The sequence below is a fragment of the Sminthopsis crassicaudata genome, chromosome 1 (assembly GCF_048593235.1).
Source record: "Sminthopsis crassicaudata isolate SCR6 chromosome 1, ASM4859323v1, whole genome shotgun sequence".
NCBI lineage: Eukaryota > Metazoa > Chordata > Mammalia > Dasyuromorphia > Dasyuridae > Sminthopsis > Sminthopsis crassicaudata.
Window position 1 is genome coordinate 394,389,217 of NC_133617.1, and position 275,155 is coordinate 394,664,371.

At 38.5% G+C, this 275,155-nt stretch overlaps 6 protein-coding genes, 1 long non-coding RNA gene and 1 other non-coding gene across 17 annotated transcripts; 3 read left to right on the forward strand and 5 right to left on the reverse strand.

Moving 5' to 3' along the window:
- The first annotated feature begins 28,669 nt into the window (after positions 1-28,669).
- Positions 28,670-28,740, forward strand: TRNAG-CCC (transfer RNA glycine (anticodon CCC)). The gene has a single exon. It is a non-coding gene; the product is annotated as a tRNA-Gly (tRNA).
- A 714-nt stretch (positions 28,741-29,454) lies between these two features.
- METTL26 (methyltransferase like 26) lies at positions 29,455-34,321 on the forward strand. 2 transcript variants are annotated; one of them, XM_074279787.1, is made up of 6 exons: positions 29,459-29,956; positions 31,053-31,215; positions 31,558-31,617; positions 33,204-33,271; positions 33,382-33,460; positions 33,696-34,321. In XM_074279787.1, the coding sequence occupies exons 1-6, from the start codon at positions 29,763-29,765 to the stop codon at positions 33,741-33,743; spliced, it is 612 nt and encodes a 203-aa protein (XP_074135888.1). In that variant the 5' UTR covers positions 29,459-29,762; the 3' UTR covers positions 33,744-34,321. The 2 variants fall into 2 exon arrangements, with proteins under 2 accessions (XP_074135889.1, XP_074135888.1); XM_074279788.1 differs by lacking the exon at positions 33,204-33,271 and having other exon boundaries at positions 29,455-29,956.
- WFIKKN1 (WAP, follistatin/kazal, immunoglobulin, kunitz and netrin domain containing 1) lies at positions 33,648-41,798 on the reverse strand. Its single transcript, XM_074279786.1, has 2 exons — positions 39,234-41,798; positions 33,648-37,059 (listed from the first exon to the last, which is right to left on the reverse strand). The coding sequence occupies exons 1-2, from the start codon at positions 39,405-39,407 to the stop codon at positions 35,569-35,571; spliced, it is 1,665 nt and encodes a 554-aa protein (XP_074135887.1). The 5' UTR covers positions 39,408-41,798; the 3' UTR covers positions 33,648-35,568.
- A 4,338-nt stretch (positions 41,799-46,136) lies between these two features.
- Positions 46,137-127,754, reverse strand: RAB40C (RAB40C, member RAS oncogene family). 4 transcript variants are annotated; one of them, XM_074279795.1, is made up of 7 exons: positions 126,740-127,754; positions 125,053-125,423; positions 73,372-73,432; positions 71,244-71,304; positions 52,425-52,502; positions 51,827-52,049; positions 46,137-49,681 (listed from the first exon to the last, which is right to left on the reverse strand). In XM_074279795.1, exons 2-7 carry the CDS (start codon positions 125,204-125,206, stop codon positions 49,401-49,403), a joined length of 858 nt encoding a protein of 285 aa, XP_074135896.1. In that variant the 5' UTR covers positions 125,207-125,423; positions 126,740-127,754; the 3' UTR covers positions 46,137-49,400. The 4 variants fall into 4 exon arrangements, with proteins under 4 accessions (XP_074135896.1, XP_074135894.1, XP_074135897.1 ...); XM_074279793.1 differs by lacking the exon at positions 126,740-127,754 and adding an exon at positions 126,207-126,717; XM_074279796.1 differs by lacking the exon at positions 126,740-127,754 and adding an exon at positions 125,999-126,123.
- A 50-nt stretch (positions 127,755-127,804) lies between these two features.
- On the forward strand, positions 127,805-211,429 carry LOC141549829 (uncharacterized). The gene is made up of 3 exons (XR_012484451.1): positions 127,805-128,991; positions 145,687-145,786; positions 210,099-211,429. It is a non-coding gene; the product is annotated as an uncharacterized LOC141549829 (long non-coding RNA).
- PIGQ (phosphatidylinositol glycan anchor biosynthesis class Q) lies at positions 150,161-218,518 on the reverse strand. Of its 3 annotated transcripts, XM_074279791.1 has the most exons (12): positions 218,440-218,518; positions 217,422-217,579; positions 195,536-196,225; positions 188,771-188,902; positions 187,891-188,011; positions 173,464-173,590; positions 171,866-172,019; positions 170,818-170,929; positions 165,436-165,516; positions 163,935-164,049; positions 158,986-159,047; positions 150,161-156,067 (listed from the first exon to the last, which is right to left on the reverse strand). In XM_074279791.1, the coding sequence occupies exons 3-12, from the start codon at positions 196,213-196,215 to the stop codon at positions 155,915-155,917; spliced, it is 1,737 nt and encodes a 578-aa protein (XP_074135892.1). In that variant the 5' UTR covers positions 196,216-196,225; positions 217,422-217,579; positions 218,440-218,518; the 3' UTR covers positions 150,161-155,914. The 3 variants fall into 3 exon arrangements, with proteins under 3 accessions (XP_074135892.1, XP_074135891.1, XP_074135890.1); XM_074279790.1 differs by lacking the exons at positions 217,422-217,579; positions 218,440-218,518 and adding an exon at positions 213,726-213,825; XM_074279789.1 differs by lacking the exons at positions 217,422-217,579; positions 218,440-218,518 and adding an exon at positions 211,873-213,507.
- NHLRC4 (NHL repeat containing 4) lies at positions 212,909-217,415 on the reverse strand. The gene has a single exon (XM_074279792.1). It carries the CDS (start codon positions 217,387-217,389, stop codon positions 216,433-216,435), a length of 957 nt encoding a protein of 318 aa, XP_074135893.1. The 5' UTR covers positions 217,390-217,415; the 3' UTR covers positions 212,909-216,432.
- Positions 218,519-231,425: 12,907 nt separating the features above from the next.
- On the reverse strand, positions 231,426-251,530 carry PRR35 (proline rich 35). Of its 4 annotated transcripts, XM_074279797.1 has the most exons (4): positions 248,140-248,335; positions 247,540-247,697; positions 235,717-237,314; positions 231,426-234,637 (listed from the first exon to the last, which is right to left on the reverse strand). In XM_074279797.1, the coding sequence occupies exons 3-4, from the start codon at positions 237,261-237,263 to the stop codon at positions 233,872-233,874; spliced, it is 2,313 nt and encodes a 770-aa protein (XP_074135898.1). In that variant the 5' UTR covers positions 237,264-237,314; positions 247,540-247,697; positions 248,140-248,335; the 3' UTR covers positions 231,426-233,871. The 4 variants fall into 4 exon arrangements, with proteins under 4 accessions (XP_074135898.1, XP_074135900.1, XP_074135899.1 ...); XM_074279799.1 differs by lacking the exons at positions 247,540-247,697; positions 248,140-248,335 and adding an exon at positions 251,368-251,530; XM_074279798.1 differs by lacking the exons at positions 247,540-247,697; positions 248,140-248,335 and adding an exon at positions 242,050-242,512.
- Positions 251,531-275,155: the final 23,625 nt, after the last annotated feature.

Below are 275,155 nucleotides of genomic sequence, written 5' to 3' on the forward strand. Positions count from 1 at the left end.
CTACCTGCATATATATGTCTTTGAGAACTCACATTGGTTGCTGGATGCTTTGGACATCAGCCCTGGGGGCAGCATGCCCCAGCACAATCTCTCCCTTTCAAATAAAATATTAAAAACTCTCTAATCTCTATCTTGCCTCAGTTTCTCTGGCATTACAATATGTAGTGCTTTAAAGTTTAATTCAACTGATTCTAACAACAGCCCTGTCAAGTAAGGGCTTATTATAATACACATTTTACAGTTGAGTCAACTGAAATAGAGAAGATAAAAGTGTTTTACCAATGTTGAACAGCAAGTAACTCTGACAGGATTTAAAGTAAATATGATAGGATTTAAACTCAAGTCTTCCAAACTTTAAGTCCAGTACATTTTTCTTTTGGTGGTGTTGACAATCTTTTTTATTCTGAATTTAATAAACCAACTAAAATGAGCATTTCCTAGTATGGCAGAAACTAGGCACTGACCCACACTTAATACCTTACACCAAGATAAGGTCAAAATGGGTTCATGACCTAGGCAAAAAGAATGAGATTATAAATAAATTTAAAAAACATAGGATAGTTTACCTCTCAGATTTGTGGAAGAGGAAGGAATTTATAACGAAAGAAGAACAAAAGATCATTATTGATCACAAAATAGAAAATTTTGATTATATCAAATTGAAAAGTTTTTGTACAAACAAAATTAATGCAGACAACATTAGAAGGGAAACAATAAACTGGAAAAACATTTTTACATTCAAAGGTTCTGATAAAAGCCTCATTTCCAAAATATATAGAGAATTGATTCTAATTTATAAGAAATCTAGCCATTCTCCAACTGATAAATGGTCAAAGGATATGAACAGACAATTCTCAGATGAAGAAATTGAAACTATTTCTAGCCATATGAAAAGGTGCTCCAAATCATTATTAATCAGAGAAATGCAAATTAAGACAACTCTGACATACCCCTACCTGTCAGACTGGCTAAGATGACGGAAAGATAATGACCAATGTTGGAGGAGATGTGGAAAAACTGGGACACATCTTTCAAAACATGCATTGTTGGTGGAATTGTGAATACAGCCAGCCATTCTGGAGAGCGATTTGGAACTGTGCCCCAAAAGTTATCAGACTGTATATACCCTTTCATCCAGCAGTGTTTCTACCAGGTTTATATCCCAAAGAGATCTTAAAGAAGGGAAAGGGACCCACATGGGCAAAAATGTTTGTGGCAGCCCTCTTTGTAGTGTCCAGAAACTGGAAACTGAGGGGATGCCCATCAATTGGAGAATGGCTGAATAAATTGTGCTATATGAATATTATGGAATATTATTGTTCTGTAAGAAATGACCAGCAAGATGATTTCAGAAAGGCCTGGAAGACTTACATGAACTGATGCTGAGTGAAATGAGCAGGACCAGGAGATCATTATACACTTCAACAACAATACTATATGATGATCAGTTCTGATGACGTGGCCTTCTTCAACAATCAGATGAACCAAATCAGTTCCAATAGAGCAGTAAGGAACTGAACCAGCTACACCCAGCAAAAGAACTCTGGGAGATGACTATGAACCACCACATAGCATTTCCAATCCCTCTATTTTTATCTGCCTGCATTTTTTATTTCCTTCACAGGTTAATTGTACACTATTTCAAAGTCTGATTCTTTTTGTACAGCAAAATAACTGTATGGACATGTATACATATGTTGTATTTAACTTATACTTTAACATATTGAACATGTATTGATCAACCTGCCATCTGGGGTAGGGGGAGGGAGAAGGAGGGGAAAAATTGGAACAAAAGGTTTTGCAATTGTCAATGCTGAAAAATTAACCATGCATATATCTTGCAAATAAAAAGCTATAATAAGTAAATAAATAAATAAATAAAATGAGCATTTCCTTATACAAAGTAGGACAAAGAGGATTGTGTATAAAACCATGAATCTTTCAAAGCTTGCTTTTCCTTTTAAGTATTTAAATAAAATACTAAACAAAAGGTGCTAAACCTAGAAACACAAGCAAAATAAAAGACAGGGCAGGGACCTAATCCTAATGTAATCCATTTAATTATATATAACAGAGAGTTCCAGTAGTCCAAATCATTTTTGTCAAATAGTGAGTTCTTATCCCAGAATCTGGAATATTTGAATTCATCAAACAGTAGATTATCATAGTCAATGACTTGTCTTGTGTACCTCAATTATTCCACTAATCTTCCACTCTTTTTCTTGGTCAGTAGCAAACAAGATTCATAATTTGTCACTTTATAATATAGTTTTAGATCTGTTATGGCTATGCCCCCCTTCCATTGCATTTTTCTTTCATTGTTTCTCTTAATATTCTTGACCTTTCATTCTTCCAGATGTATTTTGTTATTTTTTCCAGCTCTATGAAATACTTTTAGTTTGATTTGTATGGCACTGAATAAGTCAATTGTCTTTTTTATTATAGTAACTCTGCCTACCTATGAACAATTGATTTTTCCAAATATTTAAATCTGACTTTATTTGCATGAAAAGTACTTTATAATTGTGTTCATATAGTTTCTGGGTTTGTCTTGACAGGTATATTTTCTATTTTCTACAGTTCTTTTAAATGAAATTTCTCTTTTTATCTCTAGCTGCTAGGTTTTGTTAGTAATATATAGAAATGTCCATGATTTAAATAGCTTTATTTTATGTACCGCAACTTTTCTAAAATTGTTCATTATTTCAAGTAATTTTTAATTGATTCTCTAAGAATTCATTAAGTATACCATCTTATCATCTGCTAAGAGTGATAAAAAGGGTGATAACAGGGATCCATGCTTCACTTCTGATCTTATTGGGAAGACTTCTAGCTTTTCTCCATCACATATAATGCTTGCTGATTTAGATAGATATAACTTATCATTTTAAGGAAAATTCCATTTATTTCTATGTTCTCTAGTGTTTTTAATAGGAATGTGTGTTATCTTTTTGTCAAAGGCTTTTTCTGCATCTATTGACTCAATCATCTGATTTCTGTTGGCTTTGTTATTGATATGGTCCATTATGCTAATAGTTTTCCTAATATTGAACCAGACCTACCTTCCTGGGATAAATCCCACCTAGTCTGAGTATAGTATCCAATGACAATGTAATCTTTTTGCTAATATTTTATTTAAATTTTTTGCTTCAATATTCCTAAGAAGATTGGTCTGTAATTTTCTTTTTGTGTTTTGGCCTTTCCTAGTTTAGAAATCAGCACCATATTTGTGTCATAAATGAATTTGGTACGATCCTTCACCTAATTTATATACATCCAACCATTCTGGAGAGCAATTTGGAATATGTTCAAAGGGCTGTAAAACTGTGCATACTCTTCGACCCAGCAGTGCCATCATTGGGTCTATATCCCAAGGAAATAAAAGAGGGAAAAGAACCCACATGGACAAGAATGTTTGTAGCAACTCATTTTGTGGTAGCAAAGAACTGGAAAAGGAGTGGATGCCCATCAATTAGGGAATGATTGAACAAGTTGTGATATATGAAGGTAATGGAATACCATTGTTTTATAAAAAGGGATGAACAAGCTGATTTTAGAAAGACCTGGAAAGATTTATATGAACTTACCTTCCAAATACAATTCTTCCTTTGCAACAATAACAACAACAAAATTCGGTTCTGCACATATATATTGTACCTAGGATATACTATAAGATATTTAATATGTATGGGAATGACTGCCATCTAGGGGAGGGGATGGAGGGAAGGAGGGGAAAAATTTGGAACAGAAGGGACTACAAGGGATAATGTTGCAAAAAAAAAAAAAATGACCTATGCATATGTACTGTCAAAAAAAAAGTTACAATTATAAAAATTAAGAATAAAAAAAAAAGATTTATATGAACTGATGCTGAGTGCAACAAGCAGAACATGAATACATTGTATACAATAATAGTAAGAATGTAAATGATAAACTATGAAAGACTTGGTCCTTCTCAGTACAGTGATCCAAAGCAATCTCAATAAACTTTCAACAGAAAATGCCATCTGCATTCAGAAAAAGAACCAAGGAGACTGAATATAAATTAACACAGTTCACTTCTTATTTGTTTGGTTTTTTTTTAATCTCTTCCATAGTTTTCTCCTTTTACTCTGAGTTTTCTCTCCCAAAAATTATTAATAAAGCAATGTGTATTAAAGATAAAAAAAAATTTAATTAGATAGTGCTGAAATTAACTGTTTTTAAAATGTTGAGTAGAATTCTGGCCTTGGAGATTTTTTTCTTAGAGAATTATTTTTTTTAAGTGGAATTATTTAAGTGTTTTATTTCTTCTTTTGTTAATCTGGGTAATTTTTATTTTTGTAAATATTCATCCATTTCACTTAGATTATCAGACTTATTGATAAGTGAAATAGCTCCTAATTATTGTTTTAATTTCCTTTTTACTGCTGATGAATCAACTTGTTTTTCATTTTTAATCCTAGTAATTTGGCTTTCTTCTGCTTCTTTAATAAAATTAACCAAAGATTTATCTATTTTATTGGATTGTTGTTGTTTTTTTCATAAAACCAGCTTTTCATTTTATTTATTAGTTCAATAGTTTTCTGACTTTCAATTTTATTTACATCTCCTTTGATTTTCAGAATTTCTAATTTGGTATTTAATTGGGAATTTTTAATTTATTCCTCTTTTAGCCTTTTTAGTTGCATAACCAATTTATTGATATCTTCTTTCTGTATTTCATTCATGTAAGCATTTAGAGATATAAAATTTTCCCTAAAGACTGCTTTGGATGAATCCCTTAAGTTTTCTCATTATTGTCATTTCTTGGATGAAATTATTCATTATTTCTATGATTTGTGCTTAATCCATTATTTGTCAAGATTAGATTGTTTAGTTTTCAGTTAGTTTTTAGTCTATCTTTCCGTGGACTTTTACTGCGTCAAAATTTCAAAAGAATGTATCTAATATCTCTTCATTTCTGCATTTGATTGTGAGGTTTTTATGCCCTAAAACATGATAAATTTTTGTGTAAGTGGCATGTACTGCTGAGAAAAAAGGCATATTTCCTTCTATTCCCATTTAATTTTCTTCAGAAGTCTATCTAACTTTTCTAAAATTCTGTTCATCTTATTTTTTTCTTGTTTACTTTGTAATTAGATTTATCCAATAGGTTGAGAGCTTCCACTAGTTGAGATCCCCCACTTTTGCTCTTTGTTTCTTCCTGTAACTAACTTCTCCAAGAATTTGGATGCTATACCATAGTGCATATGTTTATATTGATATTATTTCATTGTCTATGGTATTTTTTTTTAGTAATTATTTTTAAAATTAATTTTATAATTATAATTTTTGACAGTACATATGCATGAGTAATTTTTAAATAATAATTTTTATTATTTTTATAATTATAAGTTTTTGACTGTACATATGCATGAGTAATTTTTTTTTTTTAAAGAACATTGTCCCTTGTATTCATTTTTCTAAATTTTCCCCTCCCTCCCTCTATTCCCTTCCCTAGATGGCAGGCAATCCCATACATATTAAATGTGTTACAGTATATCCTAGATACAATATATGTGTGTAAAACCAAATTTCTTGTTGCATGGTAAGAATTGGATTCTGAAGGTATAAGTAACCTGTGTAGAAAAACAATAGTGCAAACAGTTTACATTCAATTCCCAGTGTTCCTTCTCTGGGTGTAGCTGTTTCTGTCCATCATTGATCAACTGGAAGTGAGTTGGATCTTCTTTATGTTGAAGATATCCACTTCCATCAGAATACATCTTCATACAGCATTGTTGTTGAAGTGTATAGTGATCTTCTGGTTCTGCTCATTTCACTCAGCAACAGTTGATGTAAGTCTCTCTAAGCCTCTCTGTATTCCTCCTGCTGGTCATTTCTTACAGAGCAATAATATTCCATAACCTTCATATACCATAATTTACCCAACCATTCTCCAATTGATGGACATCCATTCATTTTCCAGTTTCTAGACACTACAAAAAGAGCTGCCACAAACATTTTGACACATACAGGTCCCTTTTCCTTCTTTAGTATTTTTTTGGGATATAAGCCCAGTAGTAGCACTGCTGGATCAAAAGATATGCACAGTTTGATAACTTTTTGGGCATAGTTCCAAATTGCTCTCCAAAATGGCTGAATTCTTTCACAACTCCACCAACGATGGATCAGTGTCCCAGTTTTCCCACATCCCCTCCAACATTCATCATTATTTGTTCCTGTCATCTTAGCCAATCTGACAGGTGTGTAGTGGTATCTCAGAGTTGTGTTAATTTGCATTTCTCTGATCGATAGTGATTTGGAACACTCTTTCATGTGAGTGGAAAGGAAATAGTTTCAATTTCATCATCTGAAAATTGTCTGTTCATATCCTGTGACCATTTATCAATTGGAGAATGGTTTGATTTCTTATAAATTAGAGTCAGTTCTCTGTATATTTTGGAGATGAGGCCTTTATCAGAACCTTTAACTGCAAAAATATTTTCACAATTTGTTACTTCCCTTCTAATCTTGTTTGCATTAGTTTTGTTTGTACAAAAGCTTTTTAATTTGGTGTAATCAAAATCCTCTATTTTGTGATCAGTAATGATCTCTAGTTCTCCTTTGGTCATAAATTCCTTCCTCTTCCACAAGTCTGAGAGGTAAACTATCCTATATTCCTCTAATCTATTTATGATCTCATTCTTTATGCCTAAATCATTTTCTTACTTATCTCTTTTAATTAGATCTATTTTCACTTTTGTTTTGTCTGAGATCAGGATTGCTACTGCTGCTTTTTTTTTTTTTTTTTTTTTTTTAATTTCAGCTGAAGCATAATATATTCTGCTTCAAGCTTCTACTTTTACTTTTTATGTGTCTCTCTGCTTCAAATGTGTTTCTTGTAAACAACATATTGTAGGATTCTTGTTTTTAATCCACTCTGTTAGCTGCTTCCATTTTATGGGAGAATTCATCCCACTCACATTCACAGTTGTGATTACCAGCTGTGTTTTTCCTTCTACCCTATTTTCTCCCCCATTTATACTTTCTCTTTTTTCACCCTGTCCTTCCTCACCAGTACTTTGATTCTGACTACCATTTCCTCAATCTGGCTTCCTTCTATCACCATCCCCCCCCTTCTTTCTATTGTACTCTACTGTAATAAGATCTTTGGTTCCTCTTCATGTGATCTAATTTACATCATTTTACCTCCTCTTTCTTCTTTTCAAATACAATCCTTTTTCCACCTTTTAATGTACTTTTGTTATATCTTTACATCAAAGTCAATTTATACCCACATCCTTTGTCTATGAATTCTCCTAATTGCCCTAATCATGATACAGTTTCCAAGATTTACAAATATCATCTTCACATATAGGGATGTAAATTTGTTTAACTTTTAAATAAAATGTTACCTTTTTTTTCTTTTTCTGTTTACCTTTTTATGCTTTTTTTTTTTTTTTTTTTTTTTTTTTTGAGGCTGGGGTTAAGTGACTTGCCCAGAGTCACTCAGCTAGGAAGTCTTAAGTGTCTGAGACCAGATTTGAACTCGGGTCCTCCTGAATTCAGGGCTGGTGCTCTATCCACTGAGCCACCTAGCTGCCCCTTATGCTTCTCTTGAGTCTTATATTTGAAGATTGAATTTTCTAGTCTTTTCATCAGAAATGATGGGAAATCCCCTATTTCATTGAATATTCATCTTTTTCCCTAATAGATTATCCTCAATTTTTCTGGGTAGTTGATCCTTGGTTTTAATTGAAGTTCCTTTGTCTTCTGCAACATAATATTGCAGGGCCTCCTATTCTTTAATGTAGAGGTTGCTAAATTCCTGGATAATCCTAACTATGGCTCCTTGACAATTTAATTGTTTTTGATTGCCTCCTTGATCTGAGAGTTCTGGAATCTAGCTTTTCTTGATTTCTTGAGATGCTATCCAGACTCTTTTTTTCATCATGTCTTTTTAATAATTTTTAAATTATCTCTTTTGGATGTGTTTTCCAGGTCAGTTGCTTTTCCAGTGATGAATTTTACATTTTCTTCTATTTTTCATTCTTTTTATTTTGTTTGATTATTCATATCTCATTGAGTCATTAACTCCCACTTGCCCAATTCTAGTTTTTAAGATACAATTTTTCTAGTTATCTTTAGGATACTAAAGGAGATATCCTTTTCTATTTGACTTATTCTGTTTTCTAAGGAATTGTTTTCTTCAGTTAACTTTTATTCTTTCTTTTCCAAGCTTTTGCCTCCTTCATATAATTCATTTCTTTTTCCAATTTTTCTTCCACCTCACTTTTTTAACCTTTAAAATCCTTTTTGAGTTTTTTAAAGAAGACTTTTTGCACTTAAGACTAAATCCCATGTCCCTTTGACATTTAGTATATAGGCATTTTATCCTTTTCTGAGTTGGTCTTTTAATAACTTCTCTGTAATCATAGTAGCTTTTTATAGTCAAGGCTTTTTTTGTTTTTCATTCATTTTTCTTTTCCTTTCTTTCTTTCATTCTTTCTCTCTTTCTTCTTCTCTTTCATTCTTCTTTCCTTTCTCCCTTTCTCCCCCTTCCCTTCCTTCCTCCCTCCCTTCTTCTTTCTCTCTTTCTTCCTTTTTTTGGCCTATTTCATGACTTTTAAAGTTGAGCTCTGCTCCTGGGGTACAAAGGACATTGTCCCAATATTCTTGTATAGAACCACAGGCTTTGAGTACGGGGCATCAAATATTTGGTGACTTGCTCAATGTGCCGTAAGGTAGCCATACCTACTCATGACTATTGTTATCTGGTTTACAATTTGCCTTCATCATTGGGACTGGAACCTCCACCTCTGGTCTGCTGTGTTACTGTCCTATTGAACTAGAATAAAGAGATTTCAGTTGCTGATTAGTGCTGTGGCTAAGACTCTTCTATTTATTTGCCTAGGCACTGTCTGCACTGGCCTTCACTCCCCTTTTACCCAAGTGAGATTGATCTTTACAAGTTCTTCCAAGCTATCTTGAGCTGGGAAATTGTTTCACTCCATCTCTTTGTAGGTTTTGTCATTTCGGAATCTGTTCAGAGGCTTGATTTAAATTTGTTTTCAAGGAAAACTAGGGAGAGCTCAGACAACTTCCTGGCTTTTCTTTCCACCATCTTGGCTCTGCCACAAAATGTAAATTGCAAAATTATTCTACTCTTTCTCATATTTGTCTAAATATTTCTAGGTGTATAGGCTGAGAGAAGGGACTTTGGTCCTTTAGAGAGAATCAGAAGATATCAATGCTGGAAAGGACCTTAAAAAAATAAAACACCCCATTTTAAAAATGGGGACACTGAAGGTCAGAACTAGAAACTAGATCTCCTATTGCAGGACTATTTCCATTAGACTTATCTTTTTTTTGCCTTTGGTAAACTTACCTAGGCAAATTAAGTGAATAGAAAAAAAAAGGGAGGTTGTCATCTCTGGAAACAAAAGAAGGGCTTTCCTCAGAGTCTTAGCCACAGCACTAATCAGCAACTGAAATCTCTTTATTCTAGTTCAATAGGACAGTAACACAGCAGACCAGAGGTGGAGGTTCCAGTCCCAATGATTAAGGCAAATTATAAACCTTTTTTCAGTATTACTAGACTGAGCATTCTCATATAATTGGGTTGTCATTTCTGGGCACTCAATTCTATTCATGTAAAAACTTCTGGAGTCAGGAGCTAAAGGAGCTAAATAATCTACACAATCCAATCCAAGTCCTCTATTAAGGACCCACTAAAAGCAAGATTAAGAATGCAAAAAGAAAATGAAAAAGAATGCCTGCCCTCAAAGGGACAGAGATCAGGAGAGAATGCATCCAAGCAAGGAAAAGTATAGGTGCATTTCTAGTCAGAAGTATATAGGCAAGTATATGCCTATATATGGAATATGGACAGATAGCATGTCAGATTTGGGAAATAGTAATATAGTAATAAATAGCAAATAGCAACACAGTAACATAGCATAATAGAAGTCTCACCCCATATATACAATCTGTTGCAAAGTCCTATTTTTTCTGGTAGTTAGGTGGTGCACTCACTGTGCCTGAAGTCAGGAAGACTCATCTTTCTGAGTTCAAATTTGACCTTAGACATTAGCAATGTGTCTTAAGCAAATCATTTAATCTATTTGCCATCTATAAAATGAGCTAAAGAAGAACATAACAAGAAAATCCCAAATGAGTCACAAAGAATTGTATATGACTGAATGACGAAAAATTGTTTCTACTTTCCAAACCTTGCTCTTAAATATCTTTTTCTTTCCACTCAAACAGCTTTTATCTTAGAGGAGCCAACCAGTGAATAACTATCCATTATACAATTGCTATGTGCCTATACAGAGAAAGTGATAAGGGGAACAGTTTATACTCTCACGTATTTCACAGTCTAATGGTGCAGGGTCTCATCACCTCATATCCACACTGTTGCAAAAGTCTTGGTTGTTCTGCTTGCCTCAAGTGTCTCTCCCTTTTAATCCATGCTCCATTCAGCTATCAAAGGGATCTTCTTAAAGTGCAAGTCTCACCATGTTCTTCCTCTACCCAAGAAACTCAACTGGCTACTTATTTCTGTCAGAATCAAATATAAAATACTTTGTTTAATTTTTAAAAATCTTTTGTAAATATTCATTCGGTCAAGAGACATTTATGATGATTACTATGTGTTACACTCTCCATTCAGTATTAGGGGGTGGTACAAGAGAGACAAAAGACAAAAGAAACAAAAATATTCAGGAAAAACAGGAAATAATTACAAGTTAAAAAAAAAAAAACACTGTAATTAAGATGGTTGGTGAAGGTTTCCTATAGATGACATTTTAGTTGGGACTTAAAAGAAGCCAAAGGAGGTCAGTAGTCAGACCAGAAGAGGGAGAGCATTTTAGGAATGGAGGACAGCTAAAGAGAATGTCTGAAGCCAAAAGATGGAATGTCATTTGTCCTTTAGTTTAAATTTTCTCATGATATATTATTTAACTCTTGTATTGTTAACTATTTAAGGGCCAGCTAGATGGCACAGTGGATAGATACCTGGGTCTGGAGTTAAGAAGACTCATCATCTTCCCAAATTCAAATCCATCATCATACACTAACTAGTTATGTGTGCATGGGCAAGTCACTTTTTTGTGACTTTTCCTCATCTTTAGAATAACTTGGAGGAGAAAATGGCAAATCTATCCAGTATCTATGCACAGAAAACCCCAAGTGAGGTCACCAAGAGTTACATGTGACAAAATTGTATTTAACTTTTCATGTGCTTTGCCTTCCCAGTTAGATGATAAGCTCCTCGAGCACATGCATCCTGTTTTATACTCTTTTATTTCCCACAATGCCCAGTATAGGTTTGAACCCCAGCAAATGTGCATTAAATGCCTCTGTATTGGAATGATTACTTATCCAATTCGCCCTCTCCTGGCCAAATTGGAATTAGCAGACCTTAGAGTTAAGTACCAAGGAGAGTGTCTAACACAGTTTCCTTTAACCTGTCAGAGCTTCACATGGAACATTAGTGCTAGATGGTATCTTAAAGAGCTTTTATTCCAAATCCCTCATTTGATAAGGTCCAGAGAAAGGAAATGTCTCTCCCAACTTCAAGAGGCAGATCTGGAATGTAGATGCAATTTCTGTTGATTCCAGATTCAATTTATTTAGGCTACAAATCACTCATTCATCCATCTTTTCATTCATTCATTACCTATTCCTGCCTTTGGTTAAAAATTCTGAATTATTATTGAATGTAAGGACAAGATTAGCAGTTCACATATCACAATTTACATAATGTGCTAATAATAATTAAGGAGACTTCATCCTGCCAAGACTACACATATCCAAAAATATTTATGCATTGTATTCTGGAAGTAGCTACTTTTGTGAAAAGATCTGGAAGAAGAAAAACATCTATAAAATGGAGACAACAATACCTGCATTACCTACATCCTATAGTTGTTGTCAAGCTCAAATGAGATGGGGCATATAATATAAACATCAATTATTAGCATTATTGTTAATACTTAAGGCACATAAGCTGGCATATAGAGGCTGACAGTATGTTAGAACAGGCAAAAAAAAAGGATAGAAAAAGAAACCAAAAGACAGGATTAAAGGAAAAAAGGATGAGTGATGAAAAGGAAAAAAAGAGGGATGATATTAGCAAGTGAAAAGAGGAAGTTCTGAAGCATGGAAGCAAAAATAAGAAGGCAAAAGGGCCTCAAAGCTGAACAACTTTAAAGTAGCCAAGGTGTTATTTTCTTAGAATATTACATCTTCCTGCATTGAGAGAGAAGCCAATTTATTTCACTGAGGAGATTCCTAAGTAGAGGTGTGAAACTTACAGCCCATCCACCTTTGTGGTTCACAGAACTCCCTAGTGTGATATGAATCAAATTAAAATGCAATTGGGAAATATTTAACAAAATAAATAAAAATAGATATTGTTATTATGTTTTTCTAAGTTAACATATAATCTACAGAGATCCTTATCTATGGTTTAGTGACTTCTTATTTCTATTTGAGGCTGACCCCATTTTCCTAAAGGACAAGGTGGACAAAGAATAATTTCTCTTGTTTCTCTCCAGAAAGCTTTTTTTCCCCCAATCAGATGAAAACACCTTCAGAAAATCCCATGATGCTATTTTATAAAGGCAAATTTGAAGTTCAAAGAAATAATTTCCTTTGAACCAGATACCAGAGATTTGAGTATGAAAATGATATCCTTTTGGAGAGCAAAATCATTCTAATGACATCTTAATGACTTGGATGGACCTCTATGGACTTGCAAAGGGAGCTATTCAAAAGAGCTTCTGAGAAAGACAAAATGTCCTCTTTGGTCCCCAAGTTACAACGTGAAGTGACACTTTCTTATCTCAAGAATTGTTTATGAAACCTCTATATGGGTAGTATCTTTTCTCACAGCAGATAGCAAATGAAAGAAAAAACCAAGGAGACATATTTTAATATTTGGATTGGAGCTTCATAAAATCTGGCTTTATCAAGTAAACAACTAGGAAACTGCTTTTAAGGTGTGAAAGATGAGACAAACAGATTACATCTTTATTATAATTTGAAATTTTTGTTCTAAACTGTAATAATTACCTAATAAAAGTATGCACATGTACAAAAATATATAATAAATTCAACATCTAACTTTCAAAGCTGTCCTGCTTGTTTGATTATTTTCTGGACTTCTCTTGTATGCATTTAAAAAAATATTTCACTTTATTTTATTTTATTTTTCTTGCTTTTTTTTTTTTTTTTTTTTTTTTTGCAGCAAGACTAATATGTAACTATGTTATCCATGACTTCAGATGCATAATGAGTATAATATTATGTTACTTCTTAATGGGCGGAGGAGGGAGAGAATTTGGAACTCAAAAAATTTAAAGTGTTAAAAAAAAAATAAAACTACAATCAATGTCTGAAATTAAGAAAAAAAAATACTTCAATGACTCCTTTTCTTTCTTTTTTAGCTACCTTATCCCACTCCCTTCTTTTTTTCTAACTCACCCCTATCTTACTTTAAAATTTTTTTTTTAATTTTATAATTATAACATTTTTTTGACAGTACATATGCATGGGTAATTTTTTACAACATTATCCCTTGCACTTACTTCTATTCAGATTTTTTCCCTTCCTCCCCCAACCCCCTCCCCCAGATGGCAAGCAGTCTTATATATGTTAAATATATTACAGTATATTCTAGATACAATATATGTGTGTAGAACCGAATTTTTTGTTGCACAGGAAGAATTGGATTCAGAAGGTAAAAATAACAGTTTACATTCATTTCCCAGTGTTCCTTTTCTGGGATGTAGCTGGTTTTGTCCATCATTAATCAATTGGAATTGGATTAGCTCTTCTCTATGTTGAAGAAATCCACTTCCATCAGCATACATCCTTGTACAGTATCATTGTTGAAGTGTATAATGATCTTCTGGTTCTGCTCGTTTCACTCAGCATCAGTTGATGTAAGTCTCTCCAAGCCTCTCTGTATTTCTCCTGTTGGTCATTTCTTATAGAACAATATTATTCCATAACATTCATATACCATAGTTTACCCAACCATTCTCCAATTGATGAACATCCATTCATCTTCCAGCTTCTAGCCACTATGAAAAGGGCTGCCACAAACATTTTGGCACATACAGGTCCCTTTCCCTTCTTTAGTAATTCCTTGGGGTATAATTCCAGTAGTAGTATGGCTGGGTCAAAGGGTATGCACATTTTGATAACTTTTTGGGCATAATTCCAGATTGCTCTCCAGAATGGTTGGATTCTTTCACAACTCCACCAACAATGCATCAGTGTCCCAGTTTTCCCACAGCCCCTCCAACATTCATCGTTATTTGTTCCTGTCATCTTAGCCAATCTGACAGGTGTGTAATGATACCTCAGAGTTGTCTTAATTTGCATTTCTCTGATCAATAGTGATTTGGAACACTCTTTCATATGAGTGGAAATAGTTTTAATTTCATCATCTGAAAATTGTCTGTTCATATCCTTTGAACATTTATCAATTGGAGAATGGTTTGATTTCTTATAAATTAAAGTCAATTCTCTGTATATTTTGGAGATGAGGCCTTTATCAGAACCTTTAACTGTAAAAATGTTTTCCCAATTTGTTCCTTCCCTTCTAATCTTGTTTGCATTAGTTTTGTTTGTGCAGAAACTTTTTAATTTGGTGTAATCAAAATGTTCTATTTTGTGATCAATAATGGTCTCTAGTTCTCCCTTGGACACAAACTCCTTCCTCCTCCACAAGTCTGAGAGGTAAACCATCCCATGTTCCTCCAATTTATTTATGATTTCGTTCTTTATGCCTAAATCTTGGACCCATTTTGATCTAATCTTAGTATGTGGTGTTAAATGTTAAATATGTGGTGTTAAATCTTAAATAAGATATTAGCAAATAGACTTCAGAAAATCATCCCCAGGATAATACACTATGACCAAGTGGGATTTATACCAGGAATGCAGGGCTGGTTTAATATTAGGAAAACTATTAGTATAATTGACCATATTAATAATCAAATTAATAAAAACCATATGATCATCTCAATAGATGCAGAAAAAGCATTTGATAAAATCCAACATCCATTCCTACTAAAAACGCTTGAGAGTATAGGAATAAATGGACTATTCCTTAAAATAATAAGGAGCATATATTTAAAACCTTCAGTAAACATCATATGTAATGGTGATAAACTAGAACCTTTCCCTGTAAGATCAGGAGTGAAACAAGGTTGCCCACTATCACCATTACTATTCAATATAGTACTAGAAACTCTAGCCTCGGCAATAAGAGCCGAGAAAGAGATTCAAGGAATTAGAGTAGGAAATGAAGAAATCAAATTGTCACTTTTCGCAGATGACATGATGGTATACTTAGAGAACCCCAAAGACTCTGCTAAAAAAGCTATTAGAAATAATTCAGAATTTTAGCAAAGTCGCAGGATACAAAATAAATCCACATAAATCCTCAGGATTTTTATACATTACCAACACAATTCAACAGCAAGAGATACAAAGAGAAATTCCATTCAAAATAACAGTCGATAGTATAAAATATTTGGGAATATATCTACCAAAGGAGAGTCAGGAATTATATGAACAAAATTACAAAACACTTGCCACAAAAATAAAGTCAGATTTAAATAATTGGAAAGACATTCAGTGTTCTTGGATAGGCCGAGCGAATATAATAAAGATGACAATACTCCCCAAACTAATCTATTTATTTAGTGCTATACCAATCAGACTCCCAAGAAAATATTTTAATGACCTAGAAAAAATAACAACAGAATTCATATGGAAGAATAAAAGGTCGAGAATTGCAAGGGAACTAATGAAAAAAAAGTCAGAGGAAGGTGGTCTAAGTGTACCTGATTTAAAGCTATATTATAAAGCAACAGTCACCAAAACCATTTGGTATTAGCTAAGAAATAGACTAGTTGATCAGTGGCATAGGTTAGGTTCACAGGGCAAGATAGTGAATAAAAATAGCAATCTAATCTTTGACAAACCCAAAGATCCCAAATTTTGGAATAAGAATTCATTATTTGACAAAAACTGCTGGGAAAACTGGAAATTAGTATGGCAGAAACTAGGCATGGACCCACATTTAACTTTAAAAAAATTAATAAATATATATAGTCAATCAAAATAAATTCTAGCATCTTAGTTGGCCATTGCATTGATTAATTGTCTTTCTTTTTAATTTATTTTATTTTTAAAAACAGAATATGAAAAAAAAAGAAAAACAGGAAAGGAAAACAAAAACAAAATAAAACAAAACAAAATTAAAAAAAAATTATCATGTGTCCAGCAAAACATCAGGGAAAAATTAAAATACATAACAAATTATAATTCAAGAAAGTATATATATATATTAGTAGAATAAATTATATTCATGAGTGTCCATCTTTTCTTTAGTTCCTTGTAAATTATTCTTTTGTTCTCTTCCACATACCTTTTTTACTTTTTTTCTCCCCCTTTCACCCTCAAGGAGGCTATAGTTATATATACTTACACATACATGCACACCTCCCCACTCCTCCTCCATACACACACACTGATGTCTGATCGATGATGACCCTTTACTTTAATTCTGCTCCTTAGTTGCCTTGCTATTATTTAAGCTCCTCCAACCATAGATCCTCCTTTGTCTTCTTTCTTCATCCTTTGCTTCCCAGTCTGCCCATCCCTCCCTCGTTTTTTAAATAGATGTTGGATGGTGCTATATTCTTAAGGCATAAATGTAATGTTGCCTATTTAATCCCTTCAGTTTTAAATCTTCAAGTTGTTTAGTGTTATATAAAATGTTCTTTTAGTTTTGTTCATTTCACTCTGCATCAGTGTCTTCTCAAGTGTCTTTGAAACTTTGCTTTTCATAATTCCTTATCAAATAGCAATATTTCATTATATAATAATCTATCTACTCTCCAATTAATGAACATCTTAAATTTCAGTGCTTTGTCATAACAAAAGAGCTGCCATAAATGTTTTTGTACATATGGTTTCTTTCCTTCTTTCTCTCACTTCAAAGAATGTTTTCCACTATTTTTTCTCACTTTTGAGTTTTTGCTTAAATATATATGCTCTTTGCTTGAAATGGACTTCTCCCATATCTCTACTCAATGGAAACCCTCTCTTCCTTCAAAGCTCAGCTGTGCATCAGCTATTTGGGGAAACCTTCCTTGATCTCCCATTCTACTCCCAAGCTAGTAATGCCTCTTTCTTAGCTTTATTATCTTGACTGACCTCTCCTTTACACAGATACCTTACATAATAGTCATTTGTTTCTATACTAAATTGTAAATTCTTTGTGAACATTTTTACATCTTGGAATTCCTAGATCAAATACAGGGGCTTATAAGTAGAAGGTCCTTAACAAGCATACTGGATTGAATATAGACTGTTTGTTGTAGTGGGAAGACAGTTAGATTTGGAATTGGAGAAGTTTGATTCACAGCCCATTATTTGTGCAAATCACAACCTTTCTGGACCCCAGTTTCCTCTTCAGCAAATCTTCCAACTCTGAATCTAGACATTCATCCCAATGCTTCATCAATCTCCATCCTCTTCCTCTTGGAAGAAACATATAATAGCTCTGAGTTTGATATTTATTGATTTGAATTGAATTTGTTGAACTGTCTAATTAATTATGTTGGTGAAATATTCTATATCATAAGGAGGTTTCCAATTTCTGATTGTTCCTTTGCCTGAGGCATCATATTTAATCTGACTCCCAATTCTTGAAATGGTGGGTTCTACCAGAGAACAAAAGCATTTTGAAAATGTTGGAGAGTCAGATCAATTCTTAGAGAAATACATGGGGATTCAAGATATTGGTCTTTTTAGTAGTTTTTCAAAGTTCAGCAGAATTCCTTACACAAATCTCAAATCAAACTAAACAGCTAGAACAATTGATGTGATCTCTGATGTGGGATTTGGCACCAAAAATTGGGATTTGGTTATGTGAAGAATTCACAATAGCTATTCTCTTTGGCAAAAGGTAGATTTATTTAGGGAAGAGATGATCCCCTGCTATACTATGAGCTCTGGACTTCATCTTCCTTTTCACAATTGGAGAATTTATAGGAATTAGCCAGCTCATCCTTAGACATTGTCTTCAAGACACATACTATGTAGTTGCACACTTTCAATGTATTATCAATAGGTGCTGTTTCAGGCAAAATGAAGGAATACAATCAACATCAGGAATAGTAAATGTGAAATTGAGTTGGAGAGCATATGAAAGACAAGTTCCTCAGTGAAATTCACAATTACCCAGTAGAAAGGGATCATCCCATGAGGCTGAGGTATGCCCTTAGCTGGCACCCTAAAAAAGTTAGTTAGCTTTAAGGAAGAGAAGTTGGATTAGGAAGCATAGTAGAAATAACATTTGGCATGGGGAAGGAGAAAGGGAAAGACACCATGAGGCAGAATGCTGGAGTGGGCTGACCCAAAGGAGAGCAGTAGCAAAGCCATAGGCCAAAAATTGTTTTAGGGAAAATTTAGCCTCAGGGACTTGACATAACTTGGATTTCTGACTGGATTACCTCCAGTGTGTGGGCCACAGAACTAAATGCACCTTGATTATCACAGCTCCCTTCCTGCCTACCCCAAGGATCAATTCTTCAGTTTCTCTTCGTCCAAAACACCATTTAGGACCTCATCAAAAGCATCCTTTTTTTGCAGGGTCCATAGAAAGTCTATTTGCATTCTACAACCTACTCCATCCAGGATTTACTTAGGTCACTAGGTCATGTGACCTGGGAGGAGTCTGGCACCCCTCCAGACTTCAAAGTGACTTAATCTTACAAGCCTACAGCCAGAGTACTTTTTTTCTCCCATTTTATTTATTGGGGCTTTTCCCCTCTCCAGTCTCCTGGCTTTCTTTGTTCCTGAAAAATTTTAAATCCCTGAGGAAGAATGAAAGAAAACCCTGAGAAAAAGAGTGACAAGGGAAAGGATCTGCAAGAGGTTAGACAATTACTGAATGAGAGGACTTTAATGTTCTTGAGACATTCTGCTGGAGGGGAAAGATCAATGAACCCACAATGTGAAGACTTGGGTTCAACATCATTATTACTTATTAGTTGTGTGACCGACCTTAAGTAAATTACCTCTCTGGCTCTATTTTGCTCTTTTGGCAAATGAAGACATTGAGACTTTTAGTCCAATTATATTTTATGTTTCAGTTGTGACTCTAGCTCAAGCATTGGCTTCCTACCCATAAAAACTTGGGCATATATTATGATACCTGACTATTGCATTGGACTACCTGAGATACTTATTGTCCTGCAAAATTAAATCAACTCTGAAAATTACATCTTTTCCGAACCCTCTGCCCTGGGACCTCTTTCTCCCTTTGATTAAAGAGGGTAGAGGAAGATGGACATTGAAGATTGCCCACCAAATTGTCCATTTAAGGAGGAGACCCAGGGCAAAATATCTCATCATTTCCTCCTGGCTGCTGTACCTCCTTTCCTTTTCTTCTCCTCCTTGTTTTTCAGCTTCTTTTCTTCTTTCTCCTTTATTACATTTGTAAGCTCCTTAAAGGCAGGTGATGTTTTTAGCCTTTCTTTGAATCTTTAGTGCTTAGTACATAGTGAGCTTTTAATTGATGTTTATAAACTGATGACTCTTCCTCCTCTTCCTCTTTCTCCTTCTCCTTCTTCCTTTTCTTGGATTAAGTGCCTTGCCCAGAATTACAAAGGTAGTAAATGTCTTAGGTAACATTCTAACGGAGGTCCTCCTGACTCCAGAGCTGGTGTTTTCAGGCTTCCTTTTCCACAATATCAATCAGCAAGTATCCTTCACCATGGAAGTTCATTGTGGCCCTTTCCTTTTTGTCATTTCCTTCAGGGATTCCTATTCTTTTATTTATTTATTATGTTTATTAAAACTTTTTATTTACAAAACATATGTGTGCGTAATTTTTCCAACACTGACCCTTGCAAGACCTCTTATTCCAAATTTTCCCCCTCCTTACCCCCGCCTCCCCTAGCTGGTAGGTAGTCCAATACATGATGTTAAATAAGTGGAAGTACATGTTAAATGTATTTATATATGTATATATGTATGTGTATATATATATATATATGTGCATATTATATATATATACATACAGTTATCTTGTGGTGCTAGAAAAATCAGATCAAGAAGGAAGAAAAAGAAAAACTGTAAAGCAAATAACAGAGAGAGTGAGAATGCTATGTTGTGTTCAACACTCAGTTTCCATATCCTCTATCTGTCTTCTCTTCATCACTGAACAAATGGAACTGATGTGGTTCATCTCATTGAAGATAGCCACTTCCATCAGAATACATCCTCATACAGTATTGTTGTTGAAGTGTACAATGATCTCCTGGTCCTGCTCATTTCACTCAGCATCAGTTCATGTAAGTCTCTCCAAGCTGCTCTGAAATCATCCTGCTAATCATTTCCTTCAGAACAATGGTAAGGAATGCCTGTTCTAAGGAAATGCCCAGACCAGTCACATTTACTCCTTATTCCTTTGCACATTTCCACTATAGATTTCTGCCTCTTGGTTTTCAACTTCTTTCTCCACCATATTCCCCCCAAAAGTATCCAAGTCCTGTGTGTTTGGGAGGTCATGACTACTGAGAGAAAAACTTGAGGTAGGAACTGGAGCTAGAGATTTCATACTTTTGATACTTTGAGAACTATTAATCCATTTCAGTCTTCAGATAACTTCAAACCTAGCTAATAAGAGTTGGAAACTGTTTAGTGAAGTGACACAAGTTTGGGCTATTAAAGGCTAAATACTCTAGTGACCTGTAAGAATATTTCAACCTTTAGGAAGGGTATACTGGAAGGTCACAGAGAGAAACTGAAGCAGTTACTAGACTGGGTGGCTTAAGGAGAACACCTCTTAGTGGGCAACTATTGTGATCTTTCACTAATTAATAAATACATAAGGATTATTTTTTTTCTTTGTTGAATATATTTCAATTACATTTTAAAAAATTGGACTTTTAACGAAATTAGTTCTCCCACCCCTCCACCTGTTGAGAAGGCAAGTAAAAACAATGTGATATTGATTATAAATGTGAATTCAAACAAAATACATTTCCTTAACAGTAAGTAATCTCTTCTTACAAAGCTTGCTATATACCGAGCACCCTGCCAGGTGCAGGGGAAGATAAAAAAGCTTAAATGAAATAGGAAACCAGTCCTGAAGGCACTCACAATGTGCCTTGCTCCAGAGCTCACAAGCTGGTGGGAAAACAGGGGGCTCTGACTCCTCTGATTTGCCCTTTGTCTTTCTGTAAGTTTAAGAAAAGCAACACACGGATCAAAGTGTACTATTTTTCACTTTCTTTTTTGTATATTTTCTTTCCTTTGAAGTCTGTGTTTTCTTTCACAACAGGACTAATATGGTAATATGTTTTGCATGACTGAACATGTATAACCTATATCAAATTGCTTGCTGTTTCAGGAATGGGGGTGATGAGAAAGGGAGGGAGAAAACTAGAAACTCAAATTCTTTTTTTTAAAGAATGTTAAAAATTGTCTTTGTATGTTAAATAAAGAAGAAATTTTTTTTTTTAAAGGGAAAAACAACATACAAACCACTTTGGACTGCTTACCCTGCAGAATATTCCTAGCATCCCAAATGTCACAAATAGAGCCCACAGGTGTCATACCTATGATTCCCATCCTTCCAAAGTTACCTATAACCTGGGTTTGTTCATTGGAATTAAATGTCAAGAATCATATGAGTGTTCCCAAAAGTTGAGAGGATGCTTCTACTCACTATTATAGGACCAGAGATTCAGAGCTGAAAAGGATGCAAGAAGACATCTGTTCCAGCCCTCTTTTTGCCGATGAAGTACTTGAATCCTAGAGATGTGAAGTGCCTTTGTCCAAATTCATAGGTGAAGCTACTTAACAGTAAAGTCAGCAATGGAATACAGATCCTCTACCTCTAAGCTCAGGAGTCTTTCTACTATACCTCTCTTTTTGTCTGGGCAATTTCTGAACCACACACATTAAAGAAACAAAAGGATGGAAAATTAACAACTCTTTTATATTGAGGGTATTATATAAACAGCCTACTACAGATATTTGGTTGGTACATTTGTGGTCCTCCACAGTGTTGATATACAACATAGTTGAGGCAGCAGGCTGGCAGAGTGACTAGAGCATTGGATCTAGAGTCAGGAAGACGAGTTCTGTCACACATTAGCTATGGGATCCTGGGCAAGTTACTTAGTTTCTTTAACAGTAGGGATAATAAACTAATAACTACTGGGTTACTAAAGCACCCATCTTTGAGTATTATTGTGAGGATAAAGTGAGATAGCATTTGGAAAGCACTTTGCAAACCTAAAATTCTATTTTTTTTTCCCTCTTTATTCTTATTATCAACAATTGAAATAATAGCCAGTTGCCTTCAGACAGGAAGGTCCCACTAGATCAAAGTCAAAGTTCTGGTACTTTGGCCCCAAAGAAAGAACTGATTCCATATTATTCAGGATGACTGAACTCTGAATTGAGTCTGACTGAGACTTAAATCTTCCTAATATGAGTTTTGGGACTGTTCCAAAACAAAGAGTTTATGTTCTGAGTTAAAGAGGCACCACGGTGAATCACAGCAACAACCTCTAATTGAAAAGTTTAGGATCAGGAGTAGGACACTTCACAGTCATGTCACCATAAACTAGACACTGCATCTCATCTTCAATATCTTCATCTGTAAAATGGGCATCAAGTATTCTTAATTTGAGCTCAAGAGAATCCCAAGGGATCAGTGGATAGATTTCAGAGTGTCATCATACTGTCAAAGGGGTTCACAACACAAAAAGATTAAGAAGAATCTCTGTTCTTCATGAGTATGATTTATTAATTTAAAATTTTTTGGCTGATTGCATTAGTACCAACATTTACATCCCCTGATAGCAACAGGGTAGCTATAGGAATTTTGTAACTATTTCTACATAGACTTTTTTTTAGTGTGTGTAAGGTAATTGGGGTCATAGAGCTAGGAAGTATTAAGTGTCTGAGTCCAGATTTGCACTCAGCTCTATCTACTACATCATCTAGCTACCCCTTCCACATTGACTTTTTTAAAAAAATGTATTTATCTACTTGAAACTTAATACAAAATAGGAAAAAAAAAAAAGATATTGTCATGTGCACGGAAATACATAAGAGAAGATTCAAAATAGCTTTCAAAATAAATTTCCATTTCAAGAAAGCAAATATAATAACAGAAGACATATTTAGAACTGTCCATCTTTTCTTTGTTTCTTAGTTTTCTTTTGTTCTCTGCTATGCATTTTTTATGTTTTTTTCTTTTTCCTCCCTGCCCCAAGTAGGCTACAGTTAAGCACAGATATTTTATGCATACACACATATATATGCATACACAAACACACAATATATGTACACACATATACTTATATATACACATATATGCATATATTTATATGCATAAAACACATATACAAACATCTAAAACAGTATTAATTTGGCTGACATATTATATAAAATTTCTCTATTTTAATTGAATCTTTTTTATAGCTTTGATTTTGTCTGAAATCAATGATTACTACCCCTACTTTTTTCTAGTGAATTCTAAATAAATTTTTTTCTAACATATTCTAATGAATAAAAATAAATTGTCTAATAACTTTTAATAAACAAAGTTTTCTAAATAAGTTCTAATGGATTTTGAATAAATTTATAATAAATTCTAATACATTTTCTAAAAAATCTAAAATGATTCCTGATCATTGTTTTACCTAGATTTTTAATTTAATTTTATTTTTTTGATACATAGATTTTTTAAAGACAGCCAATCATATTTTCTCTGTCTAGCTAATATCTCAGAATTATTGTTTACTCCTGGTGTGTTTCAGGAAAAAAAATAAAAAAAAACTGGCAGCCCAGTTTCTGGCACATGAGAGTAATTGCCACTTTCCCCTCACCAGGAGGTCTTAGGGAATGCTAGTCAGAAGTCACATGATAGGAAGAAGGGGACAAGATCTGTAAGCCGTCATCCAGGATTGGCTGCTTCCTGATGACCTTGACTTTGGATTTGTAGGATTCCATGAGGTAGACAGAAGTGGCCTGGGCAACAGCTGCAGTGGTCACAGTTTTGAGTGTCTGGAGAGTGAGACAATGGGAAAACACCTATGTGGGACAAACCTGGATCTGGGAGTAGGGTCAGAGACAGAAGCTAATTGGAGAGATACTTGCTTATTGCCAAGACTGCCAGCTGTGGGAAAACTTAGGGGGTCTGTCAAGCTCAAGACACAGATTAATTTCCATTGCTCCCCACCCCCCTCCTTTCCCTGTTTAGAAACAAGTCCTTGATCCTGAGATGGTGAACTGATACCCTCCACCCCTTTTATTCCCTTCTGCAAGCTGCAATTACTTGGCTGCAGATTAATCTATCTCCTGGTGTTTTGAAAGTCAAAATGTAAAGACAGTAGTAGAGAGGTCAATTCTGCAGATCAGTATGTTGCCTTCATCCCCCTGCCCCCTAACATATGACCTCTTTTTAAAAATATTTATCTTATATATTTGAAAGGATTGTAAAGATATTTAACCTATATCAGATAGCTGATATCTTAGGGATATCTTGGGAAGGGAAGTAAGGGAGGGAGAAAAATTTGGAGCATAGTCTTACAAAAATAAATGTTAAAAATTGTCTTTCCGTATATTTGGAAACATAAAATACTACTGAGAAAAATTTTATTTTATTTTTTCCCTAAAACATGTAATTTTAAAATTAAAATTTTAAACATTTAAATTTTTTTTTTTTTGAGTTGCAGATTCTTCTTCTCCCTCCTTTCTACCCCCTTGAGAAGATAAGCAATGAGACAAAAGTTATACATATGCCATCATGTAAAGCAGTGATAAGGAACTTTTTTGTTGTTGTTGTTAAGAACCATTTCATAGGCCATACAAAATTATCAACTTATAGAATTCAAGCAATGGGAGGTTGCTACATCTAGCTTTTAGCTCATCATTCCTGTGGTTGCCTTAGCAAATGATTTCACAGGCCTTATAAGACCTGCAGACTGAGCATTCCCCACCTCGATATAAAACATGTCCATATTAGTCATTTTATACATGAAGACTTGAATAAAAGAAAAGAATGGAAGAAAGTAAAAAATAGCATGCTTTAGCCTGTATTCAAACAATATCAGTTTTTTCTCTGAAGGCAGATAGTATATCTCATCATTAGTCCTTTGGGGTTGCCTTGGATCATTGTATTGCTGAGAATAGCTAAGTCATTCACAATTGCTCATCCTATAATTTTGCTGTTACTGTGTACAAAGTTCTCCTGGTTCACTTCACTTTACTTTATCAGTTCATTCAAGTCTGAAAAAATTCTACTTGTCATTTCTTAAGGTGCAATAATAATCCATCCCAATCCAAATGACTTCCTTAAAAAAAAAATTATATCTTCAATTTCTACATGAACTTTATTTCCCAACATATTATTTCCCTTTCCCTCTTCCAAAAAACTATCTCTTTTAACAAGAAAAACTCAACAAAACTGACACATTTTTAAAACCCACTAATATAACATAGTAAATATAGTAATTCACACTCCTATCTTTGTAAAGTGTCTACTTATATCTCTTCTTTAATTATAATAATAATTTCATAGTATTTAATTTCAATTGTTTTGCTACTGTTCTCTTCATTTACTTTAACATTTTGTTTATTATGTTTTCTTGCCCATTGCAAATAAGTACTTTCCTATAAGAAGAACCATTATCTTATCTTCCATAATTATCATCCAGTTCCTAAAAGTAAACAATTCAAAGCCACTGGTTACATTTTATGCCATATTATATTCCTTGGTTCATTATATGAAGATTCATAATAGCTCACATAATAAGATGTATAAGTTTCAACATGTAACGTAACATGTATTCTATTAGTCTGCTTACAGGGCCAGCATTCTGAAGAAATGTTACTTTTTTCTGAATGATATTAACTCATTTCTTGTGTGAGCATTTCCCTCCTTAGAAAACATACAGCTTAGTGTATCATCCCTCAAAAAAAGGCCTTTAAGAAATCCACTTCCAGCTGGAGAATTTAGATTTTTGTATTCACCTAGAAATATAATAGGGTTAGAATTCTAATGCCAATGGGCCTTGGCTGTAACTAAATTGACCAGTAAGGAAACGTAATATATAATTTGGCCACAAGGTGTTGCTACCCCCAAGCCACCAGTTTAATGCAACATTACATATGCTAGTTTTCCCAAAGACCCCAATATTCTCATCAAAGGATTCCATAGAGAAAGCTAAGTCTCATTCGGTATCTCAGGTTCATTAAAGACTAGACTAAAATGAGACACTTGTAGACGCTTTTAATATATTAACAAATAAGAGAAGAAAGATTATTTAATCATGGCAGGAAAAGGCTGAATATTCAGAGCAAGGAAAAATATTCAGCAAGTGTATAGCATACCAATCTCCCCATGTCTTGAATTAAGACTCCACAAATGCAACTGAGAAGGAGCAATTTGGCAGTTAGGAATAGAACAGAGAGAGAGTGCTTTCACAAAAGCTAGGGAGAAGAGAGTAATCCAAAAGTGGTAAAAAATATTAATAGCTTCTTGCCAGATTTTCTAGCTACCTTGTTCCTGAGTCCCAGATCAATCTACCTTGGGACAAATGATTTCAAATCATTCCATATGGGATCCCTAATTTTTTCTTTCTTTTTTAAATTTTATTTATTTTTAATACACATTGCTTTATGAATCATGTTGGGAGAGAATAATCAGAGTAAAAGGGAAAAACCATGGGAGAAAAAAAAACAGAAAAAAGACGTGAACATAGCATGTGTTGATTTACATTCATTTTCCATAGTTCTTTTTCTGGATGCAGATGGTATTTTCTGCCTATTGAGATTGCCCTGGATCACTGAACCATTGAGAAGAACCAAGTCTTTCATAGTTGATCATTGCACATTCTTGCTGTTGTGTACAATGTATTCCTGGTTCTGCCTGTTTCGCTCAGCATCAGTTTCTTTTTTTTAAAATTGTTTTATATATTGGAAGAATGAGTTGAAAATCATATCACAATTAAGGCCAGTTCCAATAATCTTGTGATGGAGAGAGCCATCTACACCCAGAGAGAGAGCTGTGGGAACTGAGTGTGGATCACAACATAGTATTCTCACTCTTTTTGTTGTGATTATATTTTGTTTTCTTTCAATTTTTTTTTTCCTTTTTGATCTGATTTTTCTTATGCAGCATAATAATTGTAGAAATTTCTATAGAAGAATTGCACATGTTTAACCTATATTAGATTACTTGCCATTTGGAAGGGATGGGGGAAGGGAGGAAAAAAATTTGGAATACAAAGTTTTGCAAGGGTGAATGTTGAAAATTATCTATGCATATGTTTTGAAAATTTAAAAAATCATCATGCCTAAATCTCATTTTATCCAACTTCTATAATCCTTCATATGAAGAAATTTAATCTCAGGTAGATCTTATAACAAATGAAAGCAGAGGCTAAAATTCTGACCTCCACGGGACCTCTAAAATCAGGGTCATGGCAATTCCATGGAAACATGGTGAAAAAGGTTGGGTCAGCAGATTATTTGAATAAATAAATACATAAAATATCACTGATTCTATTTAGTGTTCTCTCTCTGGTTACTTAGCTTATCTGTGAACATGCAGCATTTCTCAGGAAAACTTGGTGACTGTCTCCCTTCTTCAACACACCCTCCACTCTGCTGACAAACAGATCTTGCTAAAAAGCATGCTGTTTTCCAGATAAGACTCCCTGGGTCTTAACTCTCCTTCCCACCCAAAGCCTAGAATTTCTATCTCTTCCGGATTCGTTATCAGTTAAAGCTCCAAGTTCTGCTAGAAGTCTTTTCTCTGAGACTACCCCCAATTAGACTGGAAGCATCTGAGAAGAGGGACTATTTTCTTGATCTTTACACCCACCTAGCAGGTGCTTAATACATGCTAGCTTTGATCAACTATCCTGCATTTCTTTTGTCAGCTGAGTTCTTATTTGTCACACATCCAATAAATCATTTTCGTTTAATATCAGGTATGGTTTCTCCCACTGACTCTTAATTTTCAAATAAACCGTCTAGGATACAGGTAATTAGGTAAAATAAATATAAAATATAAAAATAGCCGTTGGCTGGATATTCAAATTAACATTTAAATAAGACTTTTAATAATAAAAACGATTTACTGCTTTCGTGCAACAACCAGTTGGATTTGGGTGATAGATGAGGGCCCCGGTCCTTCTCAGGTAGGGCAGGTCGCCCACCCCTCTCTCTCGGATCTGGACACTACCCCTCCTCCCACCCCTCCTCCCTCAGACAAGCAGGTCCTGGCTGCTTGGGACGTGTGATATCTTAGTTTTCTAAAATCCAGCCCAAATTCTTGCGCATCAATGATAGCAGAAAAAACAAAAGTTCTTTCTCTCCCAAAGCTTATTTCTATAATCAGCCTGTGCAGACCCTGTTTCCCCCAACTATCTCCAGATAGGGCTCCCAGGCCCGTCCCCCGTCCTTTCCTCCGCTTCAGCCCACTTCAAAAAGCTAGCTAGAAATGGCACCCGCAAGATCCGCATCCCATCTTTTCAGGGCTAGTTAAGCTTAGTTAAGGGTAAAACGCGCAGGCGCATTGCACAGAAATTCCCTCCCGGTAGCCTCCTCTGCTTTCGAGGGTAGAAAATTAACCACAGCGCCGCTGGTGTAGTGGTATCATGCAAGATTCCCATTCTTGCGACCCGGGTTCGATTCCCGGGCGGCGCACTCCCTTTTCCTCGATAAACATCTATTTTTATTGAAAAACTTTTCTATTTCCTTCCTAGTGGGACGGGAGGGTTATTGCAATTTCGTCTACTTAAAATTCGCCTTCAAATTGCAATAAACTCAGGATAGAAACTACCTTCCGCATCTACAGAGAGAACCACGGAGAGTTAATGAAGATCGCAGAACACTATTTTGACTTAATTTTCTCCCTTTGTTCTGATTGTTCTTTCTCTACATTACACAAACGGAAATAGACTAAAAAGGAACATACACGTAGAACTCATTCAGACTGTTTACTAGCGTGCTAGTTCCAAAATATTACAAACATCAACACCATCTTTACGTGTAATTGGAAAAAGTAAGATGCTATTAAAATGAAATAAAAGTAGTCTTTTAGAGTGAAGTCGAAGTTTAGTAGATCCAACTGTTCGCGGAGAAATGGTCAAAAACAGTTCCCGCTGGGAAAGCATGGATACGCTGAGAACTTCCACGGTTGAGCTTTACTCCCGAAGAGGTTAAAGCCATAAGCGGAGGGAGGTGTTGGGGGTTTGTGGGGGTGGGCCTTTTAACTGATTGGCTAGAGCTGCCCATGGACTTCTGGGAATTGTAGTCTTAGAAGAATCTTGGCTACGTAGCGCTATACTGCGGCACACGTGACTCTCCCCCCACACACACACACCCTGGGCGGGAGAAGGGGCAGGGAGTAAGCGTAGGACTACAAATCCCAGCGGCACTCTCCGGGTGAGGAATTAACAGACCTGCACCCCGCGGAGATAGGAAAGTTAGGACCGGGCAACCAGATCCGTCAATCTCCCCCTCTCCGGTCAGAGGTTACGGAAGAGAAGTCAGACAGTGGGGAGCATCCAAGGTCAGGCTGGTTAGAGATCGGAGCGTCAGTACTGTAAGGGTAGGAGGGAGCAGGCAAGACCGGGGCAGAGCTGGGGTCCGGGGCGATCACTGGGAAGAATTAGAACTGGATCAGAGAGCAGTCCGGGAAGCCCCTGGGAAACAGGCTCAGGAGAATGTTTGTGGCCGCAGCCGCCGAGCGCAACAAGGACCCCATTCTTCGCGTCCTGCAGCAGTACATAAACCCTGCCCTGAACTGCCACGTCCTGGAAGTGGCGTCGGGGTCCGGGCAGCACGTGGCCCATTTCTCGCAGGCTTTCCCCAAGGCCGTGTGGCAGCCCACCGAGGTGGACCAGCCGTCCCTCCACAGGTACGCGGAGAGATGGGGGTGCGGCCTCCCGTGGTGCCTGCTCCCGTCGGCTTCTGGTGGGTCAGAGAGCGCACCCCTTTGCCCAGGCCGCTGTCCTGGTTTATTCTTCCCGGAGGCCCCAGCTTCTGGAGCTCCTCCCTCTCCTTCCAAACAGGTCCTGGCTGCTCCCGATACTGGCAACATTCATTCCCTAAAACCCAGCCCAGACTCCTCCGCACACAAAGCACTGTGAATTGCGTGCGGAAAAAGGAGAACGTTTTATGTTTTTGCCCAGGAGAACGTCTCAAACGGGAGGGAGAGAGGGTCCGGAAGGGAGGCTGAGAGGCCGGCCGGGACGGAGGGAGGTCCCAGAATCCCAGGGCCTTTCATCTCTTCCCAGCACCTGTGGTAGTGCTCTGCGGCCCCCACTCCTCCCACCCCCAGCCAACCCCTATGGGGGAAACAGAACAGGGTTCCGGGGTTTGGAGCTGAAAAGGGCCTGAAAACCACTCGGTCAGCCTCCTCACTTACTGAGAAAACTCAGTGCTTGTCCAAGCGGGGAGCAAGCCCAGAACCAGCCACTCCTGAACAGCGCCGGTGCTCTTCCGCTCCCGCACCTACATCTGCCCCTCCCCCCAGGGAGAGTGAGAATTGACCTCCTGAGCCATTTGGGGTATAACCGGGCCAGGCTCGTAACGTGACTTATTTCACACATTAAACATAGAAGAATCCTTAGCTTCAGTTGAACCTCTTCGCTTTACAACTGTGGAAAGGGCAGTTCAGAGAAGAAAAACTTGCTGGAGATTACCCAGTGAACTAGTACTTACTAGCAGTGCCTTATAAAGCCCAGATCTCTCCACCCTCTCAGTCCCAGTGTTGTTTTTTTATTGTAATCATTAACCTGTGAGGTAAGATTCAGGATAAGAAGGGCCATCTCCTGGCGTCCTGATCTATATCTGTCCGCTGGAGGGGAAGCTGAGGCCGGGACCTCGCACTGCCCTCCCTCACTTGCATGTCATGGCGCCACCTCCCCGATGTCATGGTCCTCCTCGGGGACCAGCTACAACAAGATTCTCAGCCTTCCCTTCCTCAGGCTCAGGGCTTTCTCTTACTGCAGCATTTCAGCTTTCATCAAGAACCAGCAGCTTCAGAACGTGAGACCACCCCTCTTCCTGGATGCTTCCTGCAGCTGGGAAAAATGGGGAGGGATCCAGGCTAGATCCGTGGACCTGGTGCTCTGTATTAATATGATTCACATCACCGCCATGAGCTGCACAGAGGTGAGCAGGTGCTGAGCGGCAGTGACTTAGAGGGTGCATAGAACATCAGTTATGGGGGGCCTTAGGGCATACAATGCCAGCTCTGGGAAACTCCTAGGATAGAGAAGCTAACGTGTCAGGAATTGGAAAGGTCCTTAGCTACCAGCTAGTCCAAATAGTTGGGGACTTCATTTGGTTGGGGAAACTGAGGCACAGAGAGGAAGAGACCAACTTACTGGCCCTCAGCAGGATTCTAGTTTTTGCTCAATATGACTTATTTATTGAATGGAGCTGTAGGAGATGCCCAGTGTGGAGGTAGTTCCTCAATATTTCTGTTTTCCAGAGCCCTCTTGTTCTCCTCAGGGGTTGTTCAAAGGGGCCGGACAGCTGCTGAAACCTAATGGTTTGCTGATCACCTATGGGGTAAGTGCTGCTCAAAGCCTTGAGTTCTGTTTGGTGGGAATGACTCCCTCATCCTGCTGGGCCATGCGCTTCTTCTACAAAATAGGCGGAGAACCTAGGAGGAAAGTGGGTTGGTGCAGGCAGTGGCCACTTGGAAGGAGGCACCTAGTGTCGTGACCCAGGAGTCTGTCTTTGGCTCTTTGCTATTAAACATTTTTTTTCCGTGATAAAATCAGGGCAGACATGGTTGTAAAATTGGCCCGTGACACCATGGTCACAATAGGCTAGAATGATGCTCTGAACTGAAGAAGTTGCAGTTTACTAAAAAGAATAAATGTAAAGTCCTACATCCTAGAAGGTGAGAAGGCATGACTCATCAGGTAGATGGGGTAGACTACAAGTTTGGTTTGAGAAGTCCTCAGAATTGGAAGCCATAAAAATCAAATACTTGCCTCGACCACATTGAAAGGCATAGTGCTCAGAACTTTGGCAGTGGCTTTGCAGCACTCTGTCATGCTCAGAACGTGTGGAGAACTAGATTCAGTTCTGGGATCACTTTTTAGGGAGAATATGGATGTCCATCTATAAAGAGAGGTAGTGTGATGTAATAAGTAGGGATCTGGCCTTAAATCCTGCCTCTGATACATACCATAAGGATGATCCTCTTTAAGTCACAACCTCTCAATGCCAGAGACAGTTCTTGAAGACTAAAAGTGGCAGATCAGGGGCAATTTACACTGGCAGGGGTTTCCTCGTGAGGTATTCCTTAGGTCAGGAAAGTATAAGGTAAAATCTTGGGGGAGAAGAAGAGGGATTGGAGCCTGGGTACAAAAGGCCTACCAGGATGATGAAAGGACTGGATATCATATGCCATGTTAGGATTATTGAAAAAAAAACGAGGACTGTTTAGCCTGGAGAAGAGGTACTTTGGGTGAAGGAAGAGAAGAAATGATAACCATTTTCATATATTTGAAGGGCTTTCCCATGGGAAAATCCATAGACTTCTTCTGCTTAGCCCTGGATGGCAAAATGGGAAACCGTGAGTTCAAAAGAAATTGATTCAGGTTTTAGAGAAGGTGGGGGGAAACAATATGAGCACAGGTAGCTATTACAGTGGGTAGAGTGCTGGGCCTGGAGTCGGGAAGATGAGTCTTCCTGAGTGTAAATCCAAACTCAGACACTTACTAGCTGTGTGACCCTGGGCGAGTTTGCCTGCATTTCCTCATCTATAAAATGAGCTGGAGGAAGAAATGTCACTCTTCTCCAGTATCTTTGCTAAGAAAATCCCAGATGGGATCACAAAGAGTATGACACAATTGAAGAATGAAAAGCAATTAGAATTGCCTGAAGTGTTGGAAGCTGCCTGCATTGGGAGGCCCTGCTGCAGAGGCTGGATGACTTTGGGGAGTACTGGAGGGAATTCTTTTCAGGTGTGGGCTGAACTAGATAGGCTTTGAGGCCTCATGAGTCAGAATCTGTAAAAGTTCAGATTATTTTGGGGAAGGAAGGGATCTAGAGCTCCTCCTCAGCTTCCCATTGGCTGTTCCTGCAGAGGGACGACAGGATTTTACTAACTGACCTGTGGGGTGTCTCCATGTCCTTGACAGCCTTATGCCATCAATGGGAGGATCACCCCACAGAGCAATGTGGACTTTGACATAAGCCTCAGACGCAGGTACGGGCACCGGCGGGGGGGTGGCTGGGCCACCCGGGCCTTTGCTTCCTCACTTACAAGAGAACAGAGGAGTGATTTCACCTCCCTTTCCCTGTATGATGATTTTGCAGGAACCCAGCTTGGGGGCTCCGAGACACATCCCTTTTGCAGCAGCTTGCTCAAGCCAGTGGCCTGTATCTGGAGAAAATGGTAGGAACCCACATGGGTACCAGTTTGGCTGTGGAGGAAGTAGGTGCTGACCAGGGCTTCCTCCCCTTCTGGTTTGGGTCTCCCTGGAAGCCAGAGGCAGATCTGTCTGTGTTTACATTGCCTAGAGGTAACAGCAGCAATATGTCACCTGCCAGGGCCAACATGGACAGGACGACAGGTAGTGAACTCATAGGGGAGTCTCCATTCTCTTTATTATCTATACTTCTTTTCCCAGATTGACATGCCAGCCAACAACAAATGCCTGATTTTTCGAAAACAGTGACTTGCTGACCCCCAACCATCACTTCTCACCACCCTGGAGAGGACTCCTGCTTTTCCCATTGCGCTTGCCACACAGTTCCAGGCTTCAGAAAAAGTTGGCGCCCGGTCACTACTGGCAACTGCAAAATTCATCCTTATACTTGTGCTGAGCTTGGTGCTCAACTGGTTAATAGGCTTCCACCCTGCCAAATGGGGAATATTTATGAACGTGTCCTAGCTTTTCAGAGGCTGGAGGACTTTTCTCTAGGGTCCTGCCATGCAGGAGCAGAGCTGGAGGCAAGCCTTGGCAACTCACCCACATTCTAAGTGTCAACCAGCTCTTGGCTGGCCTCCTTCCTGGGCCTATGACCTCCTTCTCTCTCACCCCCCTGCATGCCTTCCAAGACATTCTCGTCTTCTGTTCGTGGGGAGAGCCAGTATTTGAGCCTGGGGTGAAAGGGCATCCTTGGTATCTCCTTGCCACCTTGAATGAGACCTACTTTTTTTGGTGTGTTCTGCCAGTCACTGACTTGTGACACTTTGGGGACCCCTGTTTCTTTTTCCACATGAGTGAGTTGTAATAAAGGGTCTCGGCTCTAACCTTCTGTGACTCTGTGGTTTGGGCTGCTCTGGTCCTCCTTCACCGGGGGAAGGGCCCTTGTCCCAAGGCCTTTGTATGGTTGGCACCGACGTGGGAGCCTTTGATTCAGAAAATGGGAACCAAGAGACCTCAGCAGTAGCTGGGGAGCCATCCCTCGGTGGAGTCGTAGCTCCCCCTGGTGGCCGTGCTGGGAAGGGACTGTGCTTAGCTGGACTTGGGCTCAGAGAAAAGGAAGCTGGTAAATAAAAGGGCCCACCTCCCTCAACTCGGGGCCGGGAAGCTGGAGCTTAGAAGCCACGTGTCCCTATTAGTGATGGGGGCTACTGAATCAGCTCTCGCTGGAGAAAGGCCAGGGAAGCGGAGATGCCTTATGCTGATCATGGGGAGGCGCTGGGTCTCTTAGGGTAAAGGGGCCGTCGCACCCCCCTTCTGAGCCTGCTTCCCCTCCAAACCTCTCCTCCCTGAGGGCTGGAGCTCTCTAGAATCTCCTGGAAGAGCTCTGTCCCTCTGCCTTTACTTCCCTCCCCCCACTGTCTCTGAAGCAACAGCCGGCTCTGGGCCCCCAGTTCTTTTCCCCTCCCATCTTTCTGGCCGGTACCCCAGGCTGAGAGGCCTCTGTAGGGGCCCTGTTTGCTTTGTCTCTCAGCAACCACAGCTGATCGAATGGTTTCCCTTTCTTAACCTCTGAGTCCCAACCAGGACAAGAGCAGGCCCTGACTGATTGCCAGGAGGAGATGTTACCCTTTCCCCAGGAGGGGTCAAGGTGGGGGACCCCATCCTGGGGACTAAGGAGGCTTCCTCTTCTGTGAGTTCTGACACTTTCCCTTCCTGTCTGTTCCCACTGAACTCTGACCCCGACTCCAAGCCTAGCTCAGGTCAGAGCTACACTGGTGAACCCCAAAGCTGGCCAGGGGACAGGAGAAGGGTGACAGGCTCCCCAACCCGGTGGCTTGTATGGAAAGAGCAGTTCCGACCTCCTCTGTGCCCCGCTGACCTAGAGGTAATGCCCAAGAAGAGCCCCCGAGTTTGGAAGCTGGCCATGTTTGGGAGAAGTCGTGTCTGTACAGCTGTGGGGGTGGCGTGGCTGGGGGGACGTCTTTGGCCAGGCCATTAGGTGGGCCCTGCTGTCGGCCCCTCTGGGTCCCTGCCCTCGGCAGAAGGGCCACTCGGCCTTTTATTCACCAGCTCTGGAGAACACAGGCTGAGTGGGGCGCCGGCCGGAACTCGCCCTTCAGGGACCCCAGACTCAGTCCTGAAAACGGTTGAGCAGCTCGCAGGCCTTCTTCTCGATCAGCTCCAAGATTTTCTTGACCCGCTTGTCGCTGGCGGCCCTGACGTAGCTGCTGGGGTGCAGCACGGCCACGCCATCGTGTACCTCCCCCATGATGACCAGAGGCCCATCGCCCACTGTCATGTTGGGACAGGGGCAGTCCCAGTCCATGCCAGTCAGCGTCACCTCCAGGTACTTGGTGTCAAAGAACTTGAGCCCCATCTTATCATCCTTGAGCACGCCCTCCAGGGCGAAGCGGGCGATGCCGGCGTCGGGCTCCTCGATCACTTCCGTCAGGCGCCCGATGATGGCAAAGTCACTGCGGCACAGACTCAGCGCCATCTTGCTTTTGAGCCTGCAGGCCTTGCAGGGCAGCGTCCGGGGGAAAGGGCACGCATCTTCGCAGCTCTCGCGGCTTTCAAAGTTATTGGCGTTGCCCTCACAGCCACCATACACAAAAGAATGGCACTGCTTAAGGAGCGGGCTGTAGGCCCAGCGAGCCTCCCAGCTCCGGCAGGGGCCCTGCACGGCGGGCAGCACGCACACGTCCCCGGGGCCCCGCGCGCACGCCTGCTGGCAGGCCTCATACGTTTCGAACCGGTTGCCGTTGCCCCCATCGCAGCCGCTGTCTCGGAAGGTGGTGCAGCTGCCTCTTTTGGCATCGAAGTGCCATCGTACTCGGCCACTGGCGCCCGGGCAGGCCTTACGGTCGGGCTCCTTCAGACACTCCATTGGAGCAGGGGGAGGAGGGCTGGGGGACCCCCCTCTCGCGGGCTCCCGCTGGATGACAGAGAGGGGGAAGTCGGCTCGGAGGAGGCCGGCGGCGTTGCGGGCAGTGCACGTGTAGAGGCCGGCGTCCTCGGGCCGCGCGTTGTAGACCACCAGCTGCCCGATGTTGGTGACCACCACGTTGCCGTACATCTGGTCGGGCCGCATGATGAAGTTCTCGCGCTGATCGCTCTGCTTCTCCCAGGTGATGTCGGGCGGGGGGCGACCGCTCACGTCGCAGTGGAAGCTGGCCGTGCCCCCGGCGTAGACGGACTGGTGGAAGGGGTTGCTGTAGAGGGCTGGTGGGATGGGCACGTCAGGGGCTGCGCCCGGCGTGGGGGGGGCAGTGGTCTCGGGAGGCCCCGGGCTGGTGTGGGGCCAGCTGAAGATGTACTTGCAGGGGACCACGCTGAGGTGGAGGCCCCGGAGGCAGGCCTCAGCGTCCATGTAGCAGCGGTTATAGTAAGTGAGGCCGTCTGACGCGCAGGTGAAGTTGGGCTCCTTCTCACAGCGGTCCCGGCACTTGCACACCGGCTGGCCGTCCCAGATGTCACAGTCGGAGCCCTGCTGTGGGCAGACAAAGCTCTCGCAGGAGGCGGCCGGCACCGGGCTGGCCGAGCTCCCGTCGGCGAAGCGAGCCGCCACGCAGCTCCGCGAGCCGCACACGTTGGTGCAGCACTTTTCAAACCCACTGCAGTCCTGGGAAGGAGGAAGAAGAGGCACTTAGAGCAGGCCCCGGGCTCCGGGGGAGAGGCACCCACACCTCCCTTTTCTCCCTGGCCTTTGTCTGGGTCGGCTCCCCGGGGGAGGCTGGGGAGAGAGGCCTGGAAGGTCCCAGCCAAGAGCTTCCCTAGCGGCCCTCCGCCCCACCTCTCCGTCTCACAGAAGGGGCCTGGGGAAAGGAAGTCATCTGCCCAAGGTCAGCAAATAGACCGCCCTTAGACTCCTGCTGGGACTAATTGGGGGCTCCTTCGGTGCAGACTAATTTAATTATAACCCCTTGGCTCCACCACTAACTAGCTTTTGGGAAATGGAAAAATCACTTAATTCCTCCTCAGCTCAGTTTCCTTTTCTGTAAAATAAGTATAATCATCCCAGCCATAACTGCTTCAGGGGAGAGCTGGAGGATCAAATGAGATGGGAAAGCACTTTGGATGTGAAAGTTTGCAGATGTAAGACAAGCACTATTAGTTACTGGCTCCACAGACTAAATGCCCCTAAGCTGGATCTGATTGCTATTTTCCAAAAGGACTTGAACACAGTAAGTTTGCTAGTAATACCAAGTTAATAGAGTGATGTCAGTTAGGATAGAATAAAATTTTTAATAAATCCCAGAAAACCAGGAAGCCTCGGCAAATTTGAAGAGAATTGGGAAAGACAAGACTGCATACACGATTTTAAATTGTGGCTTTCTTTAGGAAAGATGGTCTGCAGCTTATAGTGACCTCCAAGACAAAGTACACAAGCAACATAACACCTCTTCCCCTTTCTTTAAAGCCACATGGCCCCATGAGAAATTGTAGGCAAGGTTTGATCACAAAAGGCCTATCCCCACTTCTTCATCCTTTCCCCGCCCCCACCTTTAAGTCTTCATTTTTAACCCAGCCAACTTGACTCACCACAAAATAAATCACTATGTGGCATAGAGAGTGGAATTTTTTTTGGCATTAAAATGTGTATTTATAAAAGTCATATATTTCTTTTTAAAACCTCTCATTGCCTTCCACCACTCCTCCCCCCATGTTATGCTCTATGTTTTTTGGTGAACTTTGCTCTCCCTCATTTCTGGCAGGATGTATAAATTAGGATCTAGGACATGGGACCACAAGGCAATCAAGGCTGTGCTGGCTTCAGGGTTAGTAAAAGGCCCTTGTCACAGGGATCCACGTCCAGTTTGGCACACTGCTCACAGAGACTAATGGCGGAAGGCTGGAGAATATAGAAACTCAGTTGATTTAGTAGATTTAGAGTAGTGATTCAACTACAGTGCTCCAGCACATGAAAAAGGAATGGAGTAGATAGCAAGTAATCTGTCACTGCTGTATACTCAGGCTCTGGGGCAAAAGGGAATGGGCTAAAATAGCAGCAGGAAAGAGTCAAGTCAGACACCAGGAAGAACTTCCAAGCTTTTCGGGTTGATAAGTACAAGAACATCATAGTAAAGGAGGACTGGAGATAGGGTGGAGGAGTCTCCTGGGAAAGTGGAAGAACATCATTTATTTATCCAGGAGTACTAAAGATTGGAGTAGACCTGGGCGTTCTTAACATTTTTTGAGTCTGAAACTTCAGTAATCTGGTGAAACTAATGGATCCCTTCTTGATTTCAAATAAAATACGTAAGGTAACAAAGGGAACCAAACATATTGAAAAATCATCAAACAATGACCAAAACAATTTCATGGATTCCAGGTTAAAATCCTAGACTAGACAAGAGGCAGATGCGGTAGAACAATCCATCTAGGGATGTGATGGGGAAAAAAGAGATCATAAGTGACATCTTTAGAAGTATGCAGGAAAAAAATGATCTGCTCTGTACTTCCCTGGTTCCGGAATTTCCAAAGATTTCGGAGTTTGTTATTTTAATAATCTTTGGATGGTGGTAGGGGGGACTGTTTAGGGACCTATGGATGTGGAATTTTGAGTAAAGATCACTGCTTAGGATTCTTGCTGGGGAATACTATGGTTACTTGGTACTAAGGTGATCCAGATGGACTATGCTAGTTAACAGAATCAAGGAAGAGGGAAGTGGCTCCCTTGGCAATTCCGGAATACCAGCCTTAGAAGGAGCTCCTGTGCAGCTCCAGTCAGAGCAGGAAGGCCCCCAGAGACCCTTAAACTAATCTCTCCCAGGTCAGCCCCCCCCCAGTTCTCACCTGATCCACATGGCATTCCCTCTCACAGGTGCTCTGGGCATCCACCCACAGGTTGGGATTGAGCTGGTTGGGGCACACACCTAGGTGGCTCACGGGTTCAGGCTGGAGGCTGGCCCCCTCAGTTAGCCCTGAAAGCAGGGTCAGGATCAGCAGCAGGGCCGGCATGAGGATCATAGCCCCGGCTTTTCCCCGCCACCAGCCCCCAGCACCTCCTCCAGCTCCCCAGTCCCACTCTCCCTGCAGGCATCCACACTCTGGGGGCCTTTGGCTCGCTTCCTCCTGAACAGCTCGCTCTTCTCGGGGTTTCTCTCTTCCCCTGTGTTCCAGTCAGTTCTTTCTCTCCTCTAGTGATTTGACTTATCTTCTTTGCCTAAAGTCACCGGATTCACCACCTCCTTCCTCCCTGCTCCCTGGATCTACCTGAAGCCAGTGAATGCATCAGATGCTGGGTCCTCCTGGAGAGGAATGGCTTAGCGTTCTAAGATCCATTGGGGAGAGGCTGTAGGCCAGTGTTCCTGAGACAGGGCTAAGAAGGCAGGACAGGACCCAGGGCATCTCCTGCTTCTGAATGAATCAGTCCATGTGGTTCTCAGCCCCTCCCCAGCCTCCTCAGGCTTGTTCCCAAACAGCCCTCAGTGGCTCCCAGGGGCTGGCCGGGGCAGTGAAAAGAGAATGGGGGTGGGGCGGGGAGAGGGAGGTACAGCCACCAGTCTGGGGAACTGTGGAGCTGACTGACTGAGAGAGGGGGAGACAAGTATGGTTAGGAGGGGAGTCCTAGGAGGAAGCAAGAGGCCCATCCCTGGTGAGAGGGGGGAGGGGGAGAGAGACAGAGAAATGGAGGGAGAGAGAAAAGGAGGGAGAGAGGAAGAAATAGGGGGAAAGAGGGAAGGAGAGAGAGAGGGGGGAGAGAAACAGGCAGAGAGAAAGAAAAGAAGGGAAAGAAAGGGAGAAACAGAGAAAGGGGGAGAGACAGAAACAGGCAGAGAAAGGGGGAGAGAAAAGGGAGAGAAAGAGAAAGGGGGAGAGAGAAGAAACAAAGGCAGAGAAATAGAGAAAAAAAGGAGAGGGGGAGAGAGAAGAGGGAAAAAAGGAGGGAACAAAAGAGAAAAAAAGAGGGAGAGAAAAAGAAACAAGAGAAAGAGAAGCGAAAGGAAGGGAAAGAGACAGAGAGGAGGAGGAGGTGGGAGTAGGCAGTTGCAATCTTGAGTCTGGACTTTGAGAATGGAAGCACCTCTAACCTCAGACCAACTGTTTGGCATATTAATTAGGAAAACCAAGGCTCCTACCATGCGATGAGAATGGGAGCCAGGAGAAAGGAAATATCTATTTTCAGGGAAGGTATGGATCATTGGTCATGTGTTACCTAGCCTGGACACACACAAATACACACAAAAGAGTTAATATGGGTCAGTGAAGAGCACTGGCTATAAACCCATATTCTAGTCCACAGCTTGATGAGAGGGGATTGGGCTAGACAGCTCAAGGTCTACTATTCTGTGATTCGGGATGCTCATCTGCTCAGGACTCCGAAGCTCTCTTCTCCCTGATCTTCTCAGCCATTTAGGTTAGTTTCATCTCTTCCCCCCACCTCCCAGTGTCATTGTTAATGCTTGCCTAGAATGCCTCCAAATCCGTGTTTCACCTCTCTTGATGGTTCTAGGGGTGCTGATCTTGACACGCACTATTTTACAGACAGCAAATGAGCCCTGGAGAGCACACACAATACACTCATAGAACAGCAAGGACTGTGGAAGTCAATGCTCACATTTTGATGACCAAGGTAATGTCACACACCTAATGACAGAACCAAGGCTAGAACCCAGATCTAATGCTCTATTTATTTACTACTTGGTATTTTCCCGTGTTCTGTGTCCTCACCCACATTACATGTCAATAATGCCAGGGCTGGAACAAAAATCCAGATTTCCTCACACTAAGTCAAATAAATTTTAAAGCCTGACTTTGCTACTAGATATAAAGGATATCTATATTTTCACCAGAAAATTGGAAATATATCCAATGACCAGATTTGGAGGTTCTTAATTTGTTTATTTATCATTTATTCAAAATTCTATAAATCTTTCAAGGGTGAACTGAAATCTCACCAGGACTCCTGTAAAGCCTTTCTTAGCCTACTCAAGCTAAGGAGACCTTATCTTTTTTGAACTTTTACAACATTTGTCTGTTCTTATCTCCCAGATTCTTATCATCCACTGTATGGCATAGTTTGCCCTGCCACAGATTATCTTATCTCCTTAGTTGGAATGAATGGTCCTTGAGTTTAGAGAGCCAACCTTACATTTTGAAAACCTAATAAATAGTTAAACAGATAGCAGATGCTCAAAAATATAATAGTATACATAAGACAAATTTAGAGTTGGGGTTGAGGAAACTGGGCCCTGAGAACGGGACTTGTCTAAGATCATACAATCCCAGGACCTTTTGATGGCAGGCCCTGTAACACTTTCTAGTGGAAAAGAAAAGAAAAGAAAAGAAAATTTGTTCCTACATCTGGTTCCTATCCAAACAAAAGAGGGGAGAAGAACAAACTCCTCTAATTTCCTGTTTCCAAGATCCATCCCCTTCTTACCCCATTTTGGATCCTTTATCTATCTATTTATTTTTTTGATGGCTTCCCAGCTATACTTTGAGAGCTGTTTAAAAAAAAAACAAAACCCCAAACTCAAAACCAGATCCTAGAGCCAACAACATTGGCAGGAGAAGAGCCCACAAGGCCATCTGCTGTAATCTGCTCCATTTTAGAGATGAGAAGGCTGAGGCGCTGAGATGGGAAATACCGGACCTAGGGACACACAGAGAGTTGGTCGTGGAGCTGACCTACCACTCGAGTGCCTTTCCTCTGCAATATGTTGGCTCTCTATATTGGTTAATATTCAGCGGGCCATTTTTCAAATGTTTCTATACTAAGGTCATATTAGTACAAGCAAAGAGAGCATCTCCACCCCTTCCAAGAGAATAACAGGCTGTTTTGTGATATATTTAAGTCTGCAGTTTAAGTTGACTCAGTCCCCACATGAGCTCTGTGTTCCTCTTCCCAACTTCAACCGAGACAAAGACCCTGGACAAATCTGTCTGACCCGCTAGTGGAGGAGGAGGGAGTGAACTGCCACATGAATTCTGCCTGAGGTATTGCTCTTCCAAGACTCTGGCTCCAGCCAGGGCCCCTTTAACAGGCTTGGAAGTAGAAGGGGGGGGTAGGAAAAGCCCCGGGCCCTCCCACTACAAAGATCAAAAGTGGGGTAGCGGGACAAAGGGCCCGCCAAGAATCTGCCCCTTTCAATCCATCAGCAGACTCCTCAGAGGTCCAGGGACCCTAGGGAGTGATTTCCTCTGACATTTCAAGTAAAAGAAATCCAAGTGACCCTGGAGCCTGACCTTCTGACCCAAGAGGCAGATCAGGGATGCTTGGCCTGCTCAGAATAAGAAACAGGAGCAGAGAAGGAAATAACCAAGTCATTGGCCAGGGATCTGAGGGAGTCCTCACTCCCTCCTAAAATTAATGGGAGAAGGCAGGCTGGCTGTGGGCCGGGATCTGGCTGGGCCAGACGGGCTCCCTTTCCAGGTCTTCACCTGGCCACTGTCACAGCTGGCCGGCTTGAGGGGACCCTGAAAGTGGGCTTGAATCAACAGTGTTAGCTGGGAGATAAGATGGAGTGGTAGGCTGTGTTCCCTCTAGAGCTGAGCTTAAGGAGTTGCTGGGGAGTTAAAGGATTTACTCCAGTTCCCTTTCCAGCCATCTCTTATTAGTCCTATAAAGGCAGGCCAGATAATTCTCTCAGGCAGAGTGATCAGGGACTAAGTGCTACTTCTAATCTCTATACCCACTGTTCCAACCCACCCCACCCCCACCCCCTTCCACCCAGCTTGGGAAAGTGCCTGAAAGTATTTTAAGAGTTCTCCCTTGCAGGTATTGTGCAAGGGCACCTCATTTATGGCCTGCTTCCTTTTCCATGCAGGGGCTGGAAAGGCATTTGAAGGAGGGTGTTACTCTGTGGTATCCTGAGTGAGGGGGCTTTCTTCTGTATTTTTCAGCAACTATTCCAGTAAAGTCAGAGAAGTGTGCTTGCAGATCACTCATAAGTCTTAACTCCCTCATTTATGGAAAAGCAAAATGCCACTCAGAGAGGTTTGAGGTTGAAAGCTAATAAGTGCCAGATCTAGGACCAGACCCTAGATCCTCTAGACTTCCATCCTCTACTGTATCATGTAAATTTTAACATGTTTCAGTTTGGGAACAATTAAAAAAAAAAAGTTTCAACAATTCTTTTGAAACTGCTTTCCCACTTACCAGGATCTGTGCTGATAACCATGTGGGTACGCAGTTGGAGAGATTCAAGTTAGAGACTTATTTCTCCAAAGCCAATCCCCTCAGATCAGAGATCCCTTTCAGGGAGAATTAATATAATGTAGAAATTTCCAAATTAAGTCTTGCCAGGTTGGATAAAGACTCTCAGAATTGAAAGAGGGCAGAGGAATTAGAGAAAATAAGAGAAAGGAACAAGAATTGATGTTAAATTATTGAAGATGTAGTAATAGAAAATGAAGCGAGAGTAAGAGAAAGAGCAGGTACTCCATGGTAAACACAAGTTATCTTGGCTTTTACAGCTAGATTAAGGATGTAAATAATTTAAGGAATGGGAACTAAAACTGTGATTTCACTGATATGTATGGGAAATTCCTGGGTGAAGAGATTCCATCCACTAAAACAGGCTGGCATTTTCCCTGGAGCATGGAGTTTTAGAATTATCAAGAGGCTGTGACTTGCCTAGAATCATTTGATGAGTGTTTGAGATAAGGCTTGAAACCAAGGCCTCCTGGCTCCAAGAACAGTTTTGTCTCAGTCAAGGCTTGTGAAGCCATGTGTGAAAATCACACTGAAAATATATTTGGTGTTAGTCATCATATACTTGTGTTTGATTCTTCGTGACCCTATCTGGGCTTCCTTGGCCGAGATACTGGTGTGGCTTGCCATTTCTTTCTCTGGTTCATTTTGTAGATGAGGAAATTGAAACTGGCAGGGTAAAAGGACTGGTCCAAGGTCTCATACACCTAGCACGAAGCTGTATTTGAACCCAGGAAGATGAATATTCCTAATGCCAGGCCTAGCACTCTATCCATTGCACCACCTTCCTATCCTAAGCTAAACCCATTTCAAAATTCCCCCCCAAATCCCCCATCATAAGCCAAGTCTGGTGTCAAAAGGAAGAACAGCATGGGAGTCTGAATAATCTGCACATCCCCCATAAAGTTCAGGACTGGCTGTTTTCTTGACATGGGATATGAGAGGGAAGTCAAGGTCTCCCCAATTCAGACAGCTTTTCAAGGAGGTGCAGTCTTAAAAGCTATAGCAATCATGTACATATATGAGAAGGACTAAAGATTTGTATCTCACTTATTCATGAAAACCCGTTTCAGGGTTTGGAATCTCTTCTGTATTTATGCTGGTATAAGCAATAATGCTGGGGCTGTGCTTTTTTTTTCCCTTTCTGGGAGGGATATAATTCCTACTGACACTGGGATGTTGGCGGAAATTTACTCTGATCTCAAGTGTATTACATCTCACCGAATGCCTGGAGGTAAGTATCACTCTCATGGGAGATAAAAAAAATCCAAGCACGTGATTCCCCCAAGATCTCACATGATGTCAACAGGACGGCCAACTGCACAAGTGAGGGATCCTGACCTCTGGGTCCGTTGCTCTCAAAGTGCAGACCACCCTGGTTAGTTCTGGCAACCTGGTAAACGGGAAACTATGATAACCTTGTGATGTAGCTTGGACTCACTCAATCATTTTACAGCTGCACATGAGTCATGGAAAACATTTTATTCCCAAACTCATCTGCTTCAGTTAGCCCCGTTTCTGCATCTCACCCCTTGCCCTCCCTGCTAACCCCTACGTGTTCTCCCTTACCATCGACAGGGCAGGAAAACAGGATCTTTCTTCCTGGGGCTCCTCAAGCACCTGCATTCACACCAGCCTTTGTTTAGATGGCTCATAGTGATCAGAGATCACAGGGCATTTTCAGAACTACCCCAGGCATCAGCCACTCTGTCCTAGCAGAATGTTTATTTACTCTTTCTTGATCAAATTTCTACCCTTTTTATCTCCCCACTCTGCAGCTGCTATCGGATTTCCGGCACACACATGCATCACTGTTTTCCCCCGACCCAGGAGGGTATGGGAAGAAAAGAATAATTAGAAAAAGGCTTACTATACTACCCTAGAGGAAGAGAAATGCTGGCCTTAGACTAGACAGGCTGGTAGAGCGAAAAGTCCATTCAAGTCCCGTCTGGGCCAGACTACACAATGGGTTCTAGCTAGAGTGACCTGTCCTTTTCTTCCACACTTAATACCTTCCTTCCAAACAAGCATTTGCATGACTTCTTCAGCTCTGAGCACAGTGAATCACAAAAACTGGCTAGAGTCCTTGTGGAAGGATTAAAATCTACCCACCTGACCTCCCAGCTGAAGACCAAGTTCTAACTGTGGATTTGGGAAAATTTCAGCCCCACAATAAGCCACCAGAGGACTGGAGTAAAATAAATGTGAGTTGAATGCTGCAGGGTAAGTGAGGTGTCAGGATGGCACATTCAGTGATAGGAGACCCAAGAGAGGCCAGGGAGGTAGAGTCTGCATTTGCCAACAAAGCCCTTGGGGTCAATTAAGTGGCCACAAACCAGCTCTGACTCTGTAGCTCTGATTGTGAGACTCAGACGACCACCCAGAGAGAGGAATTAAGAGATGGGGGCCCCCACAACTGAGACTCACTGGGAAGTCCAAGTATTTTCACTCTCACTATCTTCAGTATGGAGTCGAAAGACCTCAGAGCTACCTAGAGAAAAAGAATCACATAACTCAAAGTAATTTCTGCAAGCTTCTTGGTTGTTTAAAAACAAGGAGACTTTAATTTATATAAAACAAAACATGTATATCACAGTTGAATTACATTTACTGTACAAAGAAATAAAGTCAAATAGAACACAGGAATGGTACAAGTGTCAAAACAGCAGCTAAGAATAGTGTTGATATCATAAATGACAAAACCATTCCTCAATCCCTTTCTCCTCACGCCACCCCACTCCCAATCCCTAGGTCAATTTGATTTTGTTTCAGATTTTCAAAGAAAATAGATTCCATTTTGTTTAGAAATCTGCAGGATCTTCCAGGTTTGACTTGTAGCATAGAAAGGCTAGGAGAGCGTCAGAAATGAGAGAAAAGAGGTCATAATGATCCTTAACCATCATCTCATTTCCCTCTGCTGCTCTAAAGGCAAGAAACCCAAAACCTGTCCTCACATAGAAAATTGCAATCAGTTAGTGGATGGGTATTCCCCAAAATCACAGGATGATAAGGACTCAGAATTCCCCAAGAGGCAGTGAGAGAATGTTCCAGAAAAGGCTCCCCAAATCCAAGAACAATCAACTCCCATGACTATCCCAACAGCCCATGCTTCCCTCAATATTCCCTCAATGATGATTGTCTTCTGCTCCACTGAATTTGAGTGAGTTGATGGCTAGGGGGTTTTTAAATATTGATAGCCTTTATTTCCTAGGAAGGCTTAGTAGGAAGCCATTTGCCCATAAAGGCTAGGCCTATTTATTCTGTCCACAAATTCCATGGGTTCTAAAAAGCAATGGGACTTGATTTGGGAAATTCATGTTTGCGATTTGTTATGGAGTCTTTGGAGAAAGGTAAAGGAGATGAAGATACAACTAGTACACTGAAGGAGGTTCCTGGCCAGCTACCACCAGCTCTCTGTGGTTGCTGAGGGCAGTCTATGCTCTTGGAAAGGTAGGAGCAGCTGTGTGTGGCCACACCAACACTGAGTTGGGAAGTTGAGACAGGAAGAGGTAGAAAACAGCACCGATGTGACTCAAGCCCAACACCCCCCCCAGGCACAGATGTAGATGAGACAGAACTCAGTGGGAAAGGCATAAGAAGAGCAGTGGGAGGAGTACAAGAATCAATCACAAGCTGAGGGCAGTGAGTGTCAAAACACAATAGGATGGGTTTGGTTTGTTGTTTTTGTAGTCACCAGTCTTTTGGAGACTGGGACATGCAATTAGTTCTTAGAAGGCATCTTCAGTGGTCCTCATGTACCAAACAAAAGAAGCTATTTCTATGATGATGCAATATTTATCTCCCAAATTCACCTCAGAGAATCTAAAGAGTTGATGACAGATCTTTTAAGTGTTGAAAATGGGTGCTCTTTGTTCACAGTCCACCAGATTACAAAGAAAACAAATTTAACTTGCCAGTAAACCAGCACCCAGAGCTTAGTATACACTTGAGTACTACTACACTATTCGCTGATTTAGGACAGTTTCAGATAGTTGTTAAGCTTATTCTATTGTTTCTGATCGGCAGCAGAGAAAAGCAAGTTTTTTTTAGGGAAAAGGAGTGATAAAACTATTACATTAGTATGCTGAAGCTATTGAAAAAAACTGAGTCAATTTATGCATAATTTACAAAGAATGTGTGGCAAGCACATTTACAGTCACAAAAGATGGACAGTGTCTACGTCTCTATGTCAGTTGGAGTCCAAGAATCCAGAATCATGGATTCACTATTCTCCTAGGCTTCCCTTAATCAAGTATTTAACAACTTGTGAATAGCTTAGGACTTTTCATTCTGGCACAAATTTCATCTATCAAGCAACAAATATGAAGACAACATTACATTTAAAGAGGGAATGATTTCCATGGCCAGTTTGGAAGCAGCACATTTCTGTAGCAAAAACAAAAACAAAAACAAAAACAAAAACAAAAACGCCAACACATTAAGTCATGGGAGCATATAAGGAAAAGTGTGAAAGGTACATTGGAGTAACCCCCCAGATTTTTTCTCACTGTGAAACCTTTCAATTTGGAGGGCTGCTGAAGCCCTTACGCTTTCAAAAGCAGGGAGTGACACATGATGGATGAAAACTGAGAGGACAGAGTAGAGTCAATGGGATAGGGAAAACTGTAAACAGATGAGATCCAAAATGATTCCAGGATTGAGCCCTGTGCTTCTCTAAGTGCACATCTTCCAGAAAGGACAACTTCAAGTGACTGTGCTTTTATTCGCTTGCCATGCTTGCATTACCCAATACTGTACAACAGAGGTGAGGAGACCCACAGGAACAAGTCAGTCCAGATGTGTTCAGCATAGTTACCAAAAAAGCAAGCAAAGGATGTGCAAAGCAAAGAAAACTCCCAGTCAGCATTCCCCCCCTCTTCCTATTGGCGTCTTCATCTAATCCACAACATTCTTCCTGTTTTCCCATAGGGGTGAAGTGTATTCAAAGAAATAACATTTCAAGCTTTAACAGTAAATTCCTTATTATCTTTGTGGAAAGAGTACTCGAACATCAAAAATACTTGCCACTGCAAAACACCTGTATCAGTTCATAGCTTTCCTTAAAGTGTTTTTATTTCCCCTTAGCAGATGCACTAGTAATGAGTGCAATGCTTTATCACATGGCTGCATAAAGGTTTCCCTGACTGCTTTTTAAAAATTTACCCAAAAAAGTGAGATATTATATATACTTCTATATAAATAAGTGAAAAAGGCAGGCAAAGCTTCCTTTAAAATCCTTAACAGCCAGCTCCCCAAGAGCTTTTTTGTTTGTTTGTTTTTGGCAACAGCAGTATGATCCACTGCAAAATTGCCATACCCCCAAACCCTTTCAGTCTTTTTTTTTTTTTTTTTTTTTTTAAAATCAAGGACCTCTATAGCACCGGCAATTCATTTATGAGTTTATGGGTTCATGCGGCAGCACAGGTTCCCCTCACCACACCTTTTACCTCTTTAGTCTCCACTATTCCATTCCTTTTGAGACTAGCTAAATTATTTTCCCTCTCAGCAATCGTATGTTTTTTCCAACCTCTCTTTATCTAAGTGAAGAGAAAATCCCAAAGCTTTCTGGGTAGGGTGTAGGGTCCAAGACTTCCCTGCCAATGACATGAGATTCAGCCAACCCAAGACTCCAAGCACACCATCAGGAACATTCCCTAAGTGAAATACCCTGGTAAGAGATTAACCAAGGAATAACAGTGGGATCCATTTTTTTCTTTTTTCTTTTAAGAGAGTTGAATGTGCAAACATTTGTACATGGGTGGGTGGGTGTGGGTGTCTTTATGCTCACTGAGTTCTTCATTTTGCTAAGAGATCTTGCAGTTGCTGCGTGAGCAGTTCTGTGGGGGGCTCTGTGGAGGACGGATGGATTTAGACCTCTTCAGGCTATTGCCTTTGCTGCTGCTCCCACCCCCGCTGCTCGCTAGGGAATATGAGCGTCCATGCATCATCACTGCATTCATCCCGTTGGCCATGGAGAAGGATTTCAGGTGACTTTTGATGGTGACAGGCAGCGGAAGCTTGTCAATAAGATGGACTGGGGTACAGGACACAATTGCACGACAACAGAGGTCTTGTAAACTGAACACTGGGGAAAAGCCAAAACAGAAAAGAAAGAAAATGAATGATTAAAATTATCAAAGGGAAAGAATTTTTGGATAGTAGAAATGAAGCTAAAAAAACATTTAAAGAGATTAAAACTGGCTTACTTAGGAGCAGTGATAATGTGAAAGCAACAAAGAGCAGAACCAGAATGGATACAAAAACCCACTATCATATATTTGGAGGTAGCTGATGCATTAAAAGAGTTCCATTAATCCATCCATTTTTACAGATGAGGAAAATGGGGCCCAAGTTCATAAATCAACTTGTTTAGTAAATTTCTAAGTTCTTACAATTCTAGAAAGTTTTAATGTTATCACCTAGTGGTAGAGCTAGGAGTTAAGTTCTGGCCCTCTGGCATTAAATCTCGATCTCTAATTCCAGTCTTTTTTCTTTTCTTTTAGTTAGTACTTGAAGCAAAGTCTTCTGAATCTCAGACCAGTATGCTTTATGCTACTCTATGCTGCCAAAAGAATATCCTTTCAGCTCCCTTTCCTTTTAAGGAAAGTGTTTATTTATAAAAAGCAACAGGACAGCTTCAATTGTCCACTTGATGGCACCCCTCTCCTCTAGGTTTGTCCAACAACAGAAGGGACTAATGAAAATTATTCTAGGTTCTGAAAAGAGCTGAGAATAACACTAAAACATTGCTTTGCTGAAACAAAGGCTTTTTTTATGGACCTGCAGTGTTTTCTTTAAAATATTAGCTTTCAAAAAAAAAAAAAAATTTAGCTTTCAGTCTTATTATTTGGGAACTAATAACTAAATATCTATAAAGATTATATAGATCTGAGCCACAAGAGGTCATAGGATTTCTTTTCTAGGCTTACTAGAAAAATATTAACCAAGTATTTTTTCTTTAATAAGAAATAATTTGTGATAACTCTCGATTCTAAATAAATCAAGTATTATTTATAGGACACCTATGTGCTGCCACCCAGAGGACAATGGGAATACCTACTGATGTCAAGCAAAAAATACTTTAAATTAGATTTTGGTTTTTGCAGCCTTCTTACAATTTAGGACGCTTTTAAAGTAGATTGAAAATGCCAATCATCACAGATAGTCCTTGTATAGTAATACATTTATGGGAAAAGATTAACAAATACAAAACAGATACTGTTTTCCCATGGGAGTAATGTTATATTTGAAGCTTATTCTTTGAAAGATTTGGCTAAATTGTCATAGGGTTTTTTCAGGCCATATGGAACTTTAGCTTACCTAGTTCAACAACCTCTTTTTGAAGCTAAGGAAACTTAAGTCTAGAGAGCTAAATTTTCTCAAAGCCACATTCATTACACTTCTGAGATGTTTAAAAATATCACAAAAGTAAATGTGTAATTATAAATTTTGTATAATTTTAGATAGCAAAATACATAAATGTACTGTACAAACAGATTAGACTCAGGATGTCAATGTACTATACAGATGCCACAACTCTATTAAAAATAAGACCTAAAAAGGTGCACATTATAAATAAACATCAATCGCACTATTTTGCTTTCTTAAAAACTAGAATGAGTTGGGGAACTCCCTTAACACAAAGTATGAATAGTAGACTCCATATGCCTCAAAAAAGGGATTTTAATTGATAGCCTTTTTTTTTTTCCTTAACAACTTTCCTTGTTGCATATAGAAATATTTGAAATTAGAGCACAGACTTTAGAAGTGTAAAGTTAAGATCATTCCCCCTCCCCCCAAGGCAATTAGGGTTAAGTGACTTGCCCAGGGTCACACAGCTAGGAAGTATTAAGTGTCTGAGATCACATTTGAACTCAGGTCCTCCCAATTTCAGGGCTGATGCTCTAAACACTGCACCTCCTAGCTGCCCCCATGTTAAGATCATTCTTAAAGCAACCTTTCTTGACATTCCTACTACCTATAAGAAGTTTAATAAAGGGACAAAAATGAAGAGACAGGATGAGAAGTATAGTTGGTAATAGATAGCACTGAATAAGGCAATTTCTACAAAGCAAAGCCACTGCTCCCTATTAAAGAATGGGACAACCTGTCAACTAGAAGTTGCTATAGCTAAGTTGCCCCTTCTGATACTTAAGGAAAGGACCCCCCCTTTCCCCATTTTCAACTCTTATTAATACGATTAAATTAAAGTTCTCAAAGCTTTCCTTACCTCTGTTGGGCCTCCAGATTTTCTCCATGCCATGTCGCATGAGAACAATCCTGGACAGTTCTGTGAAGGACTCAATCACATTGAAGTTGCACAGTGGGCTGACCTCAAAGAATGTCATGCAATTCTTCTCAGCATAGGAGCGGGCTTGCTCAGTTGGTACCTGCCGCTTGAAGGCCAGGTGGAGCCTATTTCCCACTAAAATTCGGGGAACACCAGGAGCATGCTGTAAGAAGAAAACAATTCAGGTCTGTGTCAGATAAAGGAACAACTTGGCAGTGAGGCATAAAAAAGGAGAAGTGATAGCTACTAATACAAAGCATGGATATTTTTCTGCCATTTTAATTCTAACAGAAATTGATTTTTTTTCTCCTTTGGTTCTCTGGGTTAGATGGGTTGTAAGAGAAAATAACATCTTAACAGGATATCTATGCCAGATAGCTCCTATCACTGTTCTATGATTCATTTAGATTTTGGTTACTGGAGGCCTTTCTCAAGGGTGGTAGTGATAGTAGTAGCATCTTCCTAAACTGATTATTTTAGAAAATAGTCTTTTCTTCCTGATATGTTTCAATATCCAAAAACCACACATACTACTTACCTCATCGATTTCTTTTATCCATCGGTCTATGCCATCAAAGGACCAGCGGTTTGTGATATCATACACTAGAAGAATTCCCTAAAATGGGTGTGGGGGTGAGGTGGGAAGGGGAAGGGAGAGAGAAAGAAAAAAATTTATAAATTCCTGCTTTAATCAGGGTCAATACATAAAGATCCTTGATAATTTACTGATAGCATGAGAAAGACTTTCCTATGATCCTTGTAACAAAAGAAAAGGCTAAAAAATAATCAACTCTCAATGTGCAATATAGTAAAAAATAAGATTGTTCATTTGATTACATGTTATATCTTCCTTGAGGGAAGGGACCATTGTCTGCCTTCTCAGTGCTGTGCCCATAATAGGTACTTAATAAAAATTTGTTCACTTGAATTGATATCCATGAAAAACTACAAACCCAAGCAAGGGAGGTAGTAATATTATGCTCATTTTGCAGACCAAAAAAAAAAAAAAAAAAAAAAAAAGACAAGATTTTCCTGAGGTCACAAAGCCAGTAAGTGGAGATTCTGGAATTAGCCAGTTCCAGTGATTTTTTCTCTATATTATTTTGTCTTTTCTTTATCTGAACAGAGGTGGGTAAATTATCTGTGACTGTAACTTATCCACAACAACATTGCTCTATATTGATATATATAGACTATAAGCTTCTAGAAGATAGGGGTTATTTAATTTTTTACTCTACCTTCAGTACCTAGCATACAGAGAGCACTTTCTTTGCAGGGGGAAGGGAACTATAGATGAGGAATATTGCATGTACTGACAGACTTAACCTGATATGTTGGCTTTGCTGAAGTCTTTTTTTTTTTTTTTTCATTTGTAGAGAAATGAAGAATTTTAAATTCAGAAATATATCAATAAAAAATTTAACCTACAGTCTAATTTTATGAATTGCTTGGGAAGTTACATAAAATTACAAAAATCTTTAAGTTTATTTACCAGAAATATCAAAAAGGTACTTTCTATAGTCTATATGAAATTCTGTTAACTTAAGTATTAATTATAACAAAACAAATTCAGGAAATAAAATTTACTGCTTAATACACCAAGAGATCAGACTTAGACTGGGCTGATCTTTTCCAACTTCTTAGATTAAAATTTTTGATACATATGATAATTGGTTTATCAATAATCAAGCATTTAACACATACACACATACACACACAACCATAATAATTAGGAAAGGAGACTTATTATAATATGAACATAATGGAATATTATTGTTCTATAATAACAATTTGAAATCAGTAGTGTCTCCACATGGATGCCATGAGGCGGATTATCAGGAAGGAGTGTATTCCAGGAATATAGAAGCAGCTTGTTTGTAGTAAGATACTGTTGGATCTGGAGTCAGTAGGATCTGATATCAGATATGTCCTCAGACGCTTATTAGCTGTATGACAACCTTTATTTGGCTCTGTTTTCTCATGTATAAAATGTAAAAATGTAGAAAATCTGTAATAATAGCATTTACTTTACTTTGCTAAGTATCACAAAAAGATAACTAAGCAGCATTGAGGTTCTTTTCTTTTTTTCTTTTTGGTGGCAACTGAGATTAAGTAACTTGCCAAAGTCATACAGCTAGTATCTAGTCCTAACTCCATGGCTAATGGACCCACTGTATTACCTAGTTACTCCAGCAGTGAGTCCTAAATGAGAATGGATTATATAAATATTTTTGTATGTCCTCATGACCTTTTTTTTTGAGGTAGATTATGAAAGGCTTCTTTTTTTTAAAATTAATTTTATAATTATAAATTTTTTGACAGTATATATGCATGAGTAATTTTTTTTTAAATAACATTATCCCTTGTATTCATTTTTCCAAAATTTCCCCTCCTTTCCTCTACTCCCCTCCCCTAGATGACAGGCAATCCCATACATTTTGCATGTGTTACAGTATAACTAGATACAATATATGAGTGTCTTTTTTTTTTTTTTTTAAAGCAATTCTAAGATGGGGAATTTAGATAGACAGGAAGAAAAAGCTAACAAGGGGATAAACCAGTACTGGGATTTCATGGACAGCATGGCAGAATGTCAAGAGATTCTATTGTGCTGGTGAAGGCAAAGTTTAAATAGTTTATAATAGGGTCTAGGCTAGATAGGTAGAAAAGGACTGACAGGGTAAGGGCATTAGGAAAATGTATAGGGTCTAAAGTTTAGATGAAGATAAAGAATAAGTACATTGGCTATGAGGAAATGGTAGACTTGGAAAGCAAGGTTTTATGCAGAAAGTAGAAATCTAACGTTAGTAGTTTATTCAGAAATTTTGGTTTTTAAGATACCTTTCTAGTTCTAAATCCTTTAAGTTAGAGAATTCTGAGTGATGATACGGGATGGGTGTAGATATGAAGATCAGAGGAACTAAAAGCATCAAAGAATTTCAGTGTCAAAGTGTTCAGCCACTGATTTAGCTATAATTACCTCTTTTTCAGAAGTTAAAAAAAAAAAATTCCTAAGTCATATGTCAAACCAGTAAATGGTACCATCAGAAGAGAATTTTTCTAATTCCTGGTTGTAAAATATACTAAGACCATGATTTCACTGTTTGACATAAACCATAGTACGCTGAATCATTTAAAATTGCAATGTTTAATCTAACAATGTTAGTTCAACTTCTTCATTTTTACAAATGAAGAAACGGAAGCTTAGAAGGGGAATCACTGCTAAAGATTCATGCAAGTTATTGGAAGATTGGCTGTCTTAAGTCTTATAATATGAACCTAATGGAATATTGTTGTTCTATAATAACAATCTGATTTCAGAAAAGCCTGGAAAGACTAACATGAACTGATGCTAAGTGAATCAGAACCAAGAGAACACTATACAGCAATAAGATTATGTGATGATCAACTGTGATGGACTTGGCTCTTTTCTTAAAAAAAAAAAAAAAATAATAAATAAATAAAATAAAAAAATTAATATATTTTATTATTTATGTTTTTAAAAATAAAGCCTTATTTTCAAAATATATGTCTAGCTAGTTTCAACATTCACTGTTGCAAAACTTTACATTCCAAATTCTTTTTTCTTCCTCTCTTCCCTTCTCCCCTCCTCTAAATAGCAAGCAATCCAATATATGTTAAACATGTGCAAATTCTTCTACATATTTCCACAATTATTATGTTACACAAGAAAAATTAGATCAAAAAGGAAAAAATGAAAAAACAAAATGCAAGCAAACAATAACAACAACAAAAAAATGACAATACTATGTTATGAACCATATATGTCCATTAGTACTAGCTTAAATCACCTCACTATTGAAAAGAGCCACGTCCATCAGAATTGACCATCATATAATCTTGCTGTTGCTGTATACAATGTTCTCTTAGTATTACTTATTTTACTTAGCATCAGTTAATGTAAGTCTCTCCAGCCTTTTTTGAAATCATTCTGATCATTTCATATAGACTAATACTCCATAATTTGATGTACCACAACTTATTCAGGCATTCTCCAACTTTCTAGTTTCTTGCCACTACAGAAAGGGCTGCCACAAACATTTCTGTACATGTGGGTCCCTTTCCCTCCTTTAAGATCTCCTTGACATATAAGTCCAGTAGAAACACTGTTGGATCAAAGGGTATGTACAGTTTGATAGCCCTTTAGGCATACCTCTACATTACTCTCTAGAATGGCTAGATAATTTCACAACTCTACCAACAAGGGATGTGTCCTAGCACATCCCTTCCAACATTCAACATTATCTTTTCCTGTTATCTTAGTCAATCTGAGAAGTGTGTAGTAATACCTCAGAGTTGTCTTAATTTACATTTCTCTAATCAATAGTGATTTAGAGTATTTTTTTCATATGATTAGAAATGGTTTTAATTTCTTCATCTGAAAATTGGACTCGGCTCTGTTCAACAATGAGATGATTCAAGGTAATTCCAATAGAGTTGTGATGAAAAAAGTCATCTGTATAAAATAAAGTGGACTGAATCAAAGCATGATACTGTCACCTTTTGTTGTTGTTTGTTTGCTTGGTTTTTTTCTCTCATTTTTTTCCTTCCTTTTTGATCTCTCTCTTTTTTGGGGGGGCATAGCATGAGGAATATGTAAAAGAACTACATGCATTTAAGACTGGATTGCTTGCTGTCTAGAGGAGGGGGGAAGGGAGGAGAGAGGGAAAAAATTGGGAACATAAGATTTTGCAAAGGTGAATGTTGAAAACTATCTTTGCATATATTTGAAAAAATAAACTATTATACAAAAAGAATTCATTTCTATATGAAAAGTAGTCAAGATGGATACTCCTTGGAGACAGAGAACACATCTAGTACTTCTTCGTATCCTCAATTCCTAGAACAAATACGTTGAACATCATAGTTGACATGTTTCATGATGATGAAGATGATGATGACATATTTATGGAATGAAACTCTGTTTTTAAGTTTTGGTCAGCTTAGGCACACAGGTAAGGTACTCTTACTTGCTTTAATGCCAGTTCCAAAATGGGTTAGCAGAGTCACTCTGCAAGCCAGCTCCAAGTTCTTGGTAGCTTCATCCACACACTAAACTCTGCCCCCAGGGGCACTCTGGGGATATTTATGCAGAGGTGTTCCTGGGTGTTCAAACTAGAAACTTAGAGGATGGGATGTCAGTCACTTCAGGAGCATTTTACTGTGAAACCTTCCAGTAGTTCAGTGGATTAAGATTTGCTACAGGGACTTTTCTGTTATATCCCTCAGAGACCAATTATTCTGAATTTCAGAACTTTGGGATATTTCTAGTTTACCATGGTATCATGTTCACTTCTCTTTTTCCTATGCCCCAAATATCTGAAAATTTACACTGTGTCTCAGGAATAATTTTTTGTGAAACCAGCAGTGCTGCTAACTAGAAAGAGTCATCTATAGTTGGTGAAAACAGATGAACAAGTTCTTTATTATACACAGTTCAAAAGTAGAAAAATGGGTATACTTTACAATTTTCTCCCATCTCAATAATTCTACTTTGAAAGCAGAATTCAAGAAACAGAAATCATAGTAAAAATTCATGCTATTTTCTCCACAACTCCATTCAACTCACATATATAAGTTTCAAAATTGTCATCTACTTAACTTCTCTATTAAAAAGGAGGGCAAAGTAGAAAGTATGACTCAATATAATGGTTTTCAAAGATGACTTTTTTCTTTTTTGGAAAAGATAATCTTATACTCCTTTTTACTAAAGTATCCTGCAAATACTGGGAAATTCATGTGTATTTCCTGAGATCCTGCTAAAAATAAGAGAATGCAGTCACAAATCTACCACACCACTTTAGATTCTTTTTTTCTAGGTGCCAGTACCAAATTATTAACTCATTATAGACTAACTACATGTATAGGTCACTTCTTAGAAGAAATCTATTCAAAACCAGCTGGCTATAGAAACATTATTGCCTAGGTTGGGGTGTGGAAACCCTTGTGGCCTAAAAATTGAAGATACTGAAAAAAAAGAACAACAATTGGGTTAGTTAGCTCTTTTAAGCACCTCACCTATATTCCAGATGCATTCTAAAATCATCTCTAAGTCTCTAATGTCCTACTTCTTAACCATAGCACTCTATCTACTTTTCCCTCCCTTCAGCAATCTTTTAGATAAACATAAGATTAGACACCAGGAGACAGACTTTGCCACAATAATTTGGCCATCTTTCAATAATGCTATTCCCCACCTTAATTCCCAAAGCCAGGCATAAATGATAACAAGCCCTAAGATTCCTACTGCTATTGAGGTTTTAAGCAAAAATATTTATAAAAATCACGAAGAAAAAGTGATGGAAAGTGATGGTTAAAATACATGAATACAAATCAGAATGATACACTGTGGGATTAGAGATTTCCCAAAATAGTTAATAAACCCCCCAAAATTTTGTTGCCAGAAAAATATATTGAGTACCTTCTAAACAATAATCATTCATCTATACACTAATTCATTTATATTTTCTTTATTTTTGATAACTAATAAAAGTTTTGTTAAGAATTCTAAAACAGCACATCTAAACAGAACTACTATTGTTATTTTTTAAATTATTGATTTCTATTTTTCAAAGAACAGGCATTTATTTTTCTTCTCTTTCATTCTTCCCCTTCCTCCCTGTAACCAATATTCATGGTCAAATACTTGCACTAGACATGTCTAAAGATGCACATCTCATTCTGCATCTTTAAATTCAGAAAGAATCTCCAAATAACTCTTTTCATTTGAGCCCATAGTTGCATGAGGTAACAGAAATAGCATCAAATAACCCACCCTTAACCCCCCAAAAGACAGAAAGAGCAGTAGAACTAGGCTATGTATAAATATGCCAAAAAAGATGGTCTTAGCTAGAAGTAACTGTATAAGTAATTTTTATATATCTACTTCTCCCCCATGAACTTTTCTTTATAATAAAGGGAAATAAAATCAGTTAAAAAAAAAAAAAATGGGCACGGTGACCACAGTTGATAATGTAAAGCAAATTGCATACCCCACAGTCCCCTTCCTTATCTCTACTGAAAAGAAGATGCAGTATAAGACAACATGCTTTTGAAAATGCTTTGTCTAATTCTCAAGCTAATAAAAAGGAAAAAGAAAAATACTAAATATTTAGAAAAGTTCATGGGGGCAGCTAGGTGGCGCAGTGGATAGAGCACCAGCCCTGAATTCAGGAGGACCTGAGTTCAAATGTGATCTCAGACACTTAACACTTCCTAGCTGTGTGACCATGGGCAAGTCACTTAACCCCAGCCTCAGAAGAAAAAAAAAAAAGAAAAAAGAAAAAAAAAGAAAAGAAAAGTTCATGGATATAAAAAGTATGAAAAAATTAACTTTTTTTTTTTAATAAAAAAAGCAAATCAGGAAATAACTACTGATATTTTCTCATTTCTATAAAATCTTATAAGAATAGTCTACACATTTATTAAGGGCATTTATTGATGAAAGTATGAAAAGGAAACAGCTTACCAAGTGGTATATGTGCAATCTAGACAATTATACAATCTATATTGTAGAATTTATATTATAGGATATCTGCTATTAGAAAAATAACTTTTTCTTCAGTCACCAATCAAATAATAGAATTGAAGTTGGAAGAGATTTTGGAAGCAATCTAGTGCAAATTGTACTTAAAGAAGATCGCCCTCTATATTATACCTGACAAAGGGTCATTTGCTCGAAGATCTTTCTTCTATGAGGAACCCATTATCTTTTTTTTTTTTTTATAATTATAATAATTTTTTGACAGTACATATGCATGGGTAATTTTTTTTTTTAACAGCATTATCCCTTTCCGAATTTTCCCCTCCCTCCCCTAGATGACAGGAATCCATTATCTTGAGAAAGCTCACTCTACCTTTGATTAGATAGCTTCAACAGAAATTTTTTTCCCTTATTTAACCCTACACACACCTCTTCCACCAGATGAAGAAGAGACAATGATGGTCCAGCATCTATTCTCATCTTGTGGTGTGCAGGCTATGCTATGTCACTATTAAATCTCACTTAGACACAAAGGTTATATGTTGAATTGTGCCATCATTTTTTTAGTGGCATGTTGGTAATTTTAGAGAGTATCTGCTTGTAAGCATGTAAGCATGAATTTAAAAGATTCCCTGAAGTAGCTAAAAACAGAAGTGACTTATTTGAAAGATCTCTAAATATTTCTATCAAGTGAGGCATAAAATAAGGAGACAGCTTTCTAAAGGTCTTTACCTCTGTCATAGATGATATGCAATGCAGATTCCAAACTGAAGATTCCAAGATGCTCCTGTTTGCTGATAACACTATACAATTCTTTTTTTTTTTTTTCCCTTCTGAGGCTGGGGTTAAGTGACTTGCCCAGGGTCACACAGCTAGGAAGTGTTAAGTGTTTGAGACCAGATTTGAACTCTGGGTCCTCCTGAATTCAAGGCTGGTGCTCAATCCACTGTGCCACCTAGCTGCCCCCAACACTGTACAATACTAATGAAATCTATAATTACTCAAAGAAGTTGGTCCTAACTATCCACAAATGAAAAACAAACAAACAAACAAAAAAATAGATAAAAATGCCTCTTGCCCAGACAACGCTGTTTCATCTTAGACAACTGAAGTTGGACAATGAACTGGATCCTGAATTGAAAAGGAGGAAGAAACTGAGTTGAATTGCATTTAGAAGATTGTAGCATTTTTAAGGCTTCTCTCTGAAATAAAAATGAATCTTTTAAATTCTAATCACGGAACACCAGAGTCTCTGAAGATTTGCAGTTTCAGGTCAATCCCAAAGCAATTGAGAAGTTGCATGGTAGGCATTAATAGGCCATAGCACATTGCTATGTTATGACGGCATAAGAGAAGCAGCATAAGGATTATCCCCAGAGAAATATCTACTTGAAAAAGGTGAGCTAGTCATGAAGGGAAATAAGGCATTACTGCTGGACAGCCTGAATGTCCCAATGGTATGATACAATGTGAAGAGACTCAGGAGAAGCCTTTAGCATAATGGATAGATTCCCTGTAAGTGATTTATGGGAGAACATATACAATAATTATTCAGGATGGGAAGGTATCTTTAAGAGGGTAATCTGCACTGCTGGAGGCAGGAGACACATTGACAAGATTATGGAGGCAGTGAGATACTACCAAAATGTTTTTCTGTCCTGCCTACTCCTTTGGTTAAAGTATTAACAGTCATCTTGTACAAAACACAAGTCAAAACAAACTCCTTATCATTCATTCTCCCCAAACTCTCTCTTCTTATGAGCTTTATTTTTTTTGGTTTACTAGCCTTCTAGTAAACAAGTTCACAATCTCACTGTCATCTTCTACTCCTAATTCTAATTCACATGACATGTTTATTATGTTCACAAATTTTGTTTCTATCTTCACAGTATCTCTTGTATATAATTCCTTCTCCCCACTCTAGATGAAGCCTTCATAATCTCTTTCCTAGATCATTGAAGAATGCAACAACATTTAATCCAGTTCAGCTCGCTAAAAAGAGCTTATTTAGTACCTACTCAGCGTCAGGCATTCTGTAAGGTTCTAGGGGGTAAGAGGGAAAAGGAGGGAAAGAAAAGAAGTCCTTTCTCTTAAAGAGCTTATATTCTATGAAGAAACAAGTTTAATTATACTATTCTCTCATACAGCCCTTCAAACACTTAAAGACTATATTGTGACCCCTAAATTTTCCCTTTTCCATTCTCAGTTCCTGAAAGAATTCTTGTATAACAGACTACTATCTTCTGTTGCTTCAGATCATCCATGTCCTTTCTAAAATGTCTAGAACCAAATATAATATCCCAAGTGAGATCTGATCAAAGCAGAGTCCAACAAGATTATCAGTAGACATAGCTGAAGATATTTAAAAAGAATCGTCAGAACTTCGCAATTGATTATGAGCAAAGAGGAATGAGTACAGGATGACACCAAGATTTAGTACATGAGAGATCAGGTGAATGATATCACTCACAGAAAGAGGGGGAGTTCTTTATCTTTTTACTGTATCTTAGAACGTGCCTTTATTATTACCTTCCCAAATTATAGCAATAGCCTCCTTATTTTGGAGAATGAAATGGTATCAACTGCTCTTCCATTTTATACCACAATGCCCTAGTAAGACAAGTCAGATGGTAATTATGCATTTATTAAATGCTTATTATATGACAGGTACTGTAAGAAAGGCCAAAATATGGTCATTCTCTCAGAGCTTACATTGTACTGGGGAAGAAAACATGCAAATAACTATTTACACACAAGATATAGACAAAACTTGTATTATCAGGAAAAAAAAAAAAAAGAATAAGGAGGCTGGGACATGACTCCAACAAAAGGTGGGTTTTGAGCTGAGTTGTGAAGGAAACAAGAAAGCAGTGAGCAGGGAAAATAGAGGTGAGGAAGCAAAGCATTCCATGCAGAGGGGACAACCAAGACAAATTTATGTTATAAGGAGATAAAGTACCTTGTATGAATAACAGCAAATAGGCCAGTATCTGGATTGTAAAGTGTAAAGAGATCTCTTCTCAGTCCTCATCCTTTCCAATGTATCTGATGCATGTTATACAGCTAACCATCCTGTCACCTCCAAGATATTTTCTCCTCTCTGGGTTTTTGTGACACAATTCTGTCTTCCTTTGTCTCCTACCTGCCTTTAGTCTCTTTTGCTTGCTCATTATCTATGTCACATCCCCAAACTGTGGCTGAGTTCCCAGAGTTCTGTCCTGATCTTCTCCTTTTTCCCCCTGGATGCCTCCCAGATCTACCTATTCAACCTCAAGTTCTCTATCCAAGGAACACTCTTATATTACTAGTTGTCCATTGGATGTTTCAAAAAAGCCAGTGAGATTTTTTTTTTTCTTGAAATTTTGTTTTCAGTTAACAAAAATTTATGGTTTCATCTTCCCACCTAATCCATCCATTTAAAAAGAATAACACCGTAGTAACAAACATGTAGACCCAATCAAAAATTAATTCTTACACTGGCTAAGTTATGCATACGTGCGTGTATGAAACAATCACATTTCCATCTATTCATCTCAACTGATAACCTGAATGCATTACTTCTCTTTGAGGTTGATAACATGTTACATCATAGGTCCTCTAAAATCACAGCTAGTTACTTCATTAATAAGAATTCTTAAGTCCTTTAAAGTTGTCTCTAGTGTTATTTTCTAAACTCTTCTCCTGTTTCTCTTCTCTTCACTCAGCATCAATTTATAAAAATATTCCCTATTCTCTCTAAAATTGCCCTTTCATAATTTCTTGCAGCACTATAATATTCCTTTACATTTATACCAGAATTTGTTCAATTCCCTGACAGATGCTTCCTTAGCTTTCCGGAGATCTTAGTCACAACAAAAAGAGCTGCCACAAATTTTTTTTCACATAAAGGGTTTTTTCATTTTTGATCTCTTAGGGCTCCCCAGAGACACCTTAAAAATTCAACATATTTAAAATTAAACTCATTATCTTTCTCCCAAAGTCCATTTTCTTTCAAATTTTCCTTTATCTGTCAAAGGCACCATTAAACTTTAGGTATTCCAGGTTTGTAATCTTGTCATTATTCATGATTCCTTACTCCTTCATTCATATATCCAAATCATCTGCCAAATTTTGATGCTTCTACTTTCTCAATATCTCTATCAGCCTATCCCTTCTTTTCACTGTCATAGCTGTCACCTTCATTCATCATTACCCCTTGTCTAAATAACAGCCTCCTAACTGATTTCTCTACTTTAAGATTTTCACCACTTAGTCCATCCTGCATTCTATTGCCAAAGCAGGTTTCCTTAAGTGCAGATGTTACCATGTCATTTCTCTCCTTAAACAATTCCAGTTGTATATTTTTCCCTCTAAATAAAATCTCTTTTTTGATTTTAAAATCCTACACAACCTGGCCACAATCCACTTTTACAGCCTCCTACTTCTCTACTTAAACTATGCAATCAAGAAAATTAGCTTTTTCTCTGTTGCTAAATAATATTTTATTTCCTATCTCTCTGAAGCCTTTCAGTGGCTTTTTTCAGTGTCTGGTATACATTTGCTTCTGATCTCCATCTCACAAAGTTCCTTTCTTTAAAAAAAAAAAAAAAAAAAAAAAAAAGACTTTGCTGAGTCTTTCAAATGCTAATATCCTTCTAAACTATCTTCTTTGAGTTGTGTAAATAATTTTGTGTGTATAATTTAACATTTATGCTGCAAATATGCATGTCCCCAACTAGATGAAAATTTCATTGAGAATAGGAATGGTTTTATTCTTTGTATTTGAATTCCCTTCCCCTAGAACAGTGCCTGGCACTTAGTAGGTGCTTAACAAATATTTGCTGATTAAATGATTGAATGAAGCCTAAGAAGCCTGATACCCTTTGGCCCAGTAATATTATTACTGGGTATCCCAAATAAAGTGAAAAAACGGGGAAAAGATACAAAAATATTTATGGCAGCTCATTTTGCTATGGCAAAGAATTGAAAACTGAGTGAAAAGTCATCAATTGGGGAATGGATGAATAAGTTAAGGTATATAAATGTAATGGAATATTATTATTCTATAAAAAATGATGAGCAAATTAATTTTAGAAAAGCCTAGAAAGACGTATAAAATGATACTGAATGAAGTGAGCAGAACCAAGAGAACATCATATACAGTAACAAAAAGATTATGTGATGACCAACTGTGATGGACTTAGTTCTTCTAAATAATGAGGTGACTTTTCGCAGATGACATGATGGTATACTTAGAGAACCCCAAAGACTCTGCTAAAAAGCTATTAGAAATAATTCAGAATTTTAGCAAAGTCACAGGATACAAAATAAATCCACATAAATCCTCGGCATTTTTATACATTACCAACACAATCCAACAGCAAGAGATACAAAGAGAAATTCCATTCAAAATAACAGTCGATAGTATAAAATATTTGGGAATCTATCTACCAAAGGAGAGTCAGGAATTATATGAGCAAAATTACAAAACACTTGCCACAAAAATAAAGTCAGATTTAAATAATTAGAAAGACATTCAGTGTTCTTGGATAGGCCGAGCGAATATAATAAAGATGACAATACTCCCCAAACTAATCTATTTATTTAGTGCTATACCAATCAGACTCCCAAGAAACTATTTTAATGACCTAGAAAAAATAACAACAAAATTCATATGGAAGAATAAAAGGTCGAGAATTGCAAGGGAACTAATGAAAAAAAAGTCAGAGGAAGGTGGTCTAAGTGTACCTGATTTAAAGCTATATTATAAAGCAACAGTCACCAAAACCATTTGGTATTGGCTAAGAAATAGACCGGTAGATCAGTGGAACAGATTAGATACAAAGGACAAAAAAGGGTACAACTATAGCAATCTAGTGTTTGACAAACCCAAAGATCCCAAATTTTGGGATAAGAATTCATTATTTGACAAAAACTGCTGGGAAAACTGGAAATTAGTATGGCAGAAACTAGGAATGGACCCACATTTAACACCACATACTAAGATTAGATCAAAATGGGTCCAAGATTTAGGCATAAAGAACAAAATCATAAATAAATTGGAGGAACATGGGATGGTTTACCTCTCAGACTTGTGGAGGAGGAAGGAGTTTGTGTCCAAGGGAGAACTAGAGACCATTATTGATCACAAAATAGAACATTTTGATTACACACCAAATTAAAAAGTTTCTGCACAAACAAAACTAATGCAAACAAGATTAGAAGGGAAGGAACAAATTGGGAAAACATTTTTACAGTTAAAGGTTCTGATAAAGGCCTCATCTCCAAAATATACAGAGAATTGACTTTAATTTATAAGAAATCAAGCCATTCTCCAATTGATAAATGGTCAAAGGATATGAACAGACAATTTTCAGATGATGAAATTAAAACTATTTCCACTCATATGAAAGAGTGTTCCAAATCACTATTGATCAGAGAAATGCAAATTAAGACAACTCTGAGGTATCATTACACACCTGTCAGATTGGCTAAGATGACAGGAACAAATAACGATGAATGTTGGAGGGGCTGTGGGAAAACTGGACACTGATGCATTGTTGGTGGAGTTGTGAAAGAATCCAACCATTCTGGAGAGCAATCTGGAATTATGCCCAAAAAGTTATCAAAATGTGCATACCCTTTGACCCAGCCATACTACTACTGGGCTTATACCCCAAGGAACTACTAAAGAAGGGAAAGGGACCTGTATGTGCCAAAATGTTTGTGGCAGCCCTTTTCATAGTGGCTAGAAGCTGGAAGATGAATGGATGTCCATCAATTGGAGAATGGTTGGGGGTAAACTATGGTATATGAATGTTATGGAATATTATTGTTCTATAATAAATGACCAACAGGAGAAATACAGAGAGGCTTGGAGAGACTTACATCAACTGATGCTGAGTGAAACGAGCAGAACCAGAAGATCATTATACACTTCAACAATAATACTATACGAGGATGTATGCTGATGGAAGTGGATTTCTTCAACATAGAGAAGAGCTAATCCAATTCCAATTGATTAATGATGGACAGAACCAGCTACATCCAGAAAAGGAACACTGGGAAATGAATGTAAACTGTTATTTTTACCTTCTGAATCCAATTCTTCCTGTGCAACAAAAAATTCGGTTCTACACACATATATTGTATCTAGAATATACTGTAATATATTTAACATATATAAGACTGCTTGCCATCTGGGGGAGGGGGTTGGGGGAGGAAGGGAAAAAATCTGAATAGAAGTAAGTGCAAGGGATAATATTGTAAAAAATTACCCATGCATATGTACTGTCAAAAAAATGTTATAATTATAAAATAAAATAAAAATTAAAAAAAAAAATAATGAGGTGATTCAAGGCAATTCCATTAGACTTGAGGATGGAACATGCCATCTGCACCCAGAGAGAGAATTATGGAGACTGAATATGGATTGAAGCTTAGTATTTTCATCTTTTTTGCTTGGTTTTTTTTTTTTCTTTCTCATAGTTTTTTCCCCTTTGGTTTTGATTTTTCTTGTACAACATGACAAATATAGAATTATGTTTAAAGAATTGCACATAGTTAATCTCTATTATTATTAACTCTATTACTTGCTGTCCTGGGGAGGGGGAGATTAGGAAAATTTTGGAATACAAAGTCTTACAAAAATGATGTTAAAAACTTTTTTATTAAAGTTTTTTTTTTCTTTTTAAAACATATGCATAGATAATTTTCACCTTTGCAAACCTTTTGTTCCAAATTTTTCCTCTCTCTTCCTTCTAACTTCCTCCCCTAGATGGAAAGTAATTCAATATATGTTAAACATTTCTATACATATTTCTACAAATATCATGCCTACACAACAACAACAAAAAAAATCAGATCAAAAAGGAAAAAATGAAAAACAAAAACAAAACATAAGCAAACAAATTAAAAAAAAATTACACTGTGAACCATATTCAGTTTCTATTCTTGAGTGCATATGGCTCTCTCCATCACAAGATTATTGGAAATGGCCTGAATCATTTCACTGTTGAAAACAGCCACGTCCATCAGAATTGATCTTTGTATAATCTTGCTATTGCCATGTACAATGATCTCCTGGTTCTGTTCATTTCACTCAGCATCAGTTCATCTAAAGTCTCTCCAGACCTCTCTGAAATCATTCTGTTCACTATTTCTTATAGAACATATAACTGTTTCCCTTCTTTTCTGATCTCTTTGGGATACAGGCCCAGTAGAGACACTACTGGATCAAAGAGTAATGCACAGCTTTAATAACTTTTTGAACATAGTTCCAAATTGCTCTCCAGAATGGCTGGATCTGTTCACTTCACCAACATTATTGTATTAATGTCTGTTTTCCCACATCCCCTCTAACATATGTCATTATCTTTTCCTGTCATCCAATCTGAGAGATGTATAGTGGTACCTCAGAGTTGTCTTAATTTGCATTTCTCTGATCAACAGCGATTTATAGCACTTTGAAAACTATCTTTACATATATATGGAAAAATAAAATAGCATTGAAAATAAAAAAAAAAGCATAAGATGGTTGGTTTCAGAAAAACTTGGGAAGACGTGAACGGACGCAAAGTGAAGTGAGCAGAACGAGGAGAATATGGTACACATAAATATGTGAAAAAATTAGCTACTCTGATTAAGATAACAATCTATGGCATTTTCAAAGGACCCATGTTGAAAAATATTATCCACCTCTGAAAAGAGCTCCTAAATCCTGACATGATCTCAGGTTGCTGAGGCCACATACACACACAGCCAATGTGAGAAAGAACTTTTGGTTGAGTCTACACATTTGTTACTAGTGTGTTGTTTTTCTTTTCAAATGGATGGATTAGGTGGGAAGGTAAAATCACAAATTTTTGTTAATTGAAAACAAAACTTAAAACAAAAAAATTTATCTCCATGACATCTAGTTCGAAACATTCAACAGACAACCAATGATATAAGAGTGAACCCTGGCTAGAGAAATGGGGGTTAGATATGTAGATGTGGGAGCCATCCAGGCTTCAGGCATCCTTAGCTGGAATCTGGTACAAGTTTCCATTATCCTGATCTTATAAATAACTTCAAGCTTCCATAAACTCTATCTATTCCTAGGATGGGCTTTTCTGTATGGACTACTTTCTTAGTGTCTGCATACTTTGGGCAGTCTCTTTGTATAGACCTGAGCTGGTAATAAGCAGAAATTGGTTTTTTTCTTAAATGTCTTGATCATTACTTTATTCAATGATCCTTTTTCATCCTTATTGGATTAGTTGTGAGATAGCTAAGCTATTCTACTTCCACGTTCTCTACCATACTAAAGAGTCTCTCTCCTATGGAATGAAACCCACTTTTTCAGGCTTTTCACATGAATAAGTATTTGCTTTATAATTTGCCAAAGACATCTATTGAAATAATTATGTCAATGAAAAATTTTGATTAATTATATTATTTTTTCCCTGATGCTTAATCAATCTTATAACTTTTGGTACTTCTAATTTAGCCTCATTTTCTAGATATATTTCTATACGGACTATATAGGATTTTACTTAAAATATGGACATCTATATTTATTAGTGGAATTAGACTACACCTCTTTCTTGGCTTTATCTGGCTTTATTATTTGGACAATATCTGAGAAAAATTTTTATAGATTAACTATAGTCTATTTTATGAGAAAATTTTCATAGCATAGCTTTGAATTGTCTTTAAAGTATTTGATAAAAAAATCGTTTGTAAATCCACTTGGCCCACAAGCTTCCCTCCCTTTGTTATATACTCAAAAGTCTTTTTTGAAAATTTTTCGTTTTTGTTTTATTAGCTTGAGTATTTAAAATTTTTGTAATGCTTGCTTTTATATGGGAAAGGTTTTCATCCAAATAAACTATTTTATTTTTCTCCAATTTCATGTAAAACAAAGTTAAACATTTATTTTAAAAAATTTGTGCTCCAAATTTTCTCCCTCCCTCCTCACCCTCCTTATTGAGAAGGCATACATGAAGTTATATACAAATTCTTTTATGACTGTGTTGCTTAGAACAGCTAGATCATTCATAGATGATGACTGCATAATATAGCTATTATTGTGGACAATGTTCTCTTCATTATGCTCATTTTACTTGGTGATAATGGATAGATTTTTTATTTTAAAAAATCACTACCTGGACAATATAAGCAAAGAGGGGATACTCAGCCCCTCCACTGAAAAGCTACCCATGGAGGTGGAGTAAAGGGGCCTGTAGGAGAACAATGTTACAGCCCCAAGTAAGTCCTGACTATAACCACCCAGGAGTCTCAGCACTCAGCTAATTTTACAATCAAAGTTAAGTTTGACTTAAAAAAAAAAAAAAGTTCCCTCACTTCTAGACTCAGGTGTCCTGTTGCCTTAGTAGATTCTATAACAGCTTTCTGATAATGACCTTTCTTCTTAAGGTTAAATATCAGTTTGAAAAATTCAGAGAAAGGAGACACTTTAGAAACAGATGTAAGATCTTACAGAAGTCAAGGACTCTAAGAACTGCAAAAGAGCTTCTCAATTTAATAATTAAAGAGTCATTGGTGACCTCTATAAGAGCAATTTCAGTAAAGGAATAAGAGCAGAAACCAGAATGTAGGAATTAAGGAATGTTAGAAGGAAAGGATGCAGTGCTTTTTGTACCCATTCTCTCCTTTCAACTACTATAGGTTAGTTTCAAGTTCTCACCTCTAATCAGAATTATTTTAGTTTTCAAATTATTTTTCCTCACTCTTCCCTGTTCAATCTATTCTAAGAAATTAAACAGTTATTAAGCACTTACTGTGAGTTATAAGGTATGACTCCTCCCCACATGGAATTTACAATCTAGTAGAACAATATCGTCTCTTATAACATGGCCAGTTTAATTTTATAGCTTTATTTCATTCTTTTCTCCTGTCTGTACTCATGCTTAAAGCAAAATATATTTTCTATTTCCTATTCTTTAAACAATTTTGGTTCTGAAACAAATCACTGAATTAGTTTTTCTTGAACAGACAACTTAAAATGTCTCCTATAAAAGATTAGCTTTAGTCAAAAAAATAAAATGGTTTAGCTAGTTTTTTTTTTTTTTTTCCTAAATTCATACAGTGGGTACTAAATAGTATTTAAATGAATTTAAAGCATCTTACTGGCATCTTTACAGATCCATCTGGTATTTATACATTATTTTTTATTACAGTTATCTGTATATATCATATCCCAGTTAGTCAGCAAACATCAATAAGAATAGACTTCTATTTTCTCTAGCCCTTGGCCTAACTCTTAATCACAGAAGAGATATTTAATATAGAAGTAATATCAGTTTTAATAACTCCTCTAAAATCCACTACATTTTCCATTATAGAATTTAATTTGAATCCATGTCTTCTAACTTCTGGACTAATGTTTTTCCCAAACATATCAGTCTTTTTAAAATACAAATTTTGGTAAATTTAAGAGTAAAGAAATTTTCAGCCAAAAATCGAGGTTATCTAGATTTTGTCATCATTTCTGCAATATTAACCTTTCCTAAGGGTCTATAATTCAACAGTTTGTGACACTGACTTAGTCTCTGTGGAATGAGAAAGAAAAATACTAACCATACTTTTTACTTTTGTCATTAATAACAAACTAGAGTTACAAAGCTAAAGCATCCTATTTACCAGTAGCTATTATTCCTTGAACACTAGTGAAGTGTATAACACTCACTTGAGAAAAAAAAAGTCTCTACTTGTGAGAGACCATTTGTATATACTATGGAAAAGATGTAATATTCTTAAGAGAATTAAAACATGTACTTCTGTGCTTTAATTTTGTCATGCTAACAATTCAAATTTAAAAGAAAAAGCACTAGAAAATCAATGACAAGAAAAAAAAAGTTTTAGTTTTACCTGAGCACCTCTGGAGTAGGATCTGAAAATAGTACAAAATCTCCCCTGACCAGATGTATCCCTGAAACAAAAACAGAATTTGGAAAATTAACTACACAGAACCCAGCCATTCTTCAATTTTCATCGATGCTTAACAGAAATAGAAAGTCCATGAACTAATAAGATCAGCTGTAGATGGCACAATGGAGATTACTGGCCTTGGTATAAGGAAAATCTGAGTTCAAATCCTGTTCTTGATACTTGCAGGTTAGGTGATCCTGGACAAGTTACTTAAATTCCATTTCCTCAGTGGTAACATGATAAGAATATTACTTATCTTACAGATTTTTTACAGGATCAAATGAGAGAACATTTTAAGGCACTTTGCAAATTCTAAAAAGTCTTTTATAAATGATACTATTCCATTATTATTATTAGATATTATTTTACATTTAACTTCAAATTACATTTGCAAAGGTGGAAGATTTAACTCAAGTTAAAGTATAGGAAGGATTAGCATACAAAGGATGGTGACTAGCTCATATATTTGCCAGTGATGACAAATCTTGACAATAGACAAATGCCAGTAATATTTGCACTATACCTACTTCACAGGATTGGTTTGAGCAAACTTTATAAATTATGCCTATAACCATGATGAATACATATTTAGTATATCTGCAACAGCTACTTACTAGAATATAATTCATTAAAAGTATAGCTAACTCCATAGCTCACATTCTCAGAATGAATGTATTTGGTATAGTATAGCAATGCTTCTTTTAACACATACTATATGTGGCAACAGAGAGGAATTCTTGCTCTGAAGTATTAATTTAAGAAATAAAGCTATTTTGTGCTGTAAACAAACCGTCAAATGATTATGAGGATGAAAAATCTAGCCTTTTTGATGAATAAAAAGTTTCTGGGTAATTAATAATCAATTTACTAATTAGGCTAGTCAGTAATCAATAAATTGATGATCAGTGGTTTTTATCAGTAACCAAAAACTCCTAAGGAGATTATGAAAGACCTTAAATCCTTTCTGAAAGGCAACTCCCCTAACAAGAAAAACCAACCCTGATTAGTATTTAAGGAGGAAGTGGGCTAAAAATCTTTAGTTCTTCCTTCTGAGAACAAGGCTCAATCATGTGTCAACTAGCCTTATGGTACAGAGGTAAGGGCAGTCATCTACCTTGAGACCTTTCTGGCTAGTTTTTTACTCCAAGAGTTGGGTTATACTGAACTCTATTGAAGGGAACCAAAAAACAAAGAGTTCCTCTTCCAGGCAAAGGCTCAACCAGACTGGATTCTGTTTATAAGCTAAATTAGGCCTCTCAGTTGGGTGTCTGGCCCAAAATTAAGGATTAGTAGCAAATCTAATCACTCAGTCATATCCTTCAGAGGTTGACTGACCTTTTCAGGAGTTGGGTTTTTAACAGAAATAAAAGAAATCGGGGTCAATCACAAATTAATAATAGTATAATATCAATTTGTCTCAATCCCTTTCCTAATTAAAGACTTCTGAATAGGCCAACAACTGGCACTGACCAAATGCTATCATATTAAATACAGATATTTAGGAAATGTGGCTAACCTAAAGCAAGTTACTTAACTGTTCTGAAACTAGCCACTAACAAATGTCCACTTCCTTAGCTGCTTCAAGAGAAGTCTTTGGTAATTTTATAAAAACTATTACTGCAAGTCTCAGTAGAAGTTTTCTCCCCCAAAAGATGACACTGTGGGAAGGGTATAAGAGGAGTTTTTTCTCTCTTTTCTCAGTTGGACACTTAAAAATATCTTTCAACTCTAAAAATCCTAGGATTTTAGGGGAAAAAAATCATCACTTATAGAGAAGGAGAACTGGAGCTCTTAACAATCTAACTACTTTTAACAAACTAACTAGTTTCTATAACAAGTTCTGGCATTACATACAATATTTAAAAAACAAGGCCTCATTTTGAATTACCTCATCTGTATATAAATAAATCTAAATGAGACATCTTATCACCTATAAAATTAGGCCATATAGTTGAATGTTTTTAAAGTTTCACTTCCTAACCTAGTAATTCACCCAATATTTGAAGTGTTATAATGCCAGTCATACAGAAGAGCTTTCAACTAACTTTTTTCAGCAATATAAACTCACCAAAGTTCCAGTTTGACCCGTCTTCCATCCAGTAAAATTGTAGTTGTTTTATAGTCTATCCCTGTAAAAAACAAAAAGGAAAAATACAATTTTAAATGAAGAGAATAGGGCACAAGGGAATCAAGACCCAATGCTTACTAAAAGCATTCTTTATGGGTCTGCAAAAATGTGTGATGATGCAATTTTATATTAGTGGCCTTAGAAAGAATGCTGGGTTTGGAATGAAGAGAACCTAATTCTACTATTTACCATTTATAAGCAAGGTGTTTCACCTCTCTGGTCTTCAATTTCTTCATTTATATAATGAGAGTTTTGGATCAGATAAGCTAGAAGCTTCCTTTTCAGCTCTAAATCTTATGAGCCTATTAACAGCTATTTCCTCTTCTATCTTCAGACTAGGGAGCATAAACTGATAAAATGACAGTCTTACTGGAGAATATTTTTTTGATTTGAATATTCTAACTATTTACCTTCAGTTACTTTTCTTCAGACACAAGATTTCCCCCCCCATCCCCAGTAGCATCCTTTTTTCTTAAGAAAAAAAAAAAAAAGCAAAATAACAACGTCAGTCCCAAAGACAATAGTGGGAATAGAAGTATCTGATCATTTACTAAACTAAAAATTAATTTACTGTAATTCAGAAACTCATTGGCAGCTTTTAGTTTTAGGGTTTTGCCCTCTTCTTATTTCAAAGTTTTAAAGCTCAATCACTTTTTATCTTTCATAATATTTGACCCATTGGGCCAAAGATCATGTTCATTTTCTTTGTTAATACTATTTATTCATTTTTAAGAACTATATAGGTGGAAGTTTTTCCTATATGGCTGAAGCCTTCCCTAATATTAGGACTCTCTAAGAACTGTCATATTATTATCTGTACCACTTGTCTGCCACTTAAATTGACTTATTCTTTTGTGTTATTTTTTGGGTATGTGTCTAAGCTTCAGTTATATTGTAAAATTTTTGAAGTGAAGAATCTTATCTAATTTTTTTAAGCTGCAAAAGATGTTATTTATTAAGGAGAATAATATATTTAGAATTATTTCATTTTACAAAATAAGAAAAAAAAAAAAAGTAAAAAACACACCATCTTTCTATAACGGATATAATTGATATGACAAAGCTCTTCCCATGCAGGGGTTCTCAAACTATGCCCTGCGGGCCAGATGCAGCCCGCTGAGGACGTTTATGCGGCCCTCGGAGTTATGGCAAATGGGCTGAGGAACAGAGACAGAGTGTGAGTTTTTGTTTTTACTATAGTCTGGCCCTTCAACAGTCTGAGGGACAGTGAACTGGCCCCCTATTTTAAAAGTTTGAGGACTAGTGGTCTAGAGTTTATAATGATCTCAGACAAGATGTCCAAATTTGACATCTCCACCTATTGAACAATAAGGGAAACAGTCAAAATCTGTATATTTCACATTTGTTTTCCATAGTAAATGATACTAGTTAGAGTTATTTCTTCAAAATTTTTCACAGAATCATACATTTCCTGAACATTTATATATGCCCTATTTACTAGATTCAGTCACTCAGACTTACACACAGTAGGATACAATAAGAATATTGTATTTAAATATGAAATCCTAGACTCTTGAGCCAAAGGGAAAAAAAAAGCCTTTTATATTTATGGTTCAAACAATATGAAAACACAATTCTTCAACACCAGTGTTTTTGTGATAACTGGAGGGTACTTAACTTACACTTTTACCTCCCTCCTGCTTCCCCCAACTTTGGTATATCAGAAGTATTCAGATTACTGAATGTTCATAGCTTTGTAATTTGGAAGATGTGGTTTTTAAATATAAGGGTCAAGTTTAAGGAACTGCAAAACTCATTTAAGATTTTATTATCACTTCCCCCACTCAATTAAGTTCCCAAAGCAAAACCTTTTTGCCAAAGTTTTTTTTTTTTAATTAAAGCTTTTTATTTTCAAAACATATGCATGGATAATTTTTAATATTTACCCCTGCAAAACCTTGTGTTCCAATTTTTCCCTCCTACCCTCCTCTACCTCCTTCTCTGGAGGTAATCCAATATATGTTAAACATGTGCAATTCTTCTATACATATTTCCACAAGTATGCTGCACAAGAAAAATCAAATCAAAAAGGAAAAAATGAGAAAGAAAACAAAAAACTACAACAAAAAGAGTGAAAATACTATGCTGTGGGTTTTCTTGGCAAAGACATTGGAGTGGTTTGCCATTGCTTTCTCCTCATCATTTTACAGATGAGCAAACTGAGGTAAAGGGGTTTAGATGATTACCTAGAGTTACAGCAAATAAGACACTTGTCTAAGGACACATTTTTGAACTCGGGTCCTTCTGACTCCAAGGTTAGTTATTTGAGCTACTGAACCACCTAACTGCCCAGAAAAACTTTATTGTACCCTAAGAAATGACTACGAAGAACACAGAGAAACATGAGAAAATGTAACATGAAATCATGGAAAATAAAATAGGCAGAACAAAAAACAATATATAAGTATTAACAATAATTTATATACATAAATAAAACAACCCTCAAATGCTGTGTAACTATAATGACAAAGGTTGATCCTAAAGAAGAAATGCACAATCTCTCCCTTTGGAATAGAATATATTTAGAAAAGTGACAAAAACAAAAGAAACTAACACATTTCTTTAAGAAGGGATACACTGTTCACCAAATAAATTTGCTAGGGGAAAGCAAACGTCCAATGTGAAAATCAATTTTGCACAGAATTAGCATTAGAAAATGTTTTAATCTTTTATTCTTGAATGGAGAAACTTAGAGGTTTTTGAAACTATAACAACAAATATTGTATGAATTTGCAGATATTCTCCTCTATCAGGAAAAGTTGTGCAGGGAAACATTTATTTTACTGATACAAAGACTTTTTTTTTTTTTAATGGAGACAAAGGATATATTACTACACACACTGAATGAGAGGCATTCATTAGCTTCAACTGTTTCAAACAGAGAAGTGGTTGATTAGAACTTATGTTTAAGCTTTCATTTACAACAAAATAATAGGGAGGCCAAAAGGTTTTGCTGGAAGGAGAGGGTATAATATATATAATGAAAGGAACCTAGTGGGAAGTTCAGGAAGTTCACATCCACCAATCTGTTCTCTCCTTTGGTGTTTGGCCAAGAAAATCTGCTTTCCTATACTCAGCTGGGTTAGGTCATATGTGGGAAAACATGTTTCCAAATATTGTAAAGTATTTTGAGATCCTTTGACAAATAGTATAAAATAAGCCTCTTCCTAGAATATATTAATGAATTTAAAAGACTGATAAATAGTGAAAGAGACAATTCTACTATACTTTATTTTTGTTTTAATATTTGTCTTCAACACAAAATCACTGAAGGAAATAAATTGATTGTATGTATTACAATGATTTTGTTATATCTTCAATTAAAAAGGGTACATTTTCTTTGTATAAAGTAGTTTGGTGTTATCAAGCCAAATAAAATAAATACAATTAATTTTGTAGTGTTATTGTTATAATGCTACAAAAAGCCATGCAACCTATTACCTTAAATTCTAATTACTTTTGGCATTTACTCATAGAATTTGGACAGTTTAAATATTATTTTCAATAAGACAGATTAGTCACGTTTTCCTATATAAAAATATATTATTCTTAGAATCCTGGATCCTACCAATGACCTAATAAAAGACATCACAAATGACTGCTCAGTTTCATCAATGAGTGCACCCAAATACTTTCTCAGGGAAGGTCCCTCTGGTCACTTCTCTTTGACAAAACATGTTAAATGGAGTATGAGGTTAGTATAAGAAAACTGTTCTATTTTGCAGAGGTGCCAAATAGGCATAAAAGCTTTCTGCTCTGGAAAGCAGTAGAACAGGACATTTTAGTATGTTTAAAGAATCTTAAAGTTGCTAAAATGCAGGCTGCACTAGAAAACAGCGGAACATTATGAGATACAAAAGCTAAACTGGTTTTGAAATGCCAAATCCAAAGGGAAAACCCAGGAAACTGGTTGTGGAGCAAGAGGTGCCTTATTGCTCCCACAAAGGCTGATAATAAAGCATTGACAGATTTAAGTGAAATAGAAGGGAACACTTTCTAATAGTAAGGGCTGCTAAATATTATATTCAGTGAAGAAAGTAATGGCATCTCCTTTGAAGTTCTTTAAAATGGCTTTCATGTGTCTGTTGTACTTATCTCCATACAATATATTTCTAGAAAAAGGTTCAAGTAAAATCATAAAGAAATCTAAAATGCACTCTTTTAAAACTATCTTGTGTTTCAAACTTCTCAGCAGAATGATTCAAGCTATTTTCCAAGTTAAAAAAAAAAAAAAAAAAGACAATCAAAAAGACTTTATTAAACCTCTGATATAAGCTGGGTACAGACCCTAAAAAACCTTAGATGTAATTTCAGAATCTCATCTCTAGCTAGAACTTGGTGAACAATTAACATATTCCAAATCTGAATTACTTTTCCCCTTAAGTATTTTGTGAACCTTCTGACACTTCAACATATTTTGTGATTTTGTGGAATTCTCAAATCAGGCCATACAAAAGGCAACTAGATCTCAGTGACAACTATTACATTTTTCTTGGACATTCCCACTTAGATTTGGGAAGAAAATCAAGATTCATTTCCTAATTTATCCCATTATAGGTTAACACTGTAACATCCCCCTGATGTGTGAGTATGAGCCAGGGGAACCAAGGTTCCCATGGTTCAATATGTTGTCAGTATCAAAAGAGTGATCAGGGTTGAACCAAAGAGAAGTTTTCATGTATGCTCAAGCACAAGATGATATTCCTGAAGAAGAGAGTCAATTCATTTCATGACAACTGTATGGTCTGTTTTTCTCTTTTCCTATCCTTATCTTATATATGAATAATTTCCAACCCTTTTGGTTGGGGTTGGAAAGAATGAGTTGAACAATTTGATCCACTAGTTGATCCTTATCAGTGAATCCATATCCACCTCTTTTTCCTTACTTCTTGTAGGAACAGCTGCACTGAAGATGATTAGGTCACTTTCTTTTCCTCTAACATAGTTGACAAGGCAAGTAAAGTGATGTTTCAAACCCTCACTGTTGACATAAAATAAGAGGGTATATACTGTAACAGACTACAGTTTCTTCTCTCTCCTGAAGAGCTGCACTGTTTGTCACATAGTAAAACAAGCTCCATTTATAAATCTTCCAATAACTGCCCATAACCAATGTACACATGCACCTTACACAATGAAATATCAGACTCTAGTCAAAGAGTGCTCCCTTCAAATGAAGAGCAACTGTGCTCTATTGTCTATAATTAGACGTTGATTTTCATCTGGCTAAATGCATCATTCACAACACCTTAACAAATCAATCCCTTTTCTGCAGCTGTGTCTCAGAGAAAACCATTATGTTTTGCATATATCACTAGATGTCGCTATTGGAAAATAACTCTTAGCTCCTGCACTATTTTTTCAAGTTTCTTCACAACATAAGCTTTTTCTTCCTTTCCCACCCCCACTCCCACCCAAAGTGCTATCCTGCTTCTATTCTGGAGTAACTTAAGGAAAAGAAAAATTGATCATTTAGGTGCTATGTTTAAAACATGTTTTTCTATGGTAGATTATTCTGAATAAGCAGTATTAATCAAAGAATCAGACAAGTCCAGAATTATAGCAAAGATACCTTAATCCTCAAATATATATTTTTTGTGAGGTCAGACCACCTGAACTTGTAGGAAGAAATAGCTGTTTGCTAGGTAACTCACACTGTCCCTCACTGCATCACATTTCCACATCCTTTTCTGGACAAATTATCTTCCTGGACTATAAAAGAATGATGGTGCTATTCTAAATCATGGCAGCATTGAACATTACCAAAAGGAGACATAATATCCATGGGTGCCTCTATGTGTCTCCTTTCTTGCAAAGTCCAAAGTTCAAAGGAAAAGAGAAAGAGGGAAAGGGAAAAGGTAAGGTGCATGCATACAATGCTTGGGGAGAGGTAAATCACTAATAACTGCCAGTTTGTCTACTGTCTGGATCAGAGGTTTCTAACTTTCAACTTAGGAAATTAAAACGGTATTTTGATAAATGTATTTCAATTTAATTGGTTTTCTTTGTAATCCTATGTATCTTGTTTTATGCGTTTATTCTGAGAAAGGATCTATACATTTAACCACAAAGGGATTCACAACACAAGGAAGGTTAAGAAATTCATGGTCTAGATCAGAAGCTATCATCAAGAAATGTTTAATGAATAAAAATATAATAAAACACAGACAATATTAGTTTATAGTTCTCTAAGTCATTATGTAGAGTGCATGGATGTCTATTTGAGTCTATAATGTGAGAAATGGATAGGCATTTATTTGGTTTCCACAGTTATGAAAATTAGAAAATTGAAACCCAAAAGGATAACAAAGAATCAGACTGGAGATCAGTTATCTTCCCCAAAAGAATATAAATTCCTTGGGGGCAGCTAGGTGGCACAGTTGATATAGCACCAGCCCTGAATTCAGGAGGACGGAGTTCAAATATGATCTCAGACACTTAACACTTCCTAGCTGTGTGACCCTAGGAAAGTCACTTAACCCCAGCCTCAGGAGGAAAAAAAAAAAAATTATATATATATAAATTCCTTGGGGGCAAGAACTGGTTTTTGTTTCTTACATATATGATGAGCACTTTTGGCTCTAGTGAGTTCTTCCCCAACTTCTTTGTCCATTCTGTAAAAAACAAAATCTTTTTTTATTTTTCAAAACATATGCATGGATAATCCTGTGACATTAACCCTTGCAAAACCTTTTGTTCCAATTCCCCCCCTTCACATACCTTCTTCCCTACATGGTAAGTAGTCCAATATACGTTAAACTGTTATTGTGATTATTCCTTTCCCCAGTTCATCCTTTTTTTTTTTTTTTTTTTTTTTTAAATTATAGCTTTTTATTTACAAGAAATACGCATGGGTAATTTTTCAGCATTGACAATTGCAAAATCTTTTGTTCCAATTTTCCCCCTCCTTTCCCCCATTCCCTCCCCCAGATGGCAGATAGACCAATATATGTTAAATATGTTAAAGTATATGAAAAACTAAATATTTTACCAAGAACTCCACTGACTCACTGATGAATGCAGGAAAGATTTATTTTACATTCTTACAAGAGTGGGTGTCTAGTTGAGTAAACACACTTTTGGGACATCCTTAAAGCACAAGTCCCTTCCCCAATTCTCCATTAACTGGATGTTATAGAAGTTACATGACATGAATCTCTACCCCTCAGTTCATAGCCAGTCCCTGCCCCCAAGAAGGTTACATTCTTTTGGGGGAAGATAACTTTCACCCTTGATTATCCTTGATGTCCTCCTGGGTTTCAGTTTTCTAATGTTTCATTTTTACAATTTAATTTTCATAACTGTGGAAACCAAATAAATGCCCATCGATTTCTCAATTTCCCTCCAAATGTTCAATAGTTTCTCCAATGTTTTCCCCTCATAAACTATTTATAAAGAGTTAATATATATGGTTTATTACATCACCCAGCTGCAATCTTTTTATGCATGAGTTTAAAATCTTAAATCCTTTGGTAATATAAGTTCCCAAAAAACAAGAATTAAGTTAATTCTTGTTTTTTGGGAACTTATATTACCAAAGGATTTAAGATGTATGTGTATTATATATCTGTATTTATTAAGAGTTTACTATGTGCCAGGCATTATCAAAAGTTCATTGATTGGGGGAAGAGAGGGAGAAAAATCTGAACACAAGGTTTTGCAAAGGTGAATGTTGAAAACTATCTTTGCGTGTGCTTGAAAAAAAAATACAATTAAAATTTTGAAAAAAATAAAAGTTGGTTGATTGACTTGTCTTCCTCATTAGAATGAGAGCTCCTTGAGGACAAGGACTGTCTTTTGCCTTTTCGGATTCACAATGCTTGGCACTTGACAGGTGCTATATTGACTTCTGTGACTATACTGCAGCTCCAAAGTCAATCAGTTATTGTTCTTCATTTTCAAAATGGACTAGTGACACCACAGGTGATGTTTTGACTCTTGAGTGAAGTAGATTTAAGTGAGAGATTTGCACAAAGTCATCAGCCTTACTCTCCATTCCAGAGTCATAGTGTGGAGGTTCAGAAGGGCACCCCAAGAAGTTGGGGTCGCAAACTGGTATCTCAAAAGAATTTGCAGGCTTGAACCCATCAGCAAGTCAAGGGGCAATGTTTATTGTAACAGTAACGCCAATTGAAGCAGGTTAAGTTCCAAAAGAATTTAGCAAAGAACCAGGAGAAAGAAGATAAATTTATAGAAAAAGAAGAATCCAGTTCTTCATGTCATTGATATGCTAATTTTATGGCCCAGAGGTAGAACTGAGGAATAGTCTTTTCACTTTTGTCTTAGGAATTTGGTTATCACTGACTAGCAGATTATCTATCTAATCACTGACTAGCAGCAGATTATCTATCTAACAGTGAGCAGTGTTTGTGGGACTATCCTAAGGCCAGAAAATTTAAGAATCAGGGACCCAGTTAGAACAAAAGCACTCTAAGATCAGGGGATCTCATCTCTGATAAGTTTCCCCTAGAAGCAGTATCCAATCAATAGAAGTCCAGTGGCAAGACAAAAAGTCAGGACAACTGGAGATGGCCTCAGATACAATGGATGATCTTGGCATCTTTGATGTCTGACCACACTCTGAGCCCTCCACAGGGCCTGCTTCAGCCACCCATTTTAGATGCTTGAAATAGATACCTCCCTAACTAACGTATTTGTGGCTTGTCAGTTACGCTCAATATAATTTAGCCCATCTGCTGAGTGCGTTTGAGGTGTGGCTGTTGCACATACTATGGCTTCTTGAAGATGCAGGTGAGTGTGGAGGGCCATGTGGACACCAAAAGTGAATAAGCAACCCTGAAAAGGGCTAAGCAAGCCTTATTATCAGAAGTTCTAATCGTCCTAGAAGGCTCACCTATAAGAAGTGTAAGTGAGAAGTGATAAGAGTCTGAACCAGGGTTGTACTGTGTACATAGCAAGAAAGGAACATAAATGGAAGATGTTCTTAAGATGGATGGCCAAGATTTGGCAATGGATCAAATATGTGGGAAGTGAGCAAGAGTATAAAAGATGACACCGAGATTGCAAAGAATGGTGGTGTCTTCAAGAGTAATAGGGAAATTGAAAAGAAAGGAACATTTGGATAAAAAGTTAATGAGTTTTGTTTTGGATGTGAAGAGTCTGGAATGTAGATAGATGGAACATCTAGTACAGGAAGTACAAAAGAAGTTGTTGATATGGAGTTGGAAGTTCAGAAGAGAGACAGAAACTGGATGCACAGTTCTGGGAATATTAAACTAAAAAAGAAGTGGATAAAGAATTTCTTAAAAAAAAAAAAAAAAAAAAAAGATAAAATCACTTTAGTCTCACCAGATAACAAGCAGATGTCTATTTCTTCAAATAGCAGACAGTATTAAGTCCAGAAGGTGTTTTGTCTAGGACCCAGACATATAAATACTGCAGTGGATTTGGACTTTCCTTAGCTACAGAAATAATAAAGAAGAGGACAACCCACTAAGTCCCCAGAGAAGGAACCAAAAGACACAAAGGGATAGATTATTCTTGTTAAGCAACCTAGAAAGCTGCACTCTTCTCTCTTTGCCAAAAGATAAAAACACTGTGCCTGAATAACTGAGCTACTACTTAAAAGAAAAGTCAAACAAGGTAAGAACCTGGAACATAAAGCATCATTTGTAAAACAGAAGTAGTTCACTTAAAATAGAACAATGACACTTGTTCCCCTTGAAAAATAGGAAGAATCAAATATGAGGATATTTACCTATTAAAAAATTCTGAAAAGTGCAGATGGGTACTTTAAATATCAAGACAGTACTTAAGTTGTTTAGGAGCTAATATGAAACATTTACCCAGAAAACTTTGACTATGACCATAAGGAGAATCAAGTCTGTCTCCTTTTTGCCTAAAATTCCCTTATTTGCCAAATTGGTATCAATACTAATAAATTGTGCTTTAAATGTTTTAATAGTTATTTTTGGGGTACTGTAAAATATAAATATTAATTCCAAAGAAATTGACAAATATTTTTAAAATGGTAAGAAATCAGGTTTATGGTTTGCTTAAAAACCATTTGGGGAGAGAACAATATTAATGATAAAAGTTCCCTTTTCCAAATTCCTTCTATGACACAGACATGGTACTGATACCTAAACCAGGTAGATCGAAAACTGAGAAAGAAAACTATAGACCAATTTCCTTAATGAATATTGATGCTAAAATATTAAATAAGATATTAGCAAATAGACTTCAGAAAATCATCCCCAGGATAATACACTATGACCAAGTGGGATTTATACCAGGAATGCAGGGCTGGTTTAATATTAGGAAAACTATTAGTATAATTGACCATATTAATAATCAAATTAATAAAAACCATATGATCATCTCAATAGATGCAGAAAAGGCATTTGATAAAATCCAACATCCATTCCTACTAAAAACGCTTGAGAGTATAGGAATAAATGGACTATTCCTTAAAATAATAAGGAGCATATATTTAAAACCTTCAGTAAACATCATATGTAATGGTGATAAACTAGAACCTTTCCCTGTAAGATCAGGAGTGAAACAAGGTTGCCCACTATCACCATTACTATTCAATATAGTACTAGAAACTCTAGCCTTGGCAATAAGAGCCGAGAAAGAGATCCAAGGAATTAGAGTAGGAAATGAAGAAATCAAATTGTCACTTTTCGCAGATGACATGATGGTATACTTAGAGAACCCCAAAGACTCTGCTAAAAAGCTATTAGAAATAATTCAGAATTTTAGCAAAGTCGCAGGATACAAAATAAATCCACATAAATCCTCAGGATTTTTATACATTACCAACACAATCCAACAGCAAGAGATACAAAGAGAAATTCCATTCAAAATAACAGTTGATAGTATCAAATATTTGGGAATATATCTACCAAAGGAGAGTCAGGAATTATATGAGCAAAATTACAAAACACTTGCCACAAAAATAAAGTCAGATTTAAATAATTGGAAAGACATTCAATGTTCTTGGATAGGCCGAGTGAATATAATAAAGATGACAATACTCCCCAAACTAATCTATTTATTTAGTGCTATACCAATCAGACTCCCAAGAAACTATTTTAATGACCTAGAAAAAATAACAACAAAATTCATATGGAAGAATAAAAGGTCGAGAATTGCAAGGGAACTAATGAAAAAAAAGTCAGAGGAAGGTGGTCTAAGTGTACCTGATTTAAAGCTATATTATAAAGCAACAGTCACCAAAACCATTTGGTATTGGCTAAGAAATAGACTAGTTGATCAGTGGCATAGGTTAGGTTCACAGGACAAGATAGTGAATAAAAATAGCAATCTAATCTTTGACAAACCCAAAGATCCCAAATTTTGGGATAAGAATTCATTATTTGACAAAAACTGCTGGGAAAACTGGAAATTAGTATGGCAGAAACTAGGCATGGACCCACATTTAACACCACATACTAAGATTAGATCAAAATGGGTCCAAGATTTAGGCATAAAGAACGAAATCATAAATAAATTGGAGGAACATGGGATGGTTTACCTCTCAGACTTGTGGAGGAGGAAGGAGTTTGTGTCCAAGAGAGAACTAGAGACCATTATTGATCACAAAATAGAACATTTTGATTATACCAAATTAAAAAGTTTCTGCACAAACAAAACTAATGCAAACAAGATTAGAAGGGAAGTAACAAATTGGGAAAAAATTTTTACAGTTAAAGGTTCTGATAAAGGCCTCATCTCCAAAATATACAGAGAATTGACTTTAATTTATAAGAAATCAAGCCATTCTCCAATTGATAAATGGTCAAAGGATATGAACAGACAATTTTCAGATGATGAAATTAAAACTATTTCCACTCATATGAAAGAGTGTTCCAAATCACTATTGATCAGAGAAATGCAAATTAAGACAACTCTGAGGTATCATTACACACCTGTCAGATTGGCTAAGATGACAGGAACAAATAACGATGAATGTTGGAGGGGCTGTGGGAAAACTGGGACACTGATGCATTGTTGGTGGAGTTGTGAAAGAATCCAACCATTCTGGAGAGCAATCTGGAATTATGCCCAAAAAGTTATCAAAATGTGCATACCCTTTGACCCAGCCATACTACTACTGGGCTTATACCCCAAGGAACTATTAGAGAAGGGAAAGGGTCCTGTATGTGCCAAAATGTTTGTGGCAGCCCTTTTCATAGTGGCTAGAAGCTGGAAGATGAATGGATGTCCATCAATTGGAGAATGGTTGGGTAAATTATGGTATATGAATGTTATGGAATATTACTGTTCTATAAGAAATGACCAACAGGAGAAATACAGAGAGGCTTGGAGAGACTTACATCAACTGATGCTGAGTGAAACGAGCAGAACCAGAAGATCATTATACACTTCAACAATGATACTGTACGAGGATGTATGCTGATGGAAGTGGATTTCTTCAACATAGAGAAGAGCTAATCCAATTCCAATTGATTAATGATGGACAGAACCAGCTACATCCAGAAAAGGACTGGGAAATGAATGTAAACTGTTATTTTTACCTTCTGAATCCAATTCTTCCTGTGCAACAAAAAATTCGGTTCTACACACATATATTGTATCTAAATTATACTGTAATATATTTAACATATATAAGACTGCTTGCCATCTGGGGGAGGGGGTTGGGGGAGGAAGGGAAAAAAATCTGATTAGAAGTAAGTGCAAGGGATAATGTTGTAAAAAATTACCCATGCATATGTACTGTCAAAAAATGTTATAATTATAAAATAAAATAAAAAATTAAAGGAAAAAAAAAAAGTTCCCTTTTATTTTCTTAGTTTAATTTATATAACTAAAAGTCAAAGAGGTAATTTTTGATCTCTCTTTCATTAAATTTATAAGCATTAGCTCCATTAAACATTCCTTCTAATATGGAGGGGGGTGGGCAGGAAGGAAAAAGGCAGCCGGAGAGCTGGCTGAACTCCCAATTCTATCTAATAAGCCAATTAATAGATCAATTCTCAAGCTATTTAGCAAGAATTACAATAATCAATTCCCTTTCTATTCTTTCCTTCTCCCCTCAACAAAGACACAATTTAAAATTCTTATACTCAATCCCCTTTTCCATAATATTTTTCAACTCCAATAACTATTCTGAAAGAAAATGCAAATCTTTAACCGCATTTTTGAAGAGAGTACAACAGCTGAGATGTTGAAATACAAATCTATCTCTTGAAAATATATGAACATTTGCTTTATTTAAACATTACCTCTCATGAAAAATAAGATATGGAATATATATAATTCTGCTTCAGCTAGCTGGTGACATCTCCCTTTCCATCTACAGAGTTGCCTTAAAAGAAAATTACACTATTCATTTTAAAAGTAGAAGGTATGTATTCATTCTCCTCCATACTGGGAAGCGTAAATTCTTGACGTAAAATTTTACTCATGAAAGGGTTGAAAATCCCAATTAAAATCACTTTTCAAAAAAGAATTTTATAGGAAAAATTCTGGGGAATTTTCTGTGGGTATATAATACTGCATATACTGCCAGATACCACAGGTGTTTTGATTGGTTTTGTGAACTGTTTACCCCTCTTTTAAAAATCTTAATCACAAGGGAAGGTTTAGCTGCTGAAGCATATAGATAGATATAAAAAATAATAGGTATCAAGCAAGAAAACTATCAGAGCTAGGCTTTATTAACTTTAACCATAGATACTTAACTGTCCTAGCTGTGTGACCCTGGGTAAGTCACTTAACCCCAACTGCCGCAAGAGAAAAAAAAAAAAAATCAAACAAAAAGGGTGCTAGTGGTGAAGAAACTCTACCAGCTTCTAAATTGGAGGACAGGGAATATGTATGTGCTTGGGCATCAGAGAAGAGGCATAAAAACAATTCTGGATCTTACCAGTCTCTGCACTATTTATAAGATAAATTTCTGCTTCTATCATATATATTAAATATAAGCTTTTTATCCCCTCTTCAGTAATCTTTTAAAATTTTTATTTTCCTAAATTTCAAATACCAAAAAGGAATATTTTCATACAACAGGAAAAAAGGATCATATGTGAAACCCAAAAATCTCTTACATAGAGCTTGCTTTAAAAAAAGGCAACCAGGCAAACACTATCCTTTCAACAAATAAAGGTAGTCAAGTGAACCAAATCCATATGTATGCCATATCCAAAATAATGTCTCATTCTTCAGACATCTTTCTAAAAGTTATTTCTGAATAGCAATATTATAGTTTTTAAAAAAATAACCACTAGTAACAGAAAAAATTCTAAATAGTAATATATCTGCTCAAATCAGATATCTTCTGAAACATATCTTTTTAGTCCAATAGCCTTAATGCTATTTAGCAGCTGAGGAGGAAAACCACTTCTTGCTGAACCCAGCCAGGTCCAGCCTATGCCCTCTGAATGAATACCTAATAAAAAACAGGTCACATATGCTCTACTTGGAAACATGCATTCTCTAGGAGCCAAATCCTCAGGGGAAAGTTGCTGTAATTATATGCATTCAATTCAAGCTTCTAAAAAAGGTTTCTCCTCCTCCACTTTATATAGTACATTTATTAAAATAAAACTCTCTCATCTTTATACTTAATCGGTAGAGTTACAATTGTACCTTGTGTATGTTGAACTCAGACTGCGTTATAGGGTTCATTTCCCACCTGCATTCTTTTTTACAGACTGCAATCTTTTGTCACATTCTCAAACCTCTGATTAGAAGTGTTAATGTACTATATCAGCTAATTATAAAACTGGGAAGATCTATTCCGAAAGTGAAATCTGGTAGTTAATAACATTAAGCATGGGTCACTACCTAATTCTGTATGATGAGTTTATAGACAAATGTCAAAAATGGATAATCACTTGGAATTCTTCCTTGGTGAATGCTGACAATGGCATGCCTATCATTTAGAGGTCACTTGTGAGCCATTTGGGTGCCTGAGGCAAAGGATTTCAGAAAGGAGCCAGATGGTTCTATGATACACTTGGATTGTCCAACTCCCTCCCTAAAAAGAATGTGCAATTGCAACCACAGTTTAATCACTAAAAACAATATTATTTCCTTCAAATTTCAATTCAATTTAGTATTTTACTATAAACAGAACCATTTCTTACAAAGCATAAGATGCCAAGTAGCAAAACTAAGTATCATTCAACTACTTAACCTAGCACTAAATAACGCCAACCTTTTCAAGAACTTATCAATAATAGTCTCCCCACAAAGTTTGCTCTATTGTCCTGCTGATTAAAGACACAAGCTTTCTTTTTGCATTGCTGCTTTTAGAATCCCCAAGGCAGGCAGTTACTAAGATATTGCCTAGAAACGGGCTTCCACAGATACTATTTTGCATGTTACATAAAAACAGCTGAAAACATCCCCCAATGACTGTGAATGTATTACTAATGGCATTAATACCAGCAGAAGCTCAGTCATCAACAATAAAAGACAGGAACAAAAAAATCCTTTGGGGGGAGGAAGAAGTAGAATATAACAATGTCAGATCTGCATACAAATAGGCCTGGATGTTGGAAAAAGTCCTATCCAGGCATACAGGTAAACTGATAAGTTAGGCCTTTTCTCATCTCTGGTCCTTATATTTATTTCCATTTTTTCATATCCTAATTAGATTTTAGATATTGCTTTTAGTAGTATTTTATTTTTCCAAATACATGTAAAGATTTTTATAAAATTCTGTGTTCTAAATTCTTCTCCCTACCCTTTACTTTTTTCCCTTCTCAAGATAGCAAGCAATTTTATATAGGTTAAATATCCTTTCAAGCATAGTTCCATATCTGTCATATTGTGAGAGAAAATTCAGACCAAAGGGAAGGGAAAAAACACAAGAAAGAAAGAAAAAAAAAAAAACAAAGAGGTGAAAATATTCTTATGCTTTGATCCATATTCAGTCTTCACAGTTTCTCCCTCTGGATGTGTATGATGCTGAATTAGATTTTAAAAACAATAAGAAAAAGCAGTAAGACAATAAGAAGCAGCTCTTTCTAGATGAATCATATTGTGGCAGTGATCCACCTCACCTTTATCAAATGTCTCAATTTTCTAAGAGTATTTAAACCATTCTGCTATACAAAAAAAGCCGATTTTAAAAATTGATATTTTTATTTTTTTGAGTAGCCTATAGGATCTAACTAATGAAGAACCCTGAAGAATAAGAGTAAAAAGAATCAACTAATAGGAAGACACAATAGAGTGGTCATGTGGAAAGAAGGATAAAAATTAAATAGCGAGCCCCACAAAAACAGGAAGAAGAAATATCTCCAGTGCATTGGGTAGCGACCCTTCTGGCTAACTTTTGGGAGACATAGACAATATTTAGATAGGGTGTGTAGATATCACTTGCATTATTAGTGGAGGCAACTTCCAATCAAAGAGTTCACAGTTTGAATTTTGTTTTTCACATCAACTCTACCCAAAGGGGCAATCCTTTGCACCAAAAAGGAGAAGTGAAAAAGTAAAAGCACTTTAAATGCAAAAACACATCAACTGAGTCTAACTATATACTGTTTTGTGTCCACAGTCCCCCAGTACTACAAAGAAGAGGAATGGGTTTTAGCATGGTCATTCCCCCCCCTTTCTTTCATTTATTTTTGTGTATTGTTTTCTTGGTTCTAATTACTTAATTCTGTATCAGTTTATGTTGGTTTATGTATATCTATATTTTTCAGTCATCACTTTGCATCATGCAGCATATTCATAGCATTCAAGTACATTTTGTTTTGCCATTATATAAACAATGGATGCAGACTTTGTTTCCAGTTCTTTGTGAACACAAAAAGTACAGTTATTATTATTAATCTTCTGGTATACATGAAACTTTTCCTTATGTCTTTGAGCTCCTTGGAATACACCCCTAACAGGGCTTTTTTGCTTTTTTTAGCATAATTCCAAATTGCTTTTCAGAATAGCTAGACCAATTTCACAACTCTAATAGCTTCTTAGTGTGCTTATTTTGCTAACACAGTTTACATCGACTATTCTCAAGTTTTTGTTATCTTTGCCAATTTTGGGGCTATGAAGTGAAACTTCAGTGCTACTTTACTTTGTTGTTTTTTTTTTTTTAATTATTATTAATAATGACATTGGGAAGAATCATACATAGTTAATAACGTAAAATTCTTTTGAGAACTGTCTGTTCTAAGTGTATATCTAATACACTACATATTCTGGACATTAGGGATAATTTGATATAGGTTTTCCCCATACTACAATTTCCCTTCTTAGTTTAGTTGCAGTGCTTTTGTTCCTACAAAAGTTTATCATTTCTAAGTAAATAAAATTCTTTAATCTTTGTGTTTATTTAAACCCATTATTAGATTTTAAAACTTTATTGTAGCTTATGATACAGACCTAATTTTAGCTTGCTTTTCCAGTAGTTTTTGTCAAGTTCTTTTCCAAGTAATATAGATTAGGGTTACTGAATGCTAGGGTATTGAATTCAATTGTTAGATGCTCTGCTTTAGACAAAGAAAAAAACTTGAATTCTCTATTATACTTTTGTGCCAGGCAATCTATCTATTGCTCAACTATCACTTAAATGTCTTTCCATCATACTCCCCTCATCCCTGACCCCCAGAGCTCCTAGACTTCTTAATATAAGTATAGCTTTTAAATATATACTTTGTAACATTTGTGTAATCTTTTGGACTTGAAGTCTACTGCTAGCTCTTTTCTTGGATTTTGTTTTCTATGATTTATTGGATTTCTACTAGTTTTCTTCCTACATTTTAACTACTCTTAAAATTTCTAACTTGATAAGCAGCAATTTTCCCCTTCCACCCTCCTTTTAACTTTAAAGTTCTTTTGATTAGATTTTTAAAACACCAAATACGCCACAATATAAGTCCATCATTCCTATATTTTAAGCAATAGTCTAGAAATCCCATTTAACCAGCTGTTCATTTTCTAAATTTGCCTTTCTTTTCTGAAGCTCCTACCTTTGAGTGGTAAGAATGATGAAAACATCACTTGTATCCTCAAAATTTTCATTTTTTTGTCCAATACTTTATAATACTTAGCAATGTTTTCTAGATGCTTTCTGTAGTATCATTTGAGCCACATGAATCACCAGTTGAGGATGTCATTGTTTAAATTTTGAAAGTTTTAGTTTAAAACACTCCTAAAAGAGCATTTCCATAATACATAGCACAACCCAAAAGAGAATTTCATATGAAATCATAAATCTTTATTTTATAACATTGTGTTTGGTGAGTACATAATAAATTCTACACATTATTTTCAAAACTGCCCTAACTTATCTATGCTTTCTTCTTTTCTTCTGTACAGTAAAAAAAATATTACGATAGCCCTCTTTTGGGGAACATTACTATAGATTAACTTGCTGTCTCCCAACTCCCGGCCGCAACTAAAATGAAGAAAAGGAAACAAAAAACTCTTGTAAACAAGTATAGTCTGGGAAAAGAAATCAATCAATAAAGAGGCCATGTCCAAAAATATATGTATGGCTTTGCACCTTGTGTTCACCACCTGTCAGAAGATTGATAACATGTTTTATCATAGATCCCATGGAAAAAAATCATTGTATTGGTCACAGGTTTGTTTTGTTTTAAATAATAATAGCTTTCTGTTTTTCAGAATACATGCAAAGATAATTTTCAACATTCACTCTTGCAAAACCTCTGTTCCAGATTTTTCTCCTCCCCTCCCTGACAGCAGGTAATCCAATACTGGTTAAATATGTGCAATTCTTCTAAACTTATTTCCACATGCTACACAAGAAAAATCATACCAAAAAAGGAAGAAAAAGTGAGAAAGAGAAAAACAAGTAAACAACCACCATTACAAAAAAAAAGATAAATTATGTTGTGATCCTCATTCAGTCCATAGTCCACTCTCTGGAATTCACTTAGCATCAGTTCCTGTAAGTCTCTTCAGGCCTTTGTGAAATCTCTGCCCACTGGAATAATATTCTCTACTAATCCTTTCTTATAGAACAATAATATTCCATTACATCCATATATCATAACTTATTCAGCCATTCCCCAATTAATGGGTATCCACTTCTTTGCTACAACAAAAAGGGCTGCTACAAACATTTTTTGCACATGTAGGTCTTTTTTCCTTTTTTATGATCTCTTGGGGATAGTTAGTCAGAATTCTTAAGACTTCAAAGCTGTTTTTACTACCTTTGTTCTCCCCATGACCAAGTTTATTTGTTTTTCCCCCCTTCTTGTAGCTATTCCTATATTTCACCCTCTTAAATACTCAATTCTCTTAAGGCACTTATAGATGGGTAAGAATATAGAGAAAATATACACAGACAATTAAATAAACCTAACAATATGCGCTGTAAGACACTAAGAGAAGAAGCAGGTTCCACTGTTATTACTGCTATTTATACTATGTTGTGACTTTGGACAAGTAATTTTATAACTTCAGTTTCTTCTCCAAATTGTAAATGAAAATGTTTTTTGTCTCACAGAGAGGAAGACTATTTCTGCCCAAATATTCTATCTATTTCACAGAGAACTTATCTGAGGGTCAAATGAAAATGTATTTTGTGACCATAAAGTGTTATATAAATGTGTTTATCTATAGAGACCAAACTTGTAGATACTAATAAGAGATCTGGTGGCTCTGGTGTGTCTAGTGCTCTGGCTACCTATGTATTAACTCATAGATTCTGTAAAGTAAATAGGTTTTAGATATTTAAATATGTACATTACTAAATTTCAACCAAGAACATTTTGCCTATATTTTTCTTTTTCTTTCTTTCTTTTATTTTCTTTTATTTTCTTTTTGGCTGAGGCAATTGGAATTAAGTGACTTGTCCAGGGTCACATAGCTAGGAAGTGTTAAGTATCTGAGGTCACATTAGAACTCGGGTCCTCCTGACTTCAGGGCTGGTACTCTATTCACTGCGCCACCTAGCTGCCCCCTATATTTTTCAAGCCATGCTCCATGTAACACTAATTTCATGGGACAGCTCTACGGTGGAAGCTCTTAATCACTTTTGTTTAAAGAAAAAAACAAAACTTTGACATCGGCTAAACTTATGGTGCACTTCTCAGACTAGTATTTTAGAATGTATAAAAGACATTTTCTTGGTCACATAATCAACAAGATAGAAAGCTAGACATTTTCTCTGATCCTGACAATGAAGAAAGGACCCTGAAACTCTCTAAAACTTCTTGAAGGAGAGATTCTAGTGGGACCCTGCCCCACAAAGGAAACGAGATAAAACAGCTACATTCTGTTATCTGGGTGGGGTTGATTCAATCTCAAGCTAACCCTATAGAATTAAAAAGACATTCAATTCTATTCAAGCTGAAACTCAGCTTTGTAGCCAAAGCTCCTATCATAAAAGAGCCAATTAAAAACTCATTTTTTCCAGAGGGCCTGACAAGCGATGCCATGCTGTGCCAAGGAAACCTCTGCCCACTGGAATAATATTCTTTTCCAGTGCTACCCTCTCTTTATCCTTATCTATTTACCTAACAAGAGTTTTTGCCTTTCTGTTGGGATTACTCTAAACTTCACTTCTCTATCAGAACTCCTCCACTGAGGTATTCAGCCTTTCTATTCTTGCAGAGTAAAGGCTGACTTCCAATGCCATTAATAAACCTCTTATCAGTCTAGCCTTTTCAGGTCTGTAAATTCCTTTACAGAGAATCTCTGCGCTACCAAAAGGGGATTCCCCAAAACTCCCTACCCTTGTGCCGAATCCCAAGGGAATGTAGGGGAGTCAAACCTCTCCATTTGCTTCCCTGAACCCCAAACCTGCCACTAGACCTTATAATTTAACTCCCTGATCACCAGAAACCCTAATCTCATTTTGGTTCCCTAAATCTAGACCTCATCATTTGGTTTCCTGAAAGTGAACCCCAAAACCTAATCCGGATCAACAACTTCTCAAGTGTCAAGATCTAGGACAAAGGACCCAAGAGACAACAATTCAATGAATAGAGCAGGCTATACATATCTAATACATTCAAACTCTTCTCCATGATTGCCTCTACCACACTGTAGCTGACCAGGAGCTTTGAAAAGAATCCAATTAAATACTCTTGCTTCCCTTCCCTCCCTTATCCCTTATCCCTAGTTCCTGGGATTCAAACTCTGGAGATAGGGGAGGAAAGGAAAAAAAATCATTTATATAATGACTATGCTCTCTATAAATGCAAACATACTGCCATTTGATTTTTACAACAGCCACACGGAGGGAATTAAGGCAAAATGAAGTTATTTGACTAGCCCATGGTCATAAAGCTACTAAGTGTCTGTACAAGGGAGCTAGATTTGCATTAATGTCTTGCTTACCCCAGATCTAGCACTCTACTGAGCCATCTAGCTGGCTCATCTAACTACAACAAGTCTGCTCAGGCTGCAGGCAGTGTTCTGACCCAAAATAGCTCAGCTGGTGAAATGAGGAAGAAGGGAACTGGGGAAGACACAGGTGTAGGTTGTGTGGTATTCCACTATATCTAAAAAGCCCAACATACAAATAGGAGCAGTTTTGTCTGCCCAGAAGTCGCTTAAGATAACAAGTCTGGTGAAGCACAAATTACAGAGCAAGGGAAGAGGCTTGAGGTGTGGTTTTGAGATCCAATATTCTGAGAAAATACCGTAAAAAGATACATAAAAGTGATGGGGGTGAATCCTGAAACTGTATCCTCTTTAATCTGTAAAAGAAGGGTGATTGAGGATCTCAGGCTCTCCCCTGGGAAAAGCATACCTTTCCCAGACAACACCTTCCCCAAGTTAAGTGGTCTCATTCAGTTGGAGATTTTTTTTTAAATTTGCTTTTTTTTAAAATTAATTTTATAATTATAACTTTTTTGACAGTATATATGCATAGGTAATTTTTTTTTACAACATTATCCCTTGTACTCCCTTCTGTTCCGAATTTTTCCCCTCCTTCCCTCCACCCCCTCCCCTAGATGGCAGGCATTCCATTCCCATACATATTAAATATCTTACAGTATATCCTAGGTACAATATATATATGTGCAGAACCGAATTTTTTTGTTGTTGTTGTTGGAAAGGAAGAATTGTATTCGGAAGGTAAAAATAATCTGGGGAGAAAAAAAAAAAAAGCTCACAGTTTATACTCATTTCCCAGTATTCCTTTTCTGGGTGTGGCTGATTCTCTCCATCATTGATCAATTGGAATTGGATTAGCTCTTCTCTATGTGGAAGATATCCACTTCCATCAGAATACATCCTCATATAGTATTGTTGTTGAAGTGTATAATGATCTCCTGGTTCTGCTCATTTCACTCAGCATCAGTTGATGTAAGTCTCTCTAAGCCTTCTGTATTCATCCTGTTGGTCATTTCTTACAGAACAATAGTATTCCATAACATTCATATACCACAATTTACCCAACCATTCTCCAATTGATAGGCATCCATTCATTTTCCAGTTTCTAGCCACTACAAAAAGGGCTGCCACAAACATTTTTCAGTTGGAGATCTTGACCAGATAGTCCTATTGAGTGGTTCAAAACTCCAAGATAAGTAATCTCTTTTCAATTGGAAATCTAGGCCTGGGGCACTGACATTGAGTGAAATCTCATTCAATTTTGAATGAAAGCCCAAGCCTCAGACAATTCTGAACCCCAAATCTTTGCAGAAGTCCGAAACAGGATTATGTTTTGCCAAGGGAGCTCTCTTCTTGGCAAAGCTCCTGCCAGGATTTTTGCCCACTGTGAAGATATTTTCTTCCCAGTGTTAACCTTTGCCATTTTCCTAACAGGACCTTGCCACTGAGAAGTCTGTCTTCCTAGCAAAGCTGGCTTCTCAGGGCCAATAAAAATCCTTTTTGCCATATGTTTTCTGGTTGGCTTTCACATCTGGCATACACCGACCAGAGGATTCCCCACCCCGATTCTTACACCTCTTCACTACCACTAGCTTCATCATTTGAACCTTATCAAAAGGAGAAAAGTGAGCAGGTTAGGGGGCAGGAGGGGTAAGGAGGAATGGGAAAAGGACCAAAAAGATCTTAGAAGGAAGAAAACTCACTTCAATCAGATAAACAACATATTTGAAGGAATATGACCTGCAGATCAGGCAAAAGAATTCAAATATCTATGAATAAATATTGCGAGGTAAAGGAAAATTAAACAACCTCTAATAAGGAAAGAACACTATGGATTCCTAAGACAAAGCACAGAATCAAAGTATTAAAAAACCATAGTGGCAGGTCTCAAAAAAAGAAAAAAAGAGGATTATTTATTAGAAATGCAAATATACATGGAAATGAAGGACAAGGAAAATGCAAAAAGCAATTAGCAATAACCTGAACATCCCAATATAAGAATATAAGAAAACTACCTAGAACTTTTAAACACAAAAAATAAAGTGTCAATCAACAGAATCCATAGACTGCCTCCACGAGAAAAAAAAAAACAAAAAACCAAATTTGAACAATTCTGAGAAAGAACAAATCCTAAAAACAGCAAGGAGAGAAAGACTTTTTGTGTATGAAGAAAAGGAAATATGAGTAACACAAGATTATTCTGTCCCCACCAAAAACTGTAATAGGGAATAGAATATGTTCTGAAGAGCAAAGAAGCTCAAGATGCAACTCAAGATGATTTACCTTGTTCCTACTGAAATGGAAAAAAGTTAGATGTTTAAAATATTTCCTAAAGCATAAAGTACATAAAATTACAAAGGAAGTCATTTGTATTGAAAATTATTAAGGGGGCAGCTAGGTGGGGCAGTGGATATAGCACCAGCCTTGAATTCAGGAGGACCCAAGTTCAAATCTGGTCTCAGACACTTAACACAGCCTAGCTGTGTGACCCTAGGCAAGTCACTTAACCCCAGTCTCAAAAAAAAAAAAAAAAAAAAAAAAGGGAAAGAAAGAAAGAAAGAAAGGAAAAAGAAAGTTATTAAGAAAAAAATTTCTAGGGGCAGCTAAATGGCACAGTGTTTAGAACACTGCCCCTGAAGTCTGGAGGACAAGTTCAAATATGGCCTTAACACTTAACACTTCCTAACTGTGTGACTCTGGGCAAGTCACTTAATCCCAACTATCTCAACAACAAAGACAATTTCAATAAATTTCTTTAAATTTATAGATATTAGGTTAAGAGCCCCTGCTTTAAGGGATCCCAGAGGAGGAAAAATGTTATTAATATAATTGACCTATTTCAGAAAGATCAGCAGGAAAGGTTTGTCAGTAGGGCCTTGGGAGACTAGCTAACCAGGATTGGGTGTGAATAGTGGCAGCAGCTTTTGGAGCCTTCAGATCACAGGAGGCCGCTTTAGTAGAATTGAAGAAAGACACTACTGCTTTAGGACACTAGATCTTACAGCTACCATTTGTGTGGAGACACTCCTCAAAGTTCCAGGGCAGAAAAAAGTGCTTGTGATTCAAGTACTAAAAGGATCTCTGAAAAACCTCTGAGGTATGGGATGGTGCACCGTCCACCCAGGACATGTAGCCCTACTGGGGCAGCTAAGTGGCACAGTGGACAGAGCACTAGCCCTGAAATCAGGAGAACCTGGATTCAAATCTGGTCTCAGACACTTAACACTTCTTAGCTGTGTGACCCTGGGCAAGTCACTGAACCCCAATTGCCTCAGCAAAAAGCAAAAAAAAGAGAGAGAGAGAAACTGAGCCCTAACTTTCTTAAAGAGTTAAAAATCAAGTAATAAGGTGGGGAAATGATCAAACAACAGAAAAAGATTCTGACTACAAAATGGGAATAAGGAAGATGAAAACATCCGATCAGAAGATAACAAGTGAGAGCTTCTACATCCAAATATTCCAAGAAAAATAAGAATTGGTCTCAAAAAGCATTCTTAAAATCAAGTAAGAGAGGAATAAATAGGAAGAGAACTGAGAAAGGTGCAAAGGGAAATACAAGAAGTTAATGAGAAGAATGCTTTAAAACACAAATTTGGCCAAATGGGAGAGGTACAAAAGCCCACTGAGGAAAATAATTGCCTCAAAATCAGAATTGACCAAATGAAGGCTAATGATTTCATGAGAAACCAAGAAACAATAAAACAAAACTAAAAGAATGGAAAAAAAATAGAAAACAAGAAATATCTTTTTTTATTATATATATATATATATATATATATATTTTATAATATTATCCCTTGTATTCATTTTTCCAAATTACCCCCCCTCCCTCTATTCCCTCCCCCCGACGACAGGCAATACCATACATTTTACACATGTGTTACAATATAATCTAGGTACAATACATGTGTGCGAATATCATTTTCTAAACAAGAAATATCTTACTGGAAAAACAACTGACTTGGAAAATAGATCCAGGAAAAATAATTTTAAAATTATTGGTCTACTTGAAAACCATGACCAGGAAAAGAGGCTATGCATCAGCTTTCAAAAAATTATCAAGGAAAATTGTCCTAATATTCTAAAACCAGAGAATAAAATAGAAATGGAAAGAATCCATTGATCACCTCCTGAAAAAGATCCCCAAATGAAAACTCCCAGGAATATTATAGCCAAATTCTGGAACTCCCAGGTCAAAGAAGCAAGCATCCAAAAAGAAACAATTCAAGTAGAGAGGAGCCAGAGTCAGGATAACACAAGATTTAGTAGTTTCTATGTTAAAGGACCAGAAAATTTGGGATTTGATATTCCAGATAGCAATGGAGCTAAGATTATAACTTAACATCACTTACTCAGCAAAACTGAGTATAATCCTTCAGAAAAAAGAGGTGGACATGCACTGAAATGGAGGAGTTTCAAGTATTCATGATGAAAAGACCAGAGCTGAATAGAAAATATGATTTTCTAATACAGAAAACAAAAGAAGCATAACAAGGTAATTAGGAAAGGGATATCATAAGGGACTTAATAAGATTTATGTATTTACATTCCTATATGGGAGGATGATACTTGTAACTCAGAACTTTCTCATTACTATAATAGGCAGTTAGGAGTATATATAGACAGAGGCACAGCTGTGAGTTGAATATGAAGGGATAATATTTTAAAAATAAAATTAAGGGGTGAGAAGAATGTATGGAAAGGAGAGAGGTGAAATGACAAATTATCTATCATAAAAGAAGAAAAAGTTTTTACAACGGAGGGAAAGAGGAGGAAGAGAGGGGAAGTGAGTGAACATTACTTTCATCAGAATGATCAAAGAGGAAATAACATGCATACTCAATATGAGCATTGAAATCTATCTTAACTTGCAGGAAAATAGGAGGGAAAGGAGAAATGGGAAGGGGGAAGGGTAACAGAAGAGAAGACATATTGGGAGAGAAAAACACTTTTGAGGAGGGTCAGGGTAAGAGAAAATAGAAAAAAATGGCTGAGGGGAAAATACAGTTAACAAAAGTGAGAAAAGAATTTTGAAGCAAGTGTCTGATGAAGGCCTCATTTCTCAAATGTTTAGGGAAACTGGGTCAAATTTATTAAAAAATTATCCATTCCCCAATTGATAAATGATCAAAAGATATGAACTATATCCAAAGGGCTATAAAAGTATGTATATTCTTTGACCTAATGATGCCACTACTATGCATGAATCCCCAAAGAGATTTTTTTTTAAAAAAGAAAAAAGACCTATATGTACAAAAATATTTATAGCACCTCTCTTCTAAAGAATTGGAATCTGAGAGGATGCCCATCAACTGGGGAATATCTTAAATAAATTGTGATATAAGATTACGATATAAGAATGTTGTAATTCTATGGGAAATGATGACCAGGATGTTCTCATAAAAACCTGGAAACTCCTCCACAAACTCAAAGTAAATGTACTGTGTGCAAAGTAATAATAATGTTATAGGATGATCAGTTACAAATGACTTTGCTATTCTCAGCAATACAATGATCCATTATTACTCTGAAGGATTTATGATGAAAAATCCAGAGATGAACAGTTTGTGTCAGGATACAGATTGAAGCAAACTTAAAAAAAAAAAATTAAAAAAAAAAAAAAACTTTTCTCAAGTGATTTTTTTGGGAGAGATAGGGAGAGAAATCTTTTTTTTTTTTTTTCTTCCCCTAAACATGACTTATGGAAATGTTTTGCATAACTTCACATGTGCTTTCTTAGTGGGGGGGAGGGAGAGAGTCTTGAACTCAAAGTTTTAAAAACAAATATAAAAAACTGTTTTACATAAATTAATAGAAACTAGTTTGGTAGCATTGGAACTAGCATGACGCTTTTTGAAAATTGATAAATTTGGAGTCAGAGGGTATATACTTTTAAAAATTGAATGTTAAACCTATTTAAAATTAAAAAATAAATATGGACTTACTTGCTAGATGTTAGATGGTAAGTCACAAAGGTAGATCTTTTGACTCTAAGTCCAATAATCTTTTTCTTTTCTCAAGAGTATTTTATTTTTCCAAATACATGGAATCAGTTTTTAACATTCATTTTTGTAAGATTTTGTTCAACAAGAAAATTGTATAAATATGTTTACACATTGGATTTAATATATATTTTAACATATATAACATATATTGGATTGCTTGCCATCTGGGGAAGGGATGAGAGGAGGGGAAAATCTGAAACACAAGGCTATGCAAGAGTCAATGTGGAAAAATCACCCGTGGGCAGGTAGGTGGTGAAGTGAATAGAGCACCAGCCCAAAAGTCAGGAGGATATGAGTTCAAATTTGGCCTCAGACACTTAACACTTTCTGGCTGTGTGACCCTGGGCAAGTCACTTAACTCCAATTGCCTCAGCAAAAAAAGAAAAAAAAATTATCCACGCATATTTTGAAAATAAAAAGCTTTTTAAAAAAAAAAAAAAAAAGTAAGATTTTGTTCAACATTTTTTCACTCTCTCTCCCTTACAACTCCCCCAAGATAATAATCTGCTGTTAAACAGGTACAATCCTTTTAAATATATTTCCATATTCATCATATTATCCAAGAAAAATCAGACAAAAAGAAAAAATCATGAGAAAGGAAAAGCAAGTAAACAAACAAAAAAAGTGAAAATATTATACTTCAATCAGTATTTAGTGTCCATAGTTCTCTCTCTGGATGTGGATGGTACTTTCCAACCCAATTCTATTAGAATTGGCTTGGATCACTGAATTGCTAAGAAGAACTAAGTCCATCATAATTGATTATTATATAACTTTCTTGTGTACAATGTTCTCATTGGTTCTGTTCACTTTACTCAGCATCAAGTTCATGGGAGTCTTTCCAGGCTTTTCTGAAATCAGCCTGCTCATTATTTCTTATACAACAATAATATTCATATACCATAATTTATTCAGGCATGTCCCAATGAATCCCCATTTATTCAATTTTCAATTCCTTGTCATTATAAAAATAAGGCTGCTACAAAGACTTTTGCACATGTAAGTCCTTTTCCCTCTTTTATGATCTGTTTGGGATACAAAGTCAATAGTGACACTGCTAGATATACACAGTGTTATAGTCTTTTGTGCATACCAACAATCTTTTCAATCCACAAAGATGCTTCTAATAGCTGTAGCATACTCATTTTACTCTACTATTTAGGTCTTATCTGAAAAGAAACTAGGAATCTGGGTTATAAACCATAAAAATCAAATCATTAACAATAGCATTCAATAGGACTATCTGCCATTTAGGGGAGGGAGTGGAGGGAAGGAAAGTTGAAACAAGTTTTTGCAAGGGTCAATGTTGAAAAATTACCCATGCATATGCTTTGTATATAAAAAAAAAGCTATAATAAAAAAATAAAATTTTTTTTAAAAAGCATTGAACTCTTATGGCACCCCCAATTTCCATTCCATGAATAATAGTATTAAGTTTCCGATTATATAATACCACGAAATCATCTTTAGGAGTGAACTAGTTTAAATGATAAGTCCCCGGAAGGGAAGAAACTGAACACAAAACAGCTCCCAAGTTTTAGGAGGGTGTGGAAGAAGTCACGCTATCAAATTGCTGACAACCTTAAAGGGCAAGAATATCATTACCTACATTGCTGACTCAGTCACCTTTAGAAATGATTTTACAGAGTACAAAGAAGGCACCAGGGAATTAAATAAAAAGGAAATTTCAACTTTTTATCTTTTGGGGAGTAATATTCATCATCTCAGTAACTATGTAACTATGAGAAATCCATTTTCCTGCATAACAATTTGATTGTACTGTTAAGTAGAAGCTATAAAAGAAGACTGTTCTGAGAAGATGGAAAAACAAAAAAGATGGCAATGCTCAGGGCCTGGAGTAAACATCAAAAAGCAGTGTCTGCTGTTTTTCTGAAAACTCCATTTTTGGCAGCAGGAAAAGATTTTGTTATCTTCTCTATGAAAATTTAATCATGTTTTCAGGTTTCAGCTTAGAATCAAATTTTCAAGACCAATTTGGTCATGAAGCTGTCAACATCTCCATTTGTGATTTCACTATTCCTGTTAATTTAATGATTACGTCTCAAGCCTATATAATCAGCTATCATCTCTCTCAATTCTAGTACTGTGCCTTTAAATGTCTGTGGGACATTTTTACTTTTTTTTTTTTTTTTAATTGAATTTTCCACTGGCACCAAGATCCTAGAGCTTATCCAAAACTGAATTTATACCCCTAAATTCCCCTTACCCCAAATCTTTCCACTGCCTTCAAATTTGCCAATTTCTTTTGAAGGTAACACTCATTACTCAGGTTTCTTTGAGAGATGACTCCATCATTTAGGTTCATAACCTGGGAATCATATCATCTCTGGCTCTTCTGCCTCTTTTGTCCCTCCCTCTCCCACCCCATTCTAAACAGTTGCCAAGTCATTATGGTTCTTATATCTACCTCCTTTTCAACACTAACATGATTACCACCCTAATTCAAGCCTTTATGAACTGTCACCTAGGCTACTGTAATTGCCTAACTATTCTCTTTGCCACTTTTCTTTCCCATTTTCAATCCATTCTCTAAAAAAATTGTTTAGGCATAGAACTGACCATCCCCTAATCCTCCTTTTAATGGACACTGCTTTTTCCAAGATTACCAATGCTCTCTTAATTACTAGATCCCGAGAAAAAGCTGTTGGGTATATATAGTAATCCAATCAGAACCAGACACGAGACCAAAATTCAAGGGAATCAAACAGTTACTAAAAGGTAAGAAAGGAGAAGCAGAATATGGATTAATTTTGGAATAGCAGGGTCAAGTGAAAGTTTTTAAAAGCTGAATAAACCTGAACATGTGTTTGTTGGAATTACTGAAAGAGTAGATAAGACAGGAGATGATCAACATGGAGAAAGGTTGTCTTTTCCTCAATAACAAAAGGAGGAGATTATATGAGTAAAGATATAGAGAGGTTCTGAGACATCAAATGACAGAGAACAGAAATCTTATAATGGATGACTTCTATTTTCCTAGTCAAATAGCAAGTGAAGACATCTGTGAGGAACACTGGGGACATGGGAAGTTAAAGGTTTCAAACAACTATAGAGGGGACTAAGGGTCAATGAACCTTTTAAAGCTGTGAGGAATAGTCAAGCTTAGTCTCAATATTATCTTCATTTTGCAGATGGGAAAACTGAGGCTCACTGGAGGTTACAGTAACTTGCTAATGTTACAATTGGTGGCAGAGATAGGACTAGAATTCAAGTTTCTTGTCTCCAGTACAATATTCTTTCCATTTCGCTATTCTTTTTCTCAGAAAGGAGCAGAAGACAAAAAGGATTAGAGAAGAAGCAAAAAAATTAACAAGTGGTAGTGGTAACGGTAGACCTGGTTTTTAAAAAGTAAAGTCAACTGGATACATGAAAACACAACCACACAAGTCTTCAGGGAGACCATATCCCTCATGTCTGACATGATAGTTCCTATTCTCCTTCCCCCTCAACAAGAGAAACTCACAGGAAAGTTTATCAGGGGAGTGCTTTGGGTCATCGATTGATAAACTTGAAAATGAAGGTGGCCCTAGCTGTACCAGACCTAAAACTATATTATAAAGCAGCCATCATCAAAACCATTTGGTACTGGCTAAGAAATAGAGTACTCAATCTGTGGAATAGGTTAGGTTCACAAGAGATAATAATCAGGGGGCAGCTAGGTGATGCAGTGGATAGAGCACCAGCCCTGAATTCAGGAGAACCTGAGTTCAAATCTGGTCTTAGACACTAAACACTTCCCAGCTGTGTGACTCTGGGCAAGTCACTTAACCCCAGCCTCAGGGGGGGAAAAAAAAAAGAGAGAGAGAGAATAGTCAATGCCTATAGTAATCTAGTAAATCCCAAAGATTCCAGCTTCTGGGATAAGAACTCACTATTAGAAAAAAAAATTGCTGGGAAAACTAGGCATTGATCCACACCTAACATCCTATACCAAGAAAAGATCAAAATGAGTTCATGATTTAGACGTAATAAGCAAATTAGAAGAACAAAGAAGTTTCCCTCTCAGATCTGTGAAGGAATGAATTTGTGGCCAATGAAGAACTACATTATTGTATGCAAAATGGATAATTTTGATTATATTAAGTTAAAAAGGTTTTGTACAAACAAAACTAATGCAGACAAGATTAGAAGGGAAGAAATAAATGGAAAAATTTTTTACACTCAAGGTTTCTGATAAAGGCCTCATTTTGAAAATGGCAACAGAATTGACTCAAATTTATAAGAATTCAAGCCATTCTTCAATTGGCAAATGGTTAAAGGATATGAACAGATAATTTTCAGATGAAGAAATTTAAACCATATCTAGTCATATCACTATGGATAAGAGAAATGAAAATCAAGACAACTCTGAGTAACTACTACATACCTCTCAAATTGGCTAAGATGATAGGAAAAGATAAGGATGAATGTTGAGGGGGATATGGGAAAACTGGGACACTAATACATTGTTGGTGGACTGTGAATAGATTCAACCATTCTGGAGAGCAATTTGGAACTATGCCCAAAGGGTTATCAAACCACACCCTTTGATCAGCAGTGTTTCTACTGAGTTTATATCCCAAAGAGATCTTAAAGGAGGGAAAGAGATTCTTATGTGCAAAAATGTTTGTGGTAGCCATTTTTGTAGTGGCAAGAAACTGGAAACTGAGAGGATGCCCATCAGTTGGAGAATGGCTGAAAGTTATGGTATATCAATGTTATGGAATATAATTGTTCTATAAGAAATGATCAGCAGGATAATTTCAGAGAGATCCAAAGAGACTTACATGAACTAATGCTAAGTGAAATGAACAGAACCTGGAGATCATTGTACACCAGATCCACTGAGGATGGATCACAACATAGTATTTTCACTTTTTGTTATGGTTTTCTTGCATTTTGTTTTCTTTCTCATTTTTTTCCTTTTTGATCTGAATTTTCTGGTGCAGCATGATAATGATGGAGATATATATAGAAAAACTGCACATGTTTAACCTATATTGGATTACTTGCCACCTAAGGAAGGGGGTGGGGGAAGAGAGGGAAAAAATTTGCAACACAGGGTTTGCAAAAGTGAATATTGAAAATTATCTATGCATATGTTTTGAAAATAAAAAGCTTTAACAATAATAAAAAAGATACTGGCTTGAACATTTCATTGCTCTTTCAGTGACCAAACTTCACCAATAGTGAAACTTATTTCCTTGAAGCAGAAATAAGATGCGATGGGGGGGGGGGGGGGGAAATGAAGTATAGTATACATTGTGAGACATAATATTCTCCTTACCTATAATGTACATTCTGTTTAACTACACACTGTTAAAAGGTAAGCTACATTGAGAAGTATATCATTAGGAAGTGGCAGTGAAGCAAATTAGGCATCAAAAATAATTTTTTTTTTTTTAATTTAAGAGGGAAAAGGACTCATATATACAAAAATCTTTGTGGCAGCTCTTTTTGCAGTGGCAAGGAACTAGAAATTGAGTGGATGCCCATTAGTGAAGTGGCTGAATATTATTATTCTTTAAGAAATAATGAAAAAGCAGATTTCAGAAAAATTTGGAAAGACTTAGATGAACTGATGCTGAGTTAAGTGAGCAGAAATATAACAGGATTATGTGATGATCAATGGTGATAGACTTGGATGGTGTTTTTAAACAGTGAGGTGATTTAAGGCAATTCCAATAGATTTTGAGATAAAAATGTCTTTCACATCCAGAGAGAGAACTATGGAGCTTGAATGTTGACTGAACAATAGTATTTTCAACTTTTAATTTTCTACCTTTGTGATTTTTTTTCTCTTTTGATCTGATTGTTCTTGCACAACATGACAAATATGAAAATGTTTAAAAGGATTGTACATATTTAACTTACTTCAGATTGCTTACTGTCTTGGGAATGGGGAAGGTAAGGGAGGAAGAGGAAAAAAGTTTGGAATACAAAGTCTTATAAAAATAGATGTTGAAACCTATCTTTATATATATTTGGAAAAAACAAAATAGTATTGAGGGGAAAAAAAGAGACTAATAAATCTGAGGTGTTCAAAATATTTTTATATTTGTTCATAACAGTTGAAATTTTATAAACAATTCCTTTTCGAAAATTAAAATAGTATACTTCTGAAGGCTTTTATCCTGGTACTAGAATATTGAATAGCAGCGCCGTACAGTGGAAAGATGCCAAGTTTAGAATTAGATTATCTGCATTCGAATTCTGCTTCTACCACAATATTTTGGGAAAAATCTCCTTTCTCTGCACTTCAATTCTCTCATCTATAAAATATGGTAGCTAGATTGAATGACCTCTAAACTCTCTTCTAACTATGTATCTATAAAATACAAATCTTTATTAAGTAGCCATGTTTCACCTAACTAATGTTTCTGCATCAGTTTTTCAATATTGGGCTACACAAATAGGGAATATTGTAATTTAGAAATATAATCTTGCTAAGATCCCAGAGAGAGTTAAAAAAAACATTCAAAACTGGAATCCTGTTGACAGATTAATTCAGGAGAGAAAGGGCTAAAAAGTACCATATACAATTAACTCACAGCTATTTCTCACTCTTTAAAGAAATATGAAGAATAAATCAAAACACCAATCGATTGCAAATTAATTACCAGGACCAAAAGTGAGTCATTGGGGCTTTATTTGCTTGATTTTCTGTCCTTCCCATCTTCCTTTCCCCACTAATTTTCCTTTACCTCCCCAGAATTTTTTTTGTAGTGGCAAATAAATGGAAGCTATTAAGTAAATTAATATCCATTTCCTAGAAAACCTAGCTGAACAAATTAGGGCATGACAGCAATGGATTATACCATATGAAATTATGAAAAGGATAGTTTCAGAGAAACTTGTAAAGACTTATGTGAACTGAAGTATGTGAAATGAGTAGAAGCAGAAGAAAAATTTATATAGTAACAATAACATTGGAAAGACAAACAACTGTGAAAGACTTAGCTCTGATCAATGAAATAACTGTCACAATTCCTGAAGACCAAAGATGGCATTTCCAAACAAAGTTTGGATTTGTTTTGCATGATTACTCAAATTTGTTACAAAGAGGGGAGTATCTGGGGGAACACACACACGAATATATCAATGAAAAGTTAAAAAAAAAAAAAAAAACCAGTACAGGGGAACACAACAGTTTTAGAACATGCCGAATTGAGACAAATTTACTTAAAAAATAAGAAGGAATACATAAAACTCATAGGTTTCATATACAATCATCTTTTTTTGTTAAATTCTCAGGCCTTAGTTTCTTCATTTGAAAAATAAGGAGTGAAGTCTTCCAAACTGGTATGATGATGGCTATGTCACAATTTAGTATTCTGCTACAGAGAATACATATACAATACAGATAATCCAAGTCTTAGGAGATTCACAAAGCATTCTGCCAAGCACATGTTTTTACCTATGACTTTTACAAAAGGAAGTGTCCAAACAAAAGGCATCTCCTTATTCTGCAGGGCTTTATTCCTATGAGTCATTATGGCTCCCAAATCTCAGCACAATTCATTTCCCAGAGAAAAGTGAGTGAAGCTAGCTATTCATTAGTCACAAAGGTCATTTCACAATATAGTCACAATATAAGACTGCTTGCCCTGCCACTATGCATCCAATTGGCACATCCCCTCTCTTAAGGTTATCTCAAATTTATTGATTCATTAATGTTCTGTTTGATTTATATACACTCTTTACTAGATAATATATTGTTACATTATTTCAAGTAATTAATATAGAATTTGTAGCCAAATTCTGAAAAAAGGAACTGTGGTCAGAAACATTATCCCTAATGATAACATTATTGCAATAAAAATAGAAAATTGGACATGATTTTGAACTTTTTTTTGAAAAAATAAATATTTATGGTATTTTTTGTTTTTATATCATAGTAATTCTCAGACATGGACTTCTTGCCTCCCTCATCTCCCTTAAATTGAACTCTTTCTTGTAAAAGTAGTAAAGCATTTAGGCAAAAACACCACTAATACAGTGAGTCAAAGAACCTTTTAAAAGAAAAACCCACTCTAAATTCAAGAGCTATTTATACAAGACAAGGTTCATAGAATTACAGACTAAGGATTGGAAAACTTCAAATTTTTCTTACAACATATCTCTCAAAGGTTCATCCCACTTTTGCTAAAAGATCCAATGACAGAATCCACTACCTCCCAAGGTAGCCCATTCTGTATTCTGTACTACAATTCTTAGACTTTACATTAGATGAACATAAAATCTGTCTTCTCTTAAATTTCCACCCATTGTGTCTTACTCTATTTTGCAGAGTCCAGGAAAAAAACAGTCTAATCCAGTTTTGTTCCTTCAAATGTTAAGGATAAATACATTTCCTTAAATCTCTTCTTCAGGCTAAACATCCCTAGTTCCTTCAATTAAAATTCACTTGGTATGGTCTCAACATCTCACTATCTTGACTGCCCTCCTGTTGATATTCTCTTATTCATTATGCTATCCAAAGATGCAGTCCCAGGCATGGTTTCAACTTTTCACCAGGCTGGAGTGGAATTATTTCTCAAATATCTGCCTTGGTCCAGACATCTTTTCAATATAAATGTTTTCTGGCCAAATTATACATATAGAAAAATCTGGAATATACCACAAAACACCAAGGAATCTAAATTACTGGGTAATGAAAGAGCAATGGATGGCTTTTATGGGTAAGGGAGAGAATAGGCTGCAGTATAATTCTAATAATGACCCTATGTTCCAAGAAGTGACACATGAAATATAATTAAGGAATAGATGACTAGAAAAGGTAAGCCAGTGATGTGATAAAAGTGAAGGACAAGGGATAGACAGATGGCACATACTATTTATTAGTCTGCACAAAATATAATTTGCATTTTTTAAATGTAATTGAATTGTGGTTTTTATTTGGGTTTCTTTTTTTTTTTTTTCTTCCACTAGATTATAAACTCAATAAGGACAGAGATGAAGTCTTTTCCCATGATACTAGTCCACAACATCTAAAACAGGCTTTAAGCATACTGAATGCTCAATTAAATGATCATCTTTGACTGATCTTTTACTAGACCTATGACAGTTTATGATTAGTAATCAATTTAGAGTTGTAAATGTTTGTAACTGAGAAGCTGGTCTTCTAAAAGCTGTTTTTACCTTAACATTACTATCTTTTTTACTGGTACATTCCAATCTAACTTTTGATAATTCTTACAAAGAAACATTAAAAAAAAAAAAAAAAGGAAATAATATATCCACTTAGCCATTATTTTGCAATGCCTTTCCTCCCATAGCCAGCATCTTAGTCTGTGCCTTCACCTTATTATGGCAGCAGCCTCTTAACTGATCTCATTGCCCCTAATCTCTCTTCCACCGCTCCATTATTTCTTTCAGACCAATAACAGAGTATTCATTCTACTCTGGAAGGAACCCTAAAGATATTCTCTCATTTAGTTTCCCTTTCAAAGTAAAAATCCTTTTACAGCATCTTTAAGGATGGTCATCCATTCTTTGAGCATTTAATTTTACATGCAGTGGAAAGAGCTCTGAATTAAGAATCAGAAACAGAACTTTCTTACACCACACTTACTCAATATCTATTCCTGAACTTTAGAACAAAACAGGAATTGTACAAGTATAGATTTTTGCCTAAACAAGATTCTCCATTTAGTTGTCATTTAAAATTTTATGGTTTATAAGCTCATAGGATCATAGATTTAGAACTGGAAGTACTTCCCAACCCTTTATTTTATAAACGAGAAAAAAAAGTTTAGTGACAAGTTACAGGCAGATTTTTTTTTTTTAAATACTGTCTTATCTATCTGAGTAGATGGGGGTAACTTGGCATCTTATTGGGTAGTGGTAAATTTTTGTGGTTTTTTTTCCTTAATTTAGAAGTTTCAAGAATATTCACTTCAAATTTCCTATCAGGTGGCTGAGGAGGTAGAAGTATATACCAACATCAGGGACATTACATATGTTCTTCCCCATCTTATTGATCTGTGCTTCATAGCTGTTGAATCCTTTGTTGCCCACATTTTCCACAATGCTCTTGGAGCATGTCCTCATATAGTTAAAACCACCTAGAGCAAGGTCAACCATTTATTATCAGCAAATTTTCCCTTTGCATCTGCTTTAGAACTAATTTCTCATTGGTTTATAATAAATTTATGTCTCTTAGGTATAATTACATAACAACAAATATTGTCTCCCTCTCCCCACCCCCAAGAGGAAAAAGAACTAATATGCTGAACAGATTTTGGGTTACAATTATACACTTCTATAACACTTATCATTTTAAAATTGTATGGTGCACATAATATGTTTTTATATTTATTACATCATTTGATCTTCACAGTCACACTGGGAAGGGTAGATCAGAACCAAAATTTTAGAAGTGGAAGGAATTTTAGAAATTATCTAATATAGGCTCTTTATTTTGTTATTATTGTATTATGCTTATTGCAGTGAATCTTTTGACTACTCCAATGTGTTAGGGCTCTTTGGCCACTATGATATAAAGTTTATTTAATACTTACTATGTACCAGACACTAAAGTTAAAAATATAAGCAAGCTAGCAGAATAGTTTCTGCCCTCAAGGAGTTTACATTCCAATATGAAATACAACACTAGAAAGAGAACTGAAAAAGGAATAGGTTTGGGGGAGGTGAGGATCTCTCAATAAGGGCCACAAGGAAATTGCATGGAAGGTTTGGCCTTTCTTCCCACCCCACCCCCAGTAAAATAAGGCACAGAGCTAATCTAATAGAGCTAAGGGAGCCAACAGTAGAGTACAAATTTCTTGTAGGTTAAAAATAGTCTGGACTGCTACGCTTTTTGAAATACCACTGTGCCAGAATCTGGGTGTCAACCATACTCCTATGTTACCTACATAGAAAGTTTCCATGTCTATTATTAACTATTCATTCTCATATTTATTTTAAAATCATTTCAAATTCTGGTTCAACCCAAGAGCATTATTTAGCTATCTTCTTATGAAGTTATATTAAAATAACAAATTCATATGTATAAGTTAGCACCTAGCCTACAGTATATAGTTTATTAAATATTAATAAAGTTGTAGAAACTCTCTTATATTTATATTTGTATACCAAACCCTTTAGCTCCTATGCTTAAATATTAAATGTTATTTGCTGTACAACATTGTAAACAATAATAATACAAAGACAAAAATATTTGTAAAATTTTTAGCTATGAAAAAGATCATACTATTTTAGTCTCACCTTCTTTCTGGAACACAGTGCCACCATTCAGTCAGTCCCGTAAGAAGCATCTTATTTATTTCCAGTATAAAGATTAAACTCAATTTTTTCAGAAAATCCTGAGAGAAAACAGTTCTTTCTGTCCTCTCATAAACTATTCTCCAATCATAGCTAGGAACCCTCCAGAATCATAATCAACACTCTTCTACCTTCTTATAGAAACAAAAAAAAATTATCTTGATAATATTTTCTAAGATAGGACTTAAAACATTTCTAAGGAAAGTTTTCTGCAGATTCTCTCTGCCTTCTGTTTCTCTGAAGTCACCATATAACCATCTCACAAATAATGTTCAGGCTTTTTACAGATTAAGTAAAAATTTTAACTCTTCAAGCTCTTCATAGATCAAAGTTAAAATTTATCAACTGTCTTCTAACTCTTCAAAGAATGGCAGTTAAACTGTCACTACTTAACATCCCAGTGCCTCTTAAAGAAGCAATATGTTTGTGTGTATTTGATTTTAATACTTTTTCACCTGCATTAGTGTCAGATGATATTTCTTGCTGTTGTCAGTGGGCCTATTTTTAGCAGTCTCACCTCTTCTAATTTGCTATTAAAAATAGCTGTGATTGGAAATCAGATAACCACATTTGTTAGAACTGTCTAAAATAAGAATGAATAGGTTTCTTAAGTGAGGGTCTGAAGGATTTAAGTCTTAGTAACAAATTTAGTACATGAACTTTTGGAGAGTAGTTAAAGGGATTTTGTTTGCTTTTTGGTTTCTGTTTTCTAGATAATTGTGTTTACCCAATAAATGAGATATTTCTTTAACTTAGTATTTTAATATTTACTTTATTTTATTAGTTTAAGCTATGAACAATGGGAAGCATTGCGGTCTAGAGGAAAGCACATTGAGTAGGAGGAATCAGAGCACTTGGGTTCAAAATCCAACTCTGACACTTAGTATTTATGTGACTAAATTACTTAACTTTCTTGGGCCTCAATTTTTTCATATATAAAATGAAAGGCAGGGAAGCTAGATGGCAAAGTGGATAGAGCACCAGCCTTGAATTCAGGAGGACCCAAGTTCAAATCTGGTCTCAGACACTTAACACTTCCTAGCTGTGTGACCCTGGGCAAGTCACTTAACCCCAGCCTCAAAAAAGAAAAATAAAATAAAATGAAGGGGCTGGATTATTCTAGATTCATGATCTATACTCCTTTGTGTTCTATTCAATTTTTTTTTTTTGGGGGGGGGAGTTAGATCCTCTTTTGAGGATTAAGGTTGTAATAACACAAACCATTGTGGCAAAGGAACACCTATCTGGCCAATATGACAAAAATTGAAGATGTTGGAGGAGATATGGGAAAACCGGGATACTTACTAATGCACTGTTGGTAGAACTATGAACTGATTCAAGCATTTATTCTGCAGAGCAATTTGAAACTATGACCAAAGAGCTATACCTATACATGCTCTTTGATCCAGAAATATTGCTGCTAGGTCTCCATCTCAAAGATATATAAAACAAAAAGGGGGAAAGGACCTAATTGTACAAAAATATTTATAGCAGTTTGGCATATTCTTGTGGTGGTTAAGCATCTGAAATAGAAGGGATGCCCATCAATTTGGGAATAGTTAAACAAGCTGTAGTAAATGATTATATTATTGTGCTAAGAGAAATGACAAACAGGATAATTTCAGAAAAATCTGGAAAGACTTATATGAACTGATGTGAAGTGAGAAGAATCAAGACAAAATTGTATACATAATAACAGCAATATTGTTTGATGAAGAAATGTGAATAATAGCTATTCTCAGCAATGATCCCAGACAATCCCAAAGGACTAATGATGAATGAAGTATACTATACACCTCCATTAAAAGAATGGATATGATTTGAATACAGATGGAAGCATTCTATTTTTAACTTTCATTTTTTTCCTTTTATTTGAATCTTCTTGTACAAAATTACTAATATGAACATATTTTACATAATTGAAACATATTACCAACTTTTAATTGCTTACCATTTTGGGGAAGAAGGGAAGAGAGGGACAGAATTTGGAACATAAAAACTTTAACCAAAAATGTTTAAAAGTTTTTTTAAATTATATACTTAGTGTGAAATATCAATACTTAAACATGCTTTGAAATTATATTTAACCATTTGGTACTGGCTAAGAAATAGAACAGTTGATCAGGAATAGACTAGTTTCACAGGATAAAATAGTAACTGTAGCAATCTAGTTTTTGACAAACTCAAAGACCCCAGCTTTTGGGATAAGAATTCATTCACTTCTCCACAAAAACTGCTGGGAAAATTGGAAATTAGTATGACAGAAACTAGGCACTGATCCACACATAACACCATATACCAAGATAAGGTCGAAATGGGTTCATGATCTAGAGATAAAGAAGGATATTATAAACAAATCAGAACATAGGATAGTTTACCTCTCTAATCTGTGGAGGAGAAAAGAATTAGAGATCATTACTGATCACAAAATAAATAAATTTTGATTATATTAAGTTTAAAAGTTTTTGTACAAACAAAACTAATGCAGACAAAATTAGAAGGGAAGCAATAAATTGGGAAAACATTTTTACATTCAAAGGTTCTGATATAGGCCTCATTTCTAAAATATATATAGAGTTGACTCAAATTTATAAAAATTCAAGCCATTCATACCAATCGATAATTGGTAAAAGGTATAACAGACAATTTTCAGACAAAGAAACTGAAACTATTTCTAGTCATATGAAAAGGTGCTAATCAATCTCTCATTTGATCATTTCTGATTCATCACTATTTTTTCTCTTGTGCAGCACAAATAATTGTATAAATATATATACATATATTGGATTTAATATATATTTCTACCATGTTTAACATATATTGGACTACTTGCCATCTAGGGGAAGGCATGGGGGAAGAGGGAGAAAATTGGAGCACAGGGTTTTACAAGGACTAATGTTGAAGAATTGTCCATGCATATGTTTTGAAAAATAAAAAGCTTTAATAAAAATTATATTTAATAAACTGAGGAAAACATTTTCACATTCAAGGGTTCTGATAAAGGCCTCATTCTGAAAATATCCAGAGAACTGACTCAAATTTATAAGAATTCAAGCCATTCTCCAATTGATAAGTGATCAAAGGATATGAACAGACAATTTTCAGATGATGAAATTGAAACTATTTCCACTGATATGAGTGTTCCAAATCATTATTGATCAGAGAAATGCAAATTAAGACAACTCTGAGATACCACTACATACATCTCAGATTGGCTAAGATGACAGGAAAAGATAATGATGAATGCTGGAAGGGATGTGAGAAAACTGGACACTAATACACTGTTGGTGGAGTTGTGAGCTGATTCAACAATTCTGGAGAGAAATTTTGAACTTTGCCTAAAGGCCTATCAAACTGTGCACACCCTTTGATCCAGCAATATTTCTATTGGGCTTATATCCCAAAAAGATCTAACAGGAGGGAAAGGGATCCACATGTGCCAAAATGTTTGTGGCAGCCCTTTTTGTAGTGGCAAGAAACTGGAAGCTGAGTGGATGCCCAACAGTTGGAGAATAGCTGAATAAGTCATGATATATAAAGGTTATGGAATATTATTGTTCTATAAGAAGTGATCAGCAGGACAATTTCAGAAAGGTCTGGAGAGACTTACATGAACTGATGTTAAGTGAAATGAGTAGAGCTAAGAAACATTATATACAACAACAGCAACATTATGTGATAATTGGGGTCAGCTAGGTGGTGCAGTGGATAGAGCACCAGCCTTGAATTCAGGAGGACCAGAGTTCAAATCTGGTTTCAGACACTTCCTAGCTGTGTGAGCCTGGGTAAGTCACTTAACCCCAGCCTCAAAACAAAACAAAACAAAACTTTATGTGATAATCAGTTCTGATGGATGTGGCTCTTTCAATAATGAAATGATTTGGGGTCAATTCCAGTGGTTTTGTGATGAACAGCCATCTGTACCCAGAAAGAGGATTATGGGCATTGAATGTGGATCTCAACATAGTATTATCACCGTTTTTGTTGTTGTGTGCTAGCTTTTTGATTTCTTTCTCATTTTTTTTTTCCTTTTTGATCTGATTTTTCTTGTGCAGCAAGATAATTGTGGAAATATGTATAGAAAAACTGCACATCCTTAACATATATTGAATTACTTGCCTTCTAGAGGAGGGGATAGGGGGAAGGGAGGGAGAAAAAATTTGGAAAACACGGTTTTGCAAGGATAAATGTTGAAAACTATCTTTGTATATATTTTGAAAATAAAAAGCTTTTTAAAAAAATTACAGATGAAAATTATAAAAGATCAATCAATAAACAGTTTTGCCAAAATATTTAGAGCAGAATTTTTGGTGGAACAAACTAGAAACAAAGTGGCAACTCTACAGTTAGGGAGTGTCTAAAAAAATTAAGGTACATTAATTTAATGGATTATTTCATAATGAGAAATAATGAATTTAGAGAAACCTTAGAGCTGTACATGAACTGATGCAGACTGAAGTGAATAGAATCAGCAGAACAATTTTATACAAACACTACAATACTATAAAATAAAACAACTGTGGAAGACTTAAGAAACATTAAAAATGAAATGGACCTTCACAAGCCTGGAAGATTAATGATGATTCACCATGCTATCCATTTCTTGCCAGAGAAGTAATGAATTAGAGTGCAGAACTAAATTTTCAGACACAGTCAATGTGAGGATTTGTTTTGCTTAACACTGTGTGTGGGTATGGGTGTATTTATATTTATATAAATAACTATATAAGGGATGGGAGTTTTTGGGAAGAGGTGGAGTAATATGGAGGGAATTGGGAAGCTAGAGATAGTAAAAAAAAAATTGTTATTGTCAAATCATTTTTAGTTGTTTCCAACTTCTTGTGAGTCCATTTAGGGTTTTCTTGGCAAAGACACTCAAGTGGCTTGACATTTCCTCCTCTAGTTCATTTTACAGATGAGGAAACTAAGGCAAACAGGTCTAAGTAACTTGGTCTATGGTTAGAGCTAGTGTCCAAAGCAAAATCTGAACTTGGGTCTTCCTAATTCCAGGCGCCATGTATAAAATGGTACTAACTTTATAACTGTATTTGAATGATATGCAAGATAAGAAAATTATATGTACAGGTTGCTTTTTTTATGTGTGTATGAAAAAATGGGGGGACATGAATTTTGGGACAGAAAAGTTTATAGAAACAATTGTTGCAAGCAAATGATTGATAGGTTTTATTTCAAGCTCCATTCTGTAACTTTTTTTAATGAGGTAATTCAGACTATTTGCATTTACTGTTAAAAAATTACAAAGCTGATTTATTTTTTGACATTTTCTTCTTACTATTCTCATGTTTCCAGGAGGAAGTGAAATTTATCTCTAAGTATTAAATTAGTTAACGAAGCTACATTTCCATTTTTAGAAAAACTTAAGTCTTTTAAATTCTGAGTTATAATGTCATTATAAATAAGGATTTGTATTCAGTATTACCATCTCCTTTCTATTCCAGATTCTTTCCTTTGTACTCAATTGCCTCTCAAAGTGGTTTTTGTAAGTGTTTAAATTAAATTAATTTGTTTCTATTATAATTAGAAAATATATTTTAAAACTAAAGTATAACTATTTAATATTAAGCTTAAAGAATATTACTTTTGTTTTAAAACTTTGACAGTAATACATTATTGGTGGAATTGTGAATACATCCAGCCATTCTGGAGAGCAATTTGGAACTATGCTCAAAAAGTTAGACTGTGCATATCCTTTGACCCAGCAGTGTTACTACTGGGCTTATATCCCAAAGAGATCTTAAAGACAGGAAAGGGACCTGTTTGTGCGAGAATGTTTGTGGCAGCCCTCTTTGTAGTGGCCTGAGTGGACGCCCATCAATTGAAGAATGGCTGAATAAATTGTGATATATGAATATTATGGAATATTATTATTCTGTAAGAAATGACCAGCAGGATGATTTCAGAAAAGCCAAAGAGATTACATGAACTGATGCTGAGTGAAATGAGCAGGACCAGGAAATCATTATATACTTCAACAACAATGCTATATGATGATCAATTCTGATGAACAAGGCCCTCTCCAACAATGAGATGAACCAAATCAGTTCCAATAGAGCAGTAATGAACTGAACCAGCTACATCCAAGGAAAGAACTCTGGAAGATGACTATGAACCACTACATAGAATTCCCAATCCCTCTATTTTTGTCCATCTGCATTTTTGATTTCCTTCACAGGCTAATTGTACACTATTTCAAAGTCTGATTCTTTTTGTACAGCAAAATAACTGTTTGGAAATGTATACATATATTGTATTTAACTTATAATTTAACATATTTAACATGTACTGGTCAACCTGCCATCTGGGGAAAGGGGCGAGGGAAAGAGGGGAAAAATTGAAACAAAAGGTTTTGCAATTGTCAATGATGAAAAATTACCTATGCATATACCTTGTAAATAAAAAGTTATAATAATAAAAAAAGAGAAAAAGAAAAACTTATCCTGTCAATTTGGATTATTTTATATATAGGTCTTTTTGTTTACCATTGCTTACTACTTTTTAAATGATAGGATCATGCCTTCAAGGTCATGAAATGTGAAGACTGAAGCTGAAGTCTTGAAGACATGCTTATTTTTGCACAATTTTCTTGTTTTTCCTTCATTGTTTTTAAAAAGTCTAGACATTATTCTAATAGATAATTTAAAACATTTGAATTGTTGTCTTTCAATAATTGGAGCCTTTTTTCTCTTTGTAATTCTATAGTTTAACAGTTTCAGTGAATCAGGATGAAGATACAGTCAATTCTGTTACAATGCTTATTTAGAATGAGTGAATTTGTTCCAATGAGATAGTTTTATATTAAGGAATGATGTAAATTAATAAAAATTCTGTATTTGCTTATACTAGATTTTGTCTGAGAAACATTTAGAGAACAGAGAAAACTGTCCAACTTATTATACAATTTATTAAGTATTCGCAATCATTTAATATAAACTATGTATAAAACTGTGCTACTATTTTTATTAGGTTCCTATATTTTTATGTGTCACTGATGTTTTTGACTATTGTGTTGTACCCTTAAGACCATTTCTCCAGAAGGTCTGTGGCCTTTATTACACAATTTTGCATAGCTTGGTGATTTCTAGGAACTTATATGTTCCCTTAAGGAACTAAATGCATATGCTCTCTACTTTTGTTTGCTTGATATAGTCCTACTTGGCAAAGTTTCTGCCAATTAGCTTCTCAGTGTTTAGCTTGGCTTTTTTTTTTTTCAGTGTCATCTCAGATTATGGTAAATTTGTCTAGCCTTCATCTTCTAAATGTTATTTTATCTAGTGTAATATATGTAAAGTGCTACAATTCTTAAAGTACTATACGAGCTGCTGTTATATGTATTATTTGTTTTAAGTTTCATTACACCTTCAACTTATCCTTCAACTTAAAAAAAATCTCCTGATCTTTACTTACATCATTTTATTATTTGCTACTTTCACTGTTGTTTTTAGATGATGTCATTTCATAACTACCAATTTTTTCATAGTACATTTTTATCTGAATTAGTCTTGATTCCTTTAATTTAAAAAAAAAATGTCTTTATTAATAGCTTTGGGTTTTTATATCATCCTTGTTATCTCAAATGTTTTTTCCCCTCCTGGAGAGCCATCCCATATTACAAACAGTAATTTTTACAGGAGGAAAAAAAAAAAAATCAGCAAATTGACCAATACATTAAAAAAAAAAATCTGAAAACAATGGGCCTCAACTGGGGGTGTCCATTTATATAGATGAATCCAGCTTGAATTTTATAATTTTGCTACATTTACTTTTTTTTCATGAGTTCTTCTTTCCATTTCCATTGTAGTTCATCTATTGTTTTCTTAAGTCTGCTTACTTCCCTCTGCTCAGTTTCCATAGGTTTTTCTAACCTTTATTTTCATGATGTAATAGGATCAGAATTGGAAAGGACCTGAGAAGCTAAGAGCCCATCCCCCTCACTTTTACTATTGAAAAAACCAAGACCCAAGAAAATAAAGTGATTTCTCAAGCATCACAGAAGCAATGTCAGATGTAGGATTTGAATCCAAACCGTCTGATTCTAGGGCTAGAGCTCTTCCTACTGTATCATTCTATTAATGCTTCAAAGTGAAATAGAAAAAGCAATAAAAATAAAATAAAAGTAGTAAACCTATCGACTGTGATTAAGTATAAGGTAGAAAACAGCTACAGAAGGGTGGAAAAGAGATTTTCAGAAACTTTGTTCAGGCTCTACAGTAGGACTGGAGCCAGATTCCTTCTGATACAGGTAGTGAGGTAGTACAATGGAGTCTAGATAACCTGAGTTTGAATCTCATTTCAAATAGTAACAGTTTGTGGCCCTGGAAAAGTTACTTACCTTCTCTCAGTACCAGAGCTAGAGGCTCAGGGATTTTGGAGCAGGCTAGCTTAGTAGGCAGAAACTATAACAGGGGAGTTTTCAACATTTTTTTTCTTTTTTTTGGTGTGTGTTTGTGTGTATGTTTGTATAATGGTAGAGTATTGAAATGAATAGTAATTCTGTTCTGTTAAAGACATTTGGGCAGAGCTGGCTCCCTTAGTTTCTTTCTACTAAGCCATTTTATAAAAAATTTCCATTTAAAAAACTATTCTCTTGCACATGTTTGACCAATATTGGATTACTTGCTATCTGGGAGAAGAAGAAGTGGGGAAGAGTGGGAGGAAAAATTGGAATATAAGGTTTTGCAAGAGTGAATGTTGAAAACTATCTTTGCATGTATTTTGAAAAATAAAACTCTATTACTATGAAAATAACTTTATTCTCCAACCTTACCTAAATATCAGACCCCCTATTTGCACTGTCATTGCATCAGGTTCTAAAAAGGATGATCAAAGTGATTCATGCATTTGTGAAGCAAAAAAAAGATCAAAGCATGACTGCATACCTACCTGTCTGAATGAACAAGCTAGACAAGGTTCAATTTTTAAAAGTTATCTGACTGCAATAAAAGAAAAAGGACTGGTTTCAGACAGCAGCACTATTTGCCACACCTTTCAAAGAAGTCAACAACCTTTCTACTTCCCTGGTTGCCTTTTGCTCTCCAGGTGGGAGGACACCATATTATGTTTATACACCAAAAAAAGAAATCTAGAAGTATATAATGAGCTTTCTTCCCCTGCTCATTCTTAACTGTTCTGAAACAGTTACAGTGAAACAATTACAGTAATTCTGAAGAAATGTGTTTAGAGGCATAGGAAATTCAGGTTCTTTTCTCCAGAATTTTCTACTACTTCATAACTTCTAATACTTCTGGGATCACCAGTATAAAACTTTATGGTTTAAAAATCTACACTCTACATAAGTTATTTCATTTCTGTCTCAAAACAATCCTATTGTGATTCTATCACATGCATTATTATATTTTTACACATAACAAAAGCAAAGCTATGGGGCAGCTAGGTGGCGCAGTGGATAGAGCACCAGCCCTGAAGTCAGGAGGACCTGAGTTCAAATCTGGCCTCAGACACTTAACACTTCCTGTCTATGAGACCCTGGGCAAGTCACTTAACTCCAATTGCTTCAGCAAAAAGACAAAAAAAAAAAAAGAATAATCAAGTGATTTGCTGAGTCACATATTTAAGAGTAATGTTACCACTACAACATATGATCTATCTTCAATAGATAAGGGAAAAGAAATACAGTATAATTCTGAACAAATTCTCACCCCACTCAGTTATTCAATCAATGGACAAAGGAAAGCACCATAAAGGAGGACCTCTAAATAAGGTAACAAGGAAATAAGGCTTCCTAAAAAAAAGGTCATATTGATCCAAATAAAAGCCATGCCTTAAAAGAAACTATACCCCCTCACACAGAATCTCTTTGAAAAACTACATATACACAGAAAAATATCAATGGTAAGTAACTCTCAAGGTTTCCCACAAGCCTAATTTGGAGAAAAGGTGTGGCCTATAGTCACACCAGTATGGTACACCTCTCTCAAAGACAACCAGTCATCTTTTGTGGAACTAGAATTAAAAACTGTTCCCATGTAGACATCCTTATAAATACTGGAATACATCAAACCTAAGGCTTCTAATTTTTCCAAAGAATTGCTTAAATAATACCAACATCAGTATCAGTTGGTCTATACTATACTTTTCACCCAGTTCAGTGGAGCTCATGACGTTTATATGTGTGTATGTGTGTGTGTGTGTGTGTGTGTGTGTGTGTGTGTGTGTCTTTTCTGGTATATGCCAACAAGGAAATCAACATTAAACATGCTACCCACCCACAAAATAGTCCTCATTGCAACACAGCAAGACTTTTTCACCTTTTCTAATAAAGGTAACTTTCTGTTGGAAATTATTGAAAATATTTACTCTTTTTTGTCCCTTACTATTACTCTGGGCAGATCTGTAAATTTTACACAAGATCCTTTCCACATTTCAGTTTAGGGTTTCATAGGAAGTGTGGTAATTAGGCTTACACTGTAAACAAAAAAGACAAATGAGGAAGACTGGAGGATTCAAGACTGAAAATGCTGTCAAATCTACTTAATTCTAAAGCTAGAGCATATTACTTATGAAGCTAACATGAGGGTTTTATCGATAAATAAAAAACCAATATGTTGCAAGGAAGATACATGCTCAGGTTGGAATGTGTGAACTCTTAAATTTCGAATACTGCCAAGATTCTATTATCTTGACCCCATAGCCAGAAAGAAAATCTGGAGCACTTGTCATATAAGTGACATTCTATCATTGACTTTCTAAGCCCTGATCATTATAAATAGTTCAGTAAAAACCCATCACCACTGCTGGAAAAAAAATTAAAAGCACAAATATTACTGTCTGAATCAGGAGCATCACCTATGAACATGAATATCGTATCATAAATTAACATTTTAATTGATCAGTTAATATCATGAACTACCAATCCCAATTGAGACTCTCCTAAGCTTTCTGAAGAGCTTTTCAGTAATCCTCATATTTCTTTCTCTCACCTAAAAAAACTTATGCCGATTAAATCAGAAAAAATTGATTTCCTTTATCTTCCAAACTGTTTCCTCCAGGTTAGATTTAAGAATATGTTTTCTGGAAACTTTGCAGAAGAAATCTGTTGCTTCAGTTTCCTATTGAATAGGAAGAGGGATATTTAGCTCCAGTACAATCAATCCCAAAACACTGATTACTACTACAAATAAATAAAGACCTATAATCTGTTATTTGAAGGCCGACAAGTTAACATATAATTGATGCTATCAATGTTCATAAAAATCTCAAGAAATAAAATAAGAAAAAAGGTAGATTAGAAAAAGCGGGAATTTTTTTCAATAAAATGGTATTTTTAAAATACACAAAAACTCAACATTTGGGAAGATTCAATAATAACTTTTAAATGAAGTCAATATATTTGGAAGAATCATTGGGATAATGTACCCACTCCAGGTTATTTTGTGGTTATTTTGGCTTTCACTGAGCATGTTAACTGGGTTTCACAGAGTACTAAAATACTTAAATTAACAGGGAGAACAACCATTGACTGAATTAATGAACTTATTCATAAAATTTAGGGCTGGAAGGAACTTAAGAGCACCTACAATAAATAATTCGCCCAAATTCAGTAAAGTCACAATTCTAATTCACGTTCAATTTCAAATCTTGTGTTATTTCCATAAGACCAAATTTCATTTAAACATTTCCTAGTCTTGAAATCTTGTTTAAAAAGAGTGCTAAAAATACCAAGAAAGGAAGGCGTTTTATTCAAGGCACAGCAGGCTGATTTCCTGAACACTAAGTATTTTCACACCTGATGGAACAGTTTTTCAGCATCCATCTGTCATCTGTATCAAAAAACACCCAACAACAATATGCTGATAACTACTTCTACACCCTGGTACAATCATGTCATATGACCCTAATGGATGACAATAATGCTACTATAGAACCTGGGCCACAATCAAATGATTGACACAAGATGAAATTCCATCTGATATACTCATACCCCTTCAAATCTTTCTAACCATTCTCCTTTTTTTTCCCTTAAGTCCCTTGAACCCAACTTTTTAGAATCTAGAAATCCACTGGGCAGGTACAATATCATGTTTAATATGAGACTCAAAAACTCACCTTTTGCTACCCAAAAGAATACTTACAGCAAAATTTATACTTTCATATCATATCCTGAATACTTTTAAGGAACCCAAACTGTTATTTTCAAGAATGTAGTTTGCTCTAGACTCTAGTTGTATTTAATCTCTCTTCAAGGTTTAGGAACTTACTTTAAAATGAAAAAGATGGAAACAGATTGCAAATTGCCATGGACCCATACCCTTCTTGAGTGTTACATTTTAACTACTGTGAAGGGATGAAGGAAAAAGGCAGTACCAATTGTCAGTTCTTAATTATAGTCTTCAAAACCATGGTAAATGGTCTGTCGCAGTTTCCATTATAAAGCTTGATTTAGCAGGAGGTAGACAGATTAAGCTTGTATTAATGTATAAAAGAAAAGCTTTAGATGGGACCTACTTTTAGAAGCCTGATTATACAAGATATCCCCAAGTCTTTTGCAAATATATTTGTCCGTACACAGCAGGAACCAAATGCTTTTACTGTTCCCTGCTTATATCCCTTACCAGTATATATAGAGCAGATAACTAAAATAAAAAGTAATTTTCCTGAACTGAAAGTCTATTATGGAAGTGTCTATTGTGTCTGTGATGAAGGCAAAGTTGTAATTAAATTTAATGTCTATTAAACACCTATTGTGTTACCAAGCTTAATGCTTAATGAATTAAGATATAAATTCGAATAAAAATTCACTTTTGAACTGATCTTTAGGAAAGAAAGGGTTTAAAAAAAAAACAAAACAAAACTCAGGAAGACGTGCTAATTCTAGTCCCTGATAGCTAAAGCAGCTTCCTGGATGGCTACAAAACAAAATCTAAGCCAAGACTGAGTAGTTCAAAAACACATAAACAACAAGATCTGGAGCTGTAACCTGAGCACAACTAAATTTATCTGTTTTTAAACTTCCTAATTACAACTGCAGTGCAGTTTGACTAATCCTCCCCCTTCCTCAAGTCCTTACCATTGCTGTAGGCGTAGGGGGATTCAGAAGCTCCATCTTGAAGACTCTCCAGGATTTCTCCCTTTCCAACATCACTGTCTCCTACCAGCAGGAATTTGAGCAGATAATCATAGCTCTTCACAGGGCTGCCCTGGGTCCCCATTCTCCCTCTCATTAGCAAAGAGGCAGGATCTGCATACTAAACATGCAGCACACAGACACAAGAGCACAGGTTCCAGCTTCCGATCTCCAAGAGATGATCCCCTGAGGGGGTTGTTGTTGTTGTTGAAGAGGGAGGGTGAAAGTAGAGGCAAAATTCACCCTCTCAAAAGGAACTCAGCGTCCAGTTCACCTTCCATCATTGATCTTCCGGGTAAAAACACTCCTCCATCCTGGCATAAAAGAAAATGCCAACTAAGTTACTGATTTCCTTTATAAGGCACCACAAATGTTTTGCCAAGCTACCAAACCCAATATACGGCCCGAGAGTCATGTGTAACCTGCAGTTCTCTTTGCTAAGCAGGGAGTTAAGGGAGGTAAAGGTAACCACAAGCAAGGTAAGAAAAGCAGTCAAATTTATTAGCCTGTATTTCAGGTTTTCACTTTCACTGCTCTCTCCTTCTTAAAAAGGGATCATCCTCGAAATGATTCTAACAGGACAACCACCAATATCTTTGTAATACCTCTATGCAAAACAAAACAGTCCAGGACGTCTGGGAAGGAGCGATCCAACCATTGCTAGATAGATCGATCCACCCTCTACACTTTTATAGGGTTCCCTCTTCCCTCAGTCTCAGATCTTTGCTTCCTTTAGCCTCTTTTTTGGAGGGAAAGGGGATCCTCAAATACAAAGACTCGGGATCTGCTGAGATTTGGTCAGCCCGATGGATGAAGTAATTAAATTCATGCCCATCTTCCCGCAGCTGTGTCCCCCTACCTCCCAGCTCATTGTTCATCCGCACCCCACCTCAGCGCTTCCCCTCCATCGGCCGCAGGTCCCTTCCTCCAGAGTCCCGAGCCCCTAGAACTCGAGGTATTAGGGGAGCGGAAGGAGCCCGTGAGCTGGCGGGGGAGGGAGTAGATGCGAGATGGGGGAGGGGGCGGCTCCCGAGCTCCTTTCCCCGAGGCGGGTCGGTGGCGGTGGGGACAGGAAGGTTGCCTCGGCGGAGACGCACCTGCTCCTCCTCAGGAGAGCCCCGAGGCACAGCACGGCCCGACCCGGCCAGGCCCAGCGCAGATGTCGCCACCTTCTCTCAGGCCCGCGCCGGCTTCCTTCCCTCCCGGGCGGCCGCCGCCCCAACGCAAGCCCGGGGCCGAGCGCGGGATGACTGGGTGGGGGCCGCCCCCTCACGGCAGAAAGGACGACGAGGGAGTGGGTCCCTCCAGGAAGGGGCCAGGGAGGACAAGGCACCCGGGGAAGGCTGGGCGGAATGTCTGCAGGTCGACTTAGGAGCCGGTTCAAAAGCAGCGAAGAGGCTGTTCCAGTGCGGCCTCGGCTTCCAGCACCCACTGCCACAGACTCGCCGCCCCGCCCCTCTCCTCTCCTCTCCTCGGCCAGCTCTCGCCCACAGACTCTAGGCTCCGCCTTCTAGAAACCCCGATTGGTCGCTCGCCACCCGCCCTCCACGAGCCATTGGCTTATCGACCCCTCCATCACAAGCCGCCCGCGCCTGCCCAACCTACTCAGTATGCTCCTCCCTCTCCATACCCCCTCAGACGAGACGGCCAACCAGAAACTTGCGGCGTTAGGATGATTTTTTTTTTTTCTCAAGCTTCCTACTGCGACCAGCGGGGGAGGGATGGCTCTCGACGTAGGAAGACGCTCTCCCCTCCCGGAAAACTACAGGTCCCATCAGAAAGTCAAATCTCTTTTTTCTCGTAAGGGATCGGAGAAGAGCGAGGTGCATTGCTTAGTGGGAATTGTAGTCATTTGCAGTCATCCTATCAGAAGCCGCATGCTTGGCCTGACCAATCGGCCTTCAGAGAAGTTCCGTGGGGAGGGACTTCCGGTATGTGCTTATGCGCTATGCACAAGAGGTAAATAGAAGGAGCGGAAAGCCAGAGAGTGGTCTTGCAATCAGAGGCAACTCTGAGAATTTAGTAGGTTAAAGAGAGAGAATCAACCAGGCCTCAGTCTCCTGGGAGAGGGCGCTTCCTCTAACCCAGAATTGCCCGAGGTGGGAGACCCGCAGTGGACCCCAACTCTAAAGGAGCCATGAATCCTGCATTAATCTCCTACTATGTGCCTCGCAGGGTGATACAAGAATGCTCTCAAGCACTGTGCAGTCACCTGTTTACCAACAAGAAATATATAGGATAAATTGGAGACAGTCAGCAGAGGAAAGTCACTCCTCTGCATTGAGGCAGGAATTTATCACTAGGAGTGACCAGATTTTAAGGCACGTAAACCACCTTCCCTAGGTGTGGGAAGGTGGACATCCGCGGATTCAATTCTCAGAAAGGCCCGAGGCGGAGGGCAGAGGAACTGAAGAGGTGGTTGGTCCGGGAAGGAATTCTCGAAGTGCTGCTTTGGGCGGAGGTGGTGATGGTGGGCGGCTGATTCCACGTGGTGGGCGCGGCGGAAGCAGGGATTTAAGACCCCGTCCGTGTCAGGTTCTTTCCAGTTGTCGGGAACCTAGAAAAGGCCACATGCACAGAAAGCCTCGGAACCTGAGAAGTCACCTCGTCTTGTCCTTTAATTTTGAACGCTAAGATAAATGAGCTCTAAAGAGAGGAAAGGATGTCGGAGGTCGTGCTTTGTCTTCTTTCGATTGAATGTCAGTCACAGCTCTGGGGCTGGAGTAAAGAAAACTAGCATTTATTAAGCACTATTTTGTGTGTCAGTTATCACACTAAGTGCTGGAGGATACAAAGAAAGAAAAAATTCCCTTTCCTCTGGGAGGTCAGAGGAAACTACATGCAGACAACTATACACAAGGTACATTGGAGGTGATCTCAGAGGAGAAGCATCAGTTTTCTAAAAGCTATCAGGAAAGACTTCTTGCTTGCAGAAAATGAGATTTTAGCTGGACTTGAGGGAAGCCCGGAGATATAGGGAGGGAGAGAATTCCAGGCTTGAGGAGCCGCCTATGAAAATATGCAAAGTAGAGAGACAGAAGTTCTAGTTTAGTCAGCTACCAGACGTGGAGAGGAGTGTAAGAAGACTGGAAAGGCAGGAAAGGGCCGGGTTATTTAAGGGCTTTGAAAGCCAAACAGATCATTTTATATTTGATCCAGGAAATTACAAGGATCCATTAGAGTTTGGGTGGAGGTGGAAGGGTCAAGGATGTTAACAGCTGCTGCCTTTTTTTTTTTTTTTTTTTAATTAAAGCTTTTTATTTTTCAAAACATGCAGATTGTTAGTGGAATTGTGAACACATCCAGCCATTCTGGAGAGATGCTCAAAAAGTTATCCAACTGTGCACACCCTTTGATCCAGCAGTGCTACCACTGGGCTTATATCCCAAAGAGATCTTAAAGAAGGGAAAGGGATCTGTATGTGCAAAAATGTTTGTGGCAACCCTCTTTGTAGTGGCTACAAACTGGAAACTGAGTGAATGCCCATCAATTAGAGATTGGCTGAATAAATTGTGGTATATGGATATTATGGAATATTATTGTTCTATAAAAAAATGATGGTCAGGAGGACCTGAGTTCAAATGTGGCCTCAGACACTTCACACTTCCTGGCTATGTGACTCTGGGCAAGTCACTTAACCCCGTTGCTTCAGGGGAAAAAATTATGAACAGGCTGACTTTAGAAAGTCTGAGAAAGATTTACATGACCTGATGCTAAGTGAAGCAAGCAAAACCAGGAAAACATAGTTGATCAATACACAATCTTGCCGTTGCTATGTACTATGATAGACTTGGTCCACTAAAGCATTCCCAATAAACTTTGGATGGAAAATGCCATCCACATCCAGAATGAGAACTATGGAGACTGAATATTGGTCAACAGGTACTATTTTCACTTTTTTTTTTCCTTGTGGTTTTTCCCTTTTGTGTGGATTTTTCTCTCTCAACATGACACATATGGAAATATGTAAAAAAATGAACGCACATGTATAACAAAAAATTTTACATGTAACTGGGGAAAATAATAATAATTAAAAAAAAAAAAAAAAGACTTGGGGCAGGAAGACCAACCCAAAGGATATTTCAATAGGTCAGGGATAAGATGAAGATAAAGATGGAGTATGTCTTGAGACTTAACTTCTGTGGTTCTGTTGTCCCCTATGAATTTTAGGATCTGACAAATGCCTTTGCTGGATGCTGGCCGGGAACTTTGCCCCAAGGGCTTTAAAAACAGTAAAGCTTATAGTAAATAAGTGATTTGAATCCATAGTTTGGATTTCTAAACAATACAAATAGCTATTTAACCCTTTTCTAATTTAAGGTATATTCTTCACAACATTGAGGTAGGTATTTGTCCAAAGTCATAAAGATAGTAAGTAGCAGAGCTGTTTCTTTAAATAAAAGTGTTTCAACAACAAAAAATATATAAATGAAAACTTTAAAAAGGTTTTTGCTTTCCCCAGTGAATTACCTTTACCAAAAGGGTTCAATGCTTGATTAAGAGTAATAACAACTTAGTTCCAACCTTCAGAGAGTTCAAAGCACTGGACCTCATTATTTTTCAGAATTTTTCTGTGAGGCAGTTGGGAGGCAACTGATCTTTCCATTATACAGATGAGTTAACTAAGGATGAGTGGTTTGCCTTAAGTCACACCTTGAATCTGAGACACCGCCAGAGCTAAATCTTACCAGTCTAATTAGTAATTTTATAGGCTTTATTAAGTGGCTCCTTCAGGCAAAGTGAATGTGCTAAGTGGTGGGGATGCCTACTTGTTAGTGAGGAAGGGAAATTCAAAGATTAAAAAAAATGGTCTTTTTCAATATAAATTAACTGCAAAAAATGAAATAAACTAAGAATTAAATTGTGAACAAAGATGAAATATAAGGCAAAATGCATTATTGGGGCAATAGATGAATTGAAACATATTTAGATAGGATGAAGTTAAGAGATTTTGTAACTTCACTAGATCAGTTCCAGAAGGCTTCCTAAAAGAAGTCATTTTCATGAAGGCTTCCCCTTCTTGCAGGCCCACTTCCTCAAAAAGGAGATTCTCCACCAAATTTCTCAGCATTTTGCCTGAACGTCTCCTCTGCCCTAATGTCATTATTTTGGATATTGCCTTTCTATTCTCTCCCACTCCTTCTGCCCCCATAAAATTATAAGCTTTTTAAGAACAAGACAAGGACTTACATTTTGTTTTGCTATTGACAGAGTATAGCACAGTTTCTTTTTTTTTTTTTTTTTTATTCATTTTTCCAAATTATCCCCTCCCTGCCTCCACTCCCTCCCCCCATGGCAGGCAATCCCATACATTTTACATGTGTTACAATATAACCTAGATACAATATATGTGTGTAAATACCATTTTCTTGTTGCACATTAATTATTAGCTTCTTAAGGCATAAGTAACCTGGGTAGATAGATAGTAGTGCTAACAATTTACATTCAATTCCCAGTGTTCCTTCTCTGGGTGTAGTTGTTTCTGTCCATCATTGATCAACTGGAAGTGAGTTGGATCTTCTTTATGTTGAAGATATCCACTTCCATCAGAATATATCCTCATACAGTTTTGTTGTTGAAGTGTATAGTGATCTTCTGGTTCTGTATAGCACAGTTTCTTACATTAAATAGGTACTTTAAAATATTGGATTGAATTGAGGTAGGCTTTCAAAGACAATTTATGGGATGGGGAAAAGTAGTCTGAATAGACTGCCTTCCTGAAGAAATTTTTCTTCAAAAGCATTTATAAACTCTATTTTTCACAAATGCATGCTAGAGCACAGAACATGAAGTCAAGAAGATCTGGTTTCAAATTTCCATTCCAACACTCACTAACTGTATAGCTATGGATAAATCATTTAAACTCCAGGAGCCCATTTCCTCTTCTGTAAAATGAGAATGATAAAAATATAAACACTCATCTCACAGTATTGCTTTGAGAATGTGTATGATATATGTGGGGGGGTATTTATCTGTGTAAAAGTTGTATCCTATTAGAATGTAAGTTTCTTGAGGACTGTTTCATTTTTGTCATTTTATCCCTATCGAATAATATATAAATGTATGTAAACACACGCATGGTTTAAAATGGAGGATAAACTCTCAGTAAGTAAATGATTCAAAGCAAAAACATTTACTAATATGGCACAGTAAAAACAGTACCTAAAAGAAGTTCCCCCTCCCCCACAAACCTGGGCATTTTCTCATAATATTCACAAAAGAATGGGCATATTCTTAATGTACCAAAGTATTGAGATGTGCTTTTTAGAAACTCTTGTAGCTAAGGCATCCCATCCCCTTAGGGGACCAAATATCTGCTCTCCTTTGTGTATCACCAATTCCACCCATCTCCAAGGCATAGCATTTCTGCTGGGAAGGTGACTGGGCTGGGCTCTCTAGATCTGACTTTTCTGAAATTTGATTCTTGACCAACAGGCTACTTGTCTCTTGAACAGTACTCTATTTTTTGCTGCTAGAAGTCTCCTTGAAGCTGTTCCTTCCATAAATGCTGCCTGCCTGTATCTATGCTCTGCCTTCTTCCTCAAACTCTGAATTGCTTCCTGTAGTAGATATTGGGCTGCATTATAAAATGCCTGGATCATAGGGAGAAAAAAAGAGAAGGAAATGAATAAGAATTCCCTCCTCACCCCACAAAGTAATTGCTTCTAACACATTGTCCTCTTTTTTGACTTCTGACTCCTACTCAGACTGAGCTGGCTAGGTTTTTAAGGGCCATTGAACTCTAGGGATTCAGCCAATCTTCAGGCAGCCATTGGCTGTTGTCCTTCCAGGAAGGAAATTTTAACTTTGGAACAGATCCAGGAAGTTGAGCCATATTTACACCTCATTTTCTTTCTTCTTTTTAATTTTTTTTTTTTTTTTGCTGAAGCAATTGGGGTTATTATAAGTGATTTGTCCAGGGTCACACAGCCAGGAAGTATTGTGTCTGGGATCAAATTTGAACTCCTGACTTTAGGGCTGGTGCTCTATCCACTACACCACCATCCATTGCCCCTACGATGTTCTCTTGGTTCTGATCACTTCACTGAGCATCAATTCATCTAAGTCTTTCCAGGTTTTTCTGAAATCAGCCTGCTCATCACTTTTTATATAACAATAATATTCCATTACATTTATATACCATAACTTATTCAGCCATTCTCTAAACCGATGGGCAGCCACTGAATTTCCAGTCAGAATAAAACTTTTGTAAGATCATTTTGAGAGCTGAGTAGAGGATGAACTGACTTGGGGAAAGACTTGTGGCAGGGAAACTAACAACCTAATCCAAACCAATTTAATAAACATTAATTAAGGGAGGTGCCAGGAACTTCACTAAATACTGGGGGTACAATTAATAAAAAGACAGTTACTGCCTGCAAGCAGCTTATGAAAAGCTCAGTTTCTGCTCTCTACAAAAGATGTAGAGAGGAGTTTGTTATTTCACCCTTCATTATTCAAACTGAGGGAAAAAGAGGCTGAGGGAGGTGGTGGTAGGGTTTGTTAGCAATCATGAGATTAGAGGTGATGAGCTTAATTTGGAAGTTTTAATTTAATTTGCTTATTTTGCCAAGTTGAAATTTGGCAGACCAGCAGAGGCTAAGTAAAGTGAGCCAGAAAATCCAGAAAGCAGTCCCTGCAATAGCTCAGGTATGAGGTGATGAGGGCCTTTACCAGTAGTGGAGAGATATTTCACTTATATAATTCTACTTCTGAAAAAATCAGTTGCTGATTTGTTTGATTTGAAATTTCATTTGTTTAGGGGTATAGGTCTAGTCATCTCTCTTTTTTAAAAATTTCCCCCCCAAAAAAATTATCCAGCATTTTTTTTCCAGTCTATCTTTTCCTTCTACCTCCAAAAGAGCAAATTTCTGTAACATATAAACATAGTCAAGCAAAACAAATTCCCATGTGGCCATGTCCAAAAATTTGTCTCTTATTCTGCTTATTAATATATCACTGTTTTTTTCAGTAGATAGATAACATTCTTCTTCACTGGCCTCTGGAATCATAGTTGGTCTCTACACTGATCATAAGTCTTTCAGATTTGTTCATTTTGGTTCCTTTCACTTCAGTCTTTATTAGTCTTATCAGGTTTCTCCTGAAAACTTCTCTTTCATCATTTCTTGAAGCATAATGGTTTTGCATTCATTTACCACAATTCTTTTATTAATTTATAATTTATTATATATAAATTTATAATTAATATTTTTGACAGTACATATGCATGGGTAATTTTTTTACATTATCCCTTGTACTGACTTCTTTTCTGAATTTTCCCCTCCCTCCCTCTACCTCCTCCCCTAGATGACAGGCAACCCCATACATGTTAAATGTACCACAATTTATTCAATCAATTCCCAATTAATAGGCTTTTCCTTGATTTCCATTTGTTTGTGACTACAAAAAGAGTTGATATAATTATTTTTCTTTTATCTTTTAATAGGCCTTGTAGTGCTATTTCTGGGTCAAAGGGTACAACTTAGTTACTTAGTAACTTCTCTCTATGGTTTCAAAATGCTTTCCAGAATGACTACCAATTCACAGTTTAGTACCTAGAGTTCACCATGTACTTGCTTTCCTGCAGCCTCTCCTACATTTGTCATTTTCTTTTTTTGTGAACTTTGTTAATTTGATAGGTTATGGTGGAACTTCAGACTTCTTTAATCTGATTTTACCTAATAGTGATTCAAAATATTTTTATATGACTATACATAGCGTGGATTTCTTTCCTTGAGAAGTGTCTTTTCAAATCCTTTCACTGTTTATCAACTGGAAAATGACTCTTGTTCTTGTAAATTTGATCATAATTCTATAGATTTTTTGTCTCTTTAGCTTATAAGCTTCCTGAGGGTAGGAATTTATTCTACCTCTCTTATCATTGCCATTGCATCCAGAATAATGCTAGATAGAGATCAGGCACCTAATATGCACTGGCTTAATTTAGATTTCCCCCAAGAGGTTTGGGAAATCAATTCAATCTTAAAGTGTCTGTTGGATGGCAGGATGGTAATAATTGCTAGAGAAAGTCATAGAATCTAAGTCATTAATGTAGTGGATGTACATTGTGGATGTACATTAATTTTCTTATTAAATGCTACTTAAAATCCCCCCCAAAAAAATTTGATCATAATTCTAAAAGAAACAGTTACTCTGAATTCTGAGACAGTTCTTCCTTTTGAATGTGATAAATTGTAGTACACTAGAACAATATGGACACCAGAACTATTGTTTTATTATTATGGGACAAATGTAATTTTTCTAATTATAAACAGAAGGTAAGAATTCTAAGTATAATCTTAAACTAAAGTGAGGTCATTTGCAGAGACAGAGTCTGAACCCAGAAATATAAGGGGAGAGAGAGAATGAGAAAAAAAGGGGGAAAGAAAAGAAAGGAGAAAGAAGGACAGATTACTGTATGAGCTGAATTTGAAGCTAAAAGTGATAGATACTATAATTGCTATTGAGTAAATCCAGATGAGAAGAGAGGAAGAGCTTGGAAGCAAAGAATCAGTAGAATTACCCAGCTAATTGATAGTGAGGTGTATTAGTTAAGTAAAACATGAATCAACTAACAATAGAAGCATCTAACAAACACAGAAGACACATTTATTAAGGAACTTATATGGATAATTCCTGATATAACAGACATCAAAATTTATAATCCCAAAATTGTGAGTTATCCAGGAGACATAGATTTTACTTCAAGTGTATACCTACTCTTTCCCAGAAATAAAAAGCACATTGTTGGAAAATCTGGTCCAAATTCTGCGTGAATTATTTTGTATTATCATGCATTTGTTTTAATATGTGGATATCTGTGATATTATTGTTAATTTTGATTTATCAGTAAAAGTGATTAAGATCTAATTGTATTAATGAACTGGAAATTGGGTGAATGCCCATCATTTGGAAAATGGCTGAATAAGTTATGGTATATGAATATAAAAGAATATTATTGTTCTATAAGAAATGATGAGCAGGCTGATTTCAGAAAAGACTGGAAAGACTTGAATTGATACTGAGTAAAGTGAGCAGAACCAAGAAAATACAGTAACAAGATTTTGTGATGATAAATTGTGATATAATTGACTCTTCTCAGCAATGCATTGATTCAAGGCAATTTCAGTAGACTTGAGATAGAAAATATCATCAGCATGCAAAGAAAGAACTATGAAGACTGTGGATAGAAACATAATATTTTCATTTTTTTTTGTTTGTTTTTTTTCCTTTCTCATGCTTTCCCCCCCTTTGATCTTATTTTTTTCTTTCACAACATGACAAATATAGAAATATATTTAAAAGAATTGTACATTTTTAACCTATATCAGATTAGTTGCTGACTTGGGGAAGGGACATAAAGGAGAGAGGGAGAAAAATCTGGAACACAAAGTCTTACAATGAATGCTGAAAACTAGCTTTACATGTATTTAGAAAATAAAATACTATTGAAAAAAAAATTTTAAAGATCTAATTGAATTGTAATTGTGAATAGAAAGACATGGTGGGGCATGGGGGCACTTGAAAATCAAAGTAGTACAAGGAGAGAACCTCAGAATCTTCTCCTTTAAGTTCACCCTCCCTCTACCTTCTGCACATATCATAACATGCCTATGTTCTCTCCCCCATTAGAACAGGAGCTTTCTGAGTAAAGAAAATCCTTTTCCTCCTTTATTTGTGTTCTTATTATAGTTTTTGGCACATAGGTGGATTGACACATTATAACCAAGACCCACTATAATTTTATATAATGTCTTCTCATTCAACTTCTTGCCCAGTTATTACATTCCTGGGGTAAAATTTTTCAAAAAACATGGCCATATGTAGTACCATGTTACATGTTCCTTTAAAAAAAAAGGGAACTAATTAAGGATATGAGATGAGTTTTGATTATTATCCTCAAATAAGAAAAGGAACTGAGACTCAGTGAAGGGAAGTAATTTGCCCCCATTCCATGGCTAGTAAATGCTATAGCTGATTCTAAGAACCTGGAACTTCTGAATCCCAGCTCAGGGCTCTGTCCAGTGTAGCTACCTAGGAAAGAGCTTGTAGGCTATAAACCCCCAAGGACACGAAACATAACTTCTTTGGTTCCTTTTTGTCTGTCTCCTCTCTGTTCTACAGTCAACACTTCAAGTTTTTTCTCCAGCCCCTTCCTGCCCCCCAAGATTATTATTATTAATCTTGGGGCCTCATACTGACTATATTTTCATATATGCCATTCCTTCTCTTCCCCACCATCACCCCAGCTCTGGAATGTCCCAACCCCAATAGTAAATGCTAATTGGCATTTACATATAACTCTAAGGCTTGCAAAGTACAATATCTCATTTTACTCTAGGAGATAGTGCTATTTTTGTCTCATTTTACAAATGAGGAAATCAAGACACAGGAATGTTAAATGACTTGCCAAGGGTCACATAGCAAGTAGATATTTGAGGCCATATTTAAACTGGTTCCAAGTCCAATGTTCTAGCCACCTACTTGTCTCCCTAGTGAGGGACTCTGTCATTCCAATTTGCTACTCTGCCCAGTTTAACTCCACAGAGCAAGATGCCCCTCCCAAATTAACTTTATCACCTCTAATCTTATCACCTTGTTGCTAACTCAAACCTAGATACCATTTCTCTTTGATTGGAGGGTAGAATTACAAAGGCTTCACGTTTTGACTCACTCCATTCAGCATCTGCAGCTTTCAGATTCACCTAACCAGAGAACCTTTTCAGGTTAAGCTTATCACCTCTACCCTCATCACTCCAAGAGCCAACTCAAGCCCTTAGAAGGGCTGGAGGGTGGAGATCCAAAAACTTCCCAATGACTTCCTTTTAGTGGGCAGAGACTGGACTATGTGGTTCCCTCCACTTTGCATCTGGCTAGTTTCCACTCCAAAAGCACCCTTAAGTGTTTTCCTCCAGCTCTGCCCTGTTTTCCTGTCTTCTTTTGTGTATTTAAAGGTGTTGTACACCTTTAAGTTGTAAAGTCTTTGAAGTCAAGGACTGTCTTTCTTTTTATTAATTGTAGCTCCAGCTTGTGGCACTAACCTCAAGCATAATAGGCACTTGATAAATGTGGCTTAGATTGGATTATTTGCCATCATTTTGAACTTTCCTCTAGAAAAGAGCCCAGAGAATGAGAGTCTTACCACTGTATTTCTCTCTGGAGGTATTCCTCCCTTTCCATATTTATCCTGCTAAAGAACCAAAGCCTAATTTTAGAATCTGAGGATCCAGTGACTTCATAAAAATTTGGTGAATTCGAGTCTCTTCATCCATCCTGTTACTCAGAACTCAAAGCTGTTGAGAAATAAATATATGAGGTGTGTTGGCACAAGATAAAAGTGTCTGGTTTGCTGCTCTACAAAATCATGCCAATTTCCAAAAGTGTTCTAGGATGGTCATTATGGAATATCTACATTTGGGGGTCGTGGTAGAGGAGGATTTGCAGGACAGATGTTTGGGATATATGAAAGGAATATATATTGTATATGAAGGGGATATGGAAAGATAGCCACAATCTAATATGAGAGAGAGGGTCTGGGGAATGAAGAGGAAGGCCCTGAGTTTCCCAGAACAAAGTTGGATCTAAGGGACTGCTATGGATCTTTGTTCATTCACTACCTTCAGTACCTTCCCTCCTTTTCGCCTTTTGTATTCATTTTCTAGAGAAGTAACTAAGAAATTGGGAATCCATTGTAACTCTTAGACGTTATATTGTCAGTTGGGAATGAATGTGGGCTCACCTCCTCTCATTCCTTCCCTTCCCTGCCCTCAGTTTTTTTCATCTCTAACATGAACACACTCATATAAACTTTCTACACATTTTCCTATTCAATTACCTTCAGAGCTATCCAGATAAAGATCTGAAATCTTGAGTCTGTTTTCCCTTCCAGGCTCTTAAAGCTGAATCTAAAACTGCTAATCTTGGAAGCTCCAGTCTTCCATCCTAGCTCTCTTTAGTTACTAGGAATTTTTCACTTTCTAGGGCAAAGCCCTCTGAATGGAGGAGATAGGACACCACAGAGAATGCTTGACCCTGAATGAGACTGGAAATTGGAGAAGAAAGACATTGGCTATGGGAGAATCACTTGTGCCATCACAGATCTTTTTTTTACCTATCCTGTCTTCCAGAGACAAGAGGCCAGGGGCTTTACATTTTGTTTAGGGTGAAAGGAAAGTCTCATTTGTCATAGAAACCCTCAACTGGACTTCAGACTAAGTCATGATTTAGGTCTCACAGTGCTGAATCCCAGCACTAATTCCTAATCCTACTGGTAATTTAGCAACACTGGCTGTCTGAAAAGTCATAGTTCAATTATAAGCCATATGTGCTCTCCATCATAAGGATTGGCAGGGAGAGCATGGATGGCTTAGAAAAATCCAGTCCTAGTGATGGTGACACAGATCAGACATGTATCTTACTGATGAAAAGCTCTCAGAAAAGCTATTTTCATAAGTTGGGGAGAGGCAAGGTAGGACATCAGAGGGTAGGTAGGACTAGTGGCCATAGAATTGTAAAGATTTTCCCAAGGTGGGAGCCCTCCCTTTATGGTGATCTCTAAATGGCCTGTGAAGTCTAGAAGTAGTGAGGAACCTTCAGTCCCATTCCTGCTAAGCAGGTCAGAGCACTGGAGCTTGATGGGATAGATTGAGGATGCTCATAGCAGCTAAGCTGAATTTCTTTTATTGTGTCCACGAGGCTCTGCAACAGGGGGCATCTTTGGAAGATAAACATTGTCATTGGAATAAATAATTTATTACTCCAACTGGGAAGAGACCTGCTAACTTATAAATTACTTATGAATCTCCTTTGCTTACTGGCCTGAGAGTTGATTTTCCAAAACATGTCAGGGAATAGGAGATAGGTAGAGGAGAGTGTCAAAGAGCAGTTGTGTTCAATTGGGGAGCTGCTGGAGGAATTTCCCAGGCACCTTGCCAAGGTGGGTACTTTCCTTCAAAACAGCTAGATCTGTCCCCTGGAATCCAAGTTTCAATGCCCTCTCTCCAAAGCCAGTATAGGCTGGGAAAATGCAACATTGCCTTCTAAGAAACCTCCCTTGCCCTCTCTCTTGTTTCTGCTCAAAGGATTGGGCAAATTCCCTGGATATCAAGTCACTAGGGTAATGGGACATATAGCTAGGGAACCTGTACCTTGCCACAAAGAGCTTATAATCTAATTGAGGATATAACAAATATACATGTGACAAATGTATATATATATGTGTGTATTTGACATAACCAATAATATGAGACTATATGTAAATATAATCCAGAGTTCAAGTCTGATGTATTTATATAAGACTCTTCTCACTGATGAAGAAAATTACTATTTCATGCCACATGCCTGCATAAGGAGCATGAGTTAGGGAGAGTTAAGGAGTTTTTGCTTTTGACTTAGAAAAAAGAAACACTTGGTTCTAGGGGTCTCTTCAAGGAGAGACACTGGAGAGAGAGAAAAGGTTTATCAAAATAAATAAAAATACAACAACAAAGATAATGTTAATATGTGTCTTTCTAAGTTAATAGATGACTGCAGGGAGCCATTTCTATTTGAGTTTGAAATCATTGATGTAGAAGTGAAGCCATTGCTTTAGTATGGCCTTTTTTCAATCTTCATTCTTCTTGACCTTTCTGTGGCCTTTGATACATCTGAACACTTTCCTCCTTAATATTTTTTTCTCTCTGAGTTTTCAGGACACTGAGCTCTTCTGGTTCTCCTTCTATCTGACTACTTCTCTGAAACTTTTGCTAGCTTCCTACAAATCATACCTCCAAAAGGTAGGGGTCCCTCAGAGTTCTGTGCTGGGCCCTCTTCTCTTTCTATAGCATATATCAGAGCTTCCCAAATTTTTTCCACTTGTAAACCCTTTTAGCCTTTTTACATGTATATAGGTATATAAAATCAAACATTTACTGATAACAAGTGACAGGTTCAATTATGTTACACATATCCCCAGACTCAATATACCCCAATGGCTTCCTATTATCTCTAGGAGCAAATACTTTGGTATTCAAAGCCCTTAATCACCTAGATCCCTGGTACAGGCTACCTGGTTGTTCCAGGAACAATGTATTCTGTCTCTTGGTTCTAGCCAAGGTAGATAACATAGTGGCTGGATCTGGAAGTCAGGTAGACTCACTTTCCTGAATTCAAATCTGGCCTTAGACACTTATCAGCTCTGTGGCCCTGAGTAAGTCACTTAACCCTGTTTGTCTCAGTTTTCTCATTTGTAAAATGAACTGGAGAAGGAAATAGAAAAACACTCCAGTGCCTTTGCCAAGAAAAGTCATACAGACTTAAAATCGTTCTCTTCTGGTCATTCTCTCTGGCTTTCATCCATATCTGAAATGCCCCTTCTCCTGTGCTCTGATTACTGATTTCCTTGGCTTCTTCTAAATTCCAACTAAAATCACATCTTCTATTGGAAACTTTTCCTAATCCCTGTTAATTTCAATATTTTCCCTCTGTTAATAATTTCCTATTTACCCTGAATATAGCTTGCTTTGTATATGTTTGCATAGAGTCTCCTCCTGTAGATTGTAAGCTCCTTGAGGGCAGGATCTGTCTCTTGCCCCTTTTTTGGTTCCATAATGCTTAACATAGCACCTGGCGCGTAGTAAATGCTTAATAAACGTTTATTGATCTATTAAATATCCCTAGTTTTCAGCTTTCCTCCTTACAGACTTATGGAAATTTCCTATTGTGAATGGGGAGCTGAGATATCTTCTTCCCAGTAAGAAAGCTCATTTGCTCAATGTATTGTGTATTATTGTTTTGTTGTTTTTTTTTAATCTGAAGAAATTACCTCATTTTTGTGTACTTCTTTTATTTATTTACTATTCACCATTTGTTATGGTCTTTTTTCCCCCTTTCTTCTCTTTTTTTATTATAGCTTTTTATTTGCAAGATATATACATGGGTAATTTTTCAGTATTGATAATTGCAAAACCTTTTGTTCCAATTTTTCCCTTTTTTCCCCCTACCCCTTCTCCCAGATGGCAGGTTATATGGTCTTTTTTTGTTTTGTTTTCTTTTGTTTTTTGTTTTTTTTTGCAGATTTAATTTGGTTTATTTTTAAAATAATATTTCATTATTCCAAATACATGCAAAAATAGTTTTCAACATTCACCTTTGAAAAATTTTTTTTTCAAATTTTTCTCCCTTTTTCCTTCCCTAAGCAATAGCAAGCAATCTGATATAGGTTAAACATGTGTAATTCTAAACATATTTCCACATTTGTCATGCTAAACACACACACACATACACACATACACACATACACACATACAAATAAGATCAAAAGGGAAAAAGCACAAAAAGGAGAGAAAAAAAAAACAAGCAAAGAACTACAACAAAAAGGTGAAAATACTATATTTTGATCTCCATTCAATCTCCATAGTTCTCCCTCTGGATTCCTATGGCAGTTTCTGTCACAAATCCTTTGGAATTGAAAGAGCTAAGTCATCACAATTGATCATCACATAATCCTATTGTTACTGTATACAATGAAAAGATTCTTGGTCCTGCTCATTTAACTCAGTGTCAGTTCATCGAAGTCTTTCCAGGCTTTTCTGAAATCAGCCTGCTGATCATTTCTTATAGAACAATAATATTCCATTACATTCATATACCATAATTTATTCAGTCATTCCCCAACTGATGTGATGGACTTTTTGTAACTAACATTTGGTGAGAAGGTAGTTAAGTCTTTGGATCTAGCTTTAGATACTTCTTACTCTTTAAGAAATAGCACTCAGTGAAACAATTTGAACTGAAAAATCATTTCACCTAGACTAAAAATATTTACGGGAACAAATAGGTATAATTCTAGTCTTGAACTACTAGTCAAGTTCTACTCTAAAGAAAACAAAATGACCAGCCTTGTGGCCCCAATCTCACCCTCGATTTCAGGCAAGAATCAAAATTGAACTTGGGGACAGCAGTGAGCAAGATTCTGTAGCTATCTATTCATGCCTTCCTGTGAACCATATTTAGACAAACCTATGTGGACAGAAACATAACCTATATAGATTACACACTTTTGACATAAAAAGTGACAAATGAGCTGGATAAACAAAATATGCTAGATGAATTCAAAAGAAGAAGAGATTATTGTGGGTTAGGGAGATTATGAAAGGCTTCCTAAAGTATGAAGGATGTAAACTGGGTTTTGAAACAAGGGATAGACTTTAGTAAGTAAAGGAGAGTAGAGAAGGAATTTCAAGAGGAAAGTAAAGAATGGTAGCAGGAATGAACAAAGTGTGCTTAGTGGACAGTGAGTTGGGTAATCTGATTAGTCAGGTTTGGGAAAGTTAGTTCTATTTGTTGACTGTATTAATGAACAACAGATTGGTTGGGACTAAGTTGTAGGAAGACCTAGAAAGGTTTGGGTTTGATCACATAGGCCAGGGCTTCTTAAAATTTTTCCACTTTTGACCCCTTTTCCCTTGAGAAATGTTTACCCCAGGTATATAAAAACAAGATATACAAGTCAAACATTTACAGATTAAAAAAAAAAAGAAATTAGTTTTACACCAATTCCTTGGTATACATATAATTTTATCCTTTATAAAAAATGAAAACAAAATTCATACTAATGAGATTGATGTGCTTTTTAATTTTTACATAAAGAATTAAATCTTGACAGAATACTTGATCTCTTTAATTGTTGCCAATTTTTTTGTGAACCCCAATTCAGTTTCTATTTTTCCCCAATAGTATTTTATTTTTTCAAATACATGGATAGTTTTCAACATTCATTTTTGTAAAACTTTGTGTGCCAAATTTTTCTCCCTCCCTCTCTTATTTCCCTCCTCTCCAAGACAGCAAGCAATCTGATATAGGTTAAACATGTGAAATTGAAAACCAGAATAAAATAGAAAAAAAATGAGAAAGAAGACAGAAAAATGAAAAGGTAAAAATATTATGCTCTAATCCACATTTAATCTCCATTGTTCTCTCTTTGGATGCTATTGGCAGTTTCCAATCCCAAGTCTATTAGAATTGCCTTGAATTGGAATTGCCATCTTTTAGAAGAGCCAAGTCCATCACTGTTGATTATCATATAATCTTGTTGTTGCTGTATATAATGTTTTCCTGGTTCTGCTCATTTCACTCAGCATCAATTCATGTAAGTCTCTCCAGGCCTCTCTGAAATCATCCTGCTGGTCACTTCTTACAGAACAGTAATAATCCGTAACATTCATATACTACAATTTATTCAGTCATTCTCCAAACGATGGGCATCCACTTAGTTTCCAGTTTCTGGCTACTACAAAAAGGGCTGCCACAAACATTCTTGCACATACAGGTCCCTTTCCCTCCTTTAAAATCTCTTTGGGATATAAGCCCAGTAGAAACACTGCTGGATCAAAGGGTATGCAGTTTGATAACTTTTTGAGCACAGTTCCAAATTGCTCTCCAGAATGGTCGGATCACTTCACAACTCCACTTGGGGTCCTGAACCACAGTTTAAGAAACTTTGCTATAGACAATGGGGACACTTGAGAGGATTTTGAGCAAGTAAACAAAATGATGAAAGCAGTATTTTACGGTTAAAAAAGTCAGGCAGAGGGGCATCATCCTATTAAAGCACCTATTATATATGATCATTTACATAAAGAAGGGCTTTAGCTGTGTCCCTAGTACAGATTGATTGTAGGTAGCCATGGTGCTGAGAGGAAGTTGAGAGCTAGCCTTAGGTGGTCATCCTGAAATTTTTTGATTGACCCTGGGCACTTTAGGGAAAGAACCCTCTCATTCTCTGGCATAACGATTTCCTAGAGTACTGGATTATCTTTACGTGATGATCTTCTTGGTTCCCATTCTTTGTGTTCCCATCCTAGCACCTAGCTGACATTTAATAAATGCTTGTCAATTGAAAAAAAAAAAAAAAAAAGACCCAAAAAACAAAAAAGCCAAAAAGCTACCGACTTCTGATGTGCTGCCTTGGCCAACTTCACCATGCTCCAACTCTTTCTTCACTTTAACTATGAACTGGGAGATTTTTCATTTTTCACACATGGGAAACTGAAGCACAGAGGCCACTCTGGGTCACCCAACAAACACCTCCCTCTCTCCACGTCCCTCAGCCCCTACACCCACAGTTCAGTCCAGGGAATGGCATTTTCCTAAAGGATCACATCATTTATTCAGCACGGCCTCCCCCCCAACTTCACTCTAGTTTTTATTTAATGAAATATTCATAGATGCCTGAAGCATCCTAGCTCTTCTCCTCCCCCTCTTAGCCTCTAGGGATTCCTTCTCTTTGTTAGAAAACTCCACATCTTGTGCTATCAGGGCCTTTGATGAGGAGCCTTGCTCTCTCTCATCATTTCCAGGCCCCATGTGGCCTTGGTGAGAATTATTGAAGCCCGCTCTAACCCTTATCAGGCAGGAGGGGGTGAGAATCACACCATCTGCCCAATGTGGCCAAAGGGGAGAAAAACTAGTTCTGCCAGTGGTCCCAGGGAAGAGGGAGACCCATAAGATACTACTGTATTCACAGCAGTTGGGGAGGGAGAAAGGGGGAACATAGTGGGTAGAATGAAGTACAATTTTCACTAGGATCAACTCTAGTCTTAGACTCAGAACCCTGACACCAGCTGATGCAGTTATTGTAGGCAGGTGTACCATTCCTCAGGGTCCCTTTCCCATTTCCTTCTCTCAACTTCCATTAGCCCTCAGCACCAGGCAGAAGGGGGCAGGTTTTTTTCTGGTCAAGCTTTTCAGCCCAGAGGGAAAAGCCAGTCCTCCTCCTCCTCACCTGCTATGCCACGGAGACTGCCAGCTTTCAAATCTCACCCTTACTCCTCTTTGGCCCTCACTCTGTTCTGTTATAGCCTTGGGGAGGTAGCTCCTAACCTGGTCTGGAAGAAGTGCCATTTAGACACATAAGCAGCCAAAGGGTTTTGGCTGGAGGCCCAAGAGAGCTCACCAAATAACTGCACTGATGCCATCCATATTAACAGAGCCTTCAGTCTGATTTAAAATCACCAGCTGAGCATGTATTGCAATGGAGCTTTTCATGATTGGGGAGGCAAGCGCCAAGGGCATGAGAGGAAGAGAGGAGCCCAGCCCAGTGGGAGCTACTCATTTTATCTCCTAAGGGAAATAAAGCCTTTTAGAAAAAGCATTAACGGAAAGAAACTTGAAGGTTGTACTAATAATGCCAACGTACTTGGGAAGGAACACCAAGGGAGTGGGCTGCATCCTTAGATGGCTTGGAGGGAAAGAGGCTTTAAAAATCTGTCGTGCAAGGCTCAGCCCCTTGTGAACCTGAAAGGAGATGGTTGTGGTATAAAGATAAGCACTTTTTGCAGAGTAATGAGACATGGGTTCTAATCTGTGTTGCCTATAATTAGTTGTCACATCATCTAATTTCTCAAATTTTCTCATCTATAAAATAGACATAATCTATGGTGTTAAATTCCCATTTCACATTTATATTTTTGACTATAGTCATATAATTTTTAAAGCCAGAAAAAAAACTTTAGAGATCATCTTGTCAGGAAATCATAAAATGCTAGAGCAGAAAGGGTTGAAACATTGTTTAACCTTTTTTTTTTTTTTTTTTTAAAGGGCTTAATTTTGAGACAGAGAAACAATCACAGCAAGGGAAAACGCCTAAGATGGTGGCTACAAAAGCACCTGAGGAAGAAAAGTGCTTTAATTATGCAAGGTATCCTGGTCTCACCTAATACTGTCAATACATGAGACAGAAGAAGGGCATGAAGGACTTTAGAGTATTTTCTTCTCTCCTAGAAATGTCTGTGGTACAGTGTGTGAAAACTACAAAACCTAATGTTGCCTCAGACAACAGCAAATCATTTAACTACTGGGTGCCTCAGTTTCTTCTTCTGTACCATGAGGAGATTGTACTCAAGGCCTCCAATGTTCCTTCTAGCTCTAAAACCAGGATCAGAATATGGGTGCCCTTCTCACTTGGGATATCTGCTACCGTTTTAGGGGTAGCACTTGGATCCCAAACAGTTCCCACTTCATCTACATTGGTGTATCCCATTCCTGGAGTTATAGAACTTTAGAGTTGAAGGGACTTTAGAGGTCTTTGATGTAAGCATCCCATTTTAAAGATGAAGGCACACTAGCCATTCCAGTCCTAGAAAGTATTATAAAGCAACGGTCATCAAGGCCTTTTGGTACTGGTTAAAAGATAGAGTGGTAGATCAGTGGAATAGGTTTGATACACAGAACATAATAGTCAATGACTGTAGTAATCTATTGTTTGATGTACCCAAGGACCCCAGATTTTGAGATAGGGACTCATTATTTGACAGAAATTGCTGTCAAATTGGAAATGGTGTAATGGAAGCTTTGGGTGTTAATTAACAACATCTAGCATCCTGTACCAAAATAGGATTGAAATAGGTTTGTGATTTAGACATAAAGGGTGATATTATAAGCAAACTGGTAGAGCAAGGGATAGTCTGTCAGATCTGTGGAGAAGGGAGAAATTTATGGCCAAAGAAACTGAGAACATTATGAAATACAAAATGGATAATTTTTATTATGTTAAATTAAAAGGTTTTTTGGACATTTGGAACTATGTCCAAAGGGCTATAAAACTATGCATACCCTTTGATCCAGTAGTGTCTCTACTGGGTCCATATCACAAAGAGATCATAAAAGAATAGTGTCAAGGAACTGGAAATTCCTCAGTTGGGAATGGCTGAATAAGTTATGGTATATGAATGTAATTATTGTTCTATAAGAAATGAGGAGTAGGTTGATTTCAGGGAGACCTGGAAGGACTTGCATGGGTTGGTGCTAAATGGGGTGGACAGAACTAAGAGAAGATTGTACAAAGTAAAGTAAAATTATGGGATGATCAATTATGATGGACTTTTGGCTCTTCTTGGCAGTGAAGTAATTCCATGGAAAATGCTATCTACATCCAAAGAACCATGTGATTAGTTGTGGATCAAAGCCTAGTATTTTCACTTTTTTGTTTGCTCTTTCTTTCTTGTGGTTTTTTGAAACCCTTTTGATTGGATTTTTTTTTTGCATGGCATGGTAAATATGGAAATATGGTTAGAGGGATTGTGCATGTTTAACCTACATAGAATTGCTTACTATCTTGGGTAGGTAGGGGAAGTAAGGGAGGACGGAAGATCTGGAACAAAAAGTCTTGTGGGAATGGATGTTGAAGGCTAGCTTTGCTTGTATTTGGAAAAAGAAAATACTATTGATGGGAAAAAAAATAAAGATGAGGACACCAAAGTCAAGAGAAAGAAAGCAATTTACTCAGTGAGATCACACAAATAGAAAGTGGCAAAGATCCCTTAACTCTAAACTCTAATTCTAGAACTCTTTCCATAAATAAAGAGTATATGAATGCTGTGGTAGTGACTAGACTGGGCTTATTTTTTGGTTGTTCAGAGTTCCATTTTGGTTCTTCAGAGGACAAGGAAGGATATGTTTCTACATTAAATCTGGGAAAGTGGAGAAAGACCATCCTCTTGGTTTCTGATTCAGTCTAGGCAGATCTGTTTTACTGAATTCTTTTATTCAGAGAATCAGGGATTAAGAAGCATGGGAAGGATCCAAAGGGAAGGCATAAAGTTAGCCTTCACCATCTTCATGCAATCACTTCTGTTCCCTTTCTGCCTCTAAGCTTGGACCAATATTCAGGTAATTCAGAGGCTGGGCAATTAGGGGACTCTAATGTTTCCAATGGCAGAAGCCCTCCTGGTATGGGATGGGAGTGCAAGTTTCTCATAATAGATCAGGCAATATTAGCTGGTCCCATGTAGAGTTAGCCAGAAAGACCCAGCTCTGCTCTGCCCAGACAGGTTTCTACTTAGGAAGCAGGGAAAGGACAGAGTCCTTTCTAGGTGTGGGCCTCCCTTTCCTAATACCTGCTCTGTGCTCCTGAAAGGGAAAACTGGATCAGCACAGTAGGTAGGAAGGGCAATCCTACTTCTCTGACTTAGGTCTAATTCTAATCACATGTAGGGAATGGGCTAAACTGCTGCTAGTAAGAAACAATAAATTCCAGCTGTCTCCCAGGATTCACCTACCATACGCAAGTTTTCCTTCCCCAAGAAACATGGACTCAGGCCCCCTCCCTGCTGAGGATGGGGAACTAGAGAAGGTTCAGAAAAGGCAAGGGCAAGAGCAGATTTGCTGGATCTAAAAGTACCTGTTATGTATCAAATGGCTGACTAGTTATTGGTTCAGATATTGGTATCTGGATGTTTCTTAGGGAATATTGTTGGTATATGTAAAATGGGAAAGATTTGGGAGATTATGAACAAAGGGATTTTCAAGCTTTCAGGAGATCATTACCCACTAGAACAGGGGAAACCATCTAAAGCTCACCTTTGATGTATATATCCCAGATCACATTACAGCAGGGTTTTGATGGAGAGGGCCTAATCCATGACACCAACAGCTACCATATGTGGTGAAGGAGCATGAGATAGAGAACTGTTTTTCTGCCTTACTATCCCAACTTCCTTACTCACATCCTCTCCAGATTGCCAGTCCTGGGCTGGAGCAGGGAATAGGAGAGAAATGGTTAGAAGCATTCACTCACTACTGTCTCTTTCCGTAAAGAGCTCAAGACCAATCAAGCAGAATTAACTGTCCTCCAAAACAATTTACAAAAATTTTATTTTCAAGGAAGGAAAAAAAAGGGTTAAATTAAAAGGTGATTGGCTAACATGGTGGACCACAAAGTCATCACATATAATCTACTACTTGGCCAGGTGAATCTGTGGAAAAGATATTTGTGTTGTGAAATGCTCCTTTCCCTTCTGGGGCCAAACCTGGAAATTACTGTTATCTTACTTTTGGGCTTGTCAGAAGATCAAAATAATACTTATAGTTTCTGCTGCACAGAAAGGTAGGAAAGTAGTAGAATGACTCCCTTTCTCATAATAGAAAGTGCTCCCCAATTATCACTTCCCTGCAAATGACATGTAAAACTAGTCTCAATTTTGTTCATCCCAGCGATCTGATAGCAAAACAATAAAGTAAGTTTCTAAGAATATAAAGTATGGGGTTGGGTACTATGGTATTTTCTTGGATTCATGCTGCTCCACCAGAAATTTGGGGATCAGAATCCTTCCTTTAGAAAACTCCAAGTGGGAAATCAGGCCCAAGCATACACATATCAATTATAGTGAAATATTCTGATTTCTTTTACTAAATCTTATTTCTTTTTGAAGTAAACTGAGATCTTTTTGGGGGGGAATGATGTAAACTGTGTCCCTAAAAAATTTAAAGGGGACAACATCATTTCCTCCCCAAAAGATCTTAGTTTACATCATTTTCTGTGTGTGTGTGTGTGTGTATGCTAATTGTCATTTTGAAAAGCTTTATTGACCAAATAGCATCTATATTTTATAGGGGCTCTGTTCACCATGCAGTTGGTAATAGACAAGGGGGGGTCCTTTTGGAAAATTTTGCTTGCGATTTTAAAGTGCACCTCTTCTTTCTCCCCTCTACTCCTCACATACACAGCTGAAACATAGGCCATGTGAAGGAGTGTTATTCCCTCATTCCAGAATAAGATCGTGTACTGTGGGGTACTGACTCAACAGCATTATGATGCTAATCAGTGAAATGTGACCTATGCTTCCCACACATATGAGCAATTAGAACAGCAAGCTTCTTGTGTGGGGGTTTTCCTATTGTTGATACCCACGAGACAGGAGGCAATAGAGAAGAGACCACTGTCTCCCAGGAGGATAGAAGGTTCAGGGCTGGGCTGACAAGCCTGAACACACACCCACTTCTATAGTGAACAAAAGCAGTGAATATTCTAGATCCTGGTAGCCCACTGAGTACACACTTTCAGAGGTATTCATTTAGTTGGCAGAATGGAAAATGCTACTAGTTAAAGGAATAACCTTGCTTTTACATCAAGCTCTTGACAACATCCACTGGGTTGTAGGATAACTATAGAGGAATGTAGGAGGAATTCTTTCTTGCCTAGAGATATGTAAGAATCAGTCATGCTGTTTTCACCATTTTCTAGATACACTAAAACGGGACAAATGAATATAATGGAAACTGACTGCTAGGGCAGTTGGTTGGATGCAGGATTCTATAGAGATGCCTTTATTAGAAGTATAGGAGTGTGCCAGAGCCTTTAATAAAATCAGAGAAAAATCAGTATTTTCTTGCAAAAAAACCCAACTTTGAGCACTATTAAAAAAATTCCTTTTTAGTAGACCTCAAACAGCTTCCAAGGAGCTGAGTTCCCACATTTCCTCTTTTTTTTTAAACAAATAAAGCAATAGAGACTGAGAAAAGTGATCTATTTTCAGGATTCTAGCTTCCCGGAACCACTGATATAGACTCTGACCTGTTCAGTTTTTGTCCATGTTCTCCCCACATACCCTCCAAAAAAGGATTCATCCAATATGGTAGATCCCTTTTGTCAAAATCTTTTTTGCATTTTCTGGGTGCCATCCTTAGTCTCACCCCATGACAAGCTCCTATCCATACCAATTACACAGCCTTTATGTCATGTTTTACATACAGATCACATATGCTATAGCCTACTTTTGCCGATTGTCTTTTGGGTCATTTGCAACTTTGATTCTTTTAATATTTTAACATTCCATAATTAATGACATTGTATAAAAGGGGGAAAATATGTAAGAGAATGGTTTTTATGCTGTGGAATAGTTTGGGATCATTAAAAGAATTACAAAATTCCTCAAAAATAATCTACTTTGTTCTCTTCTTCCTGTCCAATACATTGTTTTTGCACTCCCATTCAATTTGGAGCCTATTTGCTGTACAACTATAGTCTATAGTTGTCAGTGATCTATAGTGTCGCAAATACACACACATATATACACACTCCAACTCAATGGATAGTCATTTAACAATATATCATAGTCAAAACAATGGTAATTTTGAGCTTATTTTTTCCTATACAGATTTTTCAGGCAGTCTCTTTTGGGAAATTATGGGTCCTACTGACAATGATATGGAGTTTGATACAATTATTTCAATGTTATTTGCAAAAAGAAACATATCACTAACAAAGGGAAAATGCCTCTTCCATTTGGACCTTCCACAATATATCTTCCATGCAGTGGCAAATACCTTTATCAAGCATACATCTTCCTCTTTGTGTCTCTTTGATCTTAATAAAACTAAGTTTTTGTAGTTAAATTTATCAAGGATTAAAATTTTAACATGCACATTAGACTCCCTATTGATCTGTCAAGTCAAATGCTTTTTTATTAAAAAAAAAAAAAAAAAAAAATCTGAAATGGGATTTTGCAGTCTCTTCACCTTTCATTTTTTTGCCTTAGAGAAACATTTGTGAAAATCTGCTTATTCCCTTATAGTATTCAGTAGCTATTCCCCCCCCCCCCCCGCGCCCTGAGGCTGGGGTTAAGTGACTTGCCCAGGGTCACACAGCTAGGAAGTGTTAAGTGTCTGAGAACAGATTTGAACTTGGGTCCTCCTGAATTCAGGGCTGGTGCTCTATCCACTGAGCCACCTAGCTGCCCCCTTAACAACTTTCAATACAAATGACTTCCTTTGTAATTTTATGTACTTTATGCTTTAGGAAATATTTTAAACATCTAACTTTTTTTCATTTCAGTAGGAACAAGGTAAATCATATTGAGTTGCATCTTGAGCTACTTTGCTCTTCAGAACATATTCTATTCCCTATTACAGTTTTTGGTGGGGACAGAATAATCTTGTGTTACTCATATTTTCTTTTCTTCATACATAAAAAGTCTTTCTCTCCTTGCTGTTTTTAGGATTTGTTCTTTCTCAGAATTGTTCAAATTTGGTTTGGTTTTTTTTTTTTTGTGGAAGCAGTCTATGGATTCTGTTGATTGACACTTTATTTTTTGTGTTTAAAAGTCCTAGGTAGTTTTCTTATATTCTTATATTGGGGTGTTCAGGTTATTGTTAATTGCTTTTTGCATTTTCCTTGTCCTTCATTTCCATGTATATTTGCATTTCTAATAAATAATCCTCTTTTTTTCTTTTTTTGAGACCTGCCATTATGGTTTTTTAATACTTTGATTCTGTGCTTTGTCTTAGGAATCCATAGTGTTCTTTCCTTATTAGAGGTTGTTTAATTTTCCTTTACCTCGCAATATTTATTCATAGATATTTGAATTCTTTTGCCTGATCTGCAGGTCATATTCCTTCAAATATGTTGTTTATCTGATTGAAGTGAGTTTTCTTCCTTCTAAGATCTTTTTGGTCCTTTTCCCATTCCTCCTTACCCCTCCTGCCCCCTAACCTGCTCACTTTTCTCCTTTTGATAAGGTTCAAATGATGAAGCTAGTGGTAGTGAAGAGGTGTAAGAATCGGGGTGGGGAATCCTCTGGTCGGTGTATGCCAGATGTGAAAGCCAACCAGAAAATATATATGGCAAAAAGGATTTTTATTGGCCCTGAGAAGCCAGCTTTGCTAGGAAGACAGACTTCTCAGTGGCAAGGTCCTGTTAGGAAAATGGCAAAGGTTAACACTGGGAAGAAAATATCTTCACAGTGGGCAAAAATCCTGGCAGGAGCTTTGCCAAGAAGAGAGCTCCCTTGGCAAAACATAATCCTGTTTCGGACTTCTGCAAAGATTTGGGGTTCAGAATTGTCTGAGGCTTGGGCTTTCATTAAAAATTGAATAAGATTTCACTCAATGTCAGTGCCCTAGGCCTGATTTCCAGTTGAAAAGAGATTACTTATCTTGGAGTTTTGAACCACTCAATAGGACTATCTGGTCAAGATCTCCAACTGAAAAAATGTTTGTGGCAGCCCTTTTTGTAGTGGCTAGAAACTGGAAAATGAATGGATGCCTATCAATTGGAGAATGGTTGGGTAAATTGTGGCATATGAATGTTATGGAATACTATTGTTCTGTAAGAAATGACCAGCAGGAGGAATACAGAGAGGCTTGAAGAGACATCAACAGATGTTGAATGAAATGAGCAGAACCAGGAGATCATTATACAATTCAACAACAACAATGTATGAGGATGTATTCTGATGGAAGTGGCTATTTTCAACAAAGAGAAGATCTAATTCAGTTCCAATTGATCAATGATGGAGAGAATCAGCCACACCCAGAAAAGGAACACTGGGAAATGAATGTGAACTGTTTGCATTTTTGTTTTTCTTCCCAGGTTATTTTTACCTTCTGAATCCAATTCTTCCTATGCAACAAGAAAATTGTTTGCTTCTGCACACATATATTGTATCTAGGATATACTATAACATATTTAACATGTATGGGACTGCCTGCCATGGGGGGTGAAGGGAGGGGAGGGAAAAGTCAGAACAGAAGTGAGTGCAAGGGATAATGTTGTAAAAAAGTACTCAGGCATATGTACTATCAACAAAAAGTTATGACAATAATAATAATAATAATAATAATAATAATAATAATAATAAAAGACATGGTCCTTGCCCCCAAGAAGCTTACCATCTAACCAGTTCATGTCTTTTTTTCCCTTTACTTAATAGGGAGAATTTTATTTTTCCAATTACATGTAAATATAGTTTTCAACATTCATTTTTGTAAGATTTTTAGAACCAAATTTTTCTTCCTCCATCCTTCCCTCCCTCAGTTCATATCTTTTAAGGAGAAAATTATTTTTTCCTCCCCAAGATTTGTTAGTATAAGGTAGACATATGAATATAAAAACTATTTGATATTCTCCATCCAGAGATATAAATACAAGGTTAGAAACAAGGGACTAGAAGATTCCAATTAGGAATCTGAGGCACTCTAATAGAATACTATAGTCCATATCACTGGAGATAGCTGATGAATGATCATTTGTGTGTGCAAATCCAAAATACAAACAGAAATGAGTTTGTGATGTATTGAACCTGTCATTTCTTGTCCATATAGAGGCCTGGCTTCACATGGAACTTTCATCATTCAGATTCCCATCGTGGCTCATTCTGAAATGTTAGAAGTTGGGGAAAGTTCTTTTGGATTGGATCAGCAAGAGATTTAGGCCATTTTCCCTGAGCCTCCATTAAGTGGATCTTAAGTAAATGCTGGGCTGGATGGGTCATGCCCAATGTGGGGATAGTAGCTGCTTTGATCTCCAAAATTGAGTTTATAAATGAGTATCTTAGGGCAGCTCAGAAGAAACCCTTCTGAAAAGCTCTAGGAAATGTTATTTTAGCAGGAAACACACACATACACACATATGCGTGCACTCAAAGGAAATGAGATATTTTTAGGTCTGACCATATAAGCTAACCAAGGAGATTATAATTATAGGGAGCAGAATATCATTAAATGATGTTCTCTCTGTTCTGTCCTCCAAAGAGAAAATTTGTACAAATAGAAGTGAGAGTCAGGATTTCAGAATCCGGTAGCAAGATGGAAAGGAGGTGGTATCCAGGAAGAGGACCAAAATTTGCATCTCTGCCTATAATGAAAATATTAATTTGAAATTCCATTGGTGGGGCAGCTAGGTGGTGCAGTGGATAAAGCACCAGCCTTGAATTCAGGAGGACCCAAGTTCAAATCTGGTCTCAGACACTTAACACTTCCTAGCTGTGTGACCCTGGGCAAGTCACTTAACCCCAGCCTCAGGAAAAAAAAAAAAAGAAAGTTGAAATTCCATTGGTGTCTATTACCTTTAAATTCTTGGCGAGTGGAAAGATTGATTTTATACAATGTTTATTAGTTCAATCTTTGAAAAGAAAACAACAAAGAGCTCTGTAAAAAAAAAAAAAAAAAAAAATATATATATATATATATATATATATATATATATATATATATATATATATATATATATATATGTGTGTGTGTGGGTGGGTATATATATGTATGTATACATATATACACCCACCCACACACACACATATATATAGTTGTGGAGATGAGGAATGCAGAGGATTCTAAACATACCCAGAAGAGGGAAAACAAACAATAGGGAGTTATGGTGACAACTGGAGGCTTATTAACAATCAGGAGGAGTTGGTGCCCATCAGGTTAACAGTGTACATACAGCATAAATCATAGGCTATGGCATTTGGGAACTGTCTTGGCAAAAAGGGAAACAATGAGAGGAGAAACTGAGTAATCCAGCAGCAGCCCACTCTTTCCGGCAATGGAGCAGAAGTTTTTCTGGGGGCAGAACTGTCTCCTCAGCACACCTCCTGGGTGTTTTAGGAAAGGGAAAGGCCAGTTTTTCATCAAGAACACACGAAATGATATAAAAGATAAGCACCTCCTCCTAGCTTATGTTTGTCAGCACATGGTCTGAATGTTTCTGAGATCTTCAGTGACATACTCAGTCAAAGAGAGTGGGAAGGCAGCCCACGGTGAATACACATTCCTGTCACAGTCACGACTGACAGCAGCAACTGCTCATGTTCAACAAAATTTACCCTTTAGAAACTGATCTCTGTTATAAGAACTAGATCACACACACACACAGAGGTACCTTGTGGGTACCACTGCGCCTCATCTCATGTTGAGGCACTCAGGACACTGAGCTTTCTCTGAAAAGAGCTGCTGATCCATGGCCTGCGCAGGAGGAGCTAGAGCTATCAAGGATGGAGCCACAATGCATCATAACCCCTCCCCCTTCCCTCCAGTCAGTCAATATTGCCTAAATGCTCAGACAGAAAGGGAAAAGCTAAAAGAGCTTCCACAAGTCCTTCCCACTTTAAGCCCAATCCTGTCCCTGCTAGTCTCGGCTTCTGGGCCAAGGGAGTTCAGGCGACAGTAAGCCAGAAGTTGTGAGTGAGCTTCACGCTGATTTTGGCCCAAGAGCAGCGAGTTAGAACGTTGGCTTTGGCTTGGGCTTGCACATTTGGCTGATTTCCACCCTTCAGTCCTGCTTGTCTTCTTTCTGCTTCCAGGGATAAATGAGCTCACCAAAAAAAAGCTTCTTACACAGGGAGCCCCAGGAGTCCTTGGGGTAGCAGCTGTGGGTGGGGAGACGGTAGGTTTGTACCACACTGCTGTACGACAAAGGGTTGATCTGTAAATACACAACCAAGAAAGGCCAGAGCAAGGATGAGAGTCAAGTTTGAACTTCAGCTAAAGACAAGAAGGGAGAGCATAAAGTATGCATGTATTTACCTCCCTACTTTAGTCTTGGCCTTTCTCACATATTCCCAACTGTGCTCAGGGGATCTACAAGAAGTAGAGGAATTTGCTTTTGGGCTCACTGCCAGGTTTCCTTCTGATGACTACTGCCATGTTGAAATGGTCTTGCAGGCATGCTGAAAATTCAGAGAAGTGCCATATATGCATGACATCTTAGAAGATCCCTGTTCCTTGGGGAATTACTGAATGTAGATACTGAGGAAGTAGCTAAGGTCCCTGTTTGGATGGCAGGTCACATCTAAGACCTCTTATAGTACTTTAACCTAGAATTATTCTTTGTTTGGATTAAAGGCTACCCCCATGCTATAAGTGCTTTGTAAACTTCCCTTCACTTTTTTTTTTTTTTTAAAAACAGAATATTTTTAGGAGATTTTCTGGGATAATCTAGAACTAAAATCAGAAGTGAAAGACCTAAAGATTTGCCATCACCTAAGCTATAGTATGCCTTTGAATGTTATTTTTCTTTACTAGACATGCTCAGAGGAGAGGGGAAAGGAATGGGTCTGTTGAAATCTCCTGTGTCCCACTTCCTCCCACTAATGAGGAGTTTTCAGCAGGATGATCTGGGTTGTAAACAAAACAAGCAACATGGTGACTTCTATAATATATAGGAGATGGAACCCATCTATCCTTTACTTTCTTGTTATGAAATTAAAAGAACTAAGTTCTTATAAGAGAGCACTAGTTTAAAGGATTACAGTGAGACTTATATGCAAAACCCATACCTTTTCATTGCACAATTTTTAGTTTCTGAAAAACCAAATATAAAGTCTTACCTAAGTTCTAATTTGTAGTCATATGGAACACTAAATGAATTAGGAATCAGGCTATTTGATTCAGTATGGAAGACTGAACTTCTGGGCTAATTCTACTGAACCTTCAGGATCTCAGCTTCCCCAGCATTATCCCTCAGTATAAAGCCATCCAGGAGTTCAGGTCCTTAGAAAAAATATTTTACTGAATCCGAAAAGATCTTAGAAAAAAAAAATTTCCTTGGATGGCTTCCAAGATAAACCTTACTTATGTAGTGTTCCTATTTATAGGTGATGGTATTTCAGAAATGCATCTATGAATAATATAGACGATGCTATGAGCTGATTTCAAGGAAAGGAAATTTTATCTTTATAATAGCAGCTTGCTATTTCTCAACTTTCCCTCCTGTACAGGATCACAGAATGATAGAGTTGGAAGGGGCCTTAGAGACTGTCTGGTCTAGACTTTGAACAAGGTCTTTGAACAAAGTCATCCAGCTAGTAAATAGCAGAACAAACACCTGCACTCAAATCTTCTGGTCCCTAACCCTGGACTCTTTTCATTCCATTTCTATATGTTATCAAAATTTTCTTCTTTGTTCAGTTACTGTTCAGTGTTTAAACCTTCATTTAACCTACCAGTGAGGAAAAACACATGAGACAAAAATGTTGCTTAGTCCATGTTTTGTGACTTCCAATGAGAAAGTACTGTTAGTGACAAGTTACTCCCACTAAAAGATTTATTAGTCATCTTTCATATGTTCCTTCAGAGAGAATGGTCTCTATATACTGAAGCATGAAACTCTGATGTTTGTTGTTGTCAAGGCAAAGCCGGGCCTGTAAAAACCTATAACAGTTCCAACTTGTCTGAAGCTTCAATTGAGTTACTTGGTGACTCAATATTGTTAAATAAGAACAAAGCATTCCCCAAATGGACTGCTCTGAGGTAAAAGGACCAACCTGGAGTTTTAAAAGGCAGGCATATTTTTAAAAGATTTTATATGCAGTCATGATTCTCAGTCTTAATTATGATCTAGAATACTCCTTCTCCTCTAAATAGAAGCTAGTTTTATTTAAGACACTACAACTAGCAGGACAAGTCATTTGAAGGAAAATTGGTGAGAACAAACCAAAGGGAATATGTGTTTTAGACTAAGTTGAACAATGTAGTCTTGCTACAAGATATTTTATATTGAAGTACACTTTTAAAAGCATGAGGATCCTTAATTAAATGAATGGTAGGCTTTTTGTGACCTGGCACTAACAGATCCTCTCCTACAGAACAGCAAATTTTCCTGCTTCCCTCTCCCAGCTCTAAATGGGTCACTGTCTAAAATTAATCTGCTAGAAGCTAATGACAGGTGGGGCTCTAAACTCTTAAAAGATCACATTCCCACAAGTCCTTTCATAACTTAGCTATGCACAATATGTTCACACTCTTGGTTTAGGGCTGAGATTCAATAGGCTTGCTGAATAAGCTTAAGAAATAGCTGCTATGTGGTTTTAAAATACATTTTTAACAAGAAAGTTGGGGTAACTTTGTAAAAGGAAAGATTTAACTGGCCCGGGGACCAGAAAATCTGTAGAATATGAATTGTGATTTTGAAGGACTTCAAGATCTTACAGGTTCCACTCTATTTCCATGTAAATCTCCCCTACTAAAGAAACAATAAGAACATTTCAACATGAATTTGTCACTGTTATGTGGGTGCTACTTTCTAATGAAGGAAAATGACCCTATCAACAGCTGAATTTTCATAGAGAAAGAAGCAAAACCAAAGCTATTTCAGCAATGTTGCAGGTGAGCCCAGTTTATGTCCCCATTATGAGAAAAGGCATATGGATGACAAATGGACATTTCTGAGAAGACTGAAGCAAAACAAAATGGGTTTCTATTCTCTTTTACCCTGTCCATAAAAGTCATTAGAGAAGTTAAAATTATTAGTGGTTCCACATGTAGCTAATATAGCTGGTATCCTTATGTTAGCCTTGGTCATAGCCACAGGCTAAAAGCAAACGTGATTTGTTCTGGTATTACCTGCATCAACAGTCGAAGGGGTCTGCCCACTTCCTGCTCAAGGACTCTGAACTTTACACCAGCTGAAAACCAAAAAAAAGAAGTGGGTGAATAAAGAAACACTTCTGGTCCTGGCTCATTTTGGCCTAGTCTTAGGAACTGAAGTACAAACTCTAGAGGGTGAGTCAATACAAACTGAAACCACCTGACTGTATGGAAGAAAAAACTAAAAATATCAGTCACCCTACTCTGCTTGTAAACAAAGGGAATGAGTAGGTGGAGGAAGAAATTTCACAGATATAAAAAGAAAACTTTTCTCTTAAAAACTCAGTTCCAGGACTGGGAACTACACACAACTTTTGTCCTCTTTTCCCTCTTTTTTGGTTTCTTTTTCTGAATTTTCTTTTCTTTTGTGTGTGTATATATGTGGTTTTTCAGGTTTTTTTTTTTTTTTTTTTTTTTTGTTATTATTATTTAGTTTTGTTTTGAGAGTGGGAAGGGCTGATTCTCAAAAGAATCTCACAGAACTTTACTAAAATAAAAGTGAGATTTTTAATAAAGAGGGGAAAAATGGTTACTTTTCACAGTTGGGCTGGGCTGCCAGTGTGGTGATAAGGTTTTTGTTGCTTTTGACTACCTAATCAATTCAATTCAACTTAATGAAACAACTCTTCACTCCAGTCTAGTTCAACCTGCTTTTTGGAGTTCTTTCACACTCTTCTCCAACATGTCAGTCCTAGCCCAACTGAACTATTCACAAATTCCCATTTCTATGCCTTTTTTTCCATATGCCCATGTCTTCTCTTGGTCCTTGTATAGCATATTTCTCTTCTGCTTTTATAGATTCTGCTGAATTATAATTATTACATAATTAATGTAGCCATTGTATAGTTATAATATACTAATTTAAGTGTTATATCTTCCCTAGAAGTTGCATGGTTTAGTGGACAGAATTGTTGTTCAGTCATTCAGTCCTATCTTACTCTTTTTGACACTGCAGACCACAGCATACTAGGCTCTTCTATCTTCCATTCTCTCAAATTCATGTTTATTTATTCCATGACACTTTAATCTTCTCATTCTGTGCTATCCCATGTTCCTTTTGCCTTTAATTTTTCCTAACATCAGGGACTTTTCCGATGAATCCTGACTTCTCATTTTGTGGCCAAAGTATTTCAGTTTCAGCATTCCAGTGAATAACCCAAATTCCTTTTTTAAATATTGACCAATTTGATCTCCTTGCAATCCAAATGATTCTCAAAAGTCTTCTCTAGCATCACAATCCAAAACATCAATTCTACAGTGTTCAGCTTTTTCTTGTGCCTGAGAATCTCTCATAATCATAAATTGTTACAGGAAAAACCCATAACTTTGACTGTACAGACCTATGCTGGTGAGATGATGTCTTTACTTTAGTACTATCCAAATTTGCCATAGATTTTTTTTCCAAGAAGCAAGCTTTTTAAATTTGATAATTTAAGCCCAAGAATATTAAATCTAACATTGCTTCAATTTTTTCTCCCTTTATTTGCTAATATCTTAGTTTTTTTGATGTTAAGCTTCAAGCCAGTTTATAGGCTCTTCTCTTTAACCCTCAAGAGGCTTCTTAATTGTTCTTCACTTTCTGCCATTAAAATGGTATCATGCATTTCTAAAATTGTTGCTATTTCTCTCTAAGTTTTTAAAATTTTTAAATTACAATTTTAAATCAGATTTGTAATTCATCCAGTCTACTATTTTACATGATGTAGTCTGAATATAAGTTAAATAAGATGACAAAATACAGACTCTTTGGAGTTCAACTTCTTGGCCCATAAATAGATTCCTTAGGAGACAAATAAGATGATCTGGTATTTCCATCTCTTTGAGGACTTGCCATATTTTGTTGTGATCCACAAAAAGGCTTTAGTGCAGTCAGTGAAGCATTAGTAGATGTTTTTCTAAAGCATCTTTGCTTTCTCCATAATCCAGGGAAAGCTCGCAATTTGGTTTCTAATTCCTCTTCCTCTTTGAAAACTAGCCTGTTCTGGTAATTCTCAATTCACACACTGGTGAAACCAACTTTGCAGAATCTTAAGCATAACTATTGATGGTGTATGAAATGAATGCAATTGTTCAGTAATTTGAATATTTCTTGACATTGCCCTTCATAAAGACTGGAACAAAAACTGATCTTTTCCAATCCAATGGTCATTGATAAGTTTTCAAAATTTATTGACATACTGAGTATATATAGAACAGGTCTTAGAAACTGAAGTCCTTCCCCTGACATATCTTGAGTAAATGATCTAGGACAAATCACTCAACTTCTCAGTGTTTTAGGTAACTCGGATACTACAAGTTACAGCAGTGTAGATTTGTATTGGGACAGGGAGTTTTTTCACGTGGGAATTCCCTGGATATATGAAATTAAAAGTCCAGTCCCTGTTCCTATACATCCCTATTAGTTTATAAACTCTTGAGGGCAAGGGTTACATCTTAATTATCTTTGTATTCTATCCAGCATAAAGCGCAATATGTTGTACATTGTGAGTGCTTACAATATCATTATTATTATAGGAGTATTTTGATTTTCTCACTTATTTGCAGATGGAGAAAGACATCCATCTTTTCCTAACACCATGGTATCTAAATGAATTCAAACAATGAATGGATTTCATCTTAATTGGTTTCACATTTTGGCTACCACTGACCTGTTGTCTGTACTTCCTTAAGAATGATGCAAGATAATAATTAATGTGCAACAAGAAAATGGTATTTACACACATATATTGTATCTAGGTTATATTGTAACACATGTAAAATGTATGGGATTGCCTGCCATCGGGGGGAGGGAGTGGAGGCAGGGAGGGGATAATTTGGAAAAATGAATAAAAAAAAAAAAAAAAAAAAGAATGATGCAAGAGATTCTCAGGTACAAGAAAAGAAAGCACAATAGCTAATTACCAATCATGTATACTCTAGTATAGGGAACATATAGCAAGAAAATGATCAGTACACATTCTTCAAATTATTGATCAGTGATAATGGAACTGGTTGGAATTAGTTCAACTCACTAAAACAATGTGGCAAAAATTCATCAAATGATTTCTGAATTTAAAATCCTATATGACTACCTCAGAAGTGTTACTGATATAACTGACATTAAAAAAATCTTTCTTTCTGTATTCATAGACTTAGCACTCAGTACTCCTGAGACAAGTAAAACAACAAAAATCAAAATGTGGCAGCTACAAATTTGTTCTTCAATGGTGGGTGGCTTAGGTGGAATATAGATATTTCTAGCTATTTCAAGCTTAAAATAGTATCTTTGAAAAGTTAGTTTTGAAAACTACCTTTCAGGGCAAAAATATTGTGGGATATAGCACTTCATATTTATTTAGCCCTTTGATTTTTCCTTATAAAATTCTTTTTCCAAAGAATTTTCCTTATAATACAGTAAGAAAGATAATGCAAGTGTTATTGTGCCCATTTTATAGATAAGAAAACTGAAGTGTATGAAAGTTAAATGATTTGTCCATTATTCCACAGTAAGGGGTAAAGCAGAGATTCAAATTCAGGTCTGATACCAAGACTTCTTTTGATGCCATTATATACACCAAGTAGGAAGTTAGATAAGATGACCTCTAAAGTTTATTCTTATCAGTTTCTATTGATTACCTAATCAGGTACATCAGGCAGATAAATTTTATTAATTAATTAATTAATTAATTAATTTATTTATTTAAAGCACTTTTTTTCTCTTTATTTTTCTTGCTTTTTTTTTTTTTAATAAATTTTTATAATTATAACATTTTCTTTGACAGTACATGTGCATAGGTAATTTTTTTTTTTTTAACAACATTATCCCTTGTACTCCCTTCTGTTCCGAGTTTTTCCCCTCCTTCCCTCCACCCCTTCCCCTAGATGGCAGGCATCAGATAAATTTATTTATCACACAGGCTAATCCAAGATTTAACTTGAATATGAAGACCTAAATATGAATGTGTTTTTTATGCAGAGTCTGACCCAATCTAAACAAGGGTCACTGGGCAGGCAAGAAAGGTTGAATGACAGGCAAAAACTGGGCCAGTGAATACTGGATCAGAAGGGATCCCATGATGCCTGGGATGCAGCCACTTAGTTATGTGAGCCAGGGTGGTGTGGGGGTCTTGAACTAATTCCAATCATTCACGTGAATGTGCTGGGGATGCAGGTCTAGATTAGGGCTCATTTTATTTAACTAGATCCTAGTGGATCAGTTACACTGAAGGCCTTTGTCCTAATTCCTACATTAAAGAAATGTTGCTGAATCACATACTTTAGAACTGAAGGAAGTTCCAAGGTCATCCATCCTAGCATTAATTCTTTCCTTTTCTTCTTAACACTGCCCTAAAAGCTAAACATTCTAGCATTTTGGCATATATTAATACCTTATCTTTTTTGCATGAAAATTGTTGGGTCTGAAGGTACTTGTTTTGTCTATTGTCAAACTGAATGATGGCACTCAGTTCTGTGTGTGAAAGGAGAAGTGAGGGGGGCATTATGAAGAAAATCCGATCTGGCCAGAACTTATCTGTCCATAATAAACAGTTACTTTAGTTTCAAACTAAATCATGCTAATGCTCTCTCTTCAAAATGAGATGGAAAGTAATTGTCAACAGTTTTTTAGAGCTTTAATGCCAAGACAAGAATGACCCTGCTAATGGATGAACTGAAAAAGGTTTGGCTCAAACTTGAGAAGTTCCTCAGGACCTGCCCTCTCACCCTTTTGGTCTAGGAACTGGATAACTTTTAATTTTAATTAACTTGCACTAGAAAACAAAAAGTCCAGGTTTATTTTGGAGCACATTAGCATTCAGCTAATTAAGGAATAACTTTGGAATGAGTGTAATGGCAGAAATCACACAGTACTAAGTGCTGTAAGCACTTAATACTTACTGAATTCTCTTACTAGTACAGCAAAACCAGTACCCAGACATAGTACCTACCTGCAAGTCTGTAGGACCTGCATAGTCGAAGACCAATGGAATAGAAGGGAAGGGAGTCTATAAGGTCCACAAGCAAATGGATTAATCCTTGTACAAACACCACCAATAGACGAAGCTAGAATGGGAAAAATAGCATTGTGAAAGGGCCTCTAGATGAGACAAGCAGATCAGCTTATATAACTCATTTCCCTGGCAATGCTGCCAAATCCAACCTAACTTGGACATCCCACTGCCACCATGGAAACATGAAAAATCTCTGCTTTGTCTATGGAATTAAAAATCTACCTGGGACTGAACCCTTCTAACCTAGCAAATGTGAAAAGTACATTGTTGGAGCCTATGAAGACTAATAACAATAACTAGCATTTATATGACACTCTTAAGATTTGCAAAACACTTTACTTACAATTGCCTGTTTTAATTCTGAAACTCAAGTATCAAGGGAACAAAAATAAAGCCAGATTTTCTGGATGAAACTAGAGGTTACTTAGCAAGCTTTCTATAACTTTCCTTGAAAAAGGAAGGCAACCATATAGGTCAAAGCTGACAAGGAGAAATGATATAATATAGTTTCTTGGATAAAATTTTGTTTGGCATAGGACACAATCATGATCCTTATCCATAAGTAATTTTAGAATAACAACTATCATTAAAGGAAACTTTGTTAGAAGAGAAGTAGAGATAACTTGTGGGCCAATCTTTCAAAGAGACATGTAACTCCATAAGCCCTGTAGTTAAATCCTTTCTAAGTACAGAAGTATTCAGAGATAATCAATATTTAAGGTCCCTCAGGAATCATTGATACCCTAGCAGAAATGCACTAAATCAAAAGTGGAAAATCCCTGCCATGAAAAAAGGTAGCATAGAAGGCTATTGGCTGCTGACTGTGTCCTGGCTTAAAGTCTCTGCTGGTTATTTTTTCTACCATTGGTTTCACTATTTGCAGGGTATTTATAATCATTGGAGATTGGCCCACTACATACTCTATACCTTTTCTTCTCTTCATATGCAAAAAGAAAAGAAAAAACAGCAATCCTGTTGCTAATATTATCTACACCTTATATTTCCCTTTTCATTGTTTTAAAGAATACCTATCAGCTAATTAATGAGACTTGAATCACAAAAATGCCTACTGATTTCAGTCTCAATCCCAATCTTAAGGTTTTGGGCATCAAATAAGGCACTGTAGACATTGACCATCTGCCTGGTGGATAAGGATCAGAGTAGTCAAATGGTTATCTTAGCAATTCTCTTAGAAATTAAGGAGAATCTCAAGGAAAGACAATAAGCCAGGTTTTAGTTGAGTCTGTTTTAAAAACTCCCTAGAGGAAGATAGAATTTGGCAGTATATACTTTTGTTTCTTTCACCTGTGGTCCCAGTAGGGAGAACAGCATGTCAAACTGAAATGGGACAAAAAAAAGAAAAACGTATTATGGATAATTTTCAGACTTCACTCATATATTAGACGAATAGCAGAAGATATGAGAGTTGCCCACTTACCAGAGTAAAGACCAAATAGTAGAGGGCTGTGGTGGGCAGAAGGAATAACAAGATGGTAAACAGCAAAGTCCCAATAAACAGCTGTAAGACAAAACATACATACATATATTGAACATCAATAGCAGGCAGAAGGACCTACACTTGAAGCTATCTTCTTACTAAACTGGAGAAATTCCTGGTCCCTCCTCTTTGCTCTGAACTCATCCTATAACTAAAAAGAGTTTCTGCTAATCTTAAGGATTTTATTTTCACAAGAAAATTCAATAACAAGTCACTCTCTCTGAAAGCTTCCTTCTAATAATACTGCCTGATTCAGTTTAGTGTGTAGGATTTTAACTGTATCACAATTTAATTATTGACACAGACAAAAGAATGGCAAAGAGTGATACAAAGCTAGAAGGACCAATTTTCTTTTGGCAAAGTAAAGAAAATATTTATATCAAGGAAAAGAAAGGGGAAAGCTAAAGTAATCATTTATTAAGCATCTACTATATGCCAGGTACTGTGCCAGTCATGTCAGGAGTTAGAAATGTCTCCAGGTTGATTATTTTTTATTAGGATTCCTAGGACTTGTCTTTCCAGTAAACCTCTCCCACAATAGAAAGGAGAAAATATGTTATCATTCAATATCAAGGATACCAACAATCAAATTCTGATTTAAGGTTAAATTAACAAGCACATCAAGAGCAATAAGGTATCATCACCACACTAGTACGTTCCTTTCCCAAATTTGGCCTATAGAGGGCTTTAGTTACTAGTCCTAATTAAGTTAGATTATAAGGTTCGGTTGCTAAAAACCCTAGTTCCAGAGCACTTGAGAAAAGCTCAAAAAGGCAAAAGTCCAAAAGCTCTAAATTTCATCATGGTGGTGTCTAGAACCAAAATACATTTTCCATACCTTTAGTAAAAGTAATTAAATTGTTTTACAGTAAAAGTGCAGAACAGGGCTTTGTGGAGAAGATATACTTCCTAAGGGTCCTGGTGTCTCTACAAGCTAACCTGATACACTAATAAGTTCTAGATGAAGAAAGGGGTAAAGGAGGTAGATAATTAGCATAAAGCTAATTCCTAGAAGTAAGATGACTTGGAAATGCAAAGTATTTTGATGGGGTGCAGCTTACTTTAAAGAGTATTACTCAGTTATGAATAAGGTATTTTGCTATCTTCCACTCTTTCCCTAGATCACTCTTGTTTCTTTTTCAACCTTTTGGCCTCTATTTCTGGAAGTTCTCCTGCTCCACCAGCTCTGCTCATTAGATTTTATCTATGATATTTTTTTTGGCTTCAACCTATTGTCCAATTCAACCTATCCCAATAAACAAGAATAAGGTGACAGGAAAGGGGTTTTAAGGAAAGGTATCCTAAGAGGCAAAAAGGAATCAGAAGTGATTTGGGGAAAAATGCTAGAACTGGAAAGAAATTAAAATTAACATCAAATTTATAGGACTATAAGTCATTTCCCAATTGATAAATGGTTAAAGGATATGAATGGACACTTTTCAGATGAAGAAAGTAAAGCCATTTAAAAAAAATTAAAGCTTTTTATTTTCAAAATATATGCATGGATAACTGTTCAACGTTGACCCTTGCAAAACCTTGTGTTCCAATTTTCCCCCTATTCTCCCCCACTTCCTTCCCTAGATGGAAAATAATCTAATATATATTAAACATGGTAAAAATATATGTTAAAACTAATATGTGTATACATATTTATACAATTATCTTACTGCACAAGAAAAATCACATCAAAAAGGATAAAAAATGAGAAAATAAAATGCAAGCAAACAAGAACAAAAAGAGTGAAAATGCTATATTGTGGTCTATACTTAGTTCTCACAGTCCTCTTTCTGGGTGTAGATTGCTCTCTTCATCACAAGATCATTGGAACTGGCCTATTGAAAAGAGCCACGTCCATCAGAATTGAACATTGTATAATCTTGTTGCCATGTAAAATGATCTCCTGGGTCTGCTCGTTTCACTTAACATCAGTTCATGTAAGTCCCTCCAGATCTCTCTGAAATCATCCTGTTGGTTGTTTTTTACAGAACAATAATATTACATAGCATTCATATAACATAACTTATTCAGCCATTCCCCACTTGATGGGCATCCGCTCAGTTTCCAGTTTCTTGCCACTACAAAAGGGCTGCCACAAACATTTTTGCATGTATGAGTCCCTTTCCCTCCCTTAAGATCTCTTTATATAAGCCCAGTAGAAACACTGCTAGATCAAAGGGTATGCATAGTTTGAGAGCCCTCTGGGCATAGTTCCAAATTAAAGCCATTTTTAGTCATATGAAAAAATGCTCTAATTCACTATTGATTAGAAAAATGCAAATTAAGACCACTTGAAGACCACTATAAACCTCTCAAATTGGCTAAGATGACAGAAAAAGATAATGATAAATGTTGGAAGGGATAGGGAAAACTGGGACACTAATACATTGTTGGTGGAATTGTGAACTGATCCAACCATTTTGAAGAACAATTTGGAACGATGTCCACAGGGCTATTGAATTACCCTTTGATCCAGTAGTGTTTCTACTGGGCCTGTGACCTAGAGAGATCATAAAAAGGGGAAAGGACCCACATGTGTAAAAATATATATAGCAGCCCTTTTCGAAACTGAGTAAATGCCCACCAACTTGGGAATGACTGAATAAGTTATGATATATGAAGGAAATGGAATATTATTGCTCTATAAGAAATGATGAGCAGGTTAATTTAGAAAAAAATCTGAAAAGACTTAAATGAACTGATGCTGAGTGAAATGGGCAGAACCAAGAGAACATTGTACACAATAACAAGAAGATTATAAGATAATTAACTGTGATGGGTTTGGCTTTTTTCAATAATAGACTTGAGATGGAAAATGCCAATCACATTCAGAGAGAACTATGGAGACTGAATGTGAATCAAAGCAAAGTATTTTCAACTTTTTTTTGTTGTTTTTGTTTGTTCCTGTTTTTTCTTTCTTGTGGTTTTTCCTCTTTTGATCTGAGTTTTCTTGAACAACATGACAAATATGGAAATATGTTTAAAAGAATTGTATATATTTAACCTATATTGAATAGCTTGCTGTCTAGGGGATAAGGGAGGGGGAAAGGAGGGAGAAAAATATAGAACACAAGGTTTTGCAAAGGTAAATGTTGAAAACTACCTTTGCATGTATTTGGAAAAATAAAAAGCTATTATTAAAAAGAGAAGGAAAGAAAAAAGAGAATTGCACATATTTAACCTATATGAGATTGCTTGCTGTCTTGGAGAGGTGGGAGTTAAGGGAGGGAGAGAGAAAAATTTAGATCACAGTCCTACAAAAATCAATGTTGAAAACTTTCTTTACAAGTATTTGAAAAAATAACTATTAAAAATAAAATAAATGAAAGTCAACAGTATACACTCCTCACAACTGAATAACAGCTTTAAAAAATAAACTGTCTCCAGTCCCGAGAATTAGTTCAATACCACTGGCCATATTGGAGAGTCAGAGAAACAGAAAAGGGAAAATAAAATTGACTTGCCTGTGATCATGCAGTGACTTCATCAGTGGTGCTTAAATATTAGGCTTAAACTTAAAATATAAGTGAGAAACAGGAAACTATTCCACAGGAAAAAGAGGAATGAACATTATCAGGAGCTTTCTATTCTGGATTCTCATCCATTTAGTAATTTACAATATATGAAAACTGACTATTCTCAAAACAAAAATTATTCCCAAAGCTTATTGGATTAAAAGTGTCAGGCTAGGCTTTACCACTGACTAACTATGTGATCTTAAGCATATAATATCGGGGGCAGCTAGGTGGCGGAGTGGATAGAGCACCAGCCTTGAATTCAGGAGGACCCGAGTTCGAATCTGGCCTCAGACACTTAACACTTCCTAGCTGTGTGACCCTGGGCAAGTCACTTAACCCCAGCCTAAAATAAAAAAAATAAAAAAAAAAAAAAGAATATAATATCACCAATCTAAACCTCAGTTTCTTCTTCGGCAAAATAAAGAGTGGGACTAGATGATCAATAATGTTCTATGATTCTATGAGATTCCACTGAAACACCCTCGCAACTCCTGAATCCCATCCATCCTTTTCTCCTCTCCTTTCTTCCTCTCAAACATATGTAGAATACCCAATGTTATTTTGTTCTATCTTAGATGCACGGATGAGCAATCTTCCTGTATAAACCAGTTCTCCCTTGTAGGCATATCTGAAATCATGATAAATAAACCTTTTTCTAAGACTATACTTTTGACCCATAGCAGTTTCGTTAATTATTAATGTAGGAAAGAGTGGACTCCAGCTATGACTCAGTACTTTCATGACTATACTTATTTAAGGTTTCTACTACTCTAGAAAACTAGATACTGCCTCATAACCTTAACCACTGTGGTTTATTATGAAACTGTATCACAGGAAATAAGCAGGATGGCCTAATGATATTAGAAGATGAAAGAAAAAAACCCAAACACCCGGCTGAGCTACTTGAAATTACTAGGTTAAAGGCAGGGACCAGGATAAATCAGGCAGGTGAGGTGTTCAAAGCAGGCTGTACTGCTAAGTGGAAAATAATGGGATATAGGGATACAGAAAACTGTAGGCAGCCTGGTAAGTGGTTCTGGTTCTTTTTCTCAGAAGGCTCCCCCAAGATGGTTGGCTTAAATTAAGCTGAGAGAGCTGTCATATTTTGTTTCATGAATGTTGGTTACAAGTTTGCTCATATAAGTTTTTATACAAAGTATAAATAATGGCAAACATTATGAAAAACAGGGAAAACAAGACTTTTTTTTTTAGGAGCTCAGGGTCTTCTATTATAAGAACTATGGCAAAAGGAGTGGACAGCAATGAATTTTCTCAAATTCTTATATTTAGTATTCTTTCTTTTAGCTATTTTTTTCATTTACAACCAAATACCAAAGTTCTATAACAAAATAGAGAAAATGCTTCTAGAATATTTTGAACATAATAGGTGCTTAATAAATTGCTACTGAATGAATGAATGCTTAGAGTAAGCATTTGGCAAAGATTTTGTTAGATGCTTGGCAGTAGCTCCAGGAAGATGAGTATTGCATGTGCCAGCACCTAAAAGAGTATCTTATCATCATGCTTTCATAACCTAATCAGAGATGGGTGGAGAGGAGTGGCAGGTAATCTGAGATAGTAGTGGGGATAAAGATTTCTGTTTGGGCCACCTTAAAGAACTGATATACTTGACAAGATGACCTAGACTAATGCCTATTTTAGTTTTTGAACAATGGGTTTGGCCTATACTTCGGTCTAAGAAGGAACTTAAGTGACACATCAAATGCTAGAAACTGCAGATGAGAACCTACATTGTATTTGTTTCCAAAGACCAGAGAATAAGAACTGAATATTTTTTTGCTAATACCTGATCCAAATCATAGGAACAGGAATCCACTCGCTGCCTCAGGACGTTCCATTTCTTTCCTCGGAAGAGGCGCCACAGAGAAGACAAGCCATAGATTTTCAGACAATATAATCTACAGAAGAAAGGATGGATTCAAGTAACATTTGTCTGGGACTCATAGGTCCTAAGAGCTGAAAAAAAAGTGGGGATTCCACAATAAAAGTATTTATTGGAGGTAATTCGAGATGCTTAGTAGGATGATTAGGTTAATGGATATTTTTCATTAGTTACTCAGGCTAAGTTATATCTCTCTTCCCCCCCTTTTTCTGTTCAAAGATATGAGTTTAGTAATGTAGGGAGTTGTCTTGCAAGGCATCATTTTCTGGCACTGCAAATAGACAACTGCTATGCAACTTACAGCCTTGAAGAAGGATCTGGAGCACTGAGAGGTTAAGTGACTGCCCAAGGTCATGCAGCCAGGTTTCTATTCATTATGGCATATTGAGTCTTGAAAGTTATTTTCAGAGGAATAAATTACTCCTCCCATCTATTAATTATCCTATTCTAGTCCTCAGAAACTTGAAGTATAATTTCACATTTCCCTTTCAATCTTAACAAACTGTGTTTTTAAACCAGAGTAAGCAGCAACCCAGAGGATGTAGATGTCTTACTTGAGATCCCAGCACTGACAAGTGTACGTAGTGCAAGGACACATTCAGATTCCAGCTCTGATAGATGAATGCCACGTTTCAGTTTGTCAACTAAGAAGTGCAGTCATTAAACTAGCTGCCTCTACTGTCTCTTCCAGTTCTAACTCTCCAGAGCTCAGACTTTTATTCCCTGTCCAGTGCTCCTTCCACTACATCAAGTTGACTCTCAGAGTACAGTTCTGTGCCGTGCACACCCAGTACTATTCTGCTTATCTACACTTCTCGGGGGAGAATTTTAATTAAGGAGGGGATCTGGAAGAAATGGTGTGAAATGAGTTTAACTTCCTCCGCAGTAAGCTTGTAGCTGGTCAGAGATCGGCTTAGTTCCTTGGGGGAATAATTATGCTAATTGTACCCACCTGGCTCCATAGACGTAAAAGCAATAGATGTGGAAAGTGAGGAGGGCAAGGATGTCTGAAAGTATGGACAACACCACGGTCACACCCAGGCAGGCAGAAAGACCTACGTACCACAGGATCATTTCAATGAATGGGGACAACAAGTGGATATAACCTAGAAGAAAAGAATAATTTCCCTTATCACAATATCTGAATGACATCAGTTGGTCTGTTACTCTAGGAGCAGCTTTCCCCATTAGCAAAGATGAAGATGAATTAAAACAGGCCACTCTACTTGAATCAGTACACAAACTATCGAGATCCTGAGGACAAAAAGATTAGCTTTCTAACTGAGAATCAGTGACAAGAATGGAAGAAGGCTTGGTGTGGAAGGATTCCTAGAGAACAGTTTCTTTTTCTAAGATAACATTTCTGGAATGGGTATAGCTGAAAATTTAGCACAAATTGTAAAACAAAGTGAACCACAGAAATCTGGAAAATGAAGGATCAGCTATTTTTAATTTAATGACACTTAGTTTCCTTGGGAACTATGAGTTAATACAACCTTCGAAAAGAACAGAGACCAGTCAGACCTGATTGTTCTTGGGGTTTTCTTACTTTTTACTCCACACTTGTACTAATTTTTTGGCCTCATGTTTGATCAACCCAAAGGGCCTGAGGTGGAGGCCTCTTCTCTTTCTCTGCTGCTGCCACCCAGATTGGCCTTGCCAAATGGCCTCAATGTTTCTTTATTCATCCAGAAACAAACTAAATTTTACCAAAAGGGCTTTATTAGCCCCTCAAACAAACAGAGAGTACACGGCTCTTTCCCTGTGATCCTCCAAATCTGCCCAAACTGGTCACCCACCAACTTTTCCCATCTAGCTTATACTTCAGCCTAGTTTTTATATGTGTTCAGCCCCCATATTGCCTTGGAAAAACTACTATTCCAGCTATTTCTCCAACCCAAGTCCTGGGTTCAAAACTTGAAGGGTGTCTGAATTTTCCCAACTTCTGCCATGAAGTGGCAGAAGGCCACTGACTTCTGCCTGCCATTAGTTGCAACATCCACAAACATTTATTCTGATTAAGTCACAGATTATCTCCTCCCCACCAGACTTGAAACACTTTATGCAATTTGCATTCCACATAAAGTAATATTTGTTATGAAGCAATATGTTGCAATTCCCATATAAAATTTTCACCAACAATAAGGAAAATTTCTTTATGTGCATAACACAACCTAATCTTATAATAACTATATAATTAACTAGTAAGATTAAAAATGGGTGAACCTGTATAGCCTATCACAAAAAGATCCAGGCAAATTTCATCCCATCTTTCTAAAATCAATGTAAATCTTTTCAGAATTTCTAGATTTGATTTTCAGGCCTTTCCTCTTTCATATGTGTTGCTTCTCACAGTCTGAGCTCTTAAGAGAGCAGGGAAGTTTCACATATTTTGGTCCCTAACACAGCACATTTTTAAGGCACAGAGCAAATATTTAATGAATTACTTTCATTCACTCTTTCCTACCAATGCTACCTAAGGCCTTCTCATTTCTGACTGGGGCATCATTTGACAATAGAGCACAGACAACAAGGATGATCTGTACTTACTAATCCAGAGGTGAATATGGTAGAGAAAGAAGCGACCCAACACCTGGTCCAAAGCCCGGTTCATTTTTAGACCAGCAGGAACTCCCATCAGCCACTGCAGCAAGTCCTGGAGTTCCCGGGCCACGTGCTGTCAACATAAAGCAAAGAACCCATAGGAAAGAATGACACTGAAATCTTAGCTCTGGGGAGTTCACTAACAGAGCAACACAAGCTCAGGTGGGAGATATGTTAGTTTTCCACAAGAAATGGAAGTTAAAGAATTTACCCAAAGGCCCACAGCAAGTCAAAGCAGGATAGGGGTCAGGGAAAAAGGACCAAACACAAGTATGAAATGGGCTAGGAAGGCCATCAATCTCTGTATTCTGTCTTGTTGACCATCAGCACCAAAGAAACATTTCCTTATATACTCAATTCTCTTTTATTCATTTAAAAATATAGATGTACAATTTAAAATCTTTTAAAATGTTTTATTGATGACTTTTGTTTGTTACAAAATTTGGTTCTTAGTATATGCCTCTCTAGCCCTTTGCTCACTTGCTGCCAGAGGCACTCCCCAATAATTGAACATTCTGTTGTAACAAAGAAAAAGTCATCAAAACTGACTTAAAGCAACTGGGTGTACCACTTTCTGTCTCTATAGTTTCTCACATCTCTACTGAGAGGAGAAAGTTTGGTTCATCATCTATTCTCAGTAACCAAGAGTGATCATTGCAATGAACTTGAGTTCAGCTGCCTTTTAGTATTGTTTTAATTTATGCTATCGTAATCATTCTACAGAACAGTAGGATTTGTTCAGGGAAGAGTAGTACCTCTGGGGTAAGGGCTGCTTTCCATCTTTGGTGTCCACTTGATCTGCTTAATTTTCACCTGTGACTCTAATGTTATATATAGCATGTACAATGGTCACATCCTAGTAAACCATTTTGGTAAATGGGCTAAACCAAATTGAGAATAACCAAGAGGTCTCAACCCTATGGTGATTGGGGGAGAGGGGAATGTACACCCCAGGCATGTAGAGGCTTCCCCCGGTGGAATGGGCAGATGAGAACAATCTGAATGAAGGTGGCTGAAGCAGGTGTTGTGGAGTGCTTAGAACTTGGTTAGACATCAAAGACCCCAAGGTCATCCACTGCTTCTGGAGTCATTAACAGTCATCTTGACTCTGTCCTGCCACTGGACAGTGATGACACTGGAAGAGAGAGTGATGCTGATGACTTTGTGCAACTTTGTTTCACTTGAATTTAATTAATATTTGAATCAAAAGACATCTCCCATAATAATTTACCATTTCTACCTATCTCAAAGTACTGTGGGATGCAGCAAGTATGGATGCACTGGGAACTGTAGTCACAATCGTACACTCAGGCAGCAGGGAGATTCAGCAGCCAGCTGGGTGACTGAGCAGGCTTTTCACACTGCTCATCTTTGGGTGTGAGGAAGGGATCAAAAAAGATACCCTAAAAATCGTCTACTTCCCCAACCAGGCCTGATTATTGTAGCAGATGGAGAAACCACCCCTGTGATCAAAACACACCAAAAAATGTGCAAAACCTGCAAAGATGATTTAAAGAATCCACCCCAAATGTTCAAATGAACTATTTGTGTCTGACCTGTGGCAGAGCATTCTGAGCTCATACTGATCTAATCAGCTAGTCAGACACACTGTAATTTGACTCTAATATGGTGATACTATTTTGATCCTCTTCAAGAACAATGGATAACAATCAACCTATAGAACAATTTGATTCAATTCAACACAGATAGAATGAGGGCAAGCAGATGATGTAATTTCAAAGAGTTATTTCTGACCTAGTGAAAGTAACAGTGCACTTGTATATGGAAGACTTGGGTTTGAATTCCAACACTTCCATTAATTAGTAAATTATTTAAAGGCACTAGAATTTGTTGATTGGGGGTAGAGAGGGGGGGACTTTAGTTGTGAAGAATAGACTGAAATCAGATCTATAATTTTCTTTCTGTTTTTATTCTATTTGGTTTAGCTATCCGCACCATATCTATGTCATAAAAGGAATCTGGTAGGACTCCTCCTTTCCCTAGTTTTTCAAATAGTTTATATAGTATTGGAATTAATTGTTCTTTGACACGATTGGTAGAATTCACATGTAAATCTATCTGGCTCTGGAATTTTTTCTTAGGGAGTTAAATAATAGCTTGTTCTATTTCTTTTTCTAAAATGGGACTATTTAAATAATTTATTTCCTCTTCTGTTAACTTGGGCAATCTTTATTTTTGCAGATATTCCTCATTTCATTTAGATTATCAAATTTACTGGCATATAGTTGGGCAAAATAACTCCTAATTATTGCTCTAATTTCCTCTTCACTGGTGGAAAGTTCTTCCTTTTCATTTTTGAGACTAAATTTGATTTTCTTCTTTCCTTTTTCTAATCAAATTAATTAAAGGTTTATCTATTTTGTTGTTTTTTTCATAAAATCAACTCTTAGTTTTATTTATTAGTTCAATAGTTTTCTTACTTTCAATTTTATTAACCTCCCCTTTTATTTTCAGAATTTCAAATTTGGTATTTAATTGAAGGTTTTTAATTTGTTCTTTTTCTAGCTTTCTTAGTTGTAAGCCCAATTCATTGATCTTCTCTTTCTCTATTTTATGCAAATAAGCATCTAGAGAAATAAAATTTCCCTTTATAACCGCTTTGGCTGCATTCCACAAATTTTGGTATGAGAATTGTCATTCTCTTGAATGAAGTTTTTGATTGTGTCTATGATTTGTTGTTTCACCCACTCATTTTTAGGATTAGATTATTTAATTTCCAATTAATTTTTGGTCTATTTTCTCTTAGCCTTATATTGCATGAGATTTTTATTGTATCATGATCTGAAGAAAATGCACTTACTATTTCTGCCTTTCTGCATTTGATTTTGAGGTTTTCATGCCCTAATACATGGTCAATTTTGGTATAGGTTCCATGAACTGCTAAGAAAAAAGTAAATGATGGACTGGAATCAGGAGAAGTGTGAGATAGAAAAATCAGGAAGCTATTGGGATGACCAGGCAAGAGGAGATCAAGGTTTGAACTAAAGTGGCAGCTGTGTAAGTGGAGTGAGAACCACTGGAGATAGAAATGATAATGGTGTGAAGGAGGAAGGAGTTGGGGATGGTAGTGAGTTTGGAAACCGAAAGGATGGAGGTGTCCTTAACAGTAACAGGAAAGTTCAAAAGAGAAACAGATTTTCTGGGGAAATCTATTAAGTTTTCTTTTGGGGATGCTTATGGGATGTACAGTTTATAATGTCCAATAGGCTGGTGATGTGTGACTGGTGCTCAGGGGACAGATTAGTCCTTCTGGATATATAAATCTTGGAGTCCTCTTCATAGAGAGATAATTAAATCTATAGGCACCTATGGAGTCACCAAGAGAGTAAGGAGGAAAATGAAAAAAGGGTCTAGGACAGAGTCCTGGGCTTTTGACCTTACCATTTGGCCTGTGGGTGATGACCCAGCAAAGGAAACTGAAGAGGAGAAGGCAGAAGAGCCTGATGGCAGCTCACATCCCTAACTGTGGTGCTGCCTTAGACTTGACCAGATATTTATTTGTTGTTGTTTGTGCATGAAGCACTTGGAGTTAAGTGACTTGCCCAAGGTCACACAGCTAGTGAGTATTAAGTATCTGATACTCCTGACTCCAAGGCTAGTGCTCTACTCATTGCACCATCCAACTGCCCCATGCAGGATAATATGATATAGTAAACAGAGAGATACACTTGGAATCAGAAGAGCCTGCCTATGTGACTAGGGCAAGTCACTGAGCTTCTCTGAATTTTAGTTTCTTCATCTGCAAATAGGAATAATGATACTTACATTACCTGCTACTCAGGGCTAATGTGCCTAAGGCATTCCTCAAAATCCTTTAGGCTAGACGTCATCTTTCCAAACAAGGTGAGTTTTGGTAGTAAAATCACTGCCACTTTCACTCAAAAGTTTTTCTTTTATTATAAAATATTAAGTATTTTATTATTAATGTTTTTATTATTTTAGTTAATAATTAAAAATCATTATTTATTATTACTATATTATAGAAATAAAATATTAAGTATTTATTGTGAGAGCCACTTTCCCCCTCCCCAACAACTGGCCTGCTATTTTTAAGGTCTATTGTATTGCAGAATACATGAATTGGGTTTGTGATATGATACTTATTACATAGTCTGCTGCTGCTCCCAAATACAATGGGAATCCTGCCTAGGATTTCACCCCAGTCCTTATCTTTCCAGCTCTGACTGGTTTACAATAGAGAGATCACAAAGCTGACTGATATTTTCCAAATAAGGATATTCCACAAACATAGGATGAACTGTATCAACAAATGGGTAAAGGATATTTAAAAAGACTAAGTTGGTATTGCCATTACCTCTAGGAAGACTATGGGTACAACAGCCCAGTCAGTACATTTAGCTAGAAAACACTATCTTCTGTATACCTGTCCATGAATCCTGAAGGATCCAGAGTTTACTGTGTCTTCAGAGTAGAGTATGACAGTGATGTGAAAAATGGAATCTAGGGCACTGTTTTGCATAAAGCTTTGCTAAATACTGTCTGAGGAAGCACCAATCTAGACAGAAGATGACCCATCCTATAACGCTGTATGAGTATCCTTCCAATATTATATGCAAAATTTTGAATAACACATGATCACTATTTATGTATTACTATTGCCCAACCTTCTTATAGACAGTTTTTCAATGCCATTTAAGTAGCAATGCATAAATGAAAACACATCCACATTCGTATACATATACATGTAGATTTGACCTCAAATTCTTGAAGGATTTACAAGGACATTTTAGAGTCCCTAGTAAATGATTTGAAAGCAATTTTATTTATTTATTTTGGTATCAAAAACTTAAATAAGAGTTAGCAGAGCAAGACAGCCCCCATTCCCTAGAGAAATCAGGATAGTAATATTCCCTTCCTGTCCCAGGAATAGATGTATGTCTATCTTATCCTTCTCTCCTTCCCTTCCCTAAAATGCTGAGGACCAGTACTAGAACCCTGCCATGTCACTATCTAATAATAGATGACCTCTGGATCAAATAGCCACACATATGGAGGAGTTAGTTATCAGTGGATCAGTATTAATATGAGAAAAAATAGCATCTAAGAACCAATTTCCAAAAAGTAGAGTTTGTGGGGAAAAAAAAAATCCTTGATTTTTAGCTTTGTCACTAATTCTAAATTTAACAAGAAAGTGCAAAATGTGACTTCACATTTCAAAGAGATGCTCTGGAAACTTATGGAATTCTGGCTTACCAGGTGTATTCATTCTGTTCATTTTCACAACCTCCAAAAATCCATTTTCCTAGTCTAGTACTTGTTTCTCAACTCTTCTAACATTTACCATATCAGTAACTGTCATGAAAGCACTACTGCTTTGTGCCAACAAATTTTGCCCTTGCAGCTGAGAACCGAACATACTTTATAAATAGAACTTATGTAATATTTAAAGCATAAGAGCCTGGCAACAGGAAGAGATTTTCTTTTTAAAATTAAATATTTATATATCTGTGCAATTTTGGAGTCAAAAGGTTTCCTGTCAAGAGTATCCAGGGAGCTTTGCAATGATTAGAGAAGTTAATCCCTGAATTTGACAGAGCACTACAATTTTGGGTATAGGCCATGCCCAACTATCTCAGCCATGTTGCTTTATAGACCTTTTTTGCCTCCGTGTGGATTTCCAGAACTCCAAAGACTTTAGAAGAAACAGAACAAAATGTATGAACTCAGACACTTGATCTGCTTCTGCTAAAAAATGAAAAGACAGGAGAGAATAGGGAGGTAGTGCCTCACTAAGAAAAATCATAGTTCATATAAGATTTGCAGTGCATTTTACCTACATCTGATTTGATTCTCATAACAACCCTGTGAGATGAGTGCTATATCAGTATACTGAGGCCAAAATGAATCATCAGAAGAAAGCCAATAAGTTAATGAGAAAACAAGTGTGAAAATGTTCAGAAGATCATAAGACTAAGGGTATGATAGATAGACCACCAAGAATTGTAGATGTGTATATTGATACTTCATGGAGAAAAATGGGAGTCTATAACTACAAGTTCCTATGTCAGCTAGTCTTTATGGATCTAAACTGCCTTCTATGGAGAATAAACTCACTTAATCTGAGAATTACTGAAAAGCCAGCTGGCTTTTTTCTTTTGACATGCCATGTACATATACATTACTTTATGAACTTGGGATAAGAAATAATGCAAAAAGCCTGGTGTAATTTGTAGATGCTTACAAGAGAGTGCCATGTGGATAATCAGGGAAAGTGAAGGAGAAATTATTTAGGTTTTACTTGGTCTCCAATGGATAGATGTTATTAAGGGTCTAGGTACAGATTTAGGAGTTATAAAGAAGAAATTACCTACCACGTTATGAATATGGACAGAACTGATTCTTGATATAGTGAACTTCTCAACATTCAAAGTTCTTGGACAACAGCCAGTTGACCATTTGTCAGGGATTTTATTGATAGGGTGAGTCAAATATTGCTAAGGCTAAAGTCCCTTCCAATTATATAATTCTATCATTCTAAAGAAAATCAAAACAATAATTTTAACTAAGTGAGAGAAAGGGAAGCTGGTTTCAGAAACATAAAGGTAAAGAAAAAATAGAATCAATAAGACAGAATGCCCATGAGAGAGAATAAAACATTACTGAACTCATTCTTTTGTGTCATGCTGAAAAGCTGCAAAATCAGCTTAAATCCCAACAAAACTTCTTTACTTTCAGAAGTGAGGATATGAGGCAAGCAATAACCACCCAGAAATTCTTTATTTCCAAGAGTTCAAAATGCCAACTATTATTTTATAAATTCTCATAGCATCTCTGAGATGTAAAAAATTAACAGATATATTGTCCCATTTAGCCAATGGGAAAGTTGAGACACAGTTTAAAGATAAAATGAGAGGCACCATCTCATCAAATCATTAAATTAAAATCATATTTTTGATGCTCAGTCCAGTATTGGGTATCTTTCACATACCACCAAAATTAAGGACAAAGAATGAGAAAGAATATAAATCATTTAAAACAATGTACTCTCTAAGGTATCTAGGTTCCATGGTACTTAAAGGGTACCTAATACTATAGACATGTTCCTTAATGAAAATGGATCACTCCTAGTAGTTTCCTAGGGAAACTTATCAACAGTGAGGATAAGGCATTTTCATGGTGGCTGGATGGGAAAATGCAGTGGAACCAACACTGGTTCCTCTGAAATATTCAAAAACATCTATGATCTGATTTCTATTTAGTCATGCCTATCCAGACTGGCCAACTCCTGTTCATTTTCTCTCATTTGTCACAGAGGGTCCTTCTAACATGCTGAGAAAACAACATCCAGAGGATTTTAGGAGGCACTCTGTGCACTTGTTACCCCCACCCTCACCTTATGATTAATCCATCATCATGTACCTCTGCACTGACTTCTATATGAGAATCATTTTCAATTCTTTGGATTTCTATCTCACAACCATACAATCAGAGCAGGAGAATATTGATACTTAAAAGATGGGCCTTTATTTCTGAGAGAAGTTTGAGTTCACTAAAGAAGTTGTGCAATATTCTCAAAGCAATTCACTTCTTCCTGTTTAATTCCAGGCCCAAGTCATTGTTCAAGTGTACTATCTGTCCCAGAAATATGCACTGAGGAACATTGAGGCTGTTCTACCAATGCTATAAGCCTGTTAACAGACACTGTTTTGGCCCTTCTACTTGGCCCTTCTTCTATAGATGATCAGGTAAACTTTTTTGAGGGGTTATGTGTCTTTCAGAAGGTTTTTTTAAGGGTCTAGGATTTCATATGACCAGCATGATGTCATCTACAAAATAGAAACCTCTGAAGTACCTGATCATTCATAGAAAATTCCTCTTTAACATGAACTCTATGCATACCTTTGGCAAGATCACATCGCCCTGTTTTAACTTAATGTGATGTTTATGACCAGAAAGTCACTGAAGAAGTCTATTCTATTGTTATAATTTTCAAAGAATCTTGAATGATTTTGAGAGCATTTTACATGGCTTTTTTGCCCTCAAATGCCTTTTCATAATTCAAAACCTGCAGCAATGGTGGGATCTTACATTCTCTACTTCCTTCAATCAATTGTATGATGGTAAAGATGTGGTGAATTATAGAATACCACTCTTAATAACCTGTCCTGTTCATTACTAATGCCTTTACTTTATACATGTGTGTGTGTGTGTGTGTGTGTGTGTGTGTGTAAATTGTTCTCATAAAAGTTTTGCACAGATAGGAAAGTAGGTGTATAAATTGTTAGTTACAGATGTTTTCTCACTCACCATTTCTGTTCCTCATCTCTCTCTCACATCTTTGGCATTTTCATATCCCTTCAGATAACCTGTTAATCAAGACCTCATCACTCTTGCAATTTTGTCATTTAACATATATATCTATATCTATATATATAGATATATATCTCCATATAACATGCTGCATTCTCATAAAATAAGGCAGAGATATAGTCCTGATCTTCTAAGCAATATAGTCCCCAGAAATTGTGAGATGACTCAGGCACAGCTTCAGAGAATAAGCTTATGCATTCAAACTATGTGATACAGAAGTGATGTGAGTGTTGATTAAGAAAAAATTATTCCCATGGGATATGGAGGAAAGGAGATATCATTAGGATTTCTAGTCAGATAGCCAAGGGGTTATTTCATAGTACGGCTCTCCTTAATTATCTTAAAACAGTAAGTGTATCAAATAAAGGAGAAAAACAATAACCACAACAAAAAGGAGAAAGGAAATTCTCATAAGGAAACCAAGACTTAGGTTGAAGAAATGAGTAAACAAAATAGATTTTTATAATATGGGGTAAAATAATGCAAGTTGAAATCTCCAGAAAGAGTAATACTGTAATAACTATGACCAAGGGTCCCAGAAAAGAGACTACCTAAGAGAAATAAAGGAAGACTTCAGTAATTGGAATAGTATTATTTTTTTCATGGTTAGGCTATGACAATATAACAAAAATAATGATACTACATAAATTATTGATGTTATTTACTAATTTTTTTTCTCTCACGTGTTTTCCCCTTTTGATCTGACTTTTCTTGTGCAGCATGACAAATATAGAGATATGTTTAAAAGAATTGCACATGCTTAACCTATATTGGATTGGAGGGTGGAGAGCAGAGAGAGGGAAAAAAACTTGGAACACAAGGTTTTGTAAAGGTGAATTTTGAAAACTATTTTTGCATATAGTTGAAAAAAAACCTATTCAGATTGTTTAAAAAAAAAAAAGGGGGTAGGAATGAAGGTATTCTAGCAGGACCAGATCTAAACTACTATAAATCAGTAATCATAAAAAATAATTTCGTACTGGCTAAAAAAAAAAAAAATAGAAAAATTGATCTGTGGAATGTATTAGATAAATAAGGTCCAGATACAACAGAACATAGTAGTAGATGTTCAATAAATTCAGATACCAATTAGAAGCAAGAAGTCACTATCTGACAGGAATTGCTGAGAAAATTAAAAAGCACTCTGGCAGAAATTATGTCTACGTCAACATGTTATATCACATAACATAATAAATTCCACACAGACATATGTCCTAAAAATGAAAAAAATCATATGACAAAGAAGTTGGATGAGAAGGGAAATAGATATCTTTTTTACAACTTTGGCTAGGGGGAATTTTTATCCAAAAAAAAGAGATAGCAGTCATCATATAGGACAAAATGAACAATTTTTATTATGAAAATGAAGAGCTTTTGTACCAGAAAAATCAATGTATGTAGAACTGGAAGGGAAAGTTATCTGGGGAAAAATTTTTTGGAATTGATACAAACATAAAAAGCAAGAGCACACATTCTTCAATCAATAAAATAAGCAGCTCTTAAATGAAGAAACGTATGCTATCAACAAACAAATGAAAAAAGCCTTCAATTTACCAATAATGAAAAAAATACAAATTAAAGCAACTCCGAGGCTCCATCTCATCATATTGAATAAGATGACAAAAACAGAAAGTGGCAATTGTTGGTGGAACTGTCATGCTGATACACTGTTGGACTTGTGAATCGGCCCAATTTGTAACTATGTCCCCAAAATCATTAATATATATGTACATACTTCGTGATCCAGTGAAAGCGTTTCTAAGGATATACGCCAAGGATGCCAAAGATAAAAGAAAAAGGATCAGTACTCACAATAATATCTGTAGCAGTATGTTTTTGTTGTATCAATGAAATGGAAACAAAGTAGCTACCCCTCCAGTGGGGAATTACTAGACAAACTGTGACATGAATGTAAAGAAATATTATTGTGTCTTAATATTATTGTGTTATAAGACCCCCCCAAAATATGATGAAATCAAATAAATTTGGGAAGTTTTATAAGAACTGATACCAAGTGAAAGGTACAGATCTAGGAAAACAATTTACAGGATAACCACAATATTATACAATATTGTAAAGGACAACAACCTTAAAAAACTTCAGAATTCTAATCAAAACAGTGACCTTTAGTCAAGTCAAGACATGATTTTAAAGGACTGATGATGAAGCATACCTTCTACTGCTTGGTAAAGAAATCACAGACTAGAGATCATTAGACTGGAGTTATATTTTCAGATAAGGGCAATGAATTAATTTTTTTTTTGCTTAATTATACATATTTGTATAATGCAGGGCTTCAGTTCAGAGAACTATGTATTAATGAAGATTGCTAGAGATGCAAAAAACTTTAAAAACAAAAAAATCAATAAAATATTTAAAAACAACAGAAAAATAAAAAAAATTCAGAAGAGAGGACAAATGGTTAATTGTTACCACTTTTAATAAATTTGATAGACAACTTTGAAAAATAAGCTGCATGGTTACCAAAAACCATTTAGTATTGGCTAAGAAATAGACTAGTTGATCAGTGGAATAGGTTAGGTTCAAAGGACAAAATAGTAAATAACTTTAATAATCTAGTGTTTGACAAACCCAAAGACCTCAGCTTTTGGGATAAGAATTCACTGTTTGACAAAAACTGCTGGAAAAATTGGAAATTAGTATGGCAGAAACTAGTCACTGACCCATACTTAACACATACACCAAGATAAGGTCAAAATGGGTTCATGACCTAGGCATAAAGAATGAGATTATAAATAAATTAGAAGAACATAGGATAATTTACCTCTCAGGCCTGTGGAGGAGGAAGGAATTTGTGCCCAAAGAAGAACTAGAGAGCATTATTGATCACAAAATAGAAAATTTTGATTATATCAAATTGAAAAGTTTTTGTACAAACAAAATAATGCAGACAAGATTGGAAGGGACACAATAAATTGGGAAAACATTTTTACAGTTAAAAGTTCTGATAAAGGCCTCACTTCCAAATTATATGAGAATTGATTCTAATTTATAAGAAATCAAATCATTCTCCAATTGATAAATGATCAAAAGATATTAACAATTCTCAGACAAAGAAATTGAAACTATTTCTAGCCATATGAAAAAAATGCTCCAAGTCATTATTAACCTGAGAAATGCAAATTAAGACAACTCTGGGATACCACTACATACCTGTCAGATTGGCTAAAATGACAGAGAAAGACAATGCGCAATGTTGGAGGGGATGTTGGAAAACTTGGACACTGATACATTGTTGGTGGAATTGTGACAACATCCAGCCATTCTGGAGAGCAATTTGGAATTATGCCCAAAAAGTTATCAAACTGTGCATACCCTTTGATCCAGCAGGGTTACTACTGGGCTTATGTCCCAAAGAAATTTTAAAGAAGGGAAAGGGACCTGTATGTGCCAAAATGTTTGTGGCAGTCCTCTTTGTAGTGGCCAGAAAGTGGAAACTGAGTGGATGCCCATCAATTGGAGAATGGCTGAATAAATTGTAGTATATGAATGTTATGGAACATTACTGTTCTGTAAGAAGTGACCAGCAGGATGATTTCAGAAAGGCCTGGAGAGACTTACATGAATTGATGCTGAGTGAAATGAGCAGGACCAGGAGATCATTATATACTTCAACAACAGTACTATATGATGATCACTTCTGATGGAGATGGGCCTCTTCAACAATGAGATGAACCAAATCAGCTCCAATAGAACAATAATGAATTGAACCAGCTATACCCAGCGAAAGAACTCTGTGAAATGAGTATGAACCACTACATAGAATTCCCAATCCCTCTATTTTTGTCCGTCTGCATTTTTGATTTCCTTCACAGGTTAATTGTACACTACTTCAAAGCCCAATTCTTTTTATGAAGCAAAATAACTGTATGGACCGATTCTTTTTGTACAGCAAAATAACTGTATGGACATGTATACATATATTGTATTTAACATATAGTTTAACATATTTAATATGTATTGGTCTACCTGCCATCTGGGGGAGTAGTGGGGGAAGGAGGGGAAAAATTGGAACAAAAGATTTTGCAACTGTCAATGCTGAAAAATTACCTATGCATATATCTTGTAAATAAAAAGCTACAATTTAAAAAGAAAAGAAAAGAAAAGAAAAATAATTGTTACAGAAGTAACAATTTCTTAACCTATTCTCTTTTTTGTAATATTTTTGGTAGAAATGATTTTGTTAATGATTATTGAAGTCATAATAACATTTTTAAAGACACTAAAATAACTATAGGACCTCCTAGAGTAGCTGAAATGCTTAATTTTCTAAAAAATTAAAGGAAGAGATAATTTTTAAAAATAGCTCTTAAAGAATTTGAAAAGAGAATCAATGGTTTAGAGCAGAAAGTGGAAAATTTTAACAATACAGTGGAAGAGATGGAACACAAAATGAGATATATTTATAAACAGCAGATCCAAAAGCAAGTGCCATGGTCCAATGCCCTTTGAGTACTATGTGTCCATCTGCCTGTGATATTAGGCAGATGGAGGATTTTTTTCACTGTGCTTATATAATGGGTTCTAGCCAAAATCCTGTTGCTTCTAAGGTTATTATAAGAAAATCAGACCAGGGCAGGGCATTTTACTTGTCCTTTCAGAAATCATAAAATACTGGGTTAGTAACAGAAGGAGGTAGCTATATTTGGTCAAATGAAAGAGAAGTGTTAACTTTATTTAATTCAACAAATTAGTATATGCTCTATCATATTTAACATGTATTGGTCAATCTGCCCATGGGGAGGGGGGGGGGAATGTGGGAAGGAGGGGAAAAATTAGAAGAAAAGCTTTGGCAATTGTCAATGTTGTAAAATATACCCATGCATATATCTGGTAAATAAAAACTATTAAAATAAACAAATAAATAAATAAATAAATAAAAACAAATTAGTATATGGAAACACCATCCTCTAGTCAATATATTTCTAAATTGGGTATCCCAATAAGTGGGAAAAAAAATCTGATTTTAATACCAGAATATGGTCTTTAAAGACAGGCAAAATAGCCCGAATTGGATTTCGAATTTGGAATGAGAGTCAAATATATTATTCCTTCTTGATTCAATCTCAAGTTCCATTACTACTATGTTCTCTCCCACAAGTCACATGACTGCAGAGATTAATTTTTTACTTTAAAAACTTGCTTTCTGAGTCTTTTTAATTGCCTCAGAGGAAGTTGGTGTTAACTATTGAATATACTTAAGATTTTTAAACATTGGCTGTTTTACTATGAAATATGCATGTGTTTCTATAATTACTTCATCTTTTAGTAGTAGCAGCAGCAAAGAACAATCCTGTTTATTCAAGAGTAATGGTATTTTGGATTTCTAAGTTTTATCAGGCCAGAACAAAGGATGCAGGTTATAGTAAGAAGTGCTGCTACTCTCTCTCCTGTTCTCCCCTCCCCACATACTGTTACCAGAGCTAGCTTTAAATATTCAATGCCACTAAGAGAGCTTTAGGAAAAACCAATTAACCAAAAGATCTTTCTGATACTCTAAGAAAATACAAAGAAATTGAAGTAGAAAGGGCTTTTCTCTTTAAAGGGAATAAGCAAGATGAACCAATCCTGGCTCAGTCATAAGATTTCAGGGCTAAATGGTGATGAAAAGAGCCATCTACACCCAGAGAAAGAACTGTAGGAACTGAGTGGATCATAACATAGCATTTTCATTCTTTTTGTTGTTGTTTGCTTGCATTTTATTTTCTTTCTCATTTTTTTCCTGTTTCATTTTCTTGTGTAGCAAGATAATTGTGTATTTATATGTATGCAAATATTGGATTTAACATATATTTTTATCATGTTTAACATATATTAACATATATATTGCTTGCCATCTAGGGGAGAAAGTGGAGGGAAGGTGAAGATGAAGAAAAATTGGAACACAAAGTTTTGCAAGGGTTAATGTTGAAAAATTATCCATGCATATGTTTTGAAAATTAAAAAACTTTAATTAAAAAAAAAAAAAGATTTCAGGGCTAGAATGTCAACTTAACTCACATCTGCAACTGGGATGAGAGCCTCAGCCAGCTGACCAATCTGATTCTTCCTATATAACCAAGACAGCAGCATGATTCCCAGAGCCATGTCAAGAAGAAGTGAAACAAAGATGTTGGCTTTCCTGTGAGAGAAATAGAATGCAAGTAGAAGAGTAAAGTAGTAGGGTATAGTAGGGGGTGTATATTTAGAATGAGAAGTCCTAAGTTCAAATCCTGGTTCCCTTCCTTTCTATCTTGCTGACCTTGGACAAAAGGAGAAAGTCACTTCTATCCCCAGGGTTTCAGTTCTATCATATGCAAAATGGAGCAGTTGGGACTACATGATCTACTACAGCAAAATTTTATGAAAGGTAGAATTTTGGTCTTAGGATGGTTTCAATTAGCACTTAAAATACATAGACAGAGGAGTTTGACTCAATAACAATAACAACTTACTTATGTAAGGGAGTTTGCATCACAAAACACTTTTCCTTCTATCCTTCTGCTGTATCCTCATTACAAGCTTATGAGCTAGACAAGGCAAGAACTTTTAAGCAGAGAAATCTGCCCAGGATTCAACAAAGGCATTAAGGAGCAGGGTAGTATTCAAATGTAGGGCTTTAGACACCAAGGTCAGTACTCTTTCCTACTTCACCACCTTTGTGAAGGACCTTTAAAAAAAGTTCAGATGGGAATTACTTATCAGGATGAAAGTAGGCTGTCTTTACTATCTGTTAATTCCTAAAGTTAGACAGTGAGAGTGAGAGGCAGCTGGTAAAATAATAGAACTCTATGCCAATGGGTTTTCTTTATGATTTATTATTAGTGAAAACCCCAAAGTGCCCTAGGGAAAGGTTATATTAATACCCTAGATGAAAAACAAAAAGATAAGAATACTGTACCTCATGAACTGGGTATGGTTCTTAGCTTTTTGGTTGCTAAAGACGAATCTGAGATGTTCTAGTCGATATCCAACCTGCTCACAAGTTGATAGTTTGCTCCATACGAAGGACAAAGGCCAAAACTTAAGTATTCTGCAGAAATAAAACAGAAAAATACATTTCTTCCACATGGACAGAATGTACATGTCAGCACTAACACTACATAATAATTCCTATTTGCCTGAATTTTTATGTCTTAGAAGGTAGAAAGTAAAAAAATGCTCTATCATGGATCCATGAGCCCCTCAATAGCATCTAGTAATGAAAAGAATGTGATAGTAATCTTACTGTTTTACTAAGCTTTTTCTGTTTTATACAGTAACCCAAAGTCCTGAATGTCAGCACTCATGCCTATGAGCCCATTGTAGGTGTACAGAATGAAAAAGGACTAGCAGAGGCCTAGATGAGAGCTACTAGGACTCAAATAACTTCAGAACTGACCAAGTAGACAAGGTACTATCCTCGTGGTACCCAGAGTTGTTTGGGAGTAACTGTCAAAGACACGAAGAGAGGCAGCTTGTTCCAGCTGTACTAGTGGCTCAAAAAGCTTCACTTTTTAATATTAATCTAAACCTATCTAAACCTATCTTTTTCAATACCTTCTCTCCAAAAATCAACTTCTAAAAAACCTTCAACTTGCTGAGTTCTCTAAAAGATAAAATCAACAATGTTCTCTAGATTCAGAAAGGGAAATGGTCAAGATCATTCAGATGACAAAGTTGACTTCCTACTTTCCTTGGCTATTATCCTTACATTATTCAGGAATCTCCTGCTACTGTCTATAAAATTTACTGAATGGGACAAGACTTTTTATAAAGAAGAAAAAATTCTGAGATACAGTTCCATGAGCTATTTTTGATAAACATCTATTGTACAGAAAAGATGGCTTCCCAGGGGAGAAAGTAAAACTGACATGTGGCTGGTTTTTAACACCTAGTATTTCTAGATCCCATTAACTGAGAGCTCAGGACCTTCATTTTTCAGTTCAAAATACTTGCTGCAGGCAGGAGTTGTACCTCAGATTCAGTTTGGGGGGGAAAAAAAGCATTGCTATCAATTGCCTGAATTTGGAACCTCAAGAAGAAAGGGGTCTTAACTCTGGGCAGATTTTTAAAGCTTTCTGTATTATATTAATTACTCTGAAGAATTTCCAAGGAAGATTTGTATGAAAATATGAATTATATAGATTGGAATCCCTACCTAATAGCCTCCACTAGGATTCAGATCCTATCAAGTTAACTTAAAGTTGTTCCTTCCTCTCATACATAGCCTTCTTTACCCTTTACCACACTTCTTTCAGAGGATGTCTCCAATTAAATAAACCTTGGTCTTACTACTATTATTCCAAGATAACTGGTTAAGTATGGATATATATACATCATTATCTATCTATTTCTATCTACCTACTCTAGTGAGCAGAGACTGTTCTTGGACTCAGGACCAGAAGATCCTGGTGTAGTTTCATTTCTGCAACATTGGCAAATCACTCTTCCTCTCTAAGTTTTGATTTACTCATCTATAAAATGGTTATAATTCCTACTTCTCTCACATTTTTATGAAGCTAAAACAAAGTAGTATAACGTAAGTGAAAATACATTATAAATGGTAAAGTTCCATATAAGACACTATTGTGATATATGAAGGATAAATAATTAAATGAAATGGAGTCCAAAAGAAACATGAAAATTAATTACTGCACTCTTGGTATGTTATAATCAACAAGTACATGGTTAAAATTAGCCAATATTTAACATTTCAATGGGCCATTTATTTGTTTATTACACTAAACTAAAAGAAAATTGTTTCTCCTCAGGTGTTAAAAATATAACTTACCAAATAAATCAGGAAATACAAAACTGCAAAATCAAAAAGGTATATTCACATTCATTAGATAGGTGTTATTTTCAAGATCACTGAATATTTAAAAGACCATGGAACATTTGCTCATCTCAAAGCAAAAACTTGCTGTTACATATGTATATTACATAAAGGTTTTAATGTAATAATGTCTTATACCCCATTTAAACAAAATCCTTTGAGGATCAGGAATTGATAGATGAACAATAAATGATGATAATGATTGCTGAATTTTAGTATTCTGAAAAAATGAAGTAATTCTTACCAAAAAAGGAGCAGGTAAGCTTTCATAAATAATACTCTATGGCAGACTACACCCCTTACAGTCACATGACTTTAAATTAGACTCTAAAATCCCTTTATGTTTATATTTTACAAGGCTCTTATCCTGGAAGCTATCATTCATATATACATTAAAATCATATGTGAAATTCCAAAAGATATAACAATTGAAATAACTTTGTTGACCAGCTGCTGACTATAGATATCAAGGAAAGTATTCTCCATCAGCAGGTTGGCTTGGCTTCCACTCCAAGAAACTACATATCCCTCTCTTGGTGCCCTGTCTCATGTCCTTCAGCTTCCTCTTCAATGACGTCTCCTCCTTTAGATGGTAAACTCCTTAAGGGCAGGGACTGTCTCTTTTTCTTATTAGCACAGTGTCTAGCATGTAACAAGTACTTAATACATTACACTCCCCAAAGGTTCATGTCATTGTCATTGAGGCTGTCCAGTGTAGGTGAATGAAATAGGAAAAAAAAATATTGAGCACTATGTGGAAACTTCTATGCTTAGTGGCATAAATAGAAAATAAAGTTCCTACTGTGAAGGAGCTTACAGTCTTTGGGGGAAGACAACCATGTGGAAGGTTTCAGCTGCAGTCAGATAAAAGAGATCCTTTAGGTATAATAGCCAAGCAAAAGGTAATTACTCTCCTTTAAAGTCATTTCCACAGATAAAATTAAATCAGTTTCTGCTGGTGAACTATTTGCTGGTGCCAAGGACTTTGGTGACATAAGCTTTCTTTTCTGGGTCTTCAGTAGCTGTGGCTACAGCAATCGCAGGGGCAGTTTCCAGGCTGCATCTCCACAGGGGATGCCTTCCAGGATGATGCCTGAGGAAAGGCCACTGGGCTAGAAGCATGGCTGTTCCCAAGGCTTTTGAGTTCTAAACCCTGGGTTACCTCCATCATAGTATGAGGCTTCATACTCTGTAGAACCTCTACAGAGTAGAGGTTCAACTTGCCTGGCACCTCCTGCATCCCCCATAAGTGCCTTGCTGCTTCAGCTAGGCTGGCTTGCTGGCTCTGTGGATGGCAGCTGGCCCATCCCCATAGGAGGAGTTTCCCTAGATTTTAGCTGCTGTCAGATTGGCAATCTCAGGGTGCTGTCACTTGCAGGGCTCTTGTACTTATTTGCCAATGGTAGCAGTTGGTTAGCAGTTGTTGCTGGTGGTGGTGAGGAACCCTCTCTCACAATGATTTCTGTCTTCGTGATGGGTATGAGGAAGTGGGCCTGGTGGTTTAGGGAGCACTCAAGACTTTTGGGTCTGGCTCCTGGACTGTCTCAGGACTTGTGGGGAGATAGTGGTCAAAGTGATGATGGTTTGACTTGCCTGTCTCTCCACCTCCCCAATTCCCCAGAAAAGAAAGGAAACAAGCATTTATTAAGAGTTTTTTTATGTGCCAGGCAATTTCCTAAGTTCTTTACCAATATTACCTCATTTGATCCTCACAACAATGCTAGCAGGTAAACGCTATTATTATGCCCATTTTACAGTGGAGGAAACTGATGCCAAAGTTAAGTGCCACAGGGCAATTCTTGAAACCAGGACTCCATTCACTGTGCCATCTAAAGTGTTTTGCTACTTGCTTATTTGTCCTGATTACATCAAATTGTGGAATATTGAGAAACCTTCTAAAATTAATAATTACTCAAAGGAATTCAGAGTTCAATTCAATGGGAGAAAGGAGAGAGAAGCAATGTGCTGACATGGACAGTGAGCTAGTCTTGAGTCAGGAAAACCTGAATTCAAGATCCTGTTGACACATACTGGCTATACAACCCTACTCAAGCCATGCAACCTTTCAGTGGCCCAGGCAATTCTCCAAGGCTCAAAATTTCAGAGATGGTAATGATCCTTGGAGTTCTCTTTATCAGTGAAATCACATATCCAATTCAAGCAATTGATTGACCAATTTAGTTATCTTTTGCCTTCTCTGCTGGCCTGCCACTGGCTCAAAGCAGGCATGTTGGCAGAGAGGCTGATTAGAAAGATTCTTTTCAATTGGATACAAGCCATGCTAATCACACAATTTACTCTATCTCCCTTAGGTTACACAAGTTCCAAAGGAAACTGAGTTGGAAATATTCTGCTATTACAGCTTTTCTCCACCAGATGGTGCCAGATGCATTTGTCAGTTATTTTCATTAGGAGTACTTTATACATCCAGAGAGAAGGAAATGACTCTAAAATATATCCAGTTCTATACTCAAGGGCTTTCTTTGTGTGGGAAATTGTCCAGAGTATATTTTTCTTTTGATTCCCCCTTGATTAAAATGTTCTAACGAAAGCTGCTTCTTTAACTTTCCCAGGGCAAATTCATCCTCTACCATGATAGTTCTTATTTAACAAAACAGTATTTTTAAATATTTATATGCATCCATGTATATTTTTTCACCATGAATTTTCTCCTCCAGTTTTATTCCTAATATCTTTCATTTTATTTCCTGCATGTATTGTTAAATGATTCCTTTTGTTTGCCTGAGAAATCCTACTTTGGATACAAGAAGACAAGAAGAGGTTAATAGAAGAAAGGCAAAATTAAAGGACAGTATTACCTGGTGCCCTTCACCCTATCTGGCTTCAACTTACTTTTCTAGACTTTCACACTACCCCTTTTTTAATATACTCTATGCTCCAGCCAAAATACCATAATAACTATCTTCCCCAGACCTATGATTCACTTCCTAACTTCTGTCCTTTGCGTTAAGAGATTATATCCTATTCCTGAAATGCCTTCTCTAAATCTTCCTGCTGAAATCCTACCCATCCTTGAAGGCCCAATTAAATGCTGTATCCTTAAGAAACTTCTGAGTCTCACAGCTGGAAGCCATCTCTCAAAATACTTTACAAACTTCTAATGTACTTGCTATTATTTTCATTTGTATTTACACACACACACACACACACACACACACACAGAGGCATATGGATATATATGTATATCTAATATATGTATACATATATACACATATATGTATATCTATGTATATATACCTTATTCTCCCTCCTCCACACACAATATGACAAGCTGAAGGCAAAGGCTAGCATTAATTAGCCTCATATCTATCATAACAGATCTAAATGCTAAGCCACAGTACACATAACATGTGCTCAATGATGTGTGTTGAATATAGGGACTATCCCTATAGAAGAAAGAAGCCTGTTCTAAGAAAATGTATTCATGAATTGGTATCGATTATACAAACTAAAATCAAATTCACCCCAAAACAGCAGGAAAGTCAAATTCAAGTCTCCAAATGGGAAATAGTAATATAGAAGCAACAGATAAGAGAGTAAGTTTTCCATAGAATTTTTCCTTTAAGATTCTTCCTAAGAGGATTGAGTCACTGAAGTGATTAACATATATTAATACCAGTAGTTTTCATTTGTTGATGTTCTCATGGTATTTGGAACATACTTTGTCATCTTAAATTATAAGCTCTTAGAGAAAAAAACTATGTTAAACATATTCTTCTTAATGCCTGATTCTATAAGCTTTCAACACCACCCTGCCTTGAAGATGATCAGTCACTACCAGGAATGGATGAAATATTACCTTATCCTTAGTCATTCTGGTTTGTGTAAGTACACAAACACACATAAGTATGTATACACAGACACACACACACATGCTCTAGAAATCCTATACTTCAAGACTGCCTATTGTATCACACTATCAGTTTTACAATCCAAAATTTCATTGTAGCATTAGACTATATTATAGTACAAAAGGCATTATTTTTATTGTACAAGAGATAGACAAATTTAGGGAACACCTACAAAATATCAATAGTGTACCCAAACTTATAACCATCATTTGATATGACCAGTATACTTGAGCTCTGGAAACTGATTAGGTCCAACCTGGCAGAAGAGTAGTACAGGGACAAGAGCCCTAGACCAGAGCTCAGAGGACCTGGAGTTTTGTCCTGACTCTGCTACCAGCTGGATTCCTGGTCCTGGTAAGCAGCCCCTTCTTCTTGTTGGTGTTATACCATGTAGACAGGGTGGTGACTTCCATCCCAATGCCCTTTTTCACTTGCTTTTGATGGCAGAGTACATAACTTCTAGTCCTATTCATTCTATGACTATGATCATAAGCAACTGAGTCTACTAAAAAATTTTCTTCTTATATGAATGATCAAGCAATTACTATGCATAGAGCATGTACATCTTAATTAACATTAGAAGTAGTTAATACAAATATTATCATCAATGTATCAAAACAAAAGTTTAGAAAAAGAAAGATTCGTCCCCTGTCCATGGTCACTTAGAGAGAGAATGTTCTGGATTTGTGCTCTTTCAAATCTAGAGCTCTTTTTATTGCAGTCCCATACCACTCCATGGCTGCTCCATTTCATAGTTCTATTACATGCTATAACTCCATCAAGTCCTGTGTTATCATCTGCTGCTCTGGCATATATCCTTTCTTCATAGAGATGATGTATCTTAATATTAGCCAACATAAGACATATGGCTGGAGTCTAATCACATATTCTGACCAACACCTATTCATGCACTGTGTTTAGTGCCTCACAGACCTAGTGCAAGGACAATAAAGGGGAAACAATTAGAGTTACCTACCTGTTCCTACAAAGTCCAGAGACAAGGGAAAGCAAGCATGTCAGCAGCATGCACACAGGTACAGATGCCTGCTTTGCCAATTCCACGATGATGCTGGCTTCCACACCCTCCGACTGCCAGTGGCTCAGTTTGATGGGCCCCTCATCGTACCTGTCTGTCAGGAACAGCACCTCATTTTTGGCCACAGTGTCAAACACAGCTGCAAGCTTTGAAGCATCTGGAGCGGTGATAACTCCTGGCTGGGTATCCAGAGATATCTCAGGGGGATGCAATTGGGACAGCATGGTTTTGCGCTGGTCATAATAGATCAAAATGATCTGATCCTCTCTGGGGCTGCCAGCTTTTCTGGAAAGGATATGGCAGTTCCAGAACTTACTTCCTTTCTCTTTGCTAAGCTGGAGCCAAGGTTCATGAGAAAAAATGGTGCTCAGATCATCTAAGAATTTGCCCAGGCTCTCTTCCTTCTCCTGCTTGTTATTACACCAAGTACCCAGCACAACAGTTTCTATCTGGCTCACCTTCTGTACTTCAGAGAGGTACTGCTTTACTTGGAAAGGGATGAAAGGGAAGTGAACAACAGCTAAGATAACTGCAGAGTTCTGTTCTGGGATCCACCGGCCAATCAAAAGGCCACTGTCTGCTGAAGAACAGCAAGAAGGAAAGAAGACCTTGAGCACCATGGTGGAAATCCTGAAAAAGAAAACAAAGCACAATTCAGAACTTTCTCCCAAAGTCATGATGAAAAAAAATAACTTCCAATGTGAAACAATGATAATTATGAAAGCCAAAGGAAAGCATGAGATGTCCAGAGTGTTAAAATTAAACTCAATTCAAGAGCCTTCTCTGTATACAGGAGATTATAAATGCTCCAACAGCTTTCAGGGATGCTGAGGAAGAACATGTAGAAATTCTGACATATTTTCATCTCAAAACTACACCTGACAAGGCATCTGGGGAATTAACTACATCGAGCTGTTGCCATGGTCAATGTGCCTAAGTTACTTTAGTTGATTTTAGGGAATATTCAATTCACTATTCTATGAAGCAGCTGTAGTACAATGCAAATATGTACAGTGGTACATATTTCAATTTCAAAACCAAGAAAAATAAGGCAAAAAATGTATATGGCTTTTTTAATATCACAGAGTCCATCAGAAGAGCAATGAGAAGGGTTAAAAAAGAAATAGAGTTAGAGAGGGTAAAGAAACACAACCAAGAAAATTGGAAAGTTCCAAACCTAAATAAAATGTGGTCAGAAGGAAATATTAGTACATGGAAGAGAGATATTTTGGACAAAAATGTTTTCTAGCTCTTATAGAAGCATTTGTAGCCCAGGGCCCAATACATAGATGCTTAACAAACATCTATTGAATTCACTTGCTAGGAGGTAGACATGTTTCCTGATAAAAAGCTAAAGCACTTATTAAATTTCATAAATACAAATATCCCATTTATATTTTAGCAGATAGGACTTTGGGAAGGATTATTATTTTCTCAAAAACCCTAAGGATACCCGTGCATATATTTCATGGTTAACATTCTAGTCAAGCAACTGAATTACTTTTGACTTCAAAACCTATCTGAGATCCGTTCAGAATGGGATGATGTAGTGGGGAAAACAATAGTCTATGAATCAAGAGACATGAGTTTGAGTACTGGCTCTGCCACTAACTAGCTATGTGACCCTGAATAAGTCCTTTCACTTCTCTGGGCCTCAGTTTCTTTATCTGCAAAATGGACATATACTCTTTGAACTATGTACTTCAAAGCAATGTTGTGAGGAACTTTAAAATATTACACAAATGTAAATTATTAAGTGTAGCTAAAAGTCTTTTCAATTTTACATCCAGAACACTATTAAGTGTTCATTTCAATTCATGCTAGAAATTGGAATGGACAGAAAAAAACCATGGGTCTGAATGCAGATCAAAGCCTACTATTTTCACTTTTTTTTCCCCTCTTTTCCTGGTTTTTTCCTTTAGTTCTGATTTTTCTTTCATAACATGACTAATGTGGAAGTATGTTTAACATGATTGCACATGTATAACCTATATCAGATTGTGCTGTTCAGGGGAGGCAGAAAGAAGGAAGAAAAGTTTGGAGCTCAAAATCTTATAAAGATAAAAACTATCATTACATATAATTGAAAAAATAAAATTATTATCAAGTATAGAAATTGGGATAGGAAAAATACCAGTATCCCCAAAGATAAAGAAAAATAAGGTATTTAGTTTCCTTCTTGAGAGAAATGCCCTTGTAAATTTCACATGCTGAGGATATTTTTCTATCCTCAATCTGATCTTTTAGCAGAAGAAAGAACTGTCTTGAGCAGTTATAGTGATTGACTTATAAATGATTTTGAACTTTTTTCCCTAGGTCTTTCTTTTTCCTAACAAAAGAGGCTCACAAGAGGCTTGTTTGGAATTTTCTTAGAGTAGGTAGAGACTGTAATTTTTGATTCCTATTTCCCGTAGATTAAATTTTGTCTCTTAAACAAGGATTCCATACATCTTGGAGAAAACTGATAATAGAAAGAGCAGCACTGAGTATAAGAACAGAATTCCATGACATTTCTTTACATAAATCGTTTAAAAACAAAGCAAAATGCCATCATTTTCATCTTTTCAAAAGTTGATTTTTAGCTATATCCCAAAAAGTAATAGATCATACCAAAAGACCACAGATTTTGAGTTGAAAGGATCCTGAGAGGAAACAGAAGCTGAAAAAGGTTGTGACTTGGGTGATCTAGGCAAATACAATTAATATGAATTTTAAAATTTAAATTATTTCATGGGGGCAGCTAGGTGGCCCAGAAGATAGAGCACCAGCTCTGAATTCAGAAGGATCTGAGTTCAAATCAGACTTTAGATACTTAACACTTCCTAGCTCTGTGCCGCTGGGCAAATCACTTAACCCCAATTGCCTTAGCAGAAAACAACAACAAAACCTTCTGCTTTACATTCATTAGTATATTAAAAAGTGGTTCCAAAATGGAAGACAAGTTATAGTCTTATCCCTACCATCATGGAGCTGACAGTCTAGTGGGAGAGATCAAACTCTTATAAGTCTTCTAAGTTTCTCTGAAACCATCACCATCATTTCTTTCAACACAATAGTATTCTATCACATTGATATGCCATACAGTTCCCAATTGATGAGCACCTTCTTAAGTTTTCAATCTTTTTCCACAACAAAAAGTTGCTATAAATATTTTTTATATATATGGATACTTCTCTTTGTTTGAGCAGAAACAGTCAGGTGGCATAGTGGATAAAGCATTGGACCTGCAGTCAGGAAGACCTGAATTCAAATTCTACCTCAAACATTTACTAGCTGTGTGATTCTAGCAGTCATTTAACCTCTTGCTCTCAGTTTCTTTATTTGTAAAATGGGATGAAAATAGGACCTATTTCCCATGGTTGTTGTGAGAATCAAATGAGATGTTTATAAAGCACTTTGCAACCTTAATATTTTGTTTCCCTCCCGTGTGTGTGTATGTGTGTGTGTGTGAGAGAGAGAGAGAGAGAGAGAGAGAGAGAGAGAGATGCTATTTTTTTGGAGTATATAGACCTGGTAGTAGTATTGCTGGGTCAAAAGATAAATGTAATTTAATAGCTTTTGGGGCACAATTCCAAACTGTTGCCAAAATGGCTGACCTAGTTCACATTTCCACCTATAATGCATTATGTACATGTTTCACTACAGCCCTAAAAACATTTTTCATTTTCCTTTTTTGACAACTTTGCTGATCTGATAAGTTCTAGATGATGTACATTTCTCCAGTTGTAAATGATTTAGAATACTTTTTCATTTGGCTATTGTGAGCTTGTATTTCTTCCTTTGAAAACTGCCTGTTCATATCCTTTGAATAGCAATTGAAGATTAGCTATTATTCTTATAAATTTGAATGGGTTCTCTATATATCCTAAAAATAAAACTTATCAGAGAAACCTGTTACAAAGATTTTTCCCTTCATTTTTTCTGCTTCTCTTTAAATTTTGCTGCAATGATTTTATTTGTGCAAAACTTTTTAAATTTTGTTATCAAAATGTTCATTTCTAATAGTTAATTTTTTTTTTTTTTAATTTGGGTTTTCCTAATTTTTCTGGAGTGAAAATGAGGGAATTGCTCACAGGCCTGACTTGATCCTGATCAGCATGGGAACATTAACCTCTTCCATTTCCAACCTGAGCTATTTGCCTTTCCTTAGAAAACCTGGAATCCCCCAATCCTGGGGGGGGGGGAATTTTATTTTATTTTTTTACTTAAAAAACATTATTTTACCTTTTTTTCTATTACTACTGAAAGCAGCACCACCTCCCATTTATTCAGGCTTAAGTACAATTTCATTCAAATCCTCATTTTATTAACCTACATAACCAGTCAGTTGCCTTATTCTGTTCCCCCATATATATTCCCTTTTCTCAACTCATAAGAGAGTCACCCTAATTCAGGTCCTTATCATCTTTGCCAGGATGACTGCAAAAGCCTCTTAATTGATCTTCCTGCTTGTAATAAACTTCTTATTGGTTTCTATGCATCATGTCTCTTTCTCCTCCAATCCAAAACGCACATTACCTCCTAGTCAATGAACTTCTTATTATTTCAGGATCAAGTAAAAAGTCCTTTCTTTAGCATTTAATGTCCTCCATAATCTGGCCATTTTCTGTACTTCAAGTTTTGTCCTTTACTCCCTTTCATAAACTCTACAATCCAGCCACACCAACCTATTGGTGATTGCTATTCCTTGTACTCAACACCTTATCTCTCTCTCTCTCTCTCTCTCTCTCTTTTTTTTTTTTAAACGCCTCATTTCCTGAATCTGCATCTTTGTTCTGGTTGTCCCTCACTCTTGGAATGCTTTCCCTTCTCACTATTTACTTAGATTCTTGCCTTCCTTTAAGACTCAGCTCTAAAAGGAGGAATTTGTGATCAAAGAGAATATTATGAACTTATATTAGATTACTTGCTATCTTGGGAAGGGGAAGGTAGAAAAAAGAGGAAGAAAAAATTTGGAACACAAAATCTTACAAAAATGAATGTTGTAAAGAAGATCCAACTCACTTCCAGTTGATCAATTATGGACAGAAATAACTACACCCAGAGAAGGAACACTGGGAAGTGAATGTAAATTGTTAGCACTACTGTCTACCCAGGTTACTTATACCTTTGGAATCTAATACTTAATGTGCAACAAGAAAATGGTATTTACACACATATATTGTATCTAGGTTATATTGTAACACATGTAAAATGTATGGGATTGCCTGTCATGGGGGGGAGGGAGTGGAAGGAGGGGAGATAATTTGGAAAAAATGAATACAAGGGATAATGTTATAAAAAAAATTGCTCATGCATATATACTGTGGGAAAAAATTCTAAATAAACAAAATTACTTTGTATTTAAAAAAACAACAAAAAAAAACAAAAATGAATGTTGAAAGCTATCTTTACATGTATTTGGAAAAATAAAATGCTACTAAGGGAAAAAAGAAGACTATAAAATGCAAAATTCTGGGAAACAATTTTTACAACCAGTGTTTCTGATAAAGGCATCATTTCTAAAATATATAGAGAAATGAGCCAAATTTAAGAGAATACAAGTCATTCCTCAATTGATAAATGGTCAAAGGACATGAACAATTTTCAGCAGAAGAAATTAAAGCCATCTACAGCAGCTAGGTAGTGCAGTGGATAGAACTACAGCCCTCAGTCAGGAGGACCTGAGTTCAAATGTGATCTCAGACACTAGCTGTGTAACCCTGGGAAATCACTTAATCCCAATTGCCTCAGAAAAAAAAAAAAAAAAAAGAAGAAGAAGAAGAAGAAGAAGAAGAGGAGGAGGAGGAGGAGGAGGAAGAAGAAGAAAGAAGAAGAAAGAAGAAGGAAGAAGAAGAAGAGAAATTAAAGCCATCTATAGTCATATGAAAAAATGCTCAACATTACTATTGACTAGAGAAATGTAAATTAAAACAACTCTAAGTTACCAACTCATACTTAAGATAACAGAAAAAGATAAAGATAAATAGTGGAAAGAATGTGGGAAAACTGGAACACTGATGCATTGCTGATGCAGCAGTGAAATGATCCAACCATTTTGGAGAGCAAATTGCTATTAAACTATTCATACTCTTTGATTCAGCAATGTCAGTACTTGGTCTGTATCCCAAAGAAAGAAAAGGATACATAGATGCAAAAATGTTTTAGCAGATTTTTTTGTGGTGGCAAGAAATTGGAATTTGAGTAGAAGCCTATCAATTGGGAAAGGATTGAATAAGTTACAGTATATGAATGTAATATTATTATTCTGTAAGAAATGATGAATAGGCTGATTTCAGAAAACTCTGAAAAGACTTACATGGATTGATACTGAATGAAATGAGCAGAACCAGAACATTGTATACAGTAACAGCAAGACTGTGTGATGATTAACTATGACAGACTTATCTCTTCTCAGCAATACAATAATTCAAGGCAATTCCAATAGACTTGTGATGGAAAATGCCATTTGTACCCAGAGAAAGAATTACAGAGACTGAATCTGGTTCAAAGCAAACTATTTTCATCTTTTGTTTGTTTGCCTTTTCTTTGTCTTTTTTCCCCCTGATTTTTCTTTCCTAACATGACTAACATAGAAATATGTTTAAAATTATTGTGTGTGTATAGCCTATATCAGATTGCTTGCTGTCTTGAAGAGAGTGGAGGTAAGGAGAAAAAATGTGGAACTCAAAATCTTACAAAATGAATGCTGAAAACTATCTTTATGTGTAATTGGAAAAATAAAATTCTACTGGATCAGGAAAAAAGACTTAGCTTTAATCCCAATTTCTACAGGAGCCTCTCCCAGGCCTCCTAGCTGCTAATGCTTTTCCCACTGAAATTAATTTCTATATGTTCTGTACATATCATATATATTTATATATATCTAGTAATCTTCATGTTTGCTTCCTCCATTAGAATGTGAGCTGCTTGAGGGAAGTCTTTTTGTCTTTTCTGTGTCTGGCATATATACATGTAGTAAATGTTTAATTAATGCAAATTGACTGAATGGTCCTTAGACAATGGGTAAGACTTCAACAAGTGGAGAAGAGATAGGAAAAATATAGAGTAATCATAAAGAATGTAAAGAACAAATAAGATAATAAAGTGAAGAGCTACAAAGAGCCTCAGAGATCATCTAATGTAAGGTTTGGTGGGAGTATAGGGTATGTAAGCTTTAAAAAATAATGGAAGATGAAAAAATAGGTCTTGAACATCAGTCTAATGAGTCTGGTCTTTATTAAAACCTGAGAGTTAAATATTAAATCAGTCAGGAAATGATGCATTCTTGTTTGTTTGTTTGTTTGTTTTTCTTTCTAATTTACAAGGCATCTGCTTTTTCCTTCATGGAAAAAGAAAGTTTAATCCTCTTCAAATATTGATTTCTTAGAAATAGTCAATATTTTTTAAAAAACCTTCAAGGTTTTACAAAGTGATTTTTCATAATTCTCAAAACGTCTACCTATAAGATTGTTGTGAGGACAGTGCTTTGGAAAACCCTAAAATAATATGTAACAGAATTATTAGTAGTATTTGTTTCCTAAGATCTTGGAGCTAAGAGTTTAAAAGATGAGTTTAAAAAAATATTACTTGTGGGCCAAGCATTTATCTTTTCAAACAACTATTTGAACACATGGACAATTATTATTATCAGTAACAATATCAGGAAGACTTACATCTGTAGCTATTTGACAATTGATTAGAAACAACTATGCTTTAAAAATCTGTCAGGGCCACTAAGCTACTCTCTTATACCATTATCTTACCTGCTTTGCACAAAAATGTCCTTGCTCAGAAGAGAAATGAACTATGTAAGAGAATGTGAGGACAATAAATATTTTTTTAAACACTACTTAAAAAAAAAACCCTCAAAGTTCATATTCTGCTGAGATTGGATCCAGAATCAAAGCATCTTAGATTAGAAGGGGCATTAAAGGCCACTACCTGAAGTATTAATTCCTATCTTTAATGTTCACAATAAGTGTTTATCTAGCTTTCATTTGAAGACATTTGAAGACTCTTAACAATGCATTCCCTACCTCCAAGAAATCTCAATTTGTTGTTGAGAAATATTGATTGTTAAGAAATTCTTTCAAAATCAACCTTTCTATAATTTTCACCCATTGGTCCTACTTCTATTTTCTGGGGCCAAGCAAAACGAATCTAATTCTTTTACACATTTAGTAGTGGCATCTAATGCACTTATGTTCTGTTTTATATAATAGTTATTTACATATATGTATATACAATGTATGTATACATACACACACATACACACACACAGAGATATACAATGTATATATACTAGGAGTTTCAGAAACAAATCAAAAGCCTGACACTAAAGCTTTAATGGCCCTGATGGGATACTTCAATTATACCGACATCTGTTGGAGCTCCCTCTCTGCCAAAAACAGAGCAGCTAATAATTTGTTGATTTGCCTTAATTATAATTTCATCCATCAAAAGGTTAAAGAACTAACAAGGAGAACTGCTATTTGGTTGTGATGCTTAGCAACATAAAAATAAATAAACAAGTTGATGGACTGGAAAAAATGCAATCTTGGAAATAAGTTAATCAATCCATTTTAGGATTTGTGATAGGGAGAGTAAGTCAGGATGACACTGTAACTGACATAATTAATTCTTTTGGAAATCAAATTTTAAAGGCTCAGAGAAAGAATTGGAAGGATCTCATAGACTACAGTTACACATGAGTCATCCCAGGAGAAATTAAAAGCTTTCAAAAATGAAATTCTGATAAAAAAAAAAAAGCCCCAATACTTCTAATGAGGATAAGTTATCTAAACAAAGATAAATGTGAATAGGGAACTCACCCAGATTTGGGGAAGACATGGACATAAGATAGAAAGGAGGGCAGATGATGAAGAATGAATAGTTTATTTGTCTAGTAATACTGGTTGGGGAAAGAGGATCAAAGAAGGGAGGGGACTGCTGTTTGGGGTGTGCAGAATGATAGCAAAGTACTACAGAAAGAAGGAAGAATGAATCAACTCTTATTTTAATTCTGTTTTCATTGCCAAGCTGAACAGTGTTTGTATTGAAAGGACATATATGAAATATAATAAAACACCTAACAACTTAAGAAATTCAAGTTGACTGGTTCATAGATACTACATTACAGGGTAATAAACAATTGCCAAATGTGACAGCTGAATTATTTACCTGGGAGTCTTTAAAGTTTGTAAAGTCTTGGGATTGGATATGGAAAATTTTTTTAAAAGTCAATAGAGTCAGCAGACTATATGCCAGTGAATTGACTTCAATTCCTGGAGAAATTATAAAATATATATTAGAGAACTACTGAAAAGGAAGTAATGCCAGTAACTAGGAGGCACAGTGCATAGACCAATGGACTTGAGACTCAAATTCAAATCTAGTTGCTGTGCTGACCTTATGCAAATCTTTTCTCCTCTTAAATAAGAGGGGATAATAAGAGCATTTGCCAGGGTTGTGGTGAAGATCATAAGAGATAACATATCAGTGTTTTGTAAACTTCAAAGTGCTATATAAATGCTGGTTATTATCATGATCAAAAAATCTTAGTAGTTACTATTGGCAGATCAGGAGAATGCCATCAATATAATTTATTCAGAATCAGCAAAGCATTTAACAAAATGTTTTATTTTATTCTTGTATGCAAGATAGCTAGAAAATAATAGAATTAGGAAGATTATGAATAGATTTGAATATCAGGACCTCAGATATAGTGATGAATAGTTTGTTGTCAGCTTGAAGTTCCCTAATGAAGTGCCCCTAGCATAAGACTATGCTTGTTTTTGTGGTGTTCAACATTTTTTCATTAAGGTTTAGCTATAGATTTGCTTGTCAAATTTGGAGGTGACACAAAGATGAATTAGTGAAAACATCTGGGGGCAGCCAGGTGGTGCAGTGGATAGAACACCAGCCTTGAAGTCAGGACGATGGGAGTTCAAATCTGGTCTCAGACACTTAACACTTCTTGGCTGTGTGACCCTGGGCAAGTCACTTAACCTCAATTGCCTTTAAAAAAAAAAAGAAAGAAAGAAAAAGAAAAAGAAAACATCTGAATGAAGAGTCAGTATTCCAAACAATCTTGATATTAAATTTTTGGTTCAAAACTGATAAAATTTAAAGAAATTGAAAAAAAAGATTGCTTGCCTCAAGGGAAAGAAGAAAGGGAGATAATTTGGAATTCAATTAAAAAAAGAATGTTGAAAATTATTACATAATTGGAAAAATAAAAATTTTCACTTAAAAATTAACAAATAAAAATTCCAACTTGGTCTAATTGTACTAATAGCATTAAGAGGAATTTTTCATACCTGCTAGTGAAAGATCTTTTTGTCTACAGAATCAAGGAAATCAAAAGTGGACATATAGTCTTAGACAAAGAAAGGAAGATAGATATTTAATAATAACAAAAAATGATTCACATTTAAATAATCATAGTATTTATATAATGCTTTATAGTTTTAAAAAATTAACCTTGGGAAGTAGGTAGTTTAAGTACAGAAACTATATTCCAAAAAGACAGACTATTTAGTGTTTTCTTAAAAATTTCTTTTCCTTTTCCAGCTACTGTCCCTGCAACTATTTTAAAGATATAAATATATATACATACATACATATATACATACACACACATATCACATTTTATTTATGCTACACAAAGTTACAACTATGAAAGCTCTTTGGACAGCTTTCCTTGAGGGGGTCAACCATAAAACACAATTACAAGAAAATTTGCTTTACAAATCATTAGCAAGTTTTCCAGTACCTTCTTTTCCTGCTTGGGCACAACTGAGAACCAAATAAGTAAAGTTAAATAGTTCTCATTATTATTCACTAGCTTCCCTTTGCAACTGACCTCCCTTCCCCAGACCCTAACGACTGTGCTTCTAGATAGAAGGGGCCTGGAGATAAAAGAAAAAAGTTAAAAAGCAAAAAAACGCAAAACTATTGGAAAGTAAGAAAAAAACATCTTGGCAAAAAAATGAAATGAGATTTAAAAAACAACAACAACCAAAAAGCAACAAAAACCAGTAAAGAACAATAAGGAACATTTCAGAAAATCTACTTTGAAAGAAAATGAGGAGTTCTTCTTGAGTAGGAAGCAACTCAATCAATCCCTTTTACAACCTAAACCATGCTTCCCCTGGGAGCCACCCACTAAACACAAGCACAAGGAAAAGGTTTACCTTATAAACTAGGAGTTTTCCTACACCTTCAAATCTAGGTCCAGCACTTCAGAAAAACAAATAAATACTCAGTTGGCAATTAACACAATAATGAACACCACATAGTCATTTTCTAGGATTTTTAGATAAGCTTCACTGTTAATTTCTCTTCGAGACCTAAGATAAATAAAAGTTTATTGCCAATAATCATGTGTGGTTTTAAAAATTATTCTTCTTCTTCTCTAGACCACACTTTTTTCCTCTCCTATTTCTTTGGGAAGAAAGTAACAACATTCTGTATTTATGTACCTGAATGAATATAACTTGTATCTAATATCATACCCAATTTTGGTTAATAGTTTAAAAAAAATACTCCAAAAGGAATACTAACCTAAAAATTTGATTTATTGGTATTATAGTAGCTTAAAATTAACCTAGTTAAAGAATAAACTTCAAGTTCAACTTGTCTTTTGATGGCAAAAGTAGAGAAAGGAAGAATAATTAACTATAGCAAAGCCCACAGGCTGGGCTACTTTATTCTCTGATAGATTACTTTGTCCTGTGCTATGAGGGCTAATGGTCAGGTTTGTTGTTACACTAAAACTGAAGTTAGACAGCACTTCAAGTTACTGCCTCAAAACCAAAACTTAAAACTTTTCCTTCAGTAACCAACTATCTCTAACTTGAAATTTAACGACCAATTCTGCATTTAGGCCAAAGCTGTCACAATGTGTCCTATAAATGTGGATCTAAAATATGTTTCTAAACAAAAAACTTCCATTTACCAAAGAATTATTCAGTGCCTATCATGTATAAGGGATTGGTGCTAAGTGCTAAGTGCTGGAGATACATAGACAAAAAAAGAAACATTGCCTACCTTTAAGGAAATTACACTCTATTAGAGTAAAATTCTCTAGTAAGATATATTCCATTAATGTTAGGCACTATTATGTTATTTATTTTAAAAAAGTTTTCTCTTATTTCAATTTTAAATGGGAAGGAATGGGGGAGGAAGAGGGAAAGTGACCTTGTCATATCTATCACTGGCTTCAAGGGAATTAATTCACCACACAAGGAAATTTAAGAATGTTCTATAAATGATTGTTGCTACTCTAAACATTTCCTTCTTATCAAACTTGGACTTTTCTGCTTACATAGGACTTTGTTTTCTTTACCAATTAGTGTAAAGTTCTAGAATAATTTGCTTTTAAGTCAACACCTCAATTACAAATGATGTGATGTACACTACTTTTTTCACGAGAATTCTTTGGAGATGTGGGTCCAAATCATAAAAGTGTTATTCTCATACCTGCCATTGGCACTTCACGCTATAGGGAGGAAATTAAAGTAAATAGAGGATAAGAACTGAGTTCTCTACTGAACAGGATTTGAGTTGCCCTAAATCAGGATGCAGAATAACCTTCTAAAGTCTAGGTCTGTAAATACATACTAGCAAATCCCTTCAAGATAACTCTTCTACAGATACTTTTATACTCCTTGCTGAAGGAGAGGAATTGAACTACACGTTTCATTCACCACTTATCTACTTCAATTTTTAGAATGTTATGTTAGAATAGAAGGTCTTTGAGGTTATCCAGCACATGGTGAGGAGAACATGTGTCAATCCTAACTTAAATTCTGCTCTGGATAGATTAAACAAGGAAGAATCAGGAACTCAATAACCCAGTGTTTAATAAACCAGAAAATAAAAATTACTTAGCAAAAAATTCCCTACTTGGTAAAAAGCTGCAAGGAAAAGCAGTCTGGAAGAAATAAAGCCTGTGCCAATATCTTTTTTTTTTTTTTTTTTTTTTTTTTTTTTTTTTGCTGAGGGAATAACTGAGGTCAAATTTGAACTCAGTTGCTCTTGATTTCAGGGCTGGTGCTGTATCCACTGCATTACCTAGCTGCCTCCCTGTACCAATATCTTAAATTACTCTATATTGCACAATATATTCTAAATGGATGTATAATCTTAATATTAAAGATCACACTATTTAAAAAGAATTAGAAGAGAAATATATCATATACCTTTCACAGATACCTGAAGGAGGTGTATTCTTATACGACATAGGTAATTAATAAAGATGAAAGAGAGAGCTATGATTACATCAACTTGAAAAGCTCCTGTATACAACAAATTAACTCACCTAGGATGAAAAGGGAAGTTGTTGATTGGGCAGAAAATATCTATATTTTCTCTGATAAGGATTTAGAATCCAAGTAATACAAGGTATTCAAAAAATTTGTAGTGAAGAAAAAATTTATAGCTATGCTATTGACATTTAAAACTGCATTAAGACTTCTGGGACAGGGGCAGCTAGGTGGTGCAGTGGATAGAGCACCAGCCCTGAATTCAGGAGGACCAGAGTTCAAATCTGGTTTCAGACACTTAACACTTCCTAGCTGTGTGACCCTAGGCAAGTCACTTAACCCCAGCCTAAAAAAAAAAAAAAAAAGACTTTTGGGACATCTTGTATCAACAATTAATATATACAACTGTATGTGTATGTGTGTGCGTGTGTATATATATATTTTTTTCCGGTAGAAAAGTGATCAATGAATATGAATAAATAATAAAACTTACAAGCTATTAAGCTATGGGAAAGAATACTACAAATTACTCTTCATAAGAGAAATCCAAAATGAAACAACCCCATAGTTCCATCTCTTCCCCACAAATTGGCAAAGATAAAACATGGAATAGTTAATGTTGTAGGGAGGTTATGAGAAGACAAGCCCAATAGTGCATTGTTGGAGAAACTATAAATCAACACAATTATTTTGAAAATCAATTTGGAATTATGCAAATGAAGTGACTAAAATATCCATGCAACTTTGATCCAGATATTCTAATACTAGGCTTATTCCCCAAGGAACCCTTTGATAAGAAGAAAATCCCCACATACACTAAATTATAAGTAGTTCTTTTTGTGAAAGCACAAAATCAGAAACAAAATAGTTGTCCACTGATTATAACAGCCTAAACAAGCTGGCACATGAATTTAAAAGAATATTAATAGAAAATATAGAGAAGCTTGAGAAAACTTATTAATCAACACAAACTGATGCAGAATAAAGGAAGCAGAGCCAAGAAAACAATATACTCCCATTCTTCAACAATGTAAACAGAACCAACCAAACAAACAAACAAAAAAATCAAAAGTCAGTGTTACAAAATTACAAAGAGTAAACATTACTAGAAATAAGAGATATGAGAAGACCCCCCCTCCAGCCCCACCCTATGAAGAGATGGGAGATGCACAAGTGTTATATTTGCACATATTTGCATACTTTTTCATGTATTAGGCTACTTATTTTTTTTTCTTTTGTCTTAAAAATATTAGACATGGTGGAGTTGTGAACTGATCCAGCCATTCTGAAGAACAATTTGGAACTCTGCCCAAGGGATTATAAAACTGCATACACTTTGATCCCACAGTGCCAATCCTGGTTTTGTATCCCAAAAGATCATTAAGGAGGGAAAAGGACCCACATGTGCAAAAATGTATGTCAATTCTTTTTGTAGTGGCAAGAAACTGGAAATTGTGGGGATGCTCAAATTGGGGAATGCCTGAATTGTGGTATATGAATGTTATGGTATGTTATTGTTCTATAATAAATGATGAGCAAACTTATTTCAGAAAAACCTGGAAAGACATGAAGTGATGCTGAATGAAGTGAGCAGAACCAGAACATTATACACAGTAACAAAATTATGTGGTGAAGAACTGTGGTGGATTTGGTTCTCAGCAATGTGGTGATTCAAAGCAATTCTAATAAACTTGGGATGAAAATGCCCTCCACATCCAGAGAGAGAGAGATGGAGACTGAATGTGGTTCAAAGCATAGTATTTTCACCATTTTTGAGAACTTATTTGCTTTTTCTTTCATGGTTTTTCTTTTTTTGTTCTGATTTTTCTTTGATGATATGCCTAACATGGAAATACATTCAAAATGATTCATCATATCATAATATCAGATTGCTTGCTGTCTTGGGGAATGGGAAAAGAAGGGAAGGAAGGAGAAAATTTTGGAACTCAAAAATCTTACAAAGATGAATGGTGAAAACTATCTTTACATATAATTGGAAAAATACCATTGAAATTTTAAAAAAATATATTGAATGAGTAGCTCTTTCTTTATAAAGCACATGGAAGGATACTGGGAGAAATTAAGGTAATGTTAAAAAAAAAAAAGGTATCAATAAATTTTTTTTTTAAAATTTAGTTCAAAGGCCCCAGGATAATATTTATTAAGCCCTTATTAGCACATTGCCTAGCACATATTATTTGTTTATTTAATATGGCTTTATTTTTAATTTATTAGTTACATAGTAAAATAATTATTAAGTATTATTATTCTGTTAAATTCTGAAACCTGCTCAAGAGCAATGGTGTCAAACTCAAATAGCAACCCTTCCAGCAGCACACTGACTGAGACATGTTTAACATTAACATTATAAAAGTAAGTTTTATAATTCAATTTTTATAATCATGGGCATATTAAAACATATTTTGTAACTGCCTGCACATAACTGCGTACTGCATAATGTAACTGTCGTATATAATGAATTTATCATATTTAAATTTTTATAAATATACATAATGCAAATTTTCTTTTGGAGAAGAGAAATTATATTAAGCATTTAATGAATAAAATCTCCATTTAAAATAAATAAGTCTTCACTACCTAATTTTTTTTAATTGCTGAAAAGGCACTTTGGGACCCTTGATGTGGGTCACTACGTTTCATAGGTTTCATAGGAATCTGAGTTCGAGGGAAGGGAAGAGCCCCGTCCATGACTGCAGAGTCAGCCTTAACCTCTGCCCGCCCGGCCACCAGGTCACAGGGCCAGCGGGCGGCAGAGTGGGACGGCCCGAAGCCTTTCCCGAGCCCCCGGGGCACATGTCCGCGTACAAGCCCCCAGTTCCGGGTGCGGGTTCTCCTGAACGGCGAGCCCCGAGCCGCCCCCAATGCGCCGGCGCGACCTCCGCCTGCCCCCGCTCCCTTCCTGCCCTCCCCTCCCCGGGAACTAGCTGAGGCGGGAGTTTTCCCCGGCTCGCGGTGCGGCAGGAGCCCGCGGCCTCCCCGCCCGCCCTCTCGGCGAAAAGTACACACCGGCTCCCCGGGGCGGAAGCCTCGGGCTGCACGCGGCGGTCCCTCGCAGGCCCGAGCCGCCCGCCTGGGACGGCCCGCCCTCGTCCCGTAACCGCCGCGTCTCCTGACAGGAGCCCCATTTCCGCCCGTTGCTGGGCAGTGACTACGCGGTGGGTCCTTCCCCCAGAGACTCCCGGCTCGCGCGCGGGGCTCGGCTCTAACGTTCCGCGGGGCTCGGCGCTCCGCTCTGGGCCCGAGGCGGCCGACCCCGAGCTGGGGAGCGGAAATGAAGCTCCGGTGCAGCATCTGCTCCACACTGCGCCCCAGGCCCCATCCCCAAGGGGAAGGCCTCAGACGGCTCAGGGAGGAGCCCGGAAATGATCACCGTCACCCCATGTCCGAGCCGCTCAGGGCTTCCGCCCGTGCCGGGTCCTCTCCCCGGCTCAGGCTGACCCCCAAACCTAACCTCGATTGACCCCCAAGTCCCGGCCGAGTGGCCCCAAACAACCCCAGATTCTCCCCTGAAGCTCCAGATGTGCCCCTCTCATCACAGGAGCATCACTGCACCTCAGGACCCCCAGGGAGCCAGCTGGCCGCGAGGAAGATGAGGCGGGAATGTGGGATGATGGCGAGCCATCGCTCTTTTCTGTGGGATCACGAGACCTGACTTAGGGTGCTGATGTGTGGCTGGAGCTTCTGCCTAATCTGTGAATGAAGTTCTGGGTCATTGTGAGCCCCGGATGAGGGGCCAGAGTCAGGGCCAGCGTAGAGTTAAGGATAGATTCACACACCTGGGGCTGGGGTTAAAGGTCCCTGTTCGGAGGGCCCTGCCTAAGGTCAGGCCTCTAAAATAGTCACCCTTACTCCAACTCGGTCTGTCCTAAAAACAACCATTTCTACAGGGGAAGTATTTGTCTTTGGGGTGCTGAGTAACTCAGAGTTCAGGCTCTAGGTCATAGCTTAGTCACGTGCTCCACGTTCTCTTGTATGGCCTCAGAACAGAAGGCGAGGGGAGACTTTCCTAGGGTGGAGGCGGTGGGAAAGAGGGCCCTCCCCGACCCTCCCGGTGCTCTGACCCTGCTGATAACCGCCCCACCCAACATCAGTACCTGATGCTCTCCTAAGATTGTCAGGAGGGAGGCCCAGCCCCACCTCGGCTCTCAGCCTCCGAACAACATTACACTTTATGCCTCCCCTTTAAAGAACATTGAGTACTCCCAAAGGATTTGTGACTCCTCTATCTACTGAACATTTCAGACCAAATCCTCCCTGCCCAGAACTGTGATGTGCTCCCCGTCCTGACCTTGCCAGCGCGAATAGAGCGTTCCCTGCACCGTGCAGACATGGGAAGGGAACGCAATACGAATTCAACACGCTTATGTCTGAGTCCCAATTCTACCACTCAGGTTTCCTCTGTAAAATGGGCATCCTGATACTTGTACCATCTGTCTCATAGCAAGTGCTATGACAAATTTTAAAGCACTATGGAAACGTGAGTTAATTTTAATTTGGTTATTACCCCAACCATAATCTGGGCCTGCTAGACCTTCCTGCGGACACCTGGCCTGATGGAGAACTGTATGGCCACCCATTCTGGTCTGGACGCAGGGATGGAAAGAAAAAGATCACAAGATCATGAATTTATTAAAGCTGAAAGGAGCCAAATCCAGGCTCCACAATTTGCCATTGAGGAAACCCAGCTTCACCCGGCTAGTAAAAGTCTCAAATGGGGCCCTACAGAGATTAGTGCTCTCCATGACTCCTGCACCCCCAAAGAACAAGAGTTTTAAATCCACAAGGATTCCTAGTGCTAGTGCTCTTAGCAGCTGTTCCTGGTCCAGCCCACCGCCCAAAGCAAAAATATACAAACACACCTGATGTAGGCTGGATCCGGGGAATCTCTAGCCAAGGGAAGTCTGGTTAGGACCAGAGGAACAGCAGCATTAGAAGCTTGGACAAATTGAATGAGCTGAAAACCAGGTCATTATCCCATCAGAACTCCCTTCCTGGCTTCCCTTGGGCCCCACCTACCCTCAGGCCTGCTGAGGGCTGATAAGAAAGCTGGAGAATTTTCCTGGGGAGGTAGACCCAAGCAAGGGGTTAGCTGACACAGGAGACTCAGCTCTAGTATGGCAGAGAGGCAGAGTGAGGGAAACTGGAAAACTTCAGCATGCAGAATGAAGATTTCAAGGGACTTTGGGTCATCGAGTCTAAATGCTCTTGTTTCAGATAAGAAAACTAGGGCCCATAGAAAGGAAATGATTCATATAAAGTTACACAAGAAGTTGTGGCAGAGCCTCTAATTTGGTTAGTAACTTTCTTGACCCTTCTGGAGGGAGACCAGACCATCCGAGATCAGATTGATAACATGTTCAAGAAGTTATGAAAGAACCAAGGCAAACTACTAATCCCTCTCTCCCACAAGTCAGCAGCAAAGGATGGATGGCTGAAAAGGAGCCAACATTGCAACCAACGTGTTCCCTTTTCTGACCATAATGATCGCTTCCCAAGTCTTTCTACCCTGCTACTACCCAACCTTCCAGGACCCAGGAGTCACCTCCCCTACAATAACTGCTCTCCTCCCCACCCTCACTCCTTTCCTTTGCAGACAATCTTACCAGGAGAGTCCAGCTCAGCTTCTGTCAGGAAGTTGTCCCTAACTACTCCAACTCATGGTAGTCTTTCCTTAATTGTTAGTATTGCCTTTATGAACTGCCTGGCATTCTTAATGTTTATGTTTCTCATTCTCTTCCATCACAAAGCAGGAGACAGAAGGGAATAAGAGGAGAGGAGATTTGTTACAGAAGAGTCAGTAATTTAGGGTGATTTTGAAACCTATTAAGATTTAGAACTAAAAGGAAACTTTCACAATTGAGAGATGAGGAAAACTTGCAGAGGAGGTCATAGGTTCATAGTGTTGGAAGGGACCTGAGAAGCCATCCCACCAAAACCTCTCATTTCACAGATGGGGTAAGTCAGGCATAGAGATGTTAAGGGACTTGTCTAAAAATCCCACTATAAGCAGCTATGCCAAATCCAAGCCCCCCATCTCTCAATCTAGTCCTCTTTTTCACTACTGGAAAGAAAATTCTTAGATTATAGATTCTTAGCTTTATGGTATCTTTCCTCTTAACCTCCCCCCCCCCCAACCCCATGCCATGTGGTATCTCTCCTAACTCCACTGTGCTTCCCAACCCCACTTCTCCTAGTAATAGCTAATTCTTTTAGAGTGCTAAGTCCTTTTCAGAATTTAGCCTAACAGTTAAGGGCATGCCCCATCCTATGGGGTGCTTTCTTTCTATTGGGCAAATTGTGAGTTTCCACTGAGGAACTTGTTTTTCATATGCTCTCCCAACACTATTTCAAATTTACCATTTCCAATGTCTTATGTATCCATTTTTTCTGTAATCTATCTCCTAAACAAATCTATCTTTTGCCAAAGAGAATGGTTACTGTGAATTCTTCACATGACCAAAATCCAACTTTTAGCGCCTGCCATTATCTGGTATTTATATCACATCATTTTTGGTGCTTAACCCCACATCAAAAAGGTCTATAGGCATCATCAGATTGTCAAAGAGGCCCCTGACAGAAGAGAGGTTAAGAAACCTTGAACTCCAGGGGCAACTTAATTTCCTCAAAATATTTCACTTCAGAAATAGGGAGAAAAAAATTCAACTTTTTATGGCATAAATTGAGTCCTATAGATAGCTTTTTCCTCTTTAAAATGAAATTTGTTTAGATTTATGAAGTCCCATTCAATTCTAAATCAAATGAGTATATATTTGAAAATAGGGCTAAGGATAAATTATAGATAAGGATCTTCTATATCTAACAGATAAATGATAAGTAAATTGAGTTGATTCTTCATGATCCCATTGGGGCTTTTTTGGTAGATATACCAAAATGCTTTTCCTTTTACTTCGCTCATTTTACAGACGAGAAACTGAGGTAAACAGGATTAAGTGACTTGCCTAGTCACTCAGCTAAGTGAGAATTGAGATCAGATTTGAACTCAGGAAGATGAGTCCTGCCTCCAGGCCCAGTATTTTAATGTATTGTGCCACTTAGCTGCCCTATTATGGATATCTATGTTGTTGACTTTTCTTCAGAGGCTATGAAGTCCTTCTCTGCTCCTTTCTTTCATTGCCCCAGTTTCCTATTCTCTCTTACCCGCCAATACTATAACCTTTTATGTAGCACATTACAGGACTGGGAAAAGACTTGATTGGTTGATGCTGAATTAACCTTCAGTCCCAGAATCTTTACCTTGGAACTATTCAGGCCCCTACTCCTGGGAGTCAGGGCCAAGAATCCCAGAAACATGAGGCAGATTAGCAAACAGCTGTTGGATGTTCCACAATGTGTCCCTCTCACTCCATTTGGAAAGAACCTTTTGCAAAGTGGAGTATCTTCTCATGGTTCAAACAGGGAAAATGAGGCATAGTCCCAGATCATACTAATAGGACAAGAACACAGGAGTCCTAACCCTTGCTTCATGACATCCTGATGATACATTAGTGTCTGGGACAGAGAGTCTCCCGCTCCTCCTGCCCAGTGCCCCCCAGATTATCTTAAGGGCTACATTTGATATTTAAAAATTTTGACACAATTATCTCCATTGTCAGCTACCAACAGTCGGCCATGGGAGGCACAGGCCACTCCTGTGGGCCTTTGTAGACCTTTAGATACCAGTCTCACTGGGGCTCCAGTTGGTGGGAATAGGGTTACTTCTTTGCGCTGTTCATCAGCAACAATTATGTTGTCTTGGGCATCAGTGCAGACACCAGCAGGGTTGCCAAATGGGTGCTGAAAGCGGCTGCCCAGCGAGCCCAGTGGCTGGTGAGCATGGCCAAAGAGGTGGACATCTCCACACTCTTCACTGACCACAAAGCCCCCATCTGGGCCATTACTCACATAACGGGGGCCACACAGGCCAGAGACAGCAGTCAGACTAAGGACCTTGAATGATGAGTTCAGTGAAAAGCTATGGATTAAGCCTGAGACATAGTCTGCTACTAGGAAGCGTCCCAGAGCATCGACTCCCAGCCCTCTGGGGGATGCAAAGGTCAAGATTTTCACCCATTCGCCTTTGGAGGCCTTAGAAAGGTGGTGGAAGGCAAAAACTGCTCTATGGACCAGGCTGCTGACCAACACTAGCCCTGAGCCCGTCACAGTCACATCCTCTGACACAAAGGCTCCTGGACCTGGCAGGCTGCAGGGCAGAGAATGGAGAGGGTGGCCAGAGAGGTCAAGGATTTGGATGCAGGGCGCCTCATCAAAGGTCAGGTAGAGCATCCCATCCAGGGAACAGTGCAAGCCTCTGACTCCCCCTGGAGTGGGGATCTGCCTTAGGAGCCGGTCCTGCTGGAATCGCAGGAGCTGACCCACGTGGTCCAGTTCCATACACAGGCCGTGGCTTTGTTGGGCCAGGTGGTGAAGGTGAGGGCCAGTGAGCAGGCTCAGGCCTCCAGGGTGTTCCAGAAGAGGGCTGGCCACTTGCAAGGTATGATCAGAAATGGCTTGGAGGGCATGCATGGCCCTGAGGAACTCTTCCTTCTGTTGCCTACCTGTGTCCGAGGCATGTGCCATCTCTGCTCCCAGAGCCAAAGGGAGTCCGAAGGAAGAACTTCCTAACAATCAGATGCTGGCATTGAGTTCCCCATCTCTGGGAGTATTCAAGCAGAGGCTATTTGACCTCTTATCAATCATGCTGTAGAGGGGATTCCTGCATGAGATGGGAAGTTACACTAGATTACCTCTAAATTTAAAATTAATCTTTTCAGCTTTGAGACTTTGCTATAAAAGAAACTAAAGTGATTTTTTTTTAGTCCCTATATTGCAAAAGCCCACCTCAAGCCTTGCTTCTTCAATGAAGTCTTCCCAAGAACCTCTCTCTCTCCTTCACCCCGGAACCACTCTCTCTCCCTTCACCCCCGGAACCACTCAATCTCCTTCCCCTCAGTGGAATCAATTTAAATAGAAAGCTTCGAAAAAAAATGCCAATATTTCATTGTCCCACCCCACCCAGTGACCTCCTCTGAGGCAGGAGAAGCCTTTCCTTCCTATGCCTTTAGTCCTAAAGAGTATGGGTCACTCCTTCTACCTTAGTATAGCTCCCAGAGGAAAGGACAGATTTTAAAGTATTATTAAAGGTTGAGTCTTTTTTTTTTTTTTTTTTTTTGAGGCTGGGGTTAAGTGACTTGCCCAGGGTCACACAGCTTGGAAGTGCTAAGTGTCTGAGACAAGATTTGAACTCTGGTCCTCCTGAATTCAGGGCTGGTGCTCTATCCACTGTGCCACCTAGCTGCCTCTTCAATTGAGTCTTAAGAAACTGTAAAGAGACTACAAAGGAAGCCCCCAAATCCAAGACTAACACTCCAATGAACTATTAGTCATGACCACCCCGGTGTTATCTTCTGCACAGTTTTGGGACCCAAGTATCCTGGGAGTCCCCTCCTCCCTCCCATTTTATCCTGAAATTCATTTGCCAATGGGCAGACTAAGATCTCTGGCTCAGAAGAGGCTCCCAGTCAGCCCTAGGTTGGGGGGAATAGAGGGTGGGTGGGAGATGTCAGTTCCTCCTACCTCTTCAGGACCATTGGGGAACCTGTCTCTCAGCTCCACACACATCTCAGAAACCCTGTGGAGAAGGGGAGGAAAGAAAGACTTATGTTGTTAGAGACCAGACTTCTGTTGACACAGCTTGGCGGAGCCCTGCCCCTGGGCTGTATCCATTCTGGGCCTGGGAAGGTGAGAGAGGGAAAAGGAGTAAAACCTTTGGACCGGTTCCCAGCTCACATCCCTGCAGGGCCCCTGGGGCCATAGGAAAACCTTGAATAAGAGTCTCCAAAGAAAAGCACGCGGGCTGGGCAATTAGAAGAGTTTCCGGGAAAAGAGAAGTTGAAGTTTGTGGAAGGCAGATTTTGAATTTTAATGGAGAGTAAGTGAATCTAGATAAGGCTGGTTGGGAGGAAGTTTTGGGTGAAATGCTACACAGCAGCATTTAAGCTGAGCAAAGATGGTGTAAGCACATCTGGCCAGCAAGCATTTATTAAGGACCTTTTATGAGCCAGCACCCATGCTAAGGCCTGAGGAGACAGGGGAAAAAAATCCCTATCCTCAAGGAGTTCACAGTCTAATAGGAGAAAGAACACACAAACAACTATGTGAAAACTAGATATATAAGGAACAAATTGGAGATAATCAACAGAAAGCATTAGCATTAAAGGAGATTCGAAAAGGCTTCTTTCTTATAGAAGGTAGCATTTCATATGGCATTTGTAGGAAGTTAAGCAAGATGGAGATGAGGAGAAAGAATTGTAGGCATGGAAGACGGTTAAGTGCAAATGTCTAGAGCCATTATTTAAAGGAATTTGGAGCCATTTTGAAAATGTCTAAAGAAGGAGTGTGTTGTGAAAGAGAAGCACTAGATTACAAAAAATCTGAAAGATAGGGAGAGGGCACATTATTAATGACTCTAAAAACCAAAGAGAGGACCTTGTATTTGATCCTGAAGGTAACAGGGAGCCACCGAAGGTTACTGACTATAGGGGTGACACTGCCGGTCAGGGCTTTAAGATCAGCTTGACAGCTGAGGGGGTGGGCTCGAATGGGGAGAAATTTGAGAAAAAGACATTAAGGGTATAACAGTAGTCCAGTTTTGGACTATTTGAAAGACTGGTGATAGTGTCAGCAGAAAGAAGGGGAGGGGGGCAAGTAATGAGAAATGTTACAAGATAAAATTGATGTCTTGGCAACAGATTGGATTTGCAGGGTGGGCTGAGAGAAAACTCGAGATTAAGAGATAGGAGCCCTGGGTGGCTGCTACTCACTGTGGATGCCCTCCCTTCTCTGGGTCTCACTTTTTCCATCTGCCAAAGTGAGAATGATCATTAAGATATCTCTTAAAATACTTTAAGCTAATGATTCAGGGATTCTTGCTGTTTCTTGTTTTAGCCACCAGAGGGAAATCTAGATCAAAATAAAGACCTTGAGAGGAGAAAAAAATGCATGGACCCCTGAGTCATAACATAGCCAACCCTCTGTTTTTTGGGGCCCAAAATAGCGTGGAATTCAAAAGTTCATTTCTCTTTGACTTTGGAATGCATCACGTGTCTTTGGCAGGGATGGAGATAAACATATTTACTTTCCTGCTTCTCCTTGAGGTGAGTTCCCATTTCCTGGATACACACCAGCTGCTCTAGGAATAGATGGAAATCTTTGCCATGGACAATCCCCAAATCAGAGCATGGAGAGCTTTCTTTTTCTGCATATACGTCACGTCTCTTTTATCACAGCTATTGATGCTACATGGTTTCCAGATGTAGTTGAACCAGTCTTAGATTTGGAGGCAAGAATCTCAGTTCAAATCTTTTGACTCCATAATTCATGACTGACTGATTTTATCTAGGCAAGAAACTTCCTTTCTTTCTGAGCCTCAGTTTCTAATCTGTAAAATTAAGAGATTGGACCAAATCTTTTAGAGTTCTTGCAGCTCTATAATCTTTTTAAAAATAAGTTCCTCATTAGTAGATTGTATCTTATTTGTCACATCTTTCCTAGTACTACATAGTACCTTCATGTTTTTTATATAGTATTTAATACATTTTTTTCAAGGACTGAATGACTGCCTGAGAGTGGCCTGTCATCAGAAAGATGGAGATGGTCTAGCACATTCCAGGCTGTTTCTTTAACAGGTATTTAAAAACCAAAGAGAGGACTTTTTGTTCATTCCTGAATGTTAATGAGGAGCCTCTTCGGTGAATGTGGAGAGATAGGAAGGAAATTGGATGAGAACCAAGTGGCTTTAAGGAGGAGAAAACAAACCTTGGGTGACTAAGAGAAGCAAACTGAGAACCAGGGTCAACTTTTCCTTTTCTCAGATAAAGACCAAATAGGAAGAATGGGGTTTTGCATTGCATACAGGATTTGGGTTAGATCCAGTGTTTGTCATCTTTTTGTATCATAGACACAAAACCTATGGGCCTTTTCTCAGATTTTAAACACATAAAATATATAACATTATAAAAGGAAATAATTGTTGAAATACAGTTATCAAAATATTTCTAAAAATAAGCTCATGGGTCCCAGGTTAAAAATTTCTGGTTAGATTAAGAAAAATCATTTCTAATCTTTCAGGATTTTTGTGCCAAGTTTCTGAGGGCACTTGTCAAGTCTCCTCTCCCACAACAATACTACTCCCTCTTAAAATATATTTTTACAATGCTTTAAAATTCACAAAGTATTTTGCATGTTTATTCATTTGTTCTCCACAACAATTATAGGGGTAGATGTTACCTTATTGGTGAAGAGCATGATTCTCACAAAATTTAAATGAGTGGCTAGGCATTACATAGCTAGCAAATGTTAGATTTTCTTATCTATTACTAGCACTCTACAAGAAAAGTAACAAAGGGAATACAGGTGTATTGAAGAAGAGGAATGCTGTTAAACCTTCCCTTCTAATAGGGAATTAAGTAGAAGAGACTCCTATGAGAAGATTGAGAAGCCTGGGAAACACAAAGCACTTTCACACCTACAACATCCTTTGAATAGTAATTCCAGGACCCTAATGAGGATTGTAGAGGGAAGAGAGAACAAGCAATTATTAAGTACCAGATCTTGTGCAAAATGTTTTATAAATATCCCATTTGATGCTAACAATAACCCTGAGAGGGAGGTGCTATTGTTTCCTCCATTTTACAGTTTAGGAAACTAAGGCAGACAGTGGTTAAATGATTCACTCAGTTATCCAATATGTTTGAAGCTGGATTTGAATTCATGTCTTCCTGATATGAGACCTAGAGCTCTATCCATTGCAGCACCAACGGGACAGGACCCAAGTGGAAGTTTCTTATCACTTAATACAATTATATATAAGAAACATTGTGTTGTAATAAAAAGGAGTCCAAGAATTTGGAAGACTTGAAGTAGACCCACAAACTGGCTGTGGCTTTGAGCAGGATGTATTACCTTTCTAAGCCTCAGCTTCCCTACGTGAAAAAGTAAGGGAGATAGCAGTGTCCTGTAGTAAAAGAACTCCATCTGGACCCAGGGAACCTATGTTTGAACCCTGTTCAGCTTCCTATTTGGATAACATTTGGGCAAGTGAGTTCCCCTCTTGGGCCCCTATTTCCACAGCTATAAAATGGGGAGGTTGGATTAGATGGTCTCTTCAGACTTTTCTAATTCTAGACTGTAGGTTCCAAGACCCTTGCATTACCTCTTATTGGCAAGATCCACCTGGTCAGAGCTTCAGTTTCTCAGGGATAACTAATCTAGGGGAAAGCTCCTATCTACCCAAGTAGTGAATCCTTTCCTCTGTAACCTCACCCTTAATAATCTCCAATTCAATCATTTTTTTTTTTCAGTTGTGTCCAACTCTTTGTGAACCTATTTGGAATTTTTTTTGGGGGGGGGGCAGAGATATTAGAGTAGTTTGCCATTTCCTTCTCCAGCTCATTTTGCAGATGAAGAAACTGAGAAAAAATGACTTGCTCATATAATAAGTGTCTAAAACCAGATTTGAACTCAGGAACATGAGTCTTTTTGACTCCAGATCTGGGATTCTTGTGCATTGTATTACTTACCTGTCCCAAAGCCCTCCTCAAAGCACTGAGCCCTAGAACTATTTTTTAAAATCAAATATTGATATACTTTATATACATGCACTCCTAACACCCAAATAGTACCCCAAAAGTACATTTCCCCACCCTGAGGCTGGGGTTAAATGACTTGCCCAAGGTCACACAGCTAGGAAGTGTTAAATGTCTGAGACCACATTTGAACTCCTGTCCTCCTGAATTCAGGGCTGGTGCTCTATCCACTGCACCACCTAGCATTTCTTAAAAACAGTTAAGCAAAATTTGTCTAATGGTATGACTGTTACTAATAGCCCAAATCCTCTTCCACTTCTGTCATTGACTGACTGCTAATAGAAAGGAAGGATGTGTGCTTTAACCTTAGTAGCAAATTATTTAACACTGACCATTGCAGCCTTTCGGTATTCAATTTATTTCTATTGTTTCTGGTCACTGTATGTGTTGGTCTTTGGTGGTCATTGTATATAATAGCAATTCTGTAATACTTCATCCAAACCTTTTCAGCATTTCTCCGAGTCCTTCATATTTTCATTCACAAAAAGCTGCCATAGGGTCCATTAGGTAAATACAGGGCTGGGCCTAGAGTTCAAAAACCTGAGTTCAAATCTGAACTTACTAGCTGTGTGACTGTTGGCAAAATCACTTCACCTTGTTTTCCTCATCTGTAGAATGGGGATAATAATAGTGCTGAACTTCTAGGTTCTTATAAGGATCAAATAAAATAATAATTGTAAAGTATTTAGCACAGTACCTGACACATAGTAAGGGCTACATAAATGTTAACTGCTATTATTACAGAATCATGGGATCACAATTTTTCATATATGGAAAAAACCTTAGATGGGCAAATATCTAGCCCAACCCAAACTGGAAGAATATCTCCTATAAAATTTCTAACTGATTAGCCAACCTGTGATTGAAGACCTCCACGGAGAAGGAAATGGTTCTTTCTGGACAGCTCTAATTGTTAGAAAGTTCTTCCAGACATTAAGCCTAAATTGACTTCTTTGCAATTTCAGTCCATTGCTCCTATTTCTTCCCTCTACAACCCAAAATAGAATGTGCCAAATGTCTTTTCTACATGTTGTTGTTCAGTCATCTTCAGTTGTGTCTAACTCTTAGTAACTCCATTTGGGGTTTTCTGGGCAACTGGGATGGTTTGCCATTTCCTTCTCCGGCTCATTTTACAGATGAGGAAACTGAGGCAGAGTTAAGTGACTTGTCTAAGGTCACACAGCTAGTAAGTGTCTGAGGTCAGATTTGAATTTAGGAAGATGAATCTTCCTGCCACTAAACCCAGTGCTCTGTGCACTATGGCCCCACCTGGCAGCCCTGCTCTGTGTATGGCAAGACTTTAAAACTTCACCACCCTGGTTGTTCTCTTCAATTTTCTAGCTTATCGATATCAAAAATATGGGGCCCAGAATATAATATTCTAAATATGATCCAACCAAGATCAAATGAGATAATATTTGTAAATCTTATAGTAGGTGCTATATAAATCCCGCCTTCCCTTCCCCCAGCTAGAAATGCCATATACTCAATAGATTCCAGAGGTTCCTTGTTACCTGAAGGATCAAACGTAAACTCCTCTGCTTGGAATTTAAAGCCCATTACAACCTGGCCCCAGCCCACCTTTCAAGCCTTATTGCACTTTATTCTCTGCCCTCCCCTCTCCACCACTCCAAATTGCAGTCCAACCAAATGGGTTTTTTTGCTATTTCTCATGCATGACTTTCCATCTTGTGCCTCTGGGCACTGTCTGTTCCCATACCTAGAATTCATTCCCTCCTTACCTTTGTCTCTTAAAACCCTGAATTTCTTTCAAATCTCTGTTCAAGTGCCCTCTTCTTAAGCTTTTCCTCATCTTCTCTTCCTCCCCACTCCAACAAATTAGTATTTTCCTTTCAAATCTTTCCCAGCTTGCATCTGTTTCGTATCATCTTTGTACTCTTAATGCTTAGCACATTGCCTGGCACATTCTAAGTTCTTAACGCTTCTTGACTGACTGACTGACCCACTAATTTCATAAATGTATCTTTTGTCTCTCCTGACTAAGCTGGAGCTACTTGAGACTGTAAACAGTTTTCACTTTTGTCTTTGTATCCTAACATAATGCTTAGCACATAGTAGGTGACTCATTCATTCATTTATTCTTAATACTCTATTTCTGAAAGGTGTCTCTTAAGTTTTTATTTTAGCTGTCACATCACATTGTTGATTTATATTTAGCTTACAGTATGCTAAAATCTCCAGATTTTTTTAAATTTAAAAATGTATCTAGTCATGAGTTCACCATCTTGTATTTGTAAAGTTGATTTCCTGAGCCCCATGTCTATGATTTTACATTTATCACCATTAAATTTCATTTCATTAGATTTGACATAATGTTCTCTAGCTCATAAAGATTTTTTTTGGGAAGGCAATTAGGTGGCAAAGTGGATGGAGCACCAGCCCTGAAGTCAGGAGGACCTGACTTCAAATGTGACCTCAGACACTCAACACTTCTTAGCTGTGTGACCCTGGGCAAGTCACTTAATCCCAATTGCCTCAGCAAAATAAACACTAAGTAAACATTTTTTCCCGGGATTCTATTTATATTATCCATCATCTCAGCTATTGTTTCCAACTTCCTATTATTTGAAAATCAGATAAATTGCTATCTATGCCTTTATTGAAGTCATTGATAAAAATGTTAAACAGCATGGCATCAAGCACACATACTTGGGGCACAATGGAGACCTTCCAAGTTGTCATTAATTCATTTAATACCTGCCTGTATTTTTGTTTGGAATTCCAACTGTTCTAAAACAGCAAACTTTGCCATTATTTACTAGGAGGCTCAGATAACTACAGCCAATGGTAGCTGTTTTTCATAGAGTCTATGAGGCAAAAATGGTTTTTACATTTTAAAGTAAAGTTTTATTGTATTTTAAAATATAAAAACCATTTTTATCTCATTGGCACACTGGTTTGGCTCTTGGGCAATAATTTGCCAACCCTTCACTAGCTCATATTTTTTTATCTTGTTCACAAGAATAAAATAAAAAATAAAATATTAAATGCTTAGCTAAATTCTACAGTAAAGTAATAATGTATTCATATGCCATAGTATATTAGATGATTCTCTAATAATTGTGTACCTTTTTTACTTTCACAGTTTTTTGTTGCTCACAAAAAAAAAATGCTGCTATGAATATTTTTCTAAGTAATGGGTTTTTTCTTGGCATATAATTCCAGTAGTGAGATCCCTGGGCCAAAGGGTATGAAAAATTTAGCAATTTTGCTTTCATAATTATCCCTGGACTTTCTTAATCCTAGAGCTGGTTTGGCTTCCTAGGTTCAGACATCATTGATTACCTACAATTCTTTTCTGCAGTTGCTATCATTCCCAGTGCTCTTCCTCCAATACTCACTTCCTCTTTTCTGCCAAAATTTCCTTAAAGCTCATCTTTTCTCTTCCTAGGGCTTATTCACAAAGAAAAAGGGAGAACAATTCAAAAATAATATGCAAAGGAAAGCAAAGTTAATCATTAATATAGATAAAAGCTTCTGCTCAGCACAGTAGAGAAAGCACCAAAATTTATTAATCCCTCCTCCTTAACTATAGGTCCTAGGCTAAATCCTTAGCCTCCAATGATTCTCAGATCTGATGTATCCTTCTCCAGCATAACTCAAAATGAGGATGCCCTTTTTCTATACCCAGTTTTCCAGGCAGATTGGCTGCCTTATTGTAACCCCCCTCCAGGGGAGTGACCATGTCAGATTCAGAAGAAATATAGATCAATATGACGGCTCTTGGTTCTACTCTTCATTTCAGCAGAGCTTCTTGAGTTCAAAGGGCATTCCCAGATACCCAAACCACTAGTCTCAGAATCCCTCTAGCTCAGAAAGAACAAAGTCTTTGAAATCAGATTCTTGTAAACTCCTCACTTGCTAAGCTTTCCCCCTCGCTTCCATAAAAGAGAGCAAAGGAAACTTACAGAATCATAGGAGTTAAATGAGGGAGGGACCATCAGAATCATCATATCTGACCCCAACAGAGGACCAAACAGACCAGAGAAGTCACAGGATCATGGATTGAGAGCTGGAAAGGTCCTGTGATGAACTACAGTTCATCTAATCCAGTCTTTCCATTTCAAGAGGCAGGAATGAAGTAATTTGTCTGAGAGTACACAGGCAAACAGCAAACTAGAATTCAAATCCAGGCCCTTTGATTACAGATCCACAGTTCTTTCTACTCTGCAACACTGTCCCTACATTAAAAAAAAAAAAAAAATGCAAACAGTGAAAGGCTATTTTTTCACCATTTTAAAAACAAGCTAAAACATCCCTCAAGAATTACAAAGCTTGAGCTGTTCTTCACATTTGTTCTGCTTCCAGGATTGTTAAAAGAATGTTATTCCCTTTCTAAGACTTAGAGATATAAGGAATATCTAGCACTTTCAGGTGTGCAAAAAGCTTTAAAAATATTCTCATTTGATTTTCATGACAACCCTGAGAGGTAGGTGCTAATATTCCCATTCTACAGATGAGGAAACCGAGGTAGACAGAGATTAAGTAACTTACTCAGGATCCCACAATTTGGAGATGTCTATGGCAAAATTTGAACTCTTGTTTCCCTGACTCTAACGCCAGTACTTTACTGCCTCAGATTTACTCATCCTGAGAATAGATCCTTTCAATTCTGTTACAGAATGTGTACTTTGAACCACCCAATTTAAGCCTTTGCCGTTCCCTACCTGGTGTGTGCCCCGTCTCCCCATTGAGACGGGGAGCGCCTTGGCAGAAGGAATCGCTTTGATACATGTCCCTCTCCCAGCGGGTTCATCCCCCCAGCAGAGCCTCTGGGTTAGGTGTTGAGTAAACCCTACTTGATGAGCCTGGCCAGAGTAAGGGGAGAGAGGCCGGAGGCATTTACATCGCTAAGAAAGGCACAGGATGTTGGGGGTCAGCCGGAGGCTCAGACCCCGGGCTTCTCGCTTTCCACTGGATCATGGCCTCCAATGGAGTATTTTAAAAACCAAAGATGGCCAGAAGTTGCAGAATTTGAAGCAACATCTTTAGTGACCTGAGGTTCAATAGCCCTGGAGAGTGGACAAAAGTCATTCTTTACCCTTCGACCGAGGTCTGAGAAGGGCGCTAAATGTCAGACTGGCAGTTTACCTATCAGTGACTGGTGCGTCTGAGAAGTAAGGAAGGGACTGGTGGTAGTTTTGGTTCTAGTCTTTCAATGGACCAGGGTTCAAATCCCGGCTCTGCTGCTTATATTTGTGACCTTGGCAAGTGTTTCCGTTTCTCAGTTTCCTCATTTGTAAGATTAGGAAATTGGATAGATAATCCTATAAAAGCTCGTGATCCCTAGGCCCTAGCCTGACCCTTTAGGGCCTTTGGATGGTAGGGAAGTCCCTGATGTCAGAAAACTCCCTGCTGGATTTCAGACTCTTCCTCCCATGCTGGGAATAGACCTTGGCTCCCAGTGCTGCTCCCTACGTGGGGCAGTGTTCTCCAGGGGTGGAGTCAATCCCATAATATGCACCATCCCATAACACAGCGCCCCAGGCGAGGGATGCTCCAGTGGCCCTGAAGTGCCTGCTGGCCCAGCCTGCAGAGAGGGGGGGGCTGAGAGAGGGGACCCCCTGAGCCCTTGGTGCTGATGCTATCTCCCAGAAGCCATCCCCCCGGGGCCCGCCCGCCCTCCCGGTGCAGATGTTTAATGGGGCGGCAGGAGCAGGGGGCCAAGACCTGGTGAGACCAGTCAGAGCCAAATGGCTGGTGGTGGGCATGGCAGCAAGGCTGAGGACCATCGGAGGCTGGCCCACCGGGGACCTCAGGCCCTAGGGCAGCTTTGGACACTGACTTTCAACCCCCCCCCCCCCAAAGGCAAATCTTTCCCCTGGGAGGAAAATAAAAACTCAAATTTACCTAAGAGTCACTCTGTACACCAGCAGGAAGTTTGTATCAGCCTCTTACCTCTCTTGTAATAGGAACATGGATTTACTTCCCCACTTCTTTTCCCATTCCCCCATCCTTCCCTCTTGTACAAAGAGAAACAGCCCAGGAACCCCCATCCTCCTCCTCTCCTCCCCCCACTTCACTTATGTGAGTATTCCAGCTCCACACAGGCACTTTCTTAACGAGGTGCTAAGTTCTATGGGGCAAAATCAATATCTTATCTAAATGTTGTACCTCAGGCTCTGCACACAGTAGGCAATTGATGTTTGTTGAATGAACATTGTAGTAGGAAAAACACTGGACTTAGAGTCAGGTGGATCTGGGTTCTGGTTTTGCTGCTAACTTCTGAGGGAGGCAACCTTGGATAAGCCTCTGGGCCCTAATATCTTCAACTGCAAAAATGAGGAAGATGCACTAAATACTCTTGAAGGTCCCTTCTAACTTTAGCATCCTGAGTCATATAACTAAGGGCCATCATGCTTCTTTCATTTTTAGGAGCATTGTTAGCTGATGACCAAATAATTTGGAAGATGCTAGGATGTTGATTGCTTCCATTTTCTGCTAGTTCAGGGGAAATCTTTCATTCTTTCCAGGAAAGGTAGGCTCAATCAGAGAGAAAGAGATCAATGAGAGGACAGAGATCAGGAATAAGATGGAAAAGGGAATGGGAAACTCGGTGGGGGAGAATGGAGTCAATGGTAAGGCAAAGTAGAATGAAGGATTAGGAGCTCAGTGAGTGGCTGGGGCTCCTTAAAGAGGAATGGAAGATCATAGAGAGGAATGGAAGCGTAATGAGGGAGGGGGAGCTCATTGTGGGGGTGGGGAGAACAGGGATGGAGTCTCAATGAGGGAAACTCAGTGAGGGAGGTGAGGGCTCTTTCCAGTCAGTGTTGACAATTCCCTAACCAAATGGAGATTCCTGCAGCTAAGGCGATGGGAGAATCCCCTGATGGTCAGGGGAAATGGAGGCTCAGTGAAGGAATTGAGGGGTCCAGAGATAGAACAGGACATAAGTATGGTCACATTAACTCTGAGATCCCATTTTTTTTCTCTTCCTAGAGATTTGTGAAGCCTTTAAAATCTTTTTCTGCCAGGGTACACCACGCCTTGCACAGGCTGGGAGAAACTGGGGAAAGGGAATCCCAGAAGACAAGGGACAAGAAAGGGGATTTATAAATTCATAGCTAGAAAAATAGGTATTAAAAAGACCTGCTTCCCTGAGAAGGGTGGGGTACATAGGACTCCTCTCGGAGCAGGGACTAGGTGCCATCTCTGTTCTTCCTCAGACCTGGAACATGTTCTACCTGCCCTCTCCCCATTTCCCCCAGAGAGAATTTTGATGGCTGAGCTTGGTAGCACCCACTGTGGGAAAGTGAGAGGATTGGTGGGGACCTGGCAGGCTGGGGGTCAGCCGGCTGTGACTGCCGATGTCTATCAGACTGCCTGTCCGTAAAGGGGCCGGAATGCATGGCCATCTGGTGCCGTGGCCAGAGCTGGGGAGCCCCAGGCACAGATGCATCAGGATAAGCAGGAGGCTGGGAGAGCTCAGGAGCTACATTCATTCTTTCCCTTCTTGTTGGCTCCCCCAAACCCTTCTTTCTATAGGCCCCCCCCAAGCATACAGCCTGCATGCCTTTTGCTCCAAGATAGCCTTTAGGAAAGAGGAGGAGGGGTGTTCCTTCAAGAGGCCATGGAACATAGTTTTATATTAAATTCAGCAATTCCTTGGTCTAGTCCTAATTCTGGGAAGTTAGGTAGCACAGTGGATAGAATACCAGACCTAAAGTCATCTTTCTAAGTTCAAATCTGGCTTTAGATACTACTAGCTGTGTGACTCTGGGCAAATCACTTAACCCTGTTTACCTCAGTTTCCTCATCTGTAAAATGAGTTGGAGAAAGAAATGGCAAACTACTCTAGTATCTGTGCCAAGAAAACCCCAAATAGGGTAAAAAAGAACATACCCGACCAGAAATTGACTGAACAAGAAATCCTACTTCTGTGAATGTTTTTCCCTCTCCTAAAAAAGGCCAGTAATTATCTTTACCTTCCTCCCCTTGTTCATAGGAGGCAATGGAGAATATGGGAGTGTGTAGAATACAAGGGACCTACAGAAAGTGACCTAGGCATTTGTAAGACAAGCTAAACAACTGGGTGAAAAGTGCCTCAGTTTCCACGGAGATGGGGCTTCTTAGAATTGTTCATCTCAGCCCTCCCTCACCCAGAAGATTGACGTATACATTAATGCAAAGGAAAGATTTTGACCTTGAAGTAGGACTTCCATAAATACACACTACCTTGAGAAATTCTTATAAAATTGTACAATGTAGAGATGGAGGCAACCTCAGAGAGTGTCCAGTTCAACCTCACCTTTTACATAGAAAAATGAGACCCAGAAAGGAGAAAAATATTTCCACAGTCACTTAAGTAGTAAGTAGCAAAGCTAGGATTCAAAGGAAGGTCCTTAAACTCCTATTCTTTCACAGTACGCAATCCTCCCTTCTAGGTCAATTGTCCCTGTCCCTAAAAATGTTTCTTGTAAATTCACATGAGCTGGGAAGGGATGGGGAACGGTGATCAGGAACCACATCTAAACACCTTGCAATCAGCTACATTCCAAATTCTGCTGGGGAAGGATTAAGGGATGCTTTGTGGATTACAACACTGTGGGTCAGGGTAGGGACTATGGATTATTTAATTTTGTAAGAAGTGTGTGTTCCTTTAGAATGTCCACTTTCAGGACTCTCAGTGGTTCTGAATTATCTATTCCTTCCAATTTTTGATATTTCTAATTTTAAAAAATTATCTGTGTACTTTTATTATCCCTTCCTGCTGTTACCTGCCATTTGGTAACCTGCCATAGTTTGTTTCTGGTTTTGATGATCCTTTTTTATATTACCTGTTTTGAGGATAAGGTGCTTTTGAATTATCTGTGGGCTTTTGATATTACCTATTTGGGGAATAATCTAGAAAAAGAGAAGCAGTCTGAATAATAAAGAACTCCCAGAGCCCACTTGGGCAGGAAGGTGGTTTATATTTTTATACTTGCAAAATTGTGAACAATAAATAAAGGTGACTGTGCAGTCCCCCAACCCCTGCCACCCCCATTATTTCCTCTGCCCTCTTCCCATTTCCCCAGAAATGAATAATCACTAAGAATCCAGGAAGTGATTGTCCTTCCATCCATGCACAGTATAGGATATCCAAGAAGTTGTCCCCTTTCTGAGAGGAACAGAGGGAGGGGAGCCATCATACCAGTTGCAGGAGGGTGAAGGGAGATAAATCTCCATCTAGGAATTCTGATGTATGGCAAAAGTCCTCAGGTCAGTCCTCTCCCTTTGTGCCAGTGCCAAAGACCACATAGTTCCCTTGCCCATGGAGGGACTTTTCCCCGGAGGGCATCAAGAGGGGCAGGTATGACTTGAGGTCAGTCTCAGTCCACCTGAGTGGGGGAAGGCTTGGGTAACTTTCTCAGGCAACCTTAGGCAGACAGAGCCTGCTTGAGACAAGATTTGAGAAGAGTTCTCACCACACCTCAGCCTTCATTTCTCTAGGGACCCTTCTCCTGGCCTCTAAAAGGGGATACCATCTTCCTTCAACCAGATGGGGGCGAGTAGGGGGAATTCTTCTCTTAGACTACATTTGGTGTAGCTTATGTGCAGATCTGATTATATAGAACTGTATATGAAATTTCTTCATGAACTCAGTAAACATTTCCCTAGTGGGGGTGGTGAGCTAGTATGGTTCTGGATAGTGCCTTTATAAGCTGGACTTATAAAGATTTGAAGTGGGGCTCCAGAAGTTGGGGGGAAGATAAGGAAAGATCACAGAATTTAGAACTAGAAGGGACCAACATTCATCTAATCCAGTCTCTTTGTTTTACAGGTGGATAGTATCAGCCAAAAGGTTAATTGATTTGTTCCCTCTCACCATTAATAAATAGCTGGTCTAGTCACCAATGTGCAGTCTTTGTTCTGGGGCAAAGGGGCCGTACCAGTTGGGAAGGGGACTAGGGAGGAAAAAGTTCCTGCTTCTAGGGTAGAATACAAGATCTCTAAATTTCTCAGATCTCTGTACTCTGTACTCTTTTCCTTAAAGTCTAATCTTAATAAAGGATAAGGAGAGGGACTGGACCTGGAATTAATTTCATGAGTACAAGGTTCTCCCAAATAAGGAAATTTCCTCTACCAATCTGGGTTCATACCTTCTCTGCAATATTTCTGGTTTTAGAGAGCTTCCTGAGGCATTGAGATATGTCAAGTAAGACTTGCACTCTGGTCTTCCTGGATTTAAGATTAGATCTCTGCTTTCCAAGCATTCCCTTAGAAAGAAGCTGACATTTGTTTTTAGGGCGCACCCATGGATAGCAGGTCCCTTCCATCCCTTAATCCTACAATTTTTGGATTCTAGGGATGGGATCCAGGGTTGGCCAGGATTAATCAAGAGATTAGGCTATGGAGCTGCTTTAGACTGGGTAGAAAGGGAATAAGGCAGAGAACAGTAGAAAAGAGAGTGGAAGACAACCTTCAGCTGAGATTGGATTTAGTAAGCTATCCCCTTTTTTCCCTAGGTCCCTTATATGGGGAGCTATTTATCAAACTCATTCTAAGTCTACAATAGCACCAGATTTCTCATACAGCAAAGCCCTCCTACCAGTCTTAAGGGAAGGGGCGTTGACTTTTCCAGAGCCCTAGACAGGGAGGAGGTAGCAGAGACAGTATCTAGAGAGAGGGTGCTTTGGCTTGACTCAGCCTGATAGAGGAGCAGATATGTGAGGGCAAGGGGAAAGGTAGACTGGAGGAAGATACAGGAGAAAGCAGGCAAGGCCAGTGGAGAGAGAGAGGAGGTTCTGGGACACAGAAGGGTAAAGTGAGCAAGGTGAGGAAATCTAACCATCACCGATGACATCCCATCAATGATGCTAAGGGACCGAAGCTGGGAACCGCCATAGAGAAGAAAGACCAGCTTGGGAAGGTTTGGCAGTTTGGGGGCAAGGGTATGGTTAGGGCAGTGTCCAAAGCCCTCGTAATTTGGGCTTGGGGGCTCTAGAAAGACCACTGGACTGAGAACCAAAGGAAGTGATTGTGGCTGGGGTGTACATCTAGAGTAGGATTCTCCAGAGGGCAATGCCCAAAAGGACTTGATCTTTCTGGAAGGAGGGAGAGGCTTCTGCCAGAGTCCTTTCTCCTGGGGACTCATGGTAGAGAGGGCAGAACCAGTCCAGTCCCGATAAAACACTGAGTCTTTGGTTCGTGAGGGACATAGTTGTTTCCTCCTCCCCAGGGATTCTGTTTTTATCCCCTCCCTGACTCATAGTCCCAGGAGGGAAAAATCAGGGGCTTTGGTACCCACTGGGGAATTTCCCTGATTGAGATGGCTCATTTTCTGGGATTGGGACAGGGAACTTGGGCAGGAAACATAAGTACAAGGTGGTTTGGAGGATGAGGGAGTGGGAAGACCAGGTCAGACTTCAGTGTTCTCAGGACTGTGGAGACATGTGGCTTCTGGATCTCCAGGAAAGACTCCTAACCCACTTCGGGGTCCCCCACCCCAACCACCCAGAGGCCCTTCCTCAGAAGCCAGGAGCTGGGGCCCCCCAGGAGTAGATCCAGACCCCCCAGGAGCTCTCCCATCAGCACCCAGTAAGACACTGGAGTCTGCTTCACATTTTGTGGTATGGCCATAGAAGGGCTCTGTGGCCAGTGTTGGGGGTAGAACTGTAATGGGTACCCCAGGAGACTCTGAGGATCCTTGTCTCCCTTCTGGCTGGCTCAGCTGCAGTAGCAGCAGATCCAAGGGTGTCTTGGTGGTTTCCAACCCACTCTCCTCCCAGCCACCCTCCTCCAGCTCCAGCTCAGTAGGGGAAGGCCCTTTGTCCGGCACTCTCTTCACAGACAGGTCAAGGGGCCCCTCGGGAGGCCTGGTTGCCTTCTCCAGGACCTGATGAATATGGTAAAGCTCCCGGCGTATCTTTCCCAGCTGCTCCCGAAGCGGCCCCTGAGTGGGACCACCCGTGGTAGCCAGCTGACCCAGCCGTCTCTCCACTTTCTCGTAGTCTCCCAGGGCTTTGGACAGGTCCTCTCCGATTGGGCCCGGGCTCACTGGCCTGTACTCCTGCAGGTGTTTGCTAGGAGGTCCATCCAGGGCCTGGAGAGTGGGAGAAGTAGCCTCAGAACCAACAGTATCAGAGTCCTTGGGCCATGAGAGCAGGGGTGTAGCAGCTGGCACACTGCAGAGGGAAGAACCACAGAACAGTGTTGGGAGAGAGCTTAGGTATCTAGTTCATCCACCCACCCCCATTATACAGATGAGTAAACTGAGACCCCAAGAGCAGAAATGATTTGCTTAAGATTACACAATGGATAAGTGGAAGGTCTGGGAATAGAACTCAGGTCTCCTGCAATAATCTTTGTCCTCTTTCTTTCCTGATGAGAAGGAAAGGGGTTGTGAATAAGGGCCAAGGTGATTGTGGTCCTTTTTAGCTCTCGAATCCATGCCAGTCAAAACCTCCCCACACCCCTAACTTCTAAGGGCCTGTGTACCTGGGAAGTGGGGGCAGGCTGCAGGCCCTGGGATGGAGGTGGGTGAGGGATAGGAGCAGCTAGATTCAGAGAGAAGCCCAGAACTGTGCCCTGCCCTGGGGACTGGTGGGTACAGAAACAGTAAAGCTGGCCGGGGCAGTGGGATAGGGGGCTGGCAGCAGTGAAGCTTGGATGATGCCGGTCCCTTCCTAAGAAGGCGTTGAGTAAATCCCCTCTGCTCTGCGGCTCCAGTCTGTCTTTAAAAAGTACAGAGGATGGGCTTCGGTTTTTAAGAGGCCCCCAGAAACCATTCTCTGTGGTTGCTCAGTTGTTTTTCCCCAGTTATGACTCACTCTCTGTGACTACATTTGGGGTTTTCTTAGCAAGGACACAGAGCAGCTTGTCATTTTCTTTTCCAGCTCATTTGACAGATAAGGAAACCGAGGCAAACAGGGTTATCTGACTTATCCAAAGTCACACAGCCAGTAGGGGTCTTAGGCCAGGGCTGAATTCAGGAAGCTGAGTCTACCTGACTCCAGGTACCCCCCACCTTTGGCATCTTAGATCTGGTACTCCTTCCGCTGTGAAACTGTCCCTTCCCCAGACTAGCAGAGGCCAGAGGCCCCTCAGGCACTGTCCCTGACACAGAAGAGCCCCCACGCTATACTGGGGGTGGGGAAGCCCTGGGGATTATGTAGGGTTGCCAGAGATCCAACCCCGAGAACCAGCTGTCCCACAGTGCTCCATGGAGGGCCCCACCTTCTGACCAGTACCTCTCCCCACTCACCTCCTCTGGTAGTCAAACTTCCCCAGGGGGAGGCTGTCCACACCTGTGGGATCCTTCGGGAAGTCAAGCCCACCCCCCAAAAAGGACTTCCTTTTCAGAGTGCTCACAGCAGCGGCGGGGCTGGCCAGAGTCCCCTGGGCCTTCCTGGAACTGCTCCCCAGCAAGCTCCGATAGATCTCTGATGTCGGTGTTCTGCTTGGTCCAGTACCCTCCTTCTGGAAACTTTGGCACCTGCCTTCCTTCTCTTCTTCCTCCTCTTCCTCCTTAGTTCCCAGAGGCCCTGCTTTGAGCTCGACCTCCTGGCCGGGGTCCCTATGGGAGCGGGGCCAGGACGACACTGCTTTGGACATAGGCACCTTGAGGAGCCCTAGGGCTGTGGGCATCTCTCCCGGTGTCTTGCCTGGGAGGGCAAGGTTTGCTGGGGCAGGGGGAGCATCGGAGGCTTTCCCACTGGGGGTTCCCAGGGCGTGTTCAAACAGCAGCGGGTAGTAGAACCGTGGGAGGAAGGCTGAGCGTTCGGGGCCTTGGAGAGTCTGGAAGGGTGCAGTGGTGGCAGCTGCAGCAGCTGGCGGGGGCAAGAGCTGAGCAGCTGATGCCAAAAAGGGCATCTGAGTTATGGGGGCATGAGTGGCAGCAGCACCAGCAGTGAGTGTGGGTCCCAGGTAGGAGAAGAGCCCAGGGCTTAGGGGGTAGTTTATGCCCAAAAGGGACAGGTTCAGGCCTTGGGCCTCCTGATATTCGCTATAAGCTGGAGGGGGATAGCAAGGGATGATTCCACTGCCCTCCGTGCCCACTGGGGCCAGATCGACGCTGGCTCGGCTCTTCTGGCCTCCAGCCACCAGCCGCCACTGCTCCATGAGGAGCCCACCGGTGCTCAGGGATTTCTTAGGTGCCCTTCCCGTCTTTGGCTTGGGATCAGCCTCTGGGGAGGGCGGCTCCCGGCCTCTGCCCCCAGCATTCCGGAGGGAAAAGACATCAGTGATAATAAAGTCAGGCTCTGGCTCCCTGATCTTGTCTTTGAACCCGAAGAGGAGGGCTCCCACATCGGCTTCAGCTGAGGCCCCAGCCTTCCGGCCTTCACTGGGATCCATGGCCCTCAAAAGTCCCCCTGCTACTTCCTCATCATCGTCGTCCTCGGGGAAAGCTCCCCCATCCTCACCGGGTGGCCCCGGATCTGCTGGGGAGCTGTTTCCTGGCCTGGGCCCTGGTTTTGGCCGCTTAGGTGGGGCTGGGTCAGAAGGGTCTCCCTTGGGCGGGCCTCGGGGCCCCTCGGAGGTGGGGAAGAGCCGCAGCTCAGGCTGGAGGAGATGACCTTTCTTGTAAGCCCAGTCGGAGGAGTCAATGAGCAGGGACAGGGAGTTCTTGCAGAGGCTGTACTTCATGTGGTTGTACAGGTGGGATTTCTCCATGCAGGTGAAGGGGCACTGGAAACACTTGTAGTTGTACGGCTTGCCCCAAGGCCTGGGAATGTAGTGCGGTTTTTTGGGCTTCCTCTCCTTGGGCTTGTAGGAGGCGCCCAGACGGCAGCTCCCCACCTCCTTGGACATGGCAGCGGGCAGCACAGCTCTAAGAGGCCTCCCCGGAGATCATGGGCCCACCTGTGTGTGACAGAGAGCTGGGGTCAAGCCCTGCTGGCTGCTTGGCACGCTGCCCCCAGCCCCAAGAACAGCAGACTTTTCTCAGTGGCCCTTGGTCCGTGTCTTAGGACTCAAACCTCAGCTGCCTTTTTCCTTTTCTCTCGTCTTTCCAAGAAAATGGCCTATAGGCGTTCTATCTTTCCCTGTTTCATGTCTTTGTGGGTTCCTGCCTCTCTCTCCTGTCTCTGTCTTTGCAGGTTGCTGTCTTTCTATTTGTGTCTGTTTTACCTCCATCCATTTTTGTCTCTCTCTGGGACTGTGTTCTTGTCTGTGCTCCTCTATCTCTTTCATTTTATCAGTTTTTCTCTGTCTCCATTACTTTCTCTTTGTTGTTCTGTTTGTTAATATTTCTCTTTATGTTTCTATCTTCTTAACTCTATGTTTATATTACTAGGTCTCTCTCTGTATCTCTATCTCTGTTTCTGTCTCTCTGTCTCTGTTTTGAGCCAGGTAATGGGAGTAGGCCCTAGGAATCAGCAAACCATAGAAGCTCAGAAGGGATCTTGGAGAGGATTCAGTCCAATATCTCACTTTGTAGAAAAAAAACCTTTTATTTCTGATTGAACACTTGGAGAGGGAGGGAGCTCACTACCTAATAAAACAGCTCAGCCTATTGTCATACAGCTTAGATTATTAAAGAATTCATTATACTGAGCTGAAAGCTTCCTCCCCATATCTTCCACCCATTGCATCTAGTCCTGCCCTCAGGGGCCAGGCAGCACAAGTCTAATCCCTCCTTCAATGACAGCTCTTCAAATACTTGCAGACAGCTATCATGTCCCTGCTAACTCCTCTCTTCTCCAGGCTAAACATCTCCAGTTCCTTGGAGGGATCCTGAGAGTGAGGGTGGCCAGACACAAGTAACTCCCTCCCTATCTCTGCTGGCTTGCTCCACGGTGCTGAACTACCCTTTCTCATGGGGAATGGAGGAGAGTCAAGGTGGAGAATGGAATAGAGACAGAGACAGATGTGGATAGGGGAGGGAAGGAGGACAGAGACAGAGACACTAAGAAAGAGGACCTGGAGATCCAAGATTATTCCAATAAACTTGAAATAGAAAAATGCCATTTGCATCCAGAGAGAACTACAGAGTTCTTTGAACACACTATTTTCACCTTTTTTTGTTTGTTTGCTTTTTTTTTTCAATGTTTCCCTTTTGTTCAGATTTTTCTTTCACAACATGATTAATATGAAAATATGTTTAAAATGATTGTACATGTATTAACCTATATTGGATTGCTTGCTCTCTTGGGGAGGGAGGACATAAAAGAAGGAGAAAAAAATGTGGAACTCAAAAAATCTTATAAAAATGAATGTTGAAAACTATATATGTAATTAGAAAAGCAAAATAGTAAAATTTAAAAAAAAAAAGAAAGAGGGACTGAAATTTGGGAGAATGTATAAGAGACAGAGACAAAGATGGAGTAGGAACTGAGAGGGAAATGCAATGGTCCAGACTCAGGACAAAGGGAGGAGTATCAGAAGGTAGGGGCATACACAGACACATTCACTGTGTGATCCCAGAACACACAGACACATTCATATACACATAAGTATATTTACCAAGACACTTGCAAATACACATAGATGCAGGCAAACTCATAGATGTACACATCTATTAGTGAAGAAACACACATAAATTTCACAGAGAAAACCACTTATTTAAAATCACATATAATGTTCCCAAGTCAAATTTGCTGTGGGAATGTTCTTTGTCCTGTTACCTCTATGACTGCATTTCCTCCCTTTTCCCCTCTTGCCTTTAATCCAGGCTGTCTCAGTTGCTTCTCCGGAGGGACTTTTATGCCTCTGGGGAGGGAAAACCCAGTACAGCTTGAAGCATAGGTTTGTTCCAGCCCCTTGGGACCTTGTCTAACTTTATTAGTCCTGTCCCTACACCTGAGAGTATACATTTGCTCCCAACAGCTGTGACTCACGTTCAGCCTCACCACTTAGGGGAAGACCTCTTAAATTTCCAAGCACCCTGTCTGGTTTGGAAGATTATGGGAAACCTAGGTGATATTGGATAAGACTGGTTAAATATGGAGCCTCAGTTTTCTCATCTGGAATGGGAGGGTTACAGTAGCACAAACTATGTCTCTCTCTCCTGCCAACTACATTTTACTCCCTTCTATCCCAGAAAGCTGTGGGATAGAACAGAATCAAAGTTTTGGCCCCGAGTGAGTGGTTAGGAAGGTCTTTTGTATGTGTAAACATATATATGTATATACCATACTTGACAAAGTATATATAAATATATTATATCTATGTATATAGATGTGTGTGTGTTCTTTGGTTGAGCCATCCTACCCCAGGGGCAGGGCACCCTGGGTCACAACTCTGGGTCTGTTCTACCCTATAATCTTCTTTGGCACAGGGGATGGTAGTATAATTGGCAGGAGAAGGAGAAAGAGCATGTGTCCCGTTAACCTTTCCATTATTCAGATGAGAAAACTGAGTTCTTCAATGTAAAGTAGGGAGGTCCATCCTTCTAAGACTTCCATGTAAATAACTACTGGGATTACTAGTGAAAACCACCCCAAGGAAAAAAACTAAAGCTTAAATAATGCTAAGTGCCTGGAATTGGAAAAAGGTCATAGCAGAGATACTAGGACCGGGACAGTATTGGACCCTTAATTCTTGTCACTGTCAGGGATCCTGGTATGCAGGGATAGACTGACTGGCCTATAGCCTTGGGAGAAACTTTCAGGGGTGAGCTTCTATGTCTGGAGCATGTTATCAAGTCTTCTGGAAGTGCTACAAATCAAGGCTTGATTCATTGTTTTGTTGATTGAACTTAAGAAAGTAATGGAAGAAATGTGAATGTTGCAGATTAAACTTAAAAGTGTCTTGTATATACAGTCTCTTTCCCGGCCTTTCTCTCCCCATCCCCCCAACTGTCTGTTAAATATTTACCACCTTTAGGCCTGAAGGACTTGTGGTAGGGGAAGCTGGAAGGAAGATGATAGAACCAGAAGGAGCCATGAAAGACATTAGAAACCATCTAGCTCCCTCATTGAACAGATGAAGGACCTGAGGCCCTGAAAGAAGAAGTGATTTCTGGGTCACAAAGGGAGGTAATAGCAGAATGGACATTCCAGCCTAGGTCTTCAGATCTCTAAATTTGGATTCTTTCTACCACTCTGAGGTCTAGGAATCGTCTCCACCAGCCCTGGCTTTGGGGCAGGGGCGGAGCCCAAACCCTGGCAGACCTGGCAGGAACTTCTGAGTTGCCTCTTTGTTCTTGTTGCCTTGCCTCCCCAGAACAGATCCTGGTCCCTGCCTGATAGTTCAATTTATAGAATCTTATCCTTAAGGGTCACCTAGTCCTGCCCCTTCATTCTCCCTGAGGGACTTATGGGCAAGAGAAGGGATTCATTCAAGGTCATAGAGGTAAGAGGCAAAATCAGGATTCAAGTTTGAAGACAAAATGGAGACCGTTGAGCACTGGGGCTCTTGGATGTGGAATACTATCCTTCTGGTCACTTCTGGAACTAAGGAAAAAACTTGGGTCTAGTTACTAGAGAGACTCAAGTTACAGTCCCTGTTCTAAACTTCAGTGACTTCAAGGTCAGTCTTCACAGTACAATAAGCATGGATTAATACTTAAAGTCAGCCCCAGCAGAGGGGATAGTAATGTGGGCATCAAGGGCAGGTGCCTTTAAATCCTGTCTTTGAGACACACGGTGGGACTCTGGACAAGTCACATTGACTACGGCAATTCTAAGATTACAGAAACTGTAACTTAGCTTTGTAAAAGGAAGCTCCTCACAGATAGTTCCCTACACTACCACGGACCTAGGCAAAGTTCCCTGCTCGGTACTGCTCCCACAGAGGAAAGGAGGAGCTCTCTTGCCAACAAATTTTACTCCCAGGGTGAGTTACCTGCCACCGAGGTCTCCGAGCTGCCCTTTCCCCAACGAGCCTCCTATGCACACGCTTCGAGACTAGCTGGTCTGGATGAACTGGACGGAGACCTGCCGGCCCACGGGGCAACGAGCCCTTTTATCATGGGATCAACCCGGCCCATCCAGCACGGCATCCCCATCTCTCCCCATTCCCTGCCAGAGCCTTTTCCCCCCCGGAGACACAGAACTGAATGAGCAAATAGCCAGCTAAAACAATTGGACACAATGCCAGGGCATAAAGCCGAGCAGAAAGACCCCATCTGACCCCTCCCATCTCCAAGTGCTGCCATCCGGCCACAGGCTCCCCGCAGAAAGCTGCCCGCCGGAGTGCACCAGGGATCGGGGCAACGGAAGCACTGTCCACCTCCGCTGGGGACTCGGGGCCTCCCGCGGAGCTCCCACTGCCTGGAGCGTGTGCCAGGCGCCCGCTAGTCCACAGGCTTCATTTGCCAAGCGGGGGAATGAGAGAAGGGAAGCACGAGCTCCCGGCCGGCCCCCCTCCCCCTCGCCAATCCCCATTCCTGCAGTCCCTCACTCCGTGGGACTGCTCCTCTCTACGGGAGAGGGCATCTTAGAAAGGAGGGGGCGATCCGGGGGGGGAAGCACTTTTCGTCGCCTCCCCGGCCTGGACAGCTAGCTCGTGGAGCGTTTCCTTCTCCTGCTAACTTTGCCCCACTTCTTTAGTCCACCTGGGCCAGGACCCGGAGAGAGAAAAATCAAAGCTTCCTCCCTCGCCGGGCTCCTTTTAACTTCGAGCCTCTAGAAACAATAAAAATTTCAGGACTCACGTTCCCCGGAACCGCCTGCTCGAGCCCACCTCCTGTGCGGGGACCCTGGAGATGGGGGGCGGGCGGGGGAGCCGTGGGGGGCTCCCCTCCTGACCTCGGCGCCCTCCCCGGCCTGGAGGGCCTTCCGGGCGCCCCCGGCAGCCTGGCGCCCAGGGCAGCGCTTCTCCCTCCCCAAGGCCCCCGCCTGGCGGGCCGGCCGGCCGCTGAGCAGGGACACATCAAACTCGAGAACAGAGGCTGGGGCTGCCGCCCGCGCCCCCCTTCCCCGCGCCCGCTCTCCTCTTGGCTCGCTCGCTCTCTCGCTGGCTGGCTGGCGCTCTCTCATTTGTACCGATTTGCCCTGGGGGCGGCTTTCTGATTTGCAGCGTCCCTCGAAGGGCTGAGTTTGGGGAGGGGGAGGGAAGGAAGGGGGGCAGACCGGGGAGACAGAAGCTCCGCTTGCCAAAAGCGGTTCAGTCCCAGAACGGGCACAGACGGAGCAGGCTCCGAGCAAAACCAGCTGGGGCGGAGCAGAATGTGCTTAGTGAGAGGCTGGTTTGGAAGGGTGTGTGTGAGTGTGTGTGTGGTGTGTGGTGTATGTGTGGTGTGGTGTGTGTGTGTGTGTTGTGTGTTGTGGTGTGTGGTGTGTGTATTGTGTTGTGTGAGTGTGTATGAGTGTGTGTGTGGTGTGTGTGTGTGTGGTGTGTATGTGTGTGTGGTGTGTGTGAGTGTGAATGTGTGTGTGATGTATATGTGTGTGAGGTGTGTGGTGTGTGTGTGTGGTGTGTGTGATGTGTGTGTGTGGTGTGTGTGTGAGGTGTGTGTGGTGTGTGTGAGTGTGTGTGTGATGTGTGTGAGTGTGAGTATGTGTGTGATGTGTATGTGTGTGAGGTGTGTGTGTGTGTGGTGTGTGTGTGGTATGTGTGTGTGTGTGAGGTGTGTGTGTGTGATGTGTGTGAGTGTGAGTATGTGTGTGAGTGTGTGTGTGTGAGGTGTGTGTGTGATGTGTGTGAGTGTGAGTATGTGTGTGAGTGTGTGTGTGTGAGGTGTGTGTGTGTGATGTGTGTGTGAGTGTGTGTGTGTGTGTGTGTGTGTGGTGTGTGTGTGGTATGTGTGTGTGTGGTATGTGTGTGTGTGTGCACTGCATACATGTGTATTCATGCCTGTGAGAGTGGCGGAGGAGGGCGGCCTTCTACACCTGTACTCTTGGCCCGTGGCTCTCCTGGGAACGGGCTGGAGGACTGGGGTTAGTGCTTGTGCACAAGGAGCGGCCCACAGGGGTGTGCACTGCATAGGGGTGCTCCATGTATGAGTGGGGGAGGGCAGCCTGCAGACACCCGGCTTCTTCCCTGCTTATTTTCCTTGGGAAGGGGCTGGGGCAGGAGTGCTGCATGCATGTGCAGGTGTCTCTGGTGCTGATGGGGGTGGAGGATGTTCCTCCCGTGTCTGCCTCATGCCTCTCTGCTCTTGGGGTTGGAGTCCAAGGGGATGTTGTCGGAGGTTGGAGGGGTGTGAAAATCGCGTCCGCTGCAATCCTGCATCCCCTTCTCACCTCCTTCCTCCCTCAGAGTGGAACTGCTCCCTGTTCCCCTTAAAATTCTCCCCACTGAGCCGGCGACCTCAGGGGAAAAGTGGACCACAATAGGAAATATCCATACCTGCCGCAACCACCCCAATCTGGGGCTTCCAGCAAGAAACCAGAGGCTGGCCTGCCCCGGAGCAAACCTCTGTCCCTAGCAGAAGAAACTGCTCTTGTCTGGATTTTGGGGTGGGAAAACCTCTCCTCCTTGGCCTCAGCCCCCGGTATTCCCGGTATTAGCTGTTTTCCTCCTGAGACTCACTGGACAGAGGGACTCAACAATCTTGTGAGAACAGAACAGAGGTGGGGCAGCTTCTGGATGGGGGAAGAGCCTGGTCTAATGCCTAGGAGACCTATTCTGGACCTCGGCTTTCCCCTTTTGTAAAATATAAAACTACCCAGAAGACTAAGCTGAGAAAGTGCTTTGAGTTCTTAAGAAAACCATTCATTTCTCACTGGGTGCCTTCCCAGGAGGTTCCAGTAGCTAATAGCATGAGACTCTGGACCCTCTCAGCTCCTTGGCCTACCCTTAGGGCAGAGGCTAAAGGAGCAGAGAAAGAAAGGGGACATTTGTCCTATTGGGAGCAGGTGAATCCCAGCCAATCTATTCCCAAACCTGGAAACAGGGGGGAAAAAAGAGAGAGAGAGAGAGAGAGAGAGAGAGAGAGAGAGAGAGAGAGAGAGAGAGAGAGAGAGAGAGAGAGAGAGAGAGAGAGAGAGAGAGACAGAGACAGAGAGAGAGAGACAGAGAGAGAGAGACAGAGAGAGACAGAGAGAGAGAGACAGAGAGAGAGAGACAGAGAGAGAGAGAGAGAGAGAGAGAGAGAGAGAGAGAGAAAAGAATGAATTGCCTCTGCTGGGGAACTAAGAACCACCATGTGGAGGCAGTACCTTCCAGTCTGGGGGGAGAATTAGACTCTTGGTGGTCTTCTCCAACCCTCTGCTACCTGTTCCCTCATTTATTAAACGAAGGGGGTGAAATGTATGTCTTCTATTTTCTCTCTCAGATTTTAATCTAGGATCATCTCTTAAATCAGGGGATCGGGTTCCAAAGCTTCTGACATCTTTCTGTGTTCTTGCTATGTGTGTGCTATACCCCAGTGCCTGAATGTGTGCTGCTACGGCTATTTTTTCTTACATCTACATATATGCCTATTCCTATGTGGACATGTGATCTTTTCTATGTGGTTTTCTTGCCCTTCCGTCCTCAGCTGAAGGATGAATCATTCAGTGGAGTTGGGCAGAGATGAAGAAAATGGAGATGGCTCAGGAGAAGCAGAGAGGGGGGAGCAAGGGAGGCTGAGACAGGAGGGCTGGAGGAGAAGAGAACTGAAAAGGGACCAAGGAATGGGAGGTAGGACCAGGATTGGTGGAAGATCCTGGGAGATAGTGTTAGGCCTATCAACAATAGGTCAAAGAATAGAGGGAGAATGAGGAATGGAAATAAGATAAGGGATCGGGCACGGCAGAAGAACAAGAGGGGATCAGGGAACCAGAGAGATCTGGGAATAGGAGAGGAGCGTCGAGAAGAAAGGGTTAGAGAATAGGGGAAAATCGGTTAGAGATGGGAGAAGAAGGTCGGGAAAAAGAAAAAGTCAGTCAGGGGCTGAAAGAATAGGAAGAAGGAGTCTGGGGAGAAAGTGGAATTGTGGAGAAAATCTGGGAATCGAAGAAGGGATTAAGGAGAAAAAAGGAGGATAGAGGAGACTGGCAGGACTGCAGTTTGAAAGAAATGCCTGCAGAGTGGGGTGCCCATGTTCTACCAGCTGGCTCAGTTCTGAGGATAATGCTGTCCGGTCAGCCCGGTTGGTCCCTGGGCCAGTTGGGGACCGATGGGGGGTGGGGAATGGAATCTTGGGGCTGAGTTGAGGCCAAGGTCCCTGCTCCTCCTTTCTCCTCCCCTAGCCTCCCTGCGGCTGGCCTCGCCCCCAATCTGCCACCGTGGGAGCAGCCACCTGTGCAGCAGGGCTCCATCTGGGATCAGGGATGGGGGGGCGGGGCTCCCGTGTCCCTGAGTAGGGTCAGCCCAGAGCTAGGGGGAGCTGACATGGTGGGGGGGAGGGGAGGAGAAGGAAGAGTGCAGGAATCTTAGCTGCTTTGTCTACCAAGTACTGAGATTTTGGCTCTGTCCTCTCTGTTTCCTACTGTCCCCATCTTAGCCCTGGCTGTGTGGATTTGCTCTTACTGCTGCTGCCTGCATGTGTGCCTGGAATTGTGGGTGTCTGTTGTATGTGCTCCTTGTGACTGTGTGACTGTGTGTTATGTGCTTCCTCCAAGACAGCCGTCACCCAGAACCTCATACAATGTAGGGTCTTAATGTTATATAACAAGCACAAACACGATAGCTTTCCCCAAAAAAACCCGAACAGAGGCCCACATAGTCCAAGACAACGGCTAATGCCAAACAATTATCACTACAGCAAGGGTATAGTAGGAAAGGCGCTATACACATGCAAAGTCACATTCAGATCACTTATTTCCCTTTCTTTTTATACTATTCCTGTGTGTTGGGTGAGGGCTTAGCAGGTGACGCTCTCAGATCCGATAACAATTGGGAAATCAGAAGAAGGGAAGACGAGTCCTTTCCCCAGCTTGAAGTCCCTTGGGAAGTTTTTTTTTTGGGGGGGAAACGGGGAACCAAGGGCAAGGCTCCAGCCCAAGGAGACATCGAGACCTGGGCGGCCCTGTCAGTCCCCAGCCGGTCTCTGGATACTTCAAACCCACAACCACCAGGAGCTACCCAGGACAATTACCTCTGCTCTCATTTAGATCCTTCTGACTGATTGGGTGCTTGTTAAAGGGATAATAGCCAAGTGGGACAGAGGCTGCACAGACTGGGAAAGTTTCTCCCCAGGAGCTCTGCTTATGCACTTCATTAGCTCTATGGGATTCTGGGTCTATCTTAGATAGGCAGTGACAGCTAAGGGCACTCCCAGTGTGGTAACAGGTGCACTGAGTGGTGATGCTGGACATGGACTTAATTCCAATTTTGTGTAGGATTGAGCCACTTAAAAAAGTAAAAAATGTTCCAAAGGGAGGATGGGTTCAGGAAGGGATTCGGAAATGGGGTGGTCAATAAGGGGATGGAGCCAGTAAGGAGGAACTCAGAGGATGTAGAGCTCTGAGAGAGTGAGCCAGGCAGGATCAGTGGAGGAATTGGGACACAAGGAAGAGAATGGGGGTGGGGGAGATCAGAGAGAAGAACAATCAGTAACGGGGATGGAGATCGGCTAAAGTAATGAAAGTTCAAAAAGGGATGAGGGGCTCAAAGAAGGCAATGAAGGTTCAAAAGGGAATGGGAGCTCAGAGAAGGGAATGGGGAGTCAGAGAAAGAAATAGGATTTAATAAGGAGATCTGGGGACTCAGAAAAAAATAGGGACTCGGTGAGAAGATAGGGGTTGGTTGGAGATTTAGCAAAGCTTCTTTGAAAAGATTGGGATTTAGTGAAAGGTCAGTGGTTTCAGTGAAGGAGATGGAAGCTCCCTGAGAGGACCAGGGGCTCAGGGAGGGATTGAAGGCTCTGTGAAAGATGAGTGAGAGAATGGGGGCTCAAAGAGAGGGGATGCGGGTCAACCCTTTCACTATTGCTCAGGCATGCAGCCACTCCTCGGACAAATCTCGGGACCTAGCCTGCAATTCTCAGCTTGTCCTGGAAGTCGATGTTTGGGTTCTGTGAGCTTCTCTCGGAACAGACAGGCTCCCCTGAGGAGGGATGAGGATGAAAAATGTTCATGTGGGTCGGGGCGACGGCTGCGGCTGCACAGAGACCATCTATCAAGCGGAACTCACAGCGGCACAGCTGTGCCTGCCCTGATGCCTCCTGCCCCCCTCAGCCGCCTCTCCCTCTCCATCCCACCATAACCCCAGGCTTGAATAGGGGAGGGGTCTCTGCCTATTCTTGGGGAGGAAAGAAAGACAGACAGGAACCAACCTGGGGTAGGATCCTGGAGTCTAGCCTGGGACTGCAGAGGCTGGGGTCTGTCTGAAGGTGAGGTGGATGGAGATCTGAGCAGAGGAAGGGAGGATCTCTCACAAAAAGTGGAGCTGGGCTTCTAGCTGAGTCAGTATGACATCTTTCTTTAGCTGCCCCTGAGGAGAGAAGAGATGTTTGAGGTGCATAGTATTGTGAAGTGGGGGAGAGAGAGAGCTGGAATTTGGTGATATCCAGGTAACCCACTGGCCTCTACTGCTATCAGTAGTTCAAAGCTTCACTTGGGCTGGGGGTTTCCTTTGGGACTCTTCTCCAGAAGATCCTCAGGACAGAGTCTGGCTCAGCTGCAGAGCAGCTTGTTTGCCCCATGATCGCTAGCCTGGCATCCCACCACCACCAGCACACTCACATATATACATACATGTACTCAAGAAAACAGGTGTACAAGCACACATATCTCCATGGTGGGTTAAAGAGATATTTGTGTGTACACCTTAACACAAATACTGACAAGTACCCAGAAATCAAAATGCTTGCCCACTGCTACCCCAACACATGCTTCATGGATGTCACTCTATATTTATACTCATCCTACTATACCTGAACAGGTCACCCATTGATGTCATGGAGTCAGGAGACCAGGATCCCAGGTCTGGTGTCTTGCACATAAAAAAACACTTTAATCAAAAATCTGCCGAATTGAATTGAGCTCGCTGTGTGACTTCTGGCAGGTTCACTCTCTCTTGATCTCAGTTATCTTCTCTATAAAATGATGGAGTTGGACTGAATGCTTTCTAGGATCCCCTTTCAGCTTTATGGTGTGCATGGCAGAATGCACACATGTGAAAATTCTTTATATGTATGAACAAAGACGCAACATGTCAGAGCCTTTCTTCACATGCTGCTTTGGAAACAGGGAAAGAGATGAAGACCTAAAGGGGGCTAGTGAAAAGGAGAAGTAAACTCAAAAAATACAGGTTTTCAGGGTAAGTTTGGGAAGAAGAAGGGAAGACTTTGAAGGTCCAAGGGGCCTGAAGGATGATTCTGTAAAGGCAACCTTAGCACCTGCATCTAGTACTTCTCCCTCCCTATTCTTCTCTTCTTCCTCTTTTCCAGTCTGTTTTCCTTTCCCCTCTTTCATCCCCTTAGCCCTTGAGAATGGAGATTCCCAGTGAAGGGTTACCAGAGGTGGGGGTGGGGTGATGCTGAATCAGTGATTGACAGCTGTTTTTTCCAGTAAGGTGGGACTTACAGTCAGGAGGCTGGGAGGGTAGAGGGAGGAGGGAAGTACTTGGGCTAGAGCTAGATTGGGAAACAAATGCTCCAAGCTCCTTACATTCTAACCTGGGGTGGGGTAGGGAGCTAACCTTGAGAAACTGGAAGATGGAACCAAAGAGAAGAGGCCTTTGCTGGGCTGGGCCATTGTAGCCCAGGTGATTTCCCCCAAGACTGACAATTTCAAGAATGGGGTTAGGACCATTGATCTACAGCTAGAAGGAATTTTAGAGACCATTGAAACCATCCTCATTTTAAAACTAAGGAAATAAGGCACAGAAAGATTATGATTTGTCCTGAGTCGTGTAATTCTATCAGTATTGGAACACAGCTCTTTGTGATTCTAAATTCAGCGTTCTGGCCATTATACCATTCTATCTTCTAGGTTATTGGAGCTTGCAGGTATGAACTGTGAAAATGTAAACAGATGAACAGTCCTATATTTGGGAAGTCATCCACCAACATCTTCCACCCTCCTCAACTGGCTATGGCTTTTTGTACCCCAACTCAAAGATGGAGAAAGATGTGAAGGGAGCCTCAGACACAATTAGAGATGCAGGAGCCTTTGAAATCACTTAGTTTAATGCCCTTATCTTACATGGAAGGAAACTGAGCCTCAAAGAAGGACTTCCTCCAAAAGGAAGCAAGTTAGGAGCAAGGTGAGGTCTAGAATCCAGAGCTCTGAATTCCCAACCCAGGGCAGTTATAACTAATTCATAGTAATGGAGAAATCTCTGAGGAGACCCTCACTTGGCAAGTGGTGGGGAGGAGGACATAAAGGATGTAGCTGGCAGGGGGGAGCTGAGATCAGATGAGATACAGTGCATAAACCCATGCCAAGGAAAGGATTTCGTTCCTCATGTAAATGAGATAGAAAATCAGACCCAGGTCTGGGAATAGCCTAGCTGTTCTCAGGAATGGTGGGTAGGAAAGACCCCACAGGCAGCTGGCTCTGCGGGTGTCAGGCAAGGACTCCATAATGATGGTAGCCCAGGTACCATTTTCAGGTGATGGTCCAAGTGACACCCCACATAGAGTGGGGAGGGTTGGGATGGTGGTGGGAGAAATAGCCCCTTGCTCATCTTAGCACCAAGGCTGACACTCCTCTGCCACTACATTTGTCAGTATCATAGATTCAACCAAGCCCTGTGCTGGCTGAGCAAGCTTCCCTTCCCCCACCTGTCACTCCTGACAACATTGAATGACAGACCTAGAAGAAACCTTAGAGATTCTCTAGCGGACACTGCTCTTGCCTTCTCCACCCCCATTTTACAGGGCTAAAAACTGAGGTCTAGAGGGAATTAGAGGCAGAGCTGGATCTAGAGAGGTCTCATGACTCTTAATCTAAGACTCTCAAATGATTAATCTATGTAAAAGAACTTGAGGACCCTAAGGTGCTAAATAAAATTTATTCATATTTAGTATTATTTCACTACAGCACACTGCCAATATTCAGCAACCACAATGGCTTTCTTTAGAAGATTTAAGATTATAAAGACAGACAGCAAACAGACAGGTAGGCAGATAACTCTTAGACCTTGACTTCTGTTATCTCAAATTCTCTGTTTTGGGGGTTGCAAGTAATTCTAATTGAGAGCTGGAAGATTAAAAAAAAACAACCCTCAATTAAGGAGCAAATCTGGGGACTGACCTATTGAAGCCCTACTTTGATAAGGATCTCCAAGCGCACTACCTAGGAAGATTGACAGAAGTCACTGCCCCGGAGGGTGCCCTGGGGAACAGCGGGCCAAAAAGCCCTGGTCAAGGACTGAAGCATGGGGAGGAGCTTTTTGCCATCCCTGTCCTCTCTTTCCTCCAGTACTCCGGTGAGGGAGAGATAGAGGTCACTCTGATCCCTGAAAGCCCACACATTTTTATGGATTTTATGAGGGGCATCGAGTAATTAAGCTAACTTTTCCAAAGCTGGATAGGTGTGGGGGTTCCCTGGGTTGGGGAAGGCTAGTCACTTTCCAGGAACAGAAGTCGGGGGTTTGTATGACATATTTCTGCCATGCCCGGGAGTTACTGCTTATTTCCGTTCTGCTCCCCCCAACCCCCTTATTCAAACAAGACAATTAAGAGACAATTAACAATATATACTACATATACATAGGCAAACCTACACATATATTCGTGCACGAATGTATTCAAATACAAAAACTCAGACACAAACGCAGACCCTCCCTTTTCCTGCCTGGCCAGATTCCTCTACTTCTCACCCAGCGCCCGAAGGACTTCCAAACTTCCTTAGCCCCTGGTCTTGCCTCAGAGAGTGGGCTGCCTGCTACTGCTAGTGGGGCTGATTCCCGGACCTGCCCATCGGATGCTCTGCTCTTACGGTGAAAAACCTTGACAAGGGACCTTCAGCCCCTGCCTCTCCCCGTCTCGCGGTGGAGGAGCTACGAATGGGGCGGCAAACCCCACTGCCCTCACTTTGGGCACTTTCATGCACACACAGTCCCATGCCGGCCTCCAGCGCCCAAGCCCCCCTCCTCCAGTCCCCCCGCAGCCTGCCAGCCGTCCCTCCCATGCCCGGTGCCCGTCTTGTCTTACCTGAGTCCCCCCTGGGCCTGCCCTCCCGGCTCAGAGCCCCTCCCTCCTTCCCCCGGGCAGTCCGTAAGTGGCTCGGCAGGGCGGCGGCTCGGGCTCGGGCTCGGGCTCGGGCTCCGGCTGCGTGCGCTCTGCCAGGCTCCGTGCTTCTCGCCAGCGAGCGAGTGAGGAGCAGCCCGCGCTGAGCGCTAGGTATATATTGTCTGGGAGTGTGGCCTTAGGGCCTCCGCAGGGCGGTCTGGTGCCGTGCCTGCCCCTATATGGAAGATGCCATCACATGCTTCTTCGCTCCCAGCCAGGGGCCGGGTGGCACACGGGGGGAGGGAAGCGCACCAACTTCAGACCGGGCGCGAAACCCACCCCGCCCGCCAAACCCCGCCGGACTCGCACCTGCCCCGCACTCAAACTTCTCCCGCCACAGTTCCAGCTTCCCGTGTGGCTCTGGCTCCTGGCTGCCCCTTTCATGTGGTGCTGGAGCAAGAAATTCGCTCGATGCCTCCTTCCCACGCAGCAGCAGCCGGAGGATTGGGGCGCGGAGGGTTAACGAAGAACCCGGCGAGCATCAGAGCTCGAGACTCAGTGGCTTCTAGAGCCCCCGTCCTCTCCTCCCCTCCCTCAATTTTCCTCGTCAGCCTGATTCCTCTCACCTGGCCTCTAAGTGCCCGTGGGCCCCGAATGATGCCCAGAGACCCATCTAGTCCTCGTGTCCACCTCTCGGGAACTTATGGCTCAGACAAGGGCACATGGAAAGAACTGAAGCACTGAACCCAGTCATGAGGTATGTCCATTTGCATGGGGGCAGTCCCCATGGGGGGGGGGCTGGGGAAGAATGTACCGTATGGTGAAAGATCAGAGCTGTGCAGGAACCTAAAATGGAATGTCAGAAGGGGGAAGGGATCTTAGAATGTTAGAAGTGGAAGGATCCTTAGAATTGTAGAGCATAGAATGTCGGCACTGGAAAAGACCTTAGAACAGAATATTAGAGCAAGAATGTCAAAACTAGAAATGGTCATTTACTTCATCCCTTTCATTGTACAGAGGAGGAAACCGAGGTTCAGAGAAAGAATACAACTACCAAGATCACATATTGTAAGGGGCAGAGGATGAATGGCAGTTGGTTCTGACTTCTGGTCCCCCCTATCTGTTCTGTCTTGAAGGAAAGAGAAAAGCTCTGAGTTAGGTAGGTTCCCAATCCACAATTGTTTTAGTTCTTAGACTGGTCCAGAAAGGGACAGGTTCCCTTCAGCCCTCCCCTGGGATTCTGCCCCACCTTGCTTTCTATCCTTCTCCTCATCCATTGGTACAGGTTATGAGATGATTTTTTTTGAATGCAGGAAAAGTTTATTTTACATTCTTGTAAGAATTGGGTGCCTAGGTGATTAGACACATCTTTGAAACTCCAAAGGCAACATGTTATTTTCTATCTGAAGCACAAGTCCCTTCTCTGATTCCCCATTAATTGGATGTTACAGAAATTACATGACATGAATCTCCACTCCTCATTACATAGCCAGTCCCTGTCCCAAAGGAGCTTACATTCTAGAAAGGGGGAGGTGACTGAGAAAGGCTAAAGGTAAGGAACAAAAGAGTCTTCAAATCTCAGGTCACTATCCCTGATTACAAAAGTCAATCCCTGCCCTCAAGAAGCTTACATTATGATAGGATTTTCTTTTTTTTTTTTTTTTTTAATTTTTTTGTATTAAAGCTTTTTATTTTCAAAACACATGCATGGATAATTTTTCAACATTGACCCTTGCAAAAACCGTGTGTTCCAAATTTCCCCTTCATTCCCTACTCCCTCCCCTAAATGGCAAATAATCCAATATATGTCAGACATGTGCAATTCTTCTATACATGTTTCTACAATTATCATGCTGCACCGGAAAAATCAGATCAAAAAGGAAAAAAAATGAGAAAGTAAACAAAATGCAAGCAAACAACAACAAAAACAGTAAAAATGCTATGTTGTGATCCACACTCACTTCCTACAGTCTCTCTCTGGATCCAGATAGCTCTCTTCATCACAAGATTATTGGAACTGGCCTTAATCGTGATATGATTTTCAACTCATTCTTCTACCTGTGTATAAATAGAAACCACCTCCTGTTGTTTATAGATTCTCAGAGCTGGTAGGGATCTCAGAATCTTCAAGTCCAACCTTTTCTGGAGCTGAAATTTCTTTTATAACATTCTGGACAACTATTGAGGCAACTTCTGCTTGTGTCAAACTAAGAAGAGACACTGTGGTTATACTTCTGCACAGAAGAATGTCATCACCTCCAGGGACCCCAGCCACCTCTGAGGAAGATTTCCCATTTTTCAATCAATACCTCCTGATGCCATTTATCCCCTACCTCTCTGAACTTCTGTCCTCTGCTAGTTGGCTCTCCACAACCATAGAAGGTCAACTCCTTACAGAACTCCATGAAATCACCAGCCCAAGGCCTGTCTGTTCTGCACTAGGACTGATTATGGCCTAGGCTTCTGAGGAGGATGAAGAATTCAGGTCCTTCTTCCTCAACCATTTCTGGGCATTTATAAATTCCTTCCATCCCCTTGCCCAGACTGACATGTGAATTATGAACTAACTCCATGGTCAAAGGGACAAGGAAGTCAAATGGTCACAATAGGACTTCAAGAGTAGGAAGGAGGCAATAGGGTACAGTACTGGACTTGGGAGTCCTGAGAGAAATGCTGGTCATACTTCTAATATTGATTAGTTGTGTGACCTTGGGCAGGTGCATCAATTTACTCCTATGAAATTTCTTACTTGTAAGATAAAGGAGAATGTACTACATGGTCTTTATGATCATTTCCAGCTCTGACACAAATCTAAAGAACTCTTTATTTGCAGCTTAGAATCCTTTCAAAGCTCCCTGTTGTCTGCTAGATTAAATTTAAACTCAGTCTGGCATTCAAGGTCTTCCGTGATCTGGTCATTTTCAACCTTGTCTTACATGGATTCCCTATGTAAACTCTTCTCCAACCAGAATGGTCTCTTCATGTTCTCCTCAACTATGTAATATATTCCTACCTCTGTACTTTTGCTAATACTGGTCTTCTTGCCTGGAAAAATCCTGTCAATCTTCAGCTTTTGCCCCATTATTTTTCATGTATAAAGATCAGTTTGGGTTTTTTTTTTTCTGAATTCCCATAGCAATGACTTTCTGTGTCCTTTAAAAATGTTTTTATTTATTTTATTAAATATTTTCCAATTACATGTAAAAAAAACATTTATGCTTTGCACAGATTGCTTCTAGTTTTGATTCCATGACTTTGAGCCTTTCTCCCCTTCTCTTTCTTTCAATAAAACTAGAACAAGGACTGGGCATGTGTACATGGAAAACATTAATAAAGATTTAATAAATAAGTAAAAGATGGATTTGGAGAGGGAAGGGATAAGGATGTGAAAAATGATAGAAGTTGCTGGGTTCTTGAGGTCCAGGAGACCTCTTATCGTTTATTGAACCTCAAAGCTGGCAGGGACCTCAAAAATCTCAAGCCCCGTTTTCTATAACATTCTTGACAATGATGATCCAACTTCTACTTGAACATCTTCAGTGATGGAGAGCTCACTATTGCTTTTTTTTTTTTCTTCTATTTTTAAAAAATTAACTTTATAATTACAACATTTTTTGACAGTACATATGCATAGATAATTTTTTACAACATTATCCCTTGTACTCTCTTCTGTTCCGAATTTTTCCCCTCCTTCCCTCCACCCCCTCCCCTAGATAGCAGGCATTCCCATACATATTAAATATGTTATAGTATATCTTAGGTACAATATATATGTGCAGAACCGAATTTTGTTGTCTTGTTGTTGTTAAGTAAGTAAGTTAGTAAGTAAGAATTGGATTTGGAAGGTAAAAATAACCTGAGGAGAAAAACAAAAAATGCTAACAGCTTACACTCATTTCCCAGTGTTCCTTTTCTGGGTGTAGCTGATTCTGTCCATCACTGATCAATTGGAATTGGATTAGGAGCTCACTATTGTTGAAAGCAACCCATTCCATTGTTGCACAGATGATTCTTAGGAAGCTTTTTTGTATATTGAGCCCAATCTACCTTCCTGTAACTTTTCCCAAAGGGTATTTATTTTGTCATTTGGAGCCACAGAATTAATGCAATCCCTTTCCCATGTGATAGCCCTTTAATCCATTTAAAAAGACAATTTATAGTTTTTTTGAGTTTTCTTTTCTCCACACTAAATATCTTCTATTTCTTTCAAACTGGTCCTTCTGTGACTCAGCTTAGAGTCCCTTCTCCTATTCTTCTTTCCCTTATTAGAACAAATACCCTCCTTCCTGTCAAGTTTTCCTCTAAAATATGCTCAATGTCTCTGGGAGAGACTGTGTGCTCAGTACCTCCCACCCCCAAATGAGCTTTGCCTTGATGGCACGGGTCATTCGTATTTTCAATCAATACATGAGTCAACATGCATTTATAGAGCTCCCACTATGCACTGGGCACTGAGGATACAAAGAATGAAATAATCCTTGCTCTTAACTATTTAGTCTCTCTCTCTAATGTCCCAATAATGTCTATTTTTATTTATTTGTTTGTTTACTTATTAACTTTTTTTTTCCTTTTTTTTTCCCTGAAGAACTTGGGATTAAGTGACTTGCCTAGGGTCACACAGCTAGGAACTGTTAAGTGTCTGAGATCAGATTTGAACTCGGGTCCTCCTGAATTCAGGGCTGGTGCTCTGTACACTGCGCCATCTAGCTGCCCCTTTTGCCTATCTTTAATATAGGAAGATTTATGGTTTCTTATGGACATAAAAATCTGAAAGTTCTTTTTGGGGAGTAAATGCTCTCAGTTTGTTCTAAGGTCCATACTGTGTCCTCTGCCCTACCCCTCCCCAGCCTCTCTTTTGCCCAAATGTCACCCCTGTAAAAGAGGAACAGGGGTCTTAACTGCTCCTTTCTGAGGATGGAGAAGCTGAGGCCTGGAAAGGAAATGGGTGTAAGGGGGCCTCCTGTGCTCTTGCCAAGGCTTCTCCAGGCAGGATTTTTGCAGGAAGGGCTCTCTCTCTATGTGCCCCGCTAGGAACCCTCTGGTGCATCCCCAGGAGCCAACCTCCAGAGAACTAGTGAGATTACAAGTGTGTGTGTGTGCTTGTTTGGCTTGCCACCCACACTGAATATGCACTGTGCCCACAAAGGGGATGTGTTCTAATGAGTTATGTGCTGTGTGCACCCACAGATATAGAGGCAGTATTTGTGCTGGGAGTATGAGCACTTAAGTGGGCAGGGTAGAGCTCAGGGTAGAGCTAGTCCTCCAGGGGTATGTCAGGGGGGGGTCCAAAGGGAGAAATGGGGTCAGGCTTGGGTGCTGAAAAGCCCAAAGGGAGAAGGAATGTGGCCAGAGTTCATGCTGGGATTCTTTCTCCTGCCTAGGGATATGGTGGTGGAGCAGAGATATGTGTAACTAGCAATGAGTAATTGTGAGGGGAGCAAAAAAGAGCCCTGAGGGGGGAGTGGGAGAAAGGGGGATGGGAGTGGGGGGTTATACATTCCCTAGGTTCTTGTCTTTCCATTTCCTTTCTGTTTCTACTCCCCAGCCTTGCTCTCGCAGGTATATATGCATTCCCTCAGTCACTCATGCTGAACTTTCTACCTCCACCAGGCAGATAAAAAAACAAACAAACAAACAAAACTCTCTGTCTCTCTCTCTTTTTCTCTGTCTCTTTCTCTTTCTATCTCTGTCTCTCTCTCTATCTCTCCCCCATCTCTGTCTCTGTCTCTATCTCTGTCCCTCTGTCTCTTGCTTTCTTTCTCTCTCTTCCTCTTTCCCTTTCCTTCTCCCCACCCCTCTCTCCTTCATTCCTTCTTTTCCTTTCTCCTTTCCTCACTTATTCCCTGCTCTCTCCCTCCCCCCCCCCCTCTCTCTTTCTCTCTCTTTTAATGTGTCTCTGTCTCTCTCTGTGTGTCTCTCTTTTTTCTTTCTCTCTCGGTGACTCTGTCTCTGTGTGTGTCTCTGTTTCTCTTTCTCTCTCTCTTTCAATGTGTCTCTGTCTCTGTGTCTGTCTCTCTTTTTCTTTCTCTGTGTCTCTGTCTCTGTCTCTCTGTCTCTGTCTCTGTCTCTCTCTGTCTCTCTCTCTCTCTCTCTTTCAATGTGTCTCTGTCTCTGTGTCTGTCTCTTTTTCTTTCTCTGTGTCTCTGTCTCTGTGTCTCTGTCTCTGTCTCTCTCTGTCTCTGTCTCTCTCTCTCTCTCTATATATATATATATATATAAATAATTTAGTACAGTTTTCTTTTACACAATGCAGCTGCACTTTTGTAGCACAAGCTCACCAAGGCACACAGTCACCATCTCTCCTTCCTTTTCCCTTTGCCATCTCCCTACCTGCTAAGTGGCACAGGAGATAGAAGGCTGGGCATAGAATCAGGAAGACCTGAATTCACATGGGGCCTCAGTGCTTACTAGCTGTGTGAACCTGGGCAAGTCATTAAACTTCTATCTGCCTCAGTTTCCTCATCTGCAAAATAGAAATATCGCACTCATCTTCCAGTGTTGTTGGTGAGGATCAAATGACATAAGATTTTGTAAAGCGCTCAGCATGATTGGCGAATAGCAGGAACTTAATGAATGCGTGTTCCCTTCTTCTTTCTCTTAAGTCTTCAGCCTCTATTGACCCTTCTCCCTGTTGGGGCAGAGCCTGGACTCTGCACTGGAACAGGAAGGACAGAGGCAGGTTGGTGGTGGGGATGGGGGTTTATTTTGAGGAATTCAACCTCAGTTCTACTTTGACTCCTTCCTACCTTCTTTTGGCTGAAGACACTCTTCTAATTATTATGGGAAACTCAGCAAGCCACTGGTGAGAGCTTCCCCATCTCTCCCCATCCTGTGGGGGAATATTGACAAGGATGGAGCTGGAGGTGGGGAGAAGCATGTTTCTGAACATATCTATGCGATATTCGTGGCTGTATGTGTACATACAGTGGAAAGGGTCTCAGCGTGGGAGCCCAGGATGGGGGCTCGAATCCCGACTCTGACACAGTATTGATGGCTTCCTAAAGTGAAGGGCTTGAGCTGGATGCCTCTGAGCTTCCTCCCAGCTCTAAAATCTGACACACGCACACATCCATGAGCATACGCAGGAAGGAGTGTGCATATAAACGAATGTATATGGGAGTCTGTGTATGGGGATATGAAGGCACACATATCTGTGGGATGTGACTATGGGGGAGTGTGTGTGATGAGCACAGGAGCTTGTGCTTCTGCCTGCAGGCTGCTGCGGGGTGAGCAGAGCAGTGTGGGCTGGGTCTCCTGGGCTGAGTCTGTGGGGCCAATGGAAGTAGTTTTGTGTGTGTGTGTGTGTGTGTGTGTGTGTGGCAAGGGAGAAGGGCCATCAGGAGCCATCAGTCACACACTTGTCATCAACAACTCTGATGTCTCTGAGCACAAACTGTGTGCAGGGTGCCCCGGGGTCACCAACCTCAGGACCCTCCACTCGGCATCCCTGGGAATCCCTCCTGGGCTTGGCCCACGAGGGGCCTTCTGAACCAGCTCTGGGTGCTTTGGAGCCTGAGGAGGACAGAAAAGGGGACCCTACGGAGAGACCGACACCCGGTTATAATCCTCAGCGCCCACTCTGGGCTGGCACCTACCTGTAGGATCCTGAAAGAGAGGCATAGACATGGAGACTCAGAGATGGAGACAGAAAGACAAAAGAAGAGACAGAGAGAAATAGAGACAGAAAGAAAAGACAGACAGGAACAAGGGTACAAAAGACGTAAAGATAGTGTCAGACAAGAGAGATAACTACATATCCAGACATAGAGAGCAGGAGTTCTATAGGGACAGAAAGGTGAAGAGGAAGATACATCAAGAAATAGCATGGAAGGGAACTCAGTGCAAGGTGGAGCATATTGGTTTTTTACTTTTTATGTGTTGTCAGTGTTTTCTTTCACAATATGACTAATATGGAAATGCGTTTTGCTCGACTGTGTATGTAGAACCTGTATCAAATTGTTTAGAGAAAAAATTAGGAACTTAATTTAAAAAAAATGAATATTATAATTTTTTTTTAAAGTAATAGCCATACACACACTCACACAAAGAAATAGCATGAAATGCTGTGGAAACAGGCAGAACAGAAAATGAGGGGCAGAGGACATAAACATAGCGTTCCTATGACAAAGAAACTTATTTTTTAACTGGATATCCTGTGAACACAAGAGTTGCTGGTACGGCAGTGGGGAGGGGTGTGTGTGCTGAAATGCCCACAAATCAATGGAGCTAAACTGGGAAGGCTTTCTGGAAGAGGTGGACTTAAGGATAGGGGAAAATGGAAGCAAATAGGAATGGGCACAGAGGCCCCTAGCATGCTGGTGGGGAAAGGGTTAAGGGCAGTCCCTTTAATTTGGACCTCCACAAAGCCCTAAGCATCCTCTCTGCAGGCTTGGGCTGGCTTATTCTTACTGACCTGCAGCCTGCTGGCTCTGATTGGCCCAGACATTACACATTAGCTCCCGGCTCAGGCTGGCCAGAGCTGCCCTATCTTCTCACCTTGGGTTCTATCTTCCTGCTTTGCTTCTCCTAGGGCCAAGCAAAGGTGCCAGAATTTGGAGGGCTATCTGCTCATCTGCATAGATTTGTATGCAATTTGCATACATTCCCTTAGACTGAAAGGGAGGGTCTACTCAGTGGTTGGAGTTCTCTGGCTTCTTGGGAATCCTGGATTATAGACTCCTGCATCTAAAAAGAGCCTTAGGCCACAGAAGTCAGAGTCTGAAGCGACTTTAGAGATCACTTAGTCCAGACCCTTAACTTGGGATTCACAGATTTCTGAGGGTTCCTTTGGAGACTTTGGGTTACAGGGAATCTGTGGATTTAGATGGGGAAAAAAATTACATCTTTATTTCAGTGTAATGGGTTTCCTTTGTAATCCTAGGATTTTATTTATTTTTGTACATTTAAAATCATGCTTTTGGGAAGAGATCCAATCTTTACCAGATTGTCCAAGAGTTCCATGACTTCCCCAAAAGATGAAAACCCCCTGATCTCTTCCAACCACTTTGGAAACTGAGGCCCATTGATACGACCAAAGTCTTATAATGCATCAATAATCGAACTCATGATACACTCACTATTCAGATCTCTTGCTACATTCCCTAAACCAATTTTCATCTCAATTCTAATTCTCAAAAGGAGGCAAAGGAGGAGGCAGGTTTGTGCTGCTTGATCTGGCTTTTTTCCTTCCATATTTCCTCCCATTAAAACCAGCATCCATTCTCATTCCAGGGTGATCCTTTATTTGGACTTTGCTTTTTTTTTTTTTTTTTTTTTTTAAACTGGTCAAACTTCTTTATTCCCTTGTTTTTTTTTTTTTTTTTTTTTTTTTGTTTAAATTTTATTTATAAACTTTTTGACAGTATATATGCATGAGTAAATTTTTTTTTATAACATTATCCCTTCTTTTCATTTTTCCACATTATCCTCTCCCTCCCTCTACTCCCTCCCCTTGATGATAGGCAATCCCATACATTTTACATGTGTTACAATATAACCTAGATACAATACATGTGTGTAAATACCATTTTTTTTTTTTGTTGCACATTAAGTATTAGATTCCGAAGGTATAAGTAACCTGGGTAGATAGACAGTAGTGCTAACAATTTACATTCAATTCCCAGTGTTCCTTCTCTGGGTGTAGCTGATTCTATCCGTCATTGGTCAATTGGAATTGGATTAGCTCTTCTCTATGTTGAAGATATCCACTTCCATCAGCATACATCCTCGTACAGTATCATTGTTGAAGTGTATAATGATCTTCTAGTTCTGCTCATTTCACTCAGCATCAGTTGATTTAAGTCTCTCCAAGCCTCTCTGTATTCCTCCTGCTGGTCATTTCTTACAGAGCAATAATATTCCATAACCTTCATATACCATAATTTACCCAACCATTCTCCAATTGATGGACATCCATTCATCTTCCAGTTTCTAGCCACTATGAAAAGAGCTGCCACAAACATTTTGGCACACAGGTCCCTTTCCCCTCCTCAGTATTTCTTTGGGATATAAGCCCAGTAGTAGCACTGCTGGATTTTCAAAGGGTATGCACAGTTTGATAACTTTTTGGGCATAGTTCCAAATTGCTCCCCAGAATGGCCGGATTCTTTTACAACTCCACCAACAATGCATCAGTGTCCCAGTTTTCCCACATCCCCTCCAACATTGATCATTATTTGTTCCTGTCATCTTAGCCAATCTGACAGGTGTGTAGTGGTATCTCAGAGTTGTCTTAATTTGCATTTCTCTGATCACTAGTGATTTGGAATGGACTTTGCTTTTTAAAAAGTGAGCATCTGAAAACAAAAGCCTTCTTACTTACAGTTTTCTGACACAAGGGACCATTCTAGGACCTTCAGTGGGGTAGTGGAGGCTGCTAGACCATGTAGTGAATAGGGTGATAAGACTGGAATTAAGAGCTGAGTTGAAATCCAGCCTCAGACACTCCAATCAATAAACAATTAATAGATGCTGTGTTAAATGCTGTATGATCCTGAGCAAGTCACTTTACCAACACAGTTCTTAACTGTAAAATGGAGATAATACTAGCTTCTATCTTTCAGGGTTGTAAAAACCAAATGATATATAATACTTGGAAAGTGCATATAGCACAATGCTTGGAACATAGTAGGTGCTTAATAAATGTTTATTTTAGCTTTGTTTTGTAGTTGAAGGAGCAAAGGATGGTGGGTTGAGGATTCTGAGAATAACAGGGATGTAGAGCTGACAAGAGACCTGATCTCAGTTAATTCAAACTGGGTTTGGTGACCTCAAATCCAAATCTCTTTTTTATCATCGTAGAATTTGGAGGGTACCAGATAATGAGACACAGCAGGAAAGTACACTAAAATTGTGGAACAAGAGATAGATTGAGAGCCAGAAGGGAAATAGAAAGCATTTAACCTAGCTCCATTTTACTGAGTCTCTGAGAAGTTAGGTGACTTGCTTAGGTAGAAAATGATGGAGGAAGAATTTGAACTCAGTTTCTCCTGACTCTAGGAACATAGTTCTGGGCCTCAGTTTTCCTCATCTGTAAAATGGGATAGTAATACTTGCACTATCTATCTTGCCTGACAATAGTGAGAAAACTTCAAAGCATTATGTAAATGTGAGCTATTCCCTGATTGCTGCATGTGTGTGGGGAGTACAAGGGAGAACAAGAAGGTATAAGTGGGTACAGATGGCGTCAAAATACAAGGGAAAACTCTTCTTTAGGAAGATGCTCAGTATGCTCAACTGCCATTCTTCAAGCCTGTCTTCTATCACCTTGTATGACCTTCAGAAAGTCCGTGCTTCAGTCTGGTCCTCTGCCTCTCCAGCCTAAGAGTAGAGGTTAGAACCCAGCCTAGAACCAGACCTAGAACTCAACCAGAGGCCAGAGATCAGGGATTGTTCCGTGGGCCCATGGGGGATCTGGGCTCCTGGAGTTCTAATGGAGAAAGTACTAGCTTGTCCAAGGTCATGGAGTGGGTGCTTGGGAGGTGGAGGGAGGAGCCAGGGCCTGGCTGGGCAGAGAGCCCAGCCTGCCTGTCCGCCTGCCTGAGTTGGCTCAGCCCAGCTGACCATGCAGGAGGCCCCGGGCCTTGGAGACAGCTTGAGTCGTCCCCCTGCCAGCAGCTCAGAGTCTGAGAAGGAGCTATGTGAGGGCTGGGAGGTGGGGCGCTGGGGGATGGGAGAAGGACTCAGCCCTGGGAAGTGGGGGGAGGACTATGCAGTCATTCAGTCCTCACTTGGATGGAAATCAGGCTTTTTCCCACCCAAGGGACCCAGAGCCCCTTTGGAGGTACCTTCCAAAAAAGAAGGCCTTCCTGTCTGGAATCTTGGACCTCGAGCTAGAAAGGAGCTCAGAGACCCCGGAGCTTAGCTCCTCAACAGGAGAAATCTGGTAACAGACCAGGTTAAGTGACTGGCCAGAGGTCATTGGGGAGTGAAGGGGCAGAATTTAGCTGGAGGGACTTTAGAAGTTACCTAGTCCAATCCTATAATTTTTTGATAAGGAAACTGAGATTGAGACAGGGGAAGAGCCCCAAGATCCCCTCTACTCCCCTCACCTACTCACCCTGAATAACATAATAATAATATTTATAAAGCACCCACTATGGACCCTCAGTGATAGATGCTTTATCGTTCCCATTTCACAGATGAGGAAACTGAGGGAGATAGGTTAAATGACTTCTTCAGGGGAACAGAGTCTCTAAGGCTGGATTAGAAACTCTGGGTTTCTTGACTCCAAGGCTGGCACTCTATCCACTGTGCCATTTAGCTATCTTAAACTCATTTCTAAATTCTTTGAAGTTATCTTTTAAAAGGTCCAACTGTATCAGCCCCCAGCCCACACCACAGATTTGCTCTCCCACTATCCCCCTCCACTCCTCTCTCTGCCCCTTAGGTGGTCTTGGCCAGGCCTTGCAGCGTTGGAATGAATTGATCCTGGATGTCTCCAGGCCTGGAGAACTCTCCTACTCCCAGGTGGTGGGGCAGGTGGGCATCAAGACCCCTGAGGACTCAGAGTAGGTGCAGCCAATGTGGAACCTGATGCTTCCCATCACCTCTAGCCCTCCCCCACTCTGCTCCGAGTCCCTCCTGCTTCTTCTCATCCTTCCTCTGCCCTCACTCGATCCAGGATTTATTTCCTTCTCTTTATGCAGGGCATCCTCTGGGCCATCTGAGTCCTTGCTCTGTTCTGGTTAAGGAAGTGAGGGTTGGGGTGGGGGAGAGATGCAGACTCTTCCAGGGAACCAATGTAAACACACTTGAGCTGCCAAATTCAAAAATATAGGTAGGCAATTTTTAAATTAAAAATTTTTTTGTTATCCTGTACTTATCAAAATTATCAAATATAAAGTTTTCCAGATATGGAGAACAGAAACCTAAAGATAAAACTCCAAATCTCTCCCATGTTTGCATTAAAAACACACACACACACATACACACACACAACACACACACACACACACACACACACACACATATAAATGCAGTATGTTAGAGTCAAAACTACCCTGCTCGTCTGTGTCTCCTTCTTAACATCCTTCTGGGTCACTGCTATGTATTTAAAAAATGCTTCAATGACCCTCTTTTCTTTCTTTTATTCTTTTTTATTTTTTTGGAGGGGCATCCTTATTGCTAATCCTTCTCTCCCTTCCAAATTGTACCAAATTTAAAAGCAAACAAACCCTTCCTTGCAATAAATATATGCAATAAAAGAAAACAAATTCATATTTCAGCCAGATCCAAAAACATATGTTTCAATCTTCCCACTGAACCCTCCATCTCTCTGTTAGGTAGTGGAGTAGCATGCTTCATTATTGGTCCTTTGGAGTAGTGTTTGGTCATTGAATTGATTGGAATTCTTTTTTTTTTTTTTTTTGCTAAACATATGCAATTCTTCTATACATATTTCCTTTTTTATTGAAGCTTTTTATTTTCAAAACATATGCATGGATAATTTTTCAACAATGATCCTTGCAAAATCTTGTGTTTCAATTTTCCTCCTCCTTCCCCCCACTCCCTCCTCTAGATATCAAGTCATCCAATATATGTTAAATATGTTAAAGTATATGTTAAATCCAATATATGCATATATGTTGCACAAGCAAAATCAGATCAAAAAGGAAAAAAATGAGAAAGAAAACAAAACGAAAGTAAACAATAACAAAAAGAATGAAAATACTATGTTGTGATTCACAGTCAGTTCCCATAGTCCTCTCTCTGGGTGCAGATGGCTCTCTTCATCACAAGACCATTGGAAATGGCCTGATTGATTGGAGTTCTTTAAAAATTATTTTTCTTTACAATATTGTGATTATTATATAATTTGGATTTTTTTTTGGTATCAGTCATTTCACTTTGAATCAATTCATGTAAGTTTCCCTGGGTTTATACAAATCCACCCTTTTCATCATTTCTTACAGTATAATAATATTCCATTATGTTAAATTAGTCATTTCTCAATTGGTGTCACTTGCCTCACTCCATGCATTTCTAGTTCTTTCCTACCATAAAAAGTGCTGCTATAAATATTTTAGTATAAATGTGTCCTTTTCTCTTTCTTTGATTCCTTTGGGGTATTTGCCTAATAATGGCATCATTATGTCTTTTTGGACATAGTTCCAAATTGCTGTTCATTTTGGATCAATTAGTAGCTCCATCAATAGTTAGTGTATTTGTCCTCCACAATTCCTCCAACAATTGTCATTTTTCTTTTTTGTCATCTTTGCTAATCTGTTGGGGTTGAGGTAGAAACTCAGGGCTGTTATTATTTGTATTTATTTTACTATAATGAGTTTAAGAATTTTTGGCTATTGATAGTTTGAATATCTTTGATGACTGCCTATTTATAGGCTTTAACCATTTATCTTTGGGGAATGGATCTTTTTTCATAAATTCAAATCAATTCCTCATATACTTTGAATATCAAACCTTTATCAGAGAAATTTATAGCAAAACTTTTTCTATTAATAATTTCCTTTTTAATTTTAACTGCATTGATTTAGTTTTTGCAGAACTTTTCAGATTTCTCTCTTTTTTATTATAGCTTTTTATTTACAAAACATATGCATGGGTGATTTTTCAATGCTGACCCTTGCAAAACCTTGTGTTCCAATTTTCCCCTTCCTTCTTCCCACCCTCTCCCCTAGATGGCAGGTAGTCCAATACATGTTAAATATGTTAAAGTATATGTTAAATGCAATATATTTATACATATTTATACAATTATCTTGCTGCACAAGAAAAATTGGATCTAGAAAATTCTGAGAAGGAAAACAAAAATGCTAGCAAATGTAGCAGAAAGAGTGGAAATGCTATGTTGTGGCCCACACTCATTTCCCATAGTTCTCTCTCTGAGTGTAGCTGACTCTTTTCATTACTGAACAATTGGAACTGGTTTGAATCATCTCATTGTTGAAGAGAGGCACGTCCATCAGAATTTATCATTATATAATCTTGTTGTTGCCGTATATAATAATCTCCTGGTTCTGCTCATTTCACTCAGCATCAATTCATGTAAGTCTCTCCAGGCCTTTCTGAAATCATCCTGTTGGTCATTTCTTATAGAACAATAATATTCCATAATATTCATATCTAGCCATTCTCCAAGTGATGGGCATCCATTCAGTTTTCAGTTTCCAGCCACTACAAAGAGGGCTGCCACAAACATTCTTGCACATACAGGTCCCTTTCCCTTCTTTAAGATCTCTTTGGGATATCAGCCCAGTAGTAACATTGCTAGGTCAAAGGGTATGCACAGTTTGATAACTTTTGGGGCATAATTCCAAATTTCTCTCCAGAATGGTTGGATTCAGTCACAATTCCACCAACAATGTATCAGTGTCCCAATTTTCCCACATCCCCTCCAACATTCATCATTATTAGTTCCTGTCATCTTAGCCAATCTGACAGGTGGGTAGTGGTATCTCAGAATTGTCTTAATTTCCATTTTTCTGATCAGTAGTGATTTGGAACACCTTTTTATATGACTAGAAATAGTTTCAATTTCTTCACCTGGAAATTGTCTGTTCATATCCTTTGACCATTTAGCAATGGGAGAATGGCTTGATTTCTTATAAATTTGAGTCATTTCTCTATATATTTTAGAAATGACACCTTTATCAGAATCTTTCACTGTAAAAATGTTTTCCCAGTTTATTGCTTCCCTTCTAATCTTGTCTGCACTAGTTTTGTTTGTATAAAAACTTTTTAATTTAATATCATCAAATTTTTCTATTTTGTGATCAATAATGATCTCTAGTTCTTCTTTGGTCATAAATTCCTTCCTCTTCCACAGGTCTGAGAGATAAACTATCCTATATTCTTCTAATTTGTTTATATAATTCTTTATGTCTAGATCATGAACCCATTTTGACTTTATCAATGCCTAGTTTCTGCCATACTAGTTTTCAATTTTCCCTGTACTTTTTGTCAAATAGTGAATTCTTATCCCAAAAGATGTGGTCTTTGGGTTTGTCAAACACTAGATTGCTATAGTTATTGACTATTTTGTTCTGTGAATCTAACCTATTCTGCTGATCAACTTCTCTATTTTTTAGCCAGTACCAAATGGTTTTGGTGACTGCTGCTTTATAATATAGTTTTAGATCAGGTATAACTAGACCACCTTCATTTGATTCTTTTTTTCATTAGTTCCTTTGTTCTTCCAGGTGAATTTTGTTGTTATTTTTTCTAAGTCAGTAAAATAGTTTCTTGGGAGTTTGATTGGTATAGACTCTCTTTTTCTTTTTGAGGCAATTGGAGTTAAGACTTGCTCAGTGTCACATAGCTCAGAAGTATTAGGTGTCTGAGGATTGCATTTGAACTCAGATCCTCCTGAATTCAGGGCTGGTGCTTGATGCACTGCACCATCTAGCTGCCTCAGAACCTTTTCAATTTTAAGTAATCAAAACTGCTCATTTTGTCTTCCTATCTATCCCTGTTTAGGATCCTATTTGGTCATGAACATTTTCCTATCCATTGATAGAAGGGCATTGCCTTCCTTTCTCTTTTAATTTGTTTATGATGTAACCTTCTATAGCTAGGTCATATATTTACTTGGAGCTTATCTTGGAATATGGTGTGAGACAATGCTCTAAACTTAGTTCCTGCCAAGTTGCTTTCCATCGTCCTTGTAGTTTTTAAGAATAATAAACTTCTTTCTCTAGTAGCTGTGGTCTTTGCTTTTATCAGACACTGCTACCACATCTGTTTATTTTGTCTATGTTTTGAAATTTATATATTTTATGGAACAACTTTCCCATTTTTAAAATCAATACCAGATAGTTTTGATTATAATTGCTTTGTAGTTCAGTTTGAGATTTGGAATTGCTAGGCCCCTTTTCTTCCTATTTTTTCATCATTTTCTTTGACTTTTTGTTTTTTTTAGATGAACTTTCTTGATATTTTTCTGTATCTATGAAATTATTCTTTGAGAGTCTGATTAGTATGTCATTGAATAAGTAAATTAGTTTAGGTAGAATTGTTATTTTTATTATATTGGCATGGCCTATCCATGAACACTAATATCTTTAATTGTTTAGGTGGGTTTTTACATAAAATTCAGAAAAAAGAGGTATAGACACAGTTGTTGGAATCACAGAATCTTGGAATCTGAAGGGACCTCAAAGGTCACCTAGTCCAATCTGGACTTAAACAGGAATCTCTTCTACAATATCCCCAACAAGTACCATCTGGCCTCTTTTGGAAGACCTCCAAAGATAGGGAGCTTTCTACCTTTTGAGGCAGCCCATTCCTTATTGAGGTCTCTAAACCACTGAGTCTGCTACAGAACTGAGAAAATACCTTTTTACATTAATTTATTGAATTTTTTTCCATTTTAAAAAATCTGATGTTCTTCCAAGTATATTTATTGATTTAACTTAAACACACTTACACTTACCTTACTCCTCATCTCAATATACATATTCCCCCCCCATCTGTCTCTGTTTCTCTGTCTTTGTCTTTCTCTGCCTCTCTGTCTCTCCCTGTCTCTGCCCTCCCTCCCCCCTCTCTCTCATACATCTCTCTCTCTCTTTCATCTCTCTCTCTGTCTCTGTTTCTCTCTCTCCCTGTCTTTGTCTCTTGTCTTTCTCTCTGTTTCTCACTCTCTTTGTCTCTGCTTGTCTCTCTGTCTCTTTTTCTCTTCCCTCTCTCCTTTTTCTCTCTCTCCTTTCTTTCTCTTTGTTTCTGTCTCTTTCTCTCTTGGTTTTTCTCTGTCTCTCTGTCTTTGTCTTTCTTTTGTCTCTGTTTCTTTCTCTCTGTCTTTGTTTCTTTCTGTGTTTCTTTTCTCTCTCTCCCCTCTCCTTTTTTCCTCTCTTTTCTCTCTCTTCTTTCTCTTTGTCTCTGTCTCTTTCTCTCTATTTCTGTCTCTGTTTTTCTGTGTGTTTCTCTCTGTTTCTGTCTGTTTCTCCCTCCATCTCTGCTTTCTCTTCCCCTGTCTCTATCCCTTTTAAAGCCCCCTGGCAAATCTGGAGGTCACACAGCTGGTAAACATCTGTGCCCTGAAGCATGTTCCATTTCTTCTCACTTTGCCAACCTCAGCCTGCTGCTGCTGCTACTTCTGATGGTTGTGGTAATGGGTAAACCTAGCCCAAGTAGTAAAGACAGGACTGGCTGCCCCACTCCTCACTTAGGTGTGAGGGCTTTGGCATGGAGGATATGACTAATAGAAATAACTGCAGCTTCCTGACTATCCCCACTCCCCAGCATTAGGGATGACTCTGGCTGATGTGCTCCCTTTGCCCAGGAAGTGCCCAGTTTTCCCCTCTGTGGCATAGTGCTGGAACTTTATACATGGTCCCCCCTTTTCCAGGTGAATAATCCCATGGCATGAGAGGGTTTTATATATTGGGGTTCATATGTTTGATAGTTAATACTCTACTCCTGTTCAAATTTTGTGAATAAGAGAAAGAAGGAAACTTGCAAATAAGAGAAAGAAGGAAGCTTGCCAGCACCAACAGACAGGCAATAAGGTAGCACAGAAGAAGAGGTAAGAAACTTCAGGATGCCAATTCCTGTTGTCTCTGTGCCAGGGGAAAGAGAGAAGCTAAGGGTGATCCTAGCTGCTGGATTCAGATCCATAAACCCTTAGTGTCAAGGAATGGAAGACATCTGAGTGGATTAATTTACAGAGGGAAAACTGAGGTTCACAGAAGAGAAGTAGGGGATAAGATTAGAATACAAGTCTTTTGCCTTCCAGTCCAAAAGTTTTTTACTACACTCTGCTGGACAGCTCCCAGTCATCAATATCATAATATCAATAATGTCTGCCTTTAGTCCCTCTCTCCTTTCTACTCAGTGAAAATCTCCCAAAGAGGAAGACTATCTGCATATTCATCCCTTTATAGGTTGTTTTGTTGAGCCTCCATTTATAAAATGAAAAAACTGAACTAAGTTCTTACTAGATCTCTTACAGTTCTCCTGAGATTTTTCCTTTGCAATATGTCTAATCTTCTTCATTCCTTTGTTCCCATTTCTGCTGCAAGTGTTCTGGTCTGGAGTCCCTTTCCTGGATTCTTGTCCAGTCTTCTCAAGGCCTTCCCTGCCTCCCCTCTCTCCCCTTTTCGCTACTCTATTCAGAATATTCCTTGGCTCCCTGTTGCCCATAGCCGAGTCCAAACTCCTTAACTGGCTTAGTTTAGCATTCCATGATTTGGATGTCATCCACCTCTCTAACCTTAATTCCCATTCTTCTTCTTCATGAACTCCATGTTCTAACCAAATGAGACCCTAATTTGTCTCCTGATCTTGTCCCACCCTCAATTGCCCTGTGTAAGACAAAAGCCATTCCAATGCTGGAACCATTCTTTCTCTTTATGTCTGTCTTATGAAATCCTTATTTTTCTCCAGGACCCAGCTTAAGGGTTACAGGATAGGGCTGAATTTTGATCCCTCTGGAGGGCCTGGACTGAGCCTCAACCACTAATCCTAAACCTGATTATCTCAATCATCTCACAAGCATGCACAACTATCAGTCTTGAAGAAGAATGGACAAGAGAGTGTGAATGACTAAGTGAAGTCCCTTCCCCCTTCTGAGTAAATATAATTCAGAATCCATATCACACTGACATCAGGAATGCCATCTTTGTTTATGAAGGGCAGCACTTTTCTTCTGGATGGAACTGGGAGTCAGAAGACTTAAGTTCTAGTTCTGACTTGACCATTAATTTTTTTTTAAGATTTTGGGGGGCAGCTAGGTGGTGCAGTGGATAGAGCACCAGCCCTGAATTCAGGAGGACCCGAGTTCAAATCTGGTCTCAGACACTTAACACTTCCTAGCTGTGTGACCCTGGGCAAGTCACTTAACCCCAGCCTCAAAAAAATAAAAATAAAAATAAAGATTTTGGGCAAGCCATTTTCTTTCTCTTAGCCTCAGTTTCTTTATCTATAAAATTAGATTGATGGTCCTTAAGGTCTCTTCCGGTTTTAACATTCTAAGTTCTATTTTTTTTTTTTTTAAATAATGTCTTCCAGTCCTGATATCTTATGTTCTAACATTTTTGTTCTAAGGTCTCTTCTATTTCTGATACTCCTTTATTCAATGAAAACTAGGTTGTGAACCAAGGGAAATGTATTTTCCTCTTCATCTTCCTCCTCCTTGATGCCTCAGATTATGTCAAGTTTCAGCAGGGAAGTTGATATTTAGAGATTGTCAAGGTTATCCTGACATAATAAGTATTTTGTTGAATGAATACATGAATGCATGTCCTACTGAGTGGTACTAGGGGGAATTATAGACAGAGATGGGTTCAATGCCTGATTATTATTGGAACTTCTTCGATTCTAAAGGTCCTCAGTTAGCTTCCCTACCAACACCTCCTTCTCTTATCACCTCCCCACCCTTCTCTCAGATTATGGGAAAGTTAATTGCTGCTCATCTCAGCAATTAATCCTCTCTGCCCACTCTATTCCCATCTGTTTAATGTCATTTCTATTAATGCCCAGGATGAAGCCAAACGGGAAAGGGAAGTGTAAAGGGATTAATAGTGTCACACTTATAGAATCTTGGATCTGGAGGGGACCTAAACATCACCTAGTATGACCCCTTCATTTCTCTGGGGACCAGAAAGAGAAAGTGGCCTGCCTATGATTAGGAAAGCAGCTTCCAGAGAGGAAGGGAAGCCAGGGAGATGGAGGAGAGAAGGAAGGCTGCTGAGGAGGCTCTAGGAAGGGCCAGAAAGGGATGGGAGAAGAGGGTGGGGGTGGAGCAGAGTGGTGGGGGAGGCCTGTCACATCACATCAGTGTCCCCAGCCAGGCCACGGCCCCCCTTTGCTTTGCCTGGGAGTCTCCCTCAGGGCCTGGACACAGCATTTCTCTCCATGCTTCTGGGGAAGAGCTCAGAGAACACATATCAGAGTGGAACCTGTGCTCACATAGGAAAGGTACTCAGAGCAGACCTATATACACACAAATCACAGATGGGGGAAGAGAGTGAGGGGCCTATCCTGCACATGTGGGTAAGCACACGGGCCTCTTTACCCCACACCCACAGGCGAACACTCACAAACTCCATTCCATTCACCACTCAGGGCTTCTTGTCTGTTATAAAGTCTTTCCCCTCTGGCCACCTCCCCTCACCGCCGACTCAGTGTGGGCTCACTGACTAGTTACTCATTTCAATTTCATCTCTAAACAACACACTGAGGGAAAACTTGCCACCAGAAAATCATTTAGCATCATCTTAAAGCTAGGGAGAAATGGTTTGGGCTGTCCATCCATCATTTTGTGTGTTATTTCTACCAAGATTCCCTCCCACCTAATAACCAGTACAGAGCCAAAATCAGGGCAAAACAACCAGGACTTTGCTCCAGGGTATCAATATCTGGGGTGAGGAGGTGCTTCCAGAGAAATCTAGTCTCCATGTCCGGTGGTCCTCTGACACCCTGTGCGATTTCATCACTATGCTGGATTGTCATCCCCAGGACCCCAGACCCAGGCTTTCCCTTTGCCTCCATGGAGCAGCTTTGGAGAACATGCTGTCCACTTTCCCGGAGAGACTATATTCAAGTGCACAACTACCACCTCTCGCAGCTGGTTTTTGCTTCAAGTGGAAGACCTTCTTGTTACATCTCTGGCTCAGAGAGTAAGAATAGAATGTTGCTTGTATGGATAGAAACAAGTAAGATGCTTTCCTCTCATTACATAATGTCACTGTGGAAAGAGAATGAAATCTCTTGGGTTGGAGAACTTGATACTTTTTAACTTGTTGAGTAAGTCATTCAATCTTCCCATCCTTATTGTTTTCATCTGTAAAATGAGGAATTAAGACTAGATGACCTTGAAACAACGGCTCCTTCCATCTCTAGAAAGAGCTTTGGCCCGGATGTTAGAAGACCTAGATTAAAATTTCCAAATCACCAACTCACTGACTAGTGTGATATTGAACAATCCTGTTCTTTCTGAGCTCCAATTTACTCATCTGTAAAATGGGTATGATAATACCGACCTTCATGAATTTGTGGGTATTGTGAAGATCAGTTAAGAGAATATACATAAAGAACTAGTGGTAATTGTTTATTATACATACATGTGCACCCAGGGTCTGTGTATAGTGACTACAAAATGTTCCATGTAAAGGACCTTCCTCCAGATTCTGATTCTGGTGATGCATTTTGTGTATGACAGCCCCTGGAGTGGGAAGTATAGACGTGGTCCATAGACAGTCATTCTAAGGACTCTGATGTGGGGGAGGTGGTCAATTGACTTCCTCCTGTCTTTTGGGAGGGCCCTTTTGTTTGTGCACACAGGCCATTATGTCAGCATTACTGTGGAACAAAGAGAAACTCAAGCATCTAGGAAGGACAGCTGGTAAAAGAGAGAGAGGTATATGTTAGATCAAAGGCGTAGGAGACCAGGTTAAATCTACTTTTCTGAGATTCAAAGGACTTGGCCAAGAGCCCTGGATCTCTCTGCTAAGGGGTTTTCAATCCATGAGTTCTCAGCCATTAATTAATAAATGTATGTTCCTCCTTAATGACCACGTCTTAACCTGATAGACAGTAAATGGCAACTGTTATTGCTCAGTTAATAAACATTTAATAAACCCTAACTTTGGACTGCCGGACGGCATCATAGTGCATAGAGTATTGGATCTGAGGTCAGGAAGGCTCATTTTCTTGAGTTCAAATCTGGCCTCAGACACTGTGACCCTGGAAGAGGGACTTAACTCTGTTTGCCTCCATTTCCTCATCTGCAATATGAGCTGGAGTAGGAAATGGCAAACCACTTCAGTAGCTTTGCCAAGAAATCCCCAAATAGGGTCACAAAAAGTCAGACATGACTGAAATAACTGAACAACAACAACAAAAATAACGAACAACAAAAAGCCCCAACTATGTGCTGGATAGTGTGGTAAATTCTGGGAATACAAAAAAAAAAAAAAAAAGAGCAAAATACAGTCCCCTGTGCTCAAGGTGCTTACTATATAATAATATAATGGGGGAGACAATAGGTAAACAAATATGCACAAACTTGTTGCTTTTGTCATCCTTTGTTCTTGAAGAGGATCGATGACACTAGGAGGGTGATATCTTGACTTGCAAGCGAACTGAATTTAAGTGAAGCAGAGCTGTGCACAGTCATCAGTCTCATTCTCTCTTCCAGCTATGATCAGATAAAAGGTAATCAACAGAAGGAAGATGCTAAAACTGAGAAGGATTGGAAAAGTTTATTAAAGAAAAGTGTTGAAATATTGTAGAAGGTGGGCTATTATTTGGAACTTGAAAGATGTCAGAGAATCTAAGAGGCAGAGATATGGAGGGTAGTGGGGACCGCCAGGAAAAATGCCTAGAGCTAAGAGATGGAGAGTCTTATTTATGGGACAGCAAAGAGGTCAATGGGTGGTTGGATAAAAAACATGGAAGGTTGCAAAGTATACTTATTAAGTAGTAGGTTGATTCGAAAAGTTCTGAACTTATGAAGAATTGAGCCTATATTTGAGATTCATGGATGTATGGACAGGTCCATTTTCCAGTCTGTACTCATACTTGAATTAATTTATATTGTAGGAAATGTTATGCCTTTGTGCTAGGTCTATCTATTAAAAAAGGGGGGTGGATTTGGTCTTTCCCTTCCAGCTAGCTGTTGTTACAGAAAATACGAGTTAGGTAGCTGGTATTAATATGCTAAAGTATGAAGATATAACTTAATCTTGTCATTCCTTTAAGGAGACTAAGATGGTTATTGGTCTAGTGAAGATTGGACCTGTTCCTAGAGGCATTTAAAAAAGTCTGCTAAGCCCTGGAAAAGAGGTGAACAATTTGAGAGTTCAGGAGAGTT

What these genes read in the sequence shown, in the direction of transcription:
- RAB40C (XM_074279795.1), bottom strand. Translation starts at nt 125,206, where the DNA reads ATGAGAGGGAGAATGGGGACCCAGGGCAGCCCTGTGAAGAGCTATGAT. An exon ending in CGGGTCAAACTGGAACTTTG is followed by an intron (nt 71,305 to 73,371) that starts GTGAGTTTATAT and finishes TTTTTGTTTCAG; the next exon opens with GGATACATCTGGTCAGGGGA. An exon ending in AATCTGGAGGCCCAACAGAG is followed by an intron (nt 49,682 to 51,826) that starts GTAAGGAAAGCT and finishes GCTTTTCCCCAG; the next exon opens with TGTTCAGTTTACAAGACCTC.
- METTL26 (XM_074279787.1), top strand. Translation starts at nt 29,763, where the DNA reads ATGTTTGTGGCCGCAGCCGCCGAGCGCAACAAGGACCCCATTCTTCGC. An exon ending in GTTTGCTGATCACCTATGGG is followed by an intron (nt 31,618 to 33,203) that starts GTAAGTGCTGCT and finishes TGTCCTTGACAG; the next exon opens with CCTTATGCCATCAATGGGAG. An exon ending in GACATAAGCCTCAGACGCAG is followed by an intron (nt 33,272 to 33,381) that starts GTACGGGCACCG and finishes ATGATTTTGCAG; the next exon opens with GAACCCAGCTTGGGGGCTCC.
- PIGQ (XM_074279789.1), bottom strand. Translation starts at nt 211,991, where the DNA reads ATGGGGCTCCTGTCAGGAGACGCGGCGGTTACGGGACGAGGGCGGGCC. An exon ending in GCTTCCGCCCCGGGGAGCCG is followed by an intron (nt 196,226 to 211,872) that starts GTGTGTACTTTT and finishes TTTCTTTTTCAG; the next exon opens with GATTTCCACCATGGTGCTCA. An exon ending in GTTCCTATGATTTGGATCAG is followed by an intron (nt 165,517 to 170,817) that starts GTATTAGCAAAA and finishes TTTGTCTTACAG; the next exon opens with CTGTTTATTGGGACTTTGCT.
- PRR35 (XM_074279799.1), bottom strand. Translation starts at nt 237,263, where the DNA reads ATGTCCAAGGAGGTGGGGAGCTGCCGTCTGGGCGCCTCCTACAAGCCC. An exon ending in AAGTTTGACTACCAGAGGAG is followed by an intron (nt 234,638 to 235,716) that starts GTGAGTGGGGAG and finishes TTCCCTCTGCAG; the next exon opens with TGTGCCAGCTGCTACACCCC.
- WFIKKN1 (XM_074279786.1), bottom strand. Translation starts at nt 39,407, where the DNA reads ATGATCCTCATGCCGGCCCTGCTGCTGATCCTGACCCTGCTTTCAGGG. An exon ending in GGGAATGCCATGTGGATCAG is followed by an intron (nt 37,060 to 39,233) that starts GTGAGAACTGGG and finishes CCTCCTTCCCAG; the next exon opens with GACTGCAGTGGGTTTGAAAA.
- NHLRC4 (XM_074279792.1), bottom strand. Translation starts at nt 217,389, where the DNA reads ATGCATGCCCTCCAAGCCATTTCTGATCATACCTTGCAAGTGGCCAGC.